The sequence below is a fragment of the Meleagris gallopavo genome, chromosome 14, assembly GCF_905368555.1.
Source record: "Meleagris gallopavo chromosome 14, MGAL_WU_HG_1.1, whole genome shotgun sequence".
Lineage (NCBI taxonomy): Eukaryota > Metazoa > Chordata > Aves > Galliformes > Phasianidae > Meleagris > Meleagris gallopavo.
This window is the reverse complement of record NC_139417.1, coordinates 16390891-16622224: the sequence shown is the minus strand read 5'-3', so window position 1 is coordinate 16622224 and position 231334 is coordinate 16390891. Positions and strand designations below refer to the sequence as shown.

Below are 231334 nucleotides of genomic sequence, written 5' to 3'. Positions count from 1 at the left end.
ATTTGCACCAGCTTGGATGTTTGGTGTGGGTTAATTTATGGAGTGATTGCAGACAGCTAGATAGACTCATCAGAGCTTGTATTTCATCAGTACACAGAAATTAAACCACTTCAGTTACACAGCTGAGGTTGAAGATGCACAATGCTGTTACAAATACTGTGAGACTTACCAAGCAGTGCTTACCTTCACAGATCTATGCTCAAAGCAAAAGGAGTAAGTTAAGGTGCAGTTATCTTTCTGCTCGAACAACAGACTTCACCTTCAAGGCTGTGTAGTTTTTCCATGATTACCTCTGCTAATCAAAACTCTACAGATCCATGCATAGAACAGCTGTAGATTAGGCATGCATGGCAATCAGAAACACAAATCCCATAAATTCATTTAACATTTTTACCAGAACATTCATTTATCACTTTATTTGCCTTCTCACATCTGCCCAGACTCAGATACAACAACCTTTGAGGCAGGACACTATGATACATGGTGTGAGCTGAAGTTTCAGCTGGCCAACTGTGACCAAGGAAAAGACTGCCAGACAGAAACAACAGCTGAATGCCTGACAAAAGGAAATTAAAACACAAAAATAGCTGCCAGTAGTGGCGTGTTCAGTAGGAAGAATTCACATAAGAGAAATAAGAGACCATCCTCTCTCCAGCCAGCCATTCATTGTCCCTACTCACTTTTCTCCACCTTCACAGTCCTATACACGCCATAGTCACACCACTGCCTAAAACTTCAATCTATCATCTCTGTACCCAAAAGTGCTACACACTCCATGAATACTGAGCAAGCATAATATGAGGAAAAAAAAGAGTCTCCACTCTAGGAATTAAGTCTTTTTTCCACCTTTTCATTAACGTAAGTTTTAAAATATGAGCTGCTAGTTCTTAATACAAATGCAGGTACCTATGGCCACTTTTCACTCAGAATGTCTGAAAGCTCTTCTACCAAAAAGATGCAATAACATTAAAACGATTGGAGAAAATATCAAGGCAAATATTTAGACTTCACAAGCACTGGGAATAGCTGCTGAAATAAGCTTATACGCCGAGCACTTAATTCTGAGGCAGTGCTGTTGAGAATTTATAAGCTGGTGTGGATTCTGTGTTAGCAATGAAGGATAGTTTCACACCATGCTATGGGATGACAGAAGCTGGGACTCTGTATCCAGTTTCTGCTGGGGTTTAACAAAGCCAATTTTATGCTGTCATTTATTCTTATTGAGGAACCGTAGCAAGACAGATGAAACAGCAATAACTGTAAACCAGAAGATTTGAAGCAAGGCAGGACATTCACGATTGGAATTTTGGTATGCACTACTTCATGAATAAGTAAATATTTTTTTTTTTCAGCAATGTAAGTCTTAAATTATAACATTTAGAACTTCAAAACCACAATGAATCTTAAAAGCTGAGCTTTGTAAACTGGGAGAAACCAAATATTCTAAAACATTGTCTGACACCACAGGTAACCCTTCCATTCCTTCTTTTTTTATTCTTTCTTGGAATGGGTAGTACCTCCCATTGTTAAACTAAAGAATTTCTCACTGAATCATCCAAAGCATAACACTGGTGAGATGCAGCTAACCTGTACTCCTGTCTGCTGTGGAGTGGAGGAATAAAAGCTTTTTGATATGTAAGCTCAAAGCAATGGACCTTTTACCAGATTTGAAGAGTTGTCTTGGGAATGCACATTTATGAATACTGATACACTGCCTTTGTCTGCTGGAACAACGTGCCTTTCTTTTCCACGTTTGCCCCTGATTATTCAACTGCTTCAGAAAACTTTTTCAATAAATACTGAATACTCTTGCAGCCAGAATGCTTCAAGATGTCTCTGAAAAAAGCTCATTGGGTACAGTCAATAAGGAAGATATTTAGACTTCACATTCAATTTAAAGTAGAGTTTGGAACTGTAGTTTGCCCTGATCATGTTCTATTTGGAATTCAAGTAGTCAGAGAAACAAAGGCAAAATGACATATCCCCACCTCTGACTGGATTCTTTAATCCCAAATGGGAACAAATGTAAAAGAGCACTCTTAATTGCATTTACTGAGCTATCCTATATATAAGCTCTGTATTCTGACATACACAACATAATCTGACTTTAGACTGTGGGCACACACAGCTACTGACCGTGACTGGCACCAAAACTACTTCTTCACTAGTGATAAACTTATTTATTTTTTTTTGTTCCTTAGGATTGCTCTATGGAAACAGAATAACTTGAAATCAGAATTTAGGCAAATTTTTAAATATCTGAATACCAGCTGTTACTGTATATGAAGCTTTCTTGCCATGGCCATTTAGTGTTTGATTATTCTCTATGGGAAGAAATAATATGCAGGACAAGGAGAAATGGTTTTAAGTTGAGGGAGGGGAGATTTAGGTTGGATGTCAGGAGGAAATTCTTTACAGAGAGAGTGGTGAGGTGCTGGAACAGCTGCCCAGAGAGGTTGTTGATGCCCTGTCCCTAGAGGTGTTCAAGGCCAGGTTGGATGGGGTCCTGGGCAACCTGGTCTGGTATTAAATGTGGAGGTTGGTGGCCCTGCATGTGGCAGGGGGTTGCAGATTCATGATCCTTGAGGTCCCTTCCAACCTGGGCTATTCTGTGATTCTGTGATAATATCAATTTCACTGATTTATGCCATTTCCTGAAATAAACAGCAAGAAAGGGAAAAGAAGCAGATTACATTAATGAACAAAAAGGTGACGATAGAGTTTTTTCCAAATGTTTGATCATATGATAGCACTTGAGAAGCACTCAAAAACATTCTTTTTTCCTTACAAAGTACTGACTGCACCCCATGTACTGCATAGAAGAAAAGAAACAGAGATACAAAATGCAGCAGCAGCAGTTACAGAAGACAACAAAAAAGCAGCTGAGATAACACAAATTAGACAAACCTCCCCCCTTTTTAAGTATTTAGACCATATGGAAGCTTCTATTTATACAAGTGCAAGACTTCTTCTACCATAAATATTTTTTCTATAAAAATATAAGGACAGCATGGAATCTGCAAGGATTTATCATTCATTTCCTTATTGTTCTTAGGTAGTCACGTACCTTCAGATCTAGTTTCAATTATACTCACAGCTCCTGCAGGTAAAATTTATTTTTTTTTCTCACCTTGCCAACTTCAGCTAAGCACTTTCCTAAATACCACAGTTTCAGTCACATAAGCTCTGTGTAACTTCTCCTGTCTCACAGTTTGAAGTCTAAGCCTGCGTTGTTCCTTCCCACATCTCTGTCAAGCCTACATTCGTACTGCTCCCACCACCTCACCGCCTGGTGGACATGCAAAACACACACTGTGTACCTGCAGACCTCATGCTGTCTCCAGTTCTCTGTATGTAGTAAGCTCTGTTATTAGTTTTGGTTGATTGATTAGGTTTGTTTAAGAATATGCAGCCATAAGGGCTGTCCATGTAAATAATGAGAAGGGCAGAATGGAGAGGTAATACTTTTCACCAAGCTGATATATTTGGAATAGATAACCTATGAGGAATACAAGAGCAATGAAAACATTTTATTTGTCTTTATTTCTTCCATCTCATTTTCCTCCACTTCTATCTAGAGTCAGCTTGAAGAATACACAGACCCAATCTAGTTAATGCCAGTGGTCACCTAGCAGGTAAATGGCAAAGTCAGGAGTATACATACCTCAATTCCCAGTCCCAGATTTACTCTAAACCCAACTCTATGCAGACTGGTCAGCACGCTTTGAGCCATATGAGGTTCTTTTCAGTTCAGATTGTTGCACAGCATACAGGCCACGCACCAAGTATCACCCATTGCAAAAAGAGCTAGAAAAATAGTCACTTTTTTTCTCCATTCACCTTCATTATATGGTTAATTATAACTGGCCTTCAGGAAGGATCCCAATTTCCATCCCATTCCCACAGGTTTGACTGCAGACATGCATGGTCAAGCTCACTTTAGCACTGATACACAGCTAGGGCATGCAGCACAAAGACATAGCAGCGTGAATTTTGATGCATATTGGCTCTCTGAGGATAACCATGGATCCATAGCACATCTATACTGAAATTGTCACCATTCAGCTTTCAGTACTGCTGCTACTCATAGCAATTTTATTAAATGCCCTAGGTAGCTTTCCTATGAAATCAAACCTTTGTTATCTATACAGAGATATGCTCTAAGGTATGAATTAAGTAACAGACATGTTAGTAATTTTGTCAAATAACTGTGAATAATCTTTTATAATATAATTGGTAATCATCTTCCTCTCTTCCCTAAATTAATTTAAAATATCTTTAAAATGCAAATACTATTCTCAGTATGTAACATTTTCCAGGATTCCTTGTTGTTCGTTTGCTTAGAAAATGCCACAATGTAAAAAGGTTTGGTCCTACAAATTGAATTGTAAACTCTACCTGATAATATACTCCAGCTCTTAAACTGCACTTAATTTCAGGCATTTACATGCCTTGCCATCTTTACTTCCTACTGCTGTATTATTGAGCTCAGTACTCAGAAAAAGAAGTCCTAACTTACTGTAACATATACAGTGCAATATACTGCTGACTGATGTTGAAAAAAATATCTACTGACAAAAAGTCAGCTGCTCTCTTGACTAATCTAGGAGATGAATAATGATTTATTGGACAAATACAAGATTTTTAACATATAGAACCCTGCAAAGTGCTTGCTTCTTTTCTATTGTAATCAAACTCTACACAGCAATTCTGCCCAGAGGCATGTTGTACAGTTAGTGTCAGGAAGATGGATGGAAAGTTGAGCTTCATCAGAACAGTCAGACAGGACTGGAGAAAAATGTCTCTTTCCTGACATCAAAGAATCAGTAAGCAGCACTTACATTTTAAGTTCTTAGTGATAAATGCAGATAGACAACATTTTAATGCCTCTTTTCCTTTTTATAAAATATTTCTAATTAGCTTGGCTTTTTTTTCCATCTATGCAAAGTAATTTGGAGGTATTTTCTCACAGCATAAGCTCATGTTCTTAGTCTGTTTCTTTTTTCTGGGGTCTGCACAGTCAAATTCCACAGCAACATCTGATGATAAGATCAGACAGTAGTAGCAGAGACATGTTTCAATTATATTTACAATACGTCCCCTCTGGGCCAACCAATGAGCAATTTTTTTTTAGAACAATACATATTGGCAATTTTTGTGCTCCATTTAAAGATAATTTTAGCTCTTCAGTGTCATGCAAATACTCAGGGCTTTTCTCAGATGAAACTGCTATCAAGGCCCTGGGAGCTCTGCCAGGAAAAGAGCAAACAAGTCTCCTAAGAGAAGCTCATCTTAAGTAAGGCTTCTATGGTGTGAAAGAGCGCATCGCATCTTTAAAAAACCAGTGACTGTGTTTTTAAAAGTAAAAAGGAAAAGGCACTAAAACCTTTTGGTTTCTGAAAGTTTCTAGAATTCCCCTATATTCACCCCTGGACCACTTCTAGGTGGTTTGGTCTGAGGTGAAAGGACAACTGCGGTTGGCAGCCCATTTCCAGTATCTCTTTGGAAGAGGTTTGGATTCACAGGAAGGGGACAGAGGAGGGGGAAGCTACATAAGCTTCTTAACCTTTGATCAATAAAATAAAGCACTACTGTGCTCCAGATGCCAAACCTGTCACTGCTCAATACAGCAGACACTGAGATACAAACAAGACTGTAGATCAGCAGCTGGATATGGGTACAAACAGCAAGGCCATTTGCCACTGCGTTAGATAACCTTGACATAATCACATCATGAAAACTCCTGCTTTCTGATATACACACACAACTGAAGTTAGGAATATCTTCTGCATTGGAAGGATGCTATAGCACTGCCATCTGAGTGGTTTCCTTGCCTGTAAAACAAGCGACACTTCGCACTGTTGGAGGAAGACTCTTGGACAAGGCTCTGCAGGCTGACTGAAATCAGCAGCTTTGAAAGAAAGGAGAGGGAAAACCTTTGTTATGGAATTAATGAGAAGAACTGCTAACTTGGCCTTGAAATATTTCCCACTGCAAATACACACCCTCTGCACCACATCCTCAGCCTAAAAGGCTCTTCACAGACCCTGCTAAACTTAAACTTTCCTCCGTGATGGAACAGTTGCCTTGTTTTGCTCAAAGACCACCAGATAAAGCAAACAGCCATTAGAACCATTCCTTAATTACACCGTAATTTGAGGGGATCTTGGCAGATGAAAATGATGTAAATATGAGATTATCTAGTATTTTATTGCAATTTTATGGTCCTGTCTGTATACAGTGTCTTAAAACTTTGCAAACCCTTTTCATGTTTGGCTTTCACTGCCTTTTGGAGTCTTGCTAAATTTATAATCCCTTTCATTAGCTTCTTTTTCTATCTCTTTACTTGAAGATCTGGCATGCAATGAATCAAAGGAGGGATATTTATACCCATACTGTGAGAATGTTTACAGTATACAGAAAATTCTGTCTGTGGCTTTGTCTTTGTATATTTTCAGAATAAATGACAGTTTTCTAAACGTACTATATTACTGTTGAGTCCACAGAATCTGTATTTATGTAACTAAAATGCTTTTATTTAGGCCTCAGCAACAAGCCAAAATTAAAAAAATATTTTAATGAATGAACCAAAAGTAGTACAGTAAAAAAAATCTGCAACATATTACTGCTTCAAAACAAAGATTTCTGTCAAAAATCAGATACAAGAAATCTGTTTTACAAAAAGTAATTTTGTTATTTTTATGCCCATTATTTTAATAACAGAAACTTTGATCTCAAAACTATTTTAGCATGAAACATGAATATGGTAATAGCCAAAGTTTCCATTTAGCTGCTGCTTCATGTTCCAAGAATATTGGGTTCCACTACAAGCACTACTTAATAATTTTCATATGTTCTCCAAGAAACCTCCTAGGGATTCTGATGCACTCTTGAAGCTCTCTGAAGTTTTACTCAGGTGTGCAGATTTTCAAAGTTGAGATGATCAATAACTTCATGTTAAGCCTGACTTAATTTTTTCCAATGTCACCATTTGGTTTAATGAACCTGAATTTTTATGAGAATGTTCCAGTCAATCATGCTGACATTATGCACACCACGACCTCCCCAAATTTTATTTGCAGAACTCCTTATAAAGATAAGAAGTCATTACATTACTCAAAAATCTTGTAGTAAATTCACCCTCAGTGAAGTTTTGGAAACAAAGGAAGCAGGTACAAATACTCCATTTCCTTACTGCTCTTCAAAGCTCCATGAAAACATTCAGAAATGATGGACGAAGTCTGTTTTATTCTAATGCATTTGCCTCTTTAGGCCTACTTACAGTCTAGGTACAACATCCCACCTCCACAGAGGAGGATTCTGTACGTTTGTCCTGCTCTTCCAGATGTCAAGGAGCCCAGTCTGACCACATGTGGATCGGCTCTACCACACACCTGTAATGAGTGCAGTGCCTCTGGGTCTGCCAGTCCGGTGATGTACATACGAGTAAATGGATACTGATGGATTTATTGAGCATGTGCAAATTGTCCCTACAGCACGATGTATATCGTAAGTCTAACATTTACAGAAGCATCAGTTCTGCTATATGTTCACTACTGAAATGAACCAGAAACGCTTTAGGGATTCCCAGGAGTGGATGCTGCTGGGGTGCAAGCAGCTCAGGTCAGGGAGGCTGTGGATCATATTTTCAGATAAGATCCAACACAGAGAAATTAAAGACGTGTGGTTGGCAGCACTGGGGGGTATTCAGAGCAATCAAGAGACAACTAGATTTACTTTAAAAGCCACTGTATGAGCATAGCTACATTGGGGCCAGGTAGAAGGTGTCTTAGGAGACTGATGTTGAGTAGAATGGCACTAGGGGCTAAAATTTACTCTTCATTAAGCAATAAGTTTCTAATAAGCTGAAGCCTTCACCACATCCCAAATCAAGCTATATGTGCATTCTTTGAGTTTGTACACCTTTCCAAGATCCTTGAGGTGAACAGATAAATCTTACAAATGATTATATGCCTCTAATAATACCTCTTGAAAGGAAGCCGAATGTAATAAATTCTAGTTAATCTTGATGGATGGGTTGGAAGTAAGGCATGCAAGAGACAGCAAGCAAAAGCATTAGCACCAGACATTTCCATTACCATTAAACATGCCACCCTGCCCTTGAAAGCTGATTAACATCAACACTTCAGAGGAAATACTGGAAAATCTCCAGCATCAGATGTGACCTCGCAGTGCTGCAGTGCATGGCAGCTGCAGAAAGCAGCAAGTCCTCTGCGAATGTTTTTTAATTTTCAGTTATGATATGAATATCATTAACATTTTAGAGGGCTCCAAAATTAGAAAGCTAGTTTCTTCTCTCCTGCTTCCCATCAGTAAAGAGGACATACACTTGGATTTAACTTGTTTATGAAAACAATAATACAGACATTTCCCAGTTATAAGTAGAGAGCAGTCTGCCACTATGGTTCAAGAGATCACAGCACACAGCACACTTTGGTCAAGGCACCAATCCTGACAACTGACTCCAAACTTGGGTAGCACACAGGCAGAACCCGTTCATTCGTTCTTTGAATTCAATCCTAACAAATAGGTTCTGCACTTTGAACAACATTGGCTTAGTACAGCTCAAAGTAAATGAAGTGATTATAATATAGTTACTGACACTGGAGAAGCCTGAAATCGTATCCTTTTAGATGTTACGTCCAAGCAAGATTAACCATACTGGCAACACTGGAAAGTTTATATTGCTACTGAATGGAAATAGCCTTTGTAGAGCAAAGGGCATTTGCAGCTATAAAGTAGATGGAATATTTCAGTGCAGCCACTTTTACATTTAAAATAGTGGAGTTCAGCATGTATTTCTGATCCAGTACTCCAGTACAACGTATAACAAAAAGAATATCCAATTCAGAGAAAGAATGAATTGCAGTGCATTCCAAAAATCCACTGGAAGAGATGAGAAACAATGTTTTCATGGCAAATGTTTTTCATGTTCCTCAATAAACAACTTTCGTGTTAAAGATTTCCAACCTCAACTTCACTAACATTGATAAGACCCCCCTAAGCCCAGTTCGGCTCTGCCAGCTCCCTCAGCCCCTTGCCATAGCAGAGATGCTCATATCCTTTCAGCACCTTGGTGGGCCTCCAGTGTGCTCTCTCCAGTCTGTTTGTGTCTCTCTGGTGCTGGGATACCAGCACAGGACCCAGTACTCCATGTGCAGCCTCACCAGCACCGAGCAGAAGGGAGGGATCACCTCGACCTGCTAGCAGTGCTCTGGCTGAGGCAGCCCAGGACAATGTCAACCTTCTTCACGGCAAGGGCTCAAATTCAGTTGTATTGCAGGCATTTTAATGTATGCAGCAAAGGTCTCTTTTGATGCACACAACTGAAGTGGCCTATTTTTATGCACATTTTAAAACAGAAAGCTGGTTCTAAAAATCTCAGAGGAACAGGCAGCTCCCACACACCATCCAACGTAACATCCAACACCACACCTAGGAAGTTCTGATAGAAGAGTAGGGTTCCCAACATGCTTCTAAGCGGCTGCACCTGGATGTGGGAGGGCCAGCACAACATCAGGACACTGCGGCAGGCCCTGGATTTGGGGCACAGGCAGCAATGTGCTCCCCACACTTCTCCTCCTCTCCCCCAGGGATGGGGACAGGCGGCGGCCGTGCTCCGAGCACACAGCAGGACACAGGTATAAGTGCAGCAGGATGCAGCCAGCCCAGCTACAGCAGTGCTCCCTGTTCAGATGGAGGAAAACCATCTGGATTGCACAGTTCACGAGTGGGGCAGGCATTCCAGTGCAGCCAGGCTCCCACTGACTTTCACTTTGGTTCCTTTAAAACAGACCAAGCTGCTGTCAGTTTTCCTATGACTTTCTCCCATTTAATTTTACATCCCATGCAAACTCTGCAAACTTTTTCCACTAGAATAAGCCAGGGAAAAAGTTTTTCCCTCGCGGCACTCAGAGAACACTGAGTTATGCAAGGAGGTTGGGATTATTTTCAGTCTGTGGTTTTTTTTTAATTTTCTTATTTCTTTAACAAACTTTTTAAAAAATTTATTGGTTTTATTTGGACTAAAGCTATGGTTACCAAGTAGCAAAGAAGTGTAAGAATGGAATCTTTTAGAAATTACTACTACATTTTGCAAATCCCAATTAGAATTATGGAATTAATTCCAGAGGAAATTATCAGAACATATATAGTTGTTGGCTCACTGGTTCGCAGTAAGCATGAGGATGGAAACTATCCTGACTGCATAGCCTAGCACACATCTGTGTGCATATACATTTGATTCTGGGATGCAAGCAAAATTCTCCACGATTTTGGTAAGTAATCTCTGCAGATTAATTCCATGTAGTGTCCTGCAGTTTTTAAAAGGAAGGCCCATAAATATCCCTGTAATTCTAACTTCCCTCTAGCATTAATAGCTTGAGAAATGAGTGACTTAAGCTGCCACAGCAGTTGGTTTACAGCTGTGCCTCAGATTAAAAACCAGAGAGAAGCCACAAGAATATTTTAAAGCAAGAAAGTATCAAACAGCCAAAATAAAATTTAATAAATGTCCATACATCAGAGTATGTTCTTTGCGTCCATAAGATCTACCTCAGTATTTACTGTTGCTTGGGTTTTTAAAAGAGAAAATTCCTGAGCACTTTGGCTCTAATATCCACTTTAACATAACCAGGTTCTACTTAACAGAAAATTGATTTTTCTTCAACCATTTACTGATCCCTTTTAAGATAAACTGCACAGTGAGAGGGATCTGTGCACTTTCACAAGCAGTCTTGATCCTGGTATCAGTGCTCCTAGGAAGCAGCATGCATTAAAAGTGCAACACTTGTGTGTTCTCTCAGCAGACACAGCCTTGCTATGACTTTACGTAAAGGTAGACTGGGAGACCAGAGAAAAAATGCAATTCCTTTTTTCCTAAATATCCCAAACATAACCATGTACAGGCAATCCTGAGGCCTTGTAAGTCAACATGACCTCCATGGCTATTTCTTCTCCAAAACAGCAGTGCCCACACCTTTACTGGATATTATGGGTGAAAATAGAACACAACCATGGGATTTCTGTGCAGCGGCTGTCTAGTGACATTATTCTTTCAAAACTCTGCAATGAATATGAGACGTGGTGTGAAGCTTTTAATTCTCAAGTGAAGGTTTATGACTTCAAATAGCAAAGTTTCCACATAAATCAGAAATGTCACCATAGATGAGACTAAGAATAGAATGGAGGCAAGGTCTGTAGGATGTAATATTGTTTAGGAGACTAAATTATGCAGCAAAAAAACAACCCAAACTTGGGGCACATAAATCATTCTTTATGTCATTGAAGAAATACTGGAGAATCCCACAAAAACTTTTTCAAAAGGGCTTGTGTGCCAGAAAACGTTGTGTTCTTTCTAACTAATTGGTCTAATAAAAGATTGAAAATTACTTTGCCTTAAAGGATTGTGCTACTCTCAACAAATTGGTTACTTGGACAGCGATAGGACATTCAATCCAATTTAAAATAACTCCTACCACACTGCAAAAAGACAGAAAAGAATATATACGTATTTATACAAAAATGACACACATCCATTGGCCAAAATAACCAGAAAACATTTTCTGTGTGTTTCACAAGTCACAGGACAGCTCAGTTAGAGCATTCAGCAGAAGCACTCAGGTGGACAGTTACCCATGATAAATGATAACGCATTCATTTCCTTTGGCAAAAGAAGAACCTAAACTGCATTACAAATATGTAAGCAGAGCTGGTGCAAATATTAACAACCACAAGGATTTTTAGTTGAAAAATATTTGTCAGAAGACTTCAATGAGAAATTTCTACTAAATTATTAAGATATCTATCATGGCTTGCTGTCCAGTTCTATGAACAAAATTGGTCCTGAGTTCCCCCATTTCAGGTGCTGCTCTCCTACTCCTGCAAGCCTTGTGAACTTCAGGAGGAACACTGGACCCCCAGTATGGCATTTCTGGGCTACCCATGCTAGTCCTATATATACATATATATATATGTATAGTCCTAATATAGTCCTAAATAGGACTATTCCTCCATAGAGTCAAATCCTCCCCTCTTGTGGGTGTGCTCTGATTCTACTGAGTGAAGGAAGATGTTAATTAATTAGCTGAGATATGAACATAGCACTTATTTGAAGAAACAATATACTAGTTCTGGTAGAAATGATAAGAAGTACGCTCAAAAATATCAAAATACTCAGCATTTATCACGTACGTTTTTTGTGTGATTAACTCTAAGAACAAGAGGTAGCATAGGAGAATCTGCATTGGTTCATCTTTATACTACAAGTCCAAGGATTTCACACAGGTACAACAGTTCCTTTGGCTTTTGGTGGCAAGCAGTATGCAGGACTAACAACTTGACACTTACATTCAATTTCTGCACTCTGAACTGTTCTTATTTGTATTTTTATCTTTCTTTCCACCTCCTGCTTTTCAATCCACCTAAAACACACCAGCTAAGGGTAACCCTCTGCAAACTAATGCTGTTGCTTCCTGGCAGCTGTATTTTTTTCCATTAAAATAATTAGTCATATAGGCTTTTTCCTTAGGGCAAATCTAGCCAGTTAATAATTAAATAACTAAACTGTTCAACTAGTTACAGGAACTCTGAACCATCCCCAGTCATCACTTGGTTTCCACAGTGAACAGGCAGAGAGAAGATACAGCCACTTGCTATGGCGAGTGGCTCTGCACAGCCCACAGCCAAAGCAAGGGGACTGATGGAAGGGCTGTGCTGCAGCACACTCCGCCAGTCCTGCTGCTAACAAACCTGCAGGGCTGGCAGTTTTCTGCAGCCTGCTCTCCACCACTCTGAATGTAATTGCAGATGGAAGCCTGCTTGGAAGTAACACTGACCCCTCCACTCCTCCTGGGGGGAACTGTGGCACAGAAACCTTTCAGATGGTGTGGCAGCAGCACAAATGATAGGAAAGCTGTACCACCCTCAGCAGAGCTCTAAGGGGCCTCAGGTCCTCCACATGGATTTTTCAAACTTACACAGACTGTGGAAGAGGCCTGCCACCTTTGGATAGAAGCCTGTTCTGAGTGAGAAAGGCTTTGTTATTTATATAAGGATGCCAAACAGCTCCCTCAGGGAGGATCTAAATGTAAACTTGTTTATGTGAAATGTGAAAACTAACTGTGAACTCACAAAGTTGCCATTGCACTGCAGCAGTGCAGAACAGATGCCTTCTTATTTAGGCATCCAACTATTACCTGCAACCTAGATCTTTTCCTCAGCTGTATGTTCACAATGAATTCATTAACAAGTCAAAGCATGCAAATAGCAAACTAAACTGGACTAAATCAACCTTGAACAAGAAATGCATGGTGACTGCTGCAGAATACATTGTGATTCTTAAAGCTCTTAAAGGAACATTCAAATCATAGAATGATAGAATGGCCTGGGTTGAAAAGGACCACAATGCTCATCCAGTTCCAACCCCCTGCTATGTGCAGGGTTGCCAACCACCAGACCAGGCTGCCCAGAGCCACATCCAGGCTGGCCTTGAATGCCTCCAGGGATGGGGCATCCACAACCTCCTTGGGCAACCTGTTCCAGTGCATCGCCACCCTCTGTGTGAAATATTGTCAGCAGCACAATAAGGTACTCCTTTCCTTGGTTTCCTACAGCAGGAGACAAAAGAACTTTGGCATCTCATTTCAGCTCATCACAGAACCAAGACAGCAAAGGCGCCCCATATGAAGGCATCGGTTACTAATGCAACCACAACTTTGTCTAGTGAGGACAATGTTGTCCCTCTCTATGAACCCTAAGCCTGGTTTATATAAAGACTGATGATCTCTTTCATAAGCCTGCCATTTCCAGAGACTAGTTTATTCTTGCTAGGATTAAGTAGATAGCACGAATAACAGGCTACAGTAGATATTGTCAGCCAATTGAAGTGGATCATGACTGATACTGATAACATAGATTCTACGGAATATTACTCAGATTTGAAAACATTAATTGTTAAAAGCAATGTCTGGGATACTGTTCCAGTCCAGTAGTATCTCTCAAACATTTATACAATTACATACTTACACAGCTAGTTTTATTTGGAGCAATGGTTCCTCTAGGCTGATTTAAGGAACTCAAACATTGAGCCTTAAAGCCTACCTTGTTATTGTTTAGAAACAATTTATAAGGAAGGAAAGAGCAAAGAACTGCTGGTGAACTACTTTGTGAGGCAGGTAAGATCTGTGTGACTGTACATCCCATAGCCCAAATTCCTCATGCTGCAGACAGTTAGTCATTTCTTCTTTAGCACACAGATATATTGAAAAATACTTCAAGTGATTCGCTTATATTTTATTCAATACATTCAGAGCCTAATCCAAAGCCTGTCAATGCCAACGGAAAACCAAAGTGTCATGCTACATATTTTGAGTAGTCAGAATTAAAATACTACAAGTATCTGATTTCCTTTGGAGCTTATAGAAAAAAAACCCAAAAGACTCTCAAAAAAGCAAATTCTTCAGAAGTTGTGTGGAGCAGCAGTTTTTGGTGGAGAGGAATGCTGGGCACTTATTTTCATCCAAAAGTCAGAGCAGTCATTTTATTCATTTGTAGAAAGCAACCTCCCTGCTATGTTTAATGTCACAAAAATGCTAACGGTTCATGGGGGAAATATTAGATCAATGCTAAAAAACAGCTGGGAAAGACCAGGGGAAACATTGCACAAGATCTGCAAGCACTTTGTGGAATATTTAGTTGGCACTTTTCTGGACTGTGTGTGATCATTTTTTGATATTTCTGAAGGCATGCTGGGAAAATGCTATGGGAAAATAACAGTCAAATAGTAAAGCCATATGAAAAATATCAACAACAAATAATAATGAAAGAAGCTAATTTATTCCCCAGATAAATCAATGCTATAGCAGAATTACACTTTTTGTAGCAGTATTTCTTCACAGGATAAGCACAAGCCTAAGCTGTGTGATATTCCTGTAATCAGTTCCCTTTATTACTACTCCCATCAAGCTTCTAACATTCAGCTGCAAATGAAAGAGGCATCATTGTGACCACATATTTCAAGAAACCCACCAGTATCTTACCTTCCTGTGTCCTGTCATTAACTAACTTATCATTTTTTTTCTAATTTTCTGGAATGCAATCACTGATTGCATTCTCTTGTGTGGAATGAGCAGCACTTCATCAACTTACATTCACTAAATTTGTAGTTGTCTCCTCAGATCTTATCACTTGAGACAGATTTCTTCTTCAAAGTTACATTTTATATGATTACACATCAGTTTTCCCTAGCACAGCACCCACCTCCACCCCTCTCCCCTTTCCTATTTTAAAGTTTTCTCTATAGGTTCATCACTTTTAAAGGTATGTAGATCATTTCCCGCTCTAATTTCCCCAGGTCACTTTGATTTTGCTCTCTTATGTGTTTTGCTTTAGTGTCTGGGAACAGACAGTCTTTGCCTCTGAGGCAGGCATAAGTCCAGAGATGTAGAACTTCTACAAAATGCCACCAACAGAGTGCAGATAGAGTTTGAGCATTAACATTTACCATCCAAGGCCCCAGAAGGGTGTATATTCCAGTAACATGCCAACCCCTTGAGCAATAATAATATCCTGCCAAGGACAGCCAAGTAAAACCAGATGCCGTGGGTTGGAAAGATACAGAATGCACTAGTAGACAGCATGATATGAGAATATAAGGAGAGAACAAGGAAACAAGTGGAGAAATAAAGGAAGAGACGAAAGAAGTGACGGTGATAGTATGAGAAAAGCAGGCTGTGTAGGAAAGAAAAGGAAGGCAGATATGGCTGCAAAAGGGAGAAAAATGCTATTTAGATACATATGCAGAAATCATTGCTAGCTATAATATCGTTGCCTGTGTAAAAGTAATTTAGCAATTAGGATCTTTGAGACAAAAATTAATGTTTTCTATAAATGTATGCCTTCTTAAATGTTTGGGAAAATATGAAGTACATTGACTGTATAAAGCTCTGACCTTTCCTTTATTACCTATAGTTCTACCCTTAATTTTGCCACTGCCATGGCAAAATGGCATTTATTTTGCCATTATTTATTTTGTTGATAATTGCACATGTGTTAACCTTACACAGCAGATGTCAATATTGTCCTTTTATATGACGACTGGGGCTAATATTAAGGGGATGAAAAATGTACAACTTAAATAAATTTCAGTAACTTGAAAATGCTCTGCATGCCTCCTGAAATAATTCCTAACACCACTTCAGTACATTAACCTTTGCCTTTAGAATAGCTATAGTCAGATAAATCATTTAACTCTACTATCAAGGCTGTTACCTTTGGCTTTTTCCATTACTTTCTATCTTGTTATTCAATTACTTAAATCAGTCACTAGAGACTACTTCATAAAACTTAAATAATCTATAAAACAACCATTTATATACCATGATTTTGTCACAATTTTTCCACAGTCAGTCCAATTTTCTTTGCGAACTTTAACAAATTTCTCTTTACATTAGGAAAAAAAAAAGTCATTCCTAGAGTAGCTAATGAAAAAACTACTGGAAGACACAAAGCTACTGCAGAATAAACATTCCTGTTTAGGTAACATCTGCCTTCAGAATCAGATACATCAGTCTTTGAAGACTGGGGCTCCAGGGCCAGGCTCTGGATTCGGAGTTACCTGGGTGTGTAGCAATACAAATCCACTATGATGACTCACAGCCAGAAACAGTGCAGAGCAGCCAATGGCTTTACACAAACATGTATCAGGAAGATATGACTGGTTTGCTGTTCCCGTAATATCTCTCAGCTAGAGTTCTGATGATCAAACAGGCAGAGACGGAAAAGCAGTTCCCATCCCCTAGATACATCCGATTAAGTAGGAAATGTTGAGAAGGTCCCTAAAGCAAATTTTTCAACATGCAGGATGCTGGGTGCAGTCAAAATTGTGGCTTGTAAATAGCACAAAGGTTTTGCCCTTGCCTTACGCACCATAGGTGAAAAGTCTCCCTGACTTCATTGCATAAGGCTCTCTCACAAAGAACAGTTATTTTAACAAGAGTATGGAAAATTCTTGTTGCAGTTTTTATAAATGCTGTCAAATGGAAAATGAATTAGCAGAACTTGAAGAGTAGGTATGAGAGCAATCTCATCATGTCTTCATTGTTACAAAGCAATGAACAAACATACCGAGTTAGCCATTATATTGAAAACAATCATTTTCCTAAAATAGCCCGCAGCAGTAAACAGCTACAGAAAGGGATTTGTTACCAATCATAAAACACTCTGTACCAGCTACTAGTTAGAAGATCTTCTCCTGATACTTAGCAGGCTTCTCTGCTTTGCAGTCTGGGAGAAAGCATTGATCATAAATAAATAGCCAAGTTTTCAGCCTCCTAGTTTAGCTACACAGTGAAGAACATAAATTGCAGGGGAAGGAGAAGGGGAAAGAGAAGGAATACCTGTGGAACTGATATTTAGACCATTTTTGAAATTTCATTCCTGTTGTGATGTCAGTGGAAATTTTCATAGAGAAGTATAATATTGAGGCAACTCTGGAGACAACTAGATCAACACATTTCTTTGAAAACATGGAGATTTGAAACTAAAAGGATTTCACTCACACGGACACCCCAACTCTCTCCCTAAAGGAAGGCTTGTTGCAAAGGAGCCATATTGAAGACCCAGGAGATTGGCATCCTAGGACCACGGACCTCAGCTCTCTGGTAGTTACCTTACCCTACTTGAGGCCCTAAACGTGTCTCTACTACTTCATGTACATGTTGAATTGGGGAATAGACTGTGTAGGGCATTAACTAGTAAAAGCGTGAAAAGCTAGAGAGAAAATGTGACCTGATATAGTGGAGCTTATGGTCTCCTGGTTGTCCATGAAACTGTTAAGCCTAGATACAAATACAGATCTCCTAGGACAAAGCACATCACAGTTTCCATACTGAACCAGCTTTGCACTCTGTTGGAAACCCCTCACTTCCTAGAGCATATCAGCTGCCTCCTCTGAAGTTCTCTTTTCTATAGAACTTCCTAGGACATAAATCTCCATCTTCACCTCCCTCATCATCAGAGCTGCCAATCCTACTCACATGCCTTCAACAGGGAAAAACAGTCGGATGCCGAATGAGGAGCACAGTCCTTATTTCAGACTTGACTTACACGGATATCCCTCTGGTCCTCTGCTCCAAACCAGCTTCTCTCCTCTTCTCCAATATCAGAAATTTCAGCCTCATGAGTAAGCTCTCCTACAAACACAAAAACAAGAAATATGTTCCTTCGTGCTCATGGTGACTGCTCCTTTATATTACAATACTTGATTGAAAGTGTGCAGATAATTTTCTAATTTTTTTAATGCCTTTAAAAATTGTCCTTGGTTGTTTGTTGTTGTTGGTTTGTTTTCAGATAGAAATAGTGTTAGCTATATTATTAGCAACTGTTTGTTAGTTTTCCAGATAAAACATTTTCCTTATATTTTATGTGGCATTCTGGTTAACAAAACTAATTGCTCGGAAAGAAAAAATACATCTATCTCTGTACAATTAGGGATTTTTTTTCCATGGCTTATAGAAATTCTAACAGTGCTATAAATATATATACAGGCAACTGCTGAGCTAACAAACACTGGATGACCACAAAACTCGCTTGTCAAATACACCTTGTGCAAGTATTGAGGACTGTTTATTTTGGAAAATGTACAAAAGCATCTTGCAATACTCCAGTGCTGCTGATGTGGAGAAAAACAGAGCATTCCACATTATTCACAATCATTCTGAAAAACAAACAAAAAAAAGAAAAAGAAAAAAAGAAAAAAAAAGTCAACTGATTTCCATTTCTCTTACTGAAAATAGAAATATTTTTCCCATTTTCAAGAGAAAATGGTTGAGGTTCAGTACTTTCAGAAATGCATATATGCAGACACAGTCATAGATAAATGAACACAGCATCACCTCAGACCATGTAGGATCTTTTTCACGAGGCAAGACTATTAAATAAGGGCAACCCAAAGGCTCTTGGATTCGTCAGCTACCTCACCCTAAACACACCTATCCATGCAAAATGCCATCTGTAGTCCTATCTGACAGATTCGCATCTATGAGTATGGAAATAGGAGAAAAGATGCTGAGCAGTGTGTGCTCACTTGCACCGTTCTCTGAGACATTGGCTGACCTCCACTATTACTGAATTCATCCTAAAACCTTCTACAGAAGATGCCTTTTAATTACAGCTTGCATTTTATGTCCCACCCATTACCACTGAGTTAACTACAGTCTGGATCTAAACATTATCATTAGCTTCAACATTGAAGATGTGTAAAAGGGAATTAAGAATGGATAATGACAGTTCACTCTCTCTAAATATTTAAATATGGGAGGAAAAGACAAAGAAATGATATGGTACTGAATGTGGGGGACTACATCATAATTTGGTACCTTCTGCACATTTTTATATTGCAGAGGAATTTCAAAGATGCAGCATTTGTGGTCACAGGCCAGAGCACAGGAACGGATGCTTTTTGGGATTTCCATTGAAATTTGGCATCCTTTGGTAGTTTCAAGCAACCGGCAGCCACGTCTGGGCCTCTGTTATGTGCTCAGATCACAGACTTACAAGTAAAAAGCAGCTGCTCACCAAAAGTAGCTCCAACATCAAGTGAAGAACAGCTCAGGAAAAGCAGTATTCAATTGCTAGCATGCAGACCAAGACTGAATTACAGTGGGTACTTCCATTATTCCTGCGCTTCATGAAGCCTAGACTTAAAACAGAATTCTCCGTGACAATACAGAGGAGTGCTCATAATAAAAAGCAAAAATAAATAACTTCAATACTCTCAGATATCATGGAAGGAAATTAATATATCTGGATAGAGAGCACTGAATGTGGGTGATTGAAAAAAATTCCCTAAAAAGCCCCAGAAATAAGCATTATTTTGCATTTATCTTTATTTGTATTAACTTAGGAATGTGTTCTTATAGCCAAAATTCTGCTGGGCCTTGTCTCTTAATAAATAAAATACAAACATCACTATGACTTTAGTTAGGTGAAGAGATGAGGAGGAGGAGGAAGCAAGCTATGAAATGAGCACAAATGATGCCCATCTTTCATCTGAGGTTTCCAAGGCATTTAAGCAGCTGTTAATCAACTACACAAAAATATGTATGGAACGTCAAGAAAGGACGTTCATGTTTTTGCTGGGTGCTATCTTCTACTTCTTGCACAAACATTCCTTCTGATAGAAGGATTGATTCCTATTTTCTTTATGCTTGTTCTGTTGCTGGTCTACAATTACCTTTAAGCATCTGCTCTGTTATTCCATCAACCAGCTCTCTGTACACACAAAACCATGGAATCCAAGCTCTACTGCCAAGCCGCAGTGTAACCTCTTACAAAATACTTGAAATAAGTGTCATATAAATCATTATCATTGTGAGCTGTCTGTACTGTGCTTGATGCTATGCTCCACCATCATAAGGCAGAACATTTGGTCCATGCTCGCCAGCTGTTCTGCTATCCTCTATTAACCCAACTTAGATTTCGACCAGCAGTAAAACAAAGGATTTGTATTTTGCTGATACACTTCTAAAATATATGTAGTACAACAAAGCTCATAAAATCTCAGAGAATACAGGACCTTTCAAATTTATCAAGCTCTACAGCACCAGGCAATGAACAGAACGCCAGTAAAACCACGATGTTTTAGATACACATTCAGTATAAGGCACATATGCTAAAGATATTTCAAGTATGCTCGTGAGCACAGTGGCAGAAAAAAACACATAGTGAACAAAACCTTATTTTTGCAGGTCTCCCTGTGTCTGTGCTACATCCCAAAGCACAACAACGATGTGCCCATATCCTTATGATGGGACAGCAGAATTAAATGACAGCCCTGAGTTCAGAAGTGCTCCAGCCCCAGTGCACCACCTCTGATGGGCAGAACTGACCACACACAAACCATCTTCCTCAGCTGTGGCAATGTAATTTCAGCCCTGCTGGCAACATGCTGGAAACCAAACCTCCTTTCAGTTTCAAACCTCAGCCTTTGAAAGTAACATTAAAGGCTCTTGTTCAGAGACTGCTTTTTAATTTTTATTTTATTTTATTTTTTTAAGGGAGAACTGAAATCTCAGTGTCTCCAGTAGGAAGGCTCCATTTGTGCCTTCTCTCTCAGATAATGGCAGCAGGGAGAGGGGAACTCTGGTTCCCTGTCAGCATTCCCAACTGCTGCCTAAATACAAAACTGCAGTGGCCTTTGAAAGCTTCCATCATACTTGATTTATAAATAAAGTATCCATTCCTACATAAACGACACATTAAAGGGCATTACAGAACTCGGCACGGCATCTGCCTAGCCACGACTTCACATGAAAATGTTATTCAAGCTCTTGCCCATATTTTCCATCCAAATATTTGTACAGTTTCAGATGGCTTCAGGAGCCCGGTACTGACATCACTGCTGAAATCAGTAAAGCTCTGCCTCCAGCTCCACCGGGCTGGCTGTGCATCCTGTGCATACAGCTGGGAGCAGCTGCAACAAACTGCCAGGATATCAGTGATGGACACGGTGTTATCATCCCTACCTGCTGCAGCCCGCTCCTCAGCGTATGAGGAAGCATTTCATGCTCATCTAAGGAAGGTCGCAAGGCGGTGGTCACAAAGGGCTCTAATTTAGGGCAGCTATCTCCAAACAGCCTTTAGCAAAACTTCCCTGATCGCGTACCCAACTCGCTGCATGTGATGCACGCTGCCTTTAGCTTTATGGATGATGAGTAGCTGGAGTGAAACGAGCTACAGACGGAACTCAGCTGGAGAAGCGGAGCTGAACGTGCGTGCCTGAGGCATCCCGGAGCTGAGCCACGTGTGTACCGGCCCGCACCTCCCAGCGGTCGGGTACAGGACACCACCACCCCAGAAGCTCAGAAATCATTGCCCCGTGACGGGGTGTGCGTGGAGGTCACTGAAGCTGACGCTTCTAGTTGGGCATCTGTCTTACCATGAAGGAAAACACGTTACGAGAAGGAGCGGCTCCCGCCGGGCCCGGCACGCCACGTGCCCCTCAGCCCTCCCGGTGCACCCCGTCACCTACAGGGGCACGGCAGCTGCACATCGCCCCGCCCGGGAGCACAAAGCCGCCCTTCTGCCTCACCGGGGGCCCTGGGGGCCGTTCCGTCGGGGCTGCGAGGGGCAGCGAGAGACTGTGAAGGGCTTTGAGGGCGGCACGGAACCGCGACGGGCGGCGCGCACCTCCGACGGGCTCTGAGGGGCAGCACGGGGCTGCGAGCGGGCCGAGGGGCGGCACGAGCTGTGAGGGGACCCGGGGGGCGGCGCGAGCTGAGGGGCGGCGCGGGCCGGGCCGGGGCGGGGCGCGCGGCGGGGCTGTGTGCGGGCGGCGCCCGGCAGTGCAGCGAGCGGGGCAGCGGGGCCGGGCGCTCCGCAGGAGCGGCGGAGAACGAGCGGCCGTTCCGTGACGGCGCAGCGGGCCGGACTGCCCGCGGGGAGCTGGAGCTGCCGGTTCTGCTTTGCTTCCCCCGTCCCGTCTGCGCTTCGCTTACTTCGGCTGGGCTTTTTTTGTTGTTGTTGTTGTTTTTTAATCGTTATTATTTTTTGGAAAACGGAAAGAGGATGGGATTCGAGCTGGATCGCTTCAGCGGGGAAGTGGACCCCGACTTCAAGTGCAACCTGTGCAACAAGGTGCTGGAGGACCCGCTGACCACCCCCTGCGGCCACGTGTTCTGTGCCGGCTGCGTGCTGCCCTGGGTGGTGCAGCAGGGCAGCTGCCCCGCCAACTGCCAGCGCATCTCCGCCAAGGAGCTCAACCACGTCCTGCCCCTCAAGAGCCTCATCCTCAAGCTGGACATCAAGTGCGACAACCACGCGCGGGGCTGCGAGGCGGTGGTGCCGCTGCAGCACCTGGGAGAGCACGCCGAGACCTGCGACTTCTCCCCCGCCAAGTGCCGCAACCGCGGCTGCCGCCAGGTGCTCAACCTGCGCGACGTGGAGGCGCACATGCGGGAGCGCTGCGAGGCGCGGCCGGCCGGGCTGTGCGAGCAGGGCTGCGGCCTGATGCTCACGCACGGCGAGCGCCGGAGCGGCGCCCACAGCTGCCTGCGGGCCCTGCGCGCCCACGGGGCCGCTCTGCAGGCGCGGGCGGCGGCGCTGGAGAAGGCGCTGAAGAAGGAGGCGCTGCGCGCCGGGAAGCGGGAGCAGTCGCTGCTGTCGCGGCTGGCGGCGGCGCAGCTGGAGCTGCAGGTGACGGCGCTGCGTTACCAGAAGCGCTTCACGCAGTACAGCGCCCGCCTGGACGCCCTGGCCCGCGCCCGCTCCGCATCGCCCGGCAAGGTAAGGGCGGCCCCGCGGTGACAGCGCGCCCGCCCGCGGCACCCGGCGTGTGTTCTCCTCCGTTCTCCCCGTAACGAAACTGGAGTTTCCTGGGCTGGAAATGGCGCTAAGCCTCCAGGGGCACGGGGATCCTGGGTGGGTGTTCGGTGCCCTGGGGGGGTGCTGTGCTGTCTGCGTGCCGGGGTCAGACACCTGCTCAGTCCCTGCATTTTGTCCTTAAAAGATCAATTTCTGAGGAGAAAAATTAACTTGATTCCAGGCAGTCAGAAATAGGCTATTTATAAAGTGCCCAGAATCAAAAGGCAGAGCTGCAACAACCCCCGAGCTCTAATTGGAAAAGGGCTCCCCAGCGAGGGAAGCGCTTGGAGCCAATTATCTTTTAAATGAAGAGACTCGGAGCCCTCCCGGTGACCCGAAATGCGCTGCCACATCCCGGCACGGCCACATCCCGACGCAATCACATCCCGGGACAATCACATCCCCGCATGGCCGTTCTCAGTTGCTCGGACTGTCACACAGTGTCTCCGCCGCGGTGGTGCTGGGGCTGCAGGAGCTGTGCAAGAGAGACAAAACTCAGTGTTACATTGTGTTTTCTTAGAGAGGCCACTATGTTTTGCCAACTCCGAAAATATCTTAACACTGAGCCAACTCTCCTGACTTGGGGCAGTACTGGGAAGGATGCTAACCCACACGGAGCTCCACACAGCCCTGCTGCCTCCTCACACCTCAGCTCTGCTCTGCTTCCAGCAGCACAGCTTCCCTTCGTGCTGCTCCATGGCCAGTGCTGGTCATGTTGCTTATGCGCTATTTCACTCTGCGAAGTTAGTGAGCTGCACCAAAGGTGCTCCTACCAGTAGCTGTAAGTTTGCAGGGTGCATAGCTAACAGCAAAACTTCTTATCGAATTGATGGATGCAGCTGGCCAGGAGGACTGGGCTGGTTTTCAGCCCTATTACAAAAGGCTGCTATGCAGCTTTCTGAAGCAGTGCCTAATCTGAAGAAAGCTGGAAGGTGTCATGTCACCACAGGCTTGTGGCTCAGCGGTCAATCACATGTCTTTCACAGCAGTTTGGGCAGCCCTCCAACACCAACAGCTTCAGTCTGCCTTGTGCCCAAAGAAGTACAATCAGGAAACTTGCATCTTTGTGCTCTAGAGAGTGTTTTGAAAGGCCTTTGGTAATCACCTAGCGCAGGAGATGCTTTCCAGTTTGGGGATGTGGCCTGCTTCCAAGCTGTTCCTTAGGGGCTGTTTGCTCGGAGGTTCTAGCACAGGCTGCACAGTGTAGGATGCCGGTTATAAACACTTGGCAGGGCATTGTGTGCTTGCCTGAGGATTAGATTCCTCGCTGCCTGGATTACATGTACGATAATATAGAATAACAGTCTTCAACTTCAGAGGAAATTGCATATCCAAAGCGTGCAGCACCACTGCTGTCATTATTTTGTTATGAATATACTCATACTTGATAGGTTTTGTTATAAACTGTAATTATCCTGTGTTAAAACACCTAGCACTAATTAATGGGGTTCAGAATGTGGTGATTCCCAAACTTATTGTAGGATGTTCCGGATTCTCTGCAGATGGAGAAAAAGGGATGTTCTGACTGCTGATGGGTGGTTGCTTGTTTCTGCAGATGTAGAAGCAGACTAGAATAAATCAGAGATTGTTCCTTCCAGTCAAAACAAAGTACCCACTTACAGTTCTGTTTAAAGGCTTAGTTAAGGGGAAATATGATAGTGATGGATGTAAGACCCCTCATGAAGGACCCAAACTTTTGGCCATTTGGCTGGGGGAGCTCCAGACACGTAGATCTGCATTAACAGAGTCTTCCTTTGTGGCACTGCATTTGTCACTCAGCTCTCCCATGCTTTTGCCATAACTATATTAATACATAAAATATATATTTTATACACACTCAGAGAGTTTTCTGATAATATCTCCCAGTTCTGTTAGTCCATTAAACAGATGGCTATTAAATAATTCTAGTTCTGTTTACCACGTGTACATTTTTCCATCCACTTAGCCACTGAGGGAACACTTTAATTTCACAGTGTATTTACTGGATGTCTGACCCATGCTTATTCCAAAAGACAAATCTGAAGGCTTATTTAGAGGGAGACTTTATCCCTCGGTTGAGAGGTGAGGCTTATTGTGGACAAGCTTAAGGAGGGAGTGGTAGAGAAGGCAGCATGTCTTACTCAAAATTATTGTTCCCTTTGATCAGACCTGTCCATCCTGAAACATCAAAGTCTAAGTAAGCAAGAAAAACCTCATGCTATTCAAACAATGCTTAATCCTTGCTGAAACATACCACTGTTCACACCTATTGATAAGCTGATGTAGTCGAGCCTTTATGTACACAGCCATCAAAGTCCTGTGGGAAGCAGTAGGAGGGAATCTGAACCAAGTCATGGTGCTGGTTCCAGTCTGCAGTGTCAAAGCTGTGCCTGGCAAGGTGTGCTTTCGGGGTGGCATTTATACTGTACAAATGGCAGTCTATCAAAGGTGAATGAAGGCTTTGATGCATGGCAAAACACGGTCTTTGGAAGTCTGGTCTTATGCTCTTTTGCTTCACTGGCTACAGGAACCAATTCATGATCTGGTGTTTCAGACCTGTGGTTTAGTGCCTCTGTGGAGGTATAGCACGGGTTTTAATTGCATGAATGCCAAATGAAGCCCTTTAAGACACAACTGTATTCTTTCCCAGGCTGACCCAAGCAGGCTCAGCTGGGCTGCAGTCAATAAACAAGGAGCTGAAGTGTTTCCTGTAGCAGACAGAGCTTCCTAGCCGCTGTATTACCAAAGAAATCAGTCTTGCAATACATGAAGCAAAAGGCAGTCTATTAGATCCCCATTACTCAGCTGGGAAGAACAGGGAGCTGCAGCATTTCCAGTTACCTCACTGCCTAATGATTGCTTCACTGGAATGCTAGACATATTAGAGGAAGAAAGAATGGCAGAGCTCTGGAAGAGTAATTTACATCATGGCTTCCTTGGAAGCCAAAGCAGTTGTGAAAGAAATTGCTAAGACTGAGAGGTGAATCTGCAAAAGTAACCAAGTACCAAAGTGATGCACTGCTGCCTCCCATGTGCTTGGCTGTTCAGCACAGATGGTGGAGTTATCGCTGAATGACACGAGGGGTTTGTCTGTAACACTGCTCTGCTGCCAAAGGGACGATGCAGACAGGGTACAGATCTGTCAGGTCTGAGCGGAAAAACCCCTGAGTTCATTTTTCAGGAATACTTCAGAAAAACACTGCAGTGGAATGTTTGGGTTTTTTTCCACAACTTTTGGCTACCTGCTTTACTGCTTTTTCTGCTAGGCATACAGACATCAAATCGTAGCCACATAAGGAGGCTTTAATGAAAGCGTTCAATTTTAATTAGAGGAAATGTCTCAAGAGCAATGTTGTAATTGTTTCTTGATTGTTCTAATTGATTTGCTTTTTTAAAAAGGCATAATAGTTGAAGTAAATAGTGACACTATCACATCCCTGTCTTTCAAATGCTGAGTTATCAGTCCCTGAAAGCAGCCCCACAGGACTGTAAGTTTGCTCCTTGAAATGCTATCTGACATACAGGTTTGAAGGCTCACAGGGCAACAGCCTTTACTTCATTTTCCAGTCCTTCTCTGAGTACCTTCTTACTGATGCTGAGTGTAGGCAAATTAAAATAAAATTAGTTGGAACTCATATTTCTCTGTAACAGGCCCAAGTGTACTTATTATGGGACCTGTAGGAAAGAAAAGATCACACTCTGACAAGAAAATTGTAACCCACATTTTCAGGTGAAGACTGTTGGTTCAGCAGCTCTGTGGTCAGCAGAGCTCTGCCAGCTTACACTGGGAGGGAATTGGGCTTTGTAATCTTCCCCAGATCTGTGAGAGTAATTCAGTAATCTGGGATTACTTGGACATTTTTTTATGAGTTTAATAGACATTTATATTTGATTGGCAACTTCAAACTGATATGTTAGAAGAAAAATGCACAAACTAAAACCAGCCGCATCAAATTACTATGTAACTGTTGTAATTGTTGTCATTAGTTGGTTATGAAAACCAGACTTGTAAGATAACTTCCTCAAACCTTCTTTGTGTTCATAACTTTTTCACCCTATGGATAAAACAAAGAAAAAATCTCAGAGGTAGAAATGTTCACAGATACCTGTGAATGCACACCATACAATTGGGAGTATCCTGTTCTTATTTCTGAAAAAGAGACTATTATTTAGATGGCTTTTTGTAATTGTGAGCTGTTGTATAGTCTTGTAGTGTTTTGCTATGAAAGACAGCACTTGATTGAGTCTGAAGTTATTACACTGTGAGGATTTAGTTGTATTCAGTACTGTGTGCATGCAGGTTAGTCCTAGCAAAATGTATAGGCCTAAGTAGCATCACACTGTCACAAAAGAGATTTTGTATAAGTTGTAGAAGATGTATCTTTTATGAGCATATCTGTGCTTAGGAGCAAGATTGGGTAGGTCAGGATAGCAAATGATGTTTGCACAGTCCTTTGGATATGACAAGGCTGCCCTGCCTTTCTCTGTTGGGCATTTAAAAAAAAAAAAGGGTTTTATTTTATTTTTATTTTATTTTTTTTTGGCGTAATCAGACATTTGTTCACTGCAGAAATTCATTTAGGGAATTAACATAACAGTTTTCAGTGCTAAGGGATTTCTGTTTTGCTAGTGTTAAAATTCCAAAGAAAATTGTACTCAGAATCTCTTTCCAGCAGGCGCTGTGAATGGCAATTAGCATCACAGGCCCTTTGCAAAATTTGTAGCAGTTTTGTTTAAAGCTTTTTCTAAAGCTCACCAGAGATTTGCTGTTGTATCACAGTTCATTTTCGATACTGTTCAAAACAATGTATTGCAGCTAGCGCCAGAGAGAAACAACATAAAAATGCAGTCCTTCAGACACCCTCAAGCACTGGAAAAGTCAAGAATCTGACTACTGGAGCCGCGGAGTATTTTACATAACAGATCACATATGACTGGGTCAAGTAGTTGCAGGAACAGTATTGCATATAAATATCTTCTGTTGCTGTTAAGTGTCTCACTGTAGATCTCAATAAAAAATACGCATAAATCTCCAGGGCGGGTTTTGCAGAGGCGCCGTGGGGTGGCTGGAGCCGGGGCTGCTGCCTTCCCAGCTCTCCTGCAGAATTGTTCTAAACTTCATGGGAAAAGGAAGTAACAAAGCGACCCAGCAGACCGGGATAGAAGTGTTATCTGTCCTGCTCATCAGTGCACACGAATGCTTTGAATGCATCTCTCTGTTCTTTACAGGGTGAAGAAACTAAAGCACTGACTCTCGTCCTTCATCGTGACTCAGGCTCTCTTGGATTTAATATTATTGGTGGCCGACCGTGCGTGGTATGTTAATTGTTAAAATATGTTTGCCCTTTCCAGGGAAAAGCATGTGGGTCAACACTTAGAGGAAAAATGCTGCTGACAACTATTTGGTTCTCTTGGGATTCTTTCAGAGCAAATCTTACATTCAGATTAGTACTGGAGGTCTATTAACTGCATGTCCTTTTCTCTCACATGTTTAATCTTGCACACGGTCACAGCTAGTGACACTGATACAAGTGGAATGTCACTCCCAAAATGGTGAAAGCTCCGGTATCTTTTTCTCAGACCATACTGTTTCGAAGACAGTGCATGAGTTCAGGACCTGCAGCTTTAGACCTTTTACAGTTCATTAAGAAATCGATATTTACTCTCCTTTCCACCAGAGATTAGGCTGCCCTCTGTGCAGGTGAAGGGATGTAATTTAAACAACCTACTTTTGAATTCCATGATTTCAGCAGATGTTTCCTGCGCACACACTCACTAATGTATTTTTTCTTGATGCTTGCTGGCAGGAGCTGCTGCATCTGACTTTAATTAGATCAAGGAGAGAAATATACCTTGTCCTAGTAATTTAGAAAAGTATTCAGAACTACTCCTTGGTCTGTCGGAAATGTGACGTTAATGACAATTTATTCCTGGTAAATTCACTTGACAGTTATTCTTTATAGTTAACGTTTTTTCAGTTCCTTTTCTGAGAAACTGTTCTGCACCGATAGCTGATTTCACAAAAGACAGGGATATGAAGATACCTTATTAGTTAGAGGTTGTTTTTCACAGTTTTATTTTTAAGGTTCCAGAGGAAGAGCTGTGCAACTAAAAATAAAAATGCACTGTTGCTTTCTGTTTGATGTGCAATCAGGCTGCTGTCTCACTGGATTCTACATTATAATAATTATAATGACAGCTACTACTGAGCTGGCCTAAGTCAGAAGAAAACAATTATCCTGCAAATGATGAGCCTAATGAAAGTCCATTCCTGGCTGTACAGTTACTCAGAATGGGAGGATCAGGTGTTCTCATTAGTCCAAATAGTCCCATATTAAGACATCACTAAGAATATTTATTCCAAATTAGGTGCACTGCTGTGGCACAGGCAAGTTTTAGCTTAGCACAAATTCGAGTTACTTCAAGGTTCAATAATCTGTTTTTCATTTCATCTTTAAAGGACAATCAAGATGGTTCAGCCAGCGAAGGAATTTTTGTATCAAAAATAGTTGACACTGGGCCTGCTGCTAAGGAAGGAGGGCTGCAAATTCATGACAGGATTATTGAGGTATGTGAGTACACTATCCAGTCTCTTTTAATAGTCCGAGTTCTGTTGTCGTGTCTTCAAGTGGCATGAAGTTTAGCGTGGGTTTGGGAGAAATGTACCCTGGTAAACACTGTCTAGAAGACATGTCTGCTAAAATATGCTTGACTTGATTCAGTGCTGACCTTTGTGGCTTTAGGTATAGTTCTTACCTAAATATAGAAACCAGATTATGGTTGGTATGTACACGTCCTGACTTTCTGAGGAGCGAGTATCTATCTGGTATGCCGTAGATATTTCTTTTTAAAGCTATTGGAAACTTGTAAGTTATTTAGTTAAAACCATATGTGAAATATCTGTAGTGTAAACCTTGATTTTATTTATCCTGGTTTCTATGACCAAAGGTAATAAATGTTTCAAATGGCCAGAAAATATTCTACTCTGCAGTTTCTGTAGGATTTATTATAAACCTGCCTGAGGTACTCCTTTACTGTTGTTTGTAACTACTCGTATTATTCCTTTCGGAGTCTGAATTTCTTCTCATTTTGCCAAAGTCTTGACATCAGTAAAAAGGCCTTTCTGTGAAAGTGATGGTTGCTTGAAATGTTTGTTTGGGAAGAAAGATCTTTTTTTGAGAGAGAGAGAGAGAAAGAAGGAGGTTAGTTTTCATGAAATGCAGCTGAGTGTGAGTCCGTTTCCTTTGTTTAGCATTTTACAGTTAAAAAAAGTGTTCTTCGCTGTCTTATTTTTGTAGGTTGGAGAAACTTTGAGAGTCTGTTGTTCAAAAAGATAAGTGCTGTGTTTGTTGCCAAGGATATCATGGAGCAACCAGATTCTCTAAGTAACGGAATTCTATTGCTCTTATGTTTTGCAAATGAGCAGTAAACAGCTGTTAAGGATTTTCTGTTGGCAGAAGACAATGTCTATTTGCTATTTTCTGTGCTGTTATGGTAAATCGTATTCACAATTTAGTAAGGATATAAAATATTAATTAAGTTTCTTCATATGGAAAGGAGTGGAGCCACAGTAGCAGAACTATAAAAAGATAAGAAGCTGAGCTGTGAAGTGATCCAGAGTTACTTAAACCATATTTATGGTATAACATAATTGGGAAAAGGTCTGTAATTTTTGTTTGAACTGAAATTTTTCCCATAGGCACATATTTCCCCAAAGCATGTTTGAAAAGCTGACATCCGTTTCTGAAGTAGCGCATAATCACACGAACAAAACAACTATGAAAAACAAAACGTTGGAAAATCAAACTCCCCAAAGTAAGGAGATGTCCTGGTTTTCAATCTCCTTGAGTGTAAGCACTGTAACTCAGCCTGGAATTGCAACCATATGGCAATTTGTTATAGGAGTTGCCAGGAGAGAACGAAGGCAGCTGACCTCCACGGGCCCTATAGAATCTGCTCTCTCTTGCAAGCAATTTTGCTCCTTAACTGCTTTTCTCTGCTCCATTTTTCCGTAGTTCAGTATTAGCACAGACCAGGCTGAGCAACTAAATACTGCTATGGTGTGCCAACGGTAAGAACCCAAGAAGAACGTAGAGGAAGGCAGGCAGAGTGAGATTCCATGCTGTGTTTCTTGGCTGCTCTATGAGTGCAGCCATGCCTCTGTAAGTAGCATTAGGGCAGAGTTCTTCCCACAATTCCAAGCTACATTTTCTCATACGAGAAAACTCCAAAATAAAGACACAAGGGAAACTGGTTGGATTTGTAGCGTACTAAGGGTAGCAGAAGCCCAACTGAACGCTGTGTGTTGACAGCCTGTGCTGACTGCAAATTCGTTTTCATATTCACTCCTTTCTAAATACACACAAAAGGCTGATGAAAATTTAGCAAAATGGTTACAAAATCAGTGATTTTGGATGTGTGAGTTTGGATTAGGAATGCCCTGTTGAAGGCAATCTCTGAGAGACACGCAGCTGATGTGTTTTGATTCCCAAAACACTGTGGAGTAGTCACTGCTTGTGCTAATAGGTTCTTTTCAGATAAAATGGCTTAACATAATGCCCCCCAGCCACTACAGGTTTACAGAACTAGAGTGGTCTGATGCAAAGCCCTAAAAGTCCTTGTACTGGGGACATCAGCACCTAAAAACTACTGTGTAATTTTTTACTCTGTGAAATTTGTACTTACTGCACTGTATTTAACCCTGTTCCAGGCAAGGAAGAAAAGGGATACCTCTTGCATCAAGGCATCTAACCCAGCTTTGTCATAGTGATAGATAATTGAAATATCCTGTAGATTACCTAGCTGAAGATCAGTGAACATTTAATGATAGTCTCTAATGAAGCAAAACCCAGAGTTGGTAACTACAGTTCAGCAGATGTAGCTGTAAATGACAAGATGCAATCAAAAGCCTCAGGTGGAACCTATCACAGACAATAGAGCATGCTAATGGGTCACATTTGCTTTGAAAAGCATGAGAGATGACAAAGAAACAGGATAACTATCTAGAACTGAGTTTGGCTATCTAGAACTTATTTGACTTGCTCTTAATATTATGGTTTTAAGTAACATCAGCATGATTTTAAACAGACCCTCTCACAGAGAACTCTCATTCCAATGTAAGATGCTGAGCACAACATCTCCAAAATGATTCCAGAATTCAGGGCAGTGATCTTAAAATGGAGTAAGACAGAAATAATTTTATTTCCTTTTGAAAATGTTTCTCTATTGTGGATCTCCTGGCAGACATATTTTGGAGCTTATGTTATACAAGAGCATTGTTTCTCGTTTTCAGAACTGTCAAAACATTTCTCAGTACTTAGCAGGGATTACACAGTACACAATTTGGATGCATAGTGCTGTTTATAGCTGATAGGAAATGTTGCTTGGAAGTTCTTTCCCCTGACAAATTATACTGAGATAAACTTTGAATTATGTCTGAGATAATTTTAAATCATATTTTCCCACTGGTTTGGATTTCCTATTTTACACATTTTAAAAGAATAAATATAAAAATCAGGTCTAACAATTGTCTTGGATTTTCAGTAAAAGCATTTTTTGGACTATTTCAGTAACACAGGCAGTGCCACTGTGAAGTGCTTCTACTGCTAAATGGCATACACCATCAAGATGAATGTTGCATGATCTGTGCTGCTCAGTCCTTAAAGCAGCACACAACAGAAATGCAGATATATCACTTTCTTTCGTATTTTGTTTTAACAAGTCTGTAACATAATAAAGATATTTAGTGTTTACAGGACTTTCAGGAATGTCTTATAGCTGTTTCCTTCGCTGTTTTATATTATTATCCTTATTTTGCAATTGGGTAATCTGAACTATACAGGAAAGTATCTTCCCAAATTGTCAGGTCAGAATAAAAGACTTGGATCTTGGTCTGTTCATTACTGCTCTATTTAATCAATGTTTTTCACCTATATCTACTCCAGGTATTTCATAACTACTCTAGAAGTGAGGAAGTAATGATATTAGGAGACTTTCTATGGTGTGGCTACAGGATTTTCATGTACGGCTGTCTTATTTATTCAGAGCAAACAGCTGATTTGAATTGATATTCTGAATTATTGTTCCATAGCAAATTGCCATGTTAAAAACATGCTGAAACTATTGATTTTATTACAGAGGAATTACTATTTTCATAGATTACATTTTTGTCAGGGCAACAGAATGGTCCTAATTTCCTCTTGTAGCAGAGTTGGTTCAAGTCCTGGCCATGAAGGACTTCTCTATGCAGCTGCCTGGTCTTAAGACAAAGTTCTTATTTTTAAGCACATCAGCTCTGAAAGATTATGAATTAAGTACGGCATTCTCTTCTCACTGACTAGTAAACTCATTTGTTTAGCTTCAGAGGCTAAACAGAAAGGAGGCTTGAAATGCTGACTGCTTGCCACCTTAAAATGTTTTTAGTACAGTTAGGGTACTGTTGTGGTATCATAAACTGTCATAGCTGCACCAAAACCACAAGGATTTATGCCACCTGAGGCTTGCCCAATGTCTCATGCTGCTCGCAGGAAGGATCATTAGTTTAGGAGTTGAGAATTTGTCAGTGCATTTGATTGATTTTCCCCAAAGTGCACTCATTTGCTACAAATTATAGGCTGACTTTCTGTTAGGTGAGTTTCTTCATAGGTTACTCAAAGGAACAATGAAACTTTTTAGCAAATCATCTACTGTGTATTTGTAAATAAAATGTACAATTTGCTCTGGATTCTCCATCCAGCCTGTAGTACACGGGCAGTTCTAGCAGAACAACTTTCTGCTTTTTTCTCAGCAAACCACACCGGGTATCAGAGTTAGCAGTGCAGCTTTCAGAAAGTCAGATCAGCACAGAGAGAGCCAGGCAGGAGGGCAGGGAAAGGAGCGCTCACAGCAGCACAGCATGCATTCCTCTGTCAGGGCTAAGAAAGATCTGCTGCTTTATAGTGGACTGAAAGAGTAAATGCAGAAACTTTTCACGTGCTCTGCTGGCATGGGACAGGATCTAGTTTTTCCATGAGGTTGAGTATTTGGGCTGAAAGAGTTCCATGAGCTGCCAGCCCAGCTTTTCCTGCCAGCATACAGTTCTTCCCCCAGCTGCATGCCCACTGCAGCTTATCACCACTTGCAGGCTGTTCACAGGAGACTTCCACAAGTAATCAGTAAATGTAATAACTGAGCAGAGCTTTCAGTTTCTCATTTGCTGGTGCACTTTCTAAAATCAGCTTTAACATGATAAACTTTTGCATTTTTCTTGCAAAAGGCTCACTGCATGCACTAACTGAACTCTGATAGGCATAGAGGCTAAACAGAATTTTTCGTTGTCATGAATGGAAGAGTTCAGCTCTGCAAACAAGATTTACTATGCAGATACATACACTTAGGAATTAATTTTCTGGAAAAAAACTATTTTGAGACAGCAACTTAAAATTGACTGTTCCTCTTCCTGCCAGGACATGCAAGCACACTTGAGTATTTCTGGAGAGAGAACACAGTGGGGCAATGAGTACAGTTATAGCAAAGTCAGCTTTTTTTGGTGTCTAACTTGCAGAATATTTTCCAAGCCCTTTGTCTGTATCTGCTCATGGTATCACGAAGCATCCTCATGTCTGTGCTAAAACAGATCTTGCAGGTTGGTCAGTGTTAAAAGGGAGTTTTAATAGTCTTAAGGGGAAAATGGAAATGAAAACAGAAGATGTTGGTTATCACTGCATTTTTTCATCTCATAAATGGATTTGCCTGTTTACCCATCAGTGCTGCATTCTGAGCTTAGGTGAGGAAGGCAATAAACCAGACAGCAAGAGGAGGATGAACCAAAGATGTTTAGTACATGTTTTACAGTAAATACTGAATCATCATCCTTCCCACAAGCAGCAAAAAAAAAAGAAAAAGAAAAAAGAAAAATCCATTGGATGGGTTGAAAATATGAAGTTCTGTAAAGAAGGAAACAATTGTTTCTACCATAGTGGATCCTTCTGTGTCTCTTCACCAATGAGTAAGGTAGATTGCAGAGCTACTTATAAACACATTTCATGCTGTAACTTCTTGTAAAGTCCTTTGTGAGTTCCCCTCGGGTATCCCCACACTTTATTGTCATCTATCACTAGAAGTTCACAGCATGCTGCCCCCAAGTGTGACATGGGGCGTTTTGAATCAGGGAGGTTGGAATATTGCTCTCAAGAGTATGCCAAATAGAAAAGATGAAATTAAATTATCCAAGAAGGAACTCTAAGTTCAGGAATAGATCCCTTATGTGCAATGCATTAAATTAATGTGATTACAGTATCAGTGTCATCTCTCCCAGCACACCACTACCTCTGTGTCTCAGTTTGAAGGATAGCACCTGCACTCTCATTCACCTCTAGCTTTTCTGTGGCTCTTGGGCACTTCTTCACAACATCTGCATCTTCTTCCAACAGCCACATTTTCTTTTTTCCTCTGGGAAGGAAATCCCTGTAACTCTACAGACATCAGCACCCCAGGGAAACCTGTGAGGTGGGAGTAGTTGCAGAGAGCAGGTGCCTCTACTTCCAAAGTCCTTGCAGAGGATGAAACAATTTTGTTCAGTTTGTGTGGGAATTGCACAGTTAAAAGGGAAATTGTTCTTGTAAAAAAGAAGTGATGATGAGGAATATACTTTCTAAGTCATATGCTTATGCATCAAACTTCCTGACTGTAGGAAAATGGGAGAGAATGGCCAGCAATGAGACAGCCTTTTATAAGACTTTAGAAACCAAATCACTTAAGGCATGGACTGAACAACATGTGCCCCACCTCCCAAGATTCTTTGGTGTGATGATGAACTTGCTTGATACCATGAAGAACAGGACTTGGAGAGGAAATGCAAACTGCTTTGATAACTTCCAGGCCTGCCAAACCTCACGTGAAGAGTGGGACCCAGACAGGCGATTCGTGTTGCAAGATCACAGCCTTGTCAAGCATCTCATCCTGCCTCCTACCCTCATGTTTACCATTTCCAGTGAGTGAATCCATGCTTGCTTTGGTTTCCTCCTGCTAACACCTTGTCAGCATCCCAAGGACACCAGCTCAGTATGTGCAGCCCCTTGCCAGGCTGTTCTGGGCCAAGGCAAGATAAGGTCACCCACAGCCTGGGAATGCACAGTGTGAAGGTTCCCCATGGGTGTCACCTCCTGGGCTGCAGGAGTTGTCAGTACTGCACACAAGTGTGTGGCCTGGGCATGAACTCCAGAGAGAAAATACAACTTGAGAAATCCAGATTCTGGCTTTATGAACTATCACTCCTTCAAAGTGAAAAATAGCTGTTCCATATTCTTTTTAGCTGAGCAAAAAGGAATGCATCGAGTTCCAACAAATACTTTTTAGAAGGATGCATATAAAGCCTTTAACAATGGGGCAATTTAATCCTTTCACACGTGGCACAATTTTTTTGCATTTTAAATCATCTCCTGTTCAGTTTTCCACATTGGAAGCCAAACCATTATGATTAACTGTTAGATTTTATTTTTAGATTTCTGAATGCTCTGAATCTTTAGAGAGAGCACACAGAATTCCTATCAACTATTTTCACACATTTTATTTGTATCACAATAATGGAGCAATCAGATGCAATCATCTCTAGTTTAGTACATATGTAGTACATTACCATGTCAATTGTATGGAAAGATATGCAAAAAGCGAATGCAAATTAACTGGGGAAAAAACAAAAGCAAGCTCAGACCATTGCCATTCAAAATGCACTTGAGTAAAATTTGCATAACTTTTAATTTAGAATTATAAGAAAGATGGAATTTGTCCAGTAAATGTGAAGAAAAGCTGTATGTGTGAGGTCACCAGACCTTTCCAAAAATCCTCCACATGGAGCAGCTCACCCTGCAGTGCTAACCTGGTTTGTGCCACTGGTGGGATTTGTCTTCAAAACAAGAGCATGGTACGGAGACCTGCCTGCAGTGAGCGCTTCATTTGTCTGTATTTCACAATAGTAGAGTTTCTTTTTTTCTCACACGTATAATATGGAAATTGAAATGAAATCCTAGAATCTGTTCTGGTAACACCTACAATACAGTTGCTTCTAGACAATGGTCTTTATAGTGCTTAAGTCAACTTCTTACTATAGCATATCTTCCAGCATGAAGTATTGGGTTTTTTTAGTTCCTTTTCCAAATTTATTCTTTATACCAAGAAAATCTAAAAGCTGTTCGCAGTTAACCACAGTTCTTTGCTTTAAACACTGAGAGGTGACAACTTATAAGCATTGTGACCCCAATTCCAGCACCGTTGACCACTTCTCTACTTTATGCATGATGTTGATAATTTTTAAAACAATACAACTTTGCTATTTTATGTTACACTACAAAGCACAACTACAGGACTTATAAAGTTTTTAGTCTCTCATAAACAGAAATGGTACTGGGCTGATAATAATAGTAGTAGAGATGTTTTGCTTCAGTACTGGGACTTTTAAATGAGTACAGTATGTAAGTTGTTGCTTTTATAATGTTGTAGAAGTTATGTGTGTTTTTTTTTAATGCTATCTGTAAAATCTTATACCTGTAAAGGGAATTTTCCACTGAAAGTGGAATTTGGCTTTGAAAGACTGAGGGAGAATAATGTTGCAAAAATGGGAAGTTGTGAATTGCTCTGAAGAAGGGGACTGGTACAAACACTGTGTGTGCAGAGACACACATCCCATCCGTGTGCAAGAGCCATTCTTTTGGAGGAGGGCCAGGTCACCACTGCGCTTTGGGCCACACAATTCCAGATAGCTCAAATGTTGCAAATATCTTTTCTGCATCTAAAATGGTGCATTAATGGTGGAATGTGTTTCAGTTGTGCAAGGCAGGTGCAAGAAAGGCAAAATACTATCTTCTGTTGGTACAAGCTCATTGCTACTAGCCTACTCAAGCCTTGTGTTAAAATATTCTTTCAAGATGATCATTGATTTATATAGCCTTGGTTGTAGAACTTCACCTATGGATATCAGGAACTGCGTATGCTCTGGCTGCTCTTGTACAGCCTTTCACAATGACAAAATACAGATGGTTATCATCTGTAACCCCAGTATACTATCCATTATTACTTCCAGTTCATCTACCAGCAGTACAGAATAGTTGAAATTGGGTTTAAGTGACATATGCAGAGGCATGACAGGTCTCTTAATTGTAAAGAGTTTTATTTGGAAACACTTTAGTTTTTCTTCTGTCTCTTTTTCTTCTGCCAAAATCCAAGTAACTTTGAACTACACAAAAGTCTAAGTAACTCTGAAAGTATCACAGGGATATGGGTCATTGTGAAGTCCCACCTCCATGTTTAACAAACAGAGTGAAATCTTGCTTCCCAGGGTCACAGAATGGCAGAGGTTGGAGAGGATCTCTGCGTTGCTCAGAGCAGGGCTGAACCCTGGTGCCCAGGGCCACCTCCTTCCTTGGGATGTAGAATAGAGGCACGCACACACTGGGTTTGTGAATTGGCCTTTTGGGCTGTGGGGCTGGGCAGGAATCTCAGCTGCAAACTGGTAAATATTATGTATGTTTGATTGATTGGATGAACATGAGAAAGAAACCAGCAACAGGAAGGGAGAGTGAAAATGTTTCCTGAATCATTTGGGGGGGAAAAAAAAAAAAAGAGCTTTTCAGTGCTGTTTTTTTTTTCCTCTGTCAGTTCTGCAGGCTTCCCAGCTCAGGAAGATTTAGTTTATTTCTCAAAAGGTCTTGCTTATAAAGCAGATCTTTCTCTGGCTCCAGCCAGCTCTAATAAAAATTAGCAGTAACCTTAGCAGCTGCCGTGCCACATGACTGCTTGGGATTGCATAACTGCTTTTTCCTTCTAAAGAAACACACAAAGAGATCATCTGATCTCCTGCCTTGCAGCGTTCTCTGTGAAGTGTTTCTCTAGCTTGATTCCTAAACAAAAATCTTTTTCTTCTTTCTTTTTACACTCTTCTCTTTTTAAGACCAAAGTCTGTCCATAAATAGTAACGGACTGGAGGCAGAGCTTTCTTGAGTAAAGCCCATGAATGAATTGGGTGATTTTTTTTTTCTGTTACTCAAACTATTACTGTTTGTCAACAGTAAGACATGTCTCGGATAAAAGCTCATGTGAGCCTGAAGTCACTCAAAGAAATATTTTGCTGCTGAAATTGAGGCTTTTTAGGACTGATAGTATTCCTGAGAGTATGCTTTTGGATGGAGATGCATTGTGGTTTGACAAGAAGATAAAGAAAGAAAAAGAATCCTGTGGCCATATAATAGATGTAAACTGAACACGCTCTTGGCTCAGCCCAGGTCCCATTTAATTCAATGAAAATACCAGTGTATTTAACCTGATCCACAAGCACAGAACAGTTGGAAGTTTAAATTACTCTTCCTGTGTGGCATGTGGAGATGGGCCATTGTTTTCTGACTAATTGGTTTTCCCTCTAGCAAAAAGGAAAAAAAAAAATTAAATGCTTATTCCATGCAGCAGCATCGTACCACTTCTGCAGAGCACCACACAGTGTCGAAGAAAAAGATGGGATTGATCTGTGAGCAGACGTTGCTCTGCATGAAGGTGCAGTCTAACCTGACAGATTCGATGTGGCTAAGGGCAGGGTGAGAAGCAAAATGCCTTTTGCTGGTCCAGCAGTGTTGGGGCAGACACACCAGTGTCCCACTGCACAAGTGCTTCCTGGAGCCAGAAGTCTCAGGCAAACTTGTAAGCACTTCTTTTATAAGAAATACTTGGTGGAGGCTAGCATTCATCTACTGCAATTGTTAAGGAAATCTCAGGTCTCTAGCTTGAATTTTTAAGTCAATTAAGTGTGCTTTGAAAAGACTGTGCCAACTCTTCATAGCTCAGTTCATCCCAAGTGTGAAGAAGCAAAAGTGAGACAATGATAATGTCACAGAATTTGAGATGTTGCTAAAAATAATGGGCAAGTTCTCATGCACTGAAGCCTTGGGACTTGCACATCACAAGGGCACTGGCTTGCAGCAGGCAGATTCCCCTTATCCACTTGAGCTGAAGCAGTCAACCTAAACAGAGGATTGCAGAAGACTGAATTTATAGAATTTTCATTTTTGCATCTTCCCCTTTTTTTTGCCGCAGACTTTCTTTTTCCATCAGTTTTCGGGAAGACCTAGTTCTTAATGAACTAGAAGACTGAAGAGCTTCTAGAATCGTTCCTTTAGCAGAGGTTACCATCAAATAACTTGGAACATAAAAAATGAGCAGTCTTAAGATGCAGTTGCAGTTGATAAGTTTCCTGCTAGCAACTTGTATTAATTTAAAAGTTCACACAGCCAACTCTGGTTCCTTCTTGTATTTGAAAGAGCTTTTTTTTTTAAAATATAACCTCTCATTGTTTTCCTTTCATTTTGGCCTCCTTTTCTCTTGCTTTGTAGGCAGTTTCCTTTGCAGCAGGGGAATTGCTGTTTCTATTACAAACCTTTCTCTGGCAACTGGAACTTTTCTTTCAGTTTCAGCCCCTGCTGATAATTAAAGTTTTCTCTTACTCTCTCTTTGCTTTACATTTACCAAAAATAAAGTTTGTTTGCTCTCTGAGGATTTCACATCGCAGAAGATTTTTGCAGGCTTTCAGAGCTGCTGACTTGAACCAAGTAATAAACGTAGGAATGAGGAGGGGTGTCAGAGAGTGATAGATAATATATTAGCCTCTTGCTGGGTCTAGCAAATCTCCAAGTTTTATAGACTATTAAAGGCTGCTTTCACTGGGCTGACATTGTGCATCTCAGCTCGTTTTCCCAGCTTTCCTTCCTCAGACAATCTGAGCAGTTGGATACCCGAATTCATTAGATTAATCAGAAGCATTTTAGTAATGTATCTCAGGCAGAAATAGGTGTCAGGGGGTCAAGAAGATGCTGTGACGTTTTCTGTAGGGCTAGAATGAATTCCATGCATAAGCCAAAGAATCAGGAAGAGCAGTGCCCTCACAGCCTCCTCATGTTAGGGCCGTTTGCTGTTAACTGGTGCTGGTCTCTTGATTAGGCTTTATGCTTGCTTTTGCATAATGTGTTATAATGTGAATGGATTTGTGGAACAAAGGAACCAAAACCCCACAGCGAGAGCTAAGGCGACACACTTCTTCCTAATCCTATCCCTTTTGCCCTGAATAATAATTTACCCTAAAAATAATTTCTTTTCCTTTTGTTTGTTCCATACCCCAAGGTTCTGATCAGCATGAACAAGGGTTGCAGAGTCCAGTCCATTCTACTTCTATGTGTCTGACTGCAACCATTTAATTCCCTTCCTTTAGAAAATCTTTTTTTTTTAAAAAAAAAAAAAAACAAAGCCCAAAAGCTTTTATCTACTTAGAAAGTGTTTTCCTGCAGTTTCAGGAAGAAATGCAATTATCATGGCTGCTTAATTAAACTGAGCTGTCAATGAAGCGATAAACCATGGTACAATTAACTTATCCTTGTAGAAGAATGCAAATTAAGGCTATAACTGGAGGTCTTGGGAAAGGTCTTGACTGCTTTCTGCCACCAGCCTGATAATCACACTAAGTCATTCATATTCTCAGGCAATCAGATGATGTATACCATCTTTTGCAGGAAAAAAAAAGAACTATGGGAATATGTATGCACTCTCAGCACCACGGATGCTAGAAGAGTTAAGGTTTTTTATATCTATCATTTATACGTTACCTGTGAGTTGTTAGCTGCAATTCACATATCAAACCATGAAACTCCTTTCTCAAAGGGAATTGTCTTTAAGTAGCCACGGGCAGCAGGACAGTAATTTAAAAACTGACAAAATCCAAAGACAAATCCTGACCTGTAGCAACAAGCACAGTGACCAATTAATTGATATCTACTAGTGCAAAAACCTTGGTTAGCTGAAGTCAGCAGTGAAGGTTTCACCGGGGGAGTTTTTGTACCAAATAAAGATCAATATCGAAGTTATACCCACTTGCACTGGTGGATTTGTGGGAATTGATGGCCACATTTGTAAAATCTTTTCTAATCTGATAACAAAAAGTAAATCTAAAAGTATTCATTCTGTTATTTTATGTTCCATGCAAACCTACAGTACAGTTTGGAACCGAATGGGAATCCCTTGGGATAAAGCTGTCTCCAGCACAAGTAGTATTGCCATAAGCTGTCTACAGCAGAAAAAAAAGCCTGAACATGTAAACATGCTTAACTTTAAGTACAGAATTGACTTTACTAAAGCCAAAGGGACTACTCATAGAACCAAGGAATTCCTTGTGCTGGGGGAGACCTTAAAGCCCATCCATTTCCAACCCCTGCTGTGGGTTGGCGGCCACCCAGCCTGGCCTTGGGCACCTCCAGGGATGAGGCACCCACAGCTCTGGGCAGCAGTGCCAGGGCCTCACTGTGCTCTATGAGAAATTTTTTCCTGTAATATTAAATCTAAATCTCCACTCTTCTAGTTTAAAACCTTTTGCACTTGTCCTATCGCTATGAATCCATTTACAAATCATTCTCCTTCCTATTTATAAGCTCCCTTTCATTATTGGAAGGCTGCAGTCCCCGAGCCTTCTCTTCTCCAGGCTAAACAAGCCTCAAATTCATATATGTAATACGGATTTATGTGTATATAACTATGCAGAGATACACGTATGTATGAGTATACATGTGTATTTATATAAGCGTATAAAATACGTAGTTGTCTATTACCCAAGTGTATATATTTGAATAGATACATGTTTATTGATTTATAAATATGTAAAAGTGCTGCCCACATGTCTTCCTTCTGCTTCTCAGAAAAGTCAGTAATTTTTGTGTATCGCAGTCTAACTAGATTTATTATGTAAAAGTTTACAGTTAAGTTTCCTTTCTGTTGGACGTACAAATTAAACAAACTCTGGATCAAGTTCAATTCTAAATCTACAGTCTGTTGGAAAACCTTTATCGTCATTGTCGCCTCCTAGCCATTTTGTTATCTAAATAGCCTCTGGATTAAATTATACTATTATGTTAAGAAATGTAACATTTAGAGCATTAAAAGCACTAAGCGTGTCTTTAACTCACAAGTGGGCTTGATTTTTGTTTTGCTTTATCCTTTACTGTGTCAGACAGAGGATTTCCTACCACTGCCTTTGAAAGGAAAGCTGGGGTTGGAATTAGAAAGGAAAGCATAAAACTAATTGTTTGATGGTTTCATGTTACAGACCACCTACACTGAGGAGGCTGAGAGTTTAAGGAAATTGAAACTGTAAAGAATGAAACAGTTGAAGACTAGCAACAAACAAATAGGTAAAACTTAGTGCAAAATTAGGGGAGCAACAAGACAATATAATTGCATTTTGTTAGCAGTTTCGTACTTGGCTTTACATGCATGAAAATATAAAGCTACAGGAGGAGGCACTTAGCAGAAAAGTGGCTAAATCCATTCCATATCCTGTCAGCTCTCACTGGAATGCTATGCACAGTGCTTTGTTTATTTTCTAAATATAGATATTTGAAGTTTTCATACACAGAGCTGACAGAATTAATTTACTCTCCTAACAATCATCTTGTGATAAAAACTATGTATATTCAGATATTGCTTTATATAATTCCTTTAAAATAAAGAGAAACATAACAGTTAGCATGTAAGGGAGGGGAGAAAACCAAAAGCACACATATCCAAGGAGAGACTTGTTTTAAAAAAAAAAAAAAAGCACAGGGCAAAATTACTATTTTTTACTTCTTTTGGGACCTCAACAAACAACTTATCTAGAAAGTATTAAGTGTGGCTAAAATACAGAAGTTAGCTTCAGGGAAGAGACATCTGTCAGTGCACTGCATAGTTTGAGAAAATGTAATTGCAGTCTCCCTTATAAAACTTGAAAACGCAGCTCTTCCATGGAATTACATTTAAAATTTACTTCTGGGTGAAATATTTACCTACTTACGATCGCTCCTAAATCAGTTTGCTTTAGGGACATCGTGCAGTACTTTATATACATACCTGATTAATGGCTCTGTACTATCACACTTTAACTTCTTTGTCTAGAGGGATTCAAAACAGTAACAGAGAACTTCTCTCAAAACAGGGGAATCTGATTGTAAAACTACAGACTGTTATGCAGTACTGAGCTCAAAGCCAGCACTGCCATGGATTGGATTAAGGAAGTTTAGCTTAGTGTAAATGAAAAACTTCAGATGATAAAGAAATTAAAAAGCTGTGAACTGAAGTTTAATTGCACTCGGGCTATTTTTCAGAGACAACTCTTTGTTACTATTTGTCTGGCGGTTGGGTTCCACGATGATAACATTGTGTAGGAATTTGCACAGAGCAGGCTAAAACCTTTCATTCCCAAACACATTTATCTTTGTCTCCATCACTCGGGTGTCTCACAGCTCAAGTGCAGGAGGCCAAGCAGATACATCTTCGCTTGTGCCAGAAACAGGTCCTACGTGCTAAGGAGCAAAACGCTCTTTCTGCTTTGGTAACCCTGGGAGAGATGTAATTTTCAGTTGTGCTCTCTTCTTTTGGGGTGGGTCTGAATCAATCTATTGTTTCATCGAAGGACAGCTGCAGAGGACATGAGGGAAGCTGGAATGAGAAAGGAAAAATTGATTCTTGTTCAAGACAGAACTAGAAGTTTTCTTAGTGCAGATGTTTCTGGAGTGGCAGCTCTCTGCAGACACCATCAGTTATGAGCTTGTAAAGGCCAATAGGTTCAGCAGAGCAAAGTGATGCCTGATGCATTTTAACAGGTGCCAGGAGAAGCCTTCTCACCTCACACACTTAAACCAAAGTAAGCTTTCAGTTCTGACCTGAAACGGACGTTCTCCCCAATCACTAAAAGAAGAATTTCACATCAGCAGCTGCCGGGCTGCTAAGAAGGCTGACACTGCCTTTCCTTTCCAGGTGGGGAGTGTTATTGTTTCAAATGCCCCTTTTTGAGACCTCTTTCAAAAAGCCCTGGGATATGGAAAGACGCTGGAAACTATTCTGAATCCTTGCAACAGGTGGTTAGAGTCAAACTGCACTGCATAAAAGTTGTAGTCCTTCCAAGACTTCCATTTTAGCTGCATGAATTATGTCTTATGCAGCTTAAGCAAGTTGCACTCAATTTTCATGTGCTTTTCATAATAAGCAACCAGGGCAAATGTTATTTTAGTTCTTTCTCCTTCAAAACACACATGGACAAACAAACATCTCCTCTAATGTGCTATTGCAGTGCAATAACTAGTTGTCTTGTTTATGCTTTGCTTAAAATATTTTTCTTCAGGCCTGTAGGACAAAAGTTCTTTCCACTTGAAAGATGTTTGCACTCAGGCAATTAAAAGATCGTTAATGATAGAGCTGGATGAGCCATCCTGTACAGTCGGTTACTAACTGTGCTATCAAGGCATTATATGGAGTTCTTTGCATTTGTGTCAAACAGTTCAGATTGCATGGCCTGATGTGTATGATTATCTAAGCTCAGCTCTCATGTCTGTTGACTTTATTCTTTCTCTGGATGGAAGCAGGATTTGGGTCCCAAGATGCAGTGAGAGCACAAGTACTGCATAAAGGCTGAATTAAGCACACCTTTCAGCTCCTCAGTATCAGAATGCTTCCAGACATTTTCCATTCCTATTTTTAGGTGTAACAAAAGGCATCAGAAACTGTCAAGTATGCAGGGTTCATGTCTCTCATTCGCAGAGTCCGCTGTCAGTTCTGAAGCCCACCGAGCCCAAGTCTGAAATCTTTATCTAAAGAGTTGTTCTCGTGTAATTACTCACATAGCAATGTCCTCATGGAGTATTTTCAGCGCCTACATCTTTTCTCTGCCGCAGTCAGCATGAAGCCACACTGATACCATTTCTTTCCCAGTGGTAAAAGGCCTTTGATCAAATACTGGTGATAACTCCTAAAACTAATTTTGTTTGCTACCAGTACTAAACAGAGAAATTAGTTCAGTGGCATCAACTGAACAGACTCTAGCAACAGAAGGTAAATAATGCAAGACTGTTTTACATAAGCACCAAATATTTGACAGTTTTACAACTGCCTTGTTATTTACAACAACTGTTGGTTAGGATAAGAGCATTTGCTCTTTCCATTCCTGGCCTTCTCACATCCTTAAAACCATTCGTGTCTTGAGGATGTGCTAAGAAACTGTGCCTTTGTGTTAATTCCACTTGGTCATCTGAAAGACTATTTACTCATTCAGCTATCACAGTAGAACCCAAAGGTTTACTTGAGCAGTTCACCAGAAAGAAATAAACAAACTAGGTTGTCATTTAAAGTAGGGGCTCATACTGGCTTCAGTGGGCTTGTTTCATGGGTAGTCTGAGAAGAGTAATATTTTTTCTCTTTGCACTGGAGAGGACAGGCACCTTCTGCCTGACTTAACCTTTAAGCCACAGTATAAAAGTTACATGAGATCCAATGCTGTTGGTCATCTTTTATTATTATTACCCTAGTAAGGCTGAGGACCCTCACTGAAACTGAATTCCCATTGGCAGTAATGCCTGTCTCCAAAAATGTGTGGTGTAAATATTCAAAACATACAGAAGCACGGAGTGAAGAGGGGTTGTATCATCATAGCCACTAGGGAACCGAGGCACAGATTACTTCACACAATTTCACTTCTCAGCCAGGTGCAGAACCCAGCCCTGTCAATCCAGCAAGGTACTTAACCACCCTATTATTGTATATGCTGAACTAATCAAGGGAAAGTTTAGGGGAACATCACTTCTAATGTGACCAACTGAGCCTGTATTAAAGTATACACCACCACATCTACACTCCTTTTTTTTTAAATACATGTTTGAACAGATCCGCTAACAAATGTTAACAGTTTAGGTCAGTGGAGTTACAACAGCATGAAGTGTTAGAAAATGGGCAGAGACAAGTTAGTTATAAAAACTATTTTATCACTGAACAAAATATTCTGTGGGATTTTACTAATTCTTAGAATATAAATCAGCTACCTTGACACTAAAAACATGGGAAATATGAAACAAAATAAGAATCTCTTCAGAAAAGTAATGAAAACAAAAGCATACACTGTTAAAATGCTTTTAAGCCATAGCTACAGCACCTGCAGTCATATGCCATATAAACAACCTATACCTACAACTGCTCAAAATTCCCATTTTTTTATCCATAAATTCTAAACCCAACTGCAGCTTCTAACTGCTATCCACTTCTAACAGCAATTAATAATAACCTTTTTAAAAAAGAGCAAAATGTGAATCTGTTTATGGATAGAGAGAGCATTCATTCTTTGTATACCTAAGACTCCCAGCGGGAGATTTGGCTGTTTGAGGAATGTGGGGTGGGGTGGACTGTGGCTTCCCTTCAGCCCATGACATGAGATTAGCCCTGAATTACTGTTTCTGCTGCCATTTTTAGTGATTTGGTATCAGCAGCGACAGACTCTTCCATGATAAGAAGGGGGCATTAGGCTCTGAGGGGTTCTCGTTCTGGTGCAGGACTATATCAGTCTGGCAGCTGTTGCTTTGATTGAAAAGGTATGCTGACAGTTCAGGGCAAGCTCCAACAAATGGCACCAGCTTCTGAAAAATGCACTTCTAACAGAACTACCCCCAAAGGACTGTTTATTTAAGGATTTCAGTGTTGTTGTGTCTGACATTTGTGCTGAAACCTGAGTTTTTACAGCATGAAATGTAGTAACATTAAAATGCTTGTAGAAAATATTTTTAAGGGTGTATAATAAACACTAAACCATTACTCAGTGAGGATCTGTTGACATATGTGATCTATAGCACTAACACATTATTGCTGGCTTTAACCAAAGGAGGAACACTTGGAGAGCATATATTATTTATTCGCGAGAAGTCTTGCAGAAGAGTGATAAGATGGTAGCGAAACAGATGAATCAGAGACCTGAAGTTCCTAACGAGTCCTCCATTCTGGGACACTGCTAGTAGTTCCCAAGAACAGAGATCAGCTGAGAAACTGAGATCCAGACCAGACACTCCTACAGGTCTGGGAGTCATTAAATCAAAGTTGAACTCTCAGAACACATCAGTGGTATTCAAGCTCAGAAGAAACCATTCTTTCAGATAAATTTTCCCCTGGGTCACATTCTCCATTACCATGCCCCTTGTGTGGTCATTTTATTTAAAGTGAAAAGCATGTAAAACACAATTGTTCTCACTGATGGTGCCTCGCACTCACTGCAATTTAAATGACTGCACATGGTGCAAGGTAGGAGGGAGAGAGACCCAGTGGAAATCGATATCTGGTGCAGAGAAGATGCTCATGGACTTTTTTGTCTCCAGATATCGCCTTCTCATCTCACCACTAACACCTGATGATTCACACTCATGCTGTTTTGCAAAATCAGAGAGACATCTGTTACACAGTGCTTTGACTTGTATCACTACGAAACCTGGGAGCTGACACATTAGTTCCACCTGCCTACTAACAGCAGCACTGCAGGTTGTGTGCGTAAGCCTGAGCACATCTCATGGGGAAGGATTTGGGCCGTTTGCTTTGGGGAGAGACAGACAGACTCCAGGCACTTCACCCATGACAGGCAGACGGGTGCTGAGGTCGCTGCCCAGACAGACCTCGTCTTTGTGCACTGAGCCTGCCTGCTGGCAATTTTCATTAGCAGCTTCATTGTTCATTGCATCAAAACCAGCTATTTACCAAAAATGTGGTGAATAAATTTAACATGTTTCTTTACCCAGAGGGTGGAAGATGAGAGGATCACCCTTCCTTCTCACTGCTCAGGTGAAGCTGGAGTGAGGGGTAGCTCCTTCCATTGAAGCAAGAGACTTTGGAAGCAATACAAGGAGCAGGTCCAGAAGGAAAGGAGGAAGGATTAATTCTGCTTCCTGACTACTGTGTGCACAGTCCGTGAAAGTTCTGTGGTCTGAATCTGCCCTTGATGTTTCTATGCCCCATTTCCCTGAGCTAAGTACTGCCAGGCCAATCAGTCTGCCCATGTGACTTTCGTGCTGTTTGGGGATTGCTGTTATATACATCCACATCCACAAATTTTACCCGTGTCGTTTATCTTTTGGGACTCTAATCTTGGTGGAGTTCTCAGATGTCTTTAAAACAATGAACATTTTTTCCATTCAAAGCATGTAAACTATTCTTGAGCCATCACTGCTTTGCTGCTGAGCATCACTGTGAGCTGCTCAGCACCAAGCACTATTCAAGCTTGTAGACCTACAGGATACTCATGAAACTACCATTTTCAGAGACGCAGCAGATAAAACCTAAGCTATATTGCTGACTTTAAAGAAATATATGATCAATTTTCCAGAGCAAACATTCAAAGATATAATGAAAAGCTGCTGTAACAACAATTCTCCCTGCAGAACTGCTGTTATGGAGTTGAATATGCCATTTGTAAGGTTTAAATTGCTTTTGCAGTCAAGTGTTGTAATACATTAGTGATAAGAAAAAGGTATTTGTCTATCGGTTGTGGTTAACTACATTCCTTGTATTAAAAACAATTTAGTCTCTTAGGTGAACCCAGTGCAGGAAATTGTTTAGAGAGTCTGGCTGCAGAGCTGGAAAAATAAAGCAGTTAATGCTCCCTTCCCCCAGCAGTACCACGGTGTGTTACTGAACGGTGACAGCTAACAACTTAACCTTTAAGAGTTTTGCACAGAACAGCACTGCATACTTTTACTCAAAGGATTTCAACTACTTCACTCAATAAGTCTTCCTGAGTAAAGTTGTGATGAAAAAGTCGTGCTTTTCAACTCTTCCTGCTTTGTTTTCTCTTAAATCATGTTACTTGAAGGGTTTAGATGATATCATTACTCTTATAACAAACAAATCCTAAATCTCTGGGCAAATGGAGGAAAACTAGGAATGCCTTCTTGTAAATGGGAATTGCAACTTCTCTTTAAAAATAAGCTATCAGATTTGCTACCAACCACATTACTTTCCTTTGGGTTTTGGAACAGCTCTTGCTGAATATTATCAGCTTTGCATGTTTGGCTAAACATTAGTAGGGAATCAGTACATTTCCTAGGGTTCCTTTCCTCTATGAAGATGCTGACAAATGTTGTAACATATGATCTAACGCTGTAAGGCACGACACATATTACGTATCGCAGACTCATCGAAATTAGAGACTGGAAAGGCATATCAGATGGAAACATCAGTCTCATACTGGCACTGAACTGGTATACTAATAATCTTGGCCACTGCCTGGTATCCATCTTATTAGTGTCTCATAGCAGAACACGGAATTAGAAAATAGGTTTGGATCCATAATATACTACATATGTACAAAAAATCCTTAGAAAAAAGGATTTTTTCTAAACTTTTTAATGTAATAATTCAAAAGCACTGAATCTTAAGTGTTTCAGACTGTAATGCAGTCATCTCTTTACGTGTTTATTATTACAAATAAGTTTCATTTCGAAATGGAGTTGGTCTCACAGGAAAGCAGGGTCAGCAGTCTGTGAGAGTCCAATCTCAACCTATCCTGAAACCCAAAAGCAGCCTTCCTGTGGGACTTAAGAGCTGCATCTGTTCCAGCAATTTCAAGATGTGTCAACAAAAGCTTAGCACCCAGACAAAAGCTGCAATCATTGGATTGGACAGTACTTGATATTGTACACTGGATCTCTGTATTCTGCTGTTGGTGAGCACAAGGTTTTTATGCTTCAAGATGCTCCCTGTTTGATGGCAGCATTTGCTCTGTCCTGTGAAACACCTGAATTCCATTTTTGGCAGAGAAATTGGAGTACGACTATTGTAGACAGGTCAGCTCTCTCATCAAAAACATCTGACAGGAAGAGCTTTGACCATGAGACAGGATGGCTGTACCTCCAGAGGAGGGGGGTTTACAGTCTTAGCAAGTGGTGAAAGAGAATTCCAACAGAATGCGCGATAGAGTTCACTTGTTTATCTGGAGTACTGCAGAACTTACACTACTGAGTTCTGAAGAGCACCAAGCTATGCCAGCACACACCATCTTCCTGACAAAAGCAAGGCGTATGGCCATGTGGTGATAGCATATCATTCACAGCAAATAATCACATTAATTCTTTCTTGAGGAAAGTGTTTGGGAACCACACATCACCATTTAACATGACTGCTTCCTGATATACCACTGCCAGCATGCTCCTAGTAAAGCTGCAGGCAGGAATGGGCTGTGAGTGATGGTGGGAGGGCACTAATGCCACAGCATCTGCGTGGGTCAGATTTCTCTTGTGGTTTTAATCTATGTTCATCTGACAATGATTCTGACTTGTTTGAATTGAACGTAACCATATGTTCAGTTTTCAACAACATGAAAAAGGGCACTGGTTGTAAGCTGAAAGACAGAGAGAAGGACAGTCCTGTGTGTGCACTGCATTTGGTTCTTGATCTTCAAAGGCCAGCTTCAATTTATTGCACCTGTCAATCATCTCTAAGCACTTAGCCCATTTTTCCTTCTGTGTAAGTCACATCCATCAAACCTACTTCTGTCAAGCAGATAGTAAAAGGCATCAGCCCCTCTAAAAGGCCTCTCAAGCTAGAAGCAAAACAAGCACCTGCCAACCCGCTGGCAGCACTGCAGAATATAAATATAAATACCTGCAGCCTGCAGGGTCAGAACAGCTACAGGGAAGCTAAATGCCAGTCTGCTTTGCCCAGTGTAGATGAGAAGACCCTGCTTTCTTGTGCCTCTCAAGTTCTCCTCAGATGAAAACAGTTATCTAGGCTTCTAAAACATTTTTTTCCCCCTTACATTTACTTTGCCTCCATGCTTCAGGTGAAGGAGTTAAATCCTCCTGCAGCACATCTGCTTGATGTGCAGGGAGATCCCTGCTGGTCTCAGGCAGTCCCTGCTGCACAGCCAGAGGCAGCACAGTGAGCACTGCTGACAGGGCAGCACTGGCTGCTGCTGCACCCAATGCAAGCTCACAGCATCCAAGGGGCAAGTTCCATTCCATTTTTATCTCACATCCTGTTTCAGACAAAGGCTGAGCAGAATTATGTAGTTAGTACTCACCTGACAGATAAATATCCCACTAGCTGTAAATAGGAAACCCAATCAGTATAAGGCCATAAATATTGTTGTATGAAATAGTAACTACAGGAGGGCAGACTTCAGGCTCCGTGTTGTAAACACTGTCAGATGCAAAAAATAGGTCCTGGTTTGTATACAAGGTATTAGGCTATCAAGATGTGATTACCAGGCATATGTGTTTTAGAAGCCATTTAGTATGCAGCTGAACACTGCTTTTGATTCATGAAGGTCTTTTTTTTTTTTAAGACACAGTTTGGCAAGTTTTAGCACTTGGGTAACTAATCCCACCAGAAATACTGTAAGCATGGTTTCCATTTATAGCAAAATGGATTAAACTGATTTAGAAATACTTTATGTTGACAGTACTATTTAAAAGACTATGGACAATTTGCTACTTTCTTCTTCATGACAAAAATGAGTGGTAATCTCAAATTCTGTGCATCAGAAGGCTATCCTCTCCTTTTTGTAAAGATCAGCATAATCTTTTCCAGTAATAAAACAGAATCCCAAGCATCCTGATTTATTGTGCTTTGCTATCCTCAAAAGGCACTGAGGCATCCATGCAGCCCTTTCCAGGCAAAGTCACTGTATGTCTCTGCATGATGTTTCGCCCACTGATCATGACTGTGATTGGTAGAAGAGTTCACAACACAAGACATTATTTAATTGCCATTATTTGGTGATTTTCCATTCATTGAATGGTTTATGCTAGTGCAGCTCCAAGCTTCAAGAGATTTATGACAATGTAAAACTGATGCAAAAGGGGAAGAATCACATTCTGCTTGCTATTAACATGTCTTGTTGGAGCCTCTGTAATTACACAGAAAATTTGTGCTTTATGGTAAGAAGTATCTCTTGTAGAATTCTGTAGTAGAATAGAAACAATTCCTGAATGAAAGATGCATGTCTGTATACTTAAATACACAAGTAGTGTGCCCATCTAGAATGAAATAGAAGTATTCATAATGAACACAAAAGGGAGTTTTTAAATTCACCTGAAAGACGTTAGTCAGTAAGTGACAGCTAAGCTGTTTTCTGCTGTTCAATTGATGTCAAGCAGTTTCAGACTGTGGTTATCCCTACTGACTTTGATTAAGTTGAAATGGATTACATGTACTGAAGTAAATTACAGAGAGTTTCTTAATGACCGTAGGCAATATCCCAGCCTATTAAAGTCCCAGTTGTCCAGCAAATATACATAGGTACTTACTAGACACAGGAATTGATCTTTTGCTTGAAATATTGGAAGAGCAGCTGACTGTCATCACTCATTAATCATTAACTGTAGGATAAGGTTACATTGCTTTCTGTGGCAAAGGTGATTAGTTATTCTGCATCCCCCCAGTACACAATAACATAGCAACTATTGTTCTAGTGGCAGAACTGTATCTGCGTCTGCCAGCATCATCTGCTAACCCTGCAGGTCAGATTTGTGACACAAGTGCAATCAGCCTCCACACAGCTGTAATACCAAACAGGACAACAGCACAGAGCAAGCTGCCAACAAGCACAAGTTGTGCCTGTCCTCTCGGGCAGTGAGGTGACATCTACTGCAGGATCAGGCTGTGGTCAGTAAGCAAATCACAGGTTCTGCCCTCAAGAGTAGCAGTGAATAGTAATATTTTTCACTTACTGTAAGCACATTGAACTGGAAAACTTCAAATCCTCTGACTTTCAGCAAGCAAGGACCAAAAGCATTTTAAGCTGAAGTCAGTGAAACCGTGTGCCTTCATGATCTGATACTCAACTCACTCTGCAGTCACACTACCCATTTGCTGACTGCAGTGCATTGCAGTGAATGAATAACACCGTGATACTTTCTTACAAACTCACTAAGTTAGTGCCATGAATACTTTTGTTAATGATCCAGAACATTCCATCTGCTTTAATTATTTTTTCTCCTCTTCATATCTCAGCAGCATTAAACCACGTCTCCAATCTGCCTGGTGGGTTGGCTAGATAAGCAGATATTGTTCACCTCCCAGCATCCTACCTCTGTTCTTCCTCTAAGGCCCCTACTCACCTTTGCCACACCTTCATGTGATCTAGTTGTCCTTGAGTTACAAAACAATTATGGACACAGCAAGTGCTGTCTAAATTCAGATATGCACACACTCCATTTTCATGGAATGACAGCAAGCATCCTAATATTTACACTCTGCTTCTCATGGAAGACCAAGAGTCAGGTTCAGGTCTGTGTTAAAGATCAGACCGGTTGCTGACAAAGACCTGGATCCCCTCAAACACTTGTATGACTGTCCCTACATAAGTCAGCTATTAACCAATGGACACATTACATTAATTTATATATATGTATTTATGTGTGTGTATGTATATATATATATGTATATATGTGCATATTAAAGTTTGTGTATACATCTTGAACAAGATTTTCAGAGCAATGTCTTTATGATTTAGTGCTTTCACCAAAATAGATACATATGTCTGCTGGAATATCTTACCCTTAGGAGATTTTAAAAATATGAATAATCATGCCATATTTTTGAGATGGAGTCTTTCATTATGGCATCTTATTGCACTCTGTTATGGATACAAAAGTATCTCGAGGGCTAAGCACACTGAAATTATTCTAATCCAATTGTGCTGAAATATTTAACAGAATTTGTTGCTGTAAGAGCATTCCATTTGGCTCAGTCAAAACACAGAGCCAAAATCTTTTCAGAAATAAGAACTATGGCTTTTACCCAACTTTTGTGAAAGCAAATGGCAAGGCTATCATGTTTGAATTGGTCTTGGATTGGACTCTGCGTTGCACTACCTGCTTCAGTCAAACAAAATGAGTTACCAGTATTAATAACAGTTTACACAAGCTGTACAAAGAGGTAGCAACGATCAGCTGGTTTGCTGTGCCAGGCAGGTATCTGAGAAAAGCAAGGAAGGCCACATTTCAGTCTAACCTTTCATTAAGTGCCTGATATGCTGCACATGCAGTCTAGCTTTTATCGCCTCTGGAGTTCCATCTGACTGTGGGATGAACATACTTCCCTACATGTGTTGTTGTATTGCCTATTAATATATATTTTTTAAATTGAGATAAATGATACTAGATATATATAATTTCATATATATAGTCATTTCAGATTTTCATATTCTTGAGATCTAGATAAATTCTGATTAGATTAACTTTTCAGCCATACGTAGGTCTCAGTCATGTATCGTACATCAGAATTCCTCATTTTAAGTTATTCAGGTGCATAGCAAATATATGGCCTAGCTTTGAGAAAACAGCTATGAATGTTTCAAACATTGATGAAAATGACTGCAATTGTCTCTTAGGGCTTTGGGCATGGAAACCTCTCAGATGTTAAAAAAAAAAAAATTAAGTCCCCTCAGTTACTTGTACCAGTAGGAAATTATCTTGTGAGCACATCCCCTTAGACTGTAATAAAATATATTTTGGCCTCCATGAAGTTACTGTTAGGTGTTGATGTTGACTAACATGCTACATGTTCACACAAAACAGTGATCTGAAGGAATACAGACCCCTACGTCTGTTACTGATGATCCACGGAGATGTTTTTCCTTCCAACCTTCCTAATCCCAGTGACTTGTGTAGGGTCAAAGGCATCCTGTTTTGATATAAAAGCCCTTAGGCTCAAAACAGTAGGCTATGCTTACATTGATATTGTAATGATATTTATGTCCATTTCTAGCCTTTAAATATAACATCCTGGTTTGGAGGTTATTTCACTCACAAAGGGTTTAGAGGTGCCTTCTGATTTTAAACTTCGGTTTTGACCCAAAGGCAAACTAAGAACAAAGGGGCATAGTTAGATATTGCCATTGTCAAACCTTTGAGCACTTTGTGCTGGGTGGTGGATCTGATGGGAGCAGTTCTCCATGGCTGTTGTACACAGCTGAGATGTGTCCTGCAGTTCCAGGCTGGTAGGAGCACAGTGTATTTTTATTGGTAACAACTGTTATCACTAACGAGCAGTCTACATCAGGGGAATGAAGGAGGCAATTAGGAATTCAGAGGAGGAATTCTTAAGAGAAAAGGTGCCCTGTTAGCAGAATGTTATGAAGGGAAAATCATAAAGAGAAAAATCTACAGCAAAAACACAACTGAATAAAAAGTTATGCTCTCTAATCCTCTTCTTCTGTGGCAGTTAAATGTTTTCTAAATAGCCATACAAGGTATTTAAGGTGATGTGAACACATACATTAGTTAATATTTGAGAACTGTTTTGAAACTTCTCTGATGAAGTCCTGCTTTCAGTATTCACCTCTACTAATGGAAATCAAAGCTAAATTGTGACCACATGGTCAGTTTTATTACTGAAGTCAGAATGAGGAAACATGCTGACGGAAATCAGTTCAGAAATATTCACTGAAATATTTCCAGATTTCCTAACCTAAGGCCGATGACCCAGTTCCAAGAAAAGATAATGCAAATTTTATAAATGCAGAACAGCTGCTTTCTTTAAATCACCATGTTTGCTTTCAAAAATGGGCCAGAGAGCTTAGCACACTAATGAATAAGTTTGCATTGTTAGTTTCGAAACAACTAGCATTTATCTGTAGTCATCTTGTAAATCATTGCATTTTCAGGCTTAAAATCTTACCAAATTTCCACTTTGAAATCTCCATTAAATAGAACAGCGTTCTGTCCTGATTAGTGCATACGTAGTTGTGTATGTTCTAACAAAAACAGCTAATGCTTCCTTGACATCTCTTTTTCTGCTTTCAGTATCTAAGTCACACAAGACAGGGCTGTTAGCAAAATGAAATCAGGATGCTAAGCATAAAATGCTTTTTCTTCAGATTTCTGGGATACAGATACATAAGCTGCTGGTATGTCTCCCACCTTCCTGCATGAGATTATCTTCCACAATTCTCTATAAGAACAAACAGCAACACAACTCTCAAGAGCCCTTCTAGTTCATCCTCAAGGCTCACTTTTGGCAGTGAAGCTTTGAACTGCTATTATGCTCTGTGTGAGTAGAGCACCATTCAGTTCTTCCATAGCTAGCAGTGGGTGACATATCTTCTGGCACAAGAAACTGTTTTCAGTTAAGGTCTGTATCACATTTAACCTCAAGGAAATACTCAAGTTGTCAATTTTTGTGCCTTGTTTCAGTAGGATTCATAGGCATGTCCTAGTTCCTAGTACTTCCCTGAGGCTAGACACCTTACATGTACTCTAGCCAAAGCTCCTTCTGTGTTTGTATTGGTCTGTGAGAAGAGGGATTTTTTTTTTTTTAATCATCTTTAAAAAGCTTTAAAACTGACATAAACTGGCCTCAGGGTGATACAAGCAATGAAGTAGACTTGGAAGGTAAACTCAGAGTTCTTATACCCTATGCTGGTATAGCAAGCTTAATTTTTGCTATGTGGCTTGTGCTGAAAATATCATTTTCATCTGTGTTTCTTGCATTCCTATGAATTATGAGAGTTAGATAAAGAGTTTTCCCAATTAGAATGATAGTCCACTGACTACCTTCATGCAGAGTTCATGGGCTGTGCTACCTAAATACTCCAGGAAGTATCTGGCACTGTCAGTAATTTTATTTTCCACAAAGTGATTCATCTGTAGGCCCAGTAGCGATGGCCACAAAGCGGCTCATCTCATTCAAACCAAAGAGAAGATGATTTTTAGCAGTCTCGAAGAGGCTACCGGTAGTCTGCAACCTCATGGAAATGCCTTCAGCAAATCATTGCTCTTTCTTCTAGTAATCTCCAGCACGTAAAACAGCCCTTCAGACTATGAGAAATTGTGCATGTGCTAGAGCATATCTGAATTGCTTCAAGTTTCTGTCAAGATCTCAGTCAGTCTTCTCAATTAAAGAACGTGAAGACTTGTTTAACCTCTGCTACCAGGAGAAGTCTCTGCTTCTTAAACCTAAGACTCAGTGCCTGCTGGAAAAACTTCAGCTCTTACACAAACTGGGGCAAGAGAAGTAAGCCTTTTCACTCCCACCAAAATACATCTTATCCTAATTCAGTTTTATGCCAATGCTTGCCTTCCTTAACCAGTAGGCTCCCAGGGATGCAACTAACCTAACAGGCAACGTGCTCAAAGCTAGAAAGATCCAACCAGAGACAGCAATTCTTAACCAACTACAAGGTGACTGTGATAGCAATATAAAGCACTATTAAAAAGAAAAGCATCAGTGATAAAGCAGAACAGTGATGGCAATATGTCTTACTGGCAGTCCAATGATCACCAGGCAAATACAAGGAAGGCAGCAAGCCAAGTCTGTGGCCATGGTAGCTATCCAACAGGTCAAGAACAAAGCTGGGAACCACTACTCCTCCAGTGCAGCTCAGGAAAGGGCTGATGCCCTGAAGCTGAGCTTAAGTGGGCTGCTGGGTCCCTGGAGGGGGTGGGCAGAGGCCCCAGATGAGGCTGGTTGGGGCTATAGAGGCTGCCTGTCTTTCCTAGGGCAGGACAAAGGCTGCCATTTGTTTAGATATGATGACTTGACTGTCTCAGAGCTATAGTCTCCTCTCACAGGTCTTGCAGTAAAAATCTAGAGTGAATTTGTTGCATTGTACTACACTTGAACTACCACATGTCTTCTGTACTGTCAAGAAGCAGCACAGCTTTTCTTCCCAAGTTCTCCCTCTCCTTAACCACTCCAGGAACACGTTGCTCTTTCTTAAAGGAATCCGTGCCACTGCTGGAACCCCAGCCCATGCATTGTCCACATCCCCAGGACACGAGCAGGTCCAGTGGGATTGCTCCACAATCTTTTTAAGTTGGCTCCTGCTGCTGTACCTTCCTTCTTAAAGCAGCTCCATGTGCACTTGAGCAGAGTTTTATCCTTGTATGAGAAACAGGTGGGGGAGAAAGCCTGGTGCTGACCTATGGTAGAACTAGCAGCCCTGCTTTCCTAAAAGGGCGATAAATTGGAGCTTTGTGTGCTTGTCCCCAGTTCCACATACAAATGCATAGAAGTTGCTGATGTGTCCTTACTAAAGTATTTTACAACAGTATGTACCCTAATGAGACTTGCTTTCTGAATTTAGACTGAAATACACAGAAAACACCCCAAAATGCTGGGGGTTAGTGCTGTTTTTCCCTCTCTTGCTATGAGCCCCTTGGCAAAGCTCTACAAGCCAGTGGCCACAGCGGCTGTGTGTGTGCTCACATGTGCACATTCCCCCACGCTGGCAGCACGCAGCCCTGCCTGTTCCCACTCTGCCAGCCCAGACCTGGATGAATGGTCCCACTGATGTCAGCCCGCAGAATGGGGCCTTGTCGCCAACCTGCATAAACTGCTTTGCTCCCTGCTTTCTTCCCTTCCTCCAGCCTGGGGCGGTCGGCTCTCTCCATGCTCGGCGGCTGTAACTGGAGCTCCTCGCTGCTCGCTGTGCTGCACTTTGTTTTTCTTGGCACGCCGCTCACTGAGACACTTTAAAACAGAAAGCAAGTCAAAGCACTCTTGGCTTACTTCCTTGCTTCTTTTCTCCCTTTCCTTTCTTGAACCAACTTATGAATAGAACAATATTCTCTCCTAAAAGCATTCAGCTCCGATTCTGAGATTCGAGTTGTAAAGTCTTATTTCCCATACTCAAAAGTTGCAGATACTTGACACAGGCACAGAGGGAGAAACCCATGCAGGATTGCTGCGTGGGGACGTGAAGGTGCAGGCTCGATTTGTGGTGGAAATACAAATCCCTGTAGATCACTCGCTACGTATTTTAATGACATTTAACCATAACCAGATACAATTAATACTTGAGAAGCGGGGAGCTATTCTAAGCAGCGGGATCTGAAAGTGCTCTGTTCAACTGAAGACTTATTCACCATTCACTTCGAAATATGCTGAAAACAGTCTGCAGGAAATTAACTAAAATAACATTTTACCCAAATGGAATATTTTAATTCATGCTCATGTGAAATGCAAAGAAAATGCATGTATCTGTAAAGGATTCTTGTAAGCATAAAACAAATGATCCTTCCTGTGCTTCTTTCTCAGCACGGCCAATGCTTCTAGAAAATATGCAGGAATTTTAATCTCTCATGACTGTCTAGCAGAGAGCTTGAGCCTATATGGGGGATGGAAAATTTACATGTACCTGGAAGCAGCCATAAATCACAGTCAGCACAGTCTCTGGCTCCACAGACCCCTCCAGCAGACAGCCACGCATTGCACCTCATTCCAGACATTTTCAAGATGAGAATATCTACTTCCTTTTTTTTTTTAACATGACAACACGGCGCCTTGTGCATTCACACAACTCCCAATAATCTGTTGTCCATTTCTATGCAAGCTTCTATTGAAGAAGGGAAATAAAGCTACATTGTGTAACATGTCTTGAAGACTGTAAACTTTTCTGGTTGCACTTGTAATGCCACAAAGAAAATTTAACAGCCAAAGGCCTTGGCAGTTTTTTTCATTATTTAGATTCACTTCTGGGTCGTGATCACTGATGCAGGCAGCCCTGACAAGCACAGCACTGCCAGCTGGGGGTGGGGACGGGGGGTGGCTCTGGTCCCTCCCCAGAGCAGGCGTGTGAAATGGGCAGGAGTGGTCCTGAATCTCATTAGGACAAAACGTTGGAGAATGCTATGTTTGGTAAGAAGATGCTGTCTTTTAAACTCGTATTCTAAAAACCAACAAAACCTGGTTTGAAAGATATTGCTAAATAAGTCTCCATCATTTGTTCTGTTTGAACTCAATGTAGTGTTAATAAATGTAAACAACTGCCTTTTATTAATAAGAAAATAATTTTAATTACTGGTGCCTCTGCTTAATTTGATGAAACTGTTTTACATCGCTGGTATGTGTGCTCAGGGGATGGTACTTATTAAAGAAGTAAGCGTATGCCAATGGATGGTAGTTATTAAAAAATCAGTGTGTGCCAAAAGCTGTCCAACCAGCTTACTGTTGAATAAGGGGTGGTATAAACATTTGTGTTTAACAAACAGGAGAGAATTAAGGCAAAAGCAGTAACATTGGACTGCCACACAATGTGTTTCTTCTGTAGAACTGGTCTTCAAGATCACAATATTGACTGTTGTTTAATCAGACTGTTTTCATGAGTTTCTTCTATATGTATGAGATTGTATCCCCAGGAACAGCACTCTCATACATAATGCTGTGGAGTCAATCTTGCAAACAAGGGTAGCAGGCAGTGCACGATGTGTGTGCGTATATGTCCTCGTGAGCACTGGAGTGCCAGAGAGCATTTTAACTGCATAAAATGAGACATGCTTTCAATCAGTGAAGTCTTTCCAGTGGCTGTTAATAGCTCAAAATGAATCCCTAACAAAGAAAAACATTTTAGAAACTTTCTGCTCCAGTATTTCTCCTGCGACTGTGTTGTCTTCTGTTGCATGGACCTCCTTCTGCTCCGCTGAAACTCCCAACAGCTTCTCTTTCACTGTTGCTTGTGCTGTGCAGTGAGTTACCCCATCTTCTGCAGCTAAAATGAGGGAACCACTCATTTCCAGATGGGAAGACAGAGTACCTCTGGCTCAGAATATTAGCAAATACCACAATGACAACTCATTTTATGGATCCTATTGCTGTAGGAAGACACAGATGAAATCTGACTGCTTTGTATGATCCTGGCTACTTAACAGAGATGTGGGAGAGCTTGTAGAAGAATGGGTCACAGGAGAATACAATTCTGTGTAAAAAACTGGAGGAGTCACACCCCACACTATCCTTTTGCCAATTTAGAATACAATTATAGAGAAGAGGCTTTGCTCGAACCACACACATTGAAAAAAGTGGAATTAGAGGGAAGTGATTAAGAGAAGGGTTAAGACAGGAAAGATGTAAAATGCAGCCTCCTGGGCTTTGTTTAGAAATGTCTGGCAAGCGAGACTTCCATAACAAGTCAAAAAGCACATATGCATTTTGAAGCCATGACAAAATACATGTTATGCTCAGTAATGTTACACTTTGGCAGTTTCGGTTGGTTTTAATTAAGTTTATACATTACATGTATACATGCAGATACACAAATGCATGGCCCAAGTTAACTGTTTATCGCCTGATTTTGAGGAGGTTCATAATGCAATGGCATCACAGCATTTTACCACTGAAACTTTGATAACCACATTTTCTCTCAAGACAATCTCACATTACTTACTGCATTGCATATGAACCAGGGAAAAATAGCTCAGAAGAATGGAAATTATCCTCCACCTTAGGGTGATCAAAGAGGTAACAAAAACTGCAGGTCCAGTAGCTTCTGTTCAGACCTCTCAAGTATAAATTGAGTCAGTGAAAGTTAGTAAATTTTTTAGATAGCCAAAAGTAAAAAAAGATGGAGAATGATCAAGTGCTTAACTTGCACTGAAGTAGGTATATATGTTGTGAGTCCAAAAGGCTACTTTTTTCAGAGCCAGGCACTGTAAAGCTGGAAGGACTAAAGAAGACTAAAAGTAATGAGAGGTTGCAGTGATAGTTTTATGTGTTATCTTTCACATTACTTCCACTTGCTTGTTTCTTTCTCCATGTTGGCTGAGTGCCCTGTAACATCTCCCACCTCGTTGGAGTGTCTCAGAATAAGGACAAACTCCACTGGGCTCTCTTCTTGATGAGCATCTTCTACGTAGTCACTGAGAGCTGCTGGAAAGGCCCTCGCTTTCTGAAGTAGGAAAATAATCCTCCACAATGGAAGTCTTAAAATACAATCCAAATAAGCAAAAAGATGTCCTCAGATTAAAGTGAGCTACTTTGGCATAGGCCTCTGAGCATTAGTTCCTGCCAGCAATACTTAGAAAAAGCAGAAGTCTAATTAGGACAGAAGGACTGATGTGAGTATTGGCCTTACTTTTATAAATCCTTCAATGTTGCTCCATTTAACCCTGCCAATGAATCATTTTCTTTGATCTTGCACTAACAGGATTAAAATCAACTTGTTAAAATTGAATCCTGAGGTCAGAGTGAAGATTCACTGAGGCAGAACTTTGTTAGTTACTGTGTTTTCTTTTAGAAAAGCAAAAAGTATTTTCTATGGGTTTTCTTTTTCCAGCGAGGTTTTATTTCAGATTTCTTTAATTATGGTGGTGGATACTACTGATAATTTTACAGTCAGCAATTTCTTTCTTAGTTATGACTCGGAGCTGTTTGTCATCCTTCACCTCTTCAGTCTCTGGCCGGAAAGGGCTCTGTCCCCAGCACGTCTTGGCATCTTTGTGTTCAGGAGGACTGACACTGACAGCCCCTCTGGCAATCGCTGGAGCTCCTACACTGTTCATAATGGAAATAAGTGGAAGTTTGAAAATTATCTTCACAGCCTTGGTACTTCCTTGTATCACATGCATGCTTGAAAAGTAAAGCTGAATTGCTTAACAGAGTGAATCCATAAACAAACCACAATAGATCAGCTTTTGCATGGTGAAACCATATGGAAGTGGTGCCTGAGATTGTCTGGCAGGTTCCAGTGCAGTATATAATGTTACTGGAAATCTCAGAGTTACAGGGAATCCTACCCCAATTTTGTAACGAGCACTAAGCTATAAAGCACTATATCATTTGATTCCAACATCTATACAGAAATTTTATGTTTGAAGCATTGGCAGCAGCCTTGAGGCTACTCACATTAATAACAACCTCTGTAACGACGTTTACTGCTACACAGAATTTAATAGGGAAATTAAACATAGTAGTGGGTTCATTATTTATTAGTGGCCTTACGTAACAATTTTATTTTTATTAGCAGGGGTGTTATATTGTAAAAACTGCCTATGTTATGAAGTACAAAACTGTGCTATAAACCTCTGTGTGGAGGCCAGTCGACCACGTGCAACTGCTGCATTCCAGAATCAACACGCTAACTTAGTCTCATGTCTAACATCATTTAGTATACAGCTAACATGAGTAAGTCATGAGAGACATAAAGGGTTCATATTTATGTAGGAATCATGAACTTTCCTCCTTTACAATAAGTTGTCATGGAATATATGAGCCTGGAAGTAATGCGAAATGAGTAAAGCGCAGCCATGAGATTAATTCATAGCAATTATTTCATACAGATGAAATACTGTAACAGCTCAGCACTGTTTTAGGAAAATGCTGAAGAATCTCTTTTATAGAAAAGCCTTGAAAAGCTGTCATCATGTCATTAGTTTGTTGGAAAAAAAATATGGTCAGTTTAAAAAATTATGGGTTAGGCTTTTAGTTATTGTAAATCTTGGCTTTTTCTATTCAACAGAAAAAGAGCACTCAACCAGAAGATCTGTCCTATTCTTTCTTTTGTTTTGACTTCATCTTTTCCTTTTTGTTACAACCAAATTAAAAGAGATTTCTCATTTTTCACATTACTTAATTTGTTTGAAAGCTGCTTGACTATTTACTCTCTTATTCCAATTAAGAATCTGTGGAGTTATGGGTACTGTTTATTTGCCTAGTCAGTTGGCTCGGTTTCTGATCCGCTTTAGTATTATATGCTGAAGTCCTCTGAAGTCATATAATATTTACTTGTAGCCTTGCTTGGGTGCAAATGAAAATCCAAATTCACATTTGTGACTTACTGAAGATTAATCAAATCCAATACACAATTCTGAACAAGGCAAGATGTGGGTCAAATTGGCTTCCCATAAGATTTTGTTAGAACTGAGTACAGAGTTAAGTAGGAAAAGTAGCATTATTTTACCCTCTGATTGCATTAATGTGTTCTGCATACCTTCAAAACTCTTCATTACTGAGTATTTATACCAACAGTATAAATATTGGTGAATAAATTAGTGGCTCACAAAGTTGACTGGCAGTGATAAAATTTCCTTACGACTAAAAAAATATGCTGTTTCTAATCAGCATAATTTATAAATAGTTCAGGGTGCACTTTGAAGAAGAAAGAAGATACTAGCATAGAAAATGAGAAGTACATTTAATCCATAAATATTTACATTGTGAAAGACGTTTTCTACTAAGATGGAAAAATACTTCTAGTTGCAAAAAGCTGCTGTCATCTTTTCACACTTTCAAACTAATGGCCGATGTGTTGGTAAGAAGCTGGCTTATTTCTCTGGACCATCTACAAATAAGTATGAATAAGCAAGTTGTAAAAGTTCCAAGCTCACATCAAAATACCAGTAACAGTTTAGGGCAGAGATTCCAAATGAATTTCCAGTACCCTCATGTCACAGAGCCAGCCATTCATTTCAGTGCATTTCACGTCACAGAAAGGCTGCTGGGATTAAAACATCAGCATGAGTGCTCTGTTAAACCCGAATAGATGCCCCCAAGCTGTAAAGTAACTCTGAAGAGCAACCCTGAACAGTGGATGTGCTTTTGATCAGTGGAAGTGCTTTTGCTGTGAGTCTTAACATGTGGCAAAGCTTAGGAGTATAAACGAAAGTGCAAACTACCAGAACAAAAACTAGTAAACAGTTCTGTATTGAGGATAATTTCAGGTTGCACCACTTCAAAATACAGGTTTTTCTCATGATGTTTATCAGATCTGACTGCAGACCCCCTCCAATAAGAGGAAGACTTCATTTAGAAACCACAGATGGAAAGTACAGAGACCATCGTGGAAGTTTATTAAGAAGATAATTGCACGTCTTGATTTGTACTGCCTAACTCAGTACACTGTCCCACAGACTGAAGTGATCAGGATGCAGAGAGAGGATTTCAAGGAATGAAAAGTTTGGGAGCATATTTTTCCAGCCGTTACTTTTAACTTCCAAGTTTAGTAGCAAAAAGTGTTCAGGTTAACGAGAGAATTGAAGTATGAGAAGAAAGTACTTTAGTAGTTCTTGGTTGCCATAAGAAATGGTAACTCAAAGAACATGCTTATCTGTACTGAAAAAGAGACTCCCCCAGATTACATCTGTTTACAACAGAAAAGCACCAATTCAAGTGGAATGCAGCTACAGAGAAGGAGACACAGTTCAGAAAACCTTGCGGTGCCTTCTAGTTGAGATGGGATAGCCTCTCAGTTATTGCCAAATTCTCTTTTAAACTGAAAAGCATATCTGAAATGCTGTAAAGCTGGGCTCTACAGCCCTTAATGTAGATCCTCACTGTCTAACGAAATCTAGATCCCCACCTTAGGCACCCAGCTACCTGCTCAGTGCAGTGTGAAGAAGTAAGCACGTGCACACACAGCACAGCACAGAGCTCACGACAAGCTGCCTCCCAGCACCTCATGATTTGTCCCCTTCGTGCACCTGAACATGACTTCCACTGCTGAGTCAGCATTACAAATGTCACAGTTATCCTTTGGTTTTTAGAAGTTTGAAGGAGAAAGTGGTACGTCATCTTGAATGTTAGCGTCTTCCTCAAGAGGCAATAATAAAAGTGTCGGTCAGATACTACCCTAATAACACATTCAGGCATGCCAGCTTTCCATAGGGAACATGAAAGCTTGCCTAAGGAGAAGAAACAGTGAATATCAGAGTAGCTTTTTTCTCCTGGCTTTGTAGCATTATCCCCAGATAAGAAATATTATCTATATTGGTTTATTGCTTTGTATAATCCTTGTTAACTACCCACTTGAAGCTTCTCTGGAAGTCACAAAACTGATGTTCATATCCTTCCTGTGTCTTGTTTCTCTTTCAAATGCATTTTCAGTGCTCTTTAACACTTTAAAAATTACATCAGCATTTTCCTGTGAACCACAAGGGGAAAAAATCAGGTAGTTTTAATCTTTACTTCATGAAAGCAGTCACCGGGCCGTTTGAGGGATTAACCAAGAGGAGCTTTAAACTCGCCACAGATGGAAGCATTGTCCCACCAGATCCAATGGAGCATGAAGGGCCGCAGCCGCTGGTGGCAGCTGTGTTAGGCAGTGCTCTGCATCACATGCTGCTTGGGGCTGTGGTGGAAGGCCTTGACATCAGACAGAGCTGAACTCTGACCTTGGCCCTTGCAGCCTTGATTATCAACAAAGCAATTTGTTAAGGGTTACTTTGTGTGCAGTTGGGCATTTAGGAATTTCTAAAGCAAACAGCAAGGAACTACAAATGCACCACCTACAGAGGGCTTTCATGTTTAATTCATGAAGCACACGTTATGCACAAATTACATTAAAAGATGGTTAAGTTGTACATGGAATGGCTCAACAGCTAGGACAGCTGTGTATTCTTTTCTTTATTTCTGTGATCAGATTCAAATCTCCACTCTGGGCATAGCAGTGCTGGCTGTAATGAGCAGCTTTCAGCACTCCTGTGCTGCTGTATTGTCAGCCAGTACTGCTCACGGATTACTGACACTGTCTGAGCTTTGCTTTAAATACAGAATGGCTAATTTTGCCACAGTTGTCCCATTTTGTGGAGTTTTCCCAAACGTTTATTAATCTTCCCACTGCAAAGCGAGATGATACTAGGAGGCAGGAAAAATACACAAAAAAGTCATCCTGAGTTGGGTGACAGGTCAGAGCTGACAGCTCTTAAGCACTACCCCTGATCTCTCAGGGCATTTGGGGTTGTGTGGGCACTTTGAATGTGCAAGCAGGAATGTGAACAAAAAGTGAAGTTGTGGGGTGCCAGCACTCCCACGGATCATCCAGATTAGGGCAGCTAGTTGGGTATTAGCACATCAGGGAACATTCAGCTTTTGGCCACCTGTGAAAAGCTCATTTGGAGCGATATGCTCAGCTGAACACCAGACCAGCACAGCAGTGCTGCACTGTTGGAAAAACAGGCTGCATTTCCTCCCAGAGCCAGCCCACCATGGTCCACCTGTATGTGATGGGAGAGGCCTGAAGTCCCAATTCAGTGTGCAAAGCTATTTTCCCCTATGTACATTTTCACAAACAGATGGGCATTTCTTTTTTTTCCTTGAAAATTGCTCCTTAAAACTGAACATGAAGCAAATATCCTGCACTGACAATTTCAGCTTCCTGGGTAAAACTGGTACAGTGCAAGTAAGTGCACTTTACTATCAGAAAAGTTATCAAAGATGACAAATTGTGGGTATTTGTCCCAGTCCTACCTAAAATTCATGATGTTCAAAAAGGCACTGTGAAATACTGTTGCTCAGGATCCCCCAGTTCAAGCTATATGTAAAACTGATGGAAATTCTCAGTAATGCTTATTCTGCAGCCAGGCATTGAACAAGGCATACTTATGTTGAGAAATATTCCTATGACTCTATTTCAGTCTTCCAGAAAGTGGTAAGAATGAAGCAAGAGGGATAGCAAACCCATTAATTACAGCAGTAAATTGAGACTGGAGGGTTGCACGTGAAAAAATAGACATCCAGACAGAAATGGCATGTGGGATATGGCACAGAAGAGGAAACCAGCAGAGTGATGCTGAAGCCAAGTGGAAATACAGGCAGGATGCAAAGAATCGGGCCTCAGCAGAGCATGCCACAGCCTGGGGAAGTACTGTAAGTGTCCTTCAGCCCTGAGTGTCCCTGGTGCAAGGACCTGCTTCTGGGTACCTCCTGCTGCAGTCCTTACAGGTGATTTCAGTAGCTGACAGAAATAAGTAGATCTGCAATCGATTTTTTGGTTCAAATCTGATGTTCTTTTTATTTAATTTACCATTTTTACTTATGAACTGATGAACAGTGGATTTTCATTTAATAGGACAAGTTTCTTTAAATAATCTACTTAGGATAGAAGTGCATTTTTTGTCATGAAGAAATATTTCTGTTCCCCAGTGTCTCAGGAACACCACAGACTTGAAAGCATAAGTATTTGTTGTATAAGCGAAAAAAATGTGCATGGTAATGCACATTTCTTGATTGTTTTCCTTGAAAATATCAGCTAAACTTTCCAAGGGAATATATTTTAAAAATCCACATTGGTTGATTAGAAACAAATCAAACCAGATGCACTAATAGCCTTCATATGCAAATTCCCAAGCTAGACTAAGTCATACTTTGGAACTCAAATTCTGTAGCAGCCTGAAACCTGGAGACTGAGAAAATATGTTCTATTCTCTTGTCACTAAGCATTACCCTCGAATAAACTCACACATTTTATGGAGCTGCCCAGCAAAGGGTGCATTCTGTCTTGTGTAGGCTACACAAAGGAACTCTGCACGTGTTTCCAGCTTTCAGACTGGCAGCTCTGCCATGTGCCGCCCTCCCCTAGTTGGGTATTTACTGACAAACCAGTCTCTAATTCGTGGAGAAAGGCATTTTGGATTTGCAGCTATATGTTTGTTTAGATGTATGAAGTTACTCTCTGAAGTTACCTGCAAGTTCAGGACCTGTGTTGTCTCAGAGTAGCAAACATGAGCCACATGTGAATACTGAAACTGACGTGCATACAGTAGTGTAGCATCAATGCCATTCCAAGAGGGAATCTATAATGAGTGAGATATATAATGAACAGGAATCACTGTAATGGTTGTAAGTTTAGTATATGGTATCATTTGCTGAACTACTTTCGTGTCATTCTGCCAAAAAAGGATTTTTCATAAATACTGTAATTGAAATGGTTTGTTAGATACTCTTTTTTTAATTAATGCTGGACCGTTGAGGTGATGGATTGGCTCAGTTTGTGAGATCCCACCTAAATGATACACATTTAAATGTGCCTGGGAGAACACTCTTGAGCCTACAAATACATGGAGCAGGTCTTTAAGGATACTGATTTATACCAGCACAGGAATCATTTCCCTTCTGACAAATAATGCCTGTAAATACTGAATGGAAGCTGAAGTATTCAGCATTTGAATATTTGCGAAAACATCTTGAAGAAAACAAAAAATTAAAAGGAAACATCTCTGTTATTCAGGGTGCCTTTGCCCAACTCTGCACCCATTTCAGTCCAAGAAAAGACTCCTGTGAGTTATCTGCTTTGACCCATATGGCACTTAGCAAAAGCTTTCAAGGGAGGTATCACCCATTATGAAAAAATAATTATTTGGCATTAAATAGCATCGTATTTTCTGATATGGTGGCTTTTAAAGTATTGGCCCCTTGCTATAAATTTCATTTGATTACAAACTCCTTTTTAATGTTGTATTTCCTATCACATATGCAACTAACATAGATTATCAGCTTATAAATCTGAGTTAATTAAATTGGAATATACCACAGAAAGCAATCTCTTTCTAAATACAGACCTTTTGGGTTCTGAAAATCCCTCTTATTAGGAATAAATGCTGTTACTTCAAAGGAGCTAGTGAAAACCAAGTGCTCTTTCATTTTTAATAAAGAGATTTTCTGGTCTAAGGAGGCACACCTGATATTGTTTGCATCCAAAGTAAGTGGTCTGTAAGAAGCGGCCCAATGGAAGTTTAAGCCTGCTTTCAAGGGTCATCGGCTTTTCTGACTGTTACTTGATCTGTTTAGAACTGGCTAATTTGTTAATCAGAGCAAAGCTTCGAACTTACTGTGATCACCTCCTGAATGCTGTTTTCACACACTAATCATTAAAGCAAAAATTCTATATGAGATTGTCATATGCTTTACTAAAAGACAAATACATTAACATCTGGTGTAATGTTAGATCATGCCTCAGATGTCAGAAGTTTGGCCTGTTCATACAGGGATTTAAAACTCATTTTCTCCTCATATTTTGCATCAATGATTTTCCTTTTCATCTTACATACTACGTATCAGATTGAGTTGATTTTCATCTCTCACCGGTTTATGTCTGTGTGTTTCAGTGGAATTAATGCCTACTCAGATGGTGTGTAATGCAAAACAGACTTACTATTCCAGTGTATCCTAAGGCCAGTTTGTGTGGTTGCAGAAAGCATCTCAAAATGGCAGACAATTTCAGGGTTTGGCTGTATGAAAAAGTCACCGTGATAGAATTTGAATCTGACTTTAAAAAAAGAAACAAAACACAGTAAATTGGTGCCAAACTCCAGGTTCCAGTTTGAACTTTCCCATTTAGCTGAGCTGAACCCTTTCCTAAGAACTTTACGTTAAATCACAATGTTCCAGTCTTCAACAACAAAGTGTCCAGACAAACTTCTTACTTACATTTTGCGAGAAGAATCTGAGTTGTACCAGTTTCATTTTCTTATATAAACTACTTCCCATGTAACAATATGCCTCTGTGTGTAGGGGAAATAGAGAGAAAATTGTGGAATACAACATGTATGTCAGCTGGAAAATAAGTGACCTGCTTCTAAGAATATTTATGCATTTTCTCCTGACTTGGCTTGGAGAAGAAAACATCTTGACAAAACATCAGCTGTGAGCAGGATGTTTCTGCCATCGAAAATCCACATACTTGAGAGGCTTCTGGAAAAATTAAATGCTGTAGTTTAGAGTTCGGAGAGTTTATTGGAAAGGCATCTGCCCTAACATCCGCCAAGCAGGGACTGCTTTCCAGAGCAGTTATCATGCTCTGCCTGTTTGAACCGGTCACTTAGGAGTTACCATAATAGTGTGTGCTCTCAGTTGTTTTATGCATAATTAGCTGGCGAGAGAAATACACTGTGAAATCGTTCATAAAAAGCACTTTCACACTTATATGTATTTCCCAGGTTTTTTAGACCCCCTGCCAGTAGGATGTTTGAAAAGGAAGATATGTTCACCCCATAATGTCTTCATCTTCTGGGCGCATATAAATCACTGGGAAAAAAATGCTGTAAAGTCCAGAATCATTGTTCTTTATAGTCTTTCCAGTCTGGAAGTCAGATACATGACTGTAGACCAGTCTCATTGCATGAAATAAAATATTTCTCCGGAACACCACGGTTAGTCTTTAACTGATTTACTGTAGTTAAACAGTAACAGTGAGAGTGTTCATACTACCAAGACTGGTGGCAAAACCACCCTTACAAACAAGCCATTCACGAGAGCAGGGGAGCCTTGGAACAGTCTGAGCTTTTTCTCAGCACTGCACTGTGGGGCAAGACTAGCAAGGAAACGTCAGCCCAGCTCTGCAGTCCAGCTGGAATAAATTCTCAAATGAAAGCTCTCAAGATACCAAGTAAGACCATTCGTGTTTTGAACGTTACGTGGGGAAAGATCAGTCTCTGCATGAACATCTGCAGCATGGGGAAATCACCACAATGCCCTGGCAGCCTTGCTGTGCAGGAGATGAAAAACATGAGAATCCCCAGCACTGAGGATAGTCGGCATCGCTGCACTGCAAAGTGAGGTGAACAAGAGCTTCTCTTTCTTGAACTGGCTAGAGAGGGGAGCTGACAAATAAAAATAATGAGGATTATTAGATCTGTTCATGGTACGTGAGCTACTCTTTCATTCCATCCATTTCCACTGCACTGGTTAAAATATTTTTAAAAAGCAAGTTACTGAATGCTTTGCTAAGCTCCCACTTCACAGAAGGAGTCTTCTTGTCTGATAGGTGATGATCTGTTTTTTACATGAAAACTGTTCCAGTGGAGATAGCTTGAGGAATAGCATCTCACCCACTTTCACCTTTCTCTGTCCATCCTTATGGTGAGCACCCCTTCCCTGCTGCTTGGCACCTCGTTAAGTTACACTGTGCTACTGGTGGATAGGCAATGCTGATACAGTTTTGCAAACGTCCAGAGAATGTTTTATATGAACCATGGTGGCATTGAACTACGCATTATAATAAGAATTTGATTGAAGACTTTGGGTATTTCATGCAGTAATTCTGTGGTACTTAAATACCAGACTGCCCGATTGCTTACGCACATATTAGTATCTATCAAAGCCAATGGCCTTTCAAAATGTCTGCACTTTTGCACAATTATTTGTGTCAACACCAAAGAGAGCTTAAGTATGGTGGTAGCTGGGGGCAAATGGGGCCAGCAGAGCCCAGCCGTGTTCCTGCCACGCTGCAGCTCAGCTCCAGGGTTCCCTACAGGGCACTGGGCAACTGCTGAGCCTGAAACTTCATCTCACCATGAAGAAACACTCCTCCTTAAAGCAATGATCAGAGCGCAAAATAAATATCCTATATGGGGTGGAAAGGATAAAGCAATGGTGATTTAATAACAGTGCCACATGCACAGGGAAATCTCAGCTCAAACCCCCTCTCTTTTAGGCTCTCATGAGTAATGCCCAGCACTTCCCTTTGGAGAGGCATTTTGCACAGCTGAAGCCTGCTCAGAACAGGTGGTCAGGGTTGTTTTGGTGTTTGTTTGGGGGAGCTTTACAGCAGAACTACAGCTGCCATGTTTTAGTTTTCAGCACATTCAGAAAACAGAAACAAGTAGTCTTTGTAGAGCTACAGTCAGTCACAATAAGCCAAGTTTTACACTGATTCAGTGTGTGTGCAGTTCTCACCAAGGGAATTTCTTTTGTATGAGCAGTAGGGTTTTTCTGATTGCTTTTTGTGCTCAGATCACAGCTTTGAAAGCTGTTGACACACATGCACAACAGACTTTCTCTTTTATTTTTTATGCCCAATTGAAAGCAGCTTTTCTTTCCTTAGATTTATGATATCTTGTTTTTCTTGAGTATTAAAATACTTTGAGAAAAGACAGAAAAATATCTTAATTTTCCATAGGCAATATGTTTTAGCAGAAAACTGGTGAATATTTATTTCAACCCAAACAGTGAAAGCTATTAGGACACAAAACTACAGTATGAGCAAGCAAGCTGTACAAAATAGCGTTAGGCAAGAGAAACATGGAAACAGCTCCCAAACCTGAACAAATTTTCTGGAAAAGTTTAACTTTGCTTGTAAGCATGTGCAGCAGGATGCACACAGGATGTGTTTATCATGTCCTTTTAATGAATCTGTGCTATTATCTGGAAATGAGTTCAAGCTGCATCTTCTGTCCCTACAGAATGCAACAGAGCCCAAGTCTTACGTGGGAGCTGGAGAGCCACTCCTTGCAGCAGAATCAGCTTTCACCCTCAAGCTCCCACCTCTCTTCAGAGATGTGCCCAAATGCTACTTGGAGCTCCTGGGATATCTGTTCTGAAGTGCATGGTTTATGCCTTTCATGTGGTGTTTGCCAAAAATGAGGAAAATATTCAGGTTTCTGATCATAGGTAGCTCAGAATACTGAAGAATACTGTTTTATCTGCAGGTCTGTAACTCTGCGTGTGTCCTTCAGATGAATTTAATGGTCTTTAGTAGAATTCCCTGTTTTCAGGTTTGCCTGCTTGTGCTCCCTGCCCCATTTGTGCCAAGTTCCACAGTCAGCCAGTTCAGGTCTTCATTCAGCTCAAGACTGATGATGGACATTAAATCACAATAATAATTACATTATTATCCTTAGAATCAGGAATTCTTCTCAATTCAAGGGCATGGTTGTGAGTCTTCTTGACATAAAAGTAAGCTCGACCAATGTGGCAAAAATAATTATGCATGTGGTGTGCAGTTTCTTGGAGGAAAGCCTGAGGATTTGTCTACAATTTGCATCTTGCCCCTTGGCTTTTACATAATTAGGTACATCTCTAGGTTTGTTTTTCAAATTGAGACCGTGAGAGGAGTCGCAGTGAATTCCTGTGTGAGCCCACAGGGCTCTGTCTGCCAAGGTGCAAGGCTTTTCCCAGGAAAGGAAACAAAGCCTTCATTTTAGTTAACTTAATAGTGCGTCCTTTAGAAAAGATGGGAGAATATGTTAACAAGGAATAAATATAACAGAAACTGAGAAATCTAATTTGTATATCCGATAGAATGATCTTCTTGGGTTTTAAGCTTTTAAATCATAAGATGTTCTTGGAGGGGAAGTCAAGTTCTCATTTTAGGGAAAAACATCAAGATGACTAAGATTGCATGCATTTAATCTAACTCCACCGATGTTTATAGCGCTGGACACACAGTGTTTTACTGCCATAAGATGAATATTTATTAACAATTCAGAATGATCTGTTCCAAAGCGCACAGTGCTCTCACAGTGATGTTTTACCACAGAAGTCCAGGTGTTTCCTGTCTCAGCTTGGAACAGCTGTGAGCTTATGATAGGTTTACTGAGCAATGCTTTTATAAGTTTAATGTGCAGCAAAATAACATTTTACTCTATCTTATCCCTGAAAATGCAGATGATTAAAATCTTTAATGATGGTATTGCCTAATGTAACGTGGAGGATGGACTTGATGTGCACAGGGAATAGCCATCATAATTAATTTCAACATCCCTACTGTAGTTTCTGAAAGGTAGAATAGGAAAGTGAAGAACTCTGTGGAAATCGAGTTTTTCTGCATCGTGTCTCCTTGTGACATTTACGTTGAAGGCAATTCCAACTGAAGTATTTGGAGCTTTGTTGAACTGTCCAGCTAGGCATACAAGCCCATTTGGTTGCTTGCATCTAAGCAAAGTGTTTCAACTCCATTAAGGCAACCTGCCTGAGCTGTAATACATATATATCCAATACATCCAGAAAGAATTTTGATTATGACCATCCTTGTAGGAGATTGCAGCTCTCCACTCTCCTCACCCAGAGGGCTGTGAAGTCGCAGTGAGAGAGCAGAGCTGACCTGACGAGGCCATGCTGTACACTGCAGTCCCTCTCCCAGCCCAGCACTGGGGGCTGCCCACACAGGCGGCTTTCTTTGGGAGAAGCAGGAGCAGGGAAACACACACTGAGATGATGCACGTGGTGCCCTGACATACAGCAGCCGGAGCATCCGTGCTCCAGGAGCAGAAAAACTCCCAGGGCCAACAGTTGTCATGTAGCTCTCATTAAAGGGTTAGAAACTTTGGTTTTCACAGTGATTATAATCTTAATAGAATTTTACTTACATCTGAAACCTGTCATTATAGAGCTTGAACTATAGAGTGCATTGTGCCAGCATTTCCTCATTACCAGTGTATGTATCCAAGCCACTGAGCACATGTCCAGCAGTAAGCAAACTGACCTACTTCTCCAAGTTCCCAGATGGAAAGTTTTACCTTAGGATTATAAATGCGTGCCATGTTTAGAAAGTATGCTCTTCTATCTGTTGGTTTACAGAAGAAATCAGGTTTTTGTTTATTTCTGCCTATTGCCAGTAGGCCAGTAAATCTCCCAAGCTGTAGATGTTCTAAGAAACTCAGAGCTGTACTTCTGTGCACTGATGTGATCGGAAAGATTTCAGCACTGCTCAGCTGCTTACCAGGTTCCTTTCTTTTGAAGAGCCAACCTTGCCGGTAGCTGAAATCATGGGTTGAGTTACAGGCAATGGAAAGTGGTTTCCTTCAGAGGGCTTCCCTGGGAGACAAATATCAGCGGGGCAACTGCTGAAAGACACTGGCCATTATTCAAAGTTCATTATAATAAGAAGAAATTAAAAGAAGCCAGGAACAAGCCAAGGGAAACCAATTAATGCCAATTAAGGCGGCTCCCAGCTAAGTTAGCTCTGTGCTGTAATGCTGTGAGCGTGTGGTGGAAAGGAGGAAATTCCTCCTGGCCGTGCCGGTGCTCGCAGGGCTCCTGCCGGCTCCAAACCCAGCCCACTACGTGGTGCTTTGGAGGCTGCACACCATTTTAAGAACTGCTCTGTGAGTAGGAGGGAACAAAAAGCCTGGGCAAAATCCTAAGCCAGGAAATGAAGATATTATTAGAAAGCCAAATTATTTGGTGACATTCTTGCCACGTGGAGAGAAGAAAAGTCGCTCTGAGAATACACTCATCAGAAATCACACCACGCACCCAGCACACTGCTTTTCCCGCGGTGCACAGGGCTCCGAGAACTTCAAACCCCCTTTCCGAGGAGGCCGTGACGTTGTACTCTCGCTCCGACCTCCGTTCCCTCCCGCTCCCATCGCGTCCCAGCGGATCCCAGCGGATCCCACCGCCGCCGCAGGCCGTGCCTCGGCAGCCACCTAGCGGACAGGGCCCGCGCGGCCGCTCCGCAGCGCAGATGTGGGGCTGCAGCGGAGTCACGGCGACTCTTTTTGCATAGCTGGGACGGGCGGAGAGGGAGGGCCCGCCGCATCCCGTCAGCTGGTGCCTTCTCGTTGCCGTTGCTTGTGTGCATCGGGTGCTCTGAGGGAGGCAGGCAGCGCGTCTGGGCCTGCAACGCGCTGGAGTTTTCCTAACTTCTGCCAGCTCTCCCCTTTGACTTCTTTTTCAGTCTCACATAATTTTGAAGCTGTTCATGCTATGCTTAGGAATAGTGGATATCGGGAGCAGTATTATGCAAAGCATCCTAGTCCTTATATCAAGAAATGTATATAAGAATAGTGTCCTTATCCATGCATGTTTTACCCTGCGTGCCCAGGAAGGTGTGTCAGACACCCCGTTACGTTCTTCTGCTACAAGAAAGCCTTTCTGGAGGCTGAGCAAGGGCCCTGCCATGCATCCCCCCGTTCAGCTCTGCCCTCAGGAAGACAGCCCCTTGTTATTTCAGGATTTGCTAATTGTTCTTTTGATTTGGAACGCTGGAAAGGAGCGCACACCTACCCCTCTACTTTCGCTGACTCCGGCTCTTTTTGGCTCAGGCACCCCAGGGAAGTGGTGATTCAGCCATCCAATGATGGAACAACGCGGGGTTTAATGAGTAACACATTCGTACTTTCCATTCTCGGTCTGAGAAAAAGGCCTATAAATAAAGCAGATTTGCTCTAAGATCAAGAAAACCTTTTTCATAGCTTTTCATTAAATTTTAAATTGGATGTACAGGCAATTATGGATGAAAATGTTAAATACCCTATAACCTATGGATATGACCTAGTTTAATAGAATTTTATAAATGCTTGAATTCAATTAAATAAAAACTTTTTGTGTAACGTTTAAACTGTTTGCTTAGTTCTCCCCAGAGCTCACAGTAGGTTACTGCGAGCCAAACAGCATTACGGCATTTGTTTAAAATGCCAAAAGGCTTAGGATAGATCCCATACACTTCTAGCTGAATCCCTAGTCACCAAACAGCAATTTCTGGGCAGAAGCTGCTGTATTAAATAATTGCTAGCTAATAAATATATTTTAGACACATTATAAACCTGGATGATAAACCTGCTAGAGTAAATGAAATGTTTATTGCAGAGAAATAGAAAATTTGCTGTTTTGACCTAGGTGCGTTGTCATGGAAACCAAAATCTTTCTTGTGCCATAAAAAATCTGCTTGTCATCTGATTTGAGCTAGTTATTTGCACAGGTGGTTTTCTTAGCAGACAAGTACTTAGTAAAAACAAATCCATTCTTTCTCAATAGTTCCATTATGTGTTCCCACAACAATGTGTTTCATTTCACTGGCTTTGTAATTAATGATCCATTATCAACTAATTAAATCACATTGAGATTTTATATGAGTTCATCTGTTACACAACACTTGCTCGCCAATCCTATTTCCTGGGTGTGTTAACCTTGGAAAAGATTTAATTAATGGTGAGAATGAAGTACCGTAGGTTGCATGGTACTTCAGACAGCCTAAAGTAATAACAAATGTGAGCACATAAATATATCCAACAATTTAATACCAATTTCCTTAAATGAAATAAAGCAGCAGTAGGAGTAACTGAAATCAGATTTCCAGTCTGTACGTAAAACTGTTGTAAAATATCAAGTTCATATGGCGGCAGACAATGGAAACTGAAATGTGAACTATGCTAACAGTTCCAAAATGTCATCCAAAAGAAAATTTAACTTAATAGACAACATCTTTGCTGTTAGGCCTGCTCCAGACCTCACTGAGATCAGTGAAAAGGCCTTCATTAACTGATTCTGGATCAAACCCTTGATTTGCAATCCTTGGGGCAGGGCTGTCTCCGGCTGTGACAGCACATCACACAGTACAGCCATTTTCTAATTCTGGTTTGGCTTTTCTACAGCGTTATAAAAAGCAGTAGTAGTGGAACGAAGTTGGAAGTGGCTATTAAGGCATAAGAAGGTACTTCTGATCGTGTGCTATATTTTCTACAAACTTTTAGACAAAGACAACACATTGATAGAGTTTTCAAAGCAATTCCTGTACAATTTCCCTGGCATCTTGCAAACTATTTGTACTTGAGACTAATGATATCCATAATCAAATGAGACCCTGAGACAATTTATCATTTATCTCTTAAGTCATTTAATGGATAGCAATGGCACCTCCACACAGACTTACCAAGACTGGCAGGCTATTCATGAGCCTCACTGAGCTGCTTCCTACCCCAGGCTTCTCATTGTGGCATCTCCCTGCTGCATGTGTTCTGCAGCACTGCCTTGGACCACTTCTTTCCTGAGAGCCTCACATGTGGCAGCTGTGGCTCGTTGTACTGATCACAGTGCATGAGGCCACACACTGCAATGTGCAGAAATGTCCCACAGGGTAGCAGGAACCGAGGCAGAGGGGACCAAGGAGAAAATGCCAAATCCTGCTTGGAAGGGGAGGGAAGGGTTAAATATGAGATTTCCCATTTGAAGCTACTGGATCTTGAGGTGCTTTTGCTGGCCTGTTATAAATAAGAAGCTATGCAGGAGTTAAGATTTTGAGAACATATTCTAGGTAAATAACAGACCTTTACACATTCCTTTTGCAAATGTGGCAAATAGTGTAAACAGCTTTTTGAGACCGATTATACAAGCTATGTGTTTAGTCTGCAAACTGCATACAGTTAACTGAAGCTCCTTTGTTTCTACTTGGAAAGGATTTATCAAAGATTTAAGAATTAGGTTTTATACATGCGATGGAATGTTAGCTCACGTGCAGCCCGGGTGCCTTGGAAACGCAATGCTTTGGGGTACTTTAAGAAATCACACTAGTTAGAAAAATTATTTTCTATATTCCTACAGTATTCATCACTGAATTTGGCACATTCATAGAGAAATCAGTCTGTATGTTCCTTAATGCATTTAGATTAATACTAAAAAAGGACTTCTCTCACATTATTCTAGTATTTACTATATCTGTATGTCGCTAGATGGCACTAGAATACTGCAAGCATTGGAAGGACATAATTTTGTCCCTGCATTTGGAGTTCATCTACACTTCTACTTTTGTAATTCATTTTAGGTGTGATGCTGATGAGTATGCAGTCTAAACTCACACACATTGGTTCTCTATCTCCCTCAGATGGACACAAACACATACACACCACAGGGGAAGGTCAAAAGCTGAAAAACAGCAGAGAGACTTAAGGGGAACTGTAAGTGGAAGCATTTCCATCTCCAGTAGTAAACGGGAGAAGAAACAACTGTGGAGTGTGCATAGCAGCAAAGGAACAGGTTTCAAAAGTTTTGAAAGGAATCAGGAAAAGAGGGGACTGTGGCTGAGAAAGCCACAGCTTTAACGTATTAAAAACACCCCTAAACTGGGAAAGGCTGTGTTTATAGAACAGAAATTCTACAACAGGCTTAGGAGAGAAGAAAGACTTTCCAGATTGAATCTGAGGGTAGATAAGAGTTACTCTAGGGATATTATATTTCCTTATCTTGGAGAAGGAAAGTGTTCTGTCCATAATCTTATGCCTTCCCAGGAGATTAATGAATGGCAAACTAGGGCCAGCTCCTCATCTGCTCTTGGCTTTCATGGCTCCTCTGACAAAAAGTGAAGTCATTCTGACTTAAAACAGATGAAGATCAGACCTCTGTATGTTTGAAGCATTTATCAAGCAAGCAGATAACATCTTCTATTGAAAGTTTGTAGTGTTTTGCTTTTCTTTCTTTTTCTTTTTTTTTTTTTCCCTCCAAAGAACAGTATTAAATTATGTGCAAAGTTTAGGATTTTGTATTTTTTCTAAATTGTGTTAACAATATGCTTTTCATTGAAGAACTCAGATGTTCTGGTTATACTTGCATTTTTCTCCAGTTGATCTCATCCAGGCTAATTCGTTGTATTTAAGTAGTAATCCTGTGGTTCCAAACACAGAAGACTAAAAGCACAAACTGTGTACTCTGACAGATAAGACTTGACAGATTTAGCTGCACTGGCTTAAGAGGTGACCACCTCCAGCTGTTCTCCCCATACCTCTGCCTTCCAGCATTATTGTCCACTAGAAAGGATGACAGAATGGAACATGTGTCAACACTTCAGGTGCCCAGTTTGCAGCCTGGCCTTTCAGCCTAAAGCGTTGGTGAGGAGGTGTTGAAGTACAGCAATAAGCTGGACAAACAGACAGACAGACAGACAGATACGCTCCCTGCACAGTGGCAGGAGTCAGCATCAGCACTAGCAGGCAGCTGGGATAGGAACAACTGCCCCAGCCACATCTGTCAGAGCCTGATAATAGGAGCCAAGGACATTGACAGACCTGCAAAGCACACACTTAAATCCAGCCCTGTTAACATAACATTTGAGCACCTTCTCACAGTGTTGACTTCATAGATCTAAACTAAAGCCAGTCAAAACTCACCAACTCACTTCTGGTGAATTCTGAATTAGGAGGTAAAATATTTTTTGTCCATTTCATTATTAAAATTATTCGTAAGTGCACAGCTGCGACCTTACTGCAGTGCATCACAGTGCAGTAATGTTACTTCACAGTAGTGAATACCTGTCTTGTGAAGGCTGTCCTGTTGCACTGACAGGAAAGTGTCATAGGGTGGCTGCAGATAAGTCTGAAGCAGAATTGTTGTTTTTTTAGAAAAAAAAGAGTTACCCAGCATTTGCAAGCCTGGTAATCGTGGGTTGTTTTCTTTGTTGATTCAGTGAAAAAGTGTCAAAATTAGCTTCAGGCTTCCTTGTATGGGGCATATCTTTAGCATCTGAACTGGTATTATACTGACTGCAAGTCTCTGAGTACAGAAAAACTGTTATCAAAGTACAAACTACTCAGCTTCTGCCATATGGCTGTCACACAGACCTTGATTTTAGTACTGGACGTTTCAGTATGAGTTCTGTGTGGCTAAGATTGCTGCATTTAATCTGGCTCTTCTTCAGCTTCTGGTCAAAGCAATTGAAAGATGCTGCCTTGCTGCAGAGAACACATGTGATATTCATTCATTTGCAATGGAGTTTCCAATTAGTTCATGTCCAATTGAGACTGCTGAGACATGTATCCTGGCTTCCCCGGACAACTTGTCTTTTTACAGCCAGAAACATTGACAAGTGGAGGCAGAGCAATTTAGCCATTTGGTCAGGATTAAAAGACTTTGATTGCAAACAGAATGCTGGTGGACAGAAGTCTGGGAATCTGTACCTTTGGCCCAAGCCTAGGGTGGGCAATGAAGGCCAGATGGCCAATGAAGACTTCGCTTGGAAGGAAGAAGCAGTCGTTGCAAAGAGGACTGAAGTAGCTCAACGATGCTGTGGGAGCTGGTTTAGGGAGCAGGTGAGATGATTAATGCCTTGGTGCCAGGGTGCATTCCAGGGGGAACCCTCCACAGCACTTCCCATTGGGGTGGTTGGGATCCCTGAGAAGGCTTAAGGAGCTCAGTGACTGCTGTCACAGGGAGCAGTGCTGGTTAAACAGAAAGCTTCTGTATCACTTTTATACGTGTGACATACAGTTGCCTTAGGTTCAGAAAGGGCACATATAATTAGATATCTGAATATTAAGCCTCATTTCTTGGAAATGTTAACAGAGTTGTAACCCTGTGCAGTGTGGCAAACACTTCATGGCATGGGAGGCTTGGGTGTCTGTGCCTTTTTCCCCTGCATACTGATATGGATGGTGTTATTTGTTAAAACAGTAGTGAAATACCAAAAAACGTCAGGGACAGTGATTCCTAAAAAACAGTGTAATAGAATTTGTTATTAAACTTCATCACTGTGTACCCATGAATATTTACATGTTTTTATGGGCTTATTCACTGGCCACAACTGAATTCAAAGCAGTCTGATGCTTGAAAGTGTCAGTAAATAGCAATACTTGTGTGATTTCCATGCTTTAATAACTGTTTGTTTAAATGTTCTTTCTGTAGTCAGCTGCATATTCTAAATGATCTAAATGATCACGGGGTTCTCTCCAGACAGATACATAAAAACGTTATCTGACCCACTTGTCATATATTGGATTTTTTTTATAATCTCATTAAAAAGTGTGCAGTGAACACAAAACCACAATTTACCTGGTGTTGTAGATTCATTAAACATCAAAAGGGTGTTTGATGGAGTAGAATAATCCTATTCTGTATCCTTCATTGAATGTCTTTCAGAATAAGTTTATTCATTTAATTAGAAGGTTTTTGTAAGTGAAGATTGCACTGGTTTTACCAGTCCAACTGCACTGGCGCTCGTGATCCAAACACCCTCTATTTCACTGTACTTAGGGTACGTGTGTCAGAATACACAGTAGGAAATATCCTCACAAAATGGGACTTACTTTCAAAATTGTGTTAATTCTAATTCAAAAGTGAAGGATCTGAGAAGCTCCATTATCTTTTAAAGTGGAATTTTCTCTTCAAATCTGTGGATTAGTCATGGCAGACAATGAAATGTTGAACTCAACATTAAATGGGATTATTAAATATCTTTTCAAGGTAGAAAATCACATGCATTATTCTATTCCCAGCACAAAAGGACAGTGAATTAGTTTCTCTCTTCATTCTGCATAAAACAATGAATACTACCGTGGTCATATTTGAGCCTCAGAGAACTTTGCTGATTCACATACACTGAAAAATATCTGGGTCATTTCAACATGAAGGTGACATTCTCTGCGATTAAAACTTGGTGTTGCTACAGCGCTGGGAAGGTTTGTAGATGCTGGGATATTGCAAATTGGGATGTTGTAGCTAAGGAATTTTGACTCTTCATCATAGTCTTGTATGTAGACGAACAGTTCTGGAAAGAGGCCGTACATTGTCATTTACAGCTCAGCAGCTGTAGCACTCTGAAGGAAGTGTAAAGCCATTTCATTTCCATTTTTCTCTTTTATGTTTCTGACTTTTGGGAATGTGACCTTTCTCACATCTAGATCAATACATCTGTAACCATTAATTCTAGGAAATCCAGAGCCTGCTTGTAACACTAGAGGTCTGGATACATCAGACACAAGTCTCTCGCTGCTCAGGTTGGTGGTTAACCAGGCAGATCTCTTCCTGATTGATGCCACTGGCTTCCCAGGGAAAGGATGCACACATGCAGGAGAGGTGCACAGAGTGCCTGTCAGTATCCGAGACAGCAAGAAGGGAATGAGGCTGGAATACCTACCCTAGCAACTTAAAGCAAATGTTTTCTTCCACAGTGTATGACTCTCTTACACTTGTACTGGGTTAGGTCTAAGTTTACTTCATGAACAGTACCAAATATATGGAAAAAATATCAGATGGAAATTATGACGGCCTTGAAGGAACCTTTGTTTTTGTATGGGTATGTGAAAGGGTCTTTGGAAGTAGGGCTGTTAGTTAATGAGATCATTTGAATAGGGTCTGTAAGTGGCTGCTGATCCCGGGAGGCTGAAGGAAGTGCTCATCTTTCACCTTTTGGCCCAATTCACATTGAACAATGACAAGGTTGCATGATATGTATTCTATGGGGACTGCTTTAGAGAAAATGAAGTGAAAGGCACTGGCTAGCTTTTCCAACTACTCCTCAGTTGCTGAAGGATGCCTCTGGGGAAAACTTTCCCTTTGCCCACAGCTGGAGGCCACAGCCCAAATGGTACAAAATGTCCTTCAACTGCAGAAAGCAGTTCATTTTGATTCAAGATTGTTTCAAAACTCCATACATTTTTGTACTGAACCATTCATGGGTAGACAAGCACGAAGAAGTCTTACTTGTGGTGCACAGCATCTGCTGTGAGTGGGTTAGAGACTTATTACAAATTGACACGGTGCAGTGCTTAGAACTGAGGAATGACATTGCTCTTGGTTTTTTGGGATGCACTGGTGAAGAGGGGGAGGCATCAAAAGTAGCCAACTGTGTCCAGGTGCTTGATTCTTTTGTTATTGTAATTACCACTTGGAGGCAGGGTAGTATTTAAACTGATCTGATGTTTTTGTTACACAAATCCATATTAGCCCAATGGAACTGCCATGTAGTTTGAGGAGATGACAGGTGTTAGAGATGCTCAGGCCAGTGAATGAGGCACAGCCCTCTTGGAGAAGCTCATAGCAAGCAGAGCAATAAGCCAGGGTTCATCCCTAACCCACCCCACATACAGGGAATGGCACAGCTGGATATCTAGGCAGGAATTTGATGGAGAGAAAGAACTGAGTCTGCATACAAAATATTTTGGACATGGGAGATGCTACTGAGTATTTTCATCTAGTTTTTATTACCTTTTTAAAGCTCCATCATTTCATGGTATGAAATAAAGTTTAATTAAAGTATTTTACTCTGTATTTTTCAAGTCATAAATCAATCTTCCATGTGCTTCCAATCATTTCTAGTTCTGCCACTGTGTCCTGGCTATCCTGTGACCTCCATTTCCATGTTTGTTAGCAGATTTGTCTCACTTAGCTTCTGTACAATCCCTGCTTAAGGCTGTGGCAAGTAAAACAAGAGACGTACAAAGTGATGCCAAAAATCAGTCCCTGAGCTAAGAACAGGTTTTGGATTGAGTCAGCATGTGGTGGGGTTCATCAGGCTGGTGGTGTTTTTCTGGGGCTGCTGCCATGTGTACTTCAGCAGCTAAGCATGCACTTTTGAGACAGTGTGGGTGTAAACCTGTCTCCATTAAGTCAGTGGCAAAATTCCCATCAACTTCAAGGAGATGAGGGTGTCTTCTCAAATCTCTGGGCTCAGTGTGATATTTCTTCTACGTAGTGTGCTGTGCCAGCACTGTGCTTCTCCTTTGTTTCCCTGATAAGACAACTCTTGTTCAATGCTAAGCTCTATTTTGTTGTTTTTGCCGTGTTTTTTAATTTTGTGGTGCTTCCATCTACCCCTTTCCTAAAAAATAAAACATTCACTATGGCGACAAAGCAATTGTCTTGTACCTTTGGATATGAAGTAAAAAAAGTAAAGTAAAAGTAAAAACTAAAAAGCAGATGCTTGAAGCCATATCTAGAAAACAGTGAAGTGAAGCAGCTCTCAGAGGAACAAGGCATGGCACAGCTCCTGTACACATTCCTGTGAGTGGTTTAGGAATGAAGACCGAGTGACTGATGTGTCTTCAGCACTAGTGATAAAACTCTTCTACTTGAAGTTTTTTCTATATGATAGTTTCCTATATTTTATCAGCTCTATTTCCCATAGTTACCTATGCATGGTTGCTGAGAGAAACAAATCCAAGTTTGTTTTAAATGGATTAGTTGAACTTCACTAAATGCTTGTGTCGACATTCTCATCTGGAATTAAAGCAGCATTAATTCACTTTCATTCACTTAGAAAATTGATTAACTCTATGGGCAGAGCATTGCAAGCAATAATATTACCACAGCTTAATGAGTGACCATTCATCAGCTGACCTTCAATAACTTCTTATCTGTAAGTTCCCGTTCCACACACTTGCAGGCTTTGCTGTGTAATTGTTGGGGCTGACAGCCTGCATGGGGCCAGGGCAAACGGTTAGGCTGACAGGCTGGGCCTGTAAATCTCCATTGCCTCGGAATCTGACCCCATCTGTTTGAAGCAGAGACAAGCCCTAACTTTTGTTCAGCCCTGTGGTGCAGACTTCTGGAAAGAAGCTGCGAGGCCTTGGGGAGTGCTGATGCTGCAGTGTGACTTTGGGATCCAGAGAATCTGGGGAGTGGTGACACATTCCAGGTTGACGGTCTGTAGGTAGGCTCACTAGATGGGTAACAGCCTGGCCAGCGAGGTGCTTGCTGGAGGCCTGCTAACCCCTGAGCAGAGCAGAGATGGCCCAACCCGCTGCTCTGCACAACAGGGCTGGCTGCAAGCACACAGCACACGTACCCTGGGCAGTGCTCAGCTCAGTGCAGCAGCCCAGGTTGACAGCAGTGTGTTTTCAGCTTTGTCTTCATTATTTCCAATAAGCTGTCCTATAACTTAAGAACTCTACAAAGTTGACTATACAGTGAAACAACTGTTCTTGAATTACATAATTTCAATTAATTATGAGCCTCAGTGAAGGAACTGAGATGAACAGGAAGAGGCAAGCCCATGCAGTTAGCAGTAGCTGGCATGACAGCTTAGGAGATGTGAAAGGCACATGAGGAAAGAAGGGGGATCACAAACAGAGGAGCAATAATATTGGTTGTGGTAGAAGCAAGGACACTGATGTTTTAATTAGATAAAACTGACGGAATTAGTTGCTTATTACAAAAAGCCTCCAAAGGATATATTTTTAAAAATTTATTCAGCTCTCCTTTCATCCAGCCTATTTTGCTAGTTCAGCTCTATGAAGTTTGTTATTTTAACGGAAAACATTTGAGTTCCATTCACCTCTTTCCCACCTTTGCCTCTTCTCCAGAACTGACCAAAAATAAAGACACAATTAAGGGCGAGAAAAATCTCAACAAGAATCCTACTATTGTGTTCATCTGAGCGTTGCTTTAAAATAGCTATCGTGGAGTCTTTGCCATTATCTATGGAAAGCATGTAATTGTGGGCATTTTTAAAGGTCCCATCTGGCTCCCCAGTACATTCATTCTAATTGTGAAAAAGCAGGGATACTCTTGCCTCTCATTAGTATAAGCCTGCTTGCTGTGGTTTCTTTCTCATAACAACATAGGTCAAAGAGGAGGCACCTTAATGAGATTCTTGGTATCATAAACAGGAAATATAGTTCATTTTATCTTCATTTGCAACTCAAAACTTCATACTCAAATGAAAACACTAATTTTCTTTAATTGCTTCTTTCTTTTTTTTTCTTTCTCTTGGCCCTCCATCTATTAAGTGGGGCAATTATAGGAAGCATTTTTATCGTAAGTATTAATACTCTCATTTATGAATTAATTTACCAGCATAGGAGCCAGGAACTAAAGGATAATATAATTTTAATTCTTTGGTTTTATCTCTGGAAACAGTTGTTTGCACTTCTTCAACCTCACATTAGTTGGAAAGGAAGAATTACATAGATTTTATGCTGAGATGATCAAAAAGAAAAGAGCAGGGCACTTTGGCCTTCTGTCAGCACATATTTCATGCACATCTTCCCCATGTAGCCATACTGAGGCCAAAGATAACAATTAGCCGTATTTCCCCTAGATGCTGGGAAGGAAGAATAAGTAATATTGCTTCAAGATTGCCATTTTATTTCTTACATCCACAAAACAACATATGTTTAGGAGGTGGTTATTCATTGTGTTATGCACTGCAGTGCTAAGCTGGGTGTATGGGAGAAATAGAAATAAAATCAAACAATCCCTCTTCTAGTTTACTTATGCTGCAGTTCAACATACATTTCTTAGCTAGCAAAAGCTGGCCGCAGCTACAGAGCAAGCAGAAATGCCAGCTGAGAGCTGGGTGAGTGGTTCAGGTTGGAGCTGGCAGATCAGGGCAAGGTTAGCGGGTTCAGGTGCATTGCTCTCCTCTCATGCAACCCCACATGGTGCTTTGTGCTCATCTCCTCAGTGCGAGCTGAGGCTCAAATGTGTCATGTCCCATCTCAGTTTCACCCACACTAATTTGCAATCCAGGCACAACATTGCTTTCGGTTGTGTGGTGTCACAAGCAGCAGCTTGCAGTAGTGAGGCTCACAAGCTACTTGCACAATCCTATTCTTCAGCTTAGGTGTTGCGACCATTGTGGGGCACAAACTCAAAGAGTTTTGTAACTAAATTTACTCTTTTGTGAAGACAAACCAGGATGTTGCCAGTTGTAAAAAGTTCAATGTGAAAATTTCCTTATGTTTCTTCTGCTCTTATTGATCCTGGGGTATGAAACAAAATAATATATACCTAGTTGCTGCATATTTAATAGTCAATGTAAAATATTTGTATTTCTTGATAAAAAATAGTGAAGCTGAGAGAACTTAATCCATTGGCATCTGGGAAACATGAAGTTATACAAACAAGATTGCACAGACATTGCTCTGCCATGTTGCATTTCTGCTTATTTGAGATTGCACTAAGCTTTGTTCCACAAAGTTTATCAGGGGAAGACTGGGTACAAAATTGAAGCCATTTCCTGGAGCAAGTAACTCAAGTGGGAGTCAGCCAGTGGCCAAAGCCAGCACTGCAGCCAGCACTGAACATCCTAGTTTTAGAAATTTAGATCTGGATCCAGAAGTTACAGTGAAAGCTGGCTTCTTCACAACAGCTGTATCTACAGGTACATCATCTACATGCGGAGTACCTAACTATGTAAAACTGTCTTTTCTAGGTTACATACATTGGCTTGAAATAACTACAAAACTTATTAAGCCTGTGTGCAGTAAATCTCTTTTAATTTGTCAGGATCAAACTATTCATATTTTTAAGCATGTATTTTCTGCAGTCCTCACACCTATTAGGTGTGCTATGAAAATTCAGACCTGAAAATTGACTATGGTTTGATACTGGATGAACTAAAATTTTGCCTGAAAAGTTGTCATACTTTTAATGAACAAATTGTCTTTGAATTGTCTCATTTGGACATTTAGAATTAATGTTTTCCCAATCAAACGGCAATTTAATTGAGTTTAAATTAAATACTAAATACAACAGCTATAGATTTTTAATATGTTCCTTCAAATTACTGCCTGTTCGCATAAAAGTAGATTACTATCCCTTTTGGGAATGGGATCATCCCATGAAATCAAGTGGCAAAACCTCACCAAAGTCACTTCCACTGCAGCATTTAATTGAAGAACAAAATACACAATCACTGCATGCTTTTTCATACAGCTACTCTAGGGATGACATGTGAAAATAATTTATGTCTGATTTATACAAGGTCATTAGCAATCATACAGAATACCAATAATGATACTCATATAGCATTTATCATGTTAGCAAAATATGGTATTTTTGTGAAAAAAAAATAATGGCAAAGGCTATATCTTTGTAAATAGAATATATAAAGGTTGCTGTCTGTTTAAAGCAGTTCTGTCTGTTAGTTCCTACTGGTTTATTTTAAAAATACTGCAGCTAATACATCCATAGTGATGTAGTATTTACTGTCCTCAGGAAGAAAACTGAGTGCAGCATTCTCCTCAAATCCACCCTATTCACAAAGCAGGTGAATGCCTTATCCTTCTGTAAGCAATGCTCTTCTGTCTTTTCTATTGAACTTGGGCTCTCACTGAGTCAGATCTTTCCTCATCTGTGTCTTCTTGCATCACTCTCACGGTTACATCATAATATATTAGCATATATACACTACATTGTGATGGTTATACATCATTGTTATTTTTTAACAAAAATGGTAGCGTAATGTCATGAGTGCTCAGAGCAGCAAACACTATATAGTATAAGGACATTTTCTTCATTTAAATCCCTCCTGTGACTGTTCCACTCACTCAGACCTATGCACGTGGTGGAATGTTCTTTTTCCTCATCATCCTGTGTTTGCATGTCAGAAAAGGCAATTTACAGAGTGTTCAGGATGTGCATTCACTGGGACCATCTTGCCCATATCAGACTGGCCACAAAAAACATCATCTGCTAGTTAGAGGCATACAATGCAAGTAGTAGCAATGCCATTAATGTGCAAGGCTCTGCATCTTCTTATCCATTATCTCAGCCTTTTCCTGCTAAGCACACATATCTCTCACTACCTGGCAGCTGGATCCGCTCAGACGCGCTTCCTCAAGACTGTCCATATTCACTGATTAAGATAAAATTTTGTGAACAAAAGCTGCAAAGCAATATCTCATATGCTGTTTATTGTTAAGGGGATATCTAATAGCTTTTAAATTCATTTAAGAAAATGGGAGCAGTGAGTCACATGTAATTATTCCCAGATAGATCATTAATTACTTGATAAAGTTTCTACATAATGCTGCCTTTTGCTTTTTTTGCCTTAATGATGGGTTATTTCTCATTTATCTCAGTTTGCTTGTCAGTTATTCCAGTTCCCTTTCATCCCCTATCTGTGATATGTATGTAAATATTACAGATTGAGATTGATAAAGGTTTAAAAAAAGGCCGTTGCTTTATTGGATTACAGAAGAGTTTATGAGAAACTCATTTGATTATTGTGTTACAATGGTACCATTTGCACCAATACAAGTATGGCTGTTTTGGTACCTAAAACAGGGACTGCGTTCTTCATAGGTTTGTAATTCAGCTTTAGAAATTTTAGTTCGACAAAGCCAAACAGACACCAATAAAAAGATTACATTTGCAACTAAAGTTGCTCTTTTAAAAAAGTTCACCTGGTTACACAAGGCTTGATGCATTTAATCACAGCTTCAGACAAAGTCCTTACAACTTTAAACACACACACAAAGAAAAGAGAGAGGTTGCACGTACAGCTGAACACCTGTGTTCTGTATGAACACTCAGTTCCTGCTGTATCTAACATTCCCTCAATGTAAGTTACAGGACCTTCTCAAAGACTGCATTCAATTACAGGCAGCTCTTATTTGTACTGCCTTTGGAAATCAGAGTAATCAGAATATGTGCTCTGACATCCTCCAAAGATCAGATTGACACAGATGGATGAGTACTTGTATACCAAATAAAACCAGCACTGAGTGGTCAGAGGGCTGACAGCAACCAGAGCAGTGTCCGAGTCCCACCTCCCACCACCGCTGTGCCCAGCTGCTTTCAGTGCCTCACTTCACACAGCTCCCCAGCACCAAACACCTGCAGCAAACCTGAAGCAGAGTAGCCATAACTTGCTGAGAAACAGTTGAACTCTGGGAATAAATTCATCCTCCTCCATAAACACTTGGACATTTACAAGTGCAGGCTGCATTCATGCTCCGATACCCCCAATGCTATCGTGAGGTCATTACAAAGTTGTTATTATGCTGCCAACTAAAACACGTCTAGCTGAAACATTTTAGATTAGCTTCGCAGTTCCACATTACTCTCTTTATTTCTCCGTAAATAAACAAAAATGAAAGAGCTACCACAGAGAAGTGTAGAGAGCTGAACTCAAACATCTACACTGTGTTTGAATCCTGACTGCTCTCAGTACCCCAAACACTGAGCGCTTCACCCTGCGGCTGTAGATCATTACACTGTGAGGGATGCAGTGCTGTTACAGTAATCATTTCAAAGTGTCTTTCCTAAAGATAGAAAGGATCATCTGCTGTCTCATGAACTGATAACAAGACCATCATGTTTGCTGCATTATTGCCCTACATCTGCTCTCAATTATTCGGCAGTTAACTTAGTGCAAAACTTGGTGGGACGTATGTCAGTAGCAACTCTTAAAACTGTCTGCAGAAGCTAAACAAAGCTTAGCAAAGTTAAACACTTGCAAAGATGCCCAGTTGTCACTGATAACCAAGCTCAGCTGTCTCTCCAAGCTTCAGACATCTCAGGACTGAAGTGAAGTCAGAGCAGGCTGAGACTGTACACATTCCAGGCAGAGAGATTAAGGAACGTTTATGGTACAGGATTTGGAACAAGGCTCAACTGTTAAGTCTTTAGCCCTCCACAAATTGTGTTCATATCAACCACAGAGATAATCTCTGATGTAGTGTGGTCATAAAATAAACTAAAGCAACATCTGATTTTCAGGACTCTTTGATATTTTCTTCAAGTTCTCACGGGATGCGTGCGCTCCCCAGAACCTGATGTGAAGGCCTTTGAAGTCTACATAAATCTTCCTATTGAGTCCACAAAGCTTTGGACTGGGCTTCTGAGAGTATGGCTGTAGATATGCTCCCTATCTCTGGATCAATATCATAAGCTTCTCTCACTTTCAAGGAGAAGTTCTGTTTTTAGAGAAGCACAGTACTATGTAGACCAGCCAGAAACAGAGCAAACTTTCTCCCTTACCACTTCAGCACAAGATGGAAACTTGTTTTAGAGCAACAGGCCACTGTTGTCCCAGTGTGCTTAGCATCTTACCTGTGCTTTAAGGTACTGGTTGCTGCGGGATTTGAATGCCATTCCCACAGGACAGCAATAACTCGGCCTGCGGGGCTGCTCAACTGGCATAAATCAAACCCATAGCACTGAGATAAAACCTTTTCCAGCTGTCAGCCTACCAGTCAACTCATCTTTTCGAGACAGATGTATTTGACATGTGAAACCTTGCAGCTTATTAGCAAAGCTCTCTTGTATGAGAGGCAGAGCTTCCCAAAATCAGACTTACCGAGGTTTTATAGTATAACCCTTTTGTGCAATACATAAATATGAGCCACTAATCAGCACGTGGTACATACCTCCATCAGCAGGGGAAAAGTGTTCTATGTATTTCATGTTAATGTCTGCAAAACAGTTACAACTTATACACGTTTCATTTTAAATTTTCTAAATATGCCATTAAATATTTGGAAATAATATAGAAAAGGTCCAAACATTTTATTTTCACAGCACATCATCAGTTTATGAAATATGCTGTTTTAGTCCTAATTTGATACTCACTAAAGTCAATGACTGAGTTGACTGAGACAAATATTTCACTTTGAAGTCTACTGTAAGTTTTAGAACATAAAGTAAATTTTTAAATAATTCAAATAAACTTAATCTAAGTGAAAATAAGTAAACTCTGTCTGAATTAAAAGCCTAAGGAGCTGGAGGTAACTGCTACATTATAGTTTATTAACTACTGTACCTTGATTTGCATGATCTGTGCCATGATTCTAGGGCTGTTGTAGCTGTACCCCAGTGCAGTGCCAGGCAGTGAAGGTGGATGTACTTACATGCTATGGGACAGTAACCATTTGGATGGGTATTTCCTTCATGACAAAAGTTGTAATATTTTGCGTTAAGTTTTCCTTTCTATCCATTGCTCATATATTTATCCTTATCTTCCAGATATTCCCTTTTTTTTTTTCTTTTCATTCACTTAACAAGAGTTTCTTTACATAATAAAATAAGTAAAGGGCCTTAAGTACCTCACGCTGATTGCTTTCACTGAATGGCTTGTTTTCTTAGCTTTAAAAAAACAATTTGAACATAATAATGGCATTTGCTATTTTCCTGAAACTGGAAGAAAATTATAGGGCTGAGCTATTTTAATGCAGCCATCGTCTCTCTTGATTCCTTTCGGAAAAAAAAAAAAAAAGAAGCAAGAGTCTGTATTTATCATTGTCAGTAATATTTGATTTATTATTTAATATACGTCATGGTATAGAAATGGGTTTGGGGACTTAAATTTAAATTCCAGTTTTAGCAGGAGATTTGTGATATAAATTATTTTTCATTGAAACATCAATGGCTGATGTGTTAGAAAACAGTCCTGTGTTGTACAATCCCTTCTAAAGGGCTGAATAATATTTGTTAAATATTTATTAAATCTTTTTTATTTGAGTTTTGATTTTACTTCATTAGCCATTCAGGACTAGGTTCATTGCTTCTTTCTTTTTCACCTCCTAAATGAATTGGTAGTAGCAAAGTAAAGAAAAGGCTGCTTTGTTTTTTGAATGTAAAGGTAGAGGCTATTTACATGCTACTGCTGGGGATTAAAGCTTTGGTGTTTGAACCTTCTGGCACACATTCTCAAATATCAGGCAAGCTGAGCATGGCATAAGCCCAAAGAGCAGAGATTACAGGTACCTGGAAAGTCCTCTCAGATCTCAGTGTGGCCTTGCAGACATGCGAAATAGGGCAGCATCCACAGGCTTCTTCATACCCCCAACTCATTGTTTTTTCTAGAATAGATAAAAAAAAAATTCCATGTAAGCATTTCATAAATAAGTACATAACTGTAGCGATCCCCAGACCAAATTTATTTACTTAATAGCTCACCAGTGTAACTTTTAGGGAAGTGCTTTGATTTCATGTAGCAGTAACAGTGTGCAAACCTTTCAAAATAGGTATCTATTTGCAGAATGCACTGCACCCATAGTCCTTCATGCCATGGCTGATGCCACATAGAAATTTCACGAGAGCAGAGTCAGTGTACTGTCATTTCTAGAATAAAAAGTTGATAGAAAAAAGTTGATAGAATAAAAAGACCATTGAAGCCAGAGCTGCTGATTACACTAAGAACAGACCATGACAACAGCCAAAAGTTTGAGTATATTTAGGGATAGCAAGATAAGACATGAGCAACCTAGGATAGGTGATTGACCATGGAAAAGTCATGGTTTGAGCAAAGCTGGTAGAAAAATAATTGAAAGGCTTTTAAAGAGTTTTCAAAATCATTTTTTAAATTAACTTACTTCAAATGTCAAGTACTTTGGCTGTTATAGAAAAGGAAAGGAGCTTCTGGGTGTCTGAGGAGCAGGAGGAACAAGAAACCCACTGAACTTCAGACAAAGGATGAGGGGCTGAGAGCCCACGAGGACAAGCTGGGATACATGCCAGCTGCCTGTGAAGGAAGTCTTTCCTCTGCTTTAAGGGAGGATGCAGAGTGGACCTGTTATTCATCTCTGTTCCTACAGCTGCTGGCTCTACTGCTCCACCTTTGAAATAAATGTGTTCTATGTGAGATATGTATTGAGGGTGGTGTGAATGGGGTTGGGCTTTTTTACATATTTTCAATCTTAAAACTTCTCCAAACCTCAGCATGTACAACCTACTAATAACTCCACAACATATGTATTTCTATTAGACTTTCTATTGAACACCAGTCTAATACCTGTGCTTTCTTTATTTATGATGAGATTGTTTCCAGCTACCGTTAATTTATTTTACACAGCCCATGATGTAATCGTTAAGCAGTTGTAATGAAGATTGAAGGTTTAATAATGCCAAGTGTTACAAATTTCTATTTAATCATTCCTAAATCGATTAGTTACTTTCACCCAAATGTTGTGCCATTGAAACACAGAGAGCTAAAGATACAAACCACTGTGGCCAATGTTTGATAAATGTTATTTTGGTGCAGTGGTAATTGAGTTATTGAATTTACTCATCTCCCAAATGATGTTTGCATTGTCTCAGCCATATGTGTTTAGGGCCAGGGGAAGGTCATTAGGAGCTTCAGACCGGGGGCATGTTTGGGTTAAAGTGATTTTGAACAGCCAGTGTCGAGGTTAGTCAATTAAAAGAAATAGCACAGTGAGATGCTACAGGAGGGCATGTTATAGGCTGGTCAGCAAGGAGGTCCCAAAGGCCTATTTAAAATAGTCTAAAGATTCTCTAAGTGAATGTCTATGCCTAGCCCCAGGCTCTTTAGCCACTGACAAATTGCTGTGTAAGATGTCCCCCACTTAAAACAAGTTATGGCTATAAACAAATGTCACACTCTTATGGCTACATACATGACAAGCCACTAAAGACCAAGGTAATACATAAAATGGTTATACTTTTAATATAAATAAATACATCCTTAAATGAACTTTCTTAAGAGAAAATGAAGGCTGCAGATGAGGAACAGCAAATTGTTTGTACCTTTGGTGGTAGGGACCATCCAGGGCAGAGTCTCAGCTGTGACCCATCACTGCTGGGCCCCGTGTGGAGCAACTGCTCCACATCCAGGGGATTATTACTTTGATAAAGCTGTTTCAGAGATACAGTGCAATAGATAATGTGTGTATATCTATATGCTTGCACATAAAGCATGTGAAGGCTTTGTTCTCCCAAAAGAGTGCATCATTTCTGTATAAGACTATGTGCTAATGAGTGCATCTCTGTGGCAGATCAGCTTTCACTGCAATGGGGAGGACATTTCCTTTCTTCATTAGCTAGCCCCTTTCCTGAGTGCCCATGTACCATTTTCAGTGGAGTTCAAATATCCAACTCGTGATTGCTGCCTGCATTTGGGAACAGTGTAGGATTAAAAAGAAGGGAGTTCTGTCATTTTTCAGTTGTTTATGAACAGACTGTCAGGACCAGATGAGAGCAACAAGCAGGAAAAGTCCGTGCTTCCGTGTTCTCACATAATTGCAAAGATTTTCAGGAGGCCTGATATCCTCTGCTCTGAACAGTCACTGGGAAGAGCATCAGTCTCACTTAAGGTGAAAAATGGGCCTGCTTCATTTCTAATACTCAGCTAGCTGCTGTAGGTAGAGGCTACTCCTGAGTTCTAAAACACTGGAAAAAGTCTCATACTCTTCAGTATTTCTGATGTGCAATCCTTAAAAAATCTATTGTTGTATAAATAGTGTTTTGTATTTGATTTCTGTCCCCTAAACACTATTTAAATCAGAAGTAATAATTTCTAATCCTGTAAAATGCCCAAAGCTTAAATCAATAAACATTTGATGAATACATAACCTGGGGACATTCTACATGGCTGATAAATGCTCATTGTAGGAGTGCCTGGCAGGTTTTGTGGTTAAACCTTCACTTTTATATAATTTAATAGCTGGCGTCTTCCAGCACTGGACACATCTTAATGATAACTGCACAAGGAGTAGAAGAGCTTATTGTGGACAAATGAAGCAAAGACCTTTCCCTTGGTGCCAGTAAATGAGCAGCTGGAGCTGGGGCCACAGGGCTTTGTGCTGGCAGCCATCAGGACGTCCTGCCCCCATCCCTCACACTGTCCATCCCCTCCAGCCTTCTTTGTCTCTTTCGTTTTACCCAGTGAAGCTGCCCTAATATATCCATGAGGTTTCTTCCTCCCCAGCCTCCCCTGTACCAGCAACTCTACCTCCAGTAAATCAAATCAGTTTTACATATTGAGGATCCAGAAGGAGAGGTTTCCTTACATGCAGAAGGGTATGCTGCCCTGTGTTGTCTAGCTGCTCACCCATTGTCAGCCTCCTCAGTTACTCTACCATCTGCCAAATTTGTAAAACCTTGTACATAATCTTTTTTCTCCTTTTAGCTGAGGGCAGCTCTTTAGGAGAGAAATATGGAGCTGACAATTACACTGCTTCCTGCTGTGAATGAAGCGTAGGACATCCCTGGCCATCAGGCTTTACAGGGGCCCTAGAAGTATCTTTAGCCTTTCTTACGTGTGTTGATGAAGTTACAGAGAGAGACACAAGCAGTTTGACTCTAGCAATAGAAATCAACTGGGCAGTATATCCTGTTTTAATGTAGGTCATTTGTTGACTTCTGTATCACCCAAGCAGAAATGACGGGAAAAAAAATAGGAGAAAATGAAACACTAATTATTCTTATCTCTAATGATCAATGGCAAAATAAACAGAGCATTTAGAGATTCTGCCATATATGGGATTCTGTGCATTTGTTTTTTTCTATTATTCTAGCCACTGTGTCACCACATCTCACATTACAAGGAGCAATTAAGTGAAAATGCGAACAGGCAGTGCCCCTGCCAAACTGAATCATGGCCCTTCTTTTGGCAGCCTCATGCATGAATCCCTCCCCTTGGGGAACACCGGGCAGTAACTGATTTGCCAACTGACATGATACATTTATTTTTTGGTGCATGTGTGTCATCTTAGTGACATTACACACCCATTGGAACAGAGCTTTTGTCCCAGCACAGTGCTCTATTTTTAATATCGCTTTAATGTTCGGAGATTAACAGTAAGGTCCAAGGAGAAAGGAAGTGTCTTTTCATAGGTGTTTGCTTTGTTCCAAATTAAAATTCATAGCCGTTTGATTTTAAAATACACCGTACAATATATATAGATGTAGCTGTATTAAATTACCTAGTTTGAATATAAACAGCTGCAGATGTAGTAGCTGAGAGCACCTGGGGAGTTATATTCTACAGACTTTGGATTTTCTGTACAATTTATTCAATTAAAGTGTGAAATGTGTCTAAAAGAGTTATTTGAAGGGCTTTTGTTCTCCTGCATAGTATCTGCCTCCTTCCTACTCTCCTCTTTGTTTTGTATGGAAGTCCCAGAACACAGTTTAGAAAGGGAAAAAGGAAGAGGCATCTTTTGCTGAGGAAAGCACACGTGGCTGCACAGCAAAGCAAACCAGGCAATGCCACTTCCAGTTATCTGATACATTAGAGGAGATTTGAATATTCAACATAAAGCTATTCATTTAAATTCAGCTTGTTTATATTTCCTCCTCAGCAAATACTTTATTTCAAATCAAGACAGCTCACTAGCTAAAGGTATACTGCAATGATATATGGATCAAAGCACACTGAACCTAGTAAGAAACTTTATACAGAATCACATCTCATTTATGGAAATGAGTATTTAAGGTATCTAGCTATAGCTACAGATCAGCTTGTTCCAACTGCCTGAGCAGCTTGGCAATAGCATTTATGCACCACCGTTCAGTGGCCTGCACATGGAAGCTTACTGGCAGTTAGGCACTGTGAACAGTCTGAGCAGGTCTCCATATCCTGATTCAAAGGGCTGCAGGTCCTCCTAAATCCTGCATTCTGCAGGTGTGAGGATGTCAGGGTATCTGAGATGGATATCTGTATTCTGGGAAAAACAACCCTACTTCTTTAATACTCAAAAATACCACTGATATATGGAAAACCTTACACTTATTCCACAGTAAGCTTTTGTCTGTTTAATACAGTGGGCTGAGTCTGTGTCTTTGTACAGTTACAGCATCACCAGGATCTTGGCATCCAAAGTGAAAGCACAGAGCAGCCACACCTGACAAGTGTGGAGAGAGAAAACATGAGCTAGCTGCTGTTGTCCCTTCACTCTTCCAGCTGCTTTTTGTGCGAGGGAAGATTTCCCTTTGCTCATTTTCAGTTTTGACATTGTAAATCTTCTGCTTCCCAACAAATGTATCTATAACTGCTCATAGCCTTTCAAAGCATAAGGGCTATTAAAGTGGCATGGCTCCTGAGCATTCAACAAAGTTTTAAGCAGCAATTTAAGCGGTCAGAATTGTCAGCAAACTTGGGGAGGGGTACTGGATTATTCCCTGGCTGTGATACTTGATGGAGGAAATAGAAATGTGACTTCTTTCCAACAGAAGTTTAGCCCTGCAGTGGCTGCTGATATGGATCAGGACTTTCCAGGACAAACTTCTCAAAGATGAACAGCTTTTCAAAGCCAACATGCAATTCCAAAGCCTTTAATACAAGCACTTGTTCAATTTATTGTACTTTTAATAAAATATAATAAATTTAATAAATAGACATCCCATGGAAGGAAGATTTAATATTTTTTTTCCTAATTAGACTTCAGACAATGTTATATTATGTGATTAAGGGAATGAAACTTTGACTCAAATTTCAAAGTGGTGAATCTCAGATTAATTCTGCTAATGGCAGTTAACAGGGACGGCTAAAAAGAGTAATTATCTTCTTTAGCCTTCTGCCACCTGCCACAAGTGAACTTTTAAAGTGTTTTCCTTAACTGCTCAGAATTACTCTTAATCACACAAAACAGATGATTAAATCCTGATCAGATATTGCAACTCTAGAGTAAGATTTTAACCCTAAGCACGGGACTTAAGAAATTACCATCGTGTCCAGCAGCACAATGCAGGCAATGTGCTGTGACAGTTGAAAAGATTAATCCTTTCTCTTCCAGGTAGGAGCAAAGTTTGCAGGATAATCATAGAAGTTCTGTAGTCTGATCCAAGTAATCACCAGAGGAACCAAAAGGCTACATATGCAGCAGCAGGAAAAAAATCACACAATTTCTTCCTGCTGATATGTTTTCTCTGGCAAATGGTCACTTTTAAAAGCCACAAAATGAAACGAATAAGTCTTGCCTTTGTTGCTTGGTAAATAACAAACTACCGTGGGACAAGTATAGTAAGGGTCAAGGTCCACTTTTTTTTTTCCTCTATGAGAAACATGTTACTCTATTTCTAGCTTCAGTTAAAAATGCTTTTTGTAAAGTAGCATTTCAGACATTTGAGAGTATCAAAAATTATGACACACGGAATTTAACTGTAAAAGAGTTTTTCCAGTGAAGCTATCCTTATTATCATCTGCCTCCAGCTTTCATATGTTTGTTACAATGGTAATAATGATAAGAGTTCATAAAACATAGATATTTTCTTACAAATATTGCCAAAAGGACAAAAGCTTTTTATAATCAGCTCTGGCGCTGGGCAGCGGGTGCTCGCTGCGTTTTGTTGCTGGTGGTGCACACTGCTCACAGGAAATGAAAACAACTGCAGGCAGAGGAAAGATTAAATACAATCAGTGCATCCCTGCACGATAAGGAATGGGCTTTCTGAGTTTTAATGGACTAAATAGTGTAATGTGTTTAGTTTGGTAACCTCAGAGTTTAATCAAGTATTTTTAAATTTTTAAACAGGAAATGGCCTTTTCTCAGAAGGATATACATATTTGCAGTGCATAAATCAGTCCTCGAGTCACATGGATCCTGAGCTCAGCCTTTACTCTGCCATTAGCATGAATTCTTTTTCTGAACAAACTCCCGGTCATTCTGGTAGCATAACGTGATTTGATGAGTTGCTGCTGCTGTTTTTCCAATGGTTTGCTCCATTCAAAGCCTTGCCTTAACGCTGTTTCTCCAAGCCAATGTCAGGCTGCGGATGATCCACAAACTGTTTCCCAGGGGTTGTTTTGAGGAACTGGGTGCTATTTGGGTGCTGCTGGCCCAGGCTGCTTGCCCCAGCAAAGACCTCTGTGCTGTGCCCTGGTGAACAGAATGCCATCTTGCCCACTGCAACAGGCGCTGCAAACAGCACTGTAAAGACTCATTTTTTCTCACCTTTCACTTCTAAACCTTCTCCACAATGTGACTCTATTTAGTTAAGTCAAACTTGAAAGGTTTTGAGTCCCACTGCCATGCACAAGTGTCCTCAGCTCCAGCTGATGTTGAGGGGAATGGGCACACTCTCACTGAGCACAGTAGGTAGCTTTTTAACACTGTACGAGTGTCAGATTTTAGACCAGATAGCATGTAGCTATGACAGCTGTCTTTTAAATTATGCAGAAGAACAAGCTGAGGACAAGTGTAACTGAACAGTGGCTTGTTAAAGGAATCTGCCTAATACAGCAGTGTTTATTCCTCCAGAAAGCACAAATGCAGTATCATTTTGCAATAAAATTAGGTAAAAGTGTAGGTGCACGTATTTTCTGACATGCTTGCCTGGTACCATGATTTAAATGTTTATTTCCAAACATAAAATATTCATATACACTCACACACATATCTCTCTCTTCTGAGATTACTGATAATTTATCCTGTGCCAAAACAAGATAGAAAATTTACCAAATGTGTATCATTAATATATCCACTCAATGTATGTTTTTGAAAAATCTAATTCATAAATTATGCATTAAGCTAGCACGATACATGCATGCATTGACAGGATATTACTATGACAAAGGCAGCTATCTTTTCAAGAAGTAGGGGACATTAAAACACTACTGAATGACAAGCAGAATCAGGAGCCTTTCAGCAGAATTTAATCAGAGACTTTCTGGAAGCTAAGAGACAGTGCTGGGAGTTCCATTCTTTCCAAGGAATCAGATGCCTCTGAGTATAATCTGCATACAAATCCCTGGTTTACATGCAGAGGATCCCCACAGACTATTGGCTGTGGTACCTCATGCCCAAGAAACATTTTCAATATTACAGCTTGAATTTAAGGAAGGTCTTATTACCCAAGGTTGCTTGTTTTTTTTCTTTCCTTCAAATTCAAAACAAAATTAAATTAAACTTACAATATAAAGAAGGAACTCTAAGTGCAGAGATGGAAAATATTTGAAATGCTTTCAAGTAAACACTTAATCTAAATGGAAAGTGTTTGAAATGTTCCTGTGTAAGTCATGGGAAAGGTTTGCTGAAGCAACCTTGAGTTGAGGAAGACACACTAGATACATCAAAACTACCAAAGAAAAAGAATCTAGCTCTGAAACAGCATTACTGTGCTTCCAAATGTTTCTGAGTGATATACCAACATACACAGCTTCATGGAATCAGCTGTCACACTAAAAATTATAAACTGCTCGAAAAAAAATGAATGATAGCAGGGAAACATATGCATTAAATTACAAAATTCTTATGAATTTCATGATTTTTAAAAAGCAGGAAACACTGAATGAAAACGGTGCACCCACTATTTGAGCTAATGAAACTGTATTTTGGAAGATAACCTTTTATAGCTATTATATTCATTGACATTTGTTTTCTGTTCATTTGCTTCTTCACTACTGTCTTCTGTGGTATCATGCCTCCATGACCAAAGTGACAGACTTTCGTCTCTGCTGGATTAATCAGTGTGTTCTTTGATCCATAACATATGCTCCTGGTAGACATTTAGAGTCAACATATTCAAGATTTGTGGTCTGGCAGTTCAGTGCCTGATGTTAACCCAGCTGACAGTTTAAAGTGTTTAAATTTTTTATTTGAGCCTGTCTTTTGTACATAAGAGAAGTTAAACAGTGGAACAAACATGCACTGTTATATGTTTGGGTTAATATCTTTGCTTAGAGATTCCTTTTTTCTGGCACTGAGAGGTTGCCCAGACAAATCTCAGATCCACGTAAGCACCATGTGTACATTTTTCTGCACATCAGAGGCCCAGGATTCCCGCATTCATGGCCAGGTCAGTCTGCCCGCGTGGAGCAGGACACAGACTGCACAGCATGGCTTTGAGGTGGCAGGGCCTGCCAAGGGCACTGCTTTGCTGACGCTGCGGGGGCACAGCCAGCTGCTGCAGGCAGTGGAGGAGCCCTGGGAGCAGTTACTTAAGGTGCTAAAAATTGCCCTGCTGTGACTTAGAGGACTTCGTGTTGAGAACCCAGAACCAGTCCTGTGAGATGGTGCTGGAAGCCAGTGCAGGAAGCAGAAGGAGCAGGGCTCTGCACTCAGCTCTCCACAAGGAGTTTGCTCCTGGCCCTGCTCGTCTACAGAGGACGAGGACTTGGATTGAGCTGCAGAAGCAGATGATTGATCCCAGGTTTGCTCTGCTCTGGGAGCTGTGTTAAACTTGTTAAGAGGTTGCATCAAAGAAAACTGGTAACGGGTGGGATAAAGGTGACAGAAGGAGTAGGGTGGTAACCGAAGATATTTTTCTTTAGAATTTCAATTAAATTCATTGATGAGTTTCAAATTATTTAATTATTTTTTTATTAGGAGGTATAGAACATGATTTATGGCCCAGCCTCTCCTATTCTGATCACACTGCTGTAAAATGCTGCATAATATATTACTTTCTACTATGACATGCACAGATAGAAATGGCAAGTGTAAAATGGCATTAGCTGTTCTCAAAATAGTCTGGTCTTGAAATTACCTACATAAGGCCAGCGCTGAAACTCCCTTTGACCTCAGGGTGCTGAATTATGTCCCTATCCCCATCTTCTACTACAGACAGGAACAAACCTGTCAGTGGTTGACCTGTATTGGGCCCCAAAATATATACTGTGCAATACAGAAAAGAGAAGATTGCTTTGTGGTTTTATATAAGGGGAAAAAAAAAAAAAAAAGCATTGTCCTGCCATGAAGAATTAAACAGAAAATGAATGGAGAAACCAAATGTCAGCTGCTCCCTTAGACTTCAAGGTTCAGGAAACTCTACTTTGTGGGAGTGGGAAAAGACTGGCAGGCCGGATTGTAAGAGAGTAATTGTATTATAAGAAGATTATGGAAGATTATTTTGCTTGCGGCCCCAGATTTCTGCAAAAACAATCCTGAATTGCATCCTACAAGGCAAAATGAATTCACCCATTCCTCTAAATGACAGGGTTTTATTAACGGCATATTCATTTGGTGTGCTTAAAATTAAAAATGGACTCACAGTACAAAACATTACACATGTCTTTCTTTCATCTGACAACGTGGAGCTCGATGAGATTAACAGTGTGGCAGTTCATAGCAAGAAAAAAAATAATTGTTTTTTCAATAGACAACCCCCATAATAATTCAGAAATCAATATGCATCCTCAGAGAATTTCCCCCAGCAGAGGTTTGGAGAAAGCAGGGTGCCCTGCCTGCATTTCCTTATGAATGTGGAGCTGCTGAAGTCTTGGTTAGCCTGACTTCTTGTTTTTTTAATGTTTAACTATAACCACTGGGACTGGAATCATAGCTTCTACTGGCCTCATATGAATATTAATAAGACACCGGGCCATGGAGCTCCTTGCTGATTTTGACAGTTTAAAGGATCAGTTAGTTAATTAGAAGATGACATGGCACATCTCATCCCTTGGCTCCGTCCTGCCTTCTGTCTCCTCTTTTCATTTTCTTTTTTGACACGTTAGATTACATCATTACTTGTAGTTTCACTTGTTAGCCACACCATGAAATGAGAATATTTTAAGCTTTAATTATTTTGTTTTCTGTTCTCTGCTAAGAACATGAAACTCATAGAAAGCATACAGAAACTTGAATATTAAGGACCTAGGAATATGTGTTTGGCAGTTTGTAACTGCAAAATACAGCCAATAAACAGGAAGGGATTTTAAGTAGCTAAGAAAATCATGTTGATCACCATATTAGCAACTAAGCTGTTAAGTGGGTGCCCTCATTGTCAGTGTCTTATTTGTGAGTTGTTCAGTGTTTTCATAGGTGCCTTTCTCAGTAACCTGATTGTGCTTCTAGACATGTACATGCAGTCCAGTATGTTCATTCCACTGTGCCATCCTGAAAAATGTGTGTGAGTTGTCTATCATCATCACAGTAAGAACAGGCAAAAATAATTGGAACAGAAAACATGGTACTATGCAGCAATCTTATTTTTGAAAAGGAGGAAAGATAACAAAGATGGACAATGGATAATATGTTTCACTACAATGTTTACATATTTCTCGATACTCCAAAATAGACAACCCATAACCCAAAATATAAAAACAAATAAAAATTAAGCTGTAAATCATAAGTAAACCATAAAAACATTTTACAGCCCAGTGTCTTACTGCAGTTAGCCATCATGACAAAAATTCTGGACTTGCAATAGTAGTTTCAAAGACCCAAAATCATTTATTTTGTGCATGACTAAATGATCTTGTTAATTAATACTTACCTTTTAAGTCAAAATTCTATCTGTAAAATTCTTATCAAAGATGTTGATCTATTCTCACAGAGAAAGCAAAAGAAACATGTGCAGCTCACTTTCTTGGTAGGCTTGCCAATCTGAGAAAGAAGTCTGCAGGAAAATCTCATTCCACCTCCTGCCATTGTGGAGAGCCTGCAGCTATGGGGCTTCGTTTTAAATTATGAGAGTAGTGGGTGACTGTTCCAATAGGAATGAGTATTTCTAGGTTATTGTGGATATTCATCACTGTGTCTGCATGTGTACTTTCATATTTCTCTTATCAAACATTTATATTTTTGTATTCATTTCAATTCTCCTTAATCAATATGGTTCTCAGAGTATGTATACTGAAGGAGGGATAGCAGAGAAACTACGTCTACACAATAATTCTGTGTGGTTAGCCAATACAATAACCTGTGTAAGTAATTTATTTTTTTCATTAAGGTAAATGTGTGCCATTGATTCACAGGGCTGTACAAAAATACAGTGCTAATAACAAGTGGAAATAGCTTCCAACCATTTATGATCAAGGTAGATCAAGTTAACTTAGAAGGAGCAACACTGAATTTTGTGGTCTCCAGGAATGAACTGTACTCATTGGGCCAGAATTGCTTGTTCAAAGTGAGCAAAGTAGATGTGAAAAGTTTGCTTCCTGTGTTAGAGAAGGAACTGTGGCTCCAGAATATCTTCTATCAAATCAGTGATACCACAGTAATATTAATTTCATAATGAAACAAGAAATGAACAGTGTAGCTGCAGTTTCGTAGGCTGTGAACAGGATAAATGAAAACCAAACACCACCCAAAATTGTTGGTGTATTTTATGCACTGAACAGTAGAGAACACTCAGCAGGACTGTAGCCATTTTCTGCATTCTTCTGTATTTGGAAGAAGACAGTTTCAAGATTATGTCTCTGTTGGCACTAGGAAAACACAGATGAAGTTCACAGCGCTGGCACAGCCTGTCCCTGTGACTGCAAACCACTTGAGTCACCGTGAGCCTCAGTCACTTGTCTCCTACCCAATGTGTCTGATCTGTTTTGACAGTACTTTGCTGAAGCAGAGATGACTGCTGCTTCGTGTGTGCAGGACCCAGCACGGCTCAGTCACTGCTGGCCACCTTGTGTGCCCATGCTGGAATTAATCACAGACCAATTCTGGATCTAGTGCCCGTCACCTTCAGAGGAAATGCAGGTTTCCCACCTTCAAAGACAAAAAATGAGTACTTATATTTCCTTTGTTCCTAAAAGCTTTAGATTTCATTTCATTCAAGGTCTGCTCATCTTCCGTGTTTTTTTCTGCTAAGGAGGGATAGAAACCCTACACCTCCTGTGTACCTGAACCTAGAAATGGATACAAAGGCAAACATGTCAGCAACTTTTTTCATACTGACTGCGATTTACCATTAATACGTAATATTCCCACATATCCTTTTCATGAGATGGTTAATGTAAAACCTAATGAACCGTAGATGGCATTCCTGTTTTGCTGTGTTTCAAATTAAGAGTGGAACAGTACAAACTGAGAAATGAAAGCTAATATCTTTTCAAATAGAGAAGGCTTAAAATTCCAAATATGAATACGGTAGCTAAAATATAAAACTTTGTAAAGACTGTGATACTTAGCAGGTCTTGGTAATTTCTGACCATATATTATTATTATTCTGCTGACCTTACAGGGAGTTCATCAGGAGCCGTTAAGGTCAAAGAGTAGAAGCATTTGGACACAGCCAAATGGATTTTACACCTTTGTCTCTTTCTGACATTACTGTTTTGCTTCAGCAAACTGCCTAATATTAGATAAATCCTATTGGCTACCTTTCTAAATCACTTCAATTTTCTTTGTCCCTGGGCTACAGTTATATGATCGAGATCCAAAGCTATCACAGACTGTGATATACTATTTTACGTGCTCGTTTATATTAGAATGAACTTTATTAGCTTTTGGGCACGTGTCTATCAGTTTTAAAGATTAAGTATTATGTCGATAGATTCTATGCAGCATTCAAGTACACTGAATCATTTTGCCTGCTCTGAAATTATAAAAGAGTATTATTGCTTTTACAAAAAACATTTTTATTTCTAAATGAACCATCACTCACAGCAGTCTGTGCTTACCAATGCTATCCCTCTAAAGTGATATTTCACAGAAAAAGCAAAGTGGAGATAGAAGCTCTGTAAGTAATTTTAGATTTGACAACACATGAACCTTGTAAACACAAGTGTGTAACTGCCAATCAACTCTACACTCATATTCTTTCATGATCTGCTTTCATCATTCATATATTCTTAATTTTCAATTTAATGTTCTTGTAACAGCGCTGACAATGGTCACGTTGCTCCTACTGTGTAAAAAGTGACACTTTGTGCAGCCTTAAATTTGCAATTCTTCTTAAACAGAAAGTATCTAGTTAAATCACCTGTAAAAAATTGCAAAGGCAAACTTGCCTGTTCCAGTATCAAACCCAAGAAATCAGAGATGCTTTTTGAGAGGAAGCTGAGGTTTCTTCCAACACAGAAGAAGCTTTCAGAGAACAAATCCAGCCTATAATAAGATTTTCTCATATTCTTGCCAGTCTTCTATATTTCTGGGTCTGTGTTTTTAGTGGCTGAATACAGTCTGTGACAAATGGGAAAATGGGCAATGATACTGTGTCCAGGATTTGAGCTAAAGTACAGCTACTTAAATTGTGTGCCTCCAGGTCCCTCACTCTGGCATTGCTGGATTGGAATTACTGCTGATGGTGACTTTGGAACTGCTTTATTAATATGTGAAAGAGCATTTCTTTCTTGATTAGTTCATTTTTGGTCCTCTAGTAGCTAAACCCTTGCTCCACCCACTCCATAACCATGTCTCTGTACATCCAGTTGGTACATTCTCTGGTTCAGGGATCACCTTTTGTCTTAATCTTTGACCAGCACTGCTTGGCCCTGTAAGAATAGACACCTGAACAGGTGGCCCAAGGAGATCTGCAGTCCATAGGTCAGCTCTCTGCATCCTTCTTCTCTCCAGCACAAGGTCTCAGTGGCATATTAAACAGTTATTTACCCTATTTTGACCTCATCATTTCTGCTTTGAAAAGATTGAGTTAACACAGCGTTCTCATACATGCTGCTGTTGCATTGCTTACAGTGACGTTGCTCCAATTTTCCTGTAACGTTACTGTCTTTTTCAAGTGGCATTAATTAAGGAGATCCTGGACTTCTTAAAGAGCTTAGAGGACAGAACAGTCCCTTCAATGATTTAACAATAAATATCATTTCATTTAAGTTACTTCTGAGAATTGGAACTCTTTCAGAGAAGCTAAGTGGAGCAAATAAGGATCTCAAGACAGTAACATTAACTGATGGGAATAAAGCCAAAGTTTTACATTTGCTTTCACATCCTCTCTTGTGGTATGTTTTAGTTTAAATATTTTGGCTTCAATCTTGAAGCTTCCAGTGTACAGGCAGATTGCTATGCCCATATGCAAAAAATTGCAGAATGGAGATCTTTATATTTTTAGCATGCATTTAATTTTTGTGCCTACACAATGTCATAGAAAATCCTCATTTACTTTCAATTATTTAATGAAAGACTTTTCAAAAGGGCATTTTTAACGTAGCTCCATGTCAATTCAGTGTATTATTAAGAATCAAACACTTCCCATGGCTATCAGTGAATTGCAGTATTGAAAACTTGCACATAAACATAGGGAAATAGAACTCCGAGCACCTTCTCAACAAAGAGGCTCTCAAGATTTAATAAGGTAACCCAATGGCTCTAATTAAAAGGAACCCTAAAACACTTTATGAATTCCAGATACTTGCTTTAAAGTCTAGTTGTGTAGCACAAAGAGTTTTCTTTCACACCACTCTATGTAATCATAATCTGTACAGTTTCCTGACTTCTGTTTATAAAACACACAAATGTGAGAATTATTTATAAAGTCGCAGCTGTTCTCTTCCCTAGCCTTTGTTTCTCTGAAGTCTTAAATATTTGTAAAAAATAAGAAAAGTAATTAAAGCATTGATGCATTAAGCAAACATTTCCACAGTTGTGCTCCTTAAATAGGAATCATTTGTTTAAAAAGAACTTGATAAGTATATGTACAAAAATATAATGTTAAACAGTTACTTACATACAAACAAAGCCAACCTGCGTTTAAAGAAACAAAATAAACAGTGCCAAACCATTACTAATATTGTAGTCAACCGCTCAAACATTAGGAACCCCCAGAACTGAGTGCAGTGCTTGGTGTTTGCCCAGATCTGTGAAGCAGCTATGTGCCATCTGCTCCTTGCACAAAGGACGTGAGTTTATTCTTGCTGGTGGGAACTGCTGTCTAAGAGCCAGCACTTGGCAATGCAAGTCCTTACCCTTGACAAAGCTGGCACTGAGCGCTTTTTAGCCTTTGAGTTCCCTAATAATGTGCCCCTCCAGGGTGCAGGTCCCTCATGAGTTCTTCATTTCCTTCTTTATTCCGACTCACCAGCCCGTGCAGACAGGACACTATCAGTACATAGGTACTGTGCATTCCCTTTACCTGCCAACATCTGACAGGCTTAATCATAAAATAAATCAAACATTTGAGTAGCAAAATTTAAACTAGGCTTGTAGTTAGAAGCCTAGGGATTGCAGGTTACAACTATGACAAACACAAACAGCAAAACCTGCCCTTAGGATGGGACAGGATTTGCTCATAGCCATCACACACAGCCTGCCCGGAACCTCCTGCCTCCTGGAGACGAGGGCAGCACCCTGCAGTTTGCAGTGGCCCTCGCACTCTGGCTGCTTTCCATTTTCTGTTCCTTGGAAATTAGCTTTTACACACAAAAGGAAACGCCTGATAGTTGGAGCCAGATATCTTGGTAAAAGGGATTTTGCAGACTTGGTCATGTGTAATCAGATAGGGAGCAAATAATCTAGATAAATGCTAATGAAAGCTTTCTGGCACCTTGTATATTCAAAGGCTATTTACCATTGTTCCTAGTCAGCTGGCTCGGGAACTTCCCATTCAGTCTGGATTGCTCAGATTCAGCTGGGACCAATATAATATTCATATTACATATGATGCAAGATGTTCTCTATGCCTACATTTTGCTAAGCTCATTATTTGTGGCATGAGTGGCATTGAGACCACACATGACACATTGTTAACACAGATGACAGACCCAGTGACAAGCTGCCTTATCCAGACAAACCAAGGCAGCTGGTTTACCTTGACCACATACAACATGTTTACTAGCTTCTATAACACACAGGCTGGTCTGTGCACATATGTTACAAAGCTATGGCACTACCCTGTGTAGTTCAGGTGGCTTTTTGCTACCTGGGTCCAGCAGTGAGGATCACTGCACATCTTTGGTTTTGGTGCCCATTCCTGAACCTCACAAAGAGCAATTCGGTAAAAGAACTGAACTGCAGGAGTCTCTTTGTACCACCTGGCATCACCCACAGAGTTGGTTCATCACTGAAGAAATCTCATGAGAATGACACCCAGAAGTTGAAACAACTTTTTACTGAGAACGTGCAAACTGCAGCAGCTGAAAAGCTGACCAGATTTAGTGGTTTTCACAGGGATAGCACCAACCATCCCTGTGCCAAACTTCAAATTCTTGTTTCAAATTCCATTGATACTAAAACTTTCTCAAAGAAAACATATCCAAAATGTCTCATAGACAGGCAATGTATTTTTTCCTGTACTCCTACTCTTGGAAACGGCTAGAGCACAATGGCTGAAATATGCCTTTTAAAACAAAAATCCACCCTGGACAATGCCCAAAGTAGAAGTTTTCAGCCCAAATGTTTGAAGTTTAGCAAAGTACCATAAAAAATTAGGCTATACTCACATGAGACAGTGCCACAATTTCTGTCCATGAGATGAACAGGGAAATATGAAGTGGATTTCAATAATGGAAAATATCTGAGTTGAGCTAACTGCTGGCCTGACTTTTGGGCTAGCTTATTTACCAGAGCAACAGTGCAACAAAGGCAGCCACACCATTAAGCCACGCTGCTTGCTGCTGAGCAGTGTGCTCACAGAGTGAGCTACTAAAGAATCCAAAGCATCACATACATGAGAGAGCTCTGCTGGACTTACTTTCCTGACCTGATAGAAGGATTCTCTTTTTGAATCAGATGAATCTTCATGAAAACAGATAATTACTGGTCTTAAGGGTAGTTATTAGATATAATGGAAAATTATTTCTTACAGTCTATTACATCACCACAGAACAACAATGAATCGATGCATTTCTGTTGAAATTACAGTTGAAATACCATGCATGTTTCAGTTTTATTTCTCATCATATCCAGCTGCATGCTATTTCTGAGAAAAATTCCTGACGGAACCCAGCCACCTGAACTAAGTTTAACATTTAAATAGCAAGTGGCATCTAAGATTAACATAATTCCACTAAAAAAGAAAAGCCATAGGCATCATCTTTGAAAATTTTACCTCAAGTTGCTTAATCAAATCATGTAGCCCAAAATTTTCCAGAGCCATAAACTTCTTTACAGTTTTGCTAGTATTGGATCTATTTTCCCTGCATTGAGGGAGCACTAATAGTGACCATGAAATGGTAGAGTTCTCGATTCTTGGTGGAGCCAGGAGGGGGAACAGCAAAACTGCTGCCTTGGACTTTCGGAGGGCGGACCTGAAATTGTTCAGAAGACTGGTAGGGGGAGTCCCCTGGATTTCTGTGATTCTCTAATTCCCATATGCAGGAACTTTCCAGCTGTCCGAGATCCACAGCCGTGGGCTGTGAAGCAGCTGTGGAAATGCCCCCAGTGCACTGCTGGACAGAAACGTATCTAACAGCAAGAGCCAGAATCCTTCAGCAGAGAGGGCCAGCAGTAAGACCTGGTCCATCTCTGTCTTGCTCTAGCCTTGAAAGTTACTGTTGCAGCAGGAATACTGTGGGACAAATATCACAGGGATGGAGCCCCTATCTATTTTAGGAGATTTCTGACATTTGGCAGGGATGTGAAGAAGTCTCCCATCTTTGTTTCCCAGAGTTGGGCAGACTGCTGCAAAGACACATTCTCTAGAGTGCAGGGATCCCTGGGATCCCTTCTTGTCACAGTCTCTACCTAGTAAATCTGGCACTGCAACATATACTTAGCATGAACTTCATTTTGGTAGATGACCGTTTTAATACAATTATACAATAGTATAATTGTAGCAACAGCTGGGCATCTTACAGCAAGATACCTATGTATTGAGGTTGTACATAAAAGCTGCACATGATCCTCACTCAAAACTTCCCCTGAAATCTGCTAAGCCAATAGTCAGAAACCAGGCAGATGACCACAGCATGAGATCAAGGCCTTCTGCCATGAAACAACTGTGTCTAAATTAAACTTTTCATCTCATTCTTCTGTTATTCTGGCTTCTTTTCTTTGTAGCAGAATAAATTAAGATTGTAAAAGTGCACACTTTCTAAATGTTTAAATATATATTTAATCCAAACTCATAACACAGGGCAGCGTTTCCTGCAGGGTGAGCAATAGCCATAAAGCTTACTCTCATGGGTACTTTTCTAGTTTGCTGGGCAGCTCACTGATTGTTTCATGTTGTACATCTATGGCACGGGTAGATCGAAGGACTCAAATAGTGGATATGTGCCATACTTACTGTATATCTTTTTTGTAAATGGGGAACATTTTGAGTTTTAATAAAACAGAGAAATCAGCACAGATGGCCATTTTTCAGTTGGTATAAATATTAACCTAAAGCTAATCTATAAATATTAATCCAATGCTTTCTCTTATTTATTTTTTTTCTAAATCCACGTACACTTAGCAGTAACATCTCTGCTGCTTTGCAGTCAAGCCCTAATAGCTGTACATGTGCTTTCAGGGATAGGGATGGCCTTTCTGTGTTGTGTTAAATTCCTAGTTCAGTCATCTCCTCCTATTACTGAGCTCCTCAGATGCCAACACAGCATGAGACAAAAATAAAAGCTTCTGAGCACATTCAACTTTGCTGCAGCCACTGCTGAGTTGCATGCTATTAGATTCATTGCATTGTGCCTTACATTTAAAATGTACTTCTGGTCTGCTTAAATATGTTAAGAATTATCCTGAGGGACCATAGTAAAATGTAGTCATGTTTATTTGTAATTGCTACAAAATGGTTTACAAAATTGTTAGTGTCTTTTATTATGCCTGCTACTGAAGCACTTGCCTGTTAATTAGAGAAATTTCAGCTGTCATAGTTGGCAATTATAGCTTCTGTATCACTGTCTGTTATGAATAGTCAATGAGAGCTGATTAATATGCATGAGTAGCAGTATATAGCGCGCTTTGGAGCTCAGTACGGCAGCCAGAGTGAAGCAGCAGAGGGAGTGTTGTGTACTGCCAGGGAGAGGGAGGGCTGCAAAGAAAAGAGCAGGGTTGCTCTGCAGCATTCTGTGCGATTCCACTGTGAAGTGCTCCAGGTCAGCCGACCCACCTGGGTGTTTCAAAGGATATCTGCATGCATGCTTGTTAACACAGATCTCTGTGGCTGCACTGCTGAATAAGGAAGAAATTTTCTGCCACTTGTTTAAACATGGGATGCAGTTTGTGCACTCTACAGAAGCAAGAAGAACAGTACAAATTACTGTATGAAGTTTGTCAGGTAAAGCATTAGATTTCATTTCTAAAAGCAAATGTTCTCTTTTAGGCTTGTAGCCACTGTTAATGACAGGAAGATGGAATACCAAAAATTGCTTATGCAAGTGGAAATGAAAGGGTCTGTTGCCTAATTTCATATGTGTAAGATAATGATTATGTTTTTACCTTTCCTACTCGACACTTGCAGAACATCAAATATTTAAATATATGCTATTATACCTCAAACTTTTTGCATAATTTTATATCAAGAAACAGTGCGCTGCTTTATTTCTCTAGTATGCATTAGTAAAATTTCACAAGGAGGGTCATAGCTTGGTCACACACTCTGTGCAAGTTAGGAAGACACAGGCAATGACTGATGCTCAGAAGGTTTTGTCTCTGCTTACAAGTACGTATAGATACTTTCTGTGCCATGCATTCATTCACTGCTGAGTCTGCTTCCTGCCAGTATAAGTTTATGTCCTGTTTTTTCACCTCTAAGGGCAAGAATATCAGCTAACAAATAGCTAGAATTGACAGCAGATGAAAACTAATACTCTACAGATCTTTATACACTCAATTCTTCATATTGAGCAGCTGATAAGTTTTCAAAAAATGTGATAACACACCAACTTCCATTATAAAAACATCATTTCCTGTATTTCTGCTGTTCCTTCTGTCTGTATTGTTTATCTCTGAAATTTCTAAATTTGTTGCATCTGGAGTATAATTTTGACCAAAACAGTGATGGCCAGTCCTTAAGGGACACACTCTTACTGATCTCTTGAAAGAGCCATCAGCAGATTACGGTTAATCCCCAAAAACATGAATTGCATAGAAAACAACAGATAAATAGGAAATATCCAGGTCTCTCACATTGTACTTTACTACTTTGCCATTCCTAGTGCTGCTTAGGACACATGACAGTTACCAAGTGACATGAGGACTTGGGGGGGTGACATTTCCCAGTGCTGCCATGTGTTTGCTTGCCAGCAGAGGGTATTGCTCAGCATCACAGAGCAGTGAAACCCTGGGCTCTTTGCTGTGCTGCTACCTGCATTTGATCACAGATACTGATGGCACTGACAACACAGTGAATAATATATGTGTTTTGTATGTTATGCTAATAGGGAAGCGATTAAATTTTAAAGACATAGTTTTGATCTAATTCCCACTTGCTTACCCAAAGGACACACTGTTGCTTTGTGGAGGAAAAAATAACTTGTGAGAACAAATAGAAAGACATGCTTACTGTCATTTCTATTTATACTAACTCACTTCCACTTGCTAAGCTGCTGTGCATGTGATGATGGGAAGAATTTCAGACAAAGATTATCAGATTTCTTGGATATTGGTTCATTGGCTCCACATGCTGCCTGCAAAAGCAGAGTTGGTGTGGTTCTGCTGATGAGCCCTCAGCTCAGATCATGCAGTGGTTGCTGTGATAGTTACTTATCCCCCAGGGTCACCAAGTTTTCATGCAGTCTAGATTTGATGGCTATCAGTGAATCCCATTCAGGACAACAACCAGAGCAACAAATTTTTCATAATTTGTTTACAAAGCTTTGGCAATCTTCGATGTGAAATGAAGGAATCAAAAAACCTTTGCAACTTACTGACATCTCGAAACAGATGCAGGGCAGCATTCTTTAAACAGACGTCCTTAAAATCACTCACAGGAACAGTTCTGGTGATACCTGAGCTGACTGAACTATCTGGGGCTGACTGCTGGTGCAGAGCAGTCTGATGGGGTTGGATTTAGAAATCAACCTTGTTTCTGCAGCAGAAGCAACTCAATACACAGCAGTAGTAATTAATGTTGAGCATGAGATTCCTTTGGGGAAACCCTCAAGTTGGAATACCCTCAGCTCCTGTAGAAGTGAAAGGTGCCTGTAATCCTATAAAACTAGGATTTCTAACATAGATCTGAATTCTTTAAGACTACAAACCCTGGTTATTCCAGAATACAAATTACTATGCAAAATTATTTCAACAGCATGCTACTTTCTCTCCAGATAGGTGGGAGGGAATTCTATAGCTTAGGAAGAATGTCCAGCTAATTAAATGTCACTACAACTGTAAAAATACATCCTCATATAACTAGAGAGCAATCAGTAAAAATTTAACGGTAAGGGGTGTGAAGCATCATTTTCATTAAAATACCAGGATATGAAAGACAAAAGTTCCAAAGTGTGTTAGCAGTAATATCTCTTACAGTAGGTTTTATTTTGCATCATTGGTGTAACCCTCATATTATGCCATAAGCTGACAGTGCCATTCCTGAGAAAACTAAAAGAAGTATTTATCAAAGTCTGAGTTAGACTAAAATTTACATAATTTGGTTTTAGGAAATATTGGGCATTGTTACAAATAAATCCCCTTAACCTTATTTTTAGAAGGTTAATGGCTCTGAGGTGTAGGAATTCAGAAAACACTTGCAAGAATTAATAATAGTACATAACTGCACTTTCTCTATTAGGCCAAGAGCTTTAATGTGGCTGGGAAAATAATGCTTCAATAAAATACAATTCCAGAAGGTCTGGTACATCTGGCTCTGTAAGTCCTCATAACAGAGAGCACAAAGAGGATCAAACATACCAGGGCTCAGGCTTTATCCCTTCCTCATCCATAGATAATTCAAAGAGATCCTCTTCATTAAGAGCTTTGGCACATTGCCTACAATTTCTTTTTGGGCTGCTGTGAGCTTAATGATGCAGAACAATGGTCTTCCCTCTTGTTGAACACATACCTTATTGTACCTTTAATCACATAATAAAAAGCAAATTAAGACACCTAGTCATTAAAGGCTATTGTAGCTGTGCATATCAATGCTTTGCACTACAAATACAAAGGGGACTGTGGCAGCTTGAAATCTTGATGCTGAACAGTGTCACTGGTGATAAGCATGCTTGGGGCAGCAACATGGTGCATATACCATAGATATATCCTGAGGTTTGCTTCCCAGTTGCACATAGCATATGAAGTGAAGTAATTACATGCTATTAGAGTTTGGGCTTTGATTTATATGGAAATTTTCTCCAGAATATTTTTGTTGGTGAAAATAGGGGGACAAAGGGAAAGAGTTTTCTTAAGGATAAAATCATAAAATTGGGAAGATGCTGCAGGCCAGTTTTCCAGTTTTCTTTCCTCAAAGTCCTTAGCTCCTGTACAAACAACAGCAGAAATATGGGCACTTCCTTTTGTAGGGAAATACTTTGGGAAACAAAAAGTAATCTCCACTGAAGGAAACTTAGAGAAGAATACACCACCTGATGCTTTTGAGTTTGTAAAATAAAAATAAAGATTAGAACCTCCATTTTTTAACTACCTATCACACTCTAAGCACACATTTACACACCTTCCTAAGTAGACATCTAAAAATTCCAAGGGTAAGAACACAGGATTTTAAATCAAACGACTCTCACTGTACAGGCAATGTTCAGAGCTGTTCCCTGGGATTCAAGATGATGGAGTTCATCTCCTTTTCATGGTAGGAATATATTGTAACAATCCATAAAAACCTACACTTCAAGATGAGAAATTGTGGTTTAAGCCAGAATGGGCACCAACTCCTTACTCCAGGCTTTTCCTCCAGAACAAGGACAGAAACACTGGCAGGAAACAAGCTCGCACTGCCACTGCCCTGGCTTCAGATGATCTGAGGGCAGATGACTTCTACCTTTCTGACTGTTGAGCTGGCACCTCTCACGTAAAATGACCTCGTAGTGTTTTCAGAACTTGAAAGCTCTGTCCACATGGTCTTTGCCAGGCACATTTCTGAGACAAGTGTAACAACAGCATTGGTAGAAACAGTAGTGGGCAAACTGGATTTATCTTTTAAACTAGATTAAGATATTATGTGGCTAAAGTAATATAAACACCAAGGTTAACATACAAATTGCTGTGCTAATGAGAAGATGGTAGTGATGAGGAAGTAGCTGACACTATATTTCATTTTCAACTTCCAGCATTAGCTCTTGCAAGGAGACTGATACACAAGCTAGTTGCACTGAGCTCATCTCTGACACGCTTCCCTTTGTCATTAGAATTCTATTCACATATTTAGAATTACAGAAAATAAAGCAATCAGCGTTAACAAAGGCTGATTCAAGGACATCGACTGACTAGACTTAAACATTTCTGAGCAATGATGTTATCCCAAATCAGAGCCAAATTGGAGCTTTGTGCCACAACAAAAATCCATCTCAAAAAGAAATTTCTAATCAAAGCTGTAAGGTTTGGGAAACAAAAATAATTATGTATATATGTGTATATGCTTTTCACACTCTCAAATTTAATTGGCCAGCCAGAGAATTAGTTACTCTGCATTTCAGTCGTTTTCAGTGTTAAGACTGAACTGGTTATGCCAATTATAGTACAGTGGTCTACTTGATATACAGTGTATGGCTTCAATACACTGTATGTACACTTTATGTGCTGCAACTGAAATGAAGAATACTGTTGAAGTTATATTCTGCCACTTCACTACCATTAAACTTGACCTCAATAACAGTTGTGAACCTATCGCACTTACTTCAAAGTAGGCATGTTTGCTTAAACAAGACGTTAATTCCAAGGGCCTTGTTCTAGACAGAGTTTTCTACTGCTGAATTAGTTCAGCTGTAGAAAAACTCTGCTTGACATACTGGAGACTCATAATCTTCAGAAAACTGCCCTTTAATGATTGTGGCGTCTGTCTGTGGCTCAGAAGTCCCCTTTCCTAATTAGACATTTACCAGAAACTGGCAATTGAAATTTTCCTCTTCACTTGACAATGAATTATGTAATGCCTCTGTTAGAAATTCTCTGAAGATACTCTTCATTGCATGTTAGAGGGATATTTTGGTCATTAAAGGAACATAAACAAATCATGATATGAAATAAACAAAATGCCTTATGGTTACTTGCAGTATAAATGGATAACTTGACCTACTGTGTACCTGAAACGTCTTACTGCTTCATAGTCCTCCTAAAATCTGCAGTGCCTTTTCTCTTTATATTTAGCAGGTATATTGATTAACCATAGCATAGCTCTGTTTTTTTTTTAATTATTATTTTAAGTGATAAATGATTGAAAAGATGGGTTTTGTAATGCTTTGCACTTATACATCTGTCTAATGCTATGAAGCAGGTGGCAAGAAATCACAAGGGAGAAGGCACTAGGGACAATCACTCAGTGCTTTACTGTCACATGTCAGATATGGGCTGGGAAAAAGGAAACATATGGACTAATGAAAAAGTGCAGATTTAATAAATGTGTTTTGTTGTGTTCATTAATAATGAAACAAAAGGTCATGCTTCATTTTCACTAGGACAGTACAACTCTACACTTTTACATAAATTGGACTGTCTCTTTCAGAGGCTAGGTAGGTAAATGTAAGCAGATCCAGCTAGTCCTGAACCAGTTAGAAATTTGACAGGAGGGTGGAAGAGTAAATAATAATAATGTATACACTTCACTGTGTATATGTCCATACACAGCACTTCAACATTCACTAAACAGTGACTGTTGAAGCAAGCCTTCCTACTATTCAATGTATCTTCAGGTAAAAAGCTAGAGACTGTCGTCTAATAGAAAAACTGAAGCATCACGGTATAGCTTTTATTTATTATTGCTTCATTCAACCCAATGACAACTCTGGGTGTGATCTTGTTGCAGGTGATGGGGCACACCCTCCACTGGCACAGGAACTAGGCACCTTCTGATTTCATTTCTAAGTGCTGAAATTTCTTCTGGCTTTATCATGAGACAATACCTTAGATGGATTCAGTAGAATTTGCAAACACTGCCTTCAGACTCCCTAGGAACTCTTGAAAAATAAAACGTTTCATAGAAAAACTAATTGTAAAGTCAGACTAAAATAATGTTTTGTTTTTGTTTTTTCATGGACTGTATGCATTTACACAGAGAATTAGGTCCAACAGCACCATATTTGAGAAACTGGACATTCGTACATTAAAAAATCACAGTTGATAAGAAAGACTTTTTTAATTTAAAAGGCTTGCTTATAGAGTGCAACATAGGCTCTTGTACATAACCTTATGGTGTCCGTATAGCTGCTATCAATGTTAGCCAAGTAAAGGAAAATTAAGGTTGTTGTTTTTTTAACGCAAGTAGCAAATTGGAAATTGTAGGACATGTTCAAGCAGCATGGACTGAAAGGGCAGAAATGAGGTGATGATGGGACTTCTATCTAACTACAGCTTCTAAGGTTTGTGTTCTGTAGCTGACAGCACTGCTCTGCTTCTGGAAGCGGGTGGCACAAGACCAGAAGGTGCAGATACCTGATATCAGGTAGCTACTGAAAGAGCAGGCTCCCAGCTGAACCAGTTGGATCTGTCACTGCTGCTGGATTCCCAGATAGCAAAACGGGGCATTTTTTCCATCTCTCCCTGACAGCAACTTCAGTAACCGATTTCAAGATAGATATCTTTAGAGCTAACCTGAACTGCTCTTTCCCCATCTTACATTAAGGGGACATTTGTGGAAGAAGGGAAGGGGATGGGAGGATGGACTCAAAAACTGCAATGGCAAGCAACGGTGCAGAAATGGGAATGGTTATGATGTGAAGTAACATCACTGCAGGAGCATCATTCTTCAAAATATTTGCCCATGTTTTCCATACATGGGCAAATGTAGAAAATGAGACAGTGGGTAATTGCAGTTACTGGGTTGTCCTCATTAGCAATTCATAATTATTTATGGCTGTTGTTTGTACCTCACTCATAAATATAATTGATTGGTTCTCTTGGGTCATGCAACTGAGGTGGCAGAAAGAGTCATTAAAAAGGGAAGACTTGTAAACTTGTCTAGTTTTATTCTGACCGAGGTTATTAAGCCATGAACAGATATGTAAAAGATTGTCATTTCAATACTGACAAAATATATAGAAGTACTTCTGCCCTTACTTAAAATCATTTAACATGATAAATGCGTGTTTAAGAAAAAAACACTTCAAGTGTGCTCTGTGTGCTCTGTATGTACAGAAAGTGTAAGAATTTCAGAAGACTCAGCATTGATCTAAAACTCTTTTCTTTGAAGCAAAAAATAGGAGCAGAGCCTGAGAACCCAGCCAGAAGCAGGTACATTTCAGTATGCAATGTACAGTGCTGGTGCTGTATTATCAATACATAAATGAGCTAATTACTAATAGAATAAAAATTCCTTTATTTCAATGGTCTTTTTACCAAGATTTTCTGTTTGGAAGTTAATGGTTTCAAGAACAAATGTATTCTGTACTCTTAAGAAAAGAATTTTTCTTTGGTCTTAACTATTTTGTCATGGATGGCTCACAAGGCAGAAGGAAATGCACACACATGGAAACAGTCCATTACTAAACAATATTATTCTTTTTTCTAAACAATAAAAGAGAGAGAGAGAGAGAGACTGTCCATACGAGGGAAATAAAAGAGGGATTAGATGGAGCTGCAAGAAGAATTAACCTATATTTTAAACCTTCCTTTTCTAGTTCCTGAGGAAAAGGAGGTTTAGAAAACAGGCTTTTTGCTGCTCTAGTTTCTATAAAATCTTTAAAGTTCTGCTGCTTTTTCGTAACATGCAGACTTCTTAAGAACTTGCTAAAGAAGTGAATCAGACCATAAAGAGTGTTTTAAATGGAGCACAGACGTCTGTAGTCTGACAGAACTAATGTTTTTACAGTGCACTTCCCAAGGATTTGCATGCATTTCTACAAAGAAAAGCTGCTTACTCATTCTTAAGCAAAAAAGTTTTCTTCTGTGACATTTGTGAAGCAGAGAAGAACCGACAAGCTGTACAGCGCATACAAATGCTTACCATTCATGACATTAAATCCATATAAATCAGTCTAACTTGATAGAAGGAAAAATACTTTTCTTGTACAGAAATCTTTCTAGTTTCTGTAGTATATACCAAGACCCAAAAGACATCATGCGTTATTTAAGCAAAAATAAGTACCAAATGTTTAAAGGACACACGGTAAACTCTTAGGCTCAGGGATTTTTATGATGGCGATCTACATCAGTAGACAAAGAAAGAGCCACTGATGTCATCTATCTGAACTTCAGTTAAGGCCTTTGACACGGTATCCTGTAACACCTTTCTCCCCAAACTGGAAAGATACGGGTTTGATGGTGGACTGTTCAAGTAACTGACCAGAAACTCATTGTGAGATCATACCCAGAGAGCGGTGGTCAATGGCTCAGTGCTGGGATGGAGATCAGTGACAAGTGGTGTCCCACAGGTCAGTATTGGGACCGGTGCTCTTCAACATCTTCTCCAATGACATAAGACAGTAGGATTGAGTGCACCTTCAGCAGGTTTGCAGATGATGCCAAGCTGTGGGGTGTCAGGATGCCATTCAGAGAGACCTAGACAGGCTCCAGCAGTGAGCCCAGGTGAATGTCATGAGGTTGAATAAATCCAAGTACAAGATCTTGCGCCTGCGCTGTAGCCTTAATTCACAGAATTTATATCTGTGTCTCATGCAGTTTTTAACCTCCTGTCTGGCTCCCCCACACATTTCATCAAGGACCATTCTTTACATTCTAGTCTAACTACAGCTTTCTCATATTATTTAGTTCCAAAGCAAAGAAGACACCAAAGCTAAGCATTTTAACATTTGAGCAGTTAACGTATCCATCTTTTTTTGCCATGAAAGATCCCATTGTCTCTGTCACATGGCCTGTAAGGTTCTTAAGAAATTATGCATATTTGTGTTTTTTGGCAGCCCTCTGAAGCACTCATATGCATGGCTTTTTCTTTCTGCATTATTCTAGATATAACTATTTATAAAGAACAATTTTGCTGAGTACAATTGAACAGCATTAGGAATAAATTTTATGTTTGTATGGCCACTTTTTTAACAAAGTAGAATTGCACAAATGTATTCATTGGCTTTTAAGCTCTGGGAGTTTCTCAGTTGTGACAAATTTTCCAGATAGCAGGGAAACACCTTAATCAATCTGATCTATTGGCTTATGTTTCAAAAGAACTCAAAATTAGCCTCAAGTACTAATTCCACATGGACAAAAGCACACTGGCTATGTATACATAAGAAGACTTAAGGATTACTAGTTTTTATTACCCAAATGTAGCATTCCCTTCCTCATGTCTCTACAACAAAAAAAGTGTTATTATTGTGCTGGAATAGGAAATAAAAGTAATTAAAAAAAAAACACATAAACTATTCAATGCTCAGATTTAGTGTACAATGTGGCACTTTGCACCATTCTTCTAAGGGCCTAATCTGGAGCAGAATAATTTCCCAACTGCAAATTGCTTTAAAGCATATTTTTCCATCATTGCTTCCTCTTCCATCATTCTTCATTTGGAATCTGAATGGTTAAGAGTGATAGCTCTGTGCAATCCATTAACCCTTATTTTGTTAGTACAGTTCTCAGTAAATCAAATATAATAATATACACCATATTGCCTACAACTAAATGCAGATGGAAACAAAAACCTGCAGAGCTAAAAGGATTCTACCCATTGTGAATTAAGGAGTCAGTCCATCATAAGAGATCCACAGACTGACCAGAAACCATTCTGTGTGAACAGCTTCTGGCCAGAGAATGTTGCCTAGTATGATGAAGATACTGCCATACATCACAGAAATACTTGGAAATAACTCATACAATAACAACTTCTGATACAATAAAACTACTGCCTCGTTCCTACCTTTTGTCAGCCAATTTTGAAGTTTGATCATTTACACAGCAATCACATACAGAAGCACAAAGGGGATACCAGTCCACAGATTTGGAGCAGGAAGTGTCCTAAGGAATCTCAACAGACCTCTCCTAAAATGCTTGGAATCCAGGTTACTTTCAATACTAGGGAATAAATTGGAAAGCTATCCTGTGCATGATTTTACCAGACTTTAACATAAAGACATGGAAAGCGGCTCACATAAAAAGTTTTTTGCTCAAGAGTTATTTTAGCACATTTCTGGAGAAAATTATGCTTGCTGCAATTTTGGATTCTTTTATTTTGATGGCTCACTATACTTATAAAAGAAATAGGATGCACACAGTGAAATTTAATTTGTGGCAAATAATAAAACTGGAACCATAATCAGCATTTCCTTTTTCCAGCGAAAACATTACAGTGTACTTAATTTTATAGCTGTACAAATTGTTTTAAAGTAATCTGCTTGATTGGGCGAGTTAATGATATCTAATTTGACCGGGCCAAACTTTACACGTTAAGCATTACTGTGAGCAATTGTGGTCAATACAACTGTTTGTAGAATGCAAATGCAAGGCCAACATCTTCCATTCTCAGCTGGCTCTACAAAAAAACTGGTGTCTTTGTCTAAGATAAAGCAAAGATGACAGCGTAATAAGTGTTATGTGGTCGAGGTAATTCAGAGGAGATTTAGCCCTTTCAATCGATTCTGCACTCAAGTTAACCCTCTTTATTATTGCCCAGCTTTTTGCTGCAAGCAATAGTTGAAGTATGGGCTCAATTCAGTTACTGCACTGAGTGATGGTACTCTGTAAGCTGCCCCACTTACTTGGGAGGGACTAAACATGGCAGATTGCAGTATGAACTAATGCTATCTGATACACACGCAGCAGAATCTGGACATTTATTTTAGTGTTTTAAATCATATTCAAGAAACTAATGTGACATTGTCACCACATTAGCACATTTCAGCACATTTATGGAAATAATTAAATGACAAAGTAGCCACTATTAATACCTGGCTCTGTATTTATACCCACTGGTCTTACTCCTTGGAAAAAATATGCTACTCTTGGACCTGAGAAACCCAGCACTTCCATCAGAAGGCAGGAGTTTCCACTGTGCAGCCCCCACCTCCGATAGATACAGCAATGCAATTTATCAAGTAAATAGTTTCTGGCTGGAAAGAGAACAATATAAGACATTATTCATAAGGTGAGGGTTGCTATGATAGGGATCCTCACTCTCACTGCTAGGAGAGCTTTCAAACTCTGAATTGTATTTTGTGTCTGCATGTGAGCCAAAACTCGCCTCGGTCCAAAGAACGTAACAACTGTATGAAAGTAGCATGCTGCTGGGGGATCGTAATGTTACTATTCAGCTTTCACTAAAATTGCTCTGAGCAGCTTTTCTTTAATTGTTTCTTTAAATCTGTGTTAAAATGACAACAGTTGGCAGGTTAAAAGATGGTAAAATCCTACTATTTCTGTAGCATAGCTCTTTGTAAATGAGCCCTGAGACCTTCCACATTTTCAGATGTCTGAACAAACCACACTCCCGAAGAAATCTCCATCTTAGCGTATGACCATCATGTCTCACCTGAAAAAGTATTTAACATACACAGAAATACACTGATACCTAATTCTGTAATAGCAATTTTTGTCCCAATAGTTCAGTAACAAGATTAAATGATTAAAAAACAAACAAACAAACAAACAAACAAAAGCAGAAAAATTACAGGAGAATCAATAACTTATTTTGTTTGAACGAGGGCTGAGAGATTTCTAATCTTCAAGAAATAAATGAGATACTGGTTTGTACTTTAGTTCAGAGTGATCCCCATAAAATCTGCTAATTAAATTTAAAAGCAGAGCACAGGATTTGTAAAGTGATTCCAGTGATAGGTGAAAAAGAGAGATGCATAACATTGCATAAATCATTCCTAGTACTTGCTATATGAGTATTTAGGTGGAAACTCAGTCTTTTCCTCTAACAGCCAGCAACAACAAAGCTACTTTTCACTCTTTGACTATTCCTCACATTGTTTTGCTTTCTTTTCTCCCACAGGTCAATGGGAAGGATTTATCTAAAGCAACGCATGAGCAGGCAGTGGAAGCATTCAAAACAGCCAAGGAGCCCATCGTGGTGCAGGTCCTGAGGAGAACTCCACGCACCAAGATCTTCACTGCTCCTGAGTCTCAGCTGGTGGATGTGGGCACTCAGACAGATATCACTTTTGAACACATCATGGCTCTAAGCAAGATGGGCTCGCCTACCCCACCCGTCTCGGTGCTGGACCCATACCTCCTACCTGAAGAGTAAGTAACTGTTTGTGAAGCACTTAAAAATCTTTGCATTCCTTAACATGGCATGTTAGAAGTAGTTCACAAACATACCTTTATTTGCTGGTGGTTGTGTGCTCCCAGATATAGCCAAGATTCATATAACATTGGTTCATAATTCAAAACACTTTCACTTTCTCTACACATTACCAAGCTATTACTCACATGAGTAATGCCACTGAGTCACAACACAGCCTCATAAAGCTCATTTTTTTGGCGTTTGATGGATAAAGTTATTGCTTCTTGTAATTCCTCTCATTGCCTCTTTGGGTTGCTTATGTTTTAACTTTATTTTTTATGGCTGCCATAAATTGTATAATGCTAAGAGTCGCTACGTTCTGTTCCAGTGTATTAATTACTTTATTATAACCCTGCAGCGATGTTACTCAAATAAATTATTTTCTAGGACTAAAATTACTTACCAGTGCTGTCATGGATGTTTTAGAATCAAATTTTAATTATTGTTAATGGGAGCTTGATGTTTTGTACGTACAAATAAAAATGACAATTATCTCCTGGTGCACACACACCACGCCCTCACATGCTGTTCAAGAGGAAAAGAGCTCCCCAAGGAGTCCATGCAAATTGCCTGTCTTGCCACATACCTCCCCAATGGAAAAAGTAATTGAAATGTGCTGAATGCCTCAGTTGTTGTGTTGTCTCAGACTGTGATCTGATCAGTCCGCAGCAATACCAGGTTTTGAGACAACCCTGTTTGGGGTGAGAAGCTGTGCCAACGTGCTCATGTCCTGCCTGTGCAGTATGGCTCTGAACAGGAACTCCATTGAGAGCCTGAGTGGTGAACACAGCTCAGACACACCGGCACGCCTCTCCGGACAGCACTGTCAGCACTCCTAGCAAGTAGAGTTTGACTGCAGACAGGCACCAATCTTGTATAGCTCCAAAGTGACTCGTATGGCATGCTAACATCTACGTGTTCAGCCACGAACTGGTCTTCTGTGTGCAGTCTATTCCTCTTGTGGCTCTCAGTGCTGATTACGTGAAAGATGGTTCAGTCAAATATTACTGCATTGCTACCTATTGTCATCCATTGAAAATTCAAGCACAGCTGCATGTTTTAACTTAAATGCTTGACAAAGCTAAACTTGAGCTTGTATGCAGTGAACAGGAAATAGGGATTAGAGCAGAGGTCACATGTTCTTAGGGCACCTCTCAAATATTTTTGCAAGAGGAGCTTTCAGTACCTCAGTCAACTACCTGCCACTTTTCAACTGCAAAACAAAACACGCAGAAACATGGCAAAGATTAATTCATGAAAATTCCATTGAAATGTACTTACATAATGCCAGCTCTGTCCTGCCATGTAGCCTCACTGCCCCTCAATCATTAGGCACAGGTTCCAACTGTTGGCCTTACTTTGAGCTCTGGATGTTGGTAGCCTGCCTCACTGCTATCCTGCATACAAGGGCAGTCAGACTGCTATTAAACTGTGCTGTTATCCAGTGTGTAAAAGCAAAGAGTAATGCAAGTTTCCGAGGATGTGCTTTATGCTTCCTTAATACTTCCTGTTATTTTTCCAAATTCCATTCAAATGAACGTAACCTGTGTTTAGTGAATTATGTCACTTAACCAGTTAGCAGATGCTGTTATTTAAATACTATCACACATATAGAGAAACATGTATCTAGTTAAGAGAATTGAAAGGAGAAATAAAATTGCAGCATATAAAAGAGTGATCACAAAAGAATCATACTGCTTAAACTTGCCATGTAGACAGCAAAGCTGTTGGAGAGCTCAAGATGTAAAAAGCACAATGCCAGTAGTGAATGGCAGTATGAATAGAGTGGTGCATATTTAAATAGCATTTAAATCACTATGCACAGCCTGTTGTATTCAAGTCAGTCAACAAAATGCTGTTGATTTAAATCAAAATAGTTGGGTGGCATATTATTTTTAAAATACTTAATATGATTTTCTGTCTTCAAGGCAAAGAAAAACTACCACAGAAGTAGGCAATGATGATTTTATATACATCTCTGCAAATAACCGAGCTCATGAATAAATAATTTAGTATTTCTTCCTACTTTGCCACCATTCTCTCTGTATTTTTCTCCAGGTTAGCCTTACATTTGAGGAAAAGTCACTAATACAAACGTTAAGACTCTTTTACAAATCCCTCATTCATCATCAGGTGTCAAATGTTTGATTCATCTTGCAATACATGTAACATACTGTCTAATACATTTATTGGTATAAATGGTATAGTGTATATAATTAACTGTGTGTACCTTCATGGTTTGGTTGTTAGTCTTTCTGTTTCATGATGAGTTGCTATAAGCTTGGAATGCATTGCTGTGCAAGCTATAGAACTGAGTGCTATTGTAACAAATATTTTTTTTTCTCCAGTCATCCATCAGTACATGAATACTATGACCCAAATGACTACATGGGAGGAATCCATCAAGAAATGGACCGGGATGAGTTAGAACTGGAGGTACTTAATGTTCAGTAACCAGTTCATTTACTGAAAGCCTAACATGTGGATGTCCTGGTCTTTATATCCTGTATAAAGTGAAAAGACCATTTCAAAGCAGTTATTTTTAATAACATTGCATCTTGGTTACTTTGCAGGTTGCAAACCTTACTGATACCTTTAGCATGTATTTAACAATGTGCCATGGAGTGATGAGCTAGGTCTTCAGCTAACTAACATAAATAATGAATTCCTTAGTTCCATCAGGTAATTTCTCTATAACTGTGCTGATTTAGATTTTCTAGAAATCTCAAAGGTTTTCCTGGTTAGCTCAGTGGCAGGACCTATTCCACACAGTCACCGTAAAAAACCATGTGTTTCCCTTAAATGTTTCCCAGCTGAGAAACAGACATTCTCAATCATATTACTCAGAAATATTTTATGTTTACAAGAAAACATAATCTGACATTATACTAAGCTATTCCCTCCTTTTTCATTACTAAAGTTACATGAGGATACATATAAAATTATAGGCCCATCATGAAGATATCCAAGTTCATTTGCCTGCCACATCTTTAAAATTCACTTGTGGTTTTCATATTTGCATGTCCCATCAGAAGATTTTTTTTCAGTTTTCTCATTCTTAGTTTTTTATAACTCGTTCCCATCCACTCAGAGTACAACATACGGATTGGAGGCCCTACTTCTGCATCTACTTAAACAGCACTGGCCCACTGAAATGCTTTTCATAATTTATAATAAATAGCAGCAAAGTATCTCAGTACTTCTAAATACTTCCAGTGATATTTGATCCAGAAAATACGTTCGTCATTAACAGTAAGTGACTAGATGACTCCTGGCTTGCTCGCACATCTGATTTCTTAGATCTTGGTCCTGCTGCAGAAGCTGTCAAAGCATGTGATGGCAATCTATCTATAGTCCTGTTTAAATCAGTGACAGATTTACCAACAGCTTCAACAGAAGCAAAGTTCAGTCATTCTATTAGCATGAAGTTGTTCCCCTCTATAAAAGTGTTTGCAGAATCAAGATCTCAATCCCCATAAAAAGTTTGCAAGCTGTCTTCAAATTTTGCAGATCTGGTAGTAATTCATCTCTGTATACAAACCCAAATAGAACTCAGGATAAAATCAGAGTGTCAGCAAAACAAACCCTGTTCAGCAGACTTCAAGGGCCTTTCTTTTAAAGAAATGCCTTTTTTTTTTTTCTTAAATAAAAAGGAAAACAAATCCAGTCTTAAGGGAAAACATAGAACAAATTAGTATTTTCTGCTAGTGTCTTTTCAAAATCTATCTTTTAGGAAATCTAATATTGTAGATAAATCATATTGCTTCCATTAGAAGGTCAACCAGTTGAGCTGAAAACAGTTTAAACACATGCACTTCAGTAGCCAGACATTAATATGGCTTAAACCACAACATTAATAATTTTGACATTGATATAGTGCTTGATGGTAAAAGGCGATCAGCTCAGTAGCACAGGGGGATGAACGTTAGAAAAGTCTCTGTAGCCTAATAGTATTTCTTAAAAACCACTAAAGATTCCTGTTCAAATTGTAGTGACTATGATCAATGGTAAGGTCAAAGTGCTAACAGGAACTCAACTGGCTAGTTGCTTTTTTGTTTTGCCTTTTGATAGATATGTTTTAAAGGACCACAGAGGCACTGTTTCATTGACTGCAGCAAGAATGCCTAAAGTAAGAAAGCCATCAAGTCAGCCCTATGGGTTTCTGTGCCCATAAAACGTGCTTTGAATTTAAATCAGCAGCTCCTCATCCAAACTTTTATGGTCTACAGCTGAGTGGTTAGTGATTTGTACCAAGTAAACAAAGCACAAAACAGTGAAATACTGTTTCACAACAAGCTTCTAATGTAAATAACTCTCAGGAAGGAATTTATGCTGGCAGTATTGCCAAGACACCAAAATTGTGTTCTCAGTTCTCTCTCTCAATATGTATCTAAAAATTGAGGATTTGGAGGTAACTGCTAATATATTTCCTACTACTAAAATAAGCAAATATTATTTCCCTTTTCTTTAAGTTTACATGCCACCAGGAAAGGAGGTCTAAATCTTGAATTCTATTCTATTTCTGGATTCAATTGCAAATTAAAGTACATTCATTTTTCACAGAGGCGCATCCAGAAGTCACTTTGGGTTCATAAAGGAAGAATAATGCCACTGCAGGCTTCCCCAGCAGTATTATGCATTAATATGTTTATTCAAACAACCATACAGCCTAAGTGAGGGACTTCTCAGTGAGCTAATTTTCTCAGATTACAAAAGAGAACATTCTAAATCTAAAAGGACACTTGTTCTCTCACATCTGACTTTGTCCTTTACCCTACGCCTATATCCAACTCTGTTCTTTCTGAGCAGAGAACTGAGCTCATCAGAGTTGACAGCACAGCTTGGAGATGAAAGGCAACACGAAACATTTGCTAGCATCTAGAAAATCTCCTTTCTCCTGCTCTCACTCCATCTTGAACATACATGAACTCTTCATTTTAAAAGCTGAAGTTGCTTTTTTAGTTGGCTCTTTGCCACTGACCTCATGCCTATTCCAAAGGGCTGCGACCACTCTCCCCCCACTGCAGGCACAGCCCTGATGCCAGGAGGACAGAAATGTGCTCTCACACCTTAGCAATGACTGTGCTGAAAAGTGGGCCCTGCTCAGCAGGTATCTCAGAAGTCAGCTCAGGAAAAAAAAAAAAGAACCACTTTTTACAGAGAGAGACAAAGGACGGAGTACTTACTGTGCAAACTTTGGACAGTACTTTCTGAACATTTGCACTATTTTCTTTTTTTTATCCATTACTGCCATTCCTTCCAATTTTCTACTTTCATTTTTGTCTTGTTAGAAAAAGGACTTGGATCTTTATAAATACACAAGCATGTCATAATTTTAAATCACCAGTACAATAATCCAATAATCTGTTGCACATGAAGGCTTTCTTGAGTTTACAGAGGTTAATTTACTATTACTACTTATCCTAATCTATTATTATGGACAGTTGCAGGTATAATGCCACAGTGCACATCTATTTCCTCCTGCCTTCTCCAAATGCCATGTGGATTTAAGCAGCAAGCACTTTGAGCCCTCCTTGGCCCTGCTTTTCACATGGAGCTAGTAATTTTTCAAACAAATCTCCTGTGCAAGCTTGTTTTTCTCAAACATCTCTCAAAATCTCACTTTAACCTGGCATAAAGCAGCAAAAGATTGAAAGTATTTGTGTAAAACTTACACCATATGTGAGATTTTCACAATTATCATTTTAACACATCCCTTGATACTGACACATTTTGTCCATACCAGCATAGTCTGCTAACTAATTTGTGCAGATCTAGACCAGGTGCTGGGACACTTCAGGATCCCCCTTCCTCATTGTAGGTGGCTGATGCATTTCATAAAGCGTTCATTACAACAGCATCTGAGCCCTGGCTGAGCACTAAATATTCTTTCATCTCCTGCCTGTGCAGCATGCCTGCACAAACTGAATGAGCAGGTGCCTAGCAGGGCTTTGGAAGCAGGCCAGGCACTGCTGTGCATGCAGTGGCTGCTTCTGCAGCAGGAGCACACAGCACTGCAGGCTCACACACTTGGGCCCTGGGCTGTCCAGCAGGGCAGAGCAGCAGAGAGAGGAGGAAGACACGGCAAGTCCAATGGCATTGTCCAGACATAAACCTTCAAAGTTCTTTAGGTCCACATTAATTCCTAGAGCTTAATTAATTCCTAGTGCAATTACTCAAGCTACCACAATATCTGTACTTGCAGGTGCCAATTTTCTGTTCTGTTTTTCCTTTTCATGTATACGTTGTACAGATTCCACCCCGAACAAGGGAAATAACTTTTGCTTGGAAGATGCTGGAGTTGATTCTTCAATTCCAACTGGAATTGCATACTTTCATCTCTCAAAAATTTCAATTTAATTATATTAAAACTTTATTGATGCAAAGACCCATAGACAGCAGCTGTTCCTACCACTAAGTACACAAAATTATCTTATTTGGGCAGCATCAAACCAAGTTATTCCATTCCTGCCAAGGACTAGAGGGATTGTACCCAAGGGTAAGAATGTCAACAAATTATTCATAAAAATTGAGGTTTCAAACACCTGCTCTAAGAGTATTCTATTTGCTTTAGCTTTTGGGTGCTTTATTTGTGAGCTTGTTTTTAAAGCATACGTGTCTGTTCTCTTTTTAAAATATATACTATTTAATACACTAGATCATTTATTACCTTCCAGTGTATTAAAGATGTCAGAGAAAGTTTACTTTAAATATAGACTCTTACTTATTTTTTAATTATCACAGTACTCTCCATACTTGTGTACTGTTGGAAAAACATCTATTGTTATTAAAACATGCTGAAGGGCAGAAGGAAGAACAAAGCTACTACCTTGCTGCCTGCACTCCAAGAAGTGCTGGCAAGTGTTCATCCTTACAAAGGATCTGTTTCAAATATGACCAAAACTGCCATATATATATATAATTTTTTTTTTAAACACAGTATATATGTTTTCAGTACCAGCATAACAAACAGCAGTGAGCTATTGCACTAATTTCTCAGTTATTTCATTTTCAAACAACTAAACTGTATGAAAACTTTCCTCAAAACATGAAGTCTTTTTGCTAAAGCAAGCAGGAAATATGCCTGAATTATGTCCAATTCAACACGTTCTCACCTCATCTCTAAATCACAGCCTGATTGCATCCAGAATAAATGAGTTAGCTGCAATGGTACTTCCAAGGATTAATCACATCAACTAAGGCTGGAATCAAGTTTATTTTGTCTCACTTCTACTGAAAATTTTTTGCCTCCTCTCTAGAAATCCCCCAAAGCTTAGAAATCTTTAAAAAACAAAACAAAACAAAAAAAAACTATTAAAGCATTGTGTTCATCCAGTGTTTAACAAAAGAGAGTGAAAAAGAGAAAAAGAGCAGCAGCTCACCATGGATACTATTGATTGAAACCATTTGAATACCATCTGAAATGTCACTGACATTTACAGCAATGCTTCTTGAAAAAAAAGAAATTACACATGTTGACAAGTAAATAACATGAGATTGCTGATCTTGGCAGCTGTCATCTTGACATGCCAATAAATTATTCATATCAGCTTGTTTTATTATCTTGCCCTTACAAATGGCACAGCGCAGGTCAAAACAGAAGAGACGCTCAGAAATAATGAATCCTGTTAGCAGGAATTTTCACAGGAACGCAAGGTCCAAGCTGGATGCACCCCGAGCATAGCAAGGTCTGCCCTTGGCAGGGACAGCCCTCAGCTCACACAGCAGCTGTTCCCCCTTCTTAGCACAGGTCCCTTTGCCCTGTCTGCCTGGCCTCACTCCATCCCTTCACTGCAATGGGGCTGAAGTCTCATAGCCAGGTTTAAGCTGCAGAGAAGCAAGGCCCTTTTCAAAGCCTTCCTCTCCACAGAGAGTAGAGTAAAAAAAAAACCACAACTTGTTACTCCTTCTCTAGCTGGTGCAAACCAGACTTCCTCCCTGTGGAAGAGACGATGCAGCAGTCACAGTAAGATGGTTAAGTGTGTTAGGCTCCCTTGGTTCTTGGGACGTCCTTCAGAAGGGAGGAAAACAGAGATGTTTACACAGGAGCATCCCACAGCTTGGTGAACATCTTGCAACACTTTTATACAAACCAGGAGCAAATGTAGGAGAAAACAACCCAGATGAAATCCTTGTGGCAAAAAGTCCTGGGGAAAACCATGTATTAAGATGGCTTAAATGTCTCCAAGACCAACATGACCACCGCAGAGCCCTGGAATGGTAAAATCACAACCTACTCACATGACACTTTTGCAAGATATTGAGGCACTTAGTGTATTTCTCTTACCAGTACCAAATGCTTTGATAACCATATATTCATCTTCAATCACAAGTATGAGAAACTTATTACATCACTTCATAAAAATTATACAAGTTAAGATAATAGAATATTATCTTTTTTCCTCTGAAGAGACAGAAAAAAATCCCTGCTTATAAGAAAATATGTAGATCAGTTGTGGCAAATAATGAAATCATACTTCATAAGCATTATAGTATTTGAAGTCTTACCTCTATATGAAATACAGGTAATTTTTTTTCTCTAAGATCAATAAAAGGTCTATTTTCAAAATGACAGTGTATTGATAGAGGGGCCAAAAATGCCCGAAGAATTGATTGTACGCATATAATCACGTTTTGCTCAGTAAGTTAAGCTAGCCTACACAGTAAAATGAGAAGACATCCACTATATCACTTACGCAAAATATTTTCATTGTATTTGAAAAATAGCTTCCATCTATCACAAGTATCTCACTGTCTTTTCTTTCTTTCTTTCTTTTCTTTTCTTTTTTCTTTTTCTTTTTTCTTTTTTAACCTCAGGAAGTAGATTTGCACAGAGTGAACAGCCAGGACAAGCTTGGTCTTACCGTGTGTTACAGAACGGATGATGAAGATGACACTGGTATTTATGTGAGCGAGGTACGATTGGGCTGATTCCCCTAAGATAAAATTTGTCTTTTAAACTGCAGCGCTAGATATTTAAGACAACTCCTTGCTTCTATTTGTACCATATTGAAACAACAGCTAGAAAGTAATAATTGGAAGAAATCTAATTATTTTTCCTTTTCTTCAAACTGAGTGAAATCCTGTTCCATTGAAGTCCAACTCCCACTGACTTCAGTGAGAAATCTTTAGAAATACAGTGGAAAAAAACAAACACACAGCCTTCAGAAGGCTCTTTATTCACTTGGAAAGCAATGTTAAATTGACAGTTTCTCCAGTATTGAACATTATTAACTACCCCAGAACAAATGCTTGCCTTTGTTATTTGTATGCATGTTCCCTGTTCTGAAGTCTAGAGAAGAGAGCTGTGATGTTACCCTATTTCAGTCTGTACAAACACCAAATATGTGTTGTACTCAAGACTTACACTCATTAAAAATACCTGAGTTCTACCTGTAGAAACATTTCACATTAAACATTGCTTCTTTTCCATTGCATCACAGAAAGACATGGACTTTGCAATGTCTGATTATCTCTTATAATTTATAAGAACTCTTTTTGTGTGGCTAACAGCTTCTGTTATATTGACATTTAGTGTTCATTTTTCCCTAACATATTCTCAACATTCAATTTCAGATGACGTTTTCAGAGGATTTGTAATACATTCTGTCTTTTATTTTTGTTCTCGGTTATTCCAGAAATAGTTTAAATGAAGAAAAAGAAATCTACATGTTTATTTGCAAAGATTTGGGGCTCATTTGTCTCTCTTTGCTTCCTTTCATAAAATAGTTAGCATTTTATAGAATCTTTTTACCACACGGATCAATTTCAAACTTCACAACAGCAGTTTGGGGAGGAAAAATCAGCTAAGTCTAAACTGTTCCTTTAGAATGCATCACTTAGGTTATAATCCTTCCTGCTCTGTAGGCAAAATCTTTAGGTTCTAATTAGAGTAATGTGCTGTAAAGCAAAATGTTAAATTATGAGGTAACTAAATATCATGCAAACATGATAAACCTACAGTCCCTGAAGACATCTCTTGGGAAGTAGTGTTTTGGTTTTGACTTTGGCATATTAACCTGCATTTCATTTTGTCTTCCATAAGCAAGGAAAAGTCCTGTAATCACTAACAAGATGCAACAACTATGTAGCAGCAATGACAGGCACAGTGGCTTACCATGAGTCATCTTACTAATGCTGGGGTTACGCTGGGAATTAAGAGGCTGAGGCCTAAAATCTCCAAAATGCTTACAGTTCTCTTATTTTGTAGATCGATCCCAACAGTATTGCTGCAAAAGATGGTCGACTTCGAGAAGGGGATCGCATTATTCAAGTATGTGTGTATAGGTTGAAAGTCTGGTAACACACTATAACCTACTGCTGCAACCATTTTAATTCCACATCTTCATTTCAGTGTCATTTTTACAAATCACTCCTTTAAAATGGTAGAATGGTTTGGATTGGAACGAACCTTAAAGATCATCCAGTTCCCCTGCCGTGGACAGACAGTTTGCACTAGACCAGGTTGCTCATAAAGTTCCTTTCAACATTCTTATAGTCCCTTTTAACTTTCTGAAGACAACTGAATTTCGTCTGCTATGTATCAGTCAAATTTTGATATTCCTGGCCAGGTAAAGCTGTATACTAGCCTGGTCTACAGGCTGAGGATTTTGTCAGTAGATTCCATCTGTTTACAGCACATATTCTGATACACCTTGAACTTTTCCTTCTACCACAAAAAAAATCCATTCTGACCCTACATGCAGAATCTCAGTGGACAGCCTCATGAACAGGGTGTCTAACACTGCAGGCTGAACACCCACTTCTGCATGCCAGAAGGACAGCAGTGCAATCTTACACCATAGGGATTTTGATGGAAGTGGTCTATCTCCTACACAGAGACTAAAGCATGTAGACATCCACATCCCATGTAATCTTTGGGGATGGTGTTCATAGCTTCACCTGTCCCATATGAGGACGTTCCTTTCTACCCACAGGAGCTGACTCTGCTCCCAGTCTAGTTTCTGTTCTCATAACAAGCTCTGTGCATCATCCGCACAGCTTTGGAACAGCTTCATGCATCCATTGCTTGACAATTACCTAAACAACATGGCTGTTGATTCAAGCTCTCTGGCTTGTACTGCACTGGGATCTATCCAGCCATGCAGCCCTCTAGAGCTGACTATGGCAGTATTTAAATATCTGTGTGAAAGGATGTCATTCTGTTGCTCTTTCCTTTAAAGATCAATGGCATAGAGGTACAGAACCGAGAAGAAGCCGTAGCACTTCTCACCAGTGAAGAGAGCAAGAATATCTCCTTACTTGTTGCAAGACCAGAAATTCAGGTACTGTAGTATTAAATAAATAAAGTCTTAATTAAAAGACTTGCTGTTTTGTAGAAAGTATTTACCATTGAAGAATTTTAACTGAAATAAATCCACCAAATCTATCTAAAACCATATTAAATTGTTTGACTGGACATACATGTGGTATAAAATAATAGAATACAGTAGTCATTATACTTACAGATATGCATTATATTACAGTTCAATGTATAAGAATTTCAGTGATTTATGTATGCTGCAGTGTATGTTACAACTATCAGTGCAAGATACTTTGGATGATTTCAAGCTGTGGCTTTGAAGACCATACTGAATTCTAAATCCTACAGCTATTGATAAATCATTCATTAAAACATCTATTATTTATCCCTTTATAATACCATCTCTTAATGTAGTTAAATACTGTCAAGAAGCATCTTCAGCTTAATAAAAGGTTGTACCAGCTCCCTTCATGGAGTGGGGATTAGCACAACAAAGATGCTGAACAAACAGCACTGTTGTTTGATCTGTCTCTTGCTCCATGTGCTGGGAAAGCAACCCTTGCCAATGCACGCAGAAACACGGGGTCATGCTCATGACTGTCTTGTTAGCCTACATGTTTCTGAGCTCTCTCCCTTGGGGCTGACAGGTTGGGAGTAAAAAGACTCACATATCCAGTGCAAGCATTTTTGCTCCTGGCCCTCCATGCTGCCTTACAAGTGGTATACTTAAGCCTTGCACCCTGGAGCATTTTATACATCCTAATCAAATGACATGCAAACCAGAACAGCCCTGATGCTAAGAAGCATTTCCATGGAGAAAAAGACTGTATTGGTTTCATGCAAAGGGCTGTTGACGTTAAAGCCATGCTGTTGAAGTTTGAGGTGGGGGAAGGTAGAAGTGTCAATGCCCACACTCAGTAGATGGGTGCATCCTTACAGGACATAGCAGCACTGTCACAGGAAGGAGTGTCAAAATTTCCCAATCACCTTCCACAAAGAAGGAACCTAATTTACAAGTTTTCATTCTTTTGACAACATTTGGTTTGGTTTTTTTTTCCCTTCTTTCTCACATAGCTGGATGAAGGATGGATGGATGATGACAGAAATGATTTTCTGGATGACTTGCACATGGACATGTTAGAGGAGCAGCACCACCAGGCAATGCAATTTACTGCCAGCATGCTTCAGCAGGTACTGCTGTTCTGTTGTGCAATGGTGTCAAAGCTTCACATTGCACTCAATATTCCAATATTGAGCCTGACTGAATACGTTTAGTGTCTCAAAAGACAATCAAAGCAAAAAGACTTACTGCAAAATCGAGAGGTTATATGTCTATCCACGAACAACTTCTTGGGGACTAAATTATTTTTAAATGTTACCTTTTCCATTTTTGACATTATGACAACATGATCTTCTCACAAATGTGCCATTCTGGCTGTGATCAGTAACAAAAGTAGAAGCTAAGTATAGTATAAATAAAGGAGGCAGAGAGCTCTCTGTATAAAATACCCTATTTGACATACACACATATATCAAAAACTGCCTGTCTTCCAAAGCCATAAAATACAAATGGGCAACTGAGGCAAATGACTGAAGTCTGTATATTTGACAAGAAAGACAAAGAAAATGTTTTTGCATAGCAAGCTTATGCAGAGAGACAGATTTGGACTTGGATTCCCTGTTATCCTGCCACAATCAACGTAGTCATACAAGTTCATGAATAGTTTCTCATTTTTTGTCTGGAGTTTTTTAAAACTCTACATCCATTGTGGGAGCCACATTTTTGGAAGAGCGATATTCTCATTTTGGCACCACAGTAGAACTGGATAATTTTGTGTAGCTAAATGCCAGAAGAAACGTGTTGAAATTTTGGATTCTAGTGTTGTTCCTCTCTAACTGTAATCAGACCAAGTTCTTCTGAAAAGGTCATCCAAATCAAGGCGTGTTTTCGGTCACCATTTCCATGCTTTCTAAAAATCAAAATGCATCAAGTGTAACAGGTAGCAATTAAGAAAACTATTACATAATAGACACCCTGAGATATTTTGTCCTTGCAATAATTTCTCTTTGTCTTTTGGTTTTTATGTTAGAAGAAGCACGAGGAAGATGGTGGTACCACCGACACAGCCACTATTTTATCTAACCAGCACGAGAAGGACAGTGGCGTAGGGCGCACAGACGACAGCACTCGGAATGATGAGAGCTCTGAGCAAGAAAACAATGCAGATGATCACACCACTTCCTCTAACACTTTAGGGAGCCAGAAGAAGCTGACATACAGTCATGACACTCTTGGAAGTGGCGATATGCAGTTCAGCAACGAGTCGTTTATCTCAGCCGACTGCACAGATGTCGACTTCCTTGGCATCCCTGTAGACGAATGTGAGCGATTCCGGGAACTGCTGGAACTCAAATGTCAGGTGAAGTCTGCCAACCCTTACAGCCTGTATTACCATACCAGCACTCTGGATATGAGCAAAAGTGACCAAGAAAGTGTTGACAAAGAGCTGGAGATGCTGAATGAGGAGCTGCGCAATATTGAGCTAGAGTGCCTGAATATTGTGAGAGCTCATAAAATGCAGCAGCTGAAGGATCAGTACCGGGAGCCCTGGATGCTGCATAACAGTGGGTTCCGCAACTACAACACAAGCATCGATGTTCGCAGGCATGAGCTCTCAGACATTACAGAGCTCCCGGAGAAGTCTGACAAGGATAGCTCGAGTGCATACAACACAGGTGAAAGCTGCCGAAGCACTCCGCTCACACTCGAGATTTCTCCTGACAATTCCTTGCGCAGAACTGCAGAAGGCATCAACTGTCAAGGTAATGAGGGAGCAGTGGCATATAATGTCTCCCAAAAGAATTTATTTGCTGGCTCAGAAAGTCATGAATCCAGCACTGGTAAATGCCATTCAACTGCAAAAGATCCTGACACTAGCAAACAGATGGAATGCAAGGAGAGAAAAGTCAGTGATGGAAGCAAAAGCCCTACTCATGGTCAAAAACCTTCTGGCTCCTATGTCTCCCCATACCACCACTCTCCATATAAGCATGCTCATATTCCTGCTCATGCACAGCACTATCAAAGCTACATGCAGCTGATCCAACAGAAATCAGCAGTGGAATATGCACAGAGCCAAATGAGTCTGGTGAGTATGTGCAAAGACTTCAGTGCAAGCCAGAGTGAGCCGAGGATGGAGTGGAAAGTGAAGGTCCGAAGCGATGGAACCCGCTACATTACCAAGAGACCAGTCAGGGACAGGTTGCTGAGAGAACGAGCCATAAAGATTAAGGAAGAGCGCAGTGGGATGACTACTGATGATGATGCCATAAGTGAAATGAAGATGGGCCGCTACTGGAGTAAGGAGGAGCGGAAGCAGCATTTAGTGAAAGCAAAGGAGCAGAGGAGGAGACGTGAGTTTATGATGCAGAGCAGGCTGGATTGTTTAAAGGAACAGCAAGGTGCAGAAGAAAAGAAAGAGATGAATATCATTGAACTGAGCCACAAAAAAATGATGAAGAAAAGAAATAAAAAAATATTCGACAACTGGATGACAATCCAGGAACTGCTTACCCATGGAACAAAGTCACCAGATGGAACACGAGTGTACAATTCCTTCCTGTCAGTGACTACTGTATAATCATCCTTGCTAAATTATGTACATAAAACGCTACCATTGGGGTAGAAATCAATGCCTCGTTCAATGTGGCAAGATTTTTGTATATAAGATACAGTCATCGAGTTTATAGTTCAAATACTGAACTCTACGACTGTGGGTGCCAGAATCTCCATTATAAAGTGGAGGGAAAGTTTGCCCACCCCAGCTCCTCCAGAGGCAATATTAGCAGTGCTTTTTGGGATACTGATTGTACTTTTTTACTTGTTACCTTTTACATAAAGTGTTTAAATATCAGAAATGTAGTAACCATACTTACACAGGTAATTTGCTTAAACTATATTCATATAAAAAGGTACCCATGCTCTTCTTTGTCTAAAAAGATGCAAAACCCCACAAGAGCGACTGCACATAGGTATTTTTTGTGAAATCATATTTTCTGATACTATTCTGCTGTTGGTCACTTCTACACTGAGTGCTGTTTATCTATATTTAGCTCAAGGTTTAAACTCAGAATTCTTGAATTCCTAATAGAGCCATTCTCTTGTAATATTTAACATTTATCAAACAGCAGTTTTTATTGTTACCATCAACACTTAAGCATTTTTCTTTCTAAGGTTTCTAAAGAAAGTATATAGGTTTCATCTGAAAAGCCTGAAGCAAAGAGAAGTATACTGCAGCTTTAAAGATTTTAAAGCATGTTTGCAAACATTGCAACCTCTTGAAAAAAATGTGCATGTACAGCTGATTTGTTTATATAAGACAGTTTGTGGAATTTGAAAAGCCCATGGTAGTTACCGTTTGCTTTATAGATTTGAACGTATTGAATTATAAAAGCTGTTTCATTAAATCATCACTAGCTGCAAATGTTAACAAGTAAAATGAAGTAAAATAAATTATTGTTTTATATTTCAAATGATTTAAATTTTTTTTGACTCCTTTACGGTTGCGTCATGCTGAGCATTCTTCCCTAGAGCATAGCTCCCATGGCTGGGCTGCCAGAGTCAAGTCTAAGAGGAAGGACTGGATCCTGACCTGGTGGAGATTCAGCACTGAGGTTTTCTTAAGGGGGAGGGAAGAGGCAAGAGAGAAGTAGCAGGAATATGAAGAGTAAAATCAAACAGCGCAGATGTTCTCCTCACAAGGCATTTAGGATGACCTGTAAGCAAGAGAAAAATAGGACTTCTACTCTTCTGTTTTGTTTCATGGTATCTTAATGGTGTATGAAACTGACCTACAAACTTCAGCAAAGGTTTGCATTAAAAATAGACAAATTTATAAACTAAAAGAGATGGAGAAAAGGACAAAAAATGAATTTCAAAGAGATATTTCACTCCTTTTCTTGTTTTCTGTTTCTAAATAAGAATTAAGATATAAACTTGATTTTTTTTTCCGGATAAATAGCAAATTAGACTCATTATTAATAGCTCCTAGATTCTTCACCCTCTCTCCCTTTTCGCTTTCTTCCACTAAAAAATTCTCCTCCAAACTCTTAATCAATTTCTGTTCTGAACTCTTCCATTGTAACTATTCAGAGTCAAAATTATAACCTGAATGATAATAGGCAAAAGTCGGAAAGAAAAAGATTAACAGCTTCTCAGTATCCATTTTGTCTGCTATCAAGAAGCAAGCCATAGATTTGGGGCTTTTTTCCCCATTCCTTTTCTGGGTTAGCATAGAATTGGCATTGACTATATGCCTACCATATCCTGTGCTAAGCTATTTTAAATACTAGAAAATACTTCTTAAGCTAATGTAAATTGTCACTGCCCCTTGAAGTCCAACACTACTAATAATCCTCCGTAAATATATCCTGAAATGATACTTTCCTTTGGGATGAAGTACTGCTGCTGCTGTAGGCTATGGAAGATATTTCTATTGAGCCAAGATTTCACTTGACTTTCTAAAAGCTGGTTGCTGTCACAAGTGGCACAGTAGGAAAAGCATAATTGCGAGTTTCACAACACACTCATATATGATCCTTCCTGTCTCTGTCTCACATCCTCTTTACTCTGATTTTGTGTTCAGTTCATCCTAATTGCAGATGCCATAGCAGAATAAAGTTCAGATATTCAGATGTACAGGCAGAGCTATAATTACTCTGGAATCACAGTCCTTAAAATAGGCATGGAAAAGCACTTAAGCTGTCTTTATTCTACTTGTAAATTCTAGAGGTTATGAGGTAATGAGGTAAAATTATCATCAAATTGTGATGGCTTCTTTGGAAAAAATAGGTAACAGTTCCTTTAGGTGCCAGAATTGGCCAAGAATTACTCAGATACCTTTGAGATTTTCCTCACTAGCCATTTGTCATTTTGGTCACTTAAAAATCAACTACTTGCTTTAGTATTACAACTTATTAACTAACAGAGTTTCACAGAATCTGACAGTTATCCTGAACAGCTGGGCAGAAGTAAAGCAAACTGCAAGTTTAGCTTTTCCTTGCTCCATGGGCTACCTTGCCACATTCCCTTTTTTCAGTGCCTTACCAAAGTACTTAATATGGCACAAGAAAGGGAAGCTTTGGTTCTTTTTATTGCTTTGAAGGAAAATCTCAAAATTATCTCTCTCTCTCTCTCTCTCTCACTCTCTAATAAATAATATATATATATAATATATATATATATAGACATATGTATATACAAATATTAGTGCAAGCCTGACCTTATTACAGCAAAAAGAATCATACTAAGAAGTCTTTGATGTCTAAATGGAATCATTTCAAATGGCTTTTCTAAAAAAAAATTGTAGTACATTATTGTAGTGTTTAAAAGATAACAATAGAAATTGCTGATGCTGTCACAGACCTGACATCTCTGTCCCCACCCCATGCTCACAAATACCAGCAAACCAAAGATTTGAATATAGGTTGGCCTGATTCTTCACAATAAAAATAGGCTCTGTGTCAAACTCAGGTCAGTTTCCCTAAATTGCAAAATGCTCTCAGACATAAGATCTATAAAAATGTAAAATACTTATTTGCAAATACGTTTAAAATCAGCATGGAATCAACCAGTTTAGATGTGCACTGAAATGGGAAAGCCCTGAACCAAACCTAACAGCGTTTTTTTGTAAATTAAGAGAATTTGCACATTAGGGATGGCAAATAAAATGAGGTAAGACTACATATTGCCTAGGGACTACTGGTTGGAGAACTAATTAGGATTATAAACAGAACGTATGTAAATTAACCAAATATAATTATCTACTAGTGGCCTTTGGAAATAGGTTACAGGATACTTGTTAACAAAATTGCTCAAATGCCTGGAAGCCTTACAAAGCAAGCCATAAGCAATTTAAGCTCCTATTTTTGTTTTATTTTCAATTATTCTTAAAGCAGTTGTAGTACAAAGGATTTACTGGAACATAAACTAATTAGAGAGAAGTCAAAAATCAAGGTAGAAGCTGTCACAGCAGATGCTATACCTCCATCCCAAGGAACAGAGAGGTACATTTAATAAAACCAAGAGGCCTCTGGTTTTATCAAAAGTAAATTTGTTATTGAAAGAAAACAGCGAAGATTCTGCTCAGGTTTCCATCCCAGCAGCTTCATTTCTCCATCAGAGCAGCTTCTGTGAGCCTCCAGCTAGAGTTAATCTAGAGGAGTGGTGTCTCTCTTGCCAAAGCACAGCTTCTCAGCAGTACAAGTTTTAAATGAAGATGTGATGTTCACTGTTCAAATGCAAACATGCAGAATTAATGCCACTTTTCTCTAAGTGTCTGTCATGACAAAAAGCTATATGAGATTCAGGGACTTCTATTGAGAAAGCTGCTTATTTCCCATGAATATCATTGGAGACAGAAGACTGACCACTGCAGACTGATAACACTTGATAGTCAAGACAGTGGTACACATTTTACATAAAATATGAGGGTCACATATAAAAGTAAGGGGGCTGACTTCACATTTGAGTTTTAATATACGGGCCAAACCCAAAGCTCATTTACATGAAAGAGTCAAAGCTGTAGGCATCAAGTTTGATTCAACTGTCCCCTGAGTAGCAGAAGATTGTACACACGTGCAGTTCCAGGCTGCAGGGGGATGGCCTTGTCCTTGTTGGCAATTAACCAACATAGTTATTCTAAACTGCACTAGTGAAGGAGAAGAGAAGAGAAAGGCCATCACAGGATGCTTTTTGGAGGAGATTTAATAAAATCAATTAATAATAAAAACAACCACCTGGTAAATAATGCTCCAGTTAGTGTTTTAAATTTACAGAAATACAGTACCAGTATTATAACAATCAGTGTAGCTCCACTGAAATCAAAACCTGGCCCAATATTCTTACTTTTTCCATGCACACAAAATCAAAATAATTTTTAGAGGATAACTAAATTTCTCCAGTATTTCTCCCAGCACCTCTATTTACACATGAAAAGTCAAGCTGAAGTAAGCCCAGATAGCCCATACTTATTTCTCCCTGCAGATGATGTTGATCATACTTCTCACATCCTACTTCCATCTCTCCCCTTTCTAGGGAAATGAGTCGGCTGAGTCAGAAGGAGACCAGACAGAATAACCACTGTAGATTTTCAGTTGGATTTCAGCCCAGTTAAGACTAGAGTTCACTTACATATACACAGCATTACATACGGAAAGCTCACACATACAAAAAAGCCAAATTTGGTTCTGCTTGTATGTTTTGAATTTGTGTTTAGTTGTTCAGTTCTTAAGGACTAAAAAGGTCCACGTGTCATACAATAAGCATATATTTCATGTTAAATTAAGAAGTTGTTTTACTGGAACTAGAAAAATTCTCAAAGGATTTTTTTTTTTTATTTCCACAGCTTTAAAGATCAAATAGAATCATAGAATAGCTCAGGTTGGAAAAGACCTTAAATATCATCATGTCCAATTGACTTGCTCTGAAACCCAGGTAGGAGAGTCTGTTGTAAAATAACAACCCTAAAGGACAGAACATGCCCAGAAACAAAGGTTCAAAATCAAAATGCTGACAAATTCTAATCAGCAGAAGTGCAAAGGGGCATGATAGTTTGGGTGGCTGGGTTGTGGACCGCTCAATTTGGCCAGGAGAGCACTTGGTCTGTCCTTTCAGATAAGTTTGCCAGGGAGGAGCTTTAAAAGTAATTTCTTTGACAATCCATCCTTTTTATGTTGGGCAACTGCAAGACCATGCAACAGGGAGCCCCATTAACTGAGAATAAGAACTTCTCTGTAGAAGTGAACTTTCGGTGACCTTCTCTCAAAGAAAATACTTTATCATATTGGAGTGTGGGCCTCCCAGGTGTCACAGCAAGGCTCACACCAAGTGGATTCCATTGTCCCCATTAGGAGAGCTAGCTTTGATTTTCGATAATCCATCCTCCAGCTTAGCTGGTCTTTGTTGGCTTAGAATGCCATAAACAAAGACTCCTCAAAAGGCAAATCCAACAATAATTGTTTAATAAAAGTAAATCAAAAGCCTTCAAATTGAAGGGAGCAAATTTTTGTCAAATTTCTGCTTAGCTCCGGTTAAATGCAAGTATCCAGCATTCACTAGCCATTGGGGCTCAAGTTAGCAGCCAAAATAAAAGTAGTAAGGTCACATCCAAATAATTTGTACAAGAAGCAAGACTCAGTTTTGCCATGAACTTCAGCAAGCATAGATGCCAAATGCAGCAAAAGACAGAGCCAATTTTCCAGAAAAACCTTCTCTGCTCTAATGCATTTGAAATCTTATTCAAAGGAACTCCACAGACTTTTCTCTCCACAAATGGAACTCAGGACAGAGGCAAGCACTACACGCTTTTTTTGTAAAAAATTGATCAGCCTTTTTCATATTTCCATTCAAAAATTATTTCCAGTAAGGAAAGATTGATCCCTTCTACCACACACCTTTCTCCTGTGCCAGTGTTTATCAATGCAACTGAAAGTTTTGCTTTAGTCTTTCCGAAATCTTTGCAGGCATCTTTCTGTGTCTCAGTATTACAGAACAGTTGATGGAGGAGTGAACCTTTGGAGATCAACTAGTGCAAACCCCCACTCAAACACATTATTAAGGACTGCTAAACACAACATAAACAAGAAAATAACATGGTACAGAATACAGATTTAAGGCAAAGCCCACAGTCACAATGAAGCAGACGCTTAAACAAGGACAATAGTTTCAACACAGCACACATTTCACATCCTAGGCTTGCAAAACTTTTCATTAAGCACCCTAAGTACCATCTTTCATTGTGAGCTCTGGCAGTACCTCAGGTTTTGTGAAAGGCAGTGTGCGACCCACAGGGTGGACAAGGCACAGTCTGTATGAACAGGATCCTTTGGGCCCCAGAGCCGTGGTAAGCAGCACAATGGCCCAGCCCCTTCCTCATGTGTGACCATGAGTACAGCTAGACCATGAGGTTAAGGTGGCACCTGCACCACAGCTGTGACACAGCTCTGGAGGTGGGCAGGCATGCGAAGCAGCTATGCAAGACTCACACTTGACAAGCAAGCCCTGGAAAATGCTTTTGTATTTCAATACGTGCACTGCAAGCAGAACACAAACCACACACCTAGAGGACAGAGAAGGTTACATGCTTTTAGGCACGCTCACAGTAGTATTGTTCATTTGAATTATTCAGGCTAGAGAAAAAGTCACATAATTAAGAAAAAGTAATAACTGCCACATAACACATCTGTGCATGTTTGTGAGTCACATATGCCAACTTCTCCTTCCTGAGTCCTGGAGCAGTCTCTAAGTCCTTTGCCTAAATATAAATGGCACCAGTTTCTCCATAGAAGCTCTGCTTCATTTAATGAGAGGAGCAGACCTCGTTGGAGAAAAGTAGCCTCATTCATCAGCATGAATAACTTACACATCAAATGTTCACAGACAAATGAGAAACAAAAACAAAGCTAGAAAACCCTTTCACAGTCTTACAGTAATGTAGCATCTGTCGTTTTCAAAACTAAGTCAAAATGAATGTGGCAATTTCAGTTGCCTGCATGTGGCTGATGATGAGCGCAGAGAAATATTTCTAAATTAAGTGGATGAACATCCATGTGGCTAAAGTAGTACAAATAGGACCAGGCACAGCTGGTACTTTGTCTGCTAACATGGAGATTAGTGCCATCAGCAGGGGCACACAAGTCTAACAGGCAGTAATTCTGCTAAATAACAAGTGCCTGCCAAAGGGCTTGTATATTCCCAGCATAACTTTAAACCTCAATTCATCACCAACATCTGAGACAAGGTTGCCTAAAAACAGGAGTTCAGATTTTTGCCCCCCCATTAAAGGAAGAGGAGATTTACTTCAGACTCAGGTTCCCCATTCTGCCAACTCATAAACAGAAGCAATGGACCCCAGCAATAAACCTCTTCATGTTCTCTTTTTTTCCACTAAATATTTCACTAGCACTTCAAACTTCCTTAAACTCTCTCTCATTTTCCTGGTTCTGTAGTTCTGGTAACAACAATCATTTGTTAAGAACAGTCAGGAATGTGATTTACCTTTAAATGGTCAGTGACCAGGCATATTATTTATCTGAAAGTAATAAAAGAAAATTTTAAGCTATTTGGACAAAACTAAGAATCTTCAGTCCAACCATGCTCACAAATGCAGAGAGCACTTTTATAGGTCAATTAAGTCGCTAATGTTTGAAGATCAATACACTAGATAGACCTCGCGTACATAACTGTCTGTGGCAAGCAAAAACTTTCCTGTTCCCAAAGGTGTCCCATCCTCCTCTTCTAAAGGAGTGGAACTACTCCAAAGCAGTTTATGCCCAGTGGTAGGTTTATATACCATGTTGTAGGGCTAAAAGGAATTAGAAATGAGCACCTGCAGTGAGAATAGGGCACTGCTTTGTGAGAACATTCAAACCTATCTCTAGCAGGAGAACAGTGCTTAAGCAAATGGCATTTACAAAATGGAGTGACCACAGGACTGTCACAGGGTCTGCATTTCAGCTGGAGATTCTTCCACTTCGTGGGTCGATCTGAAGTTTGCCTACTCACAGGAGTGACATTCCTGTGGGAGGTCTCACTGCAGAAGGAGAAGTCTCCAGGACTGTCAGCTCGTTGTCAGATGTCAAGAGGAATTCAGTCAAGACAGGAGGTTGCCAGCTAAAATAACACTGGCACTGAATAAAGCATCTATAGCCATTCCATTCAGCCACTGATTGCAGTGCTGCAGTTGCTTCTCCCTGCACGACCAAACGTCTCCTTCACGCACAGGGCTGCAGAAAGTAAGCTTGTTTAAACACTGACACAAAGACCCTTACTTAGAGAGACCATCTGGAAACACTACAGTGAGTTATTCACAAGGCCACAACAGGTTCCACTCTCACTGCATTCTTAGAAAAGAAAAGAAGATAAAAAGGAAGGGAACTGCTGACAGAGCAGATCCTCAGACACATCACCATGCGTGCCAGGACACACAGTGAGGTGTTTCATCTCCCTTCTGAGACACTTCTAGTTTCTTTCAAAACAAATGTCCTCTGCATGGTACTGAAATACAAATTCTGCAGTAACACTGCTGATGGGAATATGAAAAGAAGGGGATGCCAAAGCACAGCAGCAGTGTATCAAGTCATAGAGCCAAGGCCTCCAGAGCTCAGCACTATTGCTTCCTCTCTCTCCCCGAACAGCATTTAACTTACAAAAGAAGCCTATCTACACAGGCTGCAGGATTCCCTTGGGATGCCTAATCCGGAACCAGAGTCTGAAATCTCAGCTTTCACAGGCCCTTCACAGGTCTTGCTTACTATCTCTCTGTAGCTAGAAAGTCTTTTCTGAATCTTAAAACATTTAGAGTAAAGGCTGGGGACAGCTGTGCCTGCCTCACAAGCACAAAGCTTCAGTTTTGCATTTTATAACAGGAAAACAATTTGCTGAAAAATGTTGTTCATTCACGCTACAGATTACAGGTAAATGCACTTTCACAGATTTCAACTGACAGTGTCCTCTCACCCACCGCAGGCACAGGGATCCTAAGAAGATTCAGAGGCTGATTATTAGAAAAGGTGAAGCATTCAGCCTCTACCCTCAAATCCTCTCATTATTTTGGCATCATTTACTACCATACAACACAACAAATTGTTTACAGTACATATTTGACTGAAAGTTCCAAGAAAAGCAGCAGCATTAAAATTCAGTAATGGGATGACAAAACCATTGTAAGGGTGATTTGGCTTCTAAGACAGTCAGACAAAGACTGCGGTTTCAAAATCAGAAAGGCTTTGATGGGAAAAAATGAGTAATACTAAGCAGGTGATGTACCCAGATGACAACCATTATTTAGGAACTACAGTGCAAGTTGGAATGAACAGAAGACTAAGAAGATAAGCCGGTCAGCTCAGGAAGTTCCTAAACCATTACTGGATTGAGCTTGCAAGGGCTAACCCTGGCAACAGCAGTGTTTTGTAAAGATGCTTCAGAAAGGCATCTAAAACAGCACTATTAAAGAACAGATTGCAATACGTAACATAAATTTGCTCCAATATCACACCACAATGGCACAAGCAAATAAGACAAAAAGAACCCCACAGTCAGAGAGTCTTAAGACACCAGCTTGGATGACAATGCAGCAATTGAGCTGCTAGAAAGAGGGGTGAGAAATGCACTCACTTCTGGGCCTTTTCTGAAGCAGATACCACAAGCCTCTAGTAGCTCACAGAAAATAACATCTTACTTTAAATATAAATCAAACCTATTCTGAAGCTGCTAACTGTGCTAATTCTTCAGAAAGGAATACAATTAGATCTATATAAAGACCTTTAAAGGATGTTTTATTTTGTTTGATAGCCATATGAAATTTTAGAGGCTAAAACAAATTCTAATATTCTCTGATAAAGAATTAGGTTATTTAAGGATAAGCCTGGATTATTCACAGAAAGCTGGGAAAACCCAGCAAAAATAAATCTCTGCCAACATCTGACTGAAAAGTTCTGAAGGGAGACAGATGAAAGAGCATTGATGATATACTTTGTAAATCTGCACTCTCTGATACAGGGCATGAATAGAAATTTAAACTGACACGGAGTATGAAATAGCTTGGAGTCCTTAATTCAAAACCTAGTAAAAATAGTGCATTTTTGGTCAGGCACACGTAAGTGTGGGTTGCTCCCTGCAAGACAGAAAGATTAGTTCATATCCTTGAGCAGCCCAGCAACAACTCAAGATTCAGCAAAGTTAAAATCAAACCAGAATTTGATCTAGAATTTCTTGTTAGTAATTTAAGCCATAGCTGAAAGAAAGTTTGTCTGCCAGAAGATGAATGATTTATACCCATTAAGTCACCATCTTCAGATACTTGCTATCCTGACAAGTCTCAACTGAGGCTTTATTTTCATGTTGGCCATCTTTAATTAGTAGGCAAGTTTTACTGCTTCATTGTCTTTCTACCCACTCACTTGTAAACAGGCCAAAGTATTGACAGCACGTAATCCTCCAAACTTAGATAAAAAGTTATTGGGCAGCGATCCACTGGAGGAATTTCCAAGGCAAAGCTGATCATCTAGAGATGGAAAACTTCCCTGTGAAGATTTTCCATTGGAGATTGTCCTCTTCAAGAGGAGCCTTGCTATCACAGCCCAGAATTTGGTAGGCACCACAATGGCCAATAGTAACCATAGTTTCAAGTCATCTTTTCTTTAAGCCCTAATCAAGCTGCTTCTTTTGTCTGAAACAGAACTGTGTTTGCTTAGCAGCACTTGGCCATAAAGAGTCAAACAGATTCCTGCACCTGCATTGACAAACATGGCTGTAGTTTAAGTTGAAGGAATTTTACAGAAGGACAAAGGTGTGAAGGATAAGGAAGGCCAAATATACAAGATACTAAGGTTAGATTTGCTCTTATGTGAATAGGGAGAGAATGACTGATACTGCCTAATAGTTGTATCTAAATCTGTGAGCTTTTTTTATATGTTTTTATGGCTGTCTGTTTCGTGCCAGTATGAGCTACAAACCGTAACTTTAATAGCTTCAACCAAAGAGTTATGATAATATCAGATACTGTGGATGATGAGCAAATAACAGCAAAACTGTAATGAAAAGTATGTATTTATGTCCTTGCTATTAAACCCAAAGCTATAAACATTGACAGCCCTAAGAGTAGCAGTTTCTATTGTCATTGATTAATGCCTTGTTTTGAAGAACAAGGAGAAGGTGAAATGAGAAAGGAATAAAGAGGGTTTTTCTTTTCTAAATCTGAAAAAAATTACACTGGCTATTTTAGGTGGAACATGCTTTTCTGGAGCATTTTCATAGAAGGCAAAATGTCTAGCAGTGGAAATACAGTCTGAGAGAAACATTCTAAGGGCATTGAACTATAGCACTGTGTGTGTTAGCACACTAGTTAACCAATGACCATGCTCACTAATGTACATGCTTCCACTTGTTTCTTACATCCTTTCCGTTAGCATAACTCTCAGCCGACAGTGTAGCCATATCCATCATGTATTTACTGCAAAGTAGAGTTTCTTTTAACACTTAAGTAACTTTTGCCTCAAAAATCCTGAGGTCCTGAGGAGAGAAAGTCAATCCAATGCCTTGCAAGCAAATCAAGGCAAAAAAAAAAAAAAAAGAAAGAAAGAAAGAAAGAAAAATTCAGTTAATGAAATACATCACAATAACAATAATAATAAGAGAGCAAAAAAAATAAAAGAAAAAATAAGATGACAACAGAGATGTAGGTGACAGCTTAAAACTTAATCAGAGGACGTTCTTATGTCTGCCACGACTAGAAAACAATGGCTTGGCACTTGGCTCCATTCACTGCAATGCTGTGTTCTCCCTTTCTCGCCAGCTACATGTTTGGAAGATTACATTTTCCAGTACAAGCCTTATTCCCACATCTGCTTCTGAATGGGAAAAAAAAAAAAGGTCACATACTCTTATTCCTGTAATGCTACCACCTTCCTCCAATCTGATAAGAGAGAAGATTCACTTCTGCTTTTTCTGCTCTGACGAAATGTTCATACAAACATATGCTGAGAGAGCACAAAAGATTTGTGCAATTCTTCCCTCCAGCACTGCTACTGAACTTGTCTTTTAACCTCGTCTTTCCCTCTCACCATACAAACATAACACCCAATAACCACCTGGCAAATCCAAAATATATAATCTTGAGATTTCCAGCACATAAGAGCCTAAAGGTTCTTTTTTTCAATCATTTTAGATTAAAAAGAAAAAAAAAATGAAATGCAGAAAGAAAGGAAAGGAAGAGCTAACTGTATCTGTATTATATGGCAAGTCTGAGACTCACATAAAGAGGTGAGCTTGCACCTTTTCCTGGGGACAGTCATCATGCTCTTAAAACACAGTACATGGCACTGCCTCAGTGCTACACAGTGTATTACATTGGCAGTTCATCAATTCTCCTGCCAGCCCACTGACCCTCTCCCATTAAAAAGGCATCAGCTGCTCCCTCTATTGACATTCCTCTTTTTCAAGCCTCAAAGCCCATCAGTTGGAGTTGGGGTTACATATATCCAGACCCACATCATAACTCACTGCAATTTTCTAGGTAGCCATGTATTAGGTATTAGGCTGACACTGTAATTCCACAGGTTCTCTCAACAGTTACTAGAGCAAGTTCAGCAGAGAATTAATTTTGCTACATTAGCAAGGGTAGAGAAAATGACCTTTGTGGTCACAAGCCTAATATTTTTCCATAACTGAAAAAGCTGAAAGATGACCTATTTCTCCTGAACATCCAAACTTGTGATCATGCAAAACATATATTGTTATTTACATGCACTGTTCTTATAGTGGAAGGAAAGATGCTCCATCCTATGAGCCTTCACTATGGACCTATGGCTTCGTGCTACTCCTTAAGGGAATCATTGTGTGATGTTTGCTTTTTTTTTTTTTAATAACCCAGATTGTTATTATTATTGCTGCTGTAGTTGCTAAAGAGCTCTAAGGGGAGATGTAGAAATAGTCTATTCCCTTGTGTAATGCCTGAAATCAAACCAGAATACATCTGCCTGATGCTACGCCTGTTATTGCTTTAAAGCTGGTTATTAAAAACAAACAAAAACATTTGCTGTGCCACACCAGATTCCACCTCCTCAAAAATGGAAGGGCAACTTAATCCACTAGTGAAATACACCTATGAGAATCGGGACTTCTTCACTACATTACGACTCAGGCAAGTCAAGATAACCACATGTATTTATATCCTCACTTCTTTGGGATATAAGAAATACAAGGAGTTCCCAGCTCAAGTGAATCCCACTTGCTTACACAGTTCTGTATCTGTGCTGTTTGCACTGGAGAAAGGTGCTTTTTATAGAACATAACAGAGCACAAAGACATCAGTGACACAGGTCAGTAGCCTCTCAAAGAAACAGGTGACTAAGACAGTGACAACCAGTAACTGGCTGAGACATTTGTCTGCAGTTTGGGCTACACTCCTCTCAGAAGAGCTGGGCAGGTCCAATAATCACCTGGAGAGAAGATTTCTGCTTCCTTTGTGAACAAACAAGGGCACTTAGCAGAGGGCAGCAGGACAGGCTGCAGGGAGTTCCCTGTCAGGAGCTCCAGGGCTTTGTTGATGATTTTAGAGGAATTGCACAGATGAACCTTGCTGGCTACTATTGCACCATGATCCATCTCCTTCTGAAAGGGATAGCCAGTGAGAACAGGGGAAAAGCTGTGCTCTGAGGAGAATGAGATTTTAAAAGCCAGAAAATAAGCAGTGTTCTTGCTTACAGAAAGAAATCAAGCATGAAGTCAGTTTTAAACACTACGAACACACTAGCAACTCCATGAGCATGAGATAGAGTTAGGCTGGCAATAAGTGAAGTGAAGAAGAAAGAGGATATAAATAAATAACCAAGTGAAGTACTAAAGATAATAGCAAATCTCTACAAACTTTAAAGAGATTGCTTCTCTTGAAGCACACATAAAGCACACAAAGCTAATCAGCCATTTAATGGGCATTCCTATAAATTAAGGGACTATGGAAAGCTGGTGTTTGGAGATAAATGGATTTTCTTTCCTTTAACTGTTTGTACATTTAGGAAAGATGCTGGTCTTTGTTTTCTTGAAAATAAATCATTTGGAGACATATTACTCTCCTACCAGCAGTGAAATTTAGAGGAAAACACAAGCAAATAAAGCCTGGTGAATACACAGTATGCTAACTGCAGTTTGGGGTTGGCCTTTTCAAGCAGTTTCTTTCAGACCAACTTTTCATAAGTTTTGACTGCTAAAACAATGTGTCAAAAGGCTCATTGCATCCATGCTATTACATATATACTGCAAATCTGTTTTATTTATACTTTGTGTGCATTATAAATCTTACAGACAAACTGTGTGCTTTTACACCACGTCTATAGAAATCCTACTCTACTCTTAACAGCACTCTTACTAACAGCAATACTAATCCCAGTTGTGCCAGCTCTCTAATGTTGCTGTAGTTTTGACAGACACTTTCGATTTGTCTTCTGTTCTTTTGGAGGTCTGATTGCTATTTTTAAAACAGAAAAATATAGCTTCTTGCCCATTGTCTTTTTCTGTAAATTTATTATTATAGTATGTGGTGAAGAATATTTCACAAATAAAAGTATACTGGTTCCTCTGATGGCAGCTAAAGGACAATCATCCTCCCAAAGAATGCTACTGTTTAAGTGGTAGCTGAAGAATTAAGTAACACAAAACATCTTAAGGAAACATGCATACAAATTCTTTGACAAGAATAGTTAAAGAAACGTAATTTCTGAGCTTTGAAACATGCTTTCAAGCCAGTCACAGTAAAAATCTCCTTTAGTATCACATGTCGTATAACATGCTTTAAACATCTGAGAATACACATCAGAAAGCATCTTGCAAAAGTTGAAGTTCAGACCCTAAATGCCATTACTTGTGCACTGCTTAGAAAATGGCAAGCTCACCTCAGGTTTCCTGTCCTCACTCTCCTCTGCTTTTGGAATAGTCTCAAGCACCTCAGCTAAGAATGTGTTCCTAAGAATTGTACGAGAATGAACAGCTGCTATTTCTTCTTTCACAGCCATCTGTCTTCATGCATTTTTAATGAATCATTTTCGTTATTCATTCACACAAAAGTTGTACTTAATTTGTTATTTGTAGATTACCCCATTATCAGTCAACATATTCACTGCTGAGAGGATAACCAACATGACAAGATCTTTAATGCAGCATGTATGCTCTATTTCACACGTGAGGTATAATACCAGGACTTTTTGGTGGAAAGAAGGACAAACCTTTCACAACTGCATTATCTTTCCCAGCAGTTTGCTTTCACAGACCTAGGTAAATCTCTGCAGAGACCATCAAAATAGACTCAAAGATATTTACAACTACATATCAGGAAAGCAGAATTCCAAATCCTTATTATTTACACACATTTTTACCCCATTAATCATCTCTAGAAGTTCACATACATGCAAATTCAGGACAGGATCAATCCCCACTGAGCAATGCAGGCTGAAAAATGAATTCACCTTGGTGATTCACATTTTAATTACAGAGAAGTTTTTGTGTCACAAACGCTCACTTCATCAAATTTTAAAACTAGTGGAAGCCTTAAGCAGTGGGAGGCATAGAGCGGGTAGAGACTGAAAAAGATAGAGACAGAAAAAGAGGAGACTCAGATGAGTGAAGGCTCAAATCATACATGAAATCAAAAGAACTTAGAGGCTGAAGAAGTGGCAGGTCTATAGGAACCAGCAGGAAAAATGTGAATGCTTTTTTAATCTCCCAAGGTACAATGAGGAGTGGAAGTCAAAAAAGGATGGGAGCCCCAGTGGAGAGTAGAGGCCAAGAAGAGGATTGAGGCTCATTGGGAAATGGAGGCAAAAGTTAGAAGGCCAAAAAAAAAAAGAGGTTGAGTGGGGCAGGAGGTTCAAAAAGAGTGAGATACAGCATGGGCAGTGGCAAAAAGGGTGGGAACCTCTGAGTGAATGGAAACTAAAAACAGTGGGAGACCAAGAAGAGTGGAGGTTCAAAGAGCAGGAGAACCAGGGAGCAGTAGAGTCTGAAAACAGAGTAATTGTTCTTGGTGTAATCAAGCCAGCTTTTGTGGTCTAGTATTTACAGATTTATAATTCATGAGTTTAAATGTATAATATCAGACAAATTTCCATGTAATATCTTCCCATGACAGAGCTCCCATTTTAATCATGACTGCTAAGATAGGAGAGAGGAAAATGGCAAACACATCAATGTGATATATCAAAACTTTAGTAGTGCAATAACAGCCGTGGGTTTATGAACCATTGGCTAAAACAAACAACAGAAAAATTAGATCGTTTGGCTGTGGATGCTGGAATGTAAATAGATGGCTCCTGAGCTGGGGTAACTGAGCACAGGCTGCAGTGATTAATGCTTGAATGCATTAAAAAGCTTGATGGTGTAAAAACTATTGAACAGAAGAGAGCAATATGGCATACAAACAAAACTAAAACAACCATAAATAACAGGCACTCTCAAAAAGATTTACAAATATTTATTCCACATATAAATCTCTGTGCAGTAATATCAGAAAGAGGACTTGCATTTCCTTAGCTTAATCATACAGAACAGAATGGAAAGATCACTCCACAAAGAGGAGAGCACCACTTTTTCAATCCACACAAGATGTCATATAGCAGCATCTTGGCTAAATGTTTCCTGAAAACTTTGACAGTAAAATCAAGTTCATTGGCACTTGTATATTTTATTTACAGGGTCGCAACTAATAAGATAATGGACGAAAAAAAAACATAGAAATGAGTCTCATTCATAGCTTCAGAGAGTCCTGTTCTCTGGACAGTCACAGCATTTAAGGCCATGCCTGCATTGCAGATTAGAAGTTTTTCCATGGAAAATGTTTCATGTGCTGAGCACTAAGCAACATGGGGATTCTCACAGTCAGAAAAACACAGTTTGACATCTACTCCTAAGAAATGAATGTGAGATTTTTGCATTCTGGCAAGTCCAGTTTTACCAGCAGTTGTCAGTCAGGCAAGAAATAGTTACTTCTTCATTGTTCAGCTTCATCCTAGGACAGAACTTGCTGTAGGATGCCTTCCACTAACATGATAATACCTGCTGTTTTCCGTTCCAGTCTAGTAGCCAAATAGCACAGCTAAATAGGGAAGTACAGGGCCAAATCTTCCTGTCAATGCTCTAGAGATTAAATCAAAGGCTGTGAAAATTTGTCTAGCAGTTAAACACAACTGAATGCATTTTTCCAGCCCTATGTGTCACTGCCAAGCACCACATATTCCTTAATTTGATTTTAAATTTTAAAATCTTTACAATCTTGACATGAATCAATCCATGAGCTGAAGTGCAGAAGGCATATCACAGCTTTCTCTATATGCTCCAAGTTTGCTCTGTGAAAGTCAGGCCAACTTCAAAATGAATCATCAGAAAAAAGCATGAGTGGAGCTGAACCTTATGCTACTGCATCGCTTGTAACATGGAGAACCCAGGAAAAGCAGGGAATTCAGGATGTGGCACATCACAAAGCAAAGCGTAACACTCCTCTAGCTCAAGTTACACACTGAGGGCACATCCTCTTTGCTGGGATCTGTGGCCAGTGATGTGGTTTTTGGCTGCTACACATCACAGGGGGCTACAGTTAAAAGCCACAAGGCAACATGAAGACCACAGTTGGCCAGTATCATAAGAGCAGCTAGGAAGGTAGAATTTTGTATGAAGACTTTACACGTTTGCACACCAGGCACTCTCTGTAATTCCATCAGTAACAAATAATGCCTTAAACCCAAATTCTGTGGAGTCCTTGTGCTTCCATATATTTGTAGAGTTCACAGCTGTTTCTGAAAGCAAAAGGTGCCGAAGTCTCATTTGAAGCCTGAAGACTTGCTCATAAACACAAAGCCACATAAGAATAAAGCCTCACGATTTTTGCTCATTTTATGCTAAGAATGCTAAGAAAAGTTTAAAATTAATATCAAGCAGAGTAAAGTGGGATAAGAAATAAAAGAAACATTTATTGCCTTAGATACAGGTCTATGCCCCTGACATTTCCATATCAAGGCAGTGTTGTCTCTGCTTTAGTAGCAGGCAAGCATAAAACATGCTCTTATTGCAAACACCATGAATTTTTCTGTCCTTTTAAACTTAGCTGTGGAAGGTTGCATAATATAAAAAAATAGAGAAAGAGAATTGAAGACTTTCATTCAATATAAAGCAATTACCATGGCTGTCAGCAAGAACAAGATTTACTTGCATGGAAAGGGTAAAGAGAGAGGAACGTTCCAAGCAGTTCTGAGAGAAAAAAGAAGACAAGGTTGCAATACTTTCTGAATCCCAAATTTAATAGAGGCCATAGAGATGTAGGGTAGCCTACATAACCCCAGTTACCCCATAAGTCTCTTTCTGTACAGGCGATCTGATCAAGATTAGGACAGCTACCCAGGGATGTATGACTCTTCAGAAGATACTTGTCTAACAGAAAGTGTGTGACCACAGAAACAGATGGCTGTGCAATTCTGAGGTTGTCCCAAACAGTCAACTACAAAACTGGAAGCTGTTACAGGAAGTCTTACGAAGAGACTTCGCAGAAAATTGTACTAAATCTATACACTCCAGGAGGTGAGCCACAAGTGTCTCCAGTGTCGCCACCATGCTGGTAAGGTTTACCAGACAGCCCAGGTAAAGCAGATCACAAGCAGTGTGTTCTTATGCAGTGTTATTACCCAAGAAGATCAAAGGGAAACTGTTACTCTAATTCGTTCAAAGCACCTTTGATTCTGGGTGACTAAAAAAAATAAATTAAAAAAAAATTGATTGCTACATCACAGCCTAAAAACTCTAAAATATCCATAGACAGTACTTTGAAGTAACACTATTTACAAGATAAGCTCTTTCTGTGGTTTTAATCATGGCACTAATATAACAATCAAACGGTCTCATTCAAATCTTACTGCACTTGAAATTTAGGTATAACTAATAATATGAAATAAAGGTATTTGCTGGAAAGATTCCTTATGCTTGTAAAACAGTCCTGGCTGGAGAAAGGTGTCTTCCAGGGTATTTCTCAGCCTGTTTAAATTGAAGCACCCATACTGGACACCTGCTGAGGCTCTACCTGACAAACCCCTATGTAATTGCTAGCTTTTCAAAATGTAAGACTTTCTTAGTAGTTTCTTAGACTTTAATAAGTCTATTAAAGGCCTTAAGATTATCTTCAAAATGGTAAGAGATAGAAAAAAGTACTGAAAAAAACCACCACAGTTTTTACATGAAAAGACAATCAGCATTACCAACCTTCAGAAAGCAGAGCAAACAAAACAGTAAGCAAAGAAACAAACTCCCAAAGTAGGCAAATGCAATGGAAGTCTCAGCCTAACTAACTACTTGCTAAGAGTGAAGAAAAGAACAGTTAGGTGTTCATTCCATGTAGTATGCAAGCTGTAAGAGCCCTTAAATCTGAATTGTTAGTTATTGCAGTGGTTGCTGGTATCCATAATTTCAAATTCTCAGCTAACCCAGGCAACAGATCCCTGAAGACAAACTTCAGTTCTTATCACAAAACATGCCCAGTGCCTGTACAGCCAGCAGGAAAAGTTAGTTTCTGAAGTAGAAGTGCAGGAGTTAAGATAAAACCACTTTTAAATTGCTAAGCTACTGTTGTAAAAGTTCGCTCTTAGATATTAACACCTCTACTGAGCATTCGTATTTCATATTCCTGCTTGAAGCAAGTTTTTATTGCTGAGTTGTAATTGCCTGAAATTAGCACCTTTCCCTAAAAATGCTGACAGATGATTCATCATAGCAGTGCTGCCAGGCACAAAACACAGCTATAACACTAATACCAGTCTGTTTAAACAGGAAATCAAAGGAAAATAGAGCTCTGGATATTAGTATCAGCCAGCAAGCCCTACAGCAGTCTGTCCCCTTTAGAGGCCTATGAACCTCACTATGCTGATCAGTTCAACTGCCAAAGGAGGCCAATGAGTCCATCAGCTTTCACTGCCTGAAAAGCTATCTGCCATGGCTTTGCATTGCTACTGTGTGCCTGTTCCTGATCTGTAGCACCAGTGTTGCTGTCAGGGGACAGCAGGTCAGCAAAGGGCCAGAATTCAACTGGGTGCCACAGATGAATCAAACATCCTACCAAGAACAATTTCACTGACAGCTTTCATTTTTCAGGAGAGATAATAACACTAAGTGACACGATCATCTTGGCCTGCCACCAGCAGATTATTTTGTAGGCGTTTATTTCTTTCTCCTTGATTCTTTACACAAAAACAGCCAACATGAGGCATCTCTTGTCCCAAAATAAACAGAAGGATGAAGGGTACTCAGAAAGAGAAGGAGATGGTATTGGATGCTAAGCTATTTCAGTCTTTTGTCATGGTTTCATCAGAGATAGAGTTAATTTTCTTTGTAGAGGCTTGTATGATGTGGTTTTGGATTTTTGATGAAAATAAGGGTGATAGCACACAGATGTTTTTGTTATTGCCAAGTGGTACATATGCAGAGCCAAGGATTTTTCTACTTCTCATGCTGCCCTGCCAACGAGCAGGCTGGGGGTGCACAAAGAGCTGGGAGAGGACACAGCCAGGACCCAGACTGACTCAAGATGCAGTCCATACCATATGGCATCATGCTCAGCAACAAAAGCTGCAGTAAAGGAGGAGGAAGTGAGGAAGATGACATTCAGAGTGATGGTATTTGTCTTCCAAAGAAACCATTACCCATGATGAGCTCCTTTTTCCTAGAAGCAGCTGAACACCTGCCTGCTGATGGGAATTCCTAGTGAATGAATTGCTAGTTGTGCTTTGCTTGTGAATGCAGCTTTTGCTTCACCAAGTTAACTGTCTCCATCTCACCAATCCATGAGCTCTCACACTTTTGCTTTTCTTATTCTCTCCTCTATTCCACCTGAGGAGAACAAAGTGTTGCATGGTGCTGAGCTGCCTACTGGGTTAAACAGCCTTTATAGTTCTCATCTTCTCTAATTTCAAATTTTACTTGTATTTCCTTTCCAAAAAAAAAAAAAAAAAGACAGCAGAAATATAAAAAAAATGAAGTTTCAAATGCACTGATATATATATAAAAAACCAATATACTTTTATATTGTGCAGAAAAGTGCAGAAAAGTCCTTGATTTCCCCCTCAAACCCAAAGTATTTCAAGCAGACAACTTTGTAATGTTAGAGACATAGCATTTATTTCTTCTGCAACATAATGTCCCTAAAGTCCAAAGAGGCACAAGGGAGCTCCAGCAAAACCCCCTTGCCTCCAGTGCCAACCCTTAAATGAGATCTGGGAAAGTGTGGATCCTGGCTCCACCCCTTCTATCATTCAGGTACACTGCATGCACCTGAGCTCCCCTGGGTTGGCCCTGCCTTCCCACCAGATGCTCAGTCACCATTCCAAATCACGACTCAGCATTTCCACTACAGTCTGATAACATATTTACTCCACTGCTTGGAGAGTCAATTAAAATAATTGCATACATTTCCTTGAGAAGCACCAAAACTAGTAAAATTTGTCTGCTCTGATTGCTACCATGATCAGCAATACTAGCATGCTACTCTGTGGCACACTACCCAACCACAAGTTCCCAAGCAACCCAGCTGTTACATTGCACAATGTCTCTTTTCCACAGGTGGACAGAGGCACAAGGAACTCAGCAGTGAGGTTTTTCAAAAGGCTCTTAGCAATGACCTAACCCCAGCTCCTTTTGATTTCAAGCAGAGCAGAATTACATCAGCACTGAGTTACTTCGGTAATCCAGGCCTGAACTAACTCAGCAAGTACTGACAATTTTTTTATTTTTTTATTTTTTTTCAAAAAGTAATAACATGCAGAAGAGCTTTTTATTCTCAGTGGGTCATTCTGCATTTTTTACAAATGCTTGGTTTAACCTCCTGATTGGTTCTAATCCAATTGCAGGCCAAAACACAACATATAGCCCCTGTACACACGGCATTGTTTTATAAGGAACAGACTTCCTGATCAGTGATCTTAAAGTTCAACATCTGCTTTTAACAAAGCTTTGTGTAAAATATCTGCCGAAAAAAGCCTCTACTTCAGCTCATCAATTTGCTTTTCAGCCACACTGAAGTTTAGTATCAGTTCATCTGATTTTTCAAAAGAAGGGAGGAAAAGCTTAAAATCTCAATGAAATGTATAATCCATCCTTTGCGTAAACCCTTCAAGTTACAACATGCTCACCACCTGCTTTATTTTACACAGGCAGCCTGGGCTCAGCAGGGAACAGTCTGTTGTAGAGAGGATTTCAATACAATTGCAAGGGAAAATGCTACAACTCAATCTAAAGTGGGAAGTGGGAAATATAAGCAAGACCTTCTGAGAATCAAGTTTACAGCCTTTATCAACGTATTGCATGTACATGCACCTGTGTGCTTGCACACATGAAGTGCTCATGGACTTGCCTTGTGGGTTGTAACTGAGGGGAATTAGACTATTAGCACGACTCTTCAACATATTTCTGCAGAATTGGGAACAAAAACCTACGTATTGTATAATAGTACAGTAATTATATATGATATAATATTATATATTGTTAAAGGCATGCAAACACTGCCTCACTGCCCAGTGTTTTGCTATAACCCAATGAAAAATTGTGTAATCACGGAGTGACAAAAAACAAACCATGAAGGTCTGAAAAATATTGGCAAATACTGACCTTCCCTCATGTTCCTCCCTAACCAGTGGCAGATAATCCACACGCTGTAGTTATTAACAAAGGCAGCCTTATGAGCTTGATATGGTCAGATGATTTAGCACCTCCAGGTAAAACCTTTATACTGCATCTGAATTTACTACCACTAGTGACTCCACTTTTATCAGTTGGAAGAGGATAAATTATATCTTCCATGTAAATTTTATGTTTTGTCACCCAGATTTATGATCTTAGATGCACCTACTGCATTCTATGAGGAAAAGCTGTTTTAAGTGTTGTCTTCTTACAAGGTGTGATGCTGGAGAACATTGCCCTTTGGCAAAGCACCAAGTACTAGAGAATGCAATCAGCCAGAACGCAGGAAAGGTTTGTAGAAGTCTGGAAAGCAGATAAGAGGCACATTACAACAGCAAGATTCAGACGGACCCTACCACAGTCCTAAGAGCTGGTCAGAAAATTTCCACCAAGTATCAACTCATGCCACATTACACAAACAGAATAAAGGGCCAGCCTGCTTCCAGCAACTTGTAATTTATCTCTGAATGACAGCACAAGTGCAGGTGGGTCTGAGGTAAAGACAGTGCCATACAGGACTGCCTGGAACTAAAAGAGGAATTATTTCCTTACCATCAGACAGTTCCTGTAGGGTGGGTAGGAATGAAGGGAAAGAAGAGGCCTTGTGTTTTGCTTTGTCTTAAGGACCTTAATAGTATCAAAATCTGTTACACATTTTTTGAGGCAAAGACTTGAACCTCTCTCATATCTCAGAGGACTACCCTAACCTTGAGGCACATCCCTATTTATTAATTGCTCTTGCTAATGCCGTATTTATATACGCAGATCATCAGCTTGGCAACTGTGCAGTATTGATGCAGTGAAACTACTGTATTCCTGTTTGGGTTTATTTACACAGAGCACTTCAGACACAGTGAGTAGGTCCTACAGGAACACAGGCAGGACTTAGAAATATCCACAAATCCCAGTGCATTTAGAAATCATATATCCCAATTCAGGCCAGAGAAAGCTTCTGGATGGCTAAATGGAGTGCACCTGAGGAAACCCTGATACATTGCTGTAGCAATCAAGTTCATGTGGAAGAAATTGCCTTGTCACAAATGTCTTTGTATTTCAGGCTGGCATGAGTCCAAACAATCATTTTTCATTAAGAAGAAAACAGCTTAACATTGAATATCATTTTTAATAAAACTAATCATATAGTACACAGCCCCTCGACTCAGTAACAATAGCGCTGAGTCTCATAAGTTTTAGTCTACAGAAGCACTGGAAATAAAATGTTGCAGAAATACAGACTGCAGGATTTGCATATAAAGAACTCTACTATTAAGAGTGAGAGTGACTAGGTTAAAAATCACATACTGTATCTCCCTAAGCAGGTACTTAAATATTGCATTTTAAAGAGCCTAATACAGATGCTGATGCATTTGTAAATATGGTGACTATAACTTTAAACACCACTAAAGCATGAAACCAGACTACCTTTCATTTCAGAATATTACCTGCATATCTTCCTCCACAGCCCTGCATTTGTGAAGATTCCCAAAGCAGGGTATTTTGATCAGCTGGCTGGCATACCTACTAACGGGTTAATGAAAGGATTAGCGCACATGGCTTTTTTTTCTTCCCCTTGCATTGCAGTGCCAACATTTTCCATATAAGGAATAAAAACTGGGACAAGTGACAGTTGTAATGGGATGGACAGGTGTCTGATTACAGATAATATTGCCATTGTTTACTAAGCCACATCTGAGCTTCCTACAAATGAGAAGGTAAAAAAAAATAGCTAAACTGTTTCTAATTTAGAAAGACAGATCTTTGTTAAAGGAGAACCTTTACCTCTACATTTAACTAGGATGGATTATGAACAGTAGGGCAGTTTAGTGTGCAATGTGTTATCAATCTTACATCAAATAAGCTCTCAGAACTTTCTACTAAAATCACTATTTATACATAAGATTTTCAGAAATTGAATAAAGAAAAAATATTGCTTAAAAATGAGTTACATGAAATATGAACCGAAGCATCAACTATTATATATATACACACACTTAACATATGAGGACTAATCTGAACATAATGCCTCCTTCATTATGCTGGCCCATGATGTCAAGGCAGATATCAATGGTATGGCAGCTAGGCTGAACCTTCCCACCAATATTCAGTTAAATTTTGTCACCATGCAACAGATGGCAGAGGGGCAGTGTGACAGAATGGCATCTGACATGGAAGCACACATGAAGCAAAAGGTGTGTCACTGAATTCCTACATGTGACAAAATGGTACCTGCTGACATTCACCAATGCTTGCTGAAGGTTTGTGGTGACCAAACAGAGGATGTTAGCACAGTGAGGCAGTAACTCATTTCAGCAGTGGCAACAGCAGGTCACATCTGCTGGTACAGATTTTTATTTGTTTATTTTACAAGCACAGCATACAGGTTCTCTCTCATTGCTGGTGAAAGTGCACAGCTAATGGTGTGATTATGTTGAAAAACAGTTTGCTCTATCCAATGTGCTACTGCACTCTTTAAATTTGTTGTCATTTCCATGGGAATAAATAGAAGACAACTTTCAGAGCAACCTGCATATAATACACCAAAAGCATGTATTAGCAACACAGATGTGATGCATCAACATTTTACATCTGTAAATGACAAGTGAGAGAAATCTCATATGAGGTTTTGAGTAATGAGGTATAATTAAGTGAGAATATCTTAGGAGTTACCCACTTGTCATCCAATTGTTTAAAATCAAAACCATAGCATTTGTTTTATTTGGAGAACCAAATAAATACCACTCTAAGTAGAAATATCATCATAACCTGATTCCAGAGCTGTGCTCTTGTTTCGATGGATATGCTTCTTGAAATTGTCAGCATCCCAAATGCTGCAGAGTAATGAGTTGTATTTGATTTCACTCAGAAGGGAGACTTGTGTATATCACTCTCCTGACCAGACAGAAATAAATTAACTTATCACAGTACCTGGGAGTCCACAAAACTAGCTTTTGTAAAACTGCTGATTCCTCACGTAAGCATTGGGTATATCTATCCAAATTAAAATGCATTATACAGAGTCAGCTAGCTCTGCACCAAAGCAGTGCAATCTCATCAGAAAGTGCTGAGGGCAATACATGAAGTGCAAGCATGTGCTGTCAGCCTGGAGCCTTTGAGTCCTCTTTTTGTCTTCTCAGGTGGATACTGATGGTCTCTGCAGCCCATGCCTGCACACAGCACCAACTCAGCAATGACCATAACTCACGTGCCACTATCTTGTGCATCAGAGCTCAACCCAAATCCTGCCACAGTATGTCTGTAAAACTCCTTGAGTAATGCTAATCATCTCCAACTGAAGGAAAATACATATGCATACACATACAAGTGCTAAAGGTAGTGCACAAGTGCACAAGCCAGTTTGGCTGGTTTCAATTATGGTTCTGAATGAAGTCAGAAAAAATTCCCTGCCATATGAATCAGGAAGAACCCTTGGCAAATATCTACTCCATTTTGATTTTTCATGCAACATTATCCTACTGTAACACCACACCTCACCACAGGCGATATGTAACAAGCTATCCCATGATACCATTATTCTAATCTAGCTTCATACGATTTCATGGCCACTTTCACTTTAAAAATAATTTTTAATAAGAACTCGTGATTGAGATAGGCAGCTTTTTACTATAGCAATTCTTACACAATTGTATAGATGCAGACTTGCTAGTGACACATGAAACGCCACTGGAAACATACAATCCTGTGCCACCAATTTGCTGAACAAGAAGAGCTGTCTGAAGTGTGAGAGCTAAATAGATCATTTGATCTTTTTTTTTTCGCCCCTTCATGAGACTCCCAGCTCTGATATCACAGGCCATTCTGCTTTTTGCTCTGCAAGCATCTTCTAGGGACCAAACTCAAGTCATTGGCTTATTGTATAAACACCTTGGTAATGCAGCATTTCAGTTATTATTCACCAGGATCACAACTCAAGTGAAAGAAAAATCTTCCAATTTCTTTGCCAACTGCCAGAGATATCAAGGTCTTTTTTCACACATTGATTTTTTGATGTTATTTACTTTACAATAGTAGGAATATCCCTTTCCATGTTCCAAATATAAGGAAGCTAAAGAAGTAATCTATACGAGTGTAAGATAGGATATTGAACTAGATTCCCTGAAGCAGAAGTCACTGGCGTAGAGGTAATATTTCAAAAGGATGTTATTGATTTCTGACCCACACTTCAGCATTCCATATTCATGAGAGTTCATACTGGATGAAAACAAGTCGATACAAGAGGCATATGAGATTTAAAAGGCTACAAAGTACAGTAGGATAACAATGGATAATTTACACATGATGCTTAATAAGCAACTACAGAAAAGCTAGCTTTCTCTTCTGCCTATGCTCAGTGCAGCTTTTCCTTAGAGTTAAAAAGTAAGCTTTGAGACCTTACATAAAGTTAAGTCAGGCCACTATCTAATATTCAAGCAAAAACATCTGTTTTCAGGAGATTGTAAGCTTCCTAGCAGGACAGTATATTTATTCTGATATTTTACTAGCCAATAACAATATCAGCTAAAGGGTATCCGAGTAAAAATACGTAAAGCTTGCTTTTGTTAATTCAAGCAGTTTAGGATAGTTCATACAGCTTGTTTGATAGAAAGGGGATGCACTTCTTTCACTTGAAGTGTAGCCATTTAGAAAACAAATGCTCCCATGTCTATAAAGTTCCAGGGAAGTCATGCACAAGATGATGCTTTCTTGAACTGAGCAACGTGGTTCATTGTGAGAGAATACATGCTAACTGGGAACAGTACTATGCGATATTTTATTACTTTCTGCAGTACTGAATACCACTTCTGGTCCCGTTTCTTCCTCACTAAATCTTGATCGGTGACAGCCTTCTCAATTTTATCTCAGTCTCAGGATTTGTAAGCAACTGAAAAAGGAAATCTGGCCTACTTACCTTCCTTTGATTTGCCAAAATAATCAAAATTGCTCATAAAAATTTAAGTAGTAAGACTGTTTCACATAACTTCCATTGCTATTCAGCACAAACAAATTACCTAAAATCAAATGCCAATCTGACAAAAAACCCTCAAACCCTTATTTTACCTCTTTAAGTAAGCCTACATACTAACACCCCACGTATTGTCAGATTAAAATACGAGACAAATTAACTCTCATTAAGAAAATGCACCTGCAACACAGCCTACCAACTGTGAAAAGCAACTGTTCACTAGATTTGCATTTGTATTGTCTTCACCACTCATTAACCAGCACTACTGAATTTTGCTGATCAGTCGCTTGCTGCTGTGTTCAGCAGGAGACATCTTTGGAATTATGACAATTTTGAAAAATCAAATGATTTCTGCTAAAAAAGGACTTCTAGCCTTTTAAAAATCATTCCCTTTCAGCCTTTAAAAAACAGTTACACAAAATGACTGTTTAGCTGTAATAAATGTTTTGAGAATTACAATCTGCTTTCTAGATATTTTTTTTTTAGGATTTATAAGGATATTTATATATGGCAAGGAAAACAAAAGAATACCTAAAATACAAGCTGGAAGTATCACAACAACTTGACATAAGAGGCCCAGCTTCAAATTCCAGACCTAATCCAGACAGAAGTGTTTTCAAGCTGCTCACAAAGAGTAACACAAAACTTCATTTTGGATTAAACGTTGCCCTGCACAGCAATTGGTTTCATCAGTTTCTGAAGACACAAAGTACAAATAAAGTAATAAAATCAAAGGTTAAACAGCCCAGTCTTTGTTTCTCATTCAAACTGGGCAGCTTGCAGCATAAAAAAAAGTCTATCAAACCATTTAAACACCTTCAACTATAATAATCTTAATGACACCAAGTTACCAATAATAAATTTTAACGAAAATAACTTTGATAGATTTCTACTACATATTGCACATACTGAAAACACCAAATTTTAATTGAGAAATCTAAAATCAGGATCAAATCAGGAAACAGGGATATCAGACAATGTAGTAATGGCTAGTAGAAAAAATTATTTAAAAGAAACTCAGCCAGCTTAAGTTGCATTACTCATAGTGATTCTTTTCACAGAAAAAAAAAGTTAAGTAATTATTGTTATAAAAGTCTCAACCCATTGCATGTTATATATGTAACTTAAAGCACAGGAACCATTCCTCTTCAGTGAACACTGAAATAAACTTTATATTTAATTCAGAACTTTCAAGAATTTTTTGTGCATTCCTTCCCCCCCATCATCCTTTTCAACATTACCATATAGTTTAAGTGCCACATTTGTCTGCTCGAGGCACTTGCAAGTAAGACACTTACATTTACAACCTCTTTCAGTAGAAAAATATGATTATGTGATGAAGAAATGTTTAGCAACATTTGAAACAACATCTACAAAAAACTGCAGCCAGTCTAGAAGTTCTGAGCCATGCACTGAAAGAACCTGCAAACAGGTGAAATAGCAGGGGCAGGAAATAAGAGGAGGTTTGGCTATGATGTTCAACCTCACCTGCTCCAATAGTCCAGACTAACTCAAGTAACTGGCTCGTGTCAGAGTTCTGCAGACAGACAGCTTCCTGGATCTGGCCCATAACACTCCTATTCCATTTTTGTCAAATATCCAGGCAAAAAATTCTGTTTTTTCAACCAAACTCACTCAGAGAGCACTGCTCAGTTGTAGTAATTATTCTCAAGAGACTTGCTCCTTAAATCTGAGTCATCCTGCTCAGTGTACCAACCAAAACATTCAGCTTAGATTTTTGAAAGACAAACACAGGCATCCCTTCCTCTAGGAGGAGTCTCCTATCCTGTCCATCAGCTTCTGTTTACAGACACTGAAGAGAGATGAACACACAACATGTAGTGATATTTCTCATTGCCACAGCTCAGGTACACCAGACCCAAACTTTGTACTTTGCAGCCCACCACACATTTTTGTTCTGTGCCTCCCACACATCATATCTAACACAAAGTTAGCCTTTGAATGCTTACTGCTAAGCATCTCCATACACTTGCAAGCATACATACCTATGCACTTTGACAAACACTTCAAAGAGAGCTCCTTCACAGATGGCAAATGGAAAACTAATGCCTCATAGACTTCATTTAATTTCTTTGTGTGCACTTTCCCCCTACAACTCATAGCATAATTAAACTGAAATATTTAATGCTCATGGATCATTGGGTGGGGGGGAAATCAGAGCAGTGATTTCAACTCATTCAACAAACCCTGCTCGTTCTACATTCATGCATCAACCAAATGATTACGTTATACGTTATCTAAAACAAAGGAAAATTCTTATCTAATGCTCTATCAAGTTCTATATCTCTGTAATTTTCAGATGTATTATTCATGCACATCTCACAGTGGACTCACAAAAGTAATGCATCAGGCATGAAAAATACATCACTGTCTATGAGACACATCTATGTTGGAATCAAATGTGAGTTGTCTTTAAATAAAAGATGTTATATGGATATTTTATACCTTTATAGCCATATTGAGATCTATCCATACAGCCAAAAACTGATAGGACTGCTGTTGCCGTGTATTAGGCCTTTTCAAATAACTTGTGGTAGTTTCTGTTCCAGGCTTGTGACTTAAAACAGATACATTATTTAGAAAAGCTGTTCATGGGAGGATTTCAGATCAAGACATGTTACCCAATAGTCTGTGTTCAATTATCTGTGTTATTACATGTGTTTTTTGACATGATTTAACACACTGTCTACATACTAGACTAAGAAGCCACCACATTTTTCTCCAAAGATGAATGAGATGCAAATTTATTTTCGTATTTCTAGATGATAATTTTTCCAAAACCAATTGCCACCAGGAGACATAACAGCTTGCACTTCAAACACAAGGTGAACATCCTTGGTGGAACTTCTTACAATACAGACTAGACTGTGTCCATGAGAAAGAACAATATGGCACGACTCCAGAAAAGAACAAGAGCTACAACTGTCATAAAGCAATAAGAAACTACTGCAAAGCACATAGTATTAGCACAGGTAGTAAAATTAACAGCAGAGGCCACACATGGACATGGTTGTCCTGGCCAAAACAAAGATGCAATGAAGACTGCCAAAGAGCAGAGGGCTAAGTAGTAAGACATTCAAAGACAAGAATTATTCAAAGACAGTGCAAAAGATGTATACAAACACACTCAGACCTCTGAACGAAGGCAAAAAGGGGTCTATATAATCCATCTTTAGAAAGAAACAGTTCAGCTATTGAGAAAATGAAATTAGAGGTTGGACAAGTAGCTTAGTACAGGAGAAATTCACAGCTAATGGAATGTACACATGATGTTATGACTCAAAGGACACTGTTCAAAGTCTGATTTTTGTTTGATATCCTGTTCAGAGTTGCAGAAGCAGTAAAAGGCATACTATAGCTAAATACCTGCTGCTGGGTACAATTAGATATGTTTCACAGCTTTTCAAAATGCTATACTGGCGATCTCAGTAACTCTACCCTTTGTTTCACAACACCTTTGGCATACAACTTGCAGTAAGTGGGAAATAACTTGGAAAAAATGTTAAGATAACAGAAAAGGGCAATAAAACCATTCATTTCACTCTCTTAACATCCATGATGACACAATGCATGTGAACAACTTGAATGTTTCTTGTCCCACTACTGGAAAACCATGACAGATAAAAGCTGTTCTTCTGCCTTTGCAGAAGCACAAATGGCTGGTGTCATTTTTGCTTATTCCAGAATTAATGTCTTTTTTTTTTTTAACTAATTCTCCTCCTCCAAGACTCCACTTGGAACTGTGCAATTCCACCTTTCTGAAACATCTTTTGATGCCAGAAATCAAGTAATTGTATTGTATGTTCACAGGTCACACATCTACACAGAACTTGATGATTACCAGAACAAAAATTTGAGATGCAACCTGAACCCTTCATTCTCCTGTTGTGATCGCAGATCAGCAGTTCACCTTGCATTTGCAGTGCTATCAGAAATGAAGCAAAATATGTAGGTATCTGAATGAACTGGAGCTGTTCAGAGAAATGAGTTTTTCTAGCCTCTCATGAGCTGCAACAGACTTAATTCTCAATAAACAACACGTTAACGTAAGTGTTCTTGTGTTCTTCTATATCTAAAAGACACAGGTTTCTCCATTATTTCACATGCAGAAGGTATTATCCACAAGTAGTTTTAAAAATAAATACATTCAGACTTTGGAATGGGTGAAACCTCACAGTGTTTTCTTTAGGTTTAAGTTATTACTCTTTAAAAGGAAATTCAATACAAACACATCCTTAATTACTTGAGAATTAGTCCTATATAAATATTAGACTGTAAATTAGGCTGTTCAAAAGTAATTATTCTGCTTCCTGAGGTCTACTGAGGAATAAATTATACTAAAGCAGCAGTGTGCCTTCATATTTTACCAGTTGAGAGAATGAGAGATTTAAATGCTTTAAGTTCTCCTTGAAATTCGAAATCATGGGAATGACCACCGTAAATAGACAAATACATGAACCCTATGTACTGGTAGCTGTCCTGTTGCTTTCAGAGCACTATTTTACTAAGATTGTAAAAACTCAGAAGCAGAGGATTCTCTCTCCAACTACCAGTATTTTCAGGTAGGTTCTAAATTTAGGAAGCCAAAAGAGTTCTGGCAAGTTCTAGACAGGTCAGAACAGGTTCAGATCCTTGTTATTTCAGATGTGCCAGTTAATAACTACTGAAGCATCAGTGACAGATGGAACAAGCTGCATCAAGAGAGTAACAACTGAACTGCCAGCCTCCAGGGAGATATTTAGCTACAGATGGGCACATACGTAGAGGAAGACTTCAAGTACCATTTGCACCATGACATGTATCTTCATCTTGTAAGGGATCTTAACAGAACTGCCTCCTGCCATCACACCATCCTCTGAAGATCTGGGTGTTCTCTCAGAAAGCACTATCAGTCTGCAGTATGGGAAGAATATATTTAGTAATCGATCTCTATTGGCGTAATATTGAGAACTAGCAAAATGCAAATGTTGAATATTGATCAAAAAGCTGCCTTTTTGGATAGCCCAAGCAACAATAGTCCAAATAAGTCCTTAACACCACAAATCTGCTTTAGGCTTGGATGAGTGATAACAGTTAAAAATGTACAGCTGTGCCTTTACCTCCCCACCACTACCAATTTATCTGAAATATTTCAATCCTTTCTAAGTACATACATGGAAGAAAAAAATCATATGTAGTCATTATTTCCCATGTAGATAGACTGAAAGACGACCTACTCTCATCCCTGATACTGCCAAATTGTTTCTACATCCTGCAGTTCAAAGTGCCATGGCATTCTAACTGGAGCTCCTTTGGTGACAGTTTCTATGGCACATGCAACCTTCACTTGGCAGAAAGGTACAAGTTCAGTAGGAACTGGTCTTATATTCAGTAAACATACCATGTAATAATGCTGATAACCTTGATTTTCCCTATAAGGACTGAATAAGATTGGTTATTTAATCAGTGTCATAAATCATAGATTATCACTAGTTAATGAATGTGCATGATTATTTTTCACTCCCACCTCCATGCAGAACTGTGCTTGTCTTGCAGGCATCTCCTTTATCTATACAAGAAAGCAACCCCATTCAATATTTTTATTAAAAATCCTTACAATATCTTCCAAGATCTCTCCATGAACAAACACTGAGATGAGCTGTGATCATCTCTATCTCCTTGTAACTGAAGTTGTGTGCTCAAGTCATGATGACACCAAGTTTTATCTAACAGCATCTCGTTAAAAGAAATGAAGGTTAAGAAGGTAGTTAAAAACACCCCTTTACAGCTCATCATCAAGCCATTGCCAGTTATTTTAATCACAGTTAATGTCATCTGCTGTCAGGAGTGATTTTATAATACATTGTCACCGAGATTAAAAGTGTAGCATCAATTCTATATTCATTTTCAGGCTGTGGAAAAAAAAACATATGAAAATAATTTGATAAAAGGACAATCTCTGTAATGCCCAACAGAGAAAAGCCTATCAAATAAAAAATAACCAAGAAAATTACTAGCTTGTGTATATGTGCTTACAAATGAGTTAAATAATATATTCCTCATTTTCAACTGGGAATGCAGTTGCATATTTTTGTAGATGTCAATTAAAATATCATCTCTAAGTGATATCTAATACATGTTTTGTATAAAGAGCCTGGGTGTCTCAACCAAATCTTGTTTGGGGATTAGAGGCACAGCAGTTAAAGTGAGGCACAACAGCATCTGTGTCTGCATTTGTAACAAAAACCTTTGTGCTGGAGGAGAGAAAAGCTCCAGTGCTTTTCAGTACTTCATCCATGCAGTCCTGCAAAAAGCAGCAAGCAGGTGCATGTGGGAATTCCTGTACACATAGAAGTGAGGATTTATTGTTTTTGTTTATTTTGTTTTTCCCAAAGATCCCTTCCACGAAACTATTTTGATTTAGCTGGATTGGCTGTAAAAATCCCTGGGCAAAGATACTTTCACTGTTTTGAAGTAGCAGTCACATGCTGTCACATCGTATTGATAATAAAATGCAGAGTGAATCGTGGGAATACAAAGCATAGCTTCTCAGATTCTGCTGTGACAAGGTTTATCATATTCTAACAAGTGAACAGATGTTTGATAATCATTTGCCTTGGTCAAACAGTAACATCAGTATTGGCCTTACCACAAATAGTAGAGAAATACTGAGTTCACTGTAAGCTGGAATTTTGTTTTATGCTGATCTCACTAATTTTAGCAAAGTTACTCTCAATAGCAGAAGTTCTTTGCTACATCTGGAGAGTAGACTAAAGTCATGGAGTAGGGGATGATTTTTTTTAATTAAGTGTTTGAACAGTGCAATGAAGCCTCAATTAAGATCTCTAGAGGCTACAACCATCCAAGTAATAAAGCCTCAATGGTGATGTAGCTTGCCACGTGTATTTGGCAGATTAGATCCCAGCACACCAGTTAATTATTTTGATTTACAAGAACACACATGCTCACTGTTAAGGAGCGCTTTGAGCTGCTCTTATTCAATGGATGCTACTCTGAGCACACTACAGACTGTGACAATATTCAGGTCAGATTTCAAGCGAATTATCATACACCAGCACTTGGTCTGGCTTCCCTTCACTATTCCCACTTTCTCCCATGCTCTATGTTCTATTTAGGGGAAGGTAATGAAGCTCTCTCTCTTCTGGTCAAGCATCACACATTTTCACTGCGTTACAAACTTGACACTCAAGTCATGTTCACTCTGATCTCTTCTGGTTCATAAATCTGAGTAAACTATTGCTACATTTGAAAGAAATCTGAATTAAAGCTGTCCTGAAATTTCTTTCCTAGAGAAGATTGTTTTGAGTAGATGCATATAACTAAGACAGAAGACATGCAGGTTTTGACACAGCATGTTTTACTAAATTTCAGTTCAGATAAAACTTTAAGCATAGAAATAAGAGTCTGGAACAGGATAACCAAAGCCAGAGGAAAAATACCTTTCCTCAGATCAGACTTCTGAAGACCCAGTTTCACGAAGCCCCATTAAACATATTAGGGTAGAAACTAACAAAACCCTGCTGGGTAAATTGCTGCTGACAGTTGGAGCTTTTCCAATGAAAATGTCTTATAAGCAATAGGAACATCTCAAATGAGAAGGTTATTGGAAATCCTGCTCTGAAACAGCTGCTATTTCTCACATTATCACCCACTTGGGAACTCATGTCCTTGCACAAAATGAAATTTTGCATGAGTAAGCCATGGAGCTGATTCTAGAATGCTCATAACTGTAGAAGGTTACTCTCAATCTAGTCTCAGATGTGACCCATTTGGTTTCCTCCAAAAATACCCATGCCAGACAAGGCTTTGGCATGAAGCTGCCCACAGACTGTCAAATACACTGTAATGATTTATGATGAACATGTAACAGCATAAGTTCCTACATGCCATCCATCATATTTGCTTCTGTACACAACAGATTTGGGATAACAAGATCATAGCAGTCTTCAAACAGCATGTAGAATTTTTTCTACCCTGAGGAAGTAACCACTATAAATACCAGCATGTGCTTACCTCCATCGTCTTGTAGACAACTTTCAAAATCAAGCATGAAGATTTCTGTGGCTAGATACATATTTTATATTTTGTCCTCTGTGATTGAGGTATTTTTTACCTATGTTTTCATGGGTTAGCAGCATAGGAAACTGCATATTTAGCTGTTCAATCTCTCTCTTACAGCTTAAACACAATTAGCTTTCATTTGATGCATTCATCCTGTCTGCACTCATAATGCTCCCTCAGGAAACAAGAACCAATAAGTCCTACACAAGAGTAGAAAAGTAGGGTACTGACCAAATATTGTATAATACTATATTACAGGCCTATGGGAAAAAAGTTAATTAAAGACCACAGCTATCCTTTGGGAAAATGTTTAATATATTAAGCTCCTGCAGCAGAACACATCAGAACACAAACAAACCCTCTCTTTTCAGGAACTCTGAGTATATCACATAGAGGAAAAAAACAATAAAAACCTGACACTGTTTCATTGGTCTTAAGCTACAAATATAATAAAATAATATAATTAAATAAGATATGCAAAGAACAGTCTTAAAAATACCACCTTCAAGAACTGCCATGGATTAATATATTACAACTTGAGTTAGAAACCACTTGGTCTGTTTCAGGTGCTGAAATTCCAGAAATTTAACAGCAATTAACAAGCATTTCTACATGGTTTCTAGTGCTCAGTAAGCACAGCAACCCAGCTATTGCTGCTCAGTAGGTCAGTAGCTAAGTCTGACACAAAGGGACCCAGGCAGGGAAAAAATAAGAACTACATAGCCAAAAGCAGGAGATGCAGCAGAGAGGTGTGAGGTTACAGTGAAATGCGCCTGCTTCTGGCCTTAGGGAAGGCACACAACACAGGCATCATTTAGAACGTTCACAGATCAACTTTTAAAAAATCCAAGCCAGAAACATTGATGATTGATCTGGAAGCTGAACTCTGAACTTGTGTGTTTAGCACAAGTGAAGAATAAACACAGTTAAAGAACAGCTCCATACACACAGCTGAGCTGTGACTTTTTTTAATTCACATCAACATTTTAAAAATCACACGACATGCAGCTTGCAGTTCTTAGCTAGGACATCTGGCATTTTTTAACCTTGCCATAAAAATTAAGTGATGCTTGCAGCTTCCCTCCCAAATACATACTTTAACCAATAGATATCACAATACTTATTTGAATGGATATTTTGTAAGAGGGAGAATTAAGATGTGGTCCCCATTGGGCTACTACCAAATCTGTCACGTCTGCCAAAATTGTAAGTCAGGGCTGTATTCTAGAGGCAATGCTGCTAGCTCTAATAAAGAGGTCAGCCCCCTGCACAGGGTGCTCAAGGAACTAACAGCAAAGACAGTCTGGTCACCTTAAAGGAATGTCCTTGGAATTTGTTTGGAAGCTTCTTTTTAAACACTACCCACACACAAACTCTTTATTAACTGTACATGCCTTATTTTTCTGGTTCTTAAAATAAAAGCATACATCTGCAACTGGGCCACCCACAATCTGAAACAAGGGACATTTGTCTAGCAGTTTGAGAGGAATACATAGCAAGAAAGGCACAGTTTCTGTACTAAAAATATGTATATTCAATAAGTTTAAAGTTTTAACTCAGCTCCTCTCTGAATAGAGCTATTATACCTATGATTTATCAAGCAACATATTGTGTTTACTCTTATAATTACAAGGAACTTCCCCCACAAACACTCAGAGGATTGTTTCTTAAAAATAACCTCACATGAAAGAAAGGTTAAGCACAAGATGTTGTTTCATTAAGACCACTGAAGAATTTTAGTAGATGTTCCATCAAATTTAACTAGCATCTTTAGTGTATACATGTGCATATGTATAATCTGTGTCAGATCTGCCAGCTTTTGATGGATGTTTTTGCTATCACAGTGTTATCATTGCTCTTATATAGTAATACTGGCAGAAGGGACCTGTAGGTTATTAGGCCTTGTATTGCATCTGCCACAATGCCCTGGGGCTCAAATATACTCATCTAATGCAAATATTATTCCTTGCAATTACACTTCATTGTTAACTGTATATATTCGGTACCACTTTAACTGTTGCTGTTCTGAGGTTTTCTTCAGATGAGTCATGCTTGGGTTCCCAGGAAGTTGGTGGTATAATTCAGGTAATTTTAACTGAAATGCAAAGTTAAAATGATATCAATTAATATAGCTGCGACTGGATTAAATCATCAATAACTGCACAGAAAACAGCATGGTTTTGAAACCTTTGGGTCATATGTTTTAAAAGCAGCAGGTTTAAAACTTAACTTGGAACCACATGGTAATACCACCCCAGCAAAAGGAATAAGGTCTGTCATTCACCTCTGAGGTGACAAAACTCCAAGACTACCAGTGAAGACAGAAAAATTTGATTCTCTTGGTTGCTGTGTCACTGCCAATTTATACCAGAAATAATTTAAGAGAAGAACCTACCCTAATTGTCTCTTGGACCTGAGAACAAGGAGCACAAAACTAATTTGCCAAATGTTAGCACAAGCCGCAGCACAAAAGCTACACACTGAGGTTCTTTGGGAAGTAAATCATGGCAAGAGCATCCATTGCTCCTCAGTACAATTAACTTCATTTTGCAGAGTAAACAAAACCAAAAAGGAAAGTCAGTCCATCCAGAGCATTTGAATGGAAGTCGGGGAGCTGCTTTGCAGAAGCATTTCACTAATTCACACTAAATCTGGCTGCTCAGCCTGAAAGTGTCAGAACGCAGCTTTATACAAACTATACACTACTTCAGACTTGGGATTTCACATTCTTTTATTTGCAGCTAAGAGACAGCATGCAAGCCAAAAGGCAGGAATAAAAAAAGAGGGGAACATAGTGACATTTGCTTTCCTTATCAAGTCAGAAAGCTCTTTGCCACAAACTACGTAAGCCTCTGCCTCAGGTACAGTAAAGAATCAACAAAAGCCCAAGACATGAAAACAAGCATTTGCCACTACCAAATTATTTTGTCAAGTTATGCTTAAGGGATGATTGATGCACTTTAACATGAAATAACATTCATTAAGTTTGGAAGCTCTCTGAGATGCATAGTCATCATTCATTGGTAAACCTTAAGTTTTCCTTTCAATCAGTGTGAGAGAAATTAATTTGGAAGCTGTCAAGAATTCTTTGTACAATTACCATTCTGTAGCAACTAGGAAGTAAGGTTACATTATTTATTAAAAGATACACCATTGCTAAACTTGTTACATATAATAAAACAAGTTCCCTTTCACAATTTGTTAATTTAATATAAGCACTTACATAGCCATATTTACTCATGCAGCATATTCACTCATGCAAATATTCTCATTTTTCTGAACAGTCTTGCCTAACTCAATACAGTCTCTTACACGGTTTGAATTATTTTATATTCAGAAAAAGTACTCTGTAGTTGTGCCAGAAGGACTATTTTCTCCTAAAAAGACTAATTGAATAATTAGTAGTACCAACAGACAAGCAAAGATTATCTAAAAAAAATATCAAAAGACTGAAAGCATAAATCACAATTACAACTCAAATAATCTTTGACCTACACACAAGCTGTAAGGGTCAAAGGTGGCATTAGATTATGTATTTATTGCTTGACTAAGCCATTATTCACAGTCTTCATTTTAAAAAGGTGGGATGATGGGAGTCTTGTCTGGGGAAAAACATATCCTGCAATCTTCCATACACAGGATGGCACAGCTAATTTATCTTTTGTTGCTCTCTTCCCAATTTATGGCATGACAACTTTTCACAACAAGACGATTCACAGTAATGCAAGAATTCAAGAATTGAACAGAGTACAGCAGTGATGAAGTTTCCTATGAATTTGTAAGGAATCCATGAGTCCAAAGTGATTTGGACCTGCACTGCACTGTCTTTGCCCATTCTTCCAGAGTTCCTAAGTTCTCAAAAGTCTGTGTGCAGACCCTCTGTACAGAGGAACTGCACATCTGTCATGCATTTAAGAAAGCAGAGATCAAGACCGGATCTTCACAGCTTTCATCCAGATTGAGAAAGACAGGAACTCCGTTAGATACAACACAGTTCTAGAGAAGAGCTTCAGGGTCCAGTTGACACAATCCTTTTCAAGGTTGTGATGATAGAACAGAGCAAAAGCCTTTTGTGCATCTCCTGTGAAAAAATTTACTGGTCTGAATTATTCTAAGGAAAGAAGAAGGCCAGCATCACTTAGAAGCATTCAATACTAAAACAAAGCCAGTTATAATGTGAAAACATTAAACCCATGGTATTACTATATTCTATTTAGAAACAAATTTTAAAATCTGGGTGCTTGTGTTTGTTAGCAACCAGCTGAACGGCTCATTCTTTCTGGTTTCAAGTGAAGTTGATACTCCTGAAGCATTCAAAAAATGTTTTCTCATTTCATTCTGTATTTATGGCTCAGTCAAATAGCATTACATACTCTCATTCTGTTCTAAAGGAAGGTTTTCAATTCCTGTCAAAGGCATACCTAAATCCCTGCAAATATTTTGCTTTTATTCCACTGAAGATTACCACAGAAAGCCTGTGGGGAAACAGCTGCAACAGGTAATCAGAATCCAGCAAAGGGTAAAGTAAAATTGATCAGAAAGGCAAAAATCATTAGACTGGTGCCACAAGAAAATGCTCAGGAAAAACAATTCCTTTAAGTATTAATTGCCTCCAGTCAAAATAAGAAAGTCTGTCTAAGTAATGTATCTTTTTTATTGAGAATTCACAAAATCCCTGGGGTGATGTTTGCACGTTTTAGTTGACAAGCATCAGGTTGAATATGAAAGCCCAGCTTCATAGAAACTAAATTACACAACAGTCCCCACTTTTCACATTTCCTACTGGCTAAATGCCCTTGAAGGCTTGAAATGGGCTCAAGGGCCTATGGCTACACACTGTGCTGAGGGGAAACTAAACAGCAGTTCAAGGTGGTAATAATGTATATCTTGAACAAGAAGGGAGTGAGCAAACAAGAATTACAGGGAGAAATTTGGAGAGAACCACTCATGCATTGCAGGCAACTTCCCACATCAACACAAGGCCCTGGTGCTCCCAGAGAAAACAGACTTATCTGTCAGAAAGGATCACAGCGCTCTGAGTCTTCTAATTACTAATAATTTGAGTCTCTAGGACTAAGCCTAGGAGCCCATTTTTTTCTCTCTTTAAGCATGTTCAGAAATTTTGCATTAACTGGTCAAAGATGTTTGAGAGAAAAATCAGTCTGGTGACAGTTCTTCCATTGCAGGGAAGATCCTAGTCGAGATTCATTAAATCTCAAATCAAAGGGTCATGTTTGCTAAGTGCAACCACTTGTTCCAGTTTCTCAAAGGGAATTGTTTGTGCTCCTGAAAGTTGACAGAAGCACTATATTCAGCTTCTGCTATATTTGAAGAAGTGGGATCTTGTTCTGGTGGGATCTGTGGAGCCCTTAAGGGCATGGTTTGATCCTTATGGAGCTTGTGAAATGGAAAAGTAAGCTTTCCTTCAGTCCTTTGAGTTGGATTCTAACCACTCTTGTGCCAATATTCTGCTCTTTCCAAGAAGAAATCTGTATGCCAGACACCTTAATACAAAATGTTCATGAAGAATTAAAAAAGTAATATAACTTACGTATGAATGTGCATTCGGTTTCCTTGGTATTCGACTCCAACAGAGAGAAGTAGCAAATACTGTAAAAATCATTTTTGCTTCATGGTTCCAAGTGTAGTTATCTAGCACACCCTCAGGCAGTTATTTGCAGTATTTACATTTTTTAACAACTTATCAAGAGAAAATCCAATTGTTCCTAATCACAGCGACTCTGCGTGTCTCCTATTCTCATATATGGAAAAGTGTTTATTACCCATTTGTAGTAATTAAGGCACCGATGTTATATAGATCCATAAAACCAACTTCCTTCAGCAAACAAAGGCTTTTTTTTTCCAAATTTACAGCAGCAAAAATACTCATTTAAAAATAAAAGCTGAATTATAACATATAGCATATTTTGAAGAATAAACTAACATTGAGATTAAAAATAATCTTAGAATTGCAAAATTAAAATGCGTTCTGTAAAATAACTGGTTTTACAGCATTGGTGAGGAAGTAAAATATTTAACAAGCTGCCAGTGACATTGTGATATATTTGACAACATCTGTGTTTGAGCTTCTTTGTTATGAAATGCTTAAGTAAACTTCTTTTTACAACTGCCTACAGTTAGCAGCTGAATGACTCCACCAAGTCAAGCAATTTGTTCAGAAAACCCAGTGAAGTCATGGAAAGTGCCAAACCAAAAAACCTGATATAGAATACTTAAAGGTTAGGTTTCATTATTCCCCTTTATTTACCCCACAAGCTCCGCTGGTCACTCAGAGCATCTTACAACCCAACTGATTCTGTAGTACTCACCCAATTCTGTGCATTGCTTTATTTGGGGACAAGCAATGCTATAGGAACATTGTCAGCAAAATTCATCCTACAGTAACAGAGCCTCAGTTGTTCATCCTCCCTAATTACAGCACTAAATGAGATACCAAAGTAAGGTGAAATATCATGGTGGGAATCAAGTAGCTGCATTAGCCAACTGTAATTATACACACAGAAGCCAGTGAGACCAGTTGAAAAATCAATGCAGTCACATCTAAATTAGCTATCAGGTCAAGACCTGAAATCCTCACAAATAGGATTCCCACCTGTACCACACTACATCTGTCAGGACTTCAGAGGACTAATGGTATTCAAACAGAATCACAAGATCAGAAATGCTGGGGGAAATCCCAAAGCCAGTTAAGTCCATAGGATCACCTGCATCAAGCTTTGGATTCCTTCTGCATATTCTCTCTGTAGAATCACTGCACAACCACAGAACTTCATGCAAACATCCATTTGTAAGTCGTCTTACTCCTGTGGAATGACCCCCAGATCACAGGCATTCCTCCAGAAGAAAAACAGCTTAGCATTTCTTGAAACACTATCCTGCTCTACATCAAATCCTATTATATTTTCCTCTCTTGGCAGTGTTATATCTATAAACTGTAACACATGAAATCAGAACTGGAATACTTCATAATACTTCCAGCCATGGGGTAAAACAAACTTTGTTCCTTTGTAAAAAGCCCTGCTGTAAGCTCATATACAAAACCAGCCACCACAATGGCCACAGTGACTTTCCCCTGGAGAACTGTGGAAAGAGGGAGTCCAAGTTTTCTCATGGCATAGAGTTTAAATGAAGTGTTTGAAAGAAGTGTCTCACTGGAGCTGTACAAAGGTTTTGTAAAGATGCCCAAATCCTAACAAGTTTAAATCTCAATATGAGACCTGGACTGTGTTTTTGAGGTTAGCAAACCCCCCAGGCAATCCTGGGCTTTAGTTCAAGCAGATCTGTACTGACTTACACTTTATTTCAAATGATGCCCAAAACTATAGTTAAGAATTTTCACCAAAACTAACAGCATCTCAATTGAGTGCTCTTATTTTTTCCAGTAAGATGAGTGCTAATCCATTCACTCAGTAAGAAGAGCAAAGGTGAAGAGAGCTTCCTCTCCACATATTGAGATAACCAAAAAGAGACTCCAGAGACAAAAATAATGCAGCACACAGCCCAAGTACCAAAAAGGGACACAGAAAAACAGCTTTCCTTACACTTCTCCTGATTAATATTCCAATTATAGAGAAGTACACATTTCAGCCTTCAGCACAGTAAGAAAGAGATATTTGGTAAGGGGAAAAGCAATTTTCTAGCAACATTTCTATTTCGTTTTTCCTCCTTTGATTGCAAGAGTACACAAAACCAGGTGCCCAGCAAGAGCAAGTCAATAGAACACCAAAGTGAGCACTAACCTAAACCAATGGCGAACTGCTGAGGAGGAGTAAACCCACCCTGGCAGCAGGGCTGAACATCTTCTGACAGCCTCTTCAGCCTTCAGTTACTGCCACAGGGGTACAAACTTTGAGGTATTGTGGCTTTCATTTGGGTAATGAAAACAGTCCCTCCAAGGCTCTGAGGGTCCCTCCAGACTGAGTGAGACCAAGTGGGATCAGGTCAAGGTGTGCTGTCAAAACTGTTACACATTGTCTCCTGTGCAGACTTTACTTTAATAGTTTTAGTAATATCCCATCTTTTATCAATTATCAGATTCAACCTGACAGATCCAGATATCACACAGAACAATGACAGTAATAAAAATTTCATCCTGCTTTCATGTTTGATTTTAGTATGTGAGTTATAGCTAATCACATGCTAAAAGTGTCCAGTAAACATCCCAAAAGAGGTAGTAAATTTTAAGGGTGACAGAGTATGTAATAATTTTAGGGACAGCTCCAGTCTTTATCAAAAAAGAAAAAAGCCTTCAGTGTGAGGGACTTTATGTCTAAGGTGTACTGTCTTTGTTACTTCTCAAAAAGCAAAATCCATTTAGCAGTTTAATATCAATGTAAAACATAGCAGAAGTTAAATTACTAATAATTTCATTCATACAGAATTTTACCTCTGTGAAAAAGGCTATTTGCATATATGTAAGTACAGTCAGCATTTAAAACTGCAGTAAGTTTACATGTTAATTTTCTGTAATGAAGAACATAAGCATATAGAACAAAAGAGACCTGTAATAGCTAAAATAACAGGTTCATTCTGATCAGTCTGTAAACACATTAAATGTAGATAAATAATACAGTTACAAGATGTCATTACTGTATTTCAACTTCACATTTAAAAAAAACTTTGTTATAATGAAGCAAAAATTCATCTGGTTAAGTAAAGTTTATCTACAGAAGACGTTCACTCCAAAGCAAGATGGACCATGCGGTGTGGACTGCTTCATACAGACTCCCACTATGAAAAAATCAGACTCTGTGTACCTAAATATTGAACATCTTAGTGCATCGTACCAACAATGCATACACAAGCACCACAGCCAGGTAAATGATATTGATTACTCTTACACGAAAGACTAAGGAAGTTAACCTCAGCAACCAAACTGATGCATTACCACACACTTAATACACATGTAGTCTCTGTCTGGTCCTGGACAAAGGGATGCAAACATGGGAGAAAACCACACAGCACAGAAGGCAGTGGAATCAAAAAATAGATGTGTGTGTTCCTCTCTCTACACTTAGTGGCAAACCTGTGGAATACATGTGCTGGGCAATAAGTACCCAACTAAGTCATTTTTGGGACAGGAGAGTGGCTCAGCAAGCAGAACAGAAAGCATCTGTCGTTGCAACTCACAACTTCAGTGCTAAAGGAGTTGCAGTTGCAATCAAGAATCTCTGGAGAATATAGCAAGAATCATAGATTTGTTCCTTCAAAATCTCATCATCTCTGCAGGTGAGCAAAGCTTGCAGTGCAAAACAAAATACACGTCAGAATCAATTTTATCAAAGATGCTAAGATATATCCAATATAAAGTGAGCATTTCATCTTCGTTGTCGTGTGCCTCCTAGAGAGCAGCGAGAGGTTACTGCAGGGGAAAATCAGTACTGCTGCTCTATGACTATGATGTCTAGAAGTTTGAGTGCACTGACTTCAGCAAAACACTTAAGGAAGAAATCAGTTGTGTTTCCACCTGTTCACATCCCTCAGTGTGGCCCCTTCACAAAAGCCTTAGCAGTTCACATTCATATTAGCAGCACGCTACCATGCAGCTATTATCCATCCACCTCCCTTAGTGACATCCTAGGGTCGCACTGTTCTCACATGAAAAAGAGATGGAAGCTTCTTATGTCATCTTCTTTCTCCCTTTACAAACAGAACGGTGCCTTAAAAGCATAACACAAGCTACACTGAAGTCAGGGGACAGCCCCCACTTAGGAGACTTTCAGTCAAGGCTTGACCTTAAATTCACACCAAGTAAGGATAAAGTTGTTTATTCTGTTTTCAGCAGATCTCCTTTCAATTTTATTTCTTGCAAAGGAGATAACATTAGAGAAACCATTTTACAATATGTACCCTGATTTTTTTTTAAACTAACCTTCACTTACATGTATTCACATAGTGGGTCCTTATTGAGTCATAGCCTTGTCAAATGAAAAAAAAAAAACAATCTAATTCTTAAACCAGAGATAAAAACCACACCTGCTTTGCTTGAAATGCTCAGCATGGTATTTCCAGTAACAGTTCTTAGGAACATAACTGCTCAAATTATTTGCTATAATGGTGCCACACTATGGCTCCCAGCAGAATTGGAATTGCTGGATGCTCATCTCCACAAGGAAGGAAAGGGTAGCGTGGTGCTTATGTGAAAATTCACTCGTTTTCTGCTATCAAGGGAACAATTTTCTCCTGTGATAATGCTAAACACAAACACATTCAGTTTTAAGACTGCTGAAAATAAAATTGGTTTGAATAAATGATTATTTACATAAAAGTGCTCAGCCAGGACTGCTATCATTTCTCTACTTTGCTATAGCAGGCTAACACAAACTACTGTCCACCTGATGTTGGCTTGTTGTATTTGTCCTGATACGGACCTTTATCATATAGAAGGACCACTGCCTGAGCAATGTTTGTATTCATTATTTAGGGGAAAGTGAGTTACAGCTCACTCCTAAAGCAGACGTATTTCCAGATGTGCAGTAAGACCAGCTCCACTCCCTGAAACATCGTTCATTTTACTTTTGCCTTTGAATAGTACATCCCTCAGTCATTGCTTGCATCATTACCAAGAATTTAGAACAAAGAACATATGCAGCAGAAAATGGATTTATTTTAATTTTCCGTCTGTAAGTGGCCTCTCATGCAAGTCCTTGTGACTTCCCATCTTCATTTTAAATAGTCCCTTCTTTAACTGAAAACTCTTCAGAGGTGATACCATGCTGGAGATGATACAGATGTTATGAGGCAATCTATTCTGGGAATACAAGGTTAAGTTTTATACAAGTGCTAATGACACAGACTGTTGCTTTAACAGTACACAAGAGTTTTATATTAGCTTTAATAAAGGTTTGGTTTCCTGTTATTTTCTTAAAAAGCACTATCAATTCCAAAAGCATAAACAGGAAAATGAGTTTTGCTTAACTTGGGGTCCACAGCTGCACATTTTTGGAACTTTTCTGCAAGTCAGGAGTTGCTATCAGAAAATATAAGGAAGTTTCTGGAAGGCTTGAGGTTAGTGTGACAGTTACAGGAATAGACAAAATACTTTTGACAAGCTACTCTCCTAGACTTTGATTCAGCAAAGCACTTCAGCATATGTTCTTGAGCTTTGCTGAAACAGAGCCCAGAAGTGACACCCCTTCTGACAGCTTCCTTACAACCACTGCAAGTTAACCCTCTTACGGGAAGCTCTTCCCTTCCCTCCCTCAGGATGGAGCAGACATATGGTACAACAGCCCCGCAGTGCTGTGGGACTTACTAGAGAACAGCATCTACCTGCAAATGGCATAAGAGCTGGTGCACATCGCTCTTCTGCTTTGTTTTAAGCAGCGCAGTTTGATCTGGCACAAACAGATGAAAACTAACACAACTCTTACTAGTAAACAAGAACTAGAGATGTAAAATAGCCCCATAAACAACTGCCTTAAAAAAATCAAAGTTAATTCTTTCTTGACAGCATTTCAGTACCGCCATTATTGACTTGCCTACTGCACTGCCTGTTAACAAAATGATTATTTTGACAAGCAAAAAGAGAAACTGCCTACTGGTTTCTATTATTTGTATTCTCCATTGTGTTCTCTACTGTTAGATACTGGGCTCCCAGCAGCACGGTGCTGGGCCTTGGTTTGCACTACAGGCTGGCAGCATCCTCCTCAGGCCACACCCACTGCATGATCCAGAACACCCTGAGGGTCAGGAAACCTGGCACGTTGCAGACCTAACAATTTGCTTCTAACAGAATTCAGCAAATAATGACTGAGAACCCACCTTCCCTTCTTTTCTTTTGATACCAAGCATCTTCATTCCATGCAGCTCAACATTGACTGGGGTAAATGTTAGTAACAGGAAAGGCTTATTTGCTCTGGTGCCAGATCTACTATGCAGTCAGGATTTGTTAAGGAACACAGAGGTCTCCTGCAGTCTTTCTCCTCCTTTCCTGAGAATTACTAAACTTGCACCACTTGCATATGCCAGTGAAAAAAATTAAAGCCTGCATTGGGCAGCATCTCTGCACATTTCCTTAGGCAGGTGTTCTTCTCTACAGTTCATTAGGGAGATGCATACAAGACAAGCTAATTCAGGAGGAGTCAGGAAGCCCAACACCAAACCAATGAGAAGCCTATCAGGAGCCTGATACCAGCATCACTAAGAGCATTTTCTTTCTCAAGTGCAATGCTCTGAAGCAGCTGATACCATCTGCTCTTTTCTAGAAGTACTCCATAAAAAGTTAACAACCTCATTTCTTCCTTGCTGTCGTCCCAATCCTCAAGTAGCCTCAGAAACCCACTATAATTCAATGACTATAAGCATCATTTCCATCTACAGAAGCATGGGAAAAGCTAGGAAGAGGTAGCCCATTCCTTTTGTTTTCAGGATTAGAAATGGTTAGTCTGGACTGACACAGTTTGTAAGTGACAGAAATTAGGGTCTGCTTCCCAAAGAGAAAAAAACAAGGCTGTTGGACATGTGCTTTACGTTCCCTGAAGCAAGATTTAAAAATCTCTCTATCGATCCAACAGTTAACCAGCAAATATTACACTCTATGGAGGTGATTTACAAGAGACCTAAAGAAACTATAAAAGGAAATAATACCATGACCTATTGCTTAACACTGGCAAGTCAACACACAATACTTCTTTAAATCCCTGGTTCGTTCAATTCCTGACAGTCACCTTTATTGAGTGGCTGAAGACTTCATGTACAAACTCAATTTTCATTCCCCACCACTATCCCTTAATACCTGTCCAGATATAATACTCTTTGTGCTAGCATTTTAATTGAATACTAAAAAATAATAGTTCACTGAATGCAAGATTTACTATAACACATAAAAATAAAATGACAATAAAGTCATACATATAAATTAAGCAAGAAGCCCTGTAATCTAGCTGTATCAATGCTGTATTTTCTCTCCTGCCAATGTCTCACTCTTCATCTCCTTTGTGGTGTAATAAATTACCATTATTGGTAAATATTTATATTCAGTTCTGTAGCATCAAGATACTGACAGTTCATGTAAGTCTCCCAAAAGAACGTTCCCATCATCCTGAGACAACACAAATATTTGTCACATTTGCCTTCTAATGGGTTTATGCCTTTTTGGGGATGACTTCTAGGATCATCTTTATTCTTGTCTCAGCAACTTTTAGCTAAGAAAACTAAAACAAATTAGGACTTTGATAGCCACATGCATACTAGCTAAAATCAATAGCTTTAATTTCCACATTTAAACCTACAATTTTCATCTGACAGGCTCAGCAGGTTTTAATGCACACAGCAATTTACTTTTACTGTTTTAATTGTTTTTAGTCAATCACTTTTATTGCTTCTCTGCATCTGACTAAACAAATTAATAGAGCTATGTTCATAAATGATTACTCTGTGAAATGGCTTGATAGATATATTTGCCAGTTTCATCTCCAATTACTGCCAACATTAGTAATATTTATACCAAAAGGTACATTTATTCATGTTCTATAATTAAGTGAGCAACAGGAATAAAAATAGCCAGAAAATCTATTTTGTGAGCTCCACAGTAGCAAGTCTTGTCCTTCTAGCAGCATTCTCTCCAAGCCAGATAAAAAACCAGCAAGACCTGCCTGCATAGCAGGCTGAAGAAATCTGTATCACAGGAAGACTCCTGCTTGCATTCCTGCATGACTTCTGCTTGAGAAAAACACAGTGCATTATGTCTGCTGAAGTAGAAGATCCTGATTCACTAAATGAAGCCCAATGTTATTCCATAAATCTCCAGCTCTTCTGTCCCTTGAAGAGAACACAGCCTTCCCACACACAAGAAGCAAATTACCCCACTATCTGGAAGGACCTTCACCCGAGATGCTCAAACCCAGACCTCTAGAGCTTTCACTTTTTAAATATAATGGGAGAAAAAATAAGCTAGAGCCAAAGCATCTTTCATCAATAGTTCCAAAGTCACTCTCCCCCTAACAGGAGACTCTTCAGTGTGTTTCTTCACTGTTTCAAGAGGCAGGCTGCAGGCTACCTCTGCTACAGCCTCCAGCCAGCACTTGGGTCTTTCACACCAGCAGTGTCAGGGACTGAACACCTTTAAAGTTGAAGATTATAATTTTCCCCTGCTTTTTGGATATCTAATCAAATCTAACCACTAAAACAGCTTGAAACTTCCATGAAAAACACTCTTTTTAAAAGAGGCTTGATCCAATCAGGTAGAGAAAGCCTGAATTTATTTTTTACCACCTTCTTTCCTTCTCTGAAGAGCAAACCGTCTTGAAGATCTTCCCTCTTCCTCCACAGCCTACATTCAACCAAAGAAAATGAAGTGCACGGCAGAGCAAGGCCACAAACTCCAAATAGGAGAGGGTATTTCTTGCTTTCTGGACCTAAGCAGCAAGGAAGAGGAGATCCAATGGCCTGCCTGGCCTCAGCACAGCTCTGTGGGTTAACTTCCAGCAGGGTGCTGGAGCACCAGACTCAGCCCAATAATGTGCTTGGCGCTCCAGAAATACCTAGACATGGTCCTCCAGAGGATAACTAAATGCTTCATTTGTAATTAACACATCAAGTTTTCCTTCCACCCACACCTACTTTATCTCCACACTCGTGGTGTACTATAGATTAGGCAAATATACCTTTGGGGCGAGTATGTCCTTCCCTGTCACTGTGTTTCTCAAACATCTTCCCTTGTGAGTGCAGAAATACTTGGTCACAAAGTTCCCCTCCCCACATTCACTGAATGCGTTTCTTCTGAGTGGCCCCTAGAGTACTAAACCAGCTGCTTTTGTAGAAAAGCTAAAGTGATTCTACATTGGTCAAAACTGCTGACATCAAATTAGTTTTTCATTTGATATTTCTGCATACCATCACTCGCACTTGATTTAAACCTTCATTGAACACAAGCCCTAGGAAAGATTCTGGGCTGTAAGCTGTAGGAAACTGATAAACTACATAGTCTGGTTGAAAGGCTTTTTACCTTTCTTTTAGAAACCTGCATAATATGTTATATGAAAGAACATGGATTGCTAGCTGAGGCTGCTAGATACCTCATGAATATAAGCCAAATACATCAATTTTTAGTCCCTAAGCTCTCAAGCCTACACACTACTGCAATAACAAGAAAAACATTAAAGTATGCATCACATCAGAAATGTGACTTACCACACATGTAAACTGCAAAAAATTAATCTGTTTCTTGTTGAGGTTCATGCAAAAATATAATTGGGATTTTTTTCAGGGTTTTCCATTGATTAAGAAACCAATTCAAGGTATAGGTATATACCACTTTTATTTTACATTTCTTGGGATTAAACAGATACTTAACCCACATGTAGTCTCTACAAACCCATCCTCCACTGCCCTTCCCACAGAGAGGCAATACAGCTGCTCTATAATCCCATCCTTTTATCATCAGGCAGGACAGCACTCACTGAAATGTCAAACTGGAAGCAGCCACTTTGTTCGGATGACATATCCCAGAATATGCCTGTGTTCAGGACTCTTCAATAAAAAGCTAAGTCTAACAGAGAGCTAACTAAAGAAATCATCCATCACAGACTACCTGAGTTGTTACTGCTCTTAGCAGAGATTGCAGGAAGAACAAATAAAGCCAGAGGTGGTAACAGCATATCCAATCACAGCCAAACATGTCCTCTTTGATCACACAAAGTCAGCTCCTTCCCACCAGTGTCTTACAGCAGAGGCGAGTGATGAACAGACACCAAACACAACAAAGCCTGGGCACATCTGTACTCCTGTGGAAAAGAACTAGCACGATCTTCTTAACTCTGTGCCCCGTGAGGCAGCTCAGCAAGGCAGCAGCCTCAGCTCAATTGTAAACCTCCCTTGAAATGGTAACAAGCTGCAAAAATACCCAGACATTTTTCTGCAGGCCAACACTGTGGGACATCAGTCCACAGAAGCCTTTGCAGAATGATTAAAACATTATCCCAGAGTGAATTATTTTGTACAAAATGCACACATGCACTGCTGGGCTGCCTCATTAGCACAGAAAATCTGTTGAGATGTTGTTCTCAAATGTCAGAGGATCTCGAGCAAAATCAGCCCTATAGCAGGAGCCATACCATGCAGAAGAGCCTTTACAGCCCTGTCAATCCACTCTAAATTAACTGGACAAGGAAGTAGGAGGTAAAAAATAACTTGTCCTAAGTCACACGAAGTCTACAGCAGAATGAAGAAGCGGGTACAGATCTTGATTTCTGGTCTTGTTTAATACAATCCCTTCTAACCCCAAAGGGAAAACAAATATGAAGTAAGGCATCAGCCTACAGCATTACTGTAACTGTAATTCTCTTGGTAAGTATATACACGCCAAGGACCAGCACAGCCCATATTTTGGAGCAGGGGACAGAAACCAACACTAGAACTTGCTCAAGTTTTCAACACGTTTGCTGCTTGGCAAGGTCCTTCCATCTCATCCACCTGAAATGAGAGACACTTGATACATCCCCCAAAACATTCAATAAACTTTTACAGAGACATTACACAGTTTATTTCCAACACATATAACTGTATTAAGAAAGCATTGTTTTCTTGCCCCCTCCAAACTCCCTCTAGCATAGGAGCTTATACAGAGCTCACTTTGATGAGCCACAAACAGCTAAAAAATAAAAATATCAAGATCAGTAGATCAGTACATTGCAATTAAACACATTCCAAATTCTGAATCCAAGAAAACAGACTTTGTAGTGATACAATTGCTGACTGTATCTACCAAAAACTCTACTGCTGCCCTTCAGACGTGCTCTCCATTTCCAAGCACACAGAAGTTACTTTACTGCCAATTCCTCTACTGATGGCACATTTTATTGACAAAAATACAGCCACACCACCTAGAGCAATTTCAGCCTTTCACACAAGAAGCTAACCAGTGCTTCCGTCCACTTGCAGTAGATTTAGATTAGCAAACATGCAGATGCATTCAGATACTTTGAAGTCTCATGTCAGTTGACAGTTCAGGACAGGGTAATGCTGTCACAGTTTTATCCTTTGCGTGCTGGGAAGCAGAGCTTTCTTTCCTCGGACAGAAGGGGGGTGGATTCCCCACACACTGATCCATCTGTGCCTTTTCATTCTCTTCTCCAATTTCCCCTTCCCTTTGTCTCACTGCTTTCTTGAATTGAATTTCTCATTACAGTTCTTCAAAAATTCTCCTAGAATAACTAATGCCACTTAAAGGCTGCAGTCTTTCCACTCTTAGAAAGTGCCAGATGCATACAAGTCCATTAGGAGTTCAAGTACTGGCTTGGAGCTGCTGCACCTAACAACTAACCAGCAAAAAGTAAGCTGTACAGCCACAAGCAGACAAGTTCCCCATCACATAAATACTATCACTGCTAAAAATGGCAGGCTCCAACATAACATTATATTTCTCTTAATTGCAATTGCATAAAGAAAATATTTGCTCTAGTGTTCATGGAAGAAATCACAAATCTTAATGCATTCCAAGACTTGGAGCTACACATTAGACAAACGTGCTAGGAAGAGTTTTAGAAACTACTTTTATTAGGCTTAATCCTGCACTCCTGTCTAGTCTGTCCGATCATAGTTAGCCTCTCAGATTTTGCCCATAGATCACTAAGTGCTTGTTTACTACCAGCTGCTTCTTACATCTATCCAGTGCTAACTGTCACGCTCTCTCCAGCTTAATGTGCTGAATAATTCCAGGGCTTGATGGGAAATGGGGAGAAACCACACAGCAGCACATTACCCCCCCTCCACACACTTCTATCACGCATCCTATCAGGCAGGTTGATGAAAGAAGATGCATTCCCTAACATACCTGTACTAGTTTAAGCCCCAAGCAGAGACTGCTACAGAAGTGCAGCAGAACAGTGCCAGGCATCACTCTGCAAGAAACAGGAGACATCATGGATGCAAATACCTACCACACAAAAACATCCACGGCCTTGCAGGACCACATCACACAGTTCAGCTCCATTGTCAGACTGAGGGCACACACAAGTGCTGGACACAGCAGCTAGCAGTCTGCCACTAGTTGCAGAAGAAATACACGTCTGCAACAGAGATTTATCCCTGTAAGAAGGTGCCACATGGGGAAGTCATTTTAGCCAACCATTCTAGGAGGTTGGCTGACTTTCCTCAGACTTTTTAATAAACTCCATGAAAAAGACTTCAGGACTCACATCCAAGACCCTTCTAGGGTTTGTAGATCGAACCCTGTTTTTTGGGGATGTACACACAAGTTGTAGCAGTTACCATCCCAGATGAGCTGGTTTTTTTCATAGCCCACTTGGAACAAGAAAAATGTGGTTATTTATTCCTGCAGGCTGGGAACTGACCAAAGTCACAGATAAGAAAAAACACCAAAATCAAAGCCAGATCTAATGGCAAAATACCACATAAACACTCCATCAATACAGTACTTACCAGGTCAGAAGGCACACAGAACAAGAGAACAGTGTGCCTACAGGGCACATATGTCGTGCTATCACACCTGGTAGCTGGGCAGCATGCTTCTCCTCCTTACACAGTCAGTGCAGGTCACTGACAGAGAGCTCAGACACTTGCACAGCTCTTTTGGAGAGCACAGATGTATCAGACAGCCTGGAAAAGAACTCATCTGTTTCTCCACCTATATTTCTCAGTTCAGCTACACAATATCAAACCACAACAATTACTTCATGCTCCGCAGTAACCACTTGGTTCGTACTTTTTCTTTTGCACACTTCACTTCCCTAGAGATAACTTGGTTACTTTCTGCATGACCCAGCAGTAACACAACAATCCTGCAACGATCCTGAGAAAAAACTACAGAAATGCTTGCAAACACTTCACGAAGAAAACATACTTCTATGTGGAAGTAAGTGCATTTGTGGTGCTGCTTCTCTTGTTCAGAAAAGAACGTCAAATCCATACTGCTCCCTAAAGATGCTTCACTCCATAACATTGCAGTTTCCTAGGACACAATGTTGGCATAAATCCAGACAGCCAAAACATGGTATACATTCCTCCTTTTATCCATTTTCAGACCTTTCTGAGAGGGGAGCTATTGCCATGACTAAAAGGTCTGGAAAGTCCAGAATTACTTAGCTTAAGCTCAGTTGGAGTGATTTCAGATCTGTAGCTCTTCCCTCCTTTCCCCTTTAGAATGGGCTACGCTTCCCAAATCCACTGACGAGTAGGTGCTTCTCATCACACTATGCCCACAGTCGTTCCATCAGATTTCCTAAAGTGTGCCACCTAACAGGAGAGCTAAGCAAAAAATCTCACTTTGTCACAAGGCATCTGATCCTCTGGGCCAGAATTATAAAAATCAGAATTCTCATCCCTCCTTCCAAATCCACATCCTTCATTTGCCACATCAGTGCCCCAGCCACTTTATTAATGCATCAGATCTTAACGCATTTGTAATGCAATAGAAAGCACAGCAGTGACAGCAGAGCAGCAAGGTCCAAGGCTGCAGCAAGTTGAGGATTTGCTAACATGCAACAGCCACAGGCACAGAAATAAAGGAAAGCATCTGCTTACCTTCAGAAGGCCTCAGGCACACAGGGACCCCCAGCAAAACCCCCTTGCATCCACTGCCAACCCTTAAATGAGGTCTGGGAAGGGGTGGATCCTGGCTTCACCCCTTCCATCACTCAGTACACTGCATGCACCTGAGCTCCCCTAGGTTAGCCCTGCCTTCCCACCAGGTGCTCAGCCACCATTCCAAGCCACGACTCAGCATTTCTACTACATCACATCACTTTACTTCAGCAGAAACAGAAAAGGCAAGTTTTACTGAATTAAAAATAGGAGTTGTTGGGTTTTTGTTTGTTTGTTTGTTTGTTTTTGTTTTTTTTAAATAAGGGTCAAGCCTGAGAGAAGACATAGCCAGCCTTGCTATACAGAAACAGCAAAAATTCCACTCAAACACTGCAGAAGTCGACCCTCTTTCTGTTCTATTCCACTACTGCTAGACTGACAAATTTCTCCTGCTACCAGCTAACAGACATACTCTCAGACAAAATAAATGAGATGCTAACAGGAAAGATCCTCACTACACACTCATGTGAACAGAAGGGTTGCTTTCAAAGTCCGAAGTTTCCAAGGTCCAAAGAAGTTTGAATCATTTTTGAATTTCTGTTTTTACTTGGGTTACTGTAGAAAGCTGTGACTGATCTCTGGCTGCAGCCTTACTGCTAGGCACTACAAAAGGCAGATCTACATGCTGCCCCTTTCACAAAGATGTGGAGAAAAATGCAAAGATTAGGTTAATGTTTTTCATTGAGTTTCTAAATTGAAAGTTCATTCTAGTAATTAAAAATTATGCAAGAACTTAATGATCTATAAAGGTGAGCCTCCACTGTAAACATTTTAAATTGGCAGAACAAAAATATTTATGTTTAAAAGACGGTAACTTAGCAACTACAGAATGATTTAGCTCTCAAACTTCATAATTCTCCAAGTTCACACACAGATAGATGAGACAGTGCTTATGGAGGGTATTTCCTCCGAGTGACAAAGCCTGCCTAAGGGCTCTGTGGATACTCTTGCACAGCACCTCGGGAACGCAGAACTTCTGTGCTTCGAGAACAAACCCTGTAAGGTCACATAGCCAAGTTTTCTATTTTAGCAGTGCAAATGCCACAGCTCTAAACAGGCTCTGCTCCGTGTCCTAGTCCTTGCCACACACACACCCCTCCGAGTGCCTGTATCTAAACAAGACAGCCAAGACCTGCAGTTAGAAAGAGAGATCTGAAGAGGAAGGCCTTTGGTACATGAGGCACAGCTCTTTGACTGAGTTGAAAGTCAAAGAGAATGTAGAAAGGAATAAATAATCAAAAGAACAGAAGTAAAAAGAAACTGATAAGACTCCGAGAGGTACAGATGTATTCTGAGACTCCTAGAGCACACACACACACACAAAACAACAAACGCTTTTCTTGTTGTTGTTTAAAGTAGATTTTGTTCTAAGCTACAGCATTCTACAGAAAGAAATGCATCATAATAAGAGAAGTTTTGTATTGTCTGCAAGATTTTACTTTATTCCCTGCAGAAACAGAGTCCAAGTTGTATGGATTCGGGAAAAAAAGAGGAGCAAGTTCGGGCATCACCCAAAAACCCAGCAATCAGAGCACTCGTGTTGGTAGGGAAAAGATACATGTCAGCAACCTACTCCAAGGAGATTACTGGAATCACTAAACACGCAGTGCAGTCATTTACCTGGGACTGCTGGATGAGGACACCTCAGCATCATAACATCTGAAGGCAAGATCCTGGGTGTGGTAACTGCACGGAGTGAAGCCCATGTAAACACGGACAGTCATTCCTTGCTAAGATTCCCAAGGAGATAACTGACGCCAGTGGAAAGTGGGAGTCTGTCTCACAAATAGTTATTTACCCTGATGGAGAACCTACTGTGTCTCTTCAGCATCTTTATAAGTTATTAATAAAATGCCACACTGGGACTGATTTGCAAGCAAAGATATAAGTAAATAATATGAAAAAAGTGTGAAACAAGTGAGGGGAGTGGCTCCAAAGGAAGAGATCTTAATAGCGAAGCTGCCAATCTTTCACTTGGAATAAAGGCAGAGATCAAAAGAAAAGTCTATAATGCATGAACCTAAAAGGGACAAGATTTAAAATGTTAAGAGAATCCCAAGTTTGTTAGTTTAAAAACAAAGGCAAAACAAAACAAATTTGGAAGCTGATATCCTGACGTGGAAGAAACCAGTTTAATTTCTCAGTAGTAAAGAGCGCGGGTTTTGGCAGCATTGCGGTAGCAGCTCAGTTCAACTCTCAGCAGAGCGCCGTGAGCTGAAGTGCGAGGCTCGGCGCGGAAGGCGGCTCCGGCTGCGGTGCGTTCTCGGGCCTATGGCGCCCCCTGCCGGCCGTCTCGCGCAGCGCCGCGCCGCCCATCCCATACGGTAAGGGGCACCGAGCCGCCGAGCCCGGAGCCCCAGCCCGGAGCCGGTCCTGCGCAGCCCTGTGACCGGAGGGCACCCCGCAGCTGTTCCGTGACAGCAGGGCCCGCTGCTCGGTGCCAGCTTGGCACCGGAAGGCACCGCTCGCAAACAGGATGAAAGGAAGCCAGAGGGATTTCCAAGTCTTTCCTGGAAGGGTCAGCTGAGTTTTAGTGTCGCTGTCAGCTGTTGCAGACCTCTTCCCCATTTGGCGGACTGAAACGTAGCTGCTGAGGTGTGACAGAGCCCCTGGCCTCCAGGACGGCCCTGCTGCAGCTCTGCCAAGTGCCACAGCCAGGTGCGTCACCAGGGGAATTCGAGTTTCCATCACTGCCACAGCCCGAGGCCCGGCATCTTTGGATTCTCAGTTCCTCCCTCACGCATTGCCCTCATGTTCCAGAGAGCAACTCTGCATTTTCCCCTCTCAGGTTTCTCATTGTAGGAACTAGGCTGCACATGAGTGTTCTCTCCCTGCTCACTTGTTTCAGGAATCCCCATCTTCTGGTGACCTCAAGGGCAGTACCAGCCCCTTTGCTGGGCTAACCAACTCCACACCCATTGCTGTAGCATATCTCTGTGTTGCTGCCACAAAAGATCTGTATTTTTGCCAACCTTTTGTATTTTACTCTCACATTTTATTTTCCACAAGATTATAGAAAACTTGAATTAGTGCTGCTTGCCAGTCTGCAGCCTGTCTTGAATCCTACAGGTGTTCCAAAGACAGAATTGCTTATCTGCACAGAAATGCAAGGCTGAGAAACAGCTGCACAAGAAAACCTCTCTTCTCTATCCTGCTTTTGAGCTCCAATTCCCCCTCCCTCTTCTGTGACCAACAGAGGGGATTGAGATAAGGCAGGGAATATCAGCTTACTTTGCTGCTGAGATTACTTACCTTGAATACTCGGTGAAATTCTCACAGCAGGGTTGCCCATCCCTGAGGTTCTGTCTTGCTATGTCCCTACTGTGCAGGGAGTCAGGCCTGGTGGATGCTGTGCCGGGTGCTGTGCTGTGCAGTGCTGTGTGCAGTGCTGGTTGCTGAGCTGTGCAGTGCACTGCAGTGCTGTGTTGTGCTGGGTGCTGTGCAGCGCTGGGTACTGTGCTGTGCTGTGCAGTGCTGGGTGCTGGGTGCTGTGCTGTGCTGTGCAGTGCTGTGTGCTGCCCTTGGCGGGTCCCTCAGTGATGTGAGCACGCCCTGCTCACCCCGTCCTGCTCCACCACACCTCAGCTGGATCTCTGGGATCCCTTCTCAAGCTTCACAAGGGCATAAGCCGGGTTTGGGGGCAGTAGGGGCAGCAGACCCCCCAGCACACATTCCTAGGGCGCTGGGCTCCAAGGCTCAGAGCCAACCGCGCCTCAGAGGCAGCTCCGGGGGCAGCGGGGCTGCGGAATTCTTTCGCGACAGCGACGTTCCCGCAGCTTCCACCTGGGAGCAGTTCCTACAACACGCGGCCAGCACAGACAGCCCCTTTTTTTTCAGCGGGCCAGCCTCAGGTGTGACAGAACGACCGCACGGCGCTGCGACGCAGGACGCGAGTGAGCAGAGCGAGGCGCTCAGCTCCGCGCCTTCCGCAGCCTCCGCGCTCCCCTCACAGAGCAGCGACCGTTAGGAGCGCTGGGCGCGTGCCGCCAGGCGGCGCTGCCGGGCAGCAGCACAGCGCGGGCACCTCGCGCACCGCAGCCGTGCGCGGAGCCTTGGGGCGCTGCGCTCTGCTAGAAAACCGAGAGCACCGCAGTAATCAGCGCAGCTGAGGTTTAAACATCAACACGGCAGAAATCCGAGCTGCTGTAAAGAAGTGACGTGAAGCTCTGACTTCAGATATGAGCCACTACAACGGACCGCTGCTGGCGGACACGCGAACAGAGCCGTAGCACAGCGCGCACGGCAGTGCTGCGGAAACAGACTTAGCAAGGGGTCACAGGTGCTTAAAGAACAAGTTTATTGACAATACCATCACAAATAAACGTCCTAAAAGAAAATTTCAGATATCTCTAAACTTAGAAATTTTAAAATTTTGTTCTCATTGGCAAAATACACCCCCCGAGGAAAAAAAAATAGAGATGTCGCTGCATTTTTTAAACTAATTGCAACATTTTGGATCAGTCTTTTGAATCCGTCATACACATCCAATCCTTCAGCACAGTGAATATGAGTCCAATTTGCATTCTGATTGAATCTGAAGAGGGTTTTCCTCTCTGCAAGCAACTCCACGAATCCTCTGCCTGCTTACAAACCAGTAACACCAGCAGGGAACAACTGCAACATTCAGTCTGGGCCAAATTATCCTGGTAACAACCACACTGAGATCCCTCCTGTGACACAAAGCACACCGTGTAGTACAGCAAACCATCAGCATGCATCTCACGTCGTTTTCTGTACTTCAGGTATGCAAACTTAAAGCCAAAAAGGGACAATGCTGATAAAAATGTACTCGGATGTTTCATAACATTTATATTTATTGCTTTATATGAATACTGTATTGAAAGCCCAAGCATTCAGTTTACACACAGAAATTATACAATTATATACCGTTTCACAATGGCAGTGAGCACTCATTACAATCTACAAAAATCTACTTTACAGAAATTTAAAAATCCTAAATATCAAAAAGGTACAGTTGAAGAAAACAGGTATAAATTTGGCAGCCAGTAACTGACCGGGAGGTTGCAGCTTGCATGTCTTTAAATATGGGAACTGGAAAATATCGAGAGGAAAGCAGTAGTTGTGCTTTGAGCTGGTCTGAAAAAAAAAAAACAAAAACGTAACACTGGCTGTCAAGGTAGCATGTTCAAAAATATTTAGTTCACTTCCAAAATGTTATACAAATCATGGTGATTTCTATGCACATCTAAACCTTTGTTATTTAGCTCAGGTACGTAACTACTGTCATATATTAATTCATCCAAGACGGTGGCGTGATCATATCAGTGCCATCTGCATACCTTAGAATAACTTTGAGACTTCTCTGTACTATTCACAATGCTCCAAGAAGCACTCAAAAAGGCAAGTACCTGTTCATTTCTCCCGAGATACTTTCTTACTGTATTTTCAAACATTTCTCCTACAAAAGTTTAAGCTAAAGTTTCGATTACAACGTTCTCAACATAAAGCACATTTTCTCATAAATAAATGAAATCCTTTCACTCAGGCACCTCAGAAGTATACAAAAGTGTTGTAATTTGAACAGTTCTCTTGGAATGTGTTTACTCTGGTGTTTTCAACAATATTTCCAGGGTTTCATATGGACCAGATCTTATTTGCCTTTTTTTTTTTCCCCAGAGGCAAAAGAAAGTGCCTTGAAAGGTGAACTTAGTCTTCTCCTATAGAAAAAGTATTTGCTGTATTTATCTTTTGTAGAAACAGAAAAATATAACATTTCCCCCTTAGAACAGTGAGGGTACACATACGTGTGCATGCGTGCATACATGAGTGAAATGCAACACATTTTAAACACACAACATAAGGTTTCATAGTGTGTATTCAAATAAAAATCTGGAAACCAGCATGAAACCCCATAAATCACATGTTAAACGTTGAAACTGTAACCAAAATATGAAGTAACTGCTATAGCTGTCAGAAAAAGACGAGACAAAAAGCTTTCTTGCTTACATACAACTAGGTGTGGTAATCTCCAAAAAAGTTGTCAAAATTATAATTACCTTCCAGTTTAAAAACTTTTATTCTAAATAAAAAAAACTATACACAAACCACTGATTTGACCAAACGAAAGTTCAGCGGTAAGCAGGACCTGAAGGAGCTGGTATTCACAGTTCTTACCATATACAACTCTTTCAAGGTTCAATCCAAGAAGTTTATTTTACAACCTGCTTCTTTTGTAAAACTAAAGGTCCACTTTATTACATAAAATTATTTATACAGTGTAAAACCGGAGCCTTATGGAAAATACTGCATCTAAGTGTATTTAAATTAGTCTTGCTCCATAGGTTCATCTGCAACTTCTGTGGCTTCCTCACTGTTTTCCATAGGGGTTTCTGATGAAGTTTCTGGAGTTTCGCTACCATAGGACCCTAACTCTTCAGTTTCACTGCAGTCAGCTCCACTACTGACAGATCCACTACTTTCACTGTTGTCTGAATGTAAATCCTTCTCTGCTTGAGACTGATCAGACTCCTCCATCTGATTGTTCTCCTCAGAGGACTCTTCATTCACAGTTGATGACTCCGTGTCCTTTTCTTGATCTTTTCTGTCTGGACCAGCATTTCTGGGAGACATGAAGGACTCTAGAAATGGTGAAAGGACAATAATTACTACAGCATTTTTGAAGTTTTAATCCTGCTATTTTCCATTCCCAGCTATGCCAAGCAAAGTTCCTACAATGCAGAAAAAGTGACAACCCCAGATTTTATGAGATGTAAAATATGAGCCAACGTCATCACAAGAGCCAGGATCAGGATATTCAAACTGTCCTAATATATCATAAAATAAAATTTTGGATTGAATAAATAGCTTTACTTTATTAGTGCCTCAGTGGATAAAGATGCTTTAAAAAAAGTCACTTTTTCTTGCTTCCCCACATTTCCTTACTTGTCTTCTGATAATGCAGTCTTCTGGAAATGAAGAAAGGAAATCCTGACTTCTTGAAAAACGCACAAGGATAATGGAAAATCTCAGTTACCTTCCTCGTCTTCCTCCGTACAGTGCTGTCTTGCGCAAGTAGAATCTTTCTCTTTATCCTGAGATGTAGAGGATGTTTCCGTTTCTTCCCCCATGCCTAAAGAAACTTCACTGGAGGCAGATTGGTTTGGTGCATCCCTGGCTTCCCCTTCTTTGTCGAATTTAAGTCTTTTTACCTCATGCCCTTCTGCTTCTGCAGGATCATCTTCAGAATGCTTATTTTTTACTGGGCTGCTCTGAGCACCTTCTGAGTCAGATGCTGGTGAGTCACTATAAACAACAAGAGCAGCTGTAGGGTGTTTTTTTGTTTAAGAAAGACATTCTATAGCCTATCACACTTTTTTGTTTAGTAGCTATTTCAAATTAAACATTCTGCAGGAAAATAGTAAAACTTCCTTCATGTACTACAAGACAAAACCTCAAAATCCATTACTCCTGCTTCACCTGATTGTTGATGAAAACAGTGATCATGCTGCTCTGGTCGCTCTACATTCCAGACAGTTCCTACTGTCAGCTTTAATGGCAAGCCTTTATGAAATATCACATCCAGTTACACTTTATCATCTTGGTACAGATATGATAACTGGATTTCTGAACTCTATTAATATTCACTCTGCATTTTTACTACACATTCCATACACTTAAAAGATACATTACTTTGAAAATTGGAGCTAGTCGTTACTCAGCCCAAAAAGCACTCAGCAAATATTTGAACCCTCCTGCAGATATTCCTCTAATTACACATAACCTGGAAGGCCATTCCCTTTTAAAGTATTTTCAAATGCAAGTGAAAAAAAAGACGAGAATAATAAAAACTCAAAATGTGTTACTTCTCACAAACCTGTGTTTCTTATCTTCTGTTTGCTGCAAACTTGATTCTTTATGTTCCGTGCTGTCCGGCAAACCGTTTGTTGTCATAGGAGTTGACAAAGAAACTTTCGGTCGATTTACTGGTCTGGGAGTTCCAGGACCATTTACGTTTGATCTTTAAAAATAATGACAATAAATTAATTATCAACTACAGAAAAAAAAATACAATAACAACCAACCAATCCTTTTATAAAAGAAATTTGCTCCTAACAGGTAGGAAGCAGCTATAAATCAGTTCCTAAAAGATCTTGGGAGATACAAGGGTGAGTACAAGGGTGAGGTGGGTGCACTTTCCTATTTTACTCAATAAAATTTCTAAGCCTCCAATGGAAACAGTATCACAAAAATTTTACAGTAAAAAAAAATTCTAAGCAACAAGGTTACAAAAGTATCAAGAGCATGGCATGTATCCCTACCATCCTTCTTCCATCCCTCTGCCAGTATTCCTGCCATGAGGCTATCTATTTGGGTTGAGAATAGGTAAAAACACAAGGGACTTGAGCCAGCTATTTCTACAACAACCTTCCTGAAAGAATTAACTCCTGATGTTAAACTTACCTCTCAGAGTAACCTGGTGAATTTCCTGGGAACATTACACCATTCATCCGATTTAAACTACTGGAATTATTTTTCCTTAAACAAATAAAATTAAAAAATAAGAATTAGAATGTTATGAATAAAAGAATATTCCCAAACTACTATGTAGTATACGTAAACACTTGCAGATCACTATTACCACTGTTGAGCTAACTATATAGACTGAAAACCAAACTCTGTGTACTTACTTTTGTATACAACTACTATCAGGAAGAGAAACACATTACAGAGGCACTCATTCTTCTATCTACTTACATATACTTATACTATACTTAGACAGTGTTGAAGTTCCAAGGAACTGAAAAAACATCATACTTACTCCGAAGATGGATACACACAGCTGACAACCATGACATTCTGTAATACACAAAAAATGTGTTAAGTGTTCAGAAGTGGAAACTTCTGCTCTTGACAACAGCCCAGAACTTCAAGGGTTACAGGATTTGGTCAATTGCTGAAGTGCTTTCAAACAAGTTTTCTTCAGAAATATCAACAGATGGAAAAATAAGAGAAAAATTACCTTGGCTCCCCTTCTACAAGATCAGACCATAATTACATTAAAGGCCGGCATTTTTGTGAGTGGACTACTGTCAAAGACACTAAAGCTCTAAGTCTTTGTACTTTCTAATTGAAGTGTCCTTGCAAAGCAAAACAAGATGTTCTGCAGTGCTGGAAAACTCCTGAATCGCTGAAGAAACTCCGTTTGTACACACGGGGTCCTACACTGCCATCAAGCACAAGTAGCTGATACTGGCACAGTCACACTTCCACTGCTGCACTGCTCTGAGCCCACATGAAAAGGGCAGAAATAATGCCCTTTTCTCTCTCATGAATGGCACTGAAAACTAAATCCATTTTAACACCTGGAAACCTAGCTTAAAAGTTAAGTTTGTCTTCTCTTAATCAACACTCAGAAAAATGGCTTTTTTTTTTTTGCAGTGCCACCTAAATTAACCCAAACTAACCTTAATGAAGGATTGCCACAGAACTTGAGGTATTGCTTCACAGAACTCATTTTGGCTGATCAGTGCTTTGCAAAATCCATGTTAGCATTTATTACTGACCACGTTCTTCCAAACTTGCAAGAATACATCTGACTGTATCCTCCATAATAATGAAAAAAGGCCCCTTTAAAAGCTAACTCTCGAAAAGTTAAGCTTTCTTTGACTGAATATTCTAAATAGAAACTTAAAGCTAATTTTGCTATCGAGAAAATTCAATGTGGGACCACATTCCGAAAGTCTGATATCTACTTTTGAAAGATCCCAAGTCTCAACAAAGACGATGAAACACCATTAAATGACATCTGTGTGCTTTTATGAAGGTACACTGTGTGACATAAAAGGATTTAAAAACCTGGTACAAAAGACACTGTGGAGAAGAAAGGCTTCTTTCTCCTCCATCTAACCTGAATCCAAATGTGAAAGAAAGTAAGAGATAAAAAATTATTTCAGCTGATTATTTGATTGTTTTCAGTTCGGCCTCAACACGAAGAGTGGCATTATACCCCTCAGTAACTACAGTTTGAGAACTCTACACTGATTAGGAAACACAACAGTCACAATCCTCATGCTCAAGTTTTACACAAGTTGTTTCACGTGTTCTTTTGGTGTTAAAACATGCAGAAGTAACTCATACAATTAAGAGTAGCTACTAGCTATTCTATGACTACAAGCCATACTGAAACCAGCAGACCTTCGGTAGTAATCTGAAAGTTACTCAAATAGTGATTGTGATGGTTTAGCTGCGTGTTCTCTCAGAAAAATACATACCTTTTCCACACCTCTTAGAAATTTGTCAGTTCCTGTGTAATTCCTCCTAGGATCTGTTAGCAACTCACAGAGTCGCTGAATAGTGAAGGGGATGCTGCAATGAAATAGATTTATAACAATTTAATTTTATTTTAATGAGTATGACTGCAAGGAAGCAACAATATTATTGCTTCCCCCCCTTATGGAGAGGACTGAAAAGAAAAAAAAAGCACTGAAATTTGTTATTATTAGCAATATAGGATAAGTCAAAGTCTTATTTCCCTTAATTTCATATACTGAAATATTCTTCTGTGCTCACCATGACAACTCTTAAGTGGTATCCCAAAGAAATCATCCCACAACTCAATCCATTAGAATGATGAAGAAAATATTTAACTTCAGAAATCAGATAATAAACACTAAAATAGTTGAAGACTGTATTTATTAGATAGAACAGAAAGGGAAGTGATTCAAAACAAATTTGAGTCATACACACTAGATCTAAAAAAAAAAAATTTCTCAACTTGTAGTTTATTTCATGTTTTACAAAATACATTTACAGAAAAAGCATTAAGTGTTGGAATTACTGGAATCATTAAGCTTTAGTCATTACAAACACTGTATTTTGCCACAACTGGACAGTACACTTATCTATCAAGGCACATCTCAAAAATAATTAGAGTAAGATACACAAGTCTGTGATATCCAGTTTGTACTTCACTTTCTGACAAGGCTGCACAGTTTCATCCTGCTTAGATGAGAAACTGACCTTCAAGTAAGCAATGCTTTACACACGTTGACCTGAGATGTCATACACTTTCACTGTAAATTCATGTACAACGTCACAATTTAAACGAAGCTGACTTTTCACAAAATGAAATATTTTACGTTGATTCAGTAATGATCATTTATGCATTTTACAGTTGACTATTTCAAGTCTGACATCAACATTTCAAAAATACATCTAAAAGAGTATTTGATACAGTGATATTGAAGAACCAGTTCTTAACTGAGAATGACTGATACACCAAATGCAGAGCATCATCAATACAAATGTGCATACATATACATGTGTATGTACACAGTGCTGTGCCGTTATTTTTTTGTAATTCAACTTTTATTTTCTAAAGAACTGAGTACACACAGCACCTGAACCCTGATTTATTAATTAACGCAGCAATTCTAGCTTATTTCATTAGCTAAAAAGCCATATTGTTAAAGATGCACAGATCTACCACTGGTTGGGTGAAAACATGTCAGCACAGCTACCATTAATCATACTACAGCACAACTCTCCAACTCAGACAAGCAGAGTGACCAAGTATGAAGGCTCTAATTGCACTGTCCAGAACTGTCTGTGCATTATGTTACTGAGGAAGTTACAAATTTGAGAACAGAAAGGAGATGCTGGAGTGTAACACCTTTAGCCCGAGCTCCAACAGAGCTACCTGAAAAATCAGACTGACCACCACAATGACCCTGCTAATAAGTTAATAACTTCTATTTACCCTGAATTATACCATACTAACTTATCTTTACTTGACTTTTAGGAATGGGAGATGGTCAAGCTAACGTCCATCAATCAGCTGCAGACAACTAGAATGCTGCCAACAAAGCACTGAACCAAACATTGCTGCTGTTCAGCAGAACACCCGTAAGTGTTCTGACATCCAAGTTCTTCAGGACACAGCTTCTGTGTCCTGGTTCTTCAACTAACTTCCAACCCCCCCACTCAGTCACACACAACCATTCACTCCATTTGTTAACTGCTCCACATAGATACAGCCCTAATTGAACCTACTGTTTCTCATTTTGCCTTTGGGATGAAATGTCTTTAACTGGAGTCTTTCTGAGGTTTTTCAACTGTCCATTCAAATTCAGGTTACTTTAGAGAAACAACAGAATTTTAAATTATCTTTCATCAACCAAACATACAAAACAACCTGGAGAATCTTGGCCTGGCTCAATTCTATTCAGCTGTATCTAACGTGGCATGTTGGGAACTTTGGGAGTTCAAGTCATGACACGACTTCTGCACGTTGGTACAGTTCTGGTTACTCAAGAAGTAAGCAAACTCAAGGGTGTGAAGCCCAAAGTTGCACTCCTATTTCATTATATTAAACGCTCAAATAAAAGCTAAAACCAATTCTGCTTCCTCCTAAACTTTCCATAATAAGCTGAACTTTGTTTACTGAGCAGTAGATGGCACCAAGTGTCACAGTATCACATCCTTTGCATATAATTTGTTCAACACTTATAAATCTTTTTAGCTTGCAAAATCCAAACTAGCTTAACTGCTGGTTAATTATGAATTCTTCCGTTTTAAAAAAGCCTGTAATTTAAAAATACTTTAGCAGGAACTGAAATTGGTATAGGTCTATACACAAACACTAATGTGACAGTTGTGGGCAGTATGAGCAATGATCTTTTTCAGTGCTTAGAGAGATCACTGGTTCAGTGCACAAACTGCATGAGTGGTCCTAATCTGTTCTCTTCGGGTAACTACTTACTGTCTTAAAATCCTAAATGCTGTCATTACAGCTAAAATATTCAGTCTTGTTCAAAATGAAGACCAAATTCCACATGCCACACAGTTTAATTATCGCTGAGGAAACATAGAAAGCAGATAGAATGCAAAGCACATTAATTGAATTTGTATTACGATTATAACTGTTAATTTTTTGGATGCTATGATGCTCCTGTCATCTAAGGTCTCCAGTGACCGACTTGTCAGTAAATACAGCCAGGTTAAACCAGTCAGTCTCAGATCTCTCTTATGAAATCTTTCTGTTCTGCTTTTAAACAACTACTAATAAGCACATCCTAACAATAAACTCACATCAGATGGCTTCATTCTCCACCACGATACCCTGCAATGACATGCATGTCTCAAAATGGTAAGAAGCCTAAATACAGACAACTGCATAAACTGAAATCAGGTTCTGTTACATTTCTGAACACATATTCATACCACGAGACAGATTTCTAAATCGTATCTTCATTGCAGGAGCTGCAGTTTTTACTAATATAACTACTCCACAATCCTAGTTCCTGAAACATCCTAATTTATTCTTTTCTTCAAGACAGTTAATGTACACAGTTTGCTTCCTCAAAGCCTAGATTCATCCAGAAGAATGCACAAGTCAGACACTCTTCTCAAGTGGTACAGCAATACAAGAGAACAGCACAGCCAGAGTAAGCTCCACGCCTGGGTCACCCAGAGCTTTGTTTAGTAACTTGGGAACAACAGGAGATAACAGCAGCCCATTCATTAGCATCCTCAGTGTGGGAACATTACAGATTTTGTGGGCAGCGAAGCATTAACAAAAAGCTGGGGGAGGCAGGAGATAGGCAGACTGACACACAGAATGGGTTTATTTTTAAATTGCTTCAGTGTAGTGCAATATTGGGTAGCAGCGCGTTCTCTCTTAGAACTGTCTTATATAAGAGCAATCTAAAGCCTTTTTTCTTTGTAAGGGAATCAGACCTGACTTATAAAAGACACGTACAATGCAAGTATATTAATTTGTATTGGAGAGTGACAATAAAAAACATTAACCTAACATCAAAGCACGGCACTAAGGATGTGTTAGCAGCACCTCTAAGCTGAAATCTGAGGGTGAAAGAGTAGGCACGTCTTACAGTATGCCCACTGATTGACAAGCTGAGAAAAATGCTGAGTAAGTCTCTCATAAGCAAATACCGAGTCTCACAAGCAGAACGACTCAACTTACAGCCAAGTACAAAATCCAGTTAAGAAATAAGAGAAATACTATGCAAGCTATTAAAATTACACAGCAAATAAAGACACCCTTGACAAAAAATAAATCAGGAGCTTTATTTAAAATGAAACAGAATTTCCAGAATTACAAAAGCAACAAAGGGTACACACTTGAAGACACAGTCAGCAATAGATTGAACAGCACAAGTCTCTCAGCCAGTGCTGCCTCCACTATGAATTTGAATCTGGCAGGATTGAACAATTCAAAACCAGGTATACCTTGCCTCCTTGCTGCCCCACGTTTATCACAGCGTTAGTTCTTCAAAGCCTACTGAACTGCCACAGGTTTAAGAACTGAGCACCTAAAGAATCTGTTCAACTAAGTATTTCAAAATACCTTGAAAGAAATCTGACTTTAATTTAAGCTATTTTACTGCAACATGAAAGTAGCAATACTATCCCTCATCAAAGTATTTGCTAAAAATCTACTGATACACTGAAAAACCTGAGGTGGTGGACATGCCACAGAACATCAACATTTTCATTCAAATACCATACTGTAAGTTACTATTGTATGTATTATTTTAAAAGCATAGTAAGAGAAAGATGTTATACTGCTATGATATTTCCAAGGTGTACATTTAGTTCTGCTCATTGATTTAAGGAAGTGGAATGAACTGTCAAAGACAGAGCAGGATACTAAGGTTAAAAAAAGATCAACTATTTTTCTAATCCTGAATTTAGGCAACAAATATTACATACCCATTAAATCCAGTGACAATTTTCAGGATTCTCTCTTTCATCTCTTCGAAGGGAATATACTCCACATTTGGATTGGGAGGCCCTCTTGGCTCAGGAGCTGAGGTTCTGAAATCATCCATTACTTTCTCCAGTTTGAAAATGAAATAGCCTTTAAATTGAGACCACTGAACCCTGCACAGAACACAAGAATTAAGATATATGCAAGTCAGCCATAAAGCCACAGAAAAAGCAGCATAATTTTATGACTGTAAAACTAAGCTCAGGCTAGTATGACAACTGTATGATGGATGAAGCAACTAAGGTAATCTTACTTTGCTTACTAAATTTAAAGCATGGTAATTATTTGACAAATTACAGCAAAACACTGTTACAAAAGTTACAGTCATTAACAACAGGGTAAGCCAGTTCCCCAGCAAAACCATACAAACATAGAATTGCCCAGAAATTACACATTTCACACTACCCCTGGGCCTGCAGTGCAGCCTCAAGTTTTCATTGAACTTGCTGGGAGTTTCAAGTCTGGAAACCATACAGCAATTGTACCCAGGGTTCTGTCTTCTGTTACCAAACCCCAGGAGAGGCCTTTTGTAGTTGACTGTTCTGCACCTAGGCACTCTCAAAAGCATTCAGTGGAACCTCTTTTTCTCAGAAAGGCAAATATATTATGTATCACTGTTACCATCTCCTCATAAATAACTGAGGAAAACATACCCACAACAAATTACCTGGGAATATTGATTACCTTCTGCATTACCACTGGGTTTTATCATTTAAGAATTCTATACATTCAAGTTTTCAAGAATATGAGTTTCTGAACTGCACAACAAACAAGGACAGAAAGTACTGAGAGCCCCTCTGCAGCACTGCCCACACAGCAGCACAGAAGTCATTCTGGGCTTCTGATAGCAAACATTTCATAACAGCACAGGAAGCAAAATGAAAACAACCAATTCACTTCAGTCACTACTGCTGCATTACAGAAGGATCTCCATAATTGTATTTCACCATGCCTTAATTATGTGTATTTAATAGAGAAACTTACCTACACTTGTGACAATTTACTACAAAATTTGAAGCCCCCCCCCCTTTTTTCTCAACTTTTGAAAGACTACACTCAAACCATAACATTCAACAATATCTGGCTATGTATCTAAAGAAAGATATTGTTAAAATAACAAACTTGCTTTTGACAAAAACCATCACCTCTTGGAAGGCAGAAAATTGTTTTTTTGTTTGTTTCCTTCACTGAAAGTAATCAAAAATTAGTGTCAAGGCAGAAAAATTTGTATTCCTGTTTCACCAGTCGATGAAAAGGCCACGCAGAAGTTGGTATCGGCTACTTCCCAACTCATGAAACTCACATCTCATATGGAGCAAAACAACCAGCTCATAAATGATGGACAGAAATCTGTTACCAAACACAACTCAAAAATCAAGATGAAAAATGCCTTATCCTAGGGCTTCACAAAGCAATCCATAGCCACCCCTCCAAGTACTTCAAGTCTCCAGCACACACTAGAAGACGAGGCACTTAGCCAGAAACTGTAGTGAGAAGAGAGAAAGACAGAATTCTCTGTTTTCAAGGAAAAATGACATACTCCACGTTGCACACGCTCCCTGAGAATAACTTCAGCAGTAGCATGCAACCTCTCCTTAATAGCTGCATAGTTAGAATGGGAGACACTGAAATGAGCAGCTTGCTAAGTACTTTCCCTACTTAAATCAACATCCAAATGGAAGTGAAAAACAACTTCAAAATAGCTTTATGTACAACCTCATTAAGTTTTATATACTAGAAAATAGCTGGCAAACAATTTAAGCTCTGTAAAGAAGCCAAATTGAAGAAATTCCACAGAGAAAACACTATTCATGCATTCTCCTGAGCAGACTTGTTTATAAAAACTTGTTCTTCCCACTCAGCATTGCACAGAATCAGCCTTTTCTAAGTACACACTTACATCTTCCATCTGTGTTTTCACTGCCTGCTGACCTGTGACCGAACACAACAATTCCTCTGAACACTGACCTCTAGAAATAGCTTCAGAAGCAATGCTTTCAAAAATAAGTTTATCCTAGGATGCTTTGGTTCAATGTATTTGCATTCTAGAATATGAACAGCTTTGCTAAATATTACATGTATCTGTATATATATAAAACTATATACATTTTATGTACATCTAAAGTATCTTCACTACAATATCTGGGTCATCTTGTTTAATCACATCTGTACAAAGACAGCTCCCCTAGGCTAATGAGTCTGTGATTCAGATACTCTAAATCACCATAAGAAGGCACTGCTGCTTAAAGAAAGAGTCCTCCTGCTTCCCTCCCACCAACTCCTGCACCATCCCTCCCTTATATTAGCCTAAAGGTTTTGCTCAGATACACAGAAAATTAGAGGGAAAGACAACAAAACCTGATTATAATATATAAAAAAAGCACCCAGCCAGGAAAGAATGTCACCAGAGTCAGGAAGGAATGGAGCAATCACAGCATGCTTCCCCAACTACAGCTTGAACAGCTGTATCCAAGCAGAATCACACATCACAAACTCTCCCAAGAGAAATGCAAATGCTGATATTATATACCTAAATATTTTAAAGTGAAGAAAGTTTAATAGTCAAGTCGCAGATGAAAGCATAGAAATTAACAGAGTGCACCAGCCTAGTCTGCCTTTGTGAATTATTTAAACAGATGATACTACATTCTAGGTTTGTTAGTAATTATGCTAGGAGGTATTCACAGATTTTTTTAGTACTGTACCATCGTATCTGATTGAACAGACAACAAAATGAAAATCAGAAGAAAGGTTTGAGAGTATTTACATAGAGTTGAAGAGCAAGCATGGGAAAGGGCTGGGGAAATAAACTAGATCCAGAAGATACAAAATGAGCACAGAATTGAAATAAAGTGCAACAAAATACAAAATGAAAGAAACAAAATTACGTTTAAAATGCCCTTCTACTTCCAGAACAAACACAGAATCCCAGGATGGAAGCAGTTCCATGAAGGACATAAATTTAAGCCCTGTGAAGAAAGACACAAAGGAGTACAATGCAACTCCACAGTTACACCAATACTACAAAAATGTACTTTGCCACTGAGAGTGGATGAGGCACAAAAGATCTCCACTGCACAGAGAAGGAAGAGTTTAAAAAAAAAGACATAGCTTCACAGCAGCAGAGCTGAACCAAGAGCTAGCACATCCTTAATTAACACTGTTTTCCAATAAAAGCAAACCATTTCACACCTGTACTTAAACTGAGCGTCTGTTGGATGTAATCCACTGCTACCCATCAACCAACCTGAGAAACTCAGCAATTCCTCTTTCATAAACAGCACTCCTCAAGAAGGGACAAAAGTGACCTTTGGCAGAAAGTTCACATAATCTCATGCTACACTTTCACTTAAAAGAATTACAAGCTAAAATGCAGCTTTTTCCAAGATTGCTTCTCTGCTGAGATGATTTGCTCAGAAGTCATCTTTCCAAAAACACACAGCAAAAACAGACTGCATTTTAGATGGGTATAATTTAATCCTACCACTCCCACATCTCTGGGAAGGAGGAAAAGAAAGCAGCTGATAGGCAGAAGTACTTTCCATAATTCCCTTATCTCTTGCTTACTTAACATATTTGTACTGATGAAACTGAGAAAGGAGCTTTGTCCCTTACTGCACTGCTTACCGTGAGAGACCCCCATCAATAGCCTGCACTATTAGGACACGCTTGCATGTCACAGAGTTAACTCCTGTTTTTCTCCTACCACCCACAATCGATCCTACTGCCCTACAGCACGCACTGCAGGAGGCAGGAAATTTCAACAAAAAGAGCAAAGAGCCAACAGTGTTTAGCAAAGCAGCTCAGGAAAGATTTGGCAAAAATTAAAAAGCAAACATTAAGTAATTGTGAAAGGCTACTGGGGAAACTGAAACCTGGAGGATCACAGGAAAACACACCAGCTTTCAGAGAACTAGATCAAGTAAAGGAAACCAGGCAGAAGCTGCAATCCTCCTGCCCCTCTCACACCAACACAGGTCCTTGCCAACTGTTCTCTAGAAAAGCCATCCACATTGAACACACTGTAGCAGTATTTCTTCATGTATTTAGTATTACACTGGAAAGCTTTCCAAAACAGTGATCCCTAACTAAACTCACTAAATGACTAAATGAGTTGTATATGAAATGTAGTCTGGAGTACAAGCACATCTGAAAGTGCAGGACTACAGTAAGTAACGTAGCTCCTTTCCCAGCACCTGTTTGCAAGTATCAGATACAACACTGAGCTTCTACATGTGGCTTACATGTTTACTTCAAATAAACTAAACAGTTTTAATTTACAAACCTCAATAAGACACGAGGAAGGTAAGTCAGGACACCACCTGACATTAACTGAAGAACAGGAAGAGTAATTCAGTAAGCCTGAAATAGGGCTACCTCCTGAAATGGAAGTACTGCAATTGGAATTGCTTCACAGATTACAGGTGTAATTAATAACAGCATTATATTGGAAGGACATTAAGCTTCTAGAGGCTTAACTATGTACTCAAAGCATTAAGAGTCCCAGTGGGATGTCTGCCTTCAGATTTCACAGTGTTTAAGTTCATTACAAAATCACTTGGTTAAAATTTTAAGAGGATGCCATCTGTTTTGAATAGATACTATATGCCAGAAATAACATAATACAAGAAAGGAACCAAGAAAAGATATTGAACAAGACCATGAAAGAAACATCAGAATGTAGCATTAGGCAAAAGCATGGAGTACCTCCCTTCCCACCCTTCTAATACTACTGCTACCTGGCAAGCAGAAATTGAAAATAAAAATAAAAAGACTGCAGCAAATGGTGGCACTTTGGATGCACACAAACACTTACTATTCAGCTAAAGTGATTTTAACGTGAAGTCCCCAAGACACAGAATGAAAGAACCAGTGGACAGTCACAGACTGTCATATTAGCTTCCCCCAATTACTGCTTATTTACATTACATTCCCAGAGAGTTGCTTGTAGGAAACAGGTGCTTTTGTTTGTTTTCTTTTAAGTGAGATGATTTGTCAACTTTAGTAATTGTTTCTTTCTTCTACACCTTCCTCTAGAGCTCATGGAAGATAAAAGATACGCTGTAGAATGTAATCTCTCCATGCTGTAAGAAGTAAAATTAGATTTTCACCCAAGATGATTCCTTCTCTATTCTGGTCTACCAGTGAGATCTCCAAAACCATCTGAAAAGTCAAAAGACACAGAAAATGAAGTGCACCCAGCAATCACTCATCCCATTCAAACCCCGGTGCAAGTGCTACACTTCCCAGAGTGCTCTTCACAGCCTTGAGGCAACATACAGCCAAACTGGAACACTGAGGACCAGAAGGAATATGGCAGCTCTCCAACCAGAGGCACAGGAAATACAGAACTTCCCCTAGGCCTGAGATACCTCAGGGCAATCCCGTTCCCATCTGTGGAACTGATGGACTGCAGTCCTCTGGGTGAGCAGAGATGAGGCCACACTTCCTCACTCATCTCCATCATGATTACTGCTCTCAGATGGGAGGCACTGCCCCACCACGTACTGAGCCCTACACCTGGCATCTGCACCTACAGGGTAGGTCTGCTCTGCTGCCCCTACACACTGCTGTGATCCCACAGACACAGAAGTGATGCAGGTGACTATTCTAACCACAATCATAATGCTACAGATCAGGAATAAGATGTGTGGCTAATAGAGAGCAAAGCCATTCACTGAAGCACCTGTCCTTACATACCAGAAAAAATGAACATCTTACTTAACTTCACTCTAGCTTCAAATTCACTCAAGTTTAAGCTTTTCTACTTCCCATGTTACAGCTTACAACTCACCACTGTCATGCAATTAATTGTAGTCCCATCGTTTTGCACGCTGCTATTTCCACCATCAACACACTGCAGATGAAATTCCAAACAGGACACTAGATCTACACACCAGATTTACATACCAGAATTCCGTGAGCATCAGTGAAGGTAAGTTTCTTAAATATTTCTGGCAAGCAGACAAGCTCTCAAACCTAACAGTAAAACTAAAGCCACAAGCAAATGCTAGATTATTTTTCAGCATTTGTGAAGGTGCAATTAAGCTGTAGGGGAGAGCACTGTGAATTTGCTGTGACACTGTAAAGCAGCACTGCTCCTCCTGGGGGAGGAGTTAGTCCTGTTAGTATCTCCACCTGCTAACTCATGTAACACTGAAGCGCTCTCAAATTATCTTCAGTAGGAATTGCCCTCATTTTACCTTTCATTTTAGTTAAACACATTGAAAAGTTCAAAAGAGGAAAAACTGCCACCTCCTACTAGCACAGAAGGCAGATTTCCATCTTCATTCACTGATTACTGATGAAATCTTTGACACCCCCCCTTTTTTTTTTTTTTTTTCTCCTCCTTTTTACGAGCCCAATAAGCTCACCTCAGAACCACTGGAACTGGAATACATCAGAGATCCACCTCCTACAGCAGTACGAGTGTTCACCTCTCTACTACTTGCAAATTACTGCTGCTATCACCAGGAACAACAAAGACCAAAACTTAGCTATGGAAACAGATAGCTGACGAAGAAGAAATACCTGCAATCATAAGGGACTAATTCTGATCTCTCCTGATAAACATTCAGCTGACTCATCAGAACGCAGCTGTTACACAGAACAGGAAGGGCATGCACTGGGACTCAGAATTTCTCAAGAAGGATTACTTCTTAATATATTCATTTAAAGACAAAATCAAGAACATTACATTTTCTTTTATTTTAAAGGCAAAAACTGACCACAGAATGAAAAAGGACAAAACTTTAATTGACTCTTCATTCAGAAACTGAATTTCTTATAGCAGAGATGAAAGCGATGTGCAAAAGTAATGGAAAGCCTTCAAAACGTCCACAAACCACAGGCAGCTGCTGTCTATAAAGATAAAAGGAGGTAATATTTTCATTACATTTCCCCCTTTCATTTGAAAACTTCAGTTTTCTTTGGCTCATAAAAACGAAATGGTGTATTTACTAAACTATTCCACTTACTGTGCTTCTGCGCTGTGTAAATTCTTATCTTACTTTCATTTCTTCCTCATACAATGTCAGTTACAGACATATCCAAACATTTACTCTAAATCTCAGGTTCTATTACAAGTAGAACAATGACCTCAGATGGCGAGGTTAAAAAAAACCAAGTTTGTGGGTGGGGGTGGTGCCTGACTTCTCACTCTCACGAGTTACAATCATACGAGCCCCAGAAATGCTTCCATTCAACTGCACAGATAAACATGGCTGCATTTGAGTAGCACTGGCCAAAAAGACCAGCAGTAGCAGGCAGGCATCACCTCTGTGCCAAAATACCTCCTGAGAATCACCCATGCAATAGTCCACATCTGCCTTTAACTAGGCATTTTGTATAAATTTATCCAACCATACTCATTTCAACTCTAACAATTCTCTAGATTCTTCCTAACTTCTTTTATTTCAAATCTAATTTCACTGAAGATTAATGTTGTCTAAGGCAGGCTTCAAGAATGATGCTATGCATTGTGCATTAGAGATCCTGCAGGAAATCCATAGCGCAGTTCAGAGGCATCTCATACAACAGATATTCCGCAGAAAAATAATCCATCAGGCAAAGGCACATCACAGTACTCTAGAATTCATGCATGGAGAATACAGAAACGTAATGGATTATTCTTTCTCAATAAACTTGTGCAGCAGAGGTCTGGGAGCCAACTTTAAGCAAGGTATTAAAGAACAACCACTGTGCACTTTTAAGTCTGCCTGAGTTTGCAGATAAAATGACCATCTCTATAGGAACAGCCTCACAAGTAAAAGCATTGAGTAATATAAATATATATGCAATTATCAAAGCAGTAAATACGTTGACTCTTTCACACAGAAACTGAACTCCACGTACTGAATAATAGAGGGCACTGAATTTCTTCCAGGTTTCCCAAGTTTGCACAAAATAAGCAAACAGGCAATGACAACTGCTCTAACTCTGCAGCTATCATGTGAAATGAGCAGAGTGCAGCCAGCAGTAACCTGTGGGTCTCAAGAGCTGTAGGTCACACTGAGATAATACTGCCAAATCTTTACTACGTTGAGCTGTGAAAACAGATAAAGGAAGAGGCATCCTGTATGACTACTCTGTTGAATTGACTCTGCACTGTAGTACAGCACTTGTCAGCTCACACAGCGTCCCACAAATACACAGATTTACTCAGATCTGAAAGTGTAAGTGAACAGCACTTCTGTTACTAATTCCTTCCAAAATCAGGAACAAAATCCACCCAAATGATGGCAGTTCAGTCCTCACACACTAAGCCTGGGTTGAGACAAGGCACCCCATCCCAGTATGACCTGATGAACAAGCTTTAGGTGTTTCTGTATCATCAGACTCCCCTACCACTTATAAGCCAAGCCCCATCAGCTTTAGCTATCTTACCAAATCACCGCTCCATTACTTTTGCACTTCAGCTACCACTGAAATCTTGTAGCTGTTCTCAAGGAGCGTTACCTCTGAACCTAGGAGACCTGCCAGAGACATTAGCTTGTGAAAAAGCATCAGCCTTGTTTGTCCACAAACCAGACAAAGCACTCCCTACCAAAGCAACCAGAATTCTTTGTTTCCCTCTCTCTTACACGTTCCATTGCTTTGTCTCCCTCTCGCTGTGTGTCATAAGGAACAAGCCTTCCCAAAATCTGCAGGCAGGAACACAAGGCTCAACTGATGAGCAAGTCTATCAACTACACAACCAAAGCAAAACCAGACATCCTAGTATCTGTAAGGGGCAATATGAACTGGAACAATACCCAATCTTCCAAAAAGTATTTAATAAGGATCAAAGTCATCAAAGAACAGCAGAGTTGAGGCCCACTGGAAAACAGTGGTCAGACGAATAAGGAATGCAGAAAAGAAGTTTAATGAAGGACATCAACAAAAGAAAATTAAAAGATAATGCTCAAAAGCACATGCAAGTACACTAACTGGTATAAATTAACAGTGGGGTGGTTTTTAGCACTAAGTAATGGTGAACTATCTGCAAAAAGACTAACACAAAGCCTGCTCATAAGGATGTGTATCTGTAACACAGATGCACACAGCAGCAGGGAAGGATGCATGTGCAACTGAAAACCTGCACGCACACTGGTACACTTGTACATACAGCAGTCTGGTCACTGGGAAAAATTAGCACTAATATTGGGATCTTGCCTTTTGTTTTTCCTTTCATGTGTATTCCACAGGGAGATGCAAGTCTGCTAGGATCAGTTCACTAAGCAAATCTGACACTGGTCATTTGACCTTTACACTACAAATCTCCCTACTCCCAACAGATATGCAGTGACAATATATCAAAATAAAACAGTACAATAGCACGCATTTCCTCATGGAGCAAGTGATTTCATCAACACCACAATGACCTCTCTGAAGTACCACAACTATACACTGCTACATACGTCATTTTTATAACACGGATGCATTCTAGCTCCTTGTTCCTTGTCTTTCAGTAAGATAAATCAGCTCGCTGTTTAAACAGTTTCCTGTCCTTTGGAGGCAAGAGTGGATTCTGAGACAGAAAACACAGTATGGGTGGAATTAGAGTTAGTGGGGAATAACAATAGGAAACAATGCAAGGAAGTTTACTCACATCTCTCTAGGTTCACTTACCAGCATGGAAGTAGAAGAGGCCTACATCAACAAAAACATGCAGCCTTCTTTCAGAAAACACTAACTCATGGCAGGAACTGGAGAAATGTTTTATTTCATTTCAAAACCTTCCTAAAGAATTATATTCCCCCAGCAGTTTTAAACATTTCAAGAAAATGATTCTCTTCTAAATACAATCAAAAAAAGCTAACATACACAAATCAAGCAACAAAACGATAGTCAAATAATACCCAAAAACCCTCATAGAAAAATCAGACAAATTTAAGCACGATAGGTGAACTGAAAGTCATACAGCTATAAACATTTATATATTTGAAACAAATCACTGCACAAAAGGTCAGAAAACATCATTAAAACACTGACGGTAAGAACAGGAATTTATTCCTGGATGCCTTCATTGCTACCATCTCCACTCCAATCTTTTGTGCGGGTGGCAAACTACTTCAGTGCTGTAACATAAAAGCTGAGCTGATACAAGTTGAAGAACTGCTCCAAAAGCCTGGTAGAAAAACACATTTACTGCCACACCGGGTACGTGAAACAGCATGAAATGGCTGAAAAGGCTTTTTGCTGTTATCTCTGAAAGAACTACGGTTATATAACTCACATTTACAGTTATGTAATTTAGCAACAGCAAAGCATGCCTGATCTACCTGACTGACTTCTGTGATGCAATGACCGACTCTGCAGCCGAGCAAACAGTTTAATTGGACTTCAGCAACGCACACAGCACAGCCTCCCATCATATCATGTATCTACAGACTCAGAGGACACCATCCCTCCCCAGTAGTGGTCAATGGTGTTACACTGATAGAAGCAGCTCATAGGAAGAAGAACGTAAATGTCATTTGAAGGGAGCTCAGAGACAGTGGGTCAGCAGGAACATCACAAAATTCAACAGAACCACATACAAAATCCTGCAGCTAGAATGGAGCAAGCCCATGCAAGAGCCAAGGCAGGGAACCAGCAAGGCAACTTCTCTACAGAAGAGGATCCTGGTGCTCTGGACAGCAAGATGAACATCAGCCACGTGGCCTTGCAGTGAATGACAGCTGCCACCTGCACACCAGGTGTGTCAGCACTACCAGCAGTGTTACCCCCTGCCTGGCACCAACAAGTCTTCCACTGCTACACTACATCCAGAAGTTGTGCAATACAAAAAAAAAAAAGAGCAGAAAGTGTGCAAGAAACGGAAGGCAACTAAGATGGTAACAGCTGCAGCACATGGCCTATGGGGGAGGCTGTGGAAGCCTGTCTTCTTCTGGGAGACAGAAAGCTCAAAAAAAATTTTACTACTGTCTTTCACCACTGAAGGTGTAATTGTGTATGGACAAGATGGAAACGGGCTCCATTCAGGATGGCTCAAATGAAGGGTAAAAGACAGTGGACCCAAATTACTCCAAGGAAATTCCAACTGGTTGCAAAGAAAGCAGTTTCTCAAGGTGCATGGTTATGTGGTGATAGTGATGCAACAAACAGCTTTTGGAAGCACCACGAGACATTTCTGTAAGAAAACAAAACCTGAGAAGCCTTGGCCTAACTTGAGAGTTAGCTGTAGTTAGCACTGGGTCAGACTGGATGGCCTCCAGAACTCCTTTCCAGCTTGTACTGTTCTGTGGTGACACTGAAGATGTCCCTACCTGCTCTACAATCACATGTATTAAGCTTGACCCAAGAAACTTTGCAGAACTGCATTTATGTCAGTCCTCAAGGAAGCTTCAACATTCAAGTTCAGAAGAGGTGCAAACTTATATTTCAGGTCTTCTAGGGAAACTAAGGGGAAATAATCTGACTACACAAAGAAATGCAGTATGTTTTAATGGCTCTTTATACTGTATTCAGAGCAAGAACTGGTACAACAACGTGCCACCCTGACCAGGCCAGCACCTTCTGCATAAGCCTAAAGCTATTTTAGTTTATCATTTCTGCACATATTTTGTATTTTTCCAGATTTTGGTACATTACCACTTAATTTCCGCATTTCTTCACTGTCAGGAAGGAGCTGTATTGTAGCTTGCATTATAGCAAGACATTAAAACTGTGCTTTTTAAGTTGTCTGCCCCGAGGGCAGGGGAAGCACAGAAAGAACTAACAAATGAATTTTTTATCTCATTTGTTTTCTACATTTTATCTTCAACTTTAGAACCAAAGGAAAATTCCAGCAAGAAGCAAATTCTTGCTGACATAACCAAATAAATGATTTGGAAACATTTTTGCTACTGAAAGGCGGTGACTTTACATCCAGGAAGATTTCCTAAGAGGTAAGAAAAGCATTTTAAAGACAAGACAATGGCAAGTTATTTTCATTTCATGCACCTTGCTTCTCACAGTGCCATGCATTGTTTCCTACCATTCTTAAAGCTGTTTCTACTTTAAAAAAGAAAGATTTCTTTAAAAAAATAATAACAACAGATCATGATTTTAAAAGAAGTCTTTTAGACCATGAAGTATTAAGAATAACAAACGTCATCTATTCACTCTCCCCAGCCTTTCAAGCCATGCTCATCTTTACATTCTAGAGAAGAACACGTTGTAAGGATCCTCGCTGGCTGACCTTGGCCTCACCAAGGAAACTCCACATTGATACCTTTGTGAAGCCAAGTCAATGAAGGAATACAACTCCTTTGGAAAAAAAAAAAAAAAAGGTATTCCTAAGACTTAACACAAGATTAAAAAGGGTTGAACCATAAACTTTATATTTCACCTAAGGCTAAGTCTTACCATAGCAACTGTTAAGAAACAAAGCTATTCCAAAGTAATCAAGCAATCAATTCTCTGATTCTGTTTGCATATAATAAAAGAAGTTCAGACTGACTCTTGTAAGTGCAGCTCATAATCTTATGAACAATTAAGTGAATGGCTAACTTGCACAAGAAAACGGTCTCAAGCTTCAAGTGGGTGAAGTTAACACCGTGGTTTCACGATCAGGCTTTTCCATGAGGCACTAACATAACTCAGGTTACACTAACAACATAACCAAATTTAGCAACATTTTTATTCCAGAATAAGGCATTTAATTACTAAAGACACCCTGGAGAGCCTTACACAGCTGCAGTGCTGCTTTGCACAACCCACCCTCTGTCCCTGCCTCTGATCCCCCCAGCTGTGCTGCCCTGTGCCATTCCCACTGACCTGGGCACAACACAGTGTACCAAGGAGCCCTTTCTTGTTAGAAACATGATTGCCAAGAGGAAAGTTACAACTGCCAGCAGTTCCCTGCTCCAGGTTTCCATGCAGCCGTATAAACAGTTGAACAAGCACAAGTGAAACAGTGACACAAGGGCTGCATTAGCCAAGTATGCTGCCAAAAGAAACAAGGGTGAAATTACAGCTTAGCCTATACCTGTGTGTGCCTGCTCCCAGTTCACTGGGATGAATAAGAACACTGAAACCAACAGAGGCAGGGAGGTACTCAGTGGCTCACAGGAGACCATGCTTTCAACCTGTAAGGCAAGTGATGCATGCCATGATCATGCTTCTATATGATCCTTGAAAAAACCATAATATATTTTACTAGGCACCACTACCAAGTACTCTGTTGTTTGTATTTTCACAAGATCTGCTACAATAATGTCTGGAAGAGGTATGCAGAGTGAAGGGTGAGAACACTGCATTTTAACCCAGGACAGAAGAGAAGCAGCAGCTGTCAGAGCAAGTTACAAAGCAGAGAGAACCTCCCCAACCACAATATTACACTACTAGAAACAGCAACTCAAAGAAAACCACATCAGGTTTCACTTGTCCCTGTTTGCCTCGGTCCCCACACACACACAGGTACTTTCTGGTACTCCAGGAACAGGCGGTGACTGAGCAAAACCCACTGTACTTCAGAAGCCTGCAAACTGTGCCATAACCTCACTTGATCATGTTTGTTTTGTTTTTCAAACTGATCTCTGAACTTTGAAACAATCTTAATAAATGTTACTACAGGGTTATGTTTGTGGAATTCATCATCTTCATCCCAAACGATGCATTTCTTACTGTTTGAGATTTCTATTAAATTATTTTTTGCATGAAACGAATTAAAGAATATTCAACTCATTTCAAATTGATACATTTAGTAGGTTACATCTGGTTCTTAGAAATACACTAAGGCTCTTTACATGGATGACCATCATGAAATTTTAACTTTCACTGATTTCCTCCTGATATTTAGATACATAACATATCAGTAAAACAGAAGCATATTAGATGAAATAGAATTCAATAGACAATGGGAAGCAAGTCAAATGGCATAGAACAGCATTTCCGTGTCATCCTCCAGATTATACTGAACACTTCTGATGCTCATATCTGACACTTAGAAAAAAAAAAAAATGATGTAACTGAAAGGTTTGAAAATACTGAAAAAATGGTACAGGTCAGGGAAGAAAACAAAAAAAACTGAACACACAAAAGGCCAGAGTACGAAGTTCCTGATGGCTCCCATTCAGGTTAAGGTAATAGCTTTTAATAATTTTAAGAAAAATCTATTCCACAGAGCCAGGAAGCACAACCATAAGCCTACACTGAAAGAAGTGATGTCCCAGAGCATTGAGCATCACAGCCATGTACGTCTGCCTTCTATTCAAAACCAAAGTACATTTCATAACTTGTTTTTCCTTCAAAACCCTGATTCCAATAATACTAGGAAGAGAGGGGGAAAAAAAAAAAAAAAGAAGAAGAAAAAAAAGAAAACAAAAGAACAATCTCCCGCGGGTCGCGGAAGATGGGAGCCGGAACAAAGCGCGGCGCCGGCAGGGCACGCCGCAGCCCGGCACTAGGCCTCGCGAACAAGGAGCCCGGCTGCCACAAAGTGAGCTACACGCGGCAGCGCGCGCGCAGACAAGCCTTCCCGCTTCCTGCCAAATACAGAGCAAACCGGAAGTCACCCCGCGCAGCCCGGCCCGGCCAAGCAGCGGGGTCACCCGGAGCCGCAGGCGGCGAAGCTGGGCCTGGGCTATCTCTGCGAGGCGCTCTCCAGGGCGCACGGCCTGCCTGGAGCGCAGCCCGGCGCCGTTTTGTGCAGAGCCGGTACGAGCTCCGGGTATTGCAGAGGTATGCCACAGGTAACACTGAGCAAAACTTTCCTTAAAAAAAAAAAAAAAAAAAAATTAAAAAAAGTCGCCTAAATTGTAGAAAGAGCAACAGGTTTCCTGTGCTGGGCAGGGTCGGTAACTCCTGGAAGACATCCCTGACCATGTACAGAAGAGGCTCCTTATTAGATAAAACTCTCTACCAGCAAAGAGAACAAATCCACCCGGAGTCAGCACACAGCAAGGGGAGCTCGCTCAGCCCAGGACAGCAGCCAACGACTGACAGAGCTCCAAAGCGCCCCACTCCCACGGCGCAATGCCCCGGGCTGCAGTCGGCCCCACTTACATGGTCTCTCCCGTCTTGGCAACATGGCAGAGGAACTGGTCTAGGATCGGGCACACCTCCTTCTTCCCCCTCTTCTCAAAATCTGTCGGCATGAGGACGGCACGAAAAGAATGGAAACAGAAAACAGAGAGACAAAAATTATATTAAAAATCGTAGCCACCGCTTGAACTATCAGCACGACTCCCTCAGAAACATCTGCCTGCTCCAACAACGCCTCAGCTGATCCCAACAGCTCCTCCGACTTTCCAGCCCTGGGAATCGCCAAGATATTTTCTTGTGGAGAAACTAGCGCACCTGGGCGGTAAAAGTTGGTGCGCGACTTCTGGGGAGCGGCGGCCGTGGCCGCTTCCCAGCTCGGGGCCGGCCGGGCCAGCCCGCAGCGGCCGGGACGGGGCGAGCCGAGCAGAGAAGGGCGAGGGAGCGCCGGGAGGAGCCCCGAGCGAGGGCAGCCCGGGAGCTGCGGGCCCAGGCTCGGCCCTCCCCGTCCCCACGGCGAACCCCCGGCCGCTCCCACCCGGGAGACCCTGCGGCCCCCACCCCGAAGGAGGAGCGCTCACCCCCGGCCCCGCACCGGGCGGCCCCGCACCTCCCCTCAGCGCGGGGACACCGCTCCCCGCCCCCCGCCGCTCGCCCCGCACCACCTTTCAGCGCTTCCTGCAGCCTCTCGACGTCCATGATCCGCGCTCGCGTCCTCCCGCCGCCCTCTGCGCCGCTCCCCTCCACCGGCCCCCCCCACCCCGCGCAGCAAACGGGCTCCCGGCGCCGCTCGCACAGACACAGCCCGGGCTCAGCAACCTTCCAACATGGCGCCCGGGCCGTCCCCGTGCGCGGCCCCGACAGCCCGCCCTCCTTCCCGCCGGGGGGCGGTGGCGCGAGGGGGGCGGGGCCGCGCGGGCCCTGAGGGAGGCGGGAAGGGGCGGTCCGCACCTCGCCTCAGGCCGGGCGGGCGGCGCTGGATGCCGGGCCCTGCGCGAACAGGAGGGAAAACTGTGGCAAATTTCGTACGTGGGGAACTCTGATAAACGTGCCGAAACGGGGTGCTTTCTAAAGTGCTGCGTTGGAGAGCTGAGTGAGAGAACTGCCTGTTGGTGCCACGGACCAACTGTCACCTTTCACATAACGGTGAACAGTGTTTCCTGCTGGACACAATTCCGAGACGTCCCAGCACGAGGTTCTGGCACTTCTACTTACCTGTACGTGTTCCCAGGCAGCATCAGTAACCGTTAAGCAAATAACTAAAGGGCAGAGACATGTCTGAACTCCTAGGAAGAAAAACACACAGCAGGAGATGGTATTAAAACCATTAGTGAATTCAGCTGCCAGTTTTCTCCTGGTCACTTTGCTCATCACAGAGATGTGATGGAAGAATCAGCAATAGCAGCACAAGGGAGAAGACAAATACTGTGCAGTGTTTCCCTGCAGAGCCAACAAGGACAGCCAGTCCAATCTACCCCTGGCTCCTGTGCCCGCTCAGCCCTGCCTCCCTGCTGTACACTCGCCTTTCTAGCATCAGAAACCTGCCAGCTGAAACAAGGACAGCAATACACTCCCTAGAGTAGCAAGAATATTGTCCCTCAAAACATCAGTCAGTTCTCCACACGGTGAACAAGCGATAAGTCTCTTCAACACAGAAAAGCTGTGTACTGGGCTAAGAACAGCAGTGCTTATACACCCACAACAGAACAGGCCAATACAATTCAGATTACAGGCTACCCTATGTTCTCTTCCTTGAGGTTAATTTTATTATTTTTAAAAAGGTACCAAAGTCCTACTAAAGCAATAAAACTAATAGCCTATCTTTGCAACCTTAAGCACAACAGAAGAGAGGAGAACGTACGTTTCCTAGAACACAGTTTCTCTGACCTAGCTTCCACACCCCAGCAGTATGTTCCCCCAGGCACTACAAGCTCACCTCCACTGCACAATTTGCTCTTTGCAATAGTTTCTGGAGATGGTCACATACTCTCCATCCCACCAGCCAAAACAAGCCTCGAGAGGCATAAACATACATTAAAGTTTTGGTGTTACAGTTCATTACGGAATTCTTCGGATCCTTGCATACACTGCCAAGCCAGAAAATATCCACTTTCTTTAAGTCCTCTTTTTCATACTAATTGATAAAGAATGTTGACAAAAATCTATATACAAAAGTATTTCACAAAAAAATATTTTACACAAAGAAGTATTTCAAGGAGACAGCAATCTTTCATTCTTTTGAGGTGTCATTGCCCAGCTCATATAAAATAGTAAATCCACACTTCCCATCTTTTTCAGCCCTCTCTCTCCTCCTCCCTCTACTGCAAAAAGATAATATTTTCAAAGTATATACTTCTAAAAGCTTTGTTTTCTATAGGAAAAGTATTTTCATTGAAATAGATTGTTTTGTTTGTTTTGTTTTCAGAATACATTTTAGGATGAAGCTGAGAGTAGAGCAGCCTTGCATGTTTCAAAATCCACATCCCCTCAGCAAACTGAAAAAAAAAAATATTTCCATTCACAGCAATTTGTCTTTCTCTTCTATTTTCAGGGGATAAACATTTAAATACAATCCTAGAATACAAAAAGCTTGTGTGGAGTTCCATCATTGATATGTTGTGTGATCTCAAGCAAATAAAGACACCTGAGTGTCTTTATTAACAAAACAGAAATGATAATTACTCTTCTTTGGAAGAGTACACTTAGTAGTAGAAGCAAACACAAATCATTTTGTTTAAATCCCCATGCTACTTAGCGAGTATTTACTGTGAAACTATAATGAAAAAACTCACGTTAGGAAAGAAAAAGAGGCATTTTTAAACATGTAACGAAAGCATGAGAAATTCTTTTCCAATGCAGATTTTTCTCTTCTTGCATTAAATTTCCATAAAGCCTATTTTAGATTTGCATTTTGGATTTCTTTTAAACTTCTGCAAAGCACTTTTTGAGAGTTTTCAGAGAGAGCAGGACATGGTCCAATATGTTAACAAGATGAATCCACTTCTGCCCAATGCAATTGAACAACTCTTTTTTCACTTGATCTCACACTTGAGAAGTTCAGGTCAAGCACTGATTTAATAAGAATTCTGCTCATTTTCATCAGCACTGAAGGAAGATGTAACATACAAGTTATATAGCATAATATACTTCTACATTCTGCTCTTCCTGCAGTATCAGCAGAAATTAGAACTAGAAACCAAGTGACAGCAATCCAATCACATCACACTTCGCAGACAAAAAAAAACAAACTCTAACATTACCAGTTCTGATGGCAGGGATTAACTTTGCACTACCCAAAAATGGTCTTCCTTCCTGTATGCCCCATTCCTTCCTTTGTATCGATCCAGTTGAAAATGATTCCTTTTATGGGGTTAGCTCTCACCACTATCAGCCACTCTCACACTGGGCAGGGGAAGCAGCAGCAGGATGCGGAGAAGAGGAGGAATGAAGGATTTCTGCACTCAGCAGCAGTCTGCCCTGGAAGGTCTTCACAACAACAAACAACCACCAACTGATTTTTGAGCTTTAGGACTGAAGTACTAAAGAAAATTTGCACCAAATTACACACTACCAAACCCCTGGGCACAGATCAATACCCTAATGCTGAAGACAGCAATGCAAGGTGTATGACCAGCAGATTTCAGTAATGAAGTTTAGATTAGGTATTGAGAGCACCCTGACCTAACATGAGCCTTAAAGTAATTTCATTCACCAATGTGAGACAGCAATTAGTAAGGTATTTTCACTGGGTTTGAACAAAAATTGATTAGCATGCTTTGAAAAGATCTGTAGCAACTGAATACAACATCAAGCATATGCAATGCAGCAGAATGAGAGCAAAACAGGCTTGTTCTCATTTCCTTATGCTCAAGGCCAAGCTTCAAGACTTCGATCTTCTGAAAATATTATGCTTCAATTTACATCACTGAATTTACAAGAGAGGTCAGGGTTTGGGTGTTTTCTGTTGTTTTCAAGTCAATAGCTGCAGGAACTCAAGCGTGGTACAATAAAATGACACTAAAAAGTTGTGCATTTCTGAACCACACAAAACAGAGGTTTGTTGTTTTTTTCTTAACATTTAGAGTACCTCATTGACACTTCACGTCCCTCCTCCTCCGAGGAAATAACTTTTAACAGATCTGGAAGGCTTGGGAGTATCAGAAGACGAAATCAGTTCAATCATGGTGCATAACATCTAGAAAAAGCTGAAAACAAACAAAAAAAAGGATTTGTGGTGGTTGGAGTTTTACTTTGAGTGTACAAACACTGAAATATAAAAATGATTATACTTCGTAAATATTGTAGGCTTTAGCTAAGTTAACCACCAGCCCCAAAAATACCACACTAAGTTCCCACACGTTTTCTTGAGCTATGAGAGCCCATGGCAACTCAATCCCAGGTGTAGCGCTCATTCCAAGCTGGCTTTCTCATACCTTCCTCCCAGTACATAGATAGAAAGCTTCTTTTACAACACTCAACAAACCAGAAGATCATTCAAATTAATAGCAGACTTGTTTTTTCACCTGGAGCCTAAGGTGTGAGGAATCTGGTATTCAAAACAACCAGTCCTTCAGAGGCACTGAGCAGAAAAGGAAGGAGAATTTTGAGGTGTGTACTGAGAAGGCACCTCCTTTGCACAATCCTAACCAGCACAGCAGGTTAATTAACCTGTGTCAGAAAGATTCAGGAACAGCATCCCTTTTATGGAAATACATTTCTGCAGGAGCAGGTCAATCTATGACACTTTTCTTGAAAAAGCATCATGTCAGTGTGATCCAAGTATTTTAGTTCTAACTCAGTTAAACATTTTTGGACTATACTGTAATTTTTAGAAAATAACACAAGTATTTTTGGTATATTTATAGAGCTGTATAAGTCAAACCAAATATTTTACCTTACAAAATGAACGTTTTGTTAATCTTAAGTGCTGATTCTCATGTTGATGTTTTGTCTCAATTTTCATTTTCACTTCAAAGGAGGTGTTGACAGTTTGTTTCTCATTCTGATCCAGAACAAAAGCAAAATTTCCAAAGACTGCCATTTCTTTTGAAGCACAAACAATTCTTTATCTCATATCAACTATAGCTCTTCGGGAGGCTGCAGTCTGTATGAATCCCAGGGTAGATACAGGAACCTGCTGTTGGAACACTCCCAATGCATCTGTGCTGTCTCATTTATGGGTGGGTACACAGTGTCTGTTTCCCAGCATAATATTGGACTATATCTGATGCAGAGGTGCAAAACATTCTGAGAGCTGGCTTCCTTATGGTTACAAGCAGCTGATCCTCAGGAGAAGATTCTCTTGAAGCATGTAGAAGGGAATTATAAGAAATTAAATGATCGATGCTTTGTGTTAAAGCTGATAATGTGCCAAGATTCATCCTACTAGGAAAGTCCTACTTTTTTTTCCCTCTCCAGGTAGTGGTACTTTAT

The 231334-nt window shown here is 39.9% G+C and overlaps 2 protein-coding genes and 1 long non-coding RNA gene across 3 annotated transcripts; 1 reads left to right on the top strand and 2 right to left on the bottom strand.

Annotated features, from left to right (window-relative positions):
- The first annotated feature begins 22582 nt into the window (after positions 1-22582).
- On the top strand, positions 22583-141877 carry PDZRN3 (PDZ domain containing ring finger 3). Its single transcript, XM_085235723.1, has 10 exons — positions 22583-23304; positions 28591-28677; positions 29822-29929; positions 125785-126035; positions 128427-128514; positions 134896-134994; positions 136289-136351; positions 137262-137363; positions 138416-138532; positions 139432-141877. The coding sequence occupies exons 1-10, from the start codon at positions 22588-22590 to the stop codon at positions 140980-140982; spliced, it is 3183 nt and encodes a 1060-aa protein (XP_085091849.1). The 5' UTR covers positions 22583-22587; the 3' UTR covers positions 140983-141877.
- Positions 23083-60565, bottom strand: LOC146543436 (uncharacterized). Its single transcript, XR_014886345.1, has 3 exons — positions 60281-60565; positions 59468-59613; positions 23083-23857 (listed from the first exon to the last, which is right to left on the bottom strand). It is a non-coding gene; the product is annotated as an uncharacterized LOC146543436 (long non-coding RNA).
- A 58606-nt stretch (positions 141878-200483) lies between the features above and the next one.
- PPP4R2 (protein phosphatase 4 regulatory subunit 2) lies at positions 200484-226762 on the bottom strand. The gene is made up of 9 exons (XM_085235516.1): positions 226567-226762; positions 225926-226007; positions 210898-211068; positions 206436-206529; positions 204983-205020; positions 204625-204699; positions 204038-204181; positions 203198-203466; positions 200484-202802 (listed from the first exon to the last, which is right to left on the bottom strand). The coding sequence occupies exons 1-9, from the start codon at positions 226598-226600 to the stop codon at positions 202489-202491; spliced, it is 1221 nt and encodes a 406-aa protein (XP_085091642.1). The 5' UTR covers positions 226601-226762; the 3' UTR covers positions 200484-202488.
- Between the last annotated feature and the right edge of the window lie 4572 nt (positions 226763-231334).

Excerpts from the sequence above, each read along its gene's own strand:
- PPP4R2 (XM_085235516.1), bottom strand. The coding sequence starts at position 226,600 with ATGGACGTCGAGAGGCTGCAGGAAGCGCTGAAAG. Across the intron at positions 204,700-204,982 it reads TGTGTGTATCCATCTTCGGA|GAAAAATAATTCCAGTAGTT; the intron begins GTAAGTATGATG and ends TATTTGTTTAAG. Across the intron at positions 204,182-204,624 it reads TCACCAGGTTACTCTGAGAG|ATCAAACGTAAATGGTCCTG; the intron begins GTAAGTTTAACA and ends TTATTTTTAAAG.
- PDZRN3 (XM_085235723.1), top strand. The coding sequence starts at position 22,588 with ATGGGATTCGAGCTGGATCGCTTCAGCGGGGAAGTGGACCCCGACTTC. Across the intron at positions 23,305-28,590 it reads GCTCCGCATCGCCCGGCAAG|GGTGAAGAAACTAAAGCACT; the intron begins GTAAGGGCGGCC and ends TGTTCTTTACAG. Across the intron at positions 134,995-136,288 it reads CTGGTATTTATGTGAGCGAG|ATCGATCCCAACAGTATTGC; the intron begins GTACGATTGGGC and ends CTTATTTTGTAG.